The sequence below is a fragment of the Pongo abelii genome, chromosome 8 (assembly GCF_028885655.2).
Source record: "Pongo abelii isolate AG06213 chromosome 8, NHGRI_mPonAbe1-v2.0_pri, whole genome shotgun sequence".
NCBI lineage: Eukaryota > Metazoa > Chordata > Mammalia > Primates > Hominidae > Pongo > Pongo abelii.
In genome coordinates this window covers 104,761,691-105,050,048 of record NC_071993.2, presented here as the reverse complement: position 1 = coordinate 105,050,048, position 288,358 = coordinate 104,761,691, and the positions used below count along the sequence as shown (strand labels likewise).

Genomic DNA, 288,358 nt, shown 5'->3' with positions numbered 1-288,358 from the left:
CTCATCTCTGGGTTATCAAGGGAGGAAATTAGGGGCTTTGGAGAGAGAGAAGGTGGCAGACACAGACTCACAGCAGGAGCCAGCAGCTGCCTCTGGGACACCAACCTGCTTGGATCAGGATGGGAGCTTCGACTCCTGCTAGAGAGGAGAGTGCAGGAGGTTGATGAACTAGCTTGGCAATGCTTGGTTACCTTGTCCTGCCAATAAAGTCACCAGTATTGAAAAATGGAACCGACTCCCTCCCTTGCCCTTGTCCTCAGGTGTTCTATGTGTCTGAGCTCTGTCCTTTTTGCTGCCAAATTACCTTTGCCTCCCCTCTCTCTGAAAAGCTGGTGGTGAATGATCCCCCTATGTTGGTAACAAAGTTATGCCTCGATGTATTAAGGATGTGGATGGGGCTGGAACTGAAGGTGGCTGGACGCACAGAGGAGGAGAGATGGGTCTGAGCGGAAGGGGCCCATCTGGTGGAGAGTCATCCCTGGGGAGAGACAACCTATGACTCTTTGTTTAAAAACTAAAGGGAGTCAGTCTAATGTGTTCATTAGCCCAGGTTCAGAATCAGGTCAGCCTGGAGTCAGATATGAGTTCTGCTACAGAGTAGCTGTGTGACCTTGGGCAAGTTAATCTAATCTCTCTGAGCCTTAGTGTACCATTCTGAAACTTGGGGAAACAATATCCGCCTTACAGAGTTATTGTAAGGATTAAATTAAGTGGCTTGTTTACCACAGTGCTGGCATTTTAGTAACTGCTCAGTAAGTAGTAGCCATGACTATTCTTACTCCTATTATTATTGTCCTCCCTGATGAACCCTCCTGCTTTCTCTTAGAGCCGTGAGAGAAGGCCACTAATCAAAGTTAAGCAAACCAGGACAAAGAAGGTAAGACTGGCATTAGCAAGATAATTATGACTAAGAGGAAAATGGGCTTGTGTGAGGAGCAGACTTTGCCCAACAACTTGAGAGCCCCCTCAAATCCCCTTTGGGAGGCCATCCATGAGGGGACTGGGCATAGGACGAGAGCAGTGGCAAGATTCATCCTGCCCAGCCTCTGTGGGGTGAGCAGGGGCTTTCAAAGACTCTGACAGGTTAAGTGTGACTGGAACTGGGTCTGAGATTTTCCTCCTTAATAGATCTCTAAGATTCTGTGCAAAAGAAAGCCTAGTACCAATATAATCAGTGCCTAAGAAAATTTTGTTGAATGGAAGGAAGGGTGATAGGGAGAATGAGAGGGAAGAGGAAGGGAGTAGGGCAGGAAAAGGGAGGCAGCCGCTCAGGGAGGCAGCCAGTGGGAGCAGCGTGAGGTCTGGGCTCTGTACCTGGTCAGTACCTGCCACGTAGGCAAGCTGCAACTGGCCAGCCTCACTGCTGCAGCTTGGCTGTATGTGTTACAGTCTGCTCAGCTCCTGTGCTGCTCAGGGGCCTACAGCTGTCCCACAACCCAGCTGTGCAGATTCTGGCAAGCCCCACGGCCCCCTCACCTCCAGCCCCAGGCCCCAGGCAGGGCAGCATAGGTACGAGCTAAGAACTCTCAGGCCGCTTACTGCCTCCCTCCTCCTCTGATCCCACGTGTCTTTTGAGCTGCCATCCCAGCTCCTTTCCTTGCTTCACTGCCCAAGCAGCTCATCAGCGCACTGTCCCTCAGGCTCCGGAGCCTTCCACGCCTTTGCAGTGTTGGCCTGCTTCACCTTCTCAAACAGCTGCGCTGTCCGAAGCCTCCCACACTCACCTGCTGCTTGTAACTGCCTCTTCCCTTGCCTCTCCCTAGGGCTGACACCCACTACCCACCATCACCAAGAGTAGCTTCTCCTGTCCTCTGGACATGGCACCACTTAGTTTTGAGTTAAATCAGAGCTTCTGTCCTATGTGAGCACTTGGACACCAAGGGTCATGCTAGAAGATCCCTCACCACAAGCCTCCTCACCCAAGCCACCTCCAAATTTAATTATGTCCTTGGCCTAGAACATTCTCCATGCCTTATGCCACCTTCTGTCATTCTCCTCCTGCCAAAGCCTGTAGATGATGCGTCTGTAGGCCCCTAAATTTTGCTTACCTCTTCCAGTACAGATTGCCCATAGGGCCCAGCTTAAACATCACCTCCTCCATGAGGCCCTCAGAGAGCCTGGCCATCAGAATTACCAGCATGATGTGTTAACACTGTTTTATGTCACAGGCTTCCTGCATGAGTCATTTGTGTGTCTGCCTCCCCACGCCTACTCTAATTTTATGAACAGAGACCCTCTCCTATTCATCTCTACATCTTTGGCACCTAGCCTATTGACTGGAACATGGAAGGTACTAAAATAGTGTTTGTCAAGTTGACTAAATGGTGGGCACTTACGGTTTGGCTAGGTTACCATGCACTCGGCTCCTTTAGAAGATGAAAAACTGTGTTGTGGAGAAGGACAGCATTTCAGGTTCACAATCCCTCAGGGACGGAAAAATGACCTGGCAGTTTTCCTTTCCAGCCCTGCATCCTCCAGGGCACATGGAGAACGGCCCTGTATGTGCAATTCCCACTGCTCATTGTACCTCCATATTGCCAGTGTCTTCTCCCAGCAGTACTCATTTCTGGTGTGGAGTCAATTTATCTTCTACTAGGACCTCTGGATCTTTTTCAACCACGTACATATATAGTCACTGAGCATCTCCCGCCCCCAACTCTATATACACACACGAACACACACCTTTTAATTCATATAGTTTATTTTTCCTTCTTTAGAGAAAAACAGCTTTGACCCACCTTATTGTATAATTACTAAGAAATAATTTGTTCTAGCATTCATCTTTTTTCCTTCCTAATTTCCTTTTCCTTGTCAATGACACTTTCAGGTTAAAAACCTCAGGCATTTTTGCTGCTTCTAATTCACTCCTTCCCCATAGCCGGTCAATCAGTTCCTTCTTGAGGATGTTTCTGGATTCATCCCTTCCTTTCCATTTTTAAAGTTGCACTGTTATGATCTAGGTTCTTCTTACTTCATACCCAAGGGACAGCCCCTATAGAATGCTAGAGGAAGAAAGGACATTAGAAGAAATCATAGCCCAAACTTTGTGCTTAAAGATGGGGAAACTGAGGCTTGAGTGAACTGTGTCACCCAGAGAGAGTGGACACCCCACGAGGGCAGAGTCCATGTCTGCCATATGCAATTCTATCCCCAGCATTTGGCAAAGTGGCACACAGCATCATACTCAATATGCACAGGGCTCAATTGACAGAGCAGGTTCATGGCTGGGGCTTCTGACTCCTGGTCCAGGGCTCTTTCCACCTGCCAGCACAGTGCCTGCCTGGTGCATCTCCCAGCCACCAGCCCATCCCTTTGCAATCTAAACTATGCTTCAACATCCGACAGATGCTTCCTTTGACAGGCTAATCTCCTGCCTCAGAACTTAAAATGGGTTCTTATTCATTTCCTGGTAATGAAACATACTTTCCCTTCTTTCTCAAATTATATGGACATTAATTTTTTCCAAAAAATGACTGAATAGTATATATTATTGAGGGTGATGGGAGGAAGAGAATGGGCTTTGACATCCTAAATTCATGAAAACCCAGATCTGATCTCCTGGCAATAGAATTCCCTGCCAGGAAATAAGGAACTACTTGAACTGGCCTGATGGGGATGAGAAGGGAGCTATAGAAGAGGGTGCAAGGCCAGGCAGTAGAGAGTAGAGGATAGAGGACTCAGAACTGACAGAACCTTAGCCTTGTCTGGGGAAGCAGGGGTCAAGGGTCAGGATCTACCCCACACTTAGTAAGCTCTGTCCAGGGATGCATCAAGAAGGGAGGTTAGGGTGTGCTCAGCCTTCAGAGTAGAAACCAAGTTTCTATTCACACAGATTGGTGTCTCCCTGCATTCTTTCCTGTCTCAGGGTCTGGAGCTTGGGGGCTGAAGGGAAGACTATCTCCAAGCATCCCAGTGTCTTTAGTGGAATATCCAAGACTGGGCCTACCCCTCAGTATTCGTTTTCTAGGGGTATCATAACAAAGCATCAACAGAAATCTATTTTCTCGCAGTCCTGGAGGTCAGAAGCCTGTGGCCAAGGTGTTGGAAGAGCTGGTCTCTCCTGAGGCCTCTTTCTTTAGCTTGCAGATGGCCATCTCCTCCCCGTGTCTTCACATGGTCTTCCCTCTATACTTGTCTGTTTCCAAACTTCCTCTTCTCATAAGGACACCAGTTTAACTGGATTAAGATTCACCCTAATTACCTCATTTTAACTTTATTATCTCTTTTAAAATGCTGCTCCAAAGACAGTCATATTATGAGGTACTGATGCTTAGGATTTCAACATATGAATTTGTAGGGTGGGGCACGGGGACACAATTCAGCCCATAACACCCTTTCAGAGGACAGAGTCCAGGGTGGTATGGACACAGGATAGAGAATGCAGAGGATATCCTACCTGGTTTCTCCTTGACATACATCCACGGACAGAGAAGACTTGGAAGTGAATGGCAACTGATGAACGCCCATGCGGTTAGGAGTTTCCAGCTCAAGCGTTTTAGAGGGTACTGCTTCTGGGAGTATCTTCATCACTGTCCTTGGAAAGGCAAACCCAGCCTAGATGGACCCTGAGCAGCAGAGAGCACTCAAAGCATGATGGTTGAGGGCCAGAGAAGCAGTTCACTCAGGAGGACCAGGATGGTGGGAAGTAGAGCAAGACACCAAAACTGAAGACCCTGGCAACAGAGGTGCAGTGGTAGATTGATTGAGCTCATGGCTCCAGTTAGTTTCACTGAATTATGTCCTTTATCCTATAATTTTGTTGTTCTGCCCACTCTGATTCTAGACTTGGCCATGTAATTTGCTTTGGCTATGACATGTTAGCAAACATGTTTGGAAGCAGAAACTTGAAAAGCTGGTATGTTTCCATTCCTTGCACAATTGAGCTTGTTTGTCGTGCCCCGCTGCCGTGCCATGAGAATATGCCTGGCCTAGCCTGCTGGACCCTTGGTAAAGGACTGAGTCATCTCATTTATTCCAGTCATCCAAGCCATCCAGTAAGGGTTTCCTAGATCAGCCAACAGCAAGCCAACCTCCCCATGAATGTGAAATAGTCCAGCCATTATAGGAAACCCTCCCGGCTGAGTTCAGTCTCAATAACTGACCCACAGCAAGCTAAATAAATGAGTATTGGTTTAAGCCTCTGAGCATTGGGGCAGTTTGTTAGACAGCATTATTGTGGCAATAGAAAACTAATGTAAGATGCAATGCAAGACACGAAGAATTCAAGTACCAGACCATACTCAATGTGATCCAAAGACTCTGGGATCTGAGGGAGTCTGAGACCCTAAGACCCTAAGACCCTGGAAAATCAGACTGGTAGAGTAATGGAGGCCAAAGCCACAGCAAGACTCAAACCCTGATGTCAAGGCAGATTTCTCCTTACCTTGAATCTCTAACCCTCCCTAAGTCCTGCCTTTTACCCTGGCTTCAGCCAAGGTTATTTGTGTACTCACACTAGATTTTACATCTCAGTTTATCCATCACTGTTTCTCCCCTTCTCCCCATCTTCCATGGGTGCCAGAAAGACACACTGCACTGAGAGCCAGAGGCCTAGGGTCTAGTCCCAGCTCTGCCAATACTAATAGTGACTTTGATCGGCTCACCCCCCATCACGGATATTCACTCTCATTGTCTGTAAAGTGAGCATGGGGCCAGATGATATCTAGGGTCCCTCCAGACCCTAAATGTGACCCCAGACCTTTTGTTCCTTATAGATACCGTGCCTTCACCCGTCGCACTCTAGTTGTTTTCCTTGCCTGCTAGTCTGTATGCAGTTTGTTCCAGCTACCCGGGGAATAGAGCATTAAAAACCTATGCATTTCTGTTGTCATCCATTATCAGCTTTCCCTCATCATCTATTAGGAAGAAACATTCCCCCTTATCTTTCTCTTGTTCCCAGTGTATTTTAAAGAATGTTTTTCCATTTCATTTTATGTGTTTTGCAGGTTACATCTATTTCTTTCTTTGATTTTTCTCTTCTCATGCCTATAAATTCTGGCTATTTCTTTGTTCTCTTCTTGGGCAACTTGGCCAAGCTTCCTGTTTTTGCCTTTCCAACTGGCAGATCTGTTCCCTCTGCAGCTTTTTGTCTGGCCAATGAGACTTCTCCTTCCTCACTTTTCCAATCTTGTTCACATTGGAGTTTTTTTTAATAGGACTTTAATTAATTCAGTGTGCTGGAGAGTGGACTGATAGTCACAGCTCTGCAACTTGACCAACTCCATGACCTTGGGCAGGTCACTTAGCATCTCAGAGCCTCAGTTTCTTTACCTGTAAAATAGAGAAGTAACACTTGCCTGTTACCTGCCAGAGTTGTTATGAAGCTCTGAGGAGAAGATGGTCAGGCAGCATGTGCTGAACTGCAGAGAATAGAGAGGTTATTGCTTTAGTGGATATGCTTATAAAGGTGAGCTCTGCAGGTAAAACCAGGGACCAGAACTGCTTCTGTCCCCAAAACTTCACTGAGCAGGGCTGCTCAACTTTCCCATGAGCTGCTTCTCACAGCCTCCCCACTTCCCTCTCTGAAGATAAAAGCCATCCAGGGAGCCCCTGACCTAACTGGTTGGGGCTCTGCATTTCTACACAGGGGGCCAGGGTATTTACCACTTTTGTTTGTCCAGCTGGATTCCCCACTGTCTTTCTTCTGGTTCTTTAGGGAGCTCCTCTCTCACTTTGGGGGTGTGGTCAGAGCTCTCATTCTTGTTCCCTGTATGCTCCTTTGTCTCCACAGGTGAGGCCATACCACTCAGGCTGATCAATCAGAGTACATGCACAGGACCTAGGCAGAGCCACTCAGAATCTCCACTGTGACTGATGCATGGAAATTGGAAGGGAGATGGTACCTTTCTGCTTGTGTTGCAAATCAGGGATGGTGGGATTCTGGGTCTCATGGCAGCCACCTTGTCTCACATGATGGGAACAGATCTTCAGAAAAGCAAATTGGAGAACAAGGACTGGAGAAAGGGACAGAGTCATGAGGACAGCATATAACACCCCCTCCCCACACACGCATACACAAATTCAGCATCTCTGAAGCTAGATCTATACCCAGACTTTTAAATCTTATGAACTAATAGCCTTTCATTTATTAGGCTTATTTGAATTGAGGAAACTATTGCCCTACTGAAAGATCTCTGACTAATGCACCTCACACATTTCACATAGTTCTGGAGTCTCTTCACTCCCTCTTACCCCAAGCTAGTGCTGTCCCAAGGCCAAGATGGCAAGAAGACACTCAGAGGAGGAAAAGGAGCAAAGGAACTGACCTTTCTCTCTACAAGCTCCACAAGCAAACTGTACAGACTAGTATGTTTCTTTCTCCCATAGTCCCCTAATGGGGAATCATAATGTTATAGGAAGAATCTAGGCTTTGAAGGAACACAGGCATGGTCTCTATCTTGTTCCACTACTTACAAGCCATGTGATTCTGAACTCATACTCTCTGTGTGTCCCTGTCTTATGGAGCTATTTAGAAATAATGTATGTACATAGCCTGGTTTATAGTAGGAACTCAATAAATTGTATCTATTATGATGTTTCCTAATCTTTCTAAATACAAGTTTTTAAACTTAAATAGTCTTTCTTTTGTGTTTCCTTTCCTGTTTTTCTTGGAAACCTGTGTTGTAGTAGTTTCTGGTCATTCCCTCTAAGATTATCTTCAACTTTAAAATACTCAAAGACTGCTTCTTCCCTATTATATCTAGATGCTGCCTGCATGTAATGGGCCCTCAGAGAATGTTTGTGGGATGAGTGAATTGATGGACACTGAATTGGAAACTACATTGCATTCACCTTATTATAGCTCTACCTTCAGCACCACGGAGCTGTCCACAATACTCTCTGGAACTGGAGAGTACGGCCAGAATTTCAACTTAAATATGGATTGTCTAGCAGACTTAAAAAAAAATTTCAAGAGTATTTTCTGATTGCTCTAACCTAGAAGTAGACTCTTTTCATATGTTTTATTTATTCCTCACTCATTTATTGTTTCATCAACAAAACTTTATGCAACTTTATGCTAAGAATATATCGATTGTCCTCAAAGAGTCTATAGATTTCCAAAAGTAAAACTAAAATTAAAGATCCTAGCACATTTCTAGGTACATAGTGAGCGCCTCATGGAAACAGAAACACATGATATTAAAGGTGGAAAAACCATTATAAATAATTAAACACCACACTCAGCACCTCATTCCACCTTCCTCACAATATATTTGTTTATAGATGCAGAAACTGATACTTTGTGCCTTTCTCAAAGCCATACCTCTAGTTTGTTAATTTTCACTTTATCTTATTTTTATTTTTTGTTTTTATATCAACAAATAATAATCGTATTTATTCATGGAGTATGTAGTGAGATTTCATTATATATAATGTGTCGCGATCAGATCAGGGTAATTAGCATATCCATCATCTCAAACACTTATCATTTCTTTGTATTGGGAACGTTCGAAATCCTCCTTCTAACTATTCAAAACTTTATATTATTGCTAACTATAGTCATTCTATAGTGGTATGGGACATTAGAACGTATTTCCCCTATCTAGCTGTAATTGTGTATCCTTTAACAAATTTCTCCCTATCCCCCACACTCCTATTATTTGTTTTTTAACAAATTCCATGTGCCTATATTCAGTATTAAAAAATTTCTGTCCTTGGAGTTCGGAGAGTGGATAAAAGTCCTTTCTGATTTTCTCTTTCATCAAGAGCCCCCTATACCTCTTCCATGGATCTACATGCTCCTTCTCCTCCATCTTCTCCTGAGATGGCCTGTGGCTGGGTTCAAGGCCATGCCACCACCCCTTTCTCCTTTTCATATATTCCTTGCTCTCCTGGTCTCTCAGATTTGACTGGCTGTAGAACTGACTCAGAATTTCAATCATATACATCACATGGTAGTCACCAGCTCCAGGAACCCCTCTGGGGAGGACATTTTACAGATCGCCTCTGAGAAGTCAGGATTCTCCTGCCAGAATATTCTGTCCTCTTCCCCATCACCTTTGGATATAGAATATATTCACCATTCTCCTCCTCCTTGCTTAGAACAGAATAACACCTCCATCCTCCTATAGTTCATGCCATCCAGTGAGGGATGTTATTCAGACATGAGACTTTTATCTGACCCTCAGAAAGGGAGACAGGAATTACTTGGCGGGGTCAAACAAATGGGAATCCAAGTCATATTTTCAAAACTGCCTCTTACACATAGAAACCGCCCATTATTCTTCACTCAAGCACCTCCAGGCTTGTATGCCTAGAACCCTCTCCTTTTAATAAATACATCAGCCCACGTTCCTCTGTCCATTTTTGGCAAAGCCTTCCTGAAGGAGAGCTGTGCTTGGAGAAGAAGGGAAGTATGTGTATGTTTGTTAGTTAGCTTATTGCTGGCTGTCTCCTCCTCCAGACCGTAAACCCCATGACGACAGAAGCTAAGCCTGTTTTGCTCACATTGTTTACTTGGCACCTGACACATAGCAAGTGTTCATCTAATATATGTTGAATGAAGACATACACAAAAAATAAAGAAGAGAGAAACCAGAAAGGCAGGCAGAGGAGAGGCATTTTCCAGCTCTTATGCCTCTGTCTTGTAGCTAATGCAATGGGATGGATGAGAGGGCAGCCTCTCCCTGGAGACTTGTTCAAGGGGCTCACATGCTCCCCCAAAAACCCAAAGGCCAGGGTTGCTCCCTGTGATTTCTGATCCAAGGCTGACATTAGTCCTCAAGGAAGACACAATGGACAGCTGATTCTCTCTCCTTATCTTTGTCCAATCATCTGTAACTGTGACAGATGGTGGCCAGGGAAAGCAGAGGCAGTCAAAAGACCAAGGCAGAGAGAAAGGTACTGCCTTAGGACTTCAGAATCAGGTTACTTTTTGTTGTTGTTGTTGAGATGGAGTCTCACTCTGTTGCCCAGGCTGGAGTGCAGTGACACCATCTCAGCTCACTGCAACCTCCGCCCCCAGGGGTTCAAGCAAGTCTCCTGTCTCAGCCTCCTGAGTAGCTGGGACTACGGGTGCGTGCCATCACGCCTGGCCAATTTTTGTATTTTTAGTAGAGATGGGGTTTCACTGTGTTGGCCAGACTGGTCTCAAACTCCTGACCTCAGGTGATCTACCCGCCTCGGCCTCCCAAAGTGCTAGGATTACAGGCGTGAGCCACTGCACCTGACCAGAATCAGGTCACTTCTGAGTTCTGAATAGGCAAGATGGACAAGAGTTTCTTTGCTCCTCTGACAAGCTGAGATCTCTCTTCAGCCCGCCATGCAGAGCTCTGGGAACATGGGTGTTCTGGCCACTCTGTAGCAGTCTACGTGCAAGGCATTACAGACAAGTTTCTTAAGGGAGGAGCCTGGATGCCAAAAGTTATCTCAGCTCCTTTAAAAATGCCCAGAAGTGCTGTGGGCTCTGCAAGTCTTGGCTAGACAATCGAAGTCTCCATCATTTGACCTTCAAACTACTTTGCCAGCCTCATGGTCCATTACACTCCTCTATGCCTCATGGCATTCCTTTCATGCCCCCTGTGATTTTTCAGGGAATTTGATTAGCAACCTCTAAAATTCATACGGAGGAGTCAATGTGCAAGAATAGCCATAACTATTTTGAAAAAGAACAAAGAGAGGGTCTTGTCCTACCAGATGTCAAGACATATTACAAAGCTCTATGAATTTAAATAATGTGGTACTGGCTCAGATACAAAGAGGTCAATGAAACAGAAACAGAATTCGGAAACAGACCCAAGTCTTTAAGGGAATTTGATATATGAAAAAGGTCTTATTTTTAATTAGTTGGGAAACAATTGACAATTCATTAAATGGTGCTGAGGGGAGAAAGTATAAAGTCATATCCCTACCTCACACCACATAAGATATATTACAGATGGGTTGCAACTTTTAAATACCCTCCATTCTAGTGCTTACACATCTTTAAATACGGATTTTCTGAAAACATGTAGTTCCACATCGCTCTGCCTTTGCTTATATTGTTCCCTCCGTCTGGAATATTATAAGTTCTAACAATACTCCTCTTCTCTTCCAAACAACTTTACTTTGAAAGCTCAGGCTAAACTTCCACATTGAAGCCTTCCCTGGTTTCCCAATTGGATTGAAAACTCTTTAAAGATAGGAACTATATTATATTGCTTTATATCTATTCCAGAATCTAGAAATGTATCTTGCAAGCATAAAGATCTCCGTAGCTATATACTTGTGGTGATGCTGATGATGATGGTTGTAGTAGTAATGAGGAAGCTTAGCTGAATGTCCTGGGAAATGAAATGAATGATTCATAGTCTATAAACAAAATCATCTTCAAGCTCCCTAATTAGATCAAGACTCAGGAGCTCCGGTTCAGCTCCTTCTCTGACATCTATCTATTAATTCCTCATTTGGAATCCAGAACTTAAAATGATACTTGTCAACAAAGGCCATCCCAGGTCTTTAATGACTTATACTCAAGAAGGCTAAAATGCTACTAGTTGGAAATAAATAATAAAATCATAGGAATCAAATTAAGAAAAAACCCTCACCACTAATCAACTAATTAAGAGGCATTTATTGAGCTTTTTGTACATGCCAAGATCTGCAGAAAATACAAAGAGCTAAATTCAAAGTAGCAAGTTACACAGGATGTATAGCAATACATGCCAAATGCCAGTTCTGGGATAAAGAACATGAGTTTTGAAATCAGAAATATGTGGGTCTAAATCCTGACTCTGCTACTGACTGTCTATGTGAACTCAAATGAATTCTTTTACTTCTCTAAGCCTATGTTTCCTCATCTATAAAATGGAGATAATATAGATATCTATTTTCAGATTGTCATGAGAAAAACAAAACTGATCTAAGGTGAGAAAAGAATGTCATCGTTCACTTAATCACTTGATATTGTACCAACTTCTAAGCTACAAAAAAATTAATCCAAAGGCAGCATGAAGGTTTTGCTTATTTTTCCCTTGGGAAACTCAGACACTTGTGCATGAGTAGTGAGCAAAGGACTCTAAAAGACCATTCTCAGCATAAGAGTTTTATGACAAAATCCCAAAGTTAAGGATTTGAGCTGAAGCTTGTGCCTTTCTATCACTAACGTTCCTTTCCTTGTAATGACTTGCAGTTGGGAACCAAATGAAAAGAATCCTTCTTGATATCAGTGCTCATCACAGGGTGGCTGTCCCACTGCCAATCCTCCAGTTTTCTCATAACTTTATTAGAAAAAAGAAGAGAAAGCCCCAAAGCAAAAACAGGTCTATCTGGGGAGGGTCCTGGTGAACAGAGACCCAAGGAAATGTTAAGGGACACTTCTTAACAGCACATAGTGATTTGGAATCATGAAAGGCAACATTAAGATTGATTTCCCTGCAAAGTGCCTTTTTCGTAAATGCTATCTTTGGGTGTTTAAGTAAATAATCTTTATTTTCAGTAACTTTTCTGAGGGAATTGGACTTGAATCTTTTCAATGCTAAAGTTTCATTTATTGAAACCCCTGTTGGTCTCTGGTGGCACAACATTTTGGTCTCCTCTAAAGTTTGCCAACTTTAGATTTCCCAACTAAAAAATCCAGGCATCTTTTGGGAGATGTGGCTGTGAGGACATGTATAGAAAGCAGGGGTCAGCCCAAAGGGATTGTAGACACCTCACAAGGCAAGACCCAGACACTGAGGCCAAGTGCTCAGCCTTCCAAGCCCTGGACACACACACACACACACACACGCACACACACACACACACACACACACGGGAGGGAATTGCTTTATCATCAATTCCCAGAGTTACAGAATCAACAAGCCACTGAAGTTCAGAGAGGAGCGATTCTTTCCCAAGGCCAAAGAATGAAGGTCTTAAAGAGCTAGGATTACAATCCAAATCTCCTGGCTTATCAATTAAACTCTCTGACTCTGCCATGTAGGGAGCAAAAGCTATGCTGACTCACCTTTTCCTATGCATCTCCTGATTGGTGCCAGAGTGAGGATTTGGGGAAGTCATAAGACGGAGAAGGAAGGAGACTAAACAAGATTTCCTGTGGGATGCAGTTAGTCACTCTAAAAAGAGCAACTATTGATTGCTGATTCCTGTTCCATCACCCCCAGCAATACTTAAGGCTCAGGCTTATTAAATGTTCAACTTATTTGAGCCATGGAGACATCCTTCTCCTTCCTTTATACAGGAGCATGGCATCCAGATATCCAGATGTAGAAACTTGAGAACAGATTCAATAAGTTTAATGATGGAAGAAGAAGTGGCTCCTGGCTCATAAGTTTTTGAATACTAGGTGTCCTGAGCTTGTTTGAAATGTAACTTGGTCTCTTCTAGTCAGTATATGGGAATGACACAATGACTCAAACACTTGGATTTACTTTGGAAGACAGGGTACCCGGGCAGGGGCTGCTCCATGAGGTCATGCGTAATTATGGAATAATCCAGGATATACTGAGATGCTTCTAAAGCCCACTACCCATCTCTCCTACTCAAGTTAATTCACTCCCATAAAAGGCAGAGTTGGAAGAAGGGTACCAACAACTTCTGTCACCAAATTTAAAGGTTTTAGAAAAATGATGAAAATGGGGAATGTTGTCTCTGTTACACATTCTGAGTCCAGCCTCCTGGGAAGGCACCCCAAATTTTCATCTCTCCTCATCTTGTCTTTCCCCCTGTTATGGTTTGATGTGTGCCCTAAAGTTCATGTATCAGAAACGTAATCCCCTCTATTGGGAGATGGAACCTAATAAAAAATGATTAGGTCATAAGGACTCTGCCTCTCATCATTTCATGGGTGGATGAGTTATTGTGAGTGTGGGTTTATTACAAAAGCACTTCTCTCTACTCTCTCATGCCCTCTTGCCTTCTGCCATGGGTTGACACAGCAAGAAGGCTCTCACCAGATGCCAGCGCCATGCTCTTGGACTTCCCAGCATCCAAAACTATGAACTAAGTAAATTTCTGTTCTTTTTAAATTGTCTAGTCTGTGATATTCTGTCATAGCAACATAAAATGAACTAAGACATCTCCCTTTGAATGGGCCTGACCTCTATCAAATGCTAAGGTGAAGATATTGACTTCTGTCTCCAAAATCCATCCAGTCACCTCCCATTTGCTCGTTTTGACCTCTGGGCATGCATTCTTGCTTTTTCTGGTTTTCCAACTCTCATTTAGTTCTGCATCTGATCTCTGGGTACTAATATCAGCACTCACCCACTCTTTGTTGATAATCATTGTGGATCTCTTTCCCTGGATCAAGCACCACTCTCTTCCATATAGTCCATCCTGATCTTTCCCCCCCAAGCCCTTTGCACAACGGCTCAGAAAAGATGCATAGCTCTTCAGTTTGCCTCTGTACTAGGGAAGCAGAATAGGCCATCTTGTTGTTCAAGACCACCTTGCTTAAAGTGAACACTCTTGGCATCTTTTCTCTTTGGCTGCTACAGTTCAGTACTGAAGTTCTACTATGCTAGATACTAAGGATATAAAGATGAATAAGACAAAAATTCCTGCTTTTAGGAAGCTTACAGTCTGGTGGGAGAGAAAAAGGAGTAAACAAGTAAAATATATCGAATCAAGATTCAGTTTCAGGTGACAAGCTTAGGTAAAAAAGAAAAGAGAGGGTGTTAGGAGAGATGAAGTTATTAGTTCATTATATCATATAACTTAAAAGTTGAAAGTAAATTGTTTTTAGGCATGACAATATCCAGGGCTTCTAATGTCCTGAGGACTGTGTCCCTCTTCTCTTTCCAGTCTCCTTTCCTCTGCCTTGGCTTTACTCTCAGGCAGACTCTTGCTCCATTACGTCCTTCACTCCCACCCAGGTGTTCCAGCCTTGCATTCCACCAGCTTAGCAACCTGCAGGAATACAGCTCTGTCCCAATAGCACCAGCACAATTCTAGATAAGGCCTCCTATTGGCTTGAATCAAGTCACATGCCTATTCTTGATCCAATTACAGTGCCCAAGAGAATGCAGAGCTCTGACTGGCTAAGCCTAGGTCACATGCCCACTGAAATTCCATGGACTAAGCTTAGAGGAGGGATTCCCCAAATTAAAATCAGGATCCTATGTCTAGAAAAAAATATGCTGCCGGGCACAGTGGTTCACGCCTGTAATCCCAGCACTTTGGGAAGCTGAGGCGGGTGGATCACCTAAGGTCATGAGTTCAAGACCACCCTGGCCAATATGATGAAACCTCTTCTCTACTAAAAATACAAAAAATTAGCCTGGCGTGGTGGTGGGTGCCGTAATTCCAGCTACTCGGGAGGCTGAGGCAGGAGAATTGCTTGAACCCGGGAGGCAGAGGTTGCAATGAGGTGAGATTGTGCTTTGCACTCCAGCCTGGGCAACAAGAGCGAAACTCTGTCTCAAAAAAAAGGAAAAAATATGCTGGGTGAACAAAAGCAACAAGACTTCACTCCACAGCCAAACCATAGCTTATCACCTGTATTCTCCAAGCTTTCCCAGGGCATCAGCTGGCTAACTTCACACCTAAAATGACTGAGTGTCACTGTGCACGAGTGCATTAATATGCTACCACTTACTCATCACCTATATATACCCTAGATCTTTGATAAAAGGCCCAATGTTATACCTTCTACTAGTGGCCAATGGTGAAAAGTCACAGCCCCCAAAGCAGAATGAGGGTGGGTGTTTTTTGAGAAAGAACAGTCTTTGAGATGCCTCTCAAAAACCATGCCCCATCAGCAGCTCTTCCTCTGATTCTCAAATAGGACCCTAGCTAAGGCCACACTCTACTTATCCTTAACATTATTTTAATTGCATCATTTAAAGGCAAACACAGCTGTTTGTACAATAAAGACTGAGGTTTTTCATCACAGGGTGTTTGTGTATTTGTGTGCATGCCTGAGTCTTATTTCAAGCACAAATAGCCCAGCTTGGATTGTTAAAAGACATCCTTTGCAGTTTACAAATATACCCCCTCTGTCTTCCACCTACCTCCACCCACCCTTGAGATTTTGAAAGCATTCTGCAAGGATTAAAGAACTGCCACCGCTCTTTCAAACACTCCCTAGAACAGAGTTAAACTCTGTGCTGTGTTTGAAGAAAACCTATAGGTTAGATAACTAAGCCATTTGGCTTACACCAATTGTCCCAATTACCACAACATTGGCAGTGTCCTGCCAAGGAATGACTCAACATTGTCAAGAATTCAGGGGCAGCTAAAAAAAATTAAGAGAAGTCGTCTACCTGCCAACCAAGGATGATTCACCCAATCTGGAAAAGAACATGCTGGCAATAAAAGTCAATGGGTTAAAGGCACAATGTTTGTGAAGCCATACTCTCCCCGCCACCACTGAATCTGAATACCCTGATACTTTCTATAACCAGGGTACCAGATGAGTCCTGAGACCACCATGAGTCTGTGCCTGCACCTGGGATCTCCTTTTGCATGAGGATAATGTGAAAGAACCACCTTCCTCAGGCAGCTTCATAGAATAGAAAACTCTCAGGTTTGGGGATCAGACAGATCTGGGTTTAAGTCTTGGCTCTACCACTTATTTAATCTGTGACTGTGGGCAAGTCTCAGTCTCCACATCTGTAAAACAGGAATGATATCAACCTTCCAGTTGGCTGTGATGACTTCATAATGTTGACTGAGTACTCACTTAGCATCAGACCCTGGGGCATAGCAGGGGACCAGATACACAGTCCCCATCATCATACAGCTCTAATTATTTAAGTTGTGTAACAGTGTATGCAAAGCAATTATCCCACATGGAAATGATAGTTATCAGTTATGATGGAGACCTAGAGTTAAGGAATTCCAAAACCTTACTGCTCTTTGGGCAGGGGGAATGACTGGTAGTGAAGAATCACAGGAGAAGGCCCAGAGGACCTGGGGAAGTAGGCAGAGCTGAAGTTCTCCCTCAATTGAAAAAATTGTTTGTTGATAAACAATTAGTAAGTGCTGACTCTTAAATAAGGAAAAGTCTTCATCAAGGCTTACTTGGGGTCATCGGAAGCCTCTCAACCTTAAAACCATTCTGAGTGGTAGATTTTTGTCCTCATTTCACCGATGAGGCAGCCCCGGTACAGAGAGGTTAAGTGCTTTGCTTAAGGTCACACAACTTGTAAGTGATGGAGCTGGAACCAGTACTTGAGTCTGTCTAATGCCAAATCCTATGCTATTAATCCTTGCACCATAGCACCTACTTCTATAGCTCCTGGAAAGGGATGTGAATTTCTCAAGCTCTAAAAAAGGGAGCCCTTTTCCTGAGGTCCACACAGCTGCTGGAGACACTGAGCCCAAAGATTACCCTGAACAAGAGCCACTCTTTATTCATTCAACAAATAGCTATCAGGTGCCAGGCACTGTTTGGCTTTGGGAATACAACACTGACCAGGATAGACAAAAATCCCTGCCCTCATGGAATGCTACCTTAGTAGGAAAGAGAGACAATAAATACAATAAATAAAAACATATGATAGGTTAGATAGTGATAAGAGCCGGGGCAAATATACACAGGGAAGGAGGCATGTATATTTCGTTGGACAGAAAGCTATAGTTTTTTTTCTTTTTCTTTTTTTGAGATGGAGTCTTGTTCTATCGCCCACGCTGGAGTGCAGTGATGCAATCTCGGCTCACTACAACCTCCGCCTCCCGGGTTCAAGTGATTCTCATGCCTCAGCCTCCTGAGTAGCTGGGATTACAGGCATGCATGACCACACCCAGCTAATTTTTTTGTATTTTTAGTAAAGACAGAATTTCACTATGTTGGCCAGGCTGGTCTCGAACTCCCGGCCCCAAGTGATCTGCTTACCCTGACCTCCCAAAGTGCTGGGATTATAGGAGTGAGCCACCACTGACAGCCAGAAAGTTGTAATTTTACATGGAGTAGCCAGGGGAGACCTCATGGAAAAGGGGCTAGTGGAAGTAAGTCATATGGCTATCTAGAAGACCACAGAAAGAGTCAGAGTCCATTGAAAAACAGTAGAATCTGTCTATGGCTTGGTTTCAGACATCCCAATGCAGACAGGGTTATGGTGGCCATAAGAATGTGCCTGGCAGACCTCCAACTGCAGGCAGCAGAACTGATCAAGACTCTCAGTGCTGGACTCTGAAATCCATCACCTAGTTTGCACTGAAGCCATACTTCCTCAGCTCTGCTCCTCGCCAAAGACTAAGCACAACAGGAATACAAAAGCAGGTCCCTTCCTTGGAGACATCGGACTCCTCTGACAGCCAACTTTGGCTTGAGGATTCTACAATGGCCTTGCTGAGCCTTCCTCAAACTGCAGGGCGGCCAAGCATACCCCTACTGGACCTGTCTTCTTCCTCTTCTTCACTTGAGGTTGGACTTGCACTGCTTCTTCCAGCCTTTTATAGTTCCCTCCCCATTTTCTCTCTCATAGGTATCTCCCCCTAGTAAAATCCATGCTTCTTTAATCCCATCTTGGCATCTACTTCTTGGGAGACCCAGGCTAACACAGAGTGGAGGCGAAAGAAAGAGAGAGAGAGAATGAAGGAAGGAAGGAAGGAAGGAGAGAGAGAGAGAAAGAAGGAAGGAAGGAAGGAACGAACGAACGAATGAAATAAAGAGGGAGGGAGGAAAGAAGGAAGGAAGGAAAGAAAGAAAGAGGGAGGGAGGAAAGAAGGAAGGAAGGAAAGAAAGAAAGAAAAAAGAAAGGGAGGCAAGAAAGGAGGAAGGAAGAAAAGAAAGAAAGAAATAAAGAAAAGAAAAGAAAGAAAGAAAAAAAGAAAGAGAAAAGAAAGAAAAAAATGAAAGAAAAAAGAAAAAGAGAGAGAAAAAAAATTTAGAGCCTGGGCTACTTTTTAAAAAAATTTTCCTCCTTTTTATTGCTGAATAATCATTTCAGAAGTCTTATGTATAAGATCCTGGGTTTCTAGTAGGCCCTGCTCACTGAGCTAATCTTGAGTTATCTCAGATGGAAGAATCCCTGCTTTGCAAATGCATCCATTTCTAAGCTTTTGTACTTTGTTTTCCTGATTTGTTTTTGTTATTTACTAGTGGAGTTCCTTTTAAGTAAGTGACAACAACAAAAGCTCCAGTGTGTCTCCACTAACCCAAGGGGGTGAAGGCGTTCATCCACATCCTGACACACAGTGGAGGCCTTGATGACGGCTGCAAGGGGGAATTGAGATCAGATGGTGGTAGTGGCAGCAGCCAGCCTGGTGGGAGGCTGAGGAAGCCATTAAAGCTGGAGGCCATCCAAGGTAAGGAGTGGGGAGGGAGGAGCGGGGTGGCTGGGAGTATCTATCCCATCCTCCAGACCAGGGTTTCAGTGGTGTTGAGATGGCTGGGCTAATGTGTAATTGGTATTTCTGGGAGGGAGGGGAGAAGGGCAGGGGACACGGAAACCCTTTGCAGGGCTTAGCAAGGTCTGTCCTAGGCTCATTGACTTCAGTTTCCCTATTGGTTTTGAAGTCAAGTAAGTCATTTCCGGTAGTTCTGCAAGCATCAGCTCCAATCGATAGCATCGGAATCGTTTCTTTGCCCCATTTGTTTTCAACAGCCTGCCACTGGCGGTCCCCATGCTGACTTCCTCCAGCAGCAGCTGTGCTCTTGGGGCTCCCTGTTGGTGTATGGCAGAGATCCCCAGCCAAGCAGCAATCACAAGTTCAGATCTTTAATCTCTTGCTCAGAGGGATAAGGCCCCGGGTTCACCTCCCTGAGCAGATTATAGGCGCTCACTGTGCAAGCAACAGCCAGCTTTCCTTTCTCTGGTCTGTCCTTGCTCTTAAGAAAGCATTTCTAATTTACATTTCCACCAATGTATAAGGGCTCCCTTTTCTCCACACACTTGCCAACACTTATCTTTTGTGTTTTTTGTTCAGCAGGACCTTCTCTCACTCACAGACACTCCCAAGAACTGTGTAAATCCCAGCAGCTGCAGAGGAGGCTAACAACTAGGTTTCTGGGAGGAAGAGACCCAGCAAGAAGCAAGGGGCCATGCTTCGTCCCCTCATGTGAGAGCTCAGGATTAGATCTGCTCTAGGATAAGCCCTGCCACGGCCAGACCTCCCAAATCAAAGCACACCACTAGACTGCCTGGTCCTGCCCTCACCCAAACAGTACCAACAGGCTCTGATGATCAGTTTATCCATTTACGCATATTTATTCGGCAAATCTCTTTGAGCCCCTATTGCATACCCAGCACTATTCCCCACGGAGCACACACGTCCCTGCCCCCAGTGACTCCACAGAACAACAGAGGAGAGGGCCATGTAGACAGCTGATTGCCACCGCTCTTTATCCAAACTGAAATGATCAAGTCCTGGAAAACAGCATGGTGGGTCTGGGACCTGGGGAGGAGAGTCATCAGCTTTGCCACTTATTCTGCTTTCTTTTGAGTGTTAATCAAGTCTCACTACACAAGACAATAGATTTGAGCCATGGTAGGGATTATTCTATATGGAGGACCACTGACACACATGCGCGCACGCACACGCTGGCGCACACACACACACACACACCAGCCAAGGAAGAAAGCAATAAAAATAGAAACTAAATATATTCAGTGAGGGATGTGGGTGGAGGCGGGTAATTATCCCACTAGAGGATAAGTTCCACATGGGCAGGGAATTTAGACTGCTCTGTTCACTGCTATATCCCCAACTCCTGGCACAATGACTGGCACATAGCAGATGCTCAATAAATACTTGTTGAATGAATGAGTATTGAATAAATTGACGAAGGGGGTGGGTAATTTTAAAATTCAGATCAGAGGCTATAGTGTATTATTCATTAAAAACAGAAAGTAATGGTGAATGTACTTTTATTTATGGCTAAGTAAGAGTGGGGAGGAGATGCAGGAAGGAAAGTCATCAAGACAGTGAGAAGGAGACACTAAAATGGGAGAGCAAAGTGCACCAGCAATGGGGAAAGGTCCATATTCCTTTCCTGCTTCTCTGACCCATCTGTGTTCTCTGTTCACTGCATATGCTCTGCTACCCAAATGCTTGACAAACTCTGCCCTCAAAACAACCCAGATTATGAATATTTTGAGTTTCTGGATCCCTTGCATGGTAAGACTGCCCAGCCTGGAAGACTGATGAGCGCAGTGGAAAGGACACAGATGGAGCATCACCCAGTGCTCATTCAGTCCTCAAAACAGCACTACAGGGTAAATATTATCATCTCCACTATACTTACGAGGAAAATTGAGGCTTTGAGGGTTAAGGAAGCTGTCCAAGGCCGCAAAATCAATAAGCATCCAAATTCCTAGTTATTCCAGGCCTGACTTGAAACCAAGTTCTAGTTTTAGCTCTGCCACTACCCACGTGACCCTGGCCAAGCCATTTTACTTGGCTTGGCCAAGCCTCAGTTTTCCCATCTGTAAAATGGGAAACACAGAATACCCACTTCCAGATCTGTCTTTCAATCCAAGCAGGCTCCCATCAGTCCTCTTTCTGCTGCCTGGATACCCCACATCTCTCTGCAGCTTGGACCCCCAGCCAGCAAACAGTGAGCCCAGCAATCCTAACATGGCCTTTCCCAATCCCTGCTCACCCAACTCCTAGAACTACTGCCCCACCATGAGTTTCCTCTTCTCCACACCCCCTCTTCACTGAAACTACTTCCCCTCTCCATCTTTTAAAACCCAACCAACTAGGAGCCCCTTCTCCCTCTAGAAGCCTCACACCTCAGTGAGTGAAATGCCTGGTGGAAGCTGGGCCTCCTCAAGTGCCGGAGCTTTCTTTTGTGCTGCCATTAGAGCTGTTGGCCAAATAAGCAGTTGCTCAGTTGAACCCGCCACTCCAAAGAGTGGGAGGTGGGCAGAAAGGGACAATCTTAGAAACACGACATCGGAGGGCTAAACCATTTTCTTTCTTCTTCACTCCTTTTTCTTGTGCCCTGTGTCCCAGGACCTGGAGTTTGGACTTCTCAGAAGTGCAGTGCAGCATCCATTTATGACAGACACTTCGACTGTGTGGAAGGATGGGGTAGAGGGAAAGTGAAAACAGAGGTGGGGAAACAGCAGCAAGTGGCTGGTAGAGGCCGGTGATGATTGATTGCCAGCTTTGGGAGCTGTCCAGGGCACCAGCGCAAATGTGTTGGCATAACAGCTCAGTGTCTTGGCACATCTTTTCCTCCTGGGATTTGGGTCATGTTCTGGGCTGGAAGACAAAATGCCTTCTCTTGACTGTTCTTTTTATTTTTTCCAGACTGAGTCTTGCTCTGTCACCCAGGCTGGAGTGCAGTGGTACGATCTTGGCTCACTGCAAACTCCGCCTCCCAGGTTCAAGTGATTCTCCTGCCTCAGCCTCCCAATTAGCTGGTATTACAGGCATACACCACCATGCTAGCTAATTTTTGTATTTTTAGTAGAGACGGGTTTCACCACGTTGGCCAGGCTGGTCTCGAACTCCTGACCTCATGATCCGCCCACTTCGGCCTCCCAAAGTGCTGGGATTACAGGTGTGAGTTACCATGCCCAGCCCCTTCTCTTGACTCCTCTGAGGGAAAACTAGGAATGAAGGGGATCTGGGCCTTGGAAAAGCAGGTGAAGAGGTCTCTAATCACCAGCTCTAGCAGAGTCATAGGCTGTACATCACCCCAAGCAGCTGAGACTCTTAGAGATGCTCGACCAGTAATAATAATGGTGATGCCTCGTATTGGGCAATACTCAGTGTTTACAAGGCCTTCACACCCAAAGGCTCATTTGATCTACACAATAATTCTGTAAGAAAGTAGTGTATGAATAGTTTCCGCTTTACAAATGAGGAAACAGGCCACATTTACCATTCAAACTAGCAATACATAAATTCTGCCTTGGCCCAGGAACCTCCCTTCCTAGAAAGACCCTGGCATAGATATGTGCAGAAATGTGGCAGGGCCAAGGAAACAGTGATTTCCTCTTAGAGAGGCAATGTGGTGCAGTGGTTAAGCATGTGGATTTACTGAACCAACTGGGTTTGAATCCTGACACCACCAGTACTCACTGTGTGACCTTGGGCAAGTCGTTTGCTTCCTCTTCTCATGCCTCAATTCTCTTCTCTCTTAGGAAGGGGTTTTAATAGTATTTATTTGATAGGTTGTTTGGGAGAATTAGATGCATTTAATGCTGGCAAAACACTTGGCACCATGCTACATTACTACATAAATGTTAGCTATCACTGCCATGACTAGCTGGGGTTTGAACTTATATCCCAGTATGCTAGACTGTGCAAGAATACTCCTTCTTTGTACAAAAGGAAACCATCTATTCTTCTTAACATCCAAACTCAGGTGTAAGAACATGAAGTTCCTATGGGATGCAAGGCCACCCCACATCAAATGAAGGATGAGAGAGCAAGAGAGGGAGCTTGTCCCAATGCCTAGAGTGAAGCTGGTCTAAGCCTCCTCCCCAAGGCTCCTTAAGCATAGGGAGTAATCCTCTTGTGACTGCTTCATGGAGAAATGAAGATGGGGAAGAGATAATGGCATCGTCTGCTGCCGGACCATTCTTCACTTCATTATCCTCAGGGGTGAGTGAAGAAGTGAGGTGACCAGGATCAGATACTATCATCTGACAAGGGACCCCTAACTGCCCTCAGCCTCTTCACCAATACTCTGCAGTGGCAAGCAAGAGTCCTCAAATTAGCCTGTTCTATTAATCATATGGCTGGGGGTTGGGTAGGGGGAAAAGAACTTGGTCTCTAACTCAGATCCTCCAGTTCTTGTCCTGACTGCCCATGTGCTTATTCTGCTCTGCACATAAACTCTGCGGCCACTGTCCCAAGCATTGCTGAACCCTTTTCACTGTTGACAAAGTAAGGGTCATAATTCTAAATGAACTCACAGGCTTGTTTGGAATTACTCAGGAATGGCATGAAAGGCCTTTGCAAATGGGCGGAACTATTAGGAGTGAATGAATAGCTAGTCCAGGCTCATGTGCAGCGCTTCAGAAACAAGCAGACTGACAAGGTAGGACCTTGAATTCCTCCGTGCTAGAGAAAGACCCAAGGGAAATGAACCCAGATATGGAATTGTCCCAGATGGTCACAGTATTGACTATTCATTCTGAGGGACTTCCCATACCCAGATTTAACAACAATATTGGGAAACTATAGCTTTCCTATATTTTCATTATCCCAGGGCCATGTTTCCTGACCTTTTAGGGAAGATGGACCCCTTTGAAAATATAATTAAACCTATCAGTTCTCTCACCCGGAGAACATGTTGTGTGTGAATATTCACAACACTTTGCAAACAGTTTTGAAAGCATCACAGAGCTCCGTGAAGGCTGTCCCTGGATCTCTGACTTGGGGCACATCTTTGGGCTTGGTGGGTATATAAAATAGTGAGACTTTCCTACACTGTCTAAGCAACCTGTAAGTAATAATAATTTTTTATGTTTATTGAGTACTTCATACTTCGCAAAATGTTTTCCATCCCATATCCTCACAATTCTTATAGCCATTCTGTTCATGATGAAATGAGGCTCAGAGGAGTTAAGTGACTTTTGTCCAAAGTCACACAGTTAATAATGATGGCTACAGTTTATGACAACTACCTGCCAAGCATTTTAGATATGTTAAATCTAATTTCCCGGCAGTACCATGAGGTAGACATGATTACTTCCAGTCTGCAGGTGGGGAAACTAAGGCTTGGAAAAGCTAAGTAATTTCCCCAAGATCACACAGTCACAAGTGTCAGTCCTGGGATTTGAACCCAGGACTGCCTTAGTGCAAAGCCCATCCTGGCTTGGAATATAAAAAAAAAAGTATTTTTGTAATAACAGGCTGATTGGTTAACAAAGGAAAGGATTCTGTTTAAAAGGAGAATTTGGATAATGTCAGCATTTCTCCAACACGGAGCAGGCGGAAATGTATATTTAGATGCATCTAACTGTCATAACAGCCTATCCAGATCCAGGTCTTCCAACCTGGCCAAACCACCCCAGGCCGCATGCAGCTGGCCCCAATAACAGCAAGATCTTGGCATATCAGCCACATTTGCAATAAAAATCCTGGTCCATCTCAGAGCATGCCCACTTTCGCTCCTTGATTTTTCTAGCACTTACTTGGCACCTGCTCTCTTGGATTGTCTCCCACTTCAATCCCATGCCCACCTCTTGGACCTAAGGCCAACAGAACTTTATTTCATTTGGAGCCCTGGCCTCTCTATCAAATGCTCTTTGGGCTCATTTCTGATCCTGCTCTTGCCCTCTCTGGGATCCCCTGTCCCTCTCCCAACACCTATTCAATTGGTCTACATCCTCTAGCCAGACGTGCACTATCTCTCCTTGAGTTGGGGTCAGACAATAGTTCTCAGAGCAAATTAATATGTTGTATTCTGGTTTGACAATTGACCTCTTGTGAAGTTAGTTTTGTTGACATGAATCAGACATGAACTGATTGGACTCAGTTCAACTATAAATCCGTGTACCAGGTCTCCTCATGTAATCATTCCCATGCGTTTATTATTTCAGTCTGAATGCCAAGGAGATATGAGACATCCACATCCACTGTGGTCCTTCAAGCACGTGTGCATCCATTCACCTATTTACTGAGCACGTGCTGAGTATAAGGCCTTGAGCCATGCTGTGAGCACACAAAGGAGACTAATACTTTTTAGACTCCTACATTTATCCAAGCTCTGGACTGGGTACTTTTTATATATTCTTATTCAATTATTAAGATGCAGTCCTTGACTTAAGGATGGTATTTTTAAAAACATTTGAAAATAAGAGAGATATAGAGCTGGCTTAAGAAAAAAGAGAAAAGATTTAAAGGTTCATGGGGGACATAAAAATGTATACAATAATCACAACACATGATAGGCTATTATAAGAAAACAATATGCATATTTGGGGAAGTAAAATGATACTTTCTAGAAGAGGTTTATGTACCAATCCTTCAACTTTAAATAAGTTTCTCTCTATTTTCATAGTGAATCCCTATCTTCTCAGTCATTTACACATTTATTTTTTCTCCATCCCCCCCAGCCATGTAAGCATCTTGCCCAGTGCATGTCAGCAGCAATTCATTCAGGCAGAAGATCAAAGCAGTGATATGGACCCAATGTATCTTGATTTCAGCATGGCATTTGACAAATGCTTTACCTGGTGCCCTTGAGGACATGATGGGGAAATGAGAATTGGGTCAGAGGACAGGAAGTGGAGTCATAGCTGGATGAGCACCACAATCAAAGCATGTTGATTAGTTTTTTCTGTGTCAACCCAAAGGAGGTCTGTAGGGGCAAGCCATCGGGCTCTGTCCTTGGTGCTGACCTCATTGGCACTGTTACCTGTGACTCAGAAGACGACATACAAGGGGTTCTAATCAAGTCTGCAGCTGACACAAAGCTGAGAAGTATAGTTACCACTACAGATGACAGAATGGAAATAAGAAATGACCTCAACAGGAAGGAACATAGGGCTGAAACCAACATGATGGAATGAAACAAAGAGAAATGCAAAGTCTTACATTTAGGTTAAAAATTAATTGCACAAGTACCGGATGGGGTAGGCCTGGTTTGGCAGCAGTCCATGTGAAAATGACCTATTTGTTTGTTATTCTGTAAGTTGGCCACTAGCTCAGCTTGGTCCAACTGTTTTATGTGGTTGATACATGATACATAAAATGAACACAATCTTGGCCCGCAATTAAGGGAAGCAAATGTCTCTGGTCTAGACTACAACATGGCCTTGGTGTGCTCAGAACTGGTTAGTCCTGTCTGGAACACCATGTTCAAACCTGGGCATTATATGATAAGAAGGATATTGAGAAATTGGAGCATGTCCTGAGAATGACAGCCAGATGGTGCAGGAGCTGAAAGCCATGCCTGTAGTAAGTGTGAGGGGGCTAGGAAACTTGGGTCCAGGAGGACGCAATTCAGGGGAATATGAGTGCTTCTGCAAACATGTGAAGGGTTGTTGTGTGGGAACTAGAGTAGATTTCCTCTGAGGATTCCTCTAGACCAGCCATTCCCAACCATGTTTATTCACTGGAATCCATGTGACAGATAATGTTCACATACTCAACACATTCCCAAGACAGACCCCTGATTGTAGACACCCCCTGCCACTGTATACTTGCAGGAAAGTAAAGAACTTACAGTAATGTGTCATTGTCACAACAAAGTCACATTCATTGTGGAGACTTGGTGGTCTCCAGCAGGGGTCTGGTGGCTGAGAAAATGTCACAGCTTCTCTGCCTGCCACCCCATCTGGCATTCTAGGAAGGGCAGAGCCTAACTGGGGTGGGGATAAGTAAATCCACACTGCACACATACAGCATTCTGTTGGTCTTTGGTGCTTTCATCCACTTCTTGCTGGCAAGTATGGCCTTTCCTCACGTTGAAATGTTAAAAGCCAATAATTGGCTAGACACTTTGGCATGGACGTCAGCAGAGCAGCCCTTTTAGCTGGCCTTGATTCTAGGCTGTCCTGATTGATGTAAGAGTTCCCCAAGGGGTCCAGGACAGCTCCCCAGCACCCTGCACTGGGGGTTGGGGCCAGTGTCCCCAGAATTATAATGTGTTCCTTTGCCTCACCTTGGTCCTGTTTTATGTCCCTGGGGTCCTCTTAGGGGGAGATGGCAGCATTCCCTTATCAAGGTCCCTGGACAAGGATTATACAAATCTCCCAGCCATCTCTAATTGTCATGGAACAATTAAGGTCTAACAAGATAGACAGATCTACCTACCTATCAAGGTCTTATTCTGTTTCGTTTGTTTGTTTCCCAGCTGGGTTAAGCAAGTTACCTAACCTCTCTTCTCAATTTCCTTCCTTGGAAAATGAAGCCAATATTGGTTCCCCCTCCAAGGATTAGTGGGAGAGTTACATGAAATAATATGCATAAAGTTCTTAGCACATTGCTGGTTACAGAGTCAGCCTCAATATTAGTAAATTGCTGACCCATTCGTCCCTCCTTGATTGCTGACATCCCTGGGCAGAGATAAGGTGTGGGTATGCACAATGCTCATCATGGCAGTAACACCACACCCTTCTCTTCTAATCAAGAAGGTGTCCCAGAAGGCAAGTGAGTAAAAGCAGTACTACTAGAGGAATAATCCTGAGTCTGTGCAAGTTAATTTAAGAGGTAAATAATTTTAAAATTTAGCCATTTTATTTTTAGGAAAAAATACTGGCAGCACATGTCACAACTGATCACAATATTGGGCACTGTGACACCAAGACTGAGAGCCCCTGCTTTTGTGTGTGTGTGTGTGTGTGTGTGTGTGTGCGCGAGAGAGAGAGAGAGAGAGAGAGAAAGAGAGAGAGAGAGAAACAGACTGAGAGAGGGAAAGATGCAAATTCCTAGGCTTTCACTCCAGGAAATTTTAATTCAGCAGGTCTTAGGGGGTACTAAGCTCCTTGCCATTTTTTCTAGAATTTTGAAAAGCACAGTTCCAGAAAATAGAACTTAGAGTTATTTTTAGAATCTAAGCTTTCTGTAAAGGGCGACTCAAAAAAAAAGAAGTTTTCTAAAAAGTAGAACTGTCTAGCAGTGGGGCAGACAGGGGCATTGAGCTGCCTGTCATTGGAGGTATTCACACAGGAATCTACCAGAGAACCCTCGGGCAGAGCAGATTGTGGCTATCCTGAGGAAAGCCAGTCCCAGGCTGAGAGCTTGCCTCTCTCTCCCACTGTGGGGGTCTCTGAGCAGCTGGTCGGGATGTCGGTTCTACTAGATGTGAGCCCTCATCCTGCCCAGGGTCAGAACTGAGAAGCAAAACTGTGTCTTGGACAAGATCTCTCTCCTTTCACTGCCTCTTCCAAGTTTGGGCAGCAGGAAGGTAAGTAAAGACTCAAGGTCAAAGACTAAGTCTTTGTGAAGCTGTTCCCAGACTGCCCTAGAGAAGGCTTGGAATATCATTCTCTCAGAGGTGTCTACACTTTAGGAAGAGAACCCCTGATATTGACAAAACCCCAAGAACCCCCATTTAGGAGCTGGCAGTGACTTTACTCTCATATAACCTAGCACTTCAGTATCTGCACATCCTCACTGCTGGCCGCAGGATAGTAGGTGGTATGAGCGTGGGCTCTGGGCCATGTGGCCCAAAGAAAAGATAATGCAAGCCACCTGTCATTTTAAATTTTCTAGTAGCCATGCTAAAAATCAGACAAAGAAACAGGTGAAGTTAGTTTTAATAATATATTTTATCTAACTCACTACATATCCAAAATATTACCTATTTAACATGTAGTCAATATAAAAGTTATTACTGAGCTGTTTTACATTCTCTCTTTCTTTTTGAAATAAGTCTTTGAAACTGGGTTTATAATGTACACTTAAAGCATATCCCAATTCAGCCACATTTCAAGGTCTCAATAACCATATCTGGGAAGGAGCTACATTATTGGACAACACAGTTCTGGACCCTAAACGACCCTAAAAATGTCCTACCTTTCCTACTTACTAGCCCATGGCCTCAGTCATGTTATTTAACTTTTCTTTATCTGATTCTCCTCCTTCATAAATAGTAATGATAATAATAGTGTCTCCATCGTAAAGTTGTTATGGGAGTTAAATGAGTTAATATGTATAAAGTATTTAAAATAGTGGCTGGCACATAGCAATTGTTCAGAAATTCAACCCCTCAGCTCTGTTATATACAAAGGGCAGGAGTTTTCATCTCTTTTTTATGGATGAGATATGAACATTTATTAAGTACCTACAATGTATCAAGCTTAGAGCTAGAGATATGATCTCATTAAACTCCCCAATATCCCAAAGAAGGAAAGATTACTGCCATGTTTTAAGTGATGAGGCTCAGAGACGTTATCTAACTTGTCCAAGTCTGCACAGTAGGTGTGGCAGAGCAGGGATTCAAACCCAGGTCTCCCGACCCCCAAGCCATGTTCTTTCACTGAACTATGTAGTCTGAGATGAAAAGAAGTGACCTAAGGTCTCACAGCAAATAGTGACAACTCTGGGCGTTGAGTCACTACCTGACTCTTCCAGTGCTCTCCCCTCCACAAGCCACCTCCCTAAGGTAGAAGTATGACACCATAACAGGACGAAGAGAACATTTTTGGTAGGGGGACCCTTCCAGGATGCCTTCAAATGACATCTCTTTGGGTGGCTCTCCTGGTCTGCCAATAAAAATGGGTCTTAGCACCTGAGCTGAAGATAGAGAGAGTGGAAAGAATGAGGGTTATTTGGGTTTCCACCAAAAATAATTCAGAACGTTAGAACCCAGTTCTCACCCAGATTCCGTACAGTTTCTATGCCCTTGAGTCCTCAGTGCTTTGAAAGAAGTGGGTGCTCTGGCCAGAACGACTCTGCAAAAGGATGTGTCCAAATGCCTATCCCTGGCTGCTCCTTGCCCCAGGACAGCCCAGCTCCCAAGCCTGCAGGTGATAGGCAAGCAGAGAAAAGGACCCAAAGAAAAACAGAAGACCCAGGAACCAGGATCCAGTTACAGAAAGAAAAAGGGAGAAAGAGAGATAGTGAGAGCAATTGAGAACAGCAATGCAGCAAAAAGGGCTTTTAGTGATAATTAATAATTAACATTTCTAATGATGTCCCGGCGACAGGAAGAGGCCAGCACAGGGCTCTGGGGCATGACTGGGGGTGACAGTGACCTCCATGAGGACCAGCAGCCTGAGCCTCGTTAACCTTCAGGAGCCCCCCGCCCCCGTGCAGCCAGTGAGCTGCCCACTGCTGAGATGGACATTGTTGTGGCAAATCCAGGAGAAGGGGTAGATGGGGGAGTAATTTCAGGGGGACAGGCTGTGAGTAAGAGAGGGTTCTAGGGGATTCCTTTTCTGGACAGGCAGATCCAGCTCCTTTGAAAGCCTGGCTTTTCCTTGGTCATGCCGGGTACCTGGATTTCCTTTGGCCAGGCAAGCAGCCTGGAGAAGACATGTTGCAAGACATAGAACATTCCTAGGGAGCAGCAACATGCTAAGAGCTCAAGGAAGAGAGTAAGAGAGCAAAGGCAGGGAATGCCCGTGAAGGTGGGAGCTATCCCAAGAGGGGGCAGGTGCAGCCAAGCAGAGAGCCCTAGAGACTGGCTACACAGTTATGGTTGTAATGGTGGTGGGCAGAGTGGGTGGTGGTTGTTGTGGACTGAATGTTTGTGTCTCCCCCAAAATTCACATGTTGAAGCCCTAACCCCCAATGTGACTGGAGAGAAGCCCTTTACAGAAGGAGCTATAGTTAAATGAAGTCATAAGTCTGAGGCCCTGATCCACCTTATTAGAGGAGGGGACACCAGGGGTCCTTTTATCCTTTGTGAGCAAGAGGAAAGGCCATGTGAGGGCACAGCCAGAGGTCACCATCTACAACCAGGAAGAAAGCCCCCACCAGGAACTGAATCAGCCAGAACCTTGATCTGGAGCTTCCCAGCCTCCAGAACTGTGGGAAAATAAATTTCTAATGTTTAGGCCCTCCAGTCGATGGTATTTTTAATGGCAGCCTGAGCTAACTAATACAGTGGTAGTCAAAGTGATCATGGTAATTGAAAGGGTATTAACAGGCTCTGGGGTGACCAGCCATCCCAGTTTATCTGGAATGGAGGGTTTTCCTGAGATGCAAGGCTTTCAGTGCTAAAATCAGGACAGTTCCAGGCAAACCGGGATGGCCAGCTAGTAGTAGTAGTAATTGCAGCAGTGGAGGTGATCTAATAATTAGCCAACGCTTTATATTCTACATCTATTCTGTGTATGCGTTTATTCACTTTTAAGCTACCTCATTCCCAAAGTGGGATGCTTTTGCCCTTAGACATATACAGTGCTTTACAGATACAAAGTATTTTCACAAACACATCTGCCCCACGACTTGAGCCAGTTCTTCTCTAGCCAAAGTCAAGCCTGGCGGATTTTACTCTGAAGGCCAGTGCAGACTCAGCCAGCTGAAGGGAGTCCTCTCCTGCCAAGGCCCATGGCCCCGAGGAACCCTGGCTCCCTTACTGTGAGCCAAGTGGATGCCCAAAGCTCCACCCCTGGAGCTTCTGATTCTTGTGAGCTGGGGCGAGGCCTGGACTTCGGCAGGGTTCAGAAACTTTGCAGGGGATTCTGAGAAAGGACAGTGTGCAAAGTGCCCAACAGTAGCTCTACCGGCTGCTGCTTAAGTCAATTTGCTGTAAGTTTTCATTTTGGTACAATGTTAACCTTACAGAAAACTTTCAAGAACTGTACAAAAGAACTCTCGTATTCCCTTTACACCAATCCACCAATGGTTCTCATCTTAACCATTTGCTTAATAATTTTCTTGTGTTTATTTTTATCTTAAAAAAAACCATGAAGTAAGCTTTCCTAGTGGGTATGATACAGACTGATAGCAGGGCATATATAATATATATTATATAACAAATGCGTACATATATTGGGAGACATCCATATATTTGGCACCCAGCAAATGCACATTGATAGAGATGTGCCACTGTAACCTTTGGTGGCAAATGTCATGATCACTTGGAGCTGGAGATAAAGGAGGATTGACTGGGACGAGGGACAGAAAAGAAGTTTTGGGAGTGATAAAAACATTCTATATTCTGATTGCGGTGGTGGTTACACAAATGCATACATTTACCAAAACTAATTTGTCTGAATGTACAATTACATTTATATTATTACATATTGTTACATATGATTGCATATAATTTATAATTTGATAAAGTTGATTTTTTTTAAATGTAACTTTTTTTGAAGTGTAGTGGCCTGTTCTGAAGAATCCAGCAGAGGAAAACTGATGCCTGAAGAAGTATGGATTTTATGCCCTGAATTATCATACATTTGTATGGCATTTATTATATGTCAGGCTCTGTTCTAAGCATTTTGCAAGAACGAACTCATGTAATTCTCACAAGCCTATGGGATAAAGGTAGCACAGGCCCCACTTTAGAGATCAGGAAGAGAGGTTAGCTATCTTCCCAAGGTGGCACAGCCAGGAAGTAGAACAACACGACTCTAAACCCTAGCAGGGAGGCACCAGTGCCCCTGCTCTCAGGCACTATGCTAAGTTAGTTCTTTCCATGATAGCCAGAGACCAGGCTCTGTCTTACCGTGCACCACTGCCCCATGGCAGAAGAGCCCCCTGAACTGCAGGGACCAGCCAGTGGACAGAGCGAAGCTGACTGTCGTTGAGGCCTCGCTGTTGAGTACCCAGACCACCAGACTCTCCTCTGCTTCCTGCTTCCCTCCACCCTTGACTCACCAGCTCTGCCAGTCCATCTCTGGAGCTTTCCAACTGCCCAATTTTAGGAAGCATCCAGAGGTGCCATATAGCCTCGCACTGGAGACAGAGTTGGTTGTCTGAACCACTCTATCTGTCCCTGAGAGATATTAACAGAAAATAAATATTAGCATGTGACATCCTGAAGTTCTGTGTCCCCGGGAGCCAGCACTGGTTTCCTCATATTCCATGTGCTTCCTGTAAGTCAGGGGTCTGTGGCGGGAGAGCACAGAACCAGATCTCAGGCATGGACTTTGCTACTGACTTGCTGTGAGATGTAGGGCTTCTCTTCCCTTCTCTGAGTCTCAGATTTCTCATCCCAAATAATGGGAGGTTAGCCCAGATGTGAGGTTCTTGGCCTGTGGATTGCTAGGAAGCCCACAAATAGGCTTCAAATGTTCTAGGAATCCCCAGCATTTGTATGCATAGTGTTTTGTGTATTTAGATAAAGGAGTCCGTATCTCATTTGATTTTCAAAGGGATCACTTTCCCTCTAAAATTTCACATCACTTGCCTGCCAAAGTCTTTTCTAGTTCTAAAATTTGAAGACTCTATGTCTTAATCTAAGTCTTTGCATTACATATCAGCCTGGAAGCTTCATTTACAGAGAATGGCAAAGGAGACCCAAGGCATCAGTGTTAAGAGTCAGAGCTAGCACGTGGTGTCTCCTGACTTATTCATTTATTCAGCATATATCCATTGTAATAAACATATTTCATCTGAATGATAACTTTTGACCATAGTCCCACATGTGCCAAGAGCCTCTACAATGACCCAGGGCCTAACACAGGACCTAGTGCATAGTAGGAACTCTATAAATATTTGATGAATAAAATAATAATTAGGGTGAGGGCCTTATGCCTATAATCCTACCACTTTGAGAGGCCGAGGTGGGCAGAACACTTGAGCCTGGGAGTTTGAGACCAGACTGGGAAACATGGGGAAGCTCCCTCTCTACAAAAAGTACAAAAAAAAAAAAAAATAGCTGGGCATGGTGGTGCATGCCTGTAGTCCCAGCTACTCAGGAGGCTGAGATGGGAGGATCACCTGAGCCCAGGCAGGTCAAGGCTGCAGTGAGTTGTGATCATGCCACTGCACTCCAGCCTGGGTGACAGAGTGAGACCATGTCTCAAATAATAAAAATGATGAATTGGGAAGCCAACTAAGTGTGGGAGTGGAAATAGAGGAGGAAAGGCAGAACCCCAAATCAGGAGATCCGACTTTTATTTTCATCTTGGCTACACACAAAGCCTCTTCTCCTCTGGCCTCTCTTTTTCCACCATAAACTGAGGGAACTGGACTAGCTAAACTCCAGGACCTCTTCTAGATTTAAGATTCCAGGATGTCAAGACACCTCTGGCCGCTTAGATAGAGTGCTGAGAAAGAGCAGTCCCCAAGAGTTCCCCATGCCAGGGAGATCTCTAGCTAGTGTATTAGTTATCTATTGTTGCATAACAAATTAGCCTAAATTCAACAGCTTAAAACAACACATATTTATTATCTCATTCAATTTCTGAGGGTTGTGAATCTGAGAGTGGCTTAGCTGGGTAGTTCTGGCTCAGTCTCTCTCATGAAGTTGAAGTCAAGATGTCAGCCAGGGCTGCAGTTATCAGGCTAAACTGGGACTGGAGCCTAGGCCTCCAGGCTCACTCACATGACTGTTGGCTGTTGGCCTCAGCTCCTTGCCACGTGGGCCTCTCCATAGTGATGCTCATGACATGGCAGCTACCTCCCCCGAGAGCAAGTGATCTGAGAGAGAAAGCTGCCAGGATGAAAGCTGCAACGACTTTTTATAACTTAACACAGGAAGTGACATGCTATCACCTATTTTATTAGCTATACAAACCAACCCTGGTGTAATGTAGGAGGGGCCTGTATAATGTGTGAATATCAGAAAGTGGGAATCTGGGGCAGCCGGCTACCACATCCAGGCTGAAGTCAAAGAGAGGCTCTCATTTAGATAAGGCCACTATTCATACTTTTCCGTAGGCAGGGGTCCCAGTGGGAAGAACTTGTGCATGAGCCAGCCAGTATCATCAGTGAAATGTTCTGCCTGCTTCTTTTCAAAACAAGCCCGGGAATTCTACAGGGCTCCTTGCTGAAGCGCCAATGCCTGGTGCAGCCCTGCAAAGAGTGAGGGCAAAGATATGTGGGGGCTTAGCAGGGGCCACCCTAATAACCCGGCAAAACCTCAATTACCCAAAGCAACGTGAGCCAGGGCCCTCATTTAATCAGTTTCTTGATTTAACTATCCCACACTGATAAATAAATCTATATACTGTGGTTGATGATAGACAAATAGCAGGCAAATATGTTGCCGTTAAAGATTTTTAAAACCCCTTCAAGGGTCTCTATCTGTAAATTTGCATGTTCTCTGCAGCTAAAATAATTGCAAGATACTGCAAGATCCAGACTTATCAATGGGCTAACCATGGCCTTCATTTTGCTTGCTAAGGCAGGAAAGCAAAAGAAAATATTTTAGGAAGTTTTTTAAAATTTAAAAACATTTCTAACAAAGCAGCCTTTCTGCAGAACTTCCATCTAATTAGGAAATTAAATTAACCAGACCATTTCACTTCCTCAGTAAAAGCGATTGAATTTCTTGTGGCGACTCTGACCCCTTTCACCATTTCCCCGACATATCCGGCACTTCCCCACCTACTGCCTTTCATCCACCCTCAGCCTGGAATTCCTGGTGAGCCCAGAGTTGGAATGAAAAGAGATGGATTCCACTCTCTATTCCATCGCTTGCACGTAGGGTGTTTGGCCTCTCTAAGCTCCCTTTCCTCACTCATAAAAGGAGGCATTTAAAGTACGTGATTCTTCAGTTCTCTTTACCCCTAACGCTCTAAGTTGTCTGATCCCCACCATCATCGCTTTCTGAAATCTGACTGCTTTTTCAGGATGCAGGTAAAGTGCTATATTCACTATGGAGCCTCCCTTATCTCTGTGGACAGAAGTAGTTTCTCTTCTCTCTGCAATCCCACAATTAAGTAAATAGAGGTAAACACATGATTTTATGGATTATGTAAAATATTTACTGATATTTTTGTCTCTCCTAGCAGACTCTATGCTCTTTGAGGACAGCTGCCTGACCCTTCTCATCTTGATATCCATTAGCACTGCACCCAGCACATGGTAGGTGTTCACACCTGTGGTTTGGAGGGAGCCCAAAAACCAGGTTTGTGATTTTGCAGCACACCGATGTATTGGCTGCCCTCAGCCAGCAGGGGGAGCACATTTGCTCCTTAAATGAAGCTGCCGGCTCTGAACTGTGACACCCTCTGAAGAGCTGATGAATGGATTTACCTCGGAGGGTGAGACAGGCCCAGAGGACTAGGGTGAGGGCAGGGGTGAGGACAGATCTGCTATTTCTGACTAAGAAGCCACCACTTATTTGGTAAACAATAACATCCCAGGAATAGAGAGCACCCTCATGATAAATTCAGAGCACTTCCTATCTCTAAGGCCAGGAAACTGCATGAAGTTATAATAGGGATACATTCTTGATTAAACGCTGTGTAACTTGGGGAATTAAGTCTATGATAAATTGGGAGATAGGGACCTGCAGCCTCATTTCTTTTAAGGATATTTAATTACAAAATTCTGTAACGAAATTACAGCCTTATTAAAATGGTTTCTCACTGAAGAGAGGGTCTCGAAAGGTGAGACAATGCCAATAAGAGAGGGGCTGTAGGGTTTTCCAAGCACTCTCCCTGTGCCACTGCATTCTGATCAGAGACTAGAAAGTGGGGATAACGCACCTCCCTTTGAAAATCAGCCCGCTGGAGAGGTTGGTCTCTCTCTCTCTCTCTCTCTCTCTCTCTCTCTCTCTCTCCACCTTTCCCCATGAGACTGCCCCCATGAAGCCTGGACTGCCAGTCAGCTAGGATCCTATTAGAGACAGCTGTCTGGTGGAGAAACTAGCTTCTCTTTGAAATGACAGACACTTGTTAGTGATAGACATCTTGTCAGTCACTCACACCTTAGTATGAATTACACCAATCAGCTGTTAGGGTTTCCTCCACCAGAATAGGTTGGGGATTGTTTAATCTGAGAATGGTAAATTTGGTTGTAGATTAGAGGTCACAGTTTTGGAGCACGAGATACTCTGGGAGGGAGGCCAGAGTGATGAGCCTTTGTGGGAGGGCTTTGGGTGACCAGAAAGTGATGTGATGGATATGGAGCAGAAGAGGAGGCACAAAGAGGCAGGTAGCTATGCTGAGACCCATACTGATTGCAACTGCCCCTGGGGTTTTTAGAGATCCTGCTGATTACCAGCCAGTGTATCAGACCATGTGCCCCGATTTTTAATTAAGAAAATACAGCCCCTTATTTTACCTAGCGAGTTAACACCTTCTCTGCCGTATAGAAGCAGAAGCATGTTGATCCTGGCAGTTCAGCCATTGGGATACTTGTTTCATCTGTCCGAGATTGAGACCCAATATCCTCAAGCAGAAAATAGGGAGAGTCATCTTACACTCCTCACAGGTGATATGCTTGTAATTATCTTACTGTGCCCAGTGCATAATGAGCCCTCAGAAAGATCGATTGTTGCTGTTGCTGCTGCTGCTGCTGTTGCTGTTTTGCTGCTGTTATTGCCACTACTGTTGTTGCTATTGTTGTTGCTGCTGTTGCTGCTGTTGTTGCTGCTATTGCTGTTGTCACTGCTGTTGTTGCTGCTGTTGCTGCTGTTGTTGCTGCTGTTGCTGCTGTTGTTGCTGCTGTTGCTGCTGCTGTTGTTGTTGTTGCTGCTGCTGCTGCTGTTGTTGTTGTTGCTGCTGCTGTTGTTGTTGTTGCTGCTGCTGTTGCTATTTTGCTGCTGTTGTTGACACTACTGTTGTTGCTGTTGTCGCTACTGTTGTTGCTGTTGCTGCTGTTTTGCTGCTGTTGTTGCCGCTACTGTTGCTGTTGTCGCTACTGTTGTTGCTACTGTTTTTGCTGTTGCTGCTGCTGCTGCTATTGCTATTGTTGTTGTTAGTGTACAGCACATGCATGGCCCTCAATGAATACTGGATGGTATAATTACAGAATCATTCAGTGTCCTGTGGGGTCAGCCTATAACGCAAGTTCTACTGCTCATTACTTACATCAAGGGCAGCTTTCAACCCTGAGCTGCCTAATTGGGAGCCAGAAGATAGTGTTGAAATAAACCAGGAAATCTGACAACCCAGCTGACATCTCTCTTTCCCAGTCACTGTGTGGATCAAAGTCATGCTCCATAGAAGGTGAGTGCTACTTCTAGGAATCAGATACTCCGGAGCAGCAGGTAGAGATGGTTTTTAAGTGGCCAGATGCCTTGTGGCAAAGTAGAAAGTGTGCTGGCTTGAGTGTCATGGTCCAGCTATGTGACTTTAGAAATGTCACTTAGCCTCCTATTTTTTTTTTCCTCATAGGCAAAATAGAGACTATGCTAGCAGGGCTGCTATGAAGATGTGATGCCACTGTGCTCAGTTCAGTGCCTGACTGAGAGAAGGAACTCGATAAACTTTAGCCTCCTTTCCTCCAGACCTTCCTCCTGCTTCTACTCCCACATAAAGGGCTAGAGCATCAGAACTGCAGGGAATGTGAAAGATCACCCAGCTCAGTTTTATCTTTCCAGATTAAGTAGGGACATACAGTGGGACAGTGGTGGCCCAGATGAGAGGCCAGGTTGCCCAGTTCCTCACCCGGTGGTCACCCTGGCACCACTCTGCCACCACATCACAGTCATGGCACTGTCAGCTCAGAGCTAAATTCTCCTGGTGTTATTTAACTGGGATTGTGGCTGTCCTCATTCTCTGAAATTACATCAACTAAGCTTTAATGACCATTAGCTACCGTGGTTTTTCCTTTCTGAGGCCGCTCGTGTCTTTGGCTAAGAACTCATCTCTGTAAGCATTTGTACTCTGCTCCTGTTTTCAGCAGATCTTAAATATTGTGCCTGGGTCTGAGCTTCTCCTTACAAGTGCAGGATTCTAAATTCAAATTCATGAGCCAGTGTCTGTTTTCTGGAGCATATCCAAGTGTGGGTGAGTGAGAACAGGCAGTTTATAATCCTGAGATGCTAATCTACCTTGCCAGGTTCTGAATGTGGTGGAGGAAGTAATAAACTTGGAAAATAGAATAGGTTCCAGGCCTGAATGACCAATTAAATCTCTTTTTAAATAGCCAAGAGAAATATCTATAAGATACAAGCTAATTACAAGAATTAACAACAACCACTACCAAAAAAACCCAGACTCTTCAACTATATCAAATACCAAAGACCAGAAATGCAAGCCATCTTATATTTGTAACATCTATATTCCTAGCTCTGGCCTCACTTCACCTCTGGTCCTGGATACAAAGAGGTGGGGTTGAAAGAAGAAGGAGGCAAGGATGATACCAACAATGGGAGGAATGAGAAGACCCCTGAGTTGTTAGTAGATGGATAAAATACCAGTCATAGGACCTTTTCTCTCCTGTTGCCTTCCTTCTGATCATTCATCCAGTACACATTTATGGAGCAACTACTAGGCAAGCACTAGGGTAGGCACTGAGACTCAGCATGGAGCTGACATTCCCGGTGGGGAATACAGGCAACAGACAAGCAAACAAACAAGATACTTTCAGAGAATGCTAAGCCCTCAGAAGGACATGCAGATAGGTAATGGGATAGTGAGGAACTGGGCTTGGGCAGGGACAACTTAGATGGATGGTTGGAATGGCATCTTTGAGGATGTGACCCATATGAGCTGAGATCTGTAGGACGACTAACCAGCCACAGACAAATCTGGGAGAACATTCCAGACAGAGGGCACAGAAAGTGCAAAGAAGAGCACTTGCTATGCCTTCTGCCTGGAACATTCTCCTTGTGTGAGAGCCCAAAGAAGAGAGGGATGGTCGGAGTGGCTGCTGCTCAGTGAGCAGGACTGGGGGATGGGCCATGGCCTGATGGGGTAAGGCTGGGGAGGTAAGATAAGGAGTAGTTAAGTAGAAGCAGGACCTAGAGTCAGAGAAATCTGGATTTGAAGCCCAGCTTGAAGAGTTATAGGCCGGGCACAGTGGCTCACACCTGTAATCCCAGCACTTTGGGAGGCCAAGACAGGCAGATCACTTGAGGTCAAGAGTTTAAGGCCAGCCTGGCCAGTGTGGTGAAACCTTGTCTCTACTAAAAACCAAAAATTAGCCAGATGTGGTGGTGCGTGCCTGTAATCCCAGCTACTTGGGAGGCTGAGGCACGAAAATCACTTAAACCTGGAAGGCAGAGGTTGCAGTGAGCCAAGATCTCGCCACTGCATTCCAGCCTGGGCGACAGAGAGAGATTCCATCTCAAAAAAAATAAAATAAAAAAAATAGTTATTAACAGTGTGACCTTGAACTGGTTACTTTGCCTCTGAGCCTCAGCTTCCTCATCTTTGAAATGGAGCCAAAGAGAATAGGACCAATCTCACTTGGTTAATGCAAAGAATAAATGAGAGGGAGCCCTTTAAAGTACTTAGCAGAGCACCTGGCATATAGTCAGTGGCCATAAGCTCCAACGTCTACTCTTGCAGACTCACCACTGACCTCCAAGGCCACTGATCGCAGGCCGGGGTCAATTTCAGTCGCCACCACCAAGAAAGCCACCAGGTGGCGGTCTTTCAAGCTTTTCTGGCTTAAGCGTGGTCAAGACTGTTTTGAGCTTGTTTTCACCCAGTAGGAAAGTGCAAAAACAAATCCTCCAAAGACTAGGTGGGTATAGGGCCACTAGAAACATACAGGGAATATTTTCTGGTTTCAGCAACAAAATGCAGTGATGTAATGAAAAGAACACCAGCTAAGAGGCAGACCTGGGTTCCTGTGTCCACTTTGCCTGTAGATGAATTGAGCTTGGTAATAATGCATTTGAGCCTTGTGGTCTAGATTTCCCCATCAACCTACACCACGGTATTGCTGTGAGGCCCTGAGGAGCCACTGCATGCAGAATGGCTGAAGAAATACCTTTCTAGAGTGTGCTTGAGTGACAGTCCCAGCTTTGCCACTTACTTGCTGTTTACTTACCCCCAGCTTTTTCACCTATAAAATGGGCATAAGAACAGAATCACAGGCTTGTTAGGATGATGAAAACAGTTAAGCACTTGAACAGCTCTGAGCACCTGAACGTACAGTCTCAGCGTGTGCTGCCATCATCCGTAAAGTGCCATTAGACGGATTGGCTGTGACCACAGGCTGCGCTGGCTTTGGTTGAGGTGGCTGCTGGGAAGCTGCAGAGAAAGAAGGTGAATGTTTGACTAAGGATGAAGATGAGACAACTACGAATAAGCAGAGAGGGGGGAGTTCCACTTGCAGATGGGGAGTGAAGGTGCACAGTAACCAAGGAAGTGTCTCCTGCCCCCACAGTGCCTTGGCAAGGAAGCTCACAGGGTGTGGGAAGAAGGGGCATCACCTGGTAGCCACGTCTCTCCAGCCCATTTCTATTCCTTCTGTCTCTCTCACTCTCTCCCTCTCTCTCTCCCTTTCCACCCCCTCTGTTTTTGAGACAGGGTCTCACTCTGTTGCCCAGGCTGGAGTGCAGCGGCATGATCATGGCTCACTACAGCCTGGACCTCCTGGGCTCAAGCAATCCTCCCACCTCAACCTCCCAAGTAGCTGGGACCACAGGCATGCACCACCACCCTGGATAATTGTGTGTGTGTGTGTGTGTGTGTGTGTGTAGAGATGGGAGTCTTCCTATGTTGCCCAGGCTAGTCTCAAACTCCTGGGCTCAAGCAATCCTCCTACGTCTTCCTCTCAAAGCAAGTAAGTGGCAAAGCTGGGACTGTCACTCAAGCATACTCTAGACAGGTATTCTCCAGCCATTCCACATGCAGTGCCTCATCTGGGCCTCACAGCAATACCGTGCTGGGATTACAGTCATGAGCCACCTTGCCCGGCCCTATTCCTTATCTCTTTTAGCACAACGTGGGCACCAATTTCCTGCTGTATGGTAAGCTCCTTGAAGGCAGAGATTGTATTTATCTTTGTTTTCCCACCAGCCTAACACAGAGCCCACACCTAACAAGCCCTGGACAAATGCCTGTTAGTGAGCAATCCATCCTGGGCTATCCAGTGCACTGATCACATCCCAGATAACCTAGGGCTCTGCACTGAGCTGTGACTCCACCAGTTCAGCCACAGGATTGGATGCTCTGCCTGTGACTTGAGGATGTTAGTTACTCTATGCTAATGCCCTTACCTATAAATGTGTGCAGACCATGTCCTAATCACAGGCAGGAGAAAAGGCACAGGCACCAGCTGGCTTTCCTGGGTCTGCCATTTTCCTGTGACCTGCCCCTCCTGCCTGGAAATCTCTCAGGAGGATGGCATGTGGCGGTGAGTGCTGGGTAATTGCTTAATGGCAGGAATGGGTGTAGGAGGAATTGCAGAGACATGGGAAGGGCAGCAGGCATGACAGAAAGGCACAGCATGCCAAGAAAGACACCGCATACCTAGCTCTGCTTTGCCCCATGAGAACTTTGGGAGGTGATGGGAGTCACCCTATCTTTCTATTTCCTCTTCTCCACAATAGGGGAAATACAAATACCCACTTCTTTGTCAAAAAGGGCACAGTGCCTGGCACACAGAAAGTGCTTAAATGCTTGTTGAATATCTCAATAAGATGTTGTGTGAAACAATGCTTTGTAAATACTAAAGCAACACTGTTAAAACTTTTTACTAAAGTACTCTAAACGCAAAAGAAAAGGTTACACGTATCCCCACAAGGTTGGGGGAGGCTGAGAATCTCACCCAACAGGAAGACTGGAAGGTCTTTTCAAGGCTCACGCTTTGTTTAAAATATGCTCACACAGTTTTGCATTCAGCTCCATGATATATGCAGATTTATTCAAATGATAATTAGATATTTTTATTTCTTTCCTTTTTTTTTTTTTTTTTTTTTTTGAGTCGGAATCTTACTCTGTTACCCAGGCTGGAGTACAGTGGCATGATCTTGGCTCATTGTAACCTCCGCTTCCTGGGTTCAAGCAATTCTCCTGCCTCAGCCTCCCAAATAGCTGGGACTACAGGCATGCGCTGCCGTGCCTGGCTACTTTTTTGTATTTTTAGTAGAGACGGGGTTTCACCATGTTGGCCAGGCTAGTCTTGAACTCCTGACCTCAGGTGATCCACCCACCTTGACCTCCCACAGTGCTGGGATTACAGGTGTGATCCACCACGCCTGGCCAGATATTTTTATTTCTTACCAGTTAAATTACCTACCACTCTTCCTCTTTCTCCCCACCCCGGCAAAGTGGGTCTTCTAGTAAAAGTGGATCTTCCAGGAAGCAGGAAGATTGGCACTTCTCTCTGGGGTATTTTGTGTTCCCAGAATACTTCCAGCATTCTTGTTTAACAAGCATTGTGTAAGACTTCTCTTCAGATTTAGTTATTTGTGTTTAATATTTTACACTTGATCTTAGCCAAAAGACCAAGAAGCGATGTCTGTTTAATATTTTGATGGCCAGCCTCCGTACCTTGCTTTACTCAGAGAAAAATAATTGGCTTTTGTCCATTTGGTCCAATCAATACGAGGGTGCAGAACGCACCCCTTCCCACCCCTTCCTTCCACGCTGCCACGCCCACAGCCCCGCCAGCAGGCAGCAGTTGCACGTGTCCGAGAACAAACAGCCTGCGGGGCTCTCCACCAGGAACTGGGAACTGGACAGCCTGTTGCGACTTTTTGTGCTGTCTGCCCCTCTGACCTCTTGCCTCCCTGGGGCCTGCTCTCTCCTCCCAGCCCCGCCCCGCCTTGCCTTTGAGTTCCCACCTGCCTCCCGCGGTGGAGGTGTCAGGTCAGGCCTGCTGTATCTTCCAGCTGCCTGTGCCCTCGCCTGCACACACAGCCTTCAGCCCCACATCCCGCTGGAAAGCGAATAGCGCTCCAGCTCTTAAAGACCTCCAGGGGAGCAGTTTCTACAACCTCTGCAGGAATCTCGTTCTAATATCTCACAACTCTCACACAGAAAAAGGCCTTCTTTTCATGAAATCTCAATTCCTTTCTGTTGCAATGAGCATGGAGTTGCTTTTATTCTCTGCTAGTTTGAGCTATAGTTAAACAAGCCTAATTCCTCATGATATTCTCCCTGCCTCACCAAAGGATGGAATATTGGCTTCACTTCTGCTCAGCCCTCGTCTATGGTGTGTACGGGCCTGGGTCTAGGCTGGGATCCTGCCTCTCGGGTGTGAACAGAGCAACACTGAAGCAGCGAGGACCCTTTACCATGGAGGCAGGGCTGAGCCAAGGGTAGCCCTGAGCTCTTTTGGGTGCCTGGAAGTAAATGACTGACACTGACTAAGGGCCTCTTGTGGGCCAGACCCTGCAGAGGTTTATGGGGAATGTAAAACCAGGTCTCTACCTTCAATAATAGCATCATAAAAGAATCACTTACTGACTCAACTCTGTGGACAGTGGAGAATGCACTGATTTTGGCCCAAGAGACTTACATTTGCATCCCAGCTCTGTCTTTTTTTGTTTGTTTGTTTGTTTGTTTTTAGATGGAGTCTCTCTCTGTTGATCCAGCTGGAGTGCAACAATGTGATCTCAGCTCACTGCAATCTCCACCTCCTGGGTTCAAGCAATTCCCCTGCCTCAGCCTCCCAAGTAGCTGGGATTACAGCACCTGCCACCATGCCCAGCTAATTTTTGTATTTGTAGTAGAGACGGGGTTTTGCCATGTGTTAATGAGGATTTTTTTTATTCTATAAAGTGCTACACAATTAAAGGATTATCATAGATTGGGGTGGGAAGAATATGAAGGCAGGGCTCTACATGTCTGCAACAGGAGAAATGCACATGTGATGTGCTAAAGGGCTTGGAGGAAGAGAAAAGGATGAAAATCAGTGGCATTTCAGAGGAATGACAGGCAGAAGGAGGTGACAGTTGGGCACAGAGACTGGGAAAAAGAAGGGAAGAAGGATGATAGCTATCATTTATGGAATGCTCACTATGTGCCAGGCGTTTGGCTAAGGGCTTTGTGTACATTATCTCACATATTCCTTATGAAATCCCCATCATGAGGTTTTATTATCCTCATTTTACCCTTGCATATGGTAGGTCAAAACATACCTCCATACCCTCAAGCTGAACCCGTGAGATATCCATCCTATCTATAATGGAATTTGGTGCCAAGATGAGGATACAGCTTTATAACAAATCAGAGGAGAACCAAGCAAGAGATGCAGAGATAAGTGGTTGGGGCAGAGGGTTTTCCACAAACCCTGGTTAATGACATCAGAAGAGTGATCAGAAATGATTGCCCTTACAAATTTCAAACATGGATTCCTTTTTCCAGATGCCATCAGTTTTTGTCCACCTTGTTAGCCCTCCACTTCTATCTACTTCCTGGATGGCCCGTTTCCTTACTCTTCTCTTTCTCTTATATCCCCTCTCTCTCTTCTTTACCCTTCTCTTTCTCTTATGTCCCCTTTCTCTCTTCTTTACTCTTCTCTTTCTCTTATGTCCCCTTTCTCTCTCTCTCTCTCTCCCCACCCCCCTCCTCCACCCCTCCTCACACATGCACACACACACAGGCTCAATTACCTTTTCCATCTTCTTTTGTGTCAATGTCTGACTCTACGAATGACAAGCTCTCCATGCTCAGTTTAGACACTGAAAACAGGCTATAGCTACAGACACTCTTCCCACCCTACTTTGCTCCCTCTCCCAACATCCTCCCTTCCCTTTCTCTCTTCTCTTGATTCTTCCCCTCCTTTTATTTATTCCTTCCTGTTCCCCTTCCTCTTCTGTTCACTTTTCACCCATTTCTCTCTCTTCCCTTAGGATGGAAACTGACAAGGGTATCCCTAGCTCAGGAGCTCCCTGGCATTTGCTGCTAGTAAGTGTATGCTACCACCATCCAACTGCTGACAGGGTTTTTCTTTTCTTTTCTTTTTTAAACCATGACCATGAGCTCATGTCTGTCAGAAACCTGGCTGGGTTGGCAGCTGGATATGCCAGACCAGGAAGGGCTGGAACCCGAAACAGGACCTGTCCACCAAGGCAGGGCCAGGGTCTGGGGAGGTCCTGGGCGCTGGTGGCAGAAGTGAGGCCAGGTTGGGGGCATGTTAAAGGAAGCTGGCATGAGGCAGTTGGCAGAGGTTCAAGAGGGCAGTTGATGCCTGGAATGTGGGGCAGCAGGTGTTAAAGACTCAGCCACAGGGAAGAAGCGAAAGCATCCGGACCCCAGAATCCTAGGCCCTGAGGTCCTGGGTCATGGGGTAGGGCAGCAGGAGGTGAGAATGGATGGAGACCCAGTGACTGGAGCTGGGGGTACCAGCAGGAGCTCTGTCAGAAGAAAAAGATAACGGTGGAGTCCTAGGACCTGAGAAGAAAGGTAGAGCAGGACCAAGGTCAGCAACAACGATGACCATCCAAGATGAAGCTTCCCTGCTGTTGACTTGGACTCCAGGGAGCCCGTTTATCATGAAGACTGCTGGCTGAGCATCTCAAGCAGGGGTAGAGAGCTGCATGGTCAGGGGCCCACCATGGCTTCCCTTTTCCCATCTCCCTCCCTATATCACATTCTTAACCAGCCCCTCAGATTGCAGAGCCACCCCCACGACAGTGTGGGAAAACCCCGTAGCTCAATGGACACATAGGCAGGTGAGTTCCTGGAACCCAAGCCATTTTGGCACAGGTTAACATGATAAGCAGACACCTGCTTGCATCATTACCCCCAGGCTTCCCCCTGCCCCACAGCCTCTAAACTTTCTAACCAGACTTCCCCAGGATTCCATCATGTCCTCCTTCCTCCAGCATCCCTTTCCTGGGGCTGCTCTCTGCCTGCAGAGTTTCCCTGCAGCATGCGTTCACAGCTCAAGGTCTTCTGAACAAACTCTGGCCATCTGGAAGACTCCTTTCTGCATCTGTGATGGTTCTGGCTCTGGCCCTGACTGAAACATCCCCCAGGGTTTGTGTCTTCTCTAAAAGAGTTCCTGTCCAACTTTACCCCTAACCTACCTCCCCTTGAAAGTCCATCCTGTACATCTGCCTCTTACAAGCCACAACTGCATCTGAAACTCATTGGCCATGTGATAAATATGTACTCCTTGCAAAAAAGGGATGACCCCTCCATACAACTTGGTTTGAGAAGGGGCTATTTCTTCACACTCCCTTTAGCTCCTCATTTCTTTTACAGTTTGTGGTTTCCCATTTTCAACTATTGCTGTTTTTCCACCCCCTTACAAAAAGATTCATTTCTTTTGGGACAACCAAGCCTAAAGTACACAATCCCTTATCTACAATTCCAAATCCCCAAATCTCTGAAAGTCAAAAGGATTTTTGTTTTGCAAGTTTGATGCCAAGACTCATCTGGTAGCAAAATCTGACCTAAACTGATGTGAAGTTACTTTATCCTCACACCTGCTTAGTGTAAACTACATATATTTCGCTGCAGAAATATTAATGTGTCTGATTTCAATATGCTGCTCAAGGCTTCACTGAGAATGTTTGTGTATGGTGCCTTTCTGAATTCTAAAATGCCTCTGGCCTCAAGGGCTTCAGATAAGGGTGTGAGGAACTGTACTAGCCTCTCTGTTCTCCTGTGACAGAACTCTTGGGACAGAAGCACCTCTAAGATCTGGTGTCTTGACTTCTCACCCAGAGAGCAAGAAGATAGCCAAGTAATCTTCTAATGTAGAGAGAGAATTAACAAAGTCATTTGTCAATGAAAGGACATGGGGTCTGGAGGTTGTCTCCAGTGTTTCCTACAGTTTTTGTCCTGTCCTTAACTTGTTGCGTGACTGTTAGCAACTTGCGTAAAGTCCAACCTCTCTGATCCTAGACTTTAGAAGACAACTAGCTCCTGAGAACTCCTGCTCCAGTGATGTTGATGATGACTAACACATACAATACGTCTTGAGTTTTTAGGAAATGAAGTACTGTATAGCTTTAATAGCATTTTTAAGTAAATAGGTTTAATTGGAATAACTCAGCAAATATCTACTGTGTGTTCACTCTGTGCCCAGTTTCATGCTGGGTTCTATGAGGTAGTCAACTGTAAGGTACAAACTCTGGACTTCAAGGGGCTCATATTCTGATGGGGAGGCCAAGTATCACTGAGTGAAACAATTAGAGAAAAAAAGCTAATGTGCATCACAGGTGATAAGATGGTGTAGACCTTCAGGAGAGCTGAAAACTGCTGGCCAGGGCAGTTTTGGAAGGTGGCGCAGGAGGGAAGACTTGGTTTGGGTATGAACAGATGAGAAAACACTTTAAGCGTGTTTCCCAGGTAAGAATGAAGAAGTTTGTGAGGGAACACTCTGAAGAAAAAACAACTTCACTGGGGTCAAAGGACTGGAGCCTGAACAAGATGCATGGTGTAAGGGTGTGCTGAAAATGTGTGTATTAGTCGACTCAGACTGCCATAGCCAATACCACAGACGTGGAGCTTAACCACAGAAGTTAATGTTCTCACAGTTCTGGAGCCTGGAAGTCCCAGATCAAGGTGCTGGCAGGTCTGGTTTCTTCAGAGGCCCTGCTGCTGGCTTGCAGATGGCCTCCTCCTGTTACTCACGCAGGCTTTCTCCTGAGGATGCACAGAGAGAAATGGGAGATCTCTGGTGTCTCTCTCTCTTCTTACAAGGACACTAGTCCTATTGAATTAGGGTCCACCCTTATGATCTCATTTTGCCTTAATTGCCCCTTTAAAGGCCTTATCTCCAAATGCAGTCACATTAGGGGTTAGGGCTTCACTATGTGAATTTGGTCTGGAGAGGCACAATTCAGTCTATAACCGTGTGCATGTGCCTCAAGAAAGCTGGGTGTGTCTGGGCAATGTGGGAGGACAAGAGGTCTATCATGGGATTGGGGGTGGGGCAGGGCTGGAGCTCTGAGCAGACACTGACATGAACTGAGCAAATGGACATCGAGGACATCAGAGAAATGAGAAATTTTCCAACCAGGACTGCCTGGCCCACTGGGCTCACCCCTCACAAGTTCAAGTGCTGAAGCCAGATTGCATTCCCTGGAGCACTTCCTGGCTGGAACATCTCCATCATTTCCTGCATTTTTCTGTCCTTCCCTAGCACCTTTGGTCTATTGTAACCTTACCTGGCTAGCTGCAGGAAAGTGTGAGATTATTACAGAGTTATTTTGCACAGAGCACCTATTCACATCTGGTTGGCTAATGCTGATAATTACTGTGCTGGTTACTAAATCTGTCGGGTCTGGGTGAGGTGAGGCGCTACAGCTGGGGCTGCTGTGCACAGCTTCGCCGGAGGAGAGAGAGGTGAGAACAAAAACCAAGAAAGGTGTGCTCCGATGTTTGGGATTGAGTGAAACTGGTTAATTACCAGTCACTTGCTGTCTCCCTGAGTTGGAGTTTCTGGCCAAGGAATGCTCATAGATCAGACAGAATATGACAACCTGCAACTGATTTCCACATTAAGAGGGTGGCGGGGACCAAGATGCAGAGAAAGTGTGGAGACAGTCTCTCAGGTGTCAGAGCCTTGGCCAGATGACTCGGATGCCCTCAGAACAAGGTGGTGGCATGTTCCAGCAGGGTGCAGAGCCAACTGGACTCCTTATGCAGAGAGTTGGGGATCAGATATGGCCTTGGGGCAGAGTCTACTTGCTGATAGAGGAAGATTCTTAATCAGGACCCTAGATTAAGTTTTAATGATCCATGAACCCTCCTAAAGTTGCATGTCAACATGTGTGTATGTGAGTGAGCATTTTTATAAACAACAGATCCATAACATTTATGAGATTCTTGAAAGGTTCTAAAGGGTCTGTGATTCCCAAAAGGAGGGTGATTATAAACTACTGTCCTAGACCCCTGAGGAAACAGGTTGACATTGGACAGAGCCCCAAGAGACTCAGGGTTCCTAATGATCTGAAAGTATACTCAAGGTGTGTGTGTGTGTGTGTGTAAATGTGTGTGTTTGTATATTTTTCTAGAAAAATGATTCAGTAATTTTTGCCAGATTTTCAAAGGGGCCCACAACCCTTAAAGGCTTGATGGGGGCTCAAAAAGCCAGAAAGTTTGTCTGTGCCTAGCTATTTCTTTTCAGAGGAAGATCACAGAGACCTGAAAACAGAGCCCAGAGTAGGTCCTGGTAGTTCTGCTCAAAATCTCTGGGTAATAGGGGCCAGGGGCTGGATGTGTGGCCCTCTATAAAAGAACACATTCAAATCATTCTAAGAGTCAAGGGCCCAGAAGCCAGACTAGTGGGTGATGGTCACAAAAGCGTCAACGGATGGGAAAACAGTCCTAGCTCCTTCCCTCTCCGATGGTGGATTCCCAAGTCTTTCTCTTCTGTAGCCCCTTTACCCTGCTTTCAGAAACCCAAAGACCTCACTCACAGAAGCTCAGAATTCATTCAATAAACACTGAGCGCCTACTATGTGCCAGGCTCTATTTTAGGCGTAAAATAAAGGATTTGCCTTCAGAGTGTGACCCACCAAGGCCAGCTTCCTGCCTGGACAGGGGTATTTTGAGCATTGCTGATCAAGTGTGTTTTTCTGGCGCTTAGCACCCCCATTCCCCTGGTCCAGAGAGGCAGAAGCCATCCCCCCCCCCCCACCACCACCACCACCAAGGCAGCGGGTTGGGGGCGAGGAGAGGCGGGCAGTACCTGTGATCAAAGCGGTGAGGCTAGTAGGACGCAGGCGGCAGGGGCGGGAGGGCCAGGCCCGACTCGGCCACTGCTGGAGTAGGGACTAGGTGGGACGGGGTGGGGGCACTGCTGGTGGGGACAGGGGGTGGGGTAGAAGCGGCGCTGCCCGCAGCCGCCTGGGCCTCTGCGCGCCTGATCTCGGAGCTGCGCTTGCCCGCTCCCCGCCTACGGGGGCCGTCGCGGAGCCCTGCTCTCCATACTGAGCAGTCCCCAGGAGGTGCTCGGACACGTCCCCAGTCTGGATAAAGATCGGCTCGGCGCTAGCTCCGTAGTCGAAATCTCGCCATCAGCGCGGCTCGCGCGGCCGCTTTGGCCCGGCCCGGCGACGCCAGATCGCTATCCTGGAGTGAAATGGGAAGGCAGTGCCGCCGCTCCCGCCACCACCCTCGGTCCTGCGCGCAGGGGTGGCCGCGGGGTCCTGGGGCTCGCCGCCCTCCGCTCCCCCTTCGCGTTCCTTCCCTGCGCTGCCTCCCGAGGGACCCCCGCTTCCCTCCGGCCTGGGGCCCCTAGCGCCCAGCCAGGCTAGGGAGCCTCTCCCCTCCTCGCCAGGCCTCGCTGCCGCCTGAAGGTTACGCGACGCAGTGGCGGGGCGCGGGAGGCGCCCGCCCTCGCCGCCGCCCACCCCAGTGCCCGCCGCGCCGCGCCGGGCCAGCCTGGCTGCCGGCTGCTGCCACCGCAATCCCGGCTCCTAAATCAGCGCCGGGAGGCGCTCCCTCCCCCCGCCCGGCTCTCCGGGCTCCCCGGGCCGCGATTGGCCGCGCCGGCGCCCCCCACCCCGGGCCCCCGGCTCCAGCTGCCCCGCCATTGGCTGCAGGCCTCCGCCAGCCTTTACATAAGACCGGGCGCGCTCGAGTGGAGTTGTATAAAGCGAGCGCGCGGCGTCGGGGCGGGAGGCTCGAGGCCAGCCCGGGACCGGGGCTGGGAGCTAGCAGGCGGCGGCGCCGGCGGCAGAGGCGGCAGCTAGCGCCCGCTTCCCACGCCCCTAGGCGGCGGGGCCGAGAGCGGGAGGATGGCTCCGAGCGCTGACCCCGGCGTGAGTATCTGCACCGGTGCCCCCCCACCCTAAGGAGGAGAAAGTTTCTCCAGCTCTGCGCGCCCCCCGGATCCGCCCGCGAGGGTGGCGGGGACGCCGCCCGGGAAGACGGGGATCGAGAAGGCGGCGGCTTCGCTCCTAACTTGCTGGGAGGCGCTGGACTCTATTGGCGCGCGGAGCCTCCCCCGCGGGCTGGGGGCGAGGCAGGGGCCGGGTTGGAGGTGGCGGAGAGGTGGGAGCCGAGGTGTGGGGGCGACAGCCCGCAGCTGGCAGAGAAGGTGTTGGGGGCGCGCTGGAGGTCAGCTGTCAGGGGAGGGGGCCTCTGGGGCCTGGAGGGGGCGGAGCGGGTGAGGAGGGATGTGCCGGGCTATCGGGAGAGTCTCCCAGTCAGCCAGGCTGAGACCCGGGCCGGGGAAGCCACTGGCCTCGGCCGAGTGCCTACGCTTCCAAGCTGGGGAAGAGTCCCGGGGACTGGCTCTTCCTCCCCTGGGAAGCCGAGTTCCCGGGCACAGCGCTGGGTGGCAGAGAGCTCCGGGAGCCAGCCCCGCGCGCGGCGTAGCTGCTAGACGCCTTATGCTGGACGAGGTGTGGTCTTCCCTTCTGGCTGCCTCAGGCAAGCCGGCTTCAGGCATTCCAGGGGAACCCTGAGTCCTCCTCGACCCCGTGGGGGCAGTTGGAGGCTTTGATGGGGCAGCCAGGCCGGGCTTGGGGGTATGCCCAGCAATGCAGCGCGCTTCTTTGCAGTACAGTAGTTGGGAGCTCTGGTTAGTCCCGCTTCTGCAGAAAGCAACTCAAGAATCCAAAGTCATCCCAGCCTGGATGGAAGCCTCCCAGAGTGGCGGGGAAATTCTCCTAGGGTTGAGAGCTGTGGGGGCTTCCTCCGGGAATGACTAATGAATATTGCTGCTGCTGCTGCTGCTGCCGCTGCTGCTGCTGCTGCTGCTGGTGGTGGGTGCACCCAGTGTGGCTTCTGCACACCCCAGGAGATGCTTCCGTTCTCCTGACAGGACACATTCTTGAGTCGCACTTGAGGTGTCTTCTGGGATGGGTGCAGGACTTCCCACGTGAAGCCAGGTGGAAAAGAAGGGAAGAGGGTCCCAGGACAGGGGACAGTTCTATAGTGTTTTCTTGAGTCAGGGGAGAACTCATGTGGGAAGAGATAAGCGATTGACGGAGATTTGGAACCCAGACGACTTGGGGCTGGAGATGTCCAAGACTGAATTAGAGCTCACTGAGAGTCACAGAGTACCTCACCCTCAGCCATGGGGGAGAGGTGGAGGCTGGAAAAGTGGGAACATGGTGGCTGTTCCAGCATGGTTCTTGAGAAAATGTTCTCTCTCTCTCTCTGACTTGGTTAAGAACATCCTTCTGGCAGTAGGTCCTAAAGTCAATTTAAGAGGTAATGAAGGGAGTTGAGGGTCTTGATGATGGCACAGAGGACCACAATTAGAACATTCCCATTTCCGGTGGGTACTAATGGACTCTGGAGAAGGTCGAAACGGTGTGTAGGGAGTCTGGGGAACCTGCTCTGTGGCTGCTCATTTGAGGCTGAATCCTTCTCCACCTTATCTCATCCTTGAATGTAGGTGGATGTTCAAACTCCTAGGGTACCTGCTTCAGCCTGGAGATATTTTATGGGGGCTATCAATCCATATCCCAACCCTCAGCTCCATCGTTGTCTGCTGCAGTCAACATTATTCTGCTGCATTTCCCAAGACCTTCTCTCCACTGGGGATTTGTGCAGCGAAATACCTGCTTGTTGCTCTTTCTTCCCTTCTCCATCTGGGCTGCACCTGGTGTTCTGAACCCTGGTGTTTATTCCTTGGCACCTTGATGTTTGGTTAAGACGTCCTATGGCTGCGCAGGGGTGCCCCTGTGAATGTGTGGACCAATGGCCTGTGTAATTCTAGGGAGTGCAATAGACTCATAAAAAGAATACCACCAACCAGGAAGGCAGTCCTATTAAACAGCTTGTGACAGCCTCTCATGCTCAAGCGCTCCCTTGCTTCTGTGCTGAGGCGGTGGAAGCCTAAAGGTGGAGCAGACTCCTTGGTGTCCAGTAGGGGGCGCCAAAGGTACCTAGCTCAGGACCACTGACTTTCTCACTTCTTGCCCTTCACTGGCTGTAGCAACTTAACGCTTTAAGGCAGCTCAGGCTACAGCCTTCAACCACCACCATCGTAATTGGAATCATTCTACCACATGCTTCCTGGACTTCAGGTGGTCCTGTGACCTCGGGTGCTATGGCAGGTGCAAGCACAACATTCCAAGGAGACAGAGCTGGTACACAGCCCCACCCTCTCTCGGGGATCACTCCTTCGTGTTTGGTGCCGCCGTGTTCGTTGAACTCTTTAAGGGTTCATGGAGTTCCAGAACATTAGAGCCAGAAGCAAGGAGCCTTGGAGAGCATCTCATCCAACCCCATCCCATCCCAACACTCACATGCACATTTAATTCACAGATGAGAAAACTGAAGCTGGATAAAGCCAAGGTCACATGGCTATCTGGTGGAAGACATGGAACTAGGCCCTAGGACTCCCAGTGCTCGATTCGGAGCTGTTTTCACTCCAGCGGCCTGCTTCCTCTTCACTATAAAGATGGACATACTTTCTCTATACAGGAGGCACTCGTAGTTATTGACTGACCAGGCTTTGGTAAATTAATACATCCCATACAGTTGGGGAGATTCTCTTTGAATCTGTTTTTCAGAGTGAGGAGGTGAGGAGAAAATACAGTTCTCGTCATGGACATACACAGGTCATAGAAATTCCTAATTATTCTTTCCCTCCCTCTACAATCTCATCTCATTATTCTAAGCGGTGTTTTAAGCAAAAGCCATGCAAGTCCAGGTTTCTGTCTGTGCATTTAGGAGTCAGAAGTGCCGAGTCCCTCACTGTGGTCTTGAAACCCAGGTCTGGAGCGCCAAGGAATGCTGGCGTGGGGTCTCTCTGTTTGCAGTCACATCACTGCTGGTGAGACCTCCCGGATTCAGATTCTAGATGGATTGGAGAGTTTCCAAAGAGTATTTACCTATTTCCCCCACCCTTGCTGCTCCTAGCTCAAGGTCAAAGTGCTAGGACATTCTATTTTTGCAAAATCCTTATGTTTGGACTTCTTAGGTGACCTGCAAGATACTACCATTTCCATTGCCCTTTCTTCTGTTCCGAGAACCTGGCTGTTGACATCTGAGCTGGGCTCTGGGAAACAGGTTTGCTGAGTGGCCTGTGGGCTGCCCCCTTTGTCCTTTTTTTTTTTTTTTTTTGAGACGGAGTCTTGCTCTGTCGCCCAGGCTGGAGTGCAGTGGCGCAATCTCGGCTCACTGCAAGCTCTGCCTCCCGGGTTCACACCATTCTCATGCCTCAGCCTCTCGAGTAGCTGGGACTACAGGCGCCTGCCACTACGCCCGGCTAACTTTTTGTATTTTTAGTAGAGACGGGGTTTCACCGTGGTCTCGATTTCCTGACCTCGTGATCCGCCCGCCTCGGCCTCCCAAAGTGCTGGGATTACCGGCGTGAGCCACCGCGCCCGCCCCCCTTTTGTTCTTGTCTCCCCACCTGGCTTCTTTGCTCACTGGATGGACTTCCTCTTGGTTCTCCTTGGAGCCTCAGCAGACTCGGCAGCCTACCCTCATAAGAAACCCACTGCTGCCAAGCCAGAATTCTGAGAGGCGGAATCCTCTTCTCTCCCTAAGGCTCACGAAAGGGATGCTTGTTGCCAGGGAAGATGCTTGAGTCCCCTCCTCTCCCTCATGCTCACGGAAGATGAAGTTGGAGCTTCATCTTCAGCGGGAGGAGGGAGGTGGCAGGATCACGTGGACCACCAGAGAGCAAAAGCCCCTCTCTTTAAACTGGAGTCTTAAGAGGCTGTGCTTGAGATCTCACCAGCTCCTAGCTTTACCTGGTGAAATAAGCCTTCATTCTCAAGACTTGGTCTGGTTCTGGATAAGACCAGAAGAATATACTTACATAAATTGTGGTTATAGTACAAGCTCTCTGGACTTTTGTTTGAATGCGGGAGTGGGTAGAGAGCTTGAGAAGTGGCATTAGACTATGAGAAACAGGAAATTGTCCAGTGGGGCTTTTATGAGCCCCACCAGATGGCTGACCCTTCCCCCTCTCGTTGTAATGGTAAGGACACAGGCTTAGAATCTGGTCTCCGCTTGCTGGCTTAGAGACCTTAAACAAACCACTTAACCTCTGCAAGCCTCAGTTTCCTTCTCTGCTAAATGATGAGGCTGACAACCATGTGATGACGGTAGGGGAGCGAAGCTGGAGGGAGACAGTCTTTAGTATTCCTCTGCCCTTGGTTAGAGGTAAAGAGGTATTCAGTTGGAAGGGGATATTATTGCTGAATCACTGGGAACCCCGGAGTCTTCTTTTTCCCAGTGAGTGAGCCTGAGTGCCCAGGTTTGCACATCAGCCTCTGCTCACAGCAACATCTGGGCTGATGGGCAAGGCCTTCTTGGCAGGGCTCCCTCCTTGCCTCTTTCCCCGCCCCACCTCAGGGTTTTAACTTTGGGGTTCTGCCATGCTTGGGGAAAAGAAATTTTACGGGTCCCAGGATAATTCTGAATGTGATGGAGGGCCCTGAGCTATTGATTCCTAAGGAAGGATCTTTCTGCTGGGAGAAGCCTTCCTCGGAGCCTAGTGATTTAAGAGTGCTGACAAATTCGTGCTCACCGAGCCTCCTGCAGGCTGCAGATACAGGCTTCCAGGCCAGCCTGGGCTCTGCTAGGGATTTCTAGAGAGCCTGGCTGGTTGCTTAGGGGACATAAACCTGTGAACTTTCCTTAGGAGAAAGTATGAAATCAATTGGTTCATTATCACACCAAACACACCCCGGACCACTTAGGGCATTTAAGAAATAAGAAGCAGCAAAGGACTATGAGGTTGTCTTTGAAAAGTGTGCAGAAAGGTGTGAAAGGGTTGGGGGAAAGGAAGGGAGAGGAAGACCTTTTTTCCCCTGAACCACTCATGATTTTGACTTTATCGAAATCCTTGAATGGTGACTAGAGGGGTTATTTTGTTCCCCCTCCCAGATATTTGGCAATGTCTGTAGACATTTTTTCTTGTTACAACTGGGGAATGGGATGCTACTAGTATCCACTAGGTAGAGGCCAGGGATGCTGCTGAACATCCTACAGTGCACAGAACACGCCTCACAACAAGGAATTATCTGGCCCAAAATATCATTAACACCAAGATTGAGAAACCCGGGATTGGAGCATTGCCGCACATGAATCACAACACGTTAGAGGTGGGAGGGATTTTAGAAGTACTCTCATCCAATTCTCCCATTTCACAGCTGAGAGCACTGAGATCCAGAGAGGAGAGGGAAGCAGCCAGGATCACACTGCAAGCAAGTGGCAGAGCTGGTCTGCAATTCAGATCTGCTCTCTCCTGAGACCGTTTTACCCAGATTCCCCCAGAGTTGTTGTGAAAATTAAATGTGAGCTGTGAAAACAAAAATAAATAGAAAATTATAGAGACTATATTAATATTTCTATTATTAAGAATTGGGAGTTTGGAAAGTTGTATTTCTGGCTATGCCACTGACTCATTGTGTAATATTGGACAAATCATTCTCCCACTCCCTGTGCCTCTCTGTGAGTGTGAGTGTGTGTGTGTGTGTGAGTGTGAGTGTGTGTGTCTGTGTGTGAGTGTGTGTGTGTGTGTGTGTGAGTGTGTGTGTGAGTGAGTGTGTGTGTCTGTGTGTGAGTGTGTGTGAGTGAGTGTGAGTGTGTGTGAGTGAGTGTGAGTGTGTGTCTGTGTGTGAGTGTGAGTGTGTGTGTCTGTGTGTGAGTGTGAGTGTGTGTGTGAGTGTGAGTGTGTGTGTCTGTGGTGGTGGTGGTGGAGAGGTGGTCTTAGCGCAAAAAAAAAAAGAAGTATATTATAATCATTCTCTTTAGAGAAAGGTCCAAAGATTTGCCCTTCAAAAACCCTAGACACTAAAAAAATAAAAATTTTCCTTGAAAGAAATCATGTTGACTTCATAAGAAGCAAAGCGTTTACTTCTTGGAAAAATTCCAGTACCCTGGCCCTGTAAGTTGGTTCCAGCCCAGGAAATCTGATCAACATCCGGAGGAGAAACTGATAGCTCCACAGATGACAAGAGGCTGGATATGTGCCCCCTTCCTCCAAAAAATGGTGATGGCGACTTCTCCTCCATCCTTTCCTGCTCAACCTCCCTGGCCCAGAAGTTCTACAAGGAACTTCAACGAGGGATGGGAAGGCGTGTCATTAATTAGTGAAACCTTGTTTATTTAACAGACATATTCTTAAAGAGCTCTTCCAAGGGACATTTTGACATATTACTTTAATTAGCTACGGAAGAATTGAGAGTGCAGAGAGTATAAAATGACCCTCTCTGTTGTTTCCAGTTACTCTTATCTTTGTTTGAACCCGACAAGTACAGTGACAAGGTCATGGGAATCACTGCTGAGCCCTGGGAGTGTCCTGGTGACCTGAGGAGGGACTGCAGGGACTGCTTTCTTTCCTTACATCAGCCTTCACCTACCTAGAGAGCAGCCACCTCGGTGGAGATTCCTGCTTTGGCATTCCAGCCCTCTATTGATGTAGACCTGTCTTAAAGGAAGCATCATGTTGTGCAAATTTTAACACAGCTCTTAGGAAGGGGAACAGGCCTGGGAGCTGGAAGTTCCCCCCAGAAGGGCAGAGGAGCTCTTGTAGGATTGGTGGGAACAGCCTTGGTTGGTGTTTTTCACATGAGGTCTGACCCTGATCTTGTCCTCCTTGTGCTCAGGATCGGAAGTAGGAAGTCACTTGAGGCTCCCCTGAGAGGACTGAGGTGACATCCCTCCCTTCCTACATGGGAGTGTCACTAGGTAGATTCTTGCCATGAATCTTCTACGTGTCCTGAGGCAGGTCCCTTAGCCTCTGGAGGTCAGTCCCTGTAATCAGAGGAGCTGGGTGGCAGGCTCTTTCCGTCACTGGCAGTCTCTTCCTTTAAGGGGTTGCACATTCCCTTTCACTCTGGTCTCTAAGAACAGGCTCTTTCTTAGAAATCATCATCATGCACCTCTCATCTGAGAAGCTGTGTATATCCAAAGAGGCTGTTTTCAGGTGGGGAAATAAGAGTCCTCAAGGACAAATGCTGCCTTGTAAACAGTATGAGGGAGACACCGTCATTTGTTCTCAGCCACAAATTCAGTGCCTAGCATGGCACTTGGCACGTGGAGGGGCTCAGTAGGTGCTCAGTGGGTGCACAAATGAGTAAGTGAATGTTGGTGGCCTTTCTGGGACAGAGGTGACCCTTGGTATTCGATTGGATCTCCAAACCCGCCTTCCATCTAGCTCCTTCCCAGAGCCGGCACAAGGACTATGTAAACCTCCGAAGGTCCCCTGATCAAGCAGCGCTTGAGGACTCCAGGCAAGGCCCACTCCATGAGATGGTGGCTGGCTCTGAGCCTGGAGCAAGGCTGAGTTTCTCTTCCTCTTTACCTCCCTTTGCTGTTTTCCCTCTCCTTCCCGCCCCCTTCCCACCTGGCTGCTGCAGGGAAGCGCAGTGCAGGTTTACTTTGCTTGAAGCTGATAAACTACATGGAAATTTGGACTTCCACTGGAGACAAACTAGGAAGTGAATCATAAAAATATATCTGGGAGGATCCTTTTAAATAGCAGGGTCCACGAATGCATTTTAAATTATTTAGAGAAAAAACTTGACACATAAACTATTAGGCCTGGAAAAGAACTTTGGAGGTCATCCAGTGCCCAACCCCACCCCTGGCCCCAGGATGTTCAAATCCTCTCTGTGATACTCTCACTCATTCTTCAGAAACACGGTCTATCCATCCTGCACACTGCTGCCTGAAGTCTAAAAACGCCCTTTCAAAAATGCAAGTCTGATGCTGTCTCTGCCCGACTTCAAAACTTCCCACATGGTGTGACTCCAGGCTCCTTACCATGGCATAGCAAGCTCTCCAGGCCCCAGCTGCTGCCCCACATAAGATTGCATCTCCACCCTTGTCCCCACCCTCCCCTCCTCTCTCTCCCTCCACCCCATATCCCAGACATTGCATTCCAGCAGCAGCAAATGCATTCACAGCATGTACCAAGCTGTCTCACATCCATATTGTTGATCCATAGGTCTCCACCATCTAGAATCCAATTCACTGTCTTCAGAGAGCCTTTTCTGCCTGCCCTTCCCACCACCTCCCTAGTTAATCCCTCCCTCCTATGGCCTGTGTCTAGGGTTTGTACCTGTTTCTTTTTTTCCTTTTATTTTTTCTTTCTTTGTTTCTTTTTTTTTTTTTTTTTTTTTTTATTTTTGAGAAGGAGTTTTGCTCTTGTTGCCCAGGCTGGAGTACAATGGCGTGATCTCAGCTCACCCCAACTTCTGCCTCCTAGGTTCAAGCAATACCCCTGCCTCAGCTTCCCAAGTAGCTGGGATTACAGGTGTGCACCACCACGCCCGGCTAATTTTGTATTTTTAGTAGAGTTGAGGTTTCTCCATGTTGGTCAGGCTGGTCTCAAACTCCCGACATCAGGTGATCTGCCCACCTCGGCCTCCCAAAGTGCTGGGATTACAGGTGTGAGCCACCATACCCGGCCTACTTTGTACCTGTTTCTACTCTGAGCTTATCCCACTGAATTGTGTCTCACCTCTGGTAGATTGTAAGCTCCTTGAGGTCAGGGACTATGACTTTTTCATCATTTCTAACCTGGCCCATAGGCATCTTCTCAATGTTTGAAGAATTAATGTGTATAGCATAGCATGCTAAGGAGTTCTGTGCTTAGGAAGCAGTATTTAAGGAGTCAAAGAACTCCCTCAGGGTCCCCTAGACAAATTAGTTACAGAAGCAAACCTATTCCTCAAAGTCTCATAGCCCAGAGCATTCCATTCAACACTGGGCAACTACTCCTGGAAGGGGAGCACCGAGCAGGCCTGGACTCCGTCACCTGAGATGCATTCATGCATCCCACAAACATTTATTATTGGTAGTAATAGTGTGATTATTGTTACTGTTACTACTACGTGTGGACTTTCTCTATGCCAAGCATTACGCTCAGCACTTAACATACATTCATCTCATTTCATTCTCACGGCAACCCGATAAACATTATTTCCCATTTTACAGAACGGGAAGTCTGAGCAGTTAATAGTACCTATTAAGAACCTGCTGTGACTTCTGCATAAGGCTAGGAGATTCCATTTGTCCTCTCACTTTCAGAAACACCATTTCATTAGCCCACTGGCCTCTGTGGCACTTCCTCACCTGGATCCCCTGAGGTTTTGTCTGCCTTTTTCTGGAGCAAGCCCAAGTCTCCTGTCTATGAGTGCTGCTGCAGGCAGTGTCTAGAGCTGTCTCCAGGTAGAGGGGAGGAAGAGGAATTCTTACATTTTCTTGGTGCTGGGGAAAATGCATGAAACATGGCACCTTCTGGTGGGTAGGGAGTTGTAGAGGTCTGGAGTTTGTCTCTTAGGCTGGCAATACAGAGGACAAGGGTGGGGGACAGAGTGGAGAAACAGAAGCATTAGAATGTATGCTAATGCCATACATTACCAAAACTTCATCTTGTTCTCAGCTGTTTTCCTAGTGCCCAGAGCAGTACCTGACATAGAGTAGGTGCACAAGAAATACTGAATGAATGAATGAATGAATGAGTGAATGAGTGAATGAGTGAATGAGTGAATGGTGGCCTCCAGTGTTCTCGCTCACTTGGGCCACAGTATTTGCCTCCTAACTGGCTTCTTTGCTTCCAGCCCAGCTTTCTCATGACCTTCTCCACACTGTACTGACACAGTATTCCTTCTAACACACCACTCCAGCCGTGGCATTCCCTGGCCCACTGGGCCTGTGTCACTCACAAGGCTTCCAAGGTCTTTTCCAGCCTCCTTTGCTGCACTCCTTCCCACCAGGTGTCCTGCCCCTGCCCCGAGTCTGCACTGCAGAGCCTCACTGCGCTACGCAAACCTGCACATCTCCCATGCACCTGCTCCCCTCAGCCTGGAACACTCTCTCCACCTTGTTCCTCTGGCCTGTTTGGCGTTGCCTCTTAGGCCTTCCCTAGCTTCCCCAGGCAGAGGTGGTTGCTCCTTTCACTGTGCTCCCATCTCACTTGGTTAAGACAAATTTGATGTCATGAGAGAAACTATTTAGTATGGTGTTGAAGAATTCTGGAGCTCATTTGCTTAGACACACATCCTGGATCCACCAGGTACTAGCTGTGTGACCTTGAGCTAGTTACTTACCCGCTCTGTGCCTTAGTTTTCTTATCTGTAAAATGGGGACAGTCGTAGTTCTTCTCTCACAGGCTTACTATGTGTATTAAGTGGGTTACTTATGTGAAGGGTTAGAGTAATGCCTGGCACATGGTCAGTGGTAGATATGTATTATTATTGTTACTATCCATTCCTCGTTTAGTACTTGCTATGCAAAATAGCAATTATGTTCCTCTCTGTGTGTCTGGTGTCCAGAGTCCATAGGAAGATCCACACGACCCACTCTGAGATTTAGGAAGGGAGCTCTGACAGCGTGTGGAAGTGGGAGGAGGGGAGAGGAGAGACAGAAGCAGTTAGCAGGTATTGCTGTTGTTCAGGTGAGTGAGAAAGGGGCAGATCCCCCACAGGAAGGGTGGAAAGACTGAGCAGCATTGAGAGAGATTTGTGAAGCAGAATTGACTCGGGGATCCAGTGGGTGTGAAGAATGAAGAGGCAGCAGAGATGCTGCCAGATTTCCAGCCTGAGTGACAGTGTTGGGGTTTGAATGGGCCCAGCGAATAGCATCCCACTCCCCGACTCAGATTCAGGGCCAACTAAGAGAAAGGACAAGAGAGGTGGGGCTCAGGCAGGTGGAGAGGGAAATGCCACCCTTATTCCAGAGGCAGCTGCCTGGCAGGCCAGGCTCCCGTGTGGGGTCCCTGGGGCTTGCTGACACCTTATCCCTGCCCACTGCAGGCTTCCCTGTGGGTGGGGGCAGGGCAGAGCTTGCCTGGCCAAGCTCCACATATGGCAGAGTGGCCCCTGCAGGGAGGCAGGTCCAGAAAGGGCTCTTTGATCCCAGTTCTTTCAAACTGACCAGTTCTTTCAAACTCCCTCCCTTGGGAGAAGGGAGCAGAGTAAAGAGGGAGGCCCAAAATGTCACTCTAGCTAAGGTTTCTCCATCTCATCACTGTTGACATTTTGGGCTGAATAATTGTGGGGGCTGTCCTGTGCATTGTAGATGTTCAGCAGCATCCTGTGCCTCTACCCACTAGATTCTAGAAGCACCTCTTCCCTGGTTGTGACAACCAAAAGTGTCCCCAGATGTTGCCAAATGTCCCCAGGGCCAGAGGGCAGCAAAATCGCCATGGTGGAGAACCACTGCTCTGGTCTGATGGACGGGCCTTTGGCTGGAAACATGCAGTGTGGGGAAATGGGTGCTGCCTCCCAGCTTATAAGCCAGGCGGCAGGGTCTGTAGATAGGGAAGGACAGGTTGGGTGAAGGCTGGGTCCTCCTGACCTTTGCAGAGTCAGCTCTCTGTCTGTTTTGCTTTCCTTCCAGCTCCTCCTCCTGCCTCTCCTTGCCCAGCTAACTTCATGGCATCCTCAGAGTCCAGCTACTACCCCTCCCTCTAGGAAGCACTCCCCAGCTCCCCCAACTAGCTAACTTACATCTCTGTGCTCCCTCCTCCGCAGCACCCCTCACCCTGTACCGCAAATGGTGAGCAGCTTTCTTGCTGTGACCCCGGCACCTAGCACAATGCCAGGGTTATCGAGGGTCTGCAAGAAGTCTTATTGCAAGTGAAGACCCAGGGCAGCTCCTGTTAGCTCTTCTCCAGTGTTGCTTGAGTTCCAGGAGCTCTTTTGTGGGTGTCTTTGTGGAGCTGGTGGCCCAGCCTGTGCCGGGCAGAGTGTTCCCGTGGCTGCCTCTCTCCTTCATGTCTCAGCCCTCCTGCAAGTGTCTGAAAGGCTGTGTATTCTCTGCTTGTTGCCAACGTCGGAAATATTTAGGCTTCTTGTTTTCATGAGAGCTTCGGGTGTGACCTTGGCTCTTTCCATAATTGCAAAAGAACTGTTTGCCCCGAAAACTGCCCTGGAAGCCTCTCCCCACAGCTGCCTGACCCCACGTCAGAGAATCCAGGTTGCTTGGTTACCAGTTTCCAGGCCCAATTCAGGAAAGTCCTGAGGCCACAGAAAACTGAGTTTGGCTACATGGAACCCACAACTAATGTCTAAAGACTATCTCACCGTTCAGCTCTCTACGTCAAAGAAGGGGAATGTGCAAGTTGGCTGCCGCCTGCCTGGCCCTGGAGAGGCTTTCCCTGTCACTCACTTAACCTTTGAAACCTTGGCAGGTCATATGATCTCCATGGTACAGATGAGGACCCCAAAGACCAACAAGATCAAGGAATAGGCCCGAGGTCGTGAGCTAGGCTGTGGTAGGGTTGAGATCCAAAGCCAGGTTGCTAACTCCAAATGTTGGTCTCTCTTTTCTTTTCTTTTTTTTTTTTTTTTTTGCGGGTATCTTGCTCTGTCACCCAGACTGGAATGCAGTCTCACGATCTTGGCTCACTGCTGCAACCTCCACCTCCTGGGTTCAAGCAATTCCTGCCTCAGCCTCCTGAGTAGCTGGGATTACAGGCGGTGCCCCTTACCACACCCAGCTAATTTTGTTGTATTTTTAGTAGAGACGGGGTTTCACCATGTTGGCCAGGCTGCTCTTGAACTCCTGACCTCAAGCAATCCGCCTGCCTTGGCCTCCCAAAGTGCTGGGACTCCAGGCATGAGCCACGATGCCCGGCCTCTCTTTATCTCTCTATCTCTTCACTTTGCTGGGAATTGTTCAAAAAGTTTGCTTATAGAGCATTTTAAAGAAATTATTGCCAGATACGATGGCTCACACCTGTAATCTCAGCACTTTGGAAGGCCACTGTGGGAGAATTGCTTGAGCCCAGGAAGTTCAAGATCAGCCTGCGCAACATAGCAAGACCCCATCTCCACCAAAAAAAAAAAAAAAAAAAAAAAAAATTGCCAGGAGTGTTAGCACCCAACTGGAGTCCTAGGCTACTTGAGAGGCTGAGGTGAGACAATTGCTTGCGCCCAGGAGTTTGAGACTGCAGTGAGCTATGATCATGCTACTGCACTCCAGCCTAGTTGACAGAGTGAGACCCTGTCTCAAAAAACAGAAAAGAAATTATTATTAAAAAACAATTCTTCTCACAGGTTGAAACACAAGTTTTCCCATCTCTGGCCCTTATGAAGTCCCTTCTTTTTCCCCTCCGTACATCTCCCCTGCAGGAAAAGCCCACATCCCTTACCGAGGCACCCTGCGCTCTGGCCCTGTGCCTCTCTGCCTTTGATATTTAGCCTCGCCTCGTCTGGGCTGCTTTACCTGGATAGCCTCCCATTGCCTTTACACGGGGTGTTACACCTGAGATCACATGGCTGCTCCGCTGATTGTTGGGAGAGCTCGTTGAAGGCAAAGGCTGGGTTTTATTCATCTATGCACTCCTAGGAACTTCTGCATCTCTGCATGGAGTACTGTGTACTATGTACTTCTCTAGTGCTACTCCTGCCGGGAGTGCTACTCCCAGTGCTCTAACACATAGTAGGTGCTTGATACACAAGCATGCAAGAAAACAAAACAGTTCAGTTCAATCTACTTTTTCATTCTATTTTTAACCTTTCTACCGTTCTCCCCAAGGATTCAGATGTTCACAGTGGTGTGACAAGAGGCTCCCTGAGTCAGCCACACAAAATGCGAGGTCACTCCGGGTGCCAGCTGCTCTTCTGTTTCAGGCAGTGTCATCCTGCTCTGCTTTTCCCCCAGAACTTTATATCCCCCCTCCTCCTCTGACACTCCCTAGATAAATAGATTTTCTTTATAGACTTCAACCAGCCGATGATGAATTTTGGTAGCAGAAACATTTCTCACTTCAAATCAGATTGCAGCTTTCCATCTGGGGACCACAAGGCTGGGGCAGTGGTTCTCAGCCCGGACTGTCCATTAACATGATCTGGGCAGCTTCTAAAAATACACAGCACTCAAACTCCCACCTCAGACCAGTTCAATCAGAAACTGGGTAAGGGACCTGGGTGGTGGCATATTTCTAAGCACCACCACCCGAGGTGGTTCTGTTGGGCAGCTAGGGTTCAGAGCCACCAGCCTAGAGTCTCATATCACCTGACAACTTCCTGGGAATGCAGGCTCTCAGGGACCACCCCACACCTACCGAATCTGAATCTGTATTTTCAACATGACCCTCAGGTGATTGGTAAGCACATTGCCTTTTGAGGAGCATTTCTTTAGAGGAAGAACAGTTTTTAAACAGCTATGACAAACTGCAAGCAGTTTCTGTTGATTCATGTTATCAATTGGACATACTCATTCCTGCGCTTACTTAACACATATTAACAGAGCACCTGCTAGGTACCAGGCACTATGATGGTTTCTGGGAACACAGTAGCATATGTTTCTATCTTGGCCTGCAAATTCCTGCCCAGAACCCCTTCTTCCTAGACTCTGCCCTTTGATGGGAGCTGTCCTTCGTCTCCTTGACCTGACCCTCTCTGCAGCATCAACCTTTCCCCTTCTCACCTCTTCATAAAAATTAGAGTCAGAATCCCTCTTAGTCACTCCTTGTCAATTGTGGTACTTTGATCTTGAGCTGAAGACAGCCAGCACTTTGAGTGCATAAAGATAAACTGAGCCTGGGCAGCTCTGGAGATTGCATAACCTAGGATTGATTTCAGCTCCTTAGATCCAGAGGCAGAGGAGAATGTTCTTAATACCTTCACTGTAGTATATAGCCTGGTTTCAGGACTCTGGGAGCTACAGTATGGAACCTGGTATTCGATGTGTAGTTTATGGACCAATATCACCACCACCACCTGGGAGCTTGTTAGAAATATAGAATCTTGGGCTCCACTGCAGAGTTATTGAATCAGAATCTGCATTTTAACAAGACCACCAGGTGATTCATATACACATTAAAGTTTGAGAAGCACTGATATAGAACACTGCTCATCAAATTTTGCAACATATTAGAATCACGTGGGAGCTTTTAAAAATCTGATATCCCATGATTATATATTAACAGCAACAAAAATTTGGTGCCCTTGCTACACATACTGTGCCGGTTAAGTCAGAATATCTTGAGGTGAGACCCAAGCATTAGTATTTTTTTATTGTAATGAAATACACAGAACATAAAATTTACAATTTTAACCATATTTAAGTATATACTTTAGTGATGTTATGTACATTAACATTGTTGTACAACCATCATCACCATCTACCTTCAGAACTTCTTCATCTTCCCAAATGGAAACTCCATAATCCACTAAACACTAACTCCCATTTCCCCCTATACCCACCCCCTGGCAACCACCATTCTGCTTTCTACCTCTATGAATCTGACTACTCTGGACACCTCGTAGAAGTGGAACATACAGTATTTGTCCCTTTGCGACTGGCGTATTTCACTTAGCATAATGTCTTCAAGATTTACCCACCTTGTACTATGTGTCCGAATTTCTTTCCTTTTATTTATTTTTTATTTTTTCTTTCTTCCTATATAAAAGCAATTCTTTCATTTTTAAAGCTGAATAATATTGCATTGTATGCATATATCACATTTTGTTTATCCATTCAACAGTTGATGGACACTTGGGATGCTTCTGCCTTTTGGCTATTGTGAATAATACTTCTATGAACATGTGTATACAAATATCTGTTCATGTCTCTTTTCTCAATTCTTTTGTGTATATGCCCAAGTGGAATTGCTAGATCATATGACAATTCTAATTGGAATTTTTTGAGGAATTTCCGTACTGTTTTCCACAGCAGCTGCATTATTTTACATTTCCACCAGCAGTGCACAAGGATTCCAATTTCTCTACATCCTCACCAACATTTTTTTTCTGTTTTTGTTTTTTATTATAGCCATCCTAATGGGTGTGAAATGGTATCTCATTGTGGTTTTGATTTGCATATCCCTAATGATTAGTGATGTTTCATGTACTTATTGAGCATTTGTATATCTTTGGAGAAATGTCTATTCAAGTCCTTTGTTTTGAGTCAGGTTGTTTAGTTTTTTTGTTGTTGAGTTGTAGGAGTTCTTTATATATTCTGGATATTAATACCTTGTTAGATATATGATTTGCAAATATTTTCTCCCATTCTGTGAGTCCCCTTTTCACTATTTTGATAGTGTCCTTGGATGTACAAAAGTTTTTAATTTTCATGCAGTCTGTTTTAGCTATTTTTTCTTTTGTTGCCTGTGCTTTTGCTGTCTTATCCAAGAAACTATTGTCAGGCATGAGAATTTTTTTAAAGCTCCCCAGATGATTCCAATGCACAGCCAAGATTGAGCAGTGTTTCTCAAATTTTAACATGCATTGGAATAATCTGAAATCTTGTTAAAATGCAGATTCTGATTTATTAAGTCTGGAGTGGGATCCAAGATTCTGCATTTCCAACAAGCTCCTAAATGATGCCGATGGACTGGTCTGCCGACCGCTCTGAATAGCCAGCGTGGAGAAGAGCATTTAAATGATTTCCTTTATCTGAACCCCCCAAAAAGAGGGTAAATATTATATTTACAGACCTTCTTCTAAGCTTCCTCACCATAACCATTGCCCAAAAAATACACCATCAAGACAGCCCACTGCTTATCCCCGACTTTTCAACTGGTACTGAGCAGCCTGGTGGGTGCATTGGGTGCCTTTGGCATGGCAGAGGAATGAAATGTAAAGGACTTATTCTCCCTGCCCCACTCTCTCCCTGGTCTCAGGGGGAGGCCAACCACTGGTCTGCTCATGCTGGGTGAGTTCAGGATCCACACTAATGATGGCTTGCTCCTCTCTGGCCTTGGCCCTTGTGAGGCAACTACTGTAGAACCCTGCTGAAAAGCTTGTCTTGTTCAAAATATGTTTAATATCCTTAGAAAGAAAAAACACATGGGTTGGCCTGAAGTTTATAGAAGCGGCTTAGGAGGGAAAAAACTGCTGAAGGTCTGCATCTAAAAAAAAAATCCTTTAATTCATCATAGAATTTTAGAGCCAGAAAGGACCTTTAGAGAACTCCAAACCTTTATTTTGGAGAAGAAAGCTGAGACCCAAAGAGGTTGTGACTTGTTTTAAGGTCACCCAAGCAAAATAGAGGTCAGCCAATGGGTGCATTATTTCTTTCTCATCTTGCTTTAAGTTATTTATCTGGAAACGGATAACACAGAGCAGCTACTTCTTTCGTATGTCTCCTTTAATTAAAAGAAAAGGTAAAACTAAAGAGGCTAGATCATGATTCTTGACTCTTAGGGCCTTCACTAGAAAGGTTCTAATGATTAGAACTTTTAGGCTCATATTACCCAAATGGGACCAGCCTCCCTGGTGGCCGTGACCCAAATTGCAGGTGTGGTGCCTGGGAGGAAATAACTAGCTTCGAAAAGACATGTCAGATACCACTTTCCTCTTCCACGCCCATTGCTGATGTTGTAAGCTGATCACAGCACTCTTTCCAGCCACTGCCAGTCGACTGGATTTGGCCCTCAAATTGAAACTCCTTTGCCATTCACTACAATAGAGGTCATCCCTTGAAAAGTCCAATGACCTTCAGATCCATGCTACATTTCGGCATGTCGACACTGGTTATTAAATACTCTTTAGTTTCTCATTTCCTCCCCCATCCCCACCCAGCTGCTCATTAATCCAATTATGAGTTTCCTTTATCCAATCAAAGTTCCTGCCAAGTTGCAGAGCTCTTGTAGTGATTCATGATGCATTTGTCTTTAGTGATTAGAAAACCCAGTAGAAGATGCTGTCTCGTTCAGACATCTCTGTAATTTGGAATGACCTCAGTTTGGTAGTGCCACACCCCACATGTGCCCTGTGAATACACTACAAGAACCTCCTTCCCAGTTTCTACCCTGCAATTGGAGCCTTGCCCCTGTGTCACTCCCCAGCCTCTCCAGCAAGGCATTCAGGAGGCTCCTGAATCACGTCTGGCTCTGAAGGCAGTGCCCAGGCCCTTCATTTTGGTCTCTGGGTCCTTGAACAGCAAGCTCATTTGCTGGCAGGAGCATCTGTCTCCATATGGGGAGACAGTCTTCAGATCTTCCTTGCTCTTCCCTTCATTAAGACATCAGCCTCACTCAGCCTTGCTCTTGGCTGCCAGATGCACTGACAAGCCAGCAGGAAAAGTTCCATCTACAAGAGGTCTGCTACCTTCTGAAGGCAGGAAAGTACCGCTTTGCCTGCTGGGACTGGACCCATGCAGGCTTTGTGGGCCTCCTTCCAGCAGAGCCTTTAAAACATTTCATGAGTGCTGATTCTAGGCCTGCAGGTAGAGTCCCAGGGTGGTGCCATCTGCAGCATTCCAAGCGTCGCCCTTGCTTTCACTCAAGGGGGTGGAGTCCCTCCACCTCCTTGGCCATTTTCATCTGTCTCCTGGGTGTGTGCCACAGGCTCCCAAGGCCCCAGGCTACTTGGCAACACCCTGAGTTATGTTAGAGATATAATAATGAATTATACAATGCATCATACATAATTAATTTATAATAAAACACGCACACAATGGTTTAATTTCTCCAAGTGAATGGTGTGCTATCCGCCAGATCCTGCTGGAACGCCTCCCCTAACTGACTGCTTCTTGGTCTGGAGGTGATGGCCAGCTGCCCTAGGGAGGGATGTTGGCATGAGGAACCTGCCAAGTCACATATTCCCCCTGGCTACCTCTGGAGTATGTACCACAGGAGAACAGTCTTTCATTGCATCTATTATTGTTCTAGATCTGGATACTCATAAGAGTCTCACCCAAACTCTGCATTGTTTGAGAGCTGTTATGTTCTTCATTTTCCCAGTCTTTCTCCCAGAGTATGGGAAATGCCTTTGTATTTATACCTTTCCCTCCACATCTCCTTCCTTTCCTCCCTCCTTTCCTTCCTTCCACAAATATGAAATAAATGAAGGAAAGAAGTGCCTATTATGTGAACTACCTTTGGCTTGCTGCATATCAGTGAATAAAACAGAGATCCTTGCCCAAGTGGAGCTTACACTCTAGCAGAGGGAGGCACACAATAAATAATAAGTGTAATAATAAGTAAATTATACCGTACATCATACAATGATAGATGCCGTAGAAAAAGAAAAAGCAGAGCAGGCTAAGGGCGATCAGCCATGATGGAGGCAGGTTGCAGTTTCAAGGATGGTGGGCAGGGCAGGGGAGGGCAAGCCAGGGCTTGTGGAAAACCAGCAGCCTAGGCACTGCCAAGCTCTCCATGAATATGGGAGAAAGGCACTCTGGGCCTACCCAGGACTTTAATGTTCCGGGATTGCTTTGGTTACAGGTTCTTTCAGTAACATTTGTCACTTTTGGTTTCAGATGTCCAAGATGTTACTGTTCCTACTGCTGCTGTGGTTTCTGCCCATCACTGAGGGGTCCCAGCGGGCTGAACCCATGTTCACTGCAGTCACCAACTCAGTTCTGCCCCCTGACTATGACAGTAATCCCACCCAGCTCAACTATGGTGTGGCAGTTACTGATGTGGACCATGATGGGGACTTTGAGATCGTCGTGGCGGGGTAAGTGCCTCCCACCCTCAGTGTGACAGATATTAATCAGCTTTTGCTGTAATAAGGCTGTGTAACAACTCCAAACCCCAGTGACTTGCAACAGCATACGTTCTCACTCATAGGTCTGTGGTTGTCTGCGGCTCAGCTGCAGCTTGGCTGGGCTCAGCTGGGGTTCTGGGGTGCTGTGGCCTTGCCTTTTGCTACTGCAGTGAGTCAAGATGGAAGGAAGTTTGGAAGAAGGGTATTTGATCCACAGGCTTTTCAGGGAGAAAACTGGAATGCTCTGCTTTAAGGCACTCTCTTCTCTTCATATTTAAGCCAACTTGATTATGCAGATATTACTTCTTTACCAGTGGGGCTCTAGGATCTCTATACAGGAAGGGCTTAAGGGTGACAATTATGGTAGAAGGGGATGCTCAAAGCTGCCTTTGCACAGCAGTTACATAAGACTAAGAAAACATTAATTAACCGTTTCAAAGAGGGGAGAAGGTGGAAATTAAGAGGGTTAGCTAAACCTCCGCTGAACATGCTTTGTTACCCACAGCTCCCTTCTCTCCTGAAAACCAACACTGGGTTGCAAAAAAAGGATAAGACTACGCATCCAAATAGCCTGAGTTCATGCCCTAAGGTGTAAATGTTCTAATTGTATGGCCTTGAGTCTCTTACTCACTGAGATTCAGAGATATCATCTGTAAAAAAGGGAAATAACTGTAATGGCTTATTGTCTTGAAGCCTTCATAGGCTATTGCATGTGACAGTGCATTGTAAATTTCTGCCAGTCACCATTGATAATTATTGTGCATTGAGGGCCAGGTGCAGTGGCTCACGCCTGTAATCCCAGCACTTTAGGAGGCCGAGATGGGTGAATCACTTGAGGTCAGGAGTTCAAGACCAGCCTGGCCAACATGGTGAAACCCCGTCTCTACTAAAAATTCAAAAATTAGCTGGGCATGGTGGCGCGTGCCTGTAATCCCAGCTACTCAGGTGGCTGAGGCACAAGAATTGCTTGAACCCAGGAGGCGGAGGTTGCAGTAAGCCGAGACGGCACCACTGCACTCCAGCCTGGGCGACAGAGCGAGACTCCATCTAAAAAAACAAGATTGTGCACTGAGCACTAATATATGCCAGGCACTATGCATCATCTTATTTCACATCCCTCATTTTATTTCATCCCCAACAGCACTATGAAGTAAATGTATTGTCATCCACATTGAGAGAAAAGGAAGGTGGGGTTCAGAGACAGTAAGCAACTTGCTCTCTGCTAAGTAAATAGTAAGTAGATGAGTCAGGATCTGAACCCCTAGGCTTCCTAACTCTACAGCGGCCAAACTACACTGTACAAAGTTTCGTTATCACTTCAAAAATCAGTCAATCAATAAAAACACTACAGGGGCCTGTCGACCTCATTCTGGGAGGCCTGAGCTTTTTTGGTAGTGCTAAAGTAACTGGCGGGTAACATTATTTGCAGCAGTTGCATGTAACAGTAGAAAGCTTTGACCTTGGAATTGGAAGACCTGGTTTTAATTCTAACTGTAGCCAACCTAGTATCTATAAACCCTATGCAATTTACTTTAGACAGACCCAGTTTCCTCATCTAAATAAAATGGGCATATTGAAATCTACCGGCCTGCCTCACAGGGTAGTCATGACGGTTAGTGGTGATGATGTATAGAAAAGATTCTTTGTAAAGTACAGTTTTTATTTTGTCTATTCATTTCTTCTACCCTGCAAAGAGTAGAGTTACTCAATTCTAGGCCTTCTAGATGTAGATTCGCGTGCTGTCCGGAAGCACTTTCTGTGATGATGTAAATGTTCTGTGTTGGTGCTGTCCAGTATGGAATCCACCAGCCACATGTAGCTACTGAGTATGTGAAATGGCTAGTGTGACCAAGGAACTGAATTTTTAAATTTTCTTTTATTTTAATTAAAAATAGCCACATTTGAATTGGACAGTACAGCTCTGGGCTTTTAGAAGGAAAAAACTAAAGAGCTGAATATGACAGAAAAGGAGAAACGGAATCATTATAATGACGCTTTTTACCTGGGATGACCTGAGCAGGGTTGCAGTTAATCAGCCTTGCCTGTGTCGAGTTCTGTGACTGTCCAGTTGCTCTCTGAACCAGGGAGACACCCTCCTCACTAAATCCATGCCCAACCTGACTCCCAGAGCCATGTGCCACCCTGCCAGAATCTCTGGTTAAAGGACTTTGATGCATCTCTGAGATGTTCTGTTTGGATGGTTCCCTGCCTCCTACTTGGTGACCCTGGCCTCCCCTGATAGACCCTGGGGACTGACAGAGGACAGAGAATGGCAAGGCAACTGTCCTTCTCTCCTCCTCCTCGCCCCCCAAGTTGCTACTATTACGCCCTTCTTTCATCTTGGAAGATGGTATACTCTTGTATTCCCTCAAGTTAATATGAAAAAAAGTAAGACCTGAGATATGAACAGAAAGTGTCTTCACCCTATTTTCTTCTCCTTCTGGGACCTGGACATCTGGAAGGAGCTAGCCAGATCGCAGAGCATGGAAAGCCTCTCAGAGCATGGAAAGCCTCTGCCTGTCTCCACTGCAAAGCTGTCTCTGATTTCAGTACCTTGCACTCCTCCCCCAGCCCCTGCCCCTACAATGAGCAGCCAACTCTGCTTCTCATGGTCTGGCTCTCCCTCTTTCTGCCCTGGCTGTTGCAGGAGACCTGTTAGGTGCCCCCCCACCCCCCCCACCCCCCCGCTCTGTTGTACTCTTTTCCTATGGTTCCAGATGGAAGGAAAGAAAGGGTGCGAAGGGCCAAGCACACCCCCTAAAGGAGGATGCAAAGAGCCTCTTACAGCATACTCCATTATTTTTGCTATCGTTTTGCTCCTTTCCACAGCATCTCTCTCAAAGGCATGCTGAAATAGTAGGCACAGGTTGCATTGCTCTCCTCACGATTCATCTTTCAGCTGCGAAGAACAGAACTAGCAGAGAAGTTCTTGGCCCCAGGGCTGGTGCTGGCCTGGGTCTATTTGGGAAGAAGCAGAGCTGTTTGGTAGCAGAATTTTCAGTTTCCCTATCCTTTCCAGGTCAAAGGGAATGATATGTGCCCCCACGGGCCCAGTCGCTGAGGTCAGTTCCCTGAGCCCTGTGCGTAAATGTGGGCTCTGTGTGCAGGTCTTTATCCCGCCAGTCCTTTGATGTGCAGGGGATTGCTCCTGCACCTCCTGAGCCTTCAGCTTCTTTCTTTCCAAGTGCTGGGCATTCATTTCATCTTCCTCTTCAGTGAAGTCTTTTTCTCTTTCTCTTTCAAGAAATGTGCCTTTGTGTCCTCTGTGGTAGTGAAGCTAGACCATCATTTGCACTGACTACAAGGTTTAGAAGTCTCAACCTTGTGTAGCTTCCTGTTTATATGGGTTCTATAGGACTTTGGAGTCATCCTCTGGAAACAAGAACTAGACCATCCTGGGTCTTGATGTGAAATCAGCCATTTAGAGAGACCCCTGTCTCTTCTTTTAGGGCAGGGTTGAGCCAAGCAGCCTCTGTCTGAGAAAGCTTAGGCTGCTGGATGTTATTCTGAAAGATGATATTTATTGCTCACCCCCAGCAAAGAATAAGAGTTACACAGAAGACAGGATGGCAAAATTGGGCAGTCTCCCAGCTCCAGGTCAGGCTTTCTTTGTGGCTGTTGTGAAGCATTCTGAATTCTCAGAGCATCAGAAAGACATTCTAATCTGAGTACCAAAATACATTCCAAAGGCAAATATAACTTTTTATTATCTTCAGCTTTGGATGATTTGTCACTGTCTCCTTTTTTGGGCTGGATAACCAAAAGTGGACTATACAGACATATTTAAATCAGGACCTTGGGAGGTCATTTGGTCCACCCCTTGCCTTACAATAAGGCCACACCTATAGTATTCAGAGGCTCCATTTACTTTGAGCCATCCGAGCGAACGTGGCAATCCTACTGTAATCCAGCTCGATAGTTACTTATGTCAAGAACCGATTTGACTAATCTGAATCCCCCATATTAGAGCTTAATAAGCCATTTCTTTTAGCTTTTGTTTTGCTATTGCCTTTGAAGGTATAAACCAGATGATCACTATCTTTTCAAACAGTGAAAGCTAGGATCACTGCCCTGCCTTTCACCCTATGTGGACTTTTTGACATTTCTGATTTTGACTCTTAGATTTCATCCACCCTAAACCTATATTTAATTCTGTTTTATTATCTGTCTGATTGTCAACTCTCTGTTTAAGAATCATGTAGCAGGAGTTGAAATTTTGAAAAATTGCATTTGAAGTCTTTATCAGGGGCACCTATGGTCCAGTTCATGACAGGTCCACCCTCTATTACCTTATAGACCTTTCCATTACCTGTCCCCTGAAGGCATTTACTTTTGCCACCCCTGGGAGAACAGCCAGCTCTTCAGTTTATAAAGCGCTCCGTACTTGAACTTGTCTTGAATGTGTTGACCTTGTAGTATGTCTGACTGGAGCCCTGTTGCTTTGAGTATTTACTCTTTGAATAGGTTTGTTTTGTGTTGCTTTTTCGGTGTCCTCGTTCTGGATATTGACAGCATTGATTTTGAGCATGTTGCGGGTCGGTTTGTGTTGTGTTTCAGATTCTTGAGTTAATTGTGATGGAAGGCGTGTGCATGTCTCTGACTCTGGGAGGAGCAGGAAATGACCGCCCTTTGTTCTGCGGGGATGGGGGAGGGACTGGGCCGGCTCAGATCCTCTGCACATCTGGGCGAGTGCCTCCGCATATGGAGGACTTATCTGTTAACCGGCAGGTGCATGATTGCTGTCTGCTCCCTGCGGGGTGAGGGGAAGATTTGATCACCTCTGGCAACTTCCGTGCACGCACAGACCATTGAGGATCTTCAGGACTGGTTTTTCAGTAAATAGAAAGCCCAGTGGCTTCTCCTTTTCTCAGTGGAACTAAACACCCAATCTACAGTCTCACAGAGTCTGGAACGGAATTCCTGTTGGTGTCAATCTTGTACAATTCCTTTAGAGCAGCTTTGGTTTCCTGGGATATCCCCAGGGGTCTGAGGTAACACCCTTACCATCTCAGTTTCCAAAAGGAGTTTGCTCAAATGGAAAGATTGTAGTGGTTGTAAAGTTTAAATCATGATTTGGATCCATTTTTCTACCCAAAGATTATTCATTTGATAAAACCGTAACACATTCTTCACACTTGGAAGGGTTTCATTTAAAGGGATGCTACATAATGTAAAGCAGTGTTTTAGGTTTTTCTTAATTTTGCAACTATGTCAGTAAACTTTTTTAATTTACTAAAGTTAATTGAATTATTTAAAAGGCAAATTGTATTCAATTACCAAATTAATCATGATCATATAGGAGATAAATTTGCCATTATAAATAATAAGAACAATGATTTTTAAAAAGACACACTTATCCATGATTTAGCCAAAGCAGCATTTATGCATTTTATTTTAAGTATATATAGATACATGTAGTATATAGATAGATATATAGTATTTATAGATGATAGATATGGCAAATAATAGGTAGATGTAGTATGTATATAAATATAATTAGATACATATTGAAATATATACATATATGCACACATTCACATATGCTTTTAACAAAATCCAAATAAATATTTTTGAACTTTCAGTCTTAATTGTTGTGTTGTGTAACATTTTAATAGATTTGATAATCAGTTTTGATATTATCTTAAAATGTTAAATTATTTCATTCTGTTCCTTTTTTTTAACTTAAAATATATTTTACTTTTGGCCAGGCATGGTGGCTTATGCCTGTAATCCCAGCACTTTGGGAAGCTGAGGCAGGTGGATCACCTGAGGTCAGGAGTTCGAGACCAGCCTGGCCAACATGGTGAAACCCCTTCTCTACTAAAAATACAAAAAAATTAGCCAGGCGTGGTGGCATGTGCCTATAATCCCATCTACTTGGGAGCCTGAGGCAGGAGAATTTCTTGAACTTGGGAGGCAGAGATTGCAGTGAGCCGAGATCATGCCATTGCACCTCAGCCTGGATGACAAGAGCAAAACTCCATCTCAAAAAAAAAAAAAAAAAAAATATATATATATATATATAAAACTTTTCATTACACTTAAGCACATTTTGTTGCAAAAAAAAAAAATCACACAACCTAGGTCAAGGTAAAAATCCATTTTTACCAACCCACACTCCTTCAAGACCATCCCAGCCCCTTCCCAGAATAACAACTCTTTTCGGTTTGCTGTTTATGCTTCCAGAAATCTCTATGTCATGTATATGGAGAAAGAGTGTGTGAGAGAGACAGAAACATAGGGAGAAAGAGTCTATGTTATGTACATTTCTATTGTGTATATAGATTATAAAATATATAATTTCTGGAGAAATCACACTGATACATATTGTTCCAAAACTTGCTTTTTTTCACTGCATAATATGTTCAAACATATAGATGTAGCTTTTTTTTAAGTTGCTTAGTATGGATGTACTGTATTCATTTTGCCATTCCTCAAGTGACGTTTAAGCTGTTTCTAATCTGTGACCATTGCAAACTCCACCACACTGCATGTACATCGTTACACACATATGCAAATATTTCTTTAGGATGGATACCAAGAAGTGGAACTGCAGGGTCAGGGATATGTTCATTTTAAATCTTATTAGATAGCACCAAATTGCTTCCAATCTAATCATTTTGTATTTACTCATAGCCTAGAAATAAAAGGTTTTGGATTATTCAGCTCAACAGCTATTCAAGCACCTACTGTGTGTACAGCCATGTATGTTCCAGGGTCTGAGCTTTGTCAATGTAGATTTAACAATCCCAAGAAGGAAAAGAGGGCCTCTTCTACATCTGCTAAGGAAGCTGCTGCTATTAAAACTGGATTGAGGAACTTCAGCACTTTCTGATTCAAACTGCTGAAAGGGCCTCCTCTAAAGCCTCTTCTGCAAAAACATATTTATTTAATGGGTCACCCTTAACCCTGAGATTTCATTGTTGTTGGTATCATGGAAGAATGGTTGCAGTGTGCCAGCTCTTCAGCTGTGGTTTTGGATGGACTGCTCCTGATTTTGAATACTAATAAATATCAATTAAATTAAATACTAATTAAATGCTAATACGTATTAATTGGATCAGGAGCCAGGGCTTTTTTAGCCCATTTTTAAAACTTTTCTAAAAAAGGTTACTCAGCAGTGCCTGGCAGGTTTGCCAGAGCTGTCCCATTGCCGCATCCATACCTCCTTCTCCCCAGTCCTGGGCAGCCAGGAGCAATGGGCAGAATTCCACTTCCACCCCCTCACCCCAAATTACATACTCTCCTGATCAGTTCAAAGGTCTGAGGCCCCTATGTAATTACCCCAGACAGACAGACAGACAGACAGACACACACACACAGAACAAGTGTGCCAGTTGGTGTGGTAGACAGAATAATGGCCTCCCCAAAATGCCACATCCTAATCCCCAGAACCCACCAATATGTTATCTTACCTGGCAAAGTGGGCTTTGCAGAAGTGATTAAGTTAAAGACCTTGGAATGGGGAGAATATTCTGGATTATCTGAGTAGGCCCAATGTAATCAAAAGGTCTTTAAAAGTGGGAAAAAAGGAGGCAGAAGGGGAAGTCAGAGTGATTCTGTGTGAAAAGGATTCAACCCACTATTCTGGCTTTGAAGATGGAGGGAGAGGCCAAGAGCCGAGGAATGTGGGCGGCCTCCAGAAGTTGGAAAAGGCAAGGGAACAGATTTATCCCTCGAGCCTCCAGAAGAAAACGCAGCCCTGCCAACCTTGATTTTAGCCCAGCAGGACCAATGCTGGGCTTCTAATATACAGAACTGTAAGATAATCAGTGTGTGTTGTTGTAAGCCATTAAGTTCAATGCAATTTTTCAAAGCAGCCGTAGAAAACTAAAACACGAGATAAAATGTTGAATGCTTGGTGTCATTTTTCAGAGAGGTGATGGCCATTACTTCAGAGAATTTTAACTGTATTATTGTATAATTTCGCAACAATAAACAAAATATGCTACCAACAAATGTATTCTTTTTTAATCAATGTCAATCCCTGTCATAGAAACATGTGAGTTTTGGGCCGAGCGCGGTGGCTCACGCCTGTAATCCCAGCACTTTGGGAGGCTGAGGCAGGCGGATCACGAGGTCAGGAGATCGAGACCATCCTGGCTAACATGGTGAAACCCCATCTCTACTAAAAATACAAAAAAAAAATTAGCCAGGCGTGGTGGCGGGCGCCTGTAGTCCCAGCTACTCTGGAGGCTGAGGCAGGAGAATGGCATGAACCCGGGAGGCAGAGCTTGCAGTGAGCGGAGATTGCACCTCTGCACTCCAGCCTGGGTGACAGAGAGAGACTCTGTCTCAAAAAAAAAAAAACCATGTGAGTTTTGTAAAGAATTCCTAAAAGCATACTTTGTTCCTCGGTGACCACCCAGATTAATTCACTCTGCAACTCACTGTTTGACACCTAGTGCTATGAGTGGCTGGAGGTGGAGAGAGGGAATTCAGAGCTTTTAAAGATCTTACTGTCTTTGGTGGGACAAACACACCCAAATTGGGTGAGGTGATAAGTGACCAGTGCCACTAGAGAGATGCAAGCATTCCTGGAGGTCGGAGGGGTCGCGAGCACTTCCAGCTGGGAATCAGAGGTCTGGAGGTGGCATTTCGATGGCCTTGGAAAGACAGGCAGCCTATAGATCTGTTTACCAAGGGGACAGAGGCCTCTCCAGGTCAAAGATAGTTTTAGGCTTATTTGTTTTTGTTCCTTTGTTTTTAAATTTATTTTTAAAAAAGGATTTTAACAAAAAAACCTGATTTTCACAAAGTAGTGAAGAGTATTTATATTTAAAGCCATTCAAAAATAGTGATATAATTAAAACACTAAAAATGCCTCTGCTGAAAACGGCAGAGCTACATTTAGTAGTCTGAATTTTTCATCCATTTAGAAAGTAGACGTATGCCCTGTCTCCAATCACTTTCCTTGAAGTCTCTCTTCTCCCCATTTTTTTTAAGCGGTGGGCTGGCTGAAGAACCTTCTTATTCCCGCAGGCCTCACTGCAGGCTGCAGAGGCCCAGGCCTAGGGCAGGAGAGAGCTGAGGCTGACCCTCCCCGGCCTTGCACCATGGGCCTTCCTCATTCTTGCCCTGCTCTTTGGAATATATGCAACTCCCACTCTCAGCATCACTGCTGCTACAGGGGGCGGATCTGACGCCAGCCTCCCCATCCTGTGTTTTTCTTCACACATCCCTTCTCTTCTCCAGTCCTACTGACCTGGTGAGCAGGTGGTCTTATCACTTTGTTGTGATTCTGACTTAATTTTCCCTCTAAGGAAACTTTTGAGGTTATTTTTGAGGTGCGGGTGTCTAGAACACAAAAGGATGTGTGGAAGCTAAAAACGAACATTCTCACTTCAGATTTGTACCATGCTCTCCCCTAGTTTACCTTCACCTGCTTGCAGCCTGCAGTTATGGAGGCATAGAGAGCAGGAAAAGCATGGGTCTGGTATTTTACTGACATCTCATTTTAACCATCATGCAGTTCATATGAGATGCAGCATTTAATTGATCCTAAGTCACATTTTTTTTTACATTTTAATATCTCTAAAATTGAGATGGGACTTAGAATTGGCAGCCTGCATTTAACTGGCAGAGTTCTTCCTTGCCTAGAGATACGTAATATCATGGTAAGTCTTATTGCCAATGACACTTTAGATTTGACAAAAACACTGTAAATAGTGTCGTCCCTGCTTTGCAGATGAGGAAACAGGTCCAGTGACCTGCTTGTGTTCACAGAGATGGTAAAAGGTAGAATAATATTCTCTTTATGCCCATTAAATTAAGCTTGTTAACTGTGTTATTCAAATGATAATCTTTATTATATATTTTTCTGCTTGGCCTATTAATAACTGAGGGGCTTGCTTTGTAATATCCTACTATGGTGGTTCATTTCTCTCAGTAATTCTGTCAATTTTTGTTTTATACACGTAGAGGTTAATTTATTAGGTGCAGCTTTACCAATTGTATTTTCCTGGTGAACGGACCCATTGTCATGAAGTGACCTCATCCATCCCTAAATACACATTTGGTCTGATAACATGATATCTATTCCAGCTTTCTTTTGGTTAGTATTTGCCAGGTTTATCTTTACCATACTTTAACTTTGAACTTTTCAAAGTGCTTATGTTTTATGTGTGTTTCTTGTATGCAGCCTACATATAGCTTAAGTTTCTCCAAGTATTTGACCATGTCTGTGTCCTTTTGCCAATTAGTTTAGTCCACTTCCATATAATGGGAACATCAATATATTTAAACTTGTTTCTGTTATTTTGTTTTCTCAATTTCCATGTTTTCAATGATTTTCTCTTCCTTTCTTGCTTTTTAAAAATTTGACTGGTTGAAAGTCTTTTTTATTGAAGGTGGCAGCATTTCAGGATCTCTGGGGTGTCGCTCTTCTAGCCAGACACCTGTGGCTGGTGGCGCCTTTGCCCAAGTTTTGCTTGGGCCTGATGGGCTCACTTCGCCCACTTGCCCTGGCAGGCTGCACTCAGCTCATACCACCAGGCTGGATCCCACGCCTCCAAGGGAGATTGCGAGTCAGATGTGGAGTGGCAAGGGGTGTGTGAGCCAGTGCAGGGCCCCGCCACTGTGCAGTCAGACATGCTGGCTGCTACTGCAGAGCGGGCAGCTCCAGGTGCTGGCATGGGTGCCTGCTCTCTGCAAGGCTGTGGCTGGATTGGGTGCAGGTAGCTTCCCTGTCTGGCACTGGGGAACGTGGTGGCACCTAGAAGCTTAGAGATGCTGGGAACTGCAGGGTCTCAAAGAGGGAGTCACAGCCCTGGCTCGAGGAGATCCTAGGTCTGGGCTCCCTGAGGGGTCACAGCTCTTCTCTCCTTCTGTCTTCCCACAACATAGAGAGCAAGGAGCATGTTTCAGCCTTCTTTGTATTACAGCTCTTTCAGCCTTGCCATTCTGCAGGTCCCAAGTTCTTGTCCTGCAACCAGGAAGAATGAGGTAGTCAGACAAGTGAATGGTGAGCCAGACTAAGAGGAGCTTTACTGAGTGATAGAACAGCTCAGTCTCCCATAGGGCAGCTCCTTTCTGCAGCCAGCATGTCCTGTCGAGTGTTCAGCTCCTAGCAGAGAGGGTAGCTCCTCTCTGCAGCTGGTCATTCCATCATCTGTGCAGCTCTCAGCAGGGAGGAGGCCCTAGAGTGGGTGGTTTCTCTTTGCAGGCAGGGCGTCAGTCATCTCTGCAGCTCTCAGCAGTGAGGGGGCCCTGGAGTGGATAGCTCCTCTTTGCAGCTGGTCGTCCTGATATATGCTCAACTCTGGCTGAGCCCAGGGCTTTTATGGGCCTCAGAGAGGAGGAAGTGCATGCCAATTGGTCCATGGACAGCCATGGGCAGGCCCAGAAAAGGCATCATAAGTTCCCACTCCTGTCCACGGTACCGGCAGCCCAAACCCAGCCATTAGGCCCTCCCTGGCCTAAAGGTAGGGCCTAACTGTGGACCTGCTCCCTTCTTCTCAGAAACCTGTCTGCCTCCTGCTGCCATTCATGGCACCCAGGTTGTAGGTGCCAAGGGGCATTTGCAGGCCAGCACTGAGCTGCCCTCAACACCCCTTTGGCTTCCCTTCTGTGCTCATTGGCACCCAAAGTCCAGAGGAGGAAGAGGCAGCAGGGGGCTGGCATGTCAGCACTGCCCTGAGCCTGTACACACCTGGCTGGGCCACAACAGTGCCCGGGCTTGCCCTAACTTTGCTCTGAGATTGAAGCAGGCGCCAACAGCAGGGAGAAGCCAGGTCTCAGGGGCAGGCACTTCTGAGCCTGTGAGGGCAAGGGGGCTTTCCCAGGCCCCCAAGAGCGCAAGGATGCCTAGGTCTGCAGCTGGGGTTTTGATAGCTGCAGCTGTGCCCAGGATGGTGGGGCTCCTGCCTTCTTCCCTGAGTGGGAGGCATGGGTCAGCAGCCTCAGGTCTGGGCAGCTGCAGCTGTGCCTGGGAGGGCGGGGCTCCTGCCTTCTTCGTGGAGTGGGAGGCCTGGGTCTGCAGCTGCACCTCCCTGCTGCAGCCAGCGTGATGGCAGTGGCCACTTCAGATGGCCTGTCTCTGCCATCATCAGGAGGTTCTTATTCTCTAAATCCCATTTTTTTTACCCCTATTGATTTGGGATTTATACCTCTACTTTTGTTTTTTTAGAGGTTTACTTTGAAACTTTATATACATTTTAACTTAACAAACTCTGAGATTATCTTAACCCCCTTCTATAACAATACAAGGACTTCAGGACATGTTAACTCTGAACCCCGACTCTCGGCATTTGCATAGTATTTTAGTTTTTGCCCTTTGTTAGCCCTGCCAGTTATGATAATAAAAATTAATAATAATAGTTTTGTTGTTATTGTATAAAGACAATGTTTTTACATTTTTTTTTACCATTTTATTTGCTCATTTTTCCTTCTTGCATCTCAGAAAGACCTTCTGGGATCACTTTAATTCCAAAGATGTTACTTTGCTGAATTCCCTGTCCTGATAGACTCAGTTTTTGTTTAATCTAAAAATATCTCTACTGTATCTTCATTCTTGAAAGAACCTTTTTCTGTATTCACAATTTCAAGTTGATGGCTATTATTCCATGGTGTAATGGTTGCCATTGTTTCTTTTCAGATGCCCATTATTACTAATGCCATTCCTTTGTAGGTGATCTATCTCTTGTCTCTCTCTTTCATCGTTCAGTTTGGCAGTTTTACTATCGTGTATATGGATCTCTTTTTTTAAAAAAAAAAACCTGGTCTGTGCTTCCCAAATTGGAGGATTCATGTCTGTCATCATTCTGAATATTTCTCAGCCATCATCTTTTTAAGTCTTTCCTTGGCCAGGAACAGTGGCTCCTGCCTGTAATCCCAGCATTTTGGGAGATTGAGACAAGCAGATCAGTTCAGCCCAGGAGTTTGAAACCAGCCTGAGCAACATGGAGAAACCTCATCTCTACTAAAAATACAAGATAAATTAGCTGGTGTAGTGGTGTGCACCTGTAGTCCCAGCTTCTCAGGAGGCTGATGTGGGAAGATCTCTTGAACCTGGGAAATCAAGGTGCCATTGAGCCAAGATCACACCACTGCACTCCAGCCTACTGTGGCAGAGCAAGACCCTGTCTCAAAAAAAAAGCAAGTCTTTCCTCCATTCTCTCTGCTCTCTCCTTTTGGGACTCCACTCAGACATGTGAGGTTTTCTCATTCTAGTCTCCAAGTTTCTTAACTGTTCTCACATTATTTCATCTTCTGTCTCACTGTGCTGCTGCATTCTGGATAATTTTCCAGTTATATCTTCCAGTTCACGAACTATTTCTTCAATTGCATCTAAACTGCTGAGTTTTCATTTCAAAAACCCTTTTTTATTTTTAAGAGTTTTATATGGTTCTTTTCAAATCTCCCTGATAATTTCTGATAATGTCTTACTGCTTATTCACTTTTGTGAGTTCATCATTTCCTTCTTTAAACATTTCATACATAGTTATAATCTGTATTTGACAGCTCTAATATCTGCAGTCCTTGGGTGTTAAATGTGTTCTTAGTTGTTTTCATTACCACTAATTTCTGGTGGCTTGCTTCCTTATTATATTTGCTTGATCTTAAAATGTAGGAGTTCTGTGGGCCTAAATTGAAAACACTTTTTTTTTTTTGAGACAGAGTCTCCCTCTGTTGCCCAGGCTGGAGTGCAGTGGCGCTATCTCGGCTCACTACAACCTCCACCTCCCAGGTTCAAGCGATTCTCCTGCCTCAGCATCCTAAGTAGCTGGGACTACAGCGGCATGCCAACACACCTGGCTAATTTTTTGTATTTTTAGTAGAGACGGGGTTTCACCATGTTAGCCAGGATGGTCTTGATCTCCTGACCTTGTGATCCGCCCACCTCAGCCCCCCAAAATCCTGGGATTACAGATGTGAGCCACTGTGCCTGGCCTGAAAACACTTTTTACCAGAGAGGATTTGTATCCACCTCTAGGGCCAAGGGGTCCTACTGACCTGAGAATACCCTAGCTCTCTCCAAGGGTCCCGGCTTAATGTAGGGTTCTGTAACCCTATCTTGCCACCAGTTAAAGGATTAGTAATACTCTTTATGATACTCAGAGTCCCTCATTTCCATGTATTTACCGTTCATTGCTGCCAGGTCTAATTTCAGCTCCCTTTTCTGTGGGGTGGGATGGTTCTTGGAGATTTTCCTTAAGTTTGTGAACCCAGTAATACACTAAAAATATAGTTCATTGGGGATCTACTTGTTCTGTAGTGGTAGGGTCCTTCAGAGGTCTGCATACCATTGGAAACAGAAAAATAGACTTAGGAAATCCAAAGCTTGTGTTCCTTCTATCACCAAGAAGACATTGGAGGGTATGTGTAACTAAAGGAAGTAGGATTTAAGAGGTCCTTCCTCTTAGCTTTTCAGAGATGCTTGAACTCACTTCTTGCAAAATAGAAAGAGTTCTATAGCATGGAAGTCTTGGGTATAAGACAGATGAGGAGGGGTGTGTGTGTGTGTGTGTGTGTGTGTGTGTGTGTGCTGGGGGAGAGAAGCATGTATGTGCAGGAAGCCCCATGCAGCAAGAAAAGCCAGGCCAGACTGTGGTCCTTGGACTGTGCCTCTCTAGAAGAGCATGGAGTTCAAAATCAGAATCTGTTCACAGCACAGATGATACCATCTACTGGTGTTTGGCTATGCCAAGCAAAGAAACATGAACTGTGCACATCAGAAAAGATTCCTTCTCCCTCAGCAGCCATCTTCCCATGTTGTTTATAAAAGGCCTATAGCCATATGAGGTCATGGACAACTGCACAGTGTCCTTTGATGTGCCCAGCTGTTGCAGTCATTCTGTATGCTGTCCATGAGTGGGCAGTGGAAGGGGATTCTCCCCGCCTGGGAGCTATCCTGGAAAGCAGCAACGCATTCCAGAGCTCCTCACACAGGATAAGGTGGCTGGATCTGCTCCTTGGGCCTCCACAGGATCTTCATTCCCTCTGGGAAGAATACTCCTCCTCTGGAGAACTGTTCCAATCACAGGATCCTGTGGGGCTGCCAATCAAAGTAGCCCTTTGGCCACTAGGGATTAGTCCAGTATCTAATCAGTATCTTGATCTGAAATTTTCTATATTGAAGGAAAGTTCTCCCTTTGCTATTGAATCATGACTTGAAAAGGTATATCACAACTACCACCTGTTCTGTCCCCCATCTCATGGAGGAACCTGAGAGAATGCCGATGACATCCAGAGAGAAGATGAGGAGAGAATCCCGGAGGCCTGTCCCTGAGGTCCACAGATCTATGCGTCCCCTGAAGCTCTCCTTCAGTTCTGGGAACACCCTGGCATATGCCTTTAATATGTCCTCTCCCTCCTTTTCTCTACAGCTGCTTTCCTTATCTAATGCCAAAACTTATGGCTTATAAGTCAGACAAGAGAAGCCCATTTGTAGACCAGAGCTAGTACCCTATCTGGTGCTGTGTTTCAAACCAGAGCATACATCATGCCTAGCCCCAAAGGAGAGGCTTTGGGAAGATTCTTAAGAATATATAAAAACAGTTGGCAATCTGTGATCCATGTTAACCTAGGTTTGTGAAGGAGTTTTTGCTATCTGAATCAGATTTAAAATAAAACTCAAACCAAAAATATATCCCAATGTTATTTAATTAAATAATAAACATTCTAGGCCAGGCGTGGTGGCTCACGCCTGTAATCCTAGCAATTTGGGAGGCCTAGGTGTGCAGATCACTTGAGGTTAGGAGTTCAAGACCAGCCTGGCCAGCACGGTGAAACCCCATGTCTACTAAAAATACAAAAATTTGCCAGGCATGGTGGTGTATGCCTGTAATCTCAGCTACTTGGGAGGCTGAGGCAGGAAAATCGCTTGAACCCAGGAGGTGGAGGTTGCGGTGAGCCAAGATGGCACCATTGCACTCCAGGCTGGGGGACAAGAGCAAAACTCTGTCTCAAAAAAAAAAGAGTAAACATTCTACATACACATTTTGATCAATAATTCTTTTTAAAATTTCTCCTCTCACATTAGATTGCAGACTTCTAAAGGCAGGAACTTTATCTTTTTCATCCGTGCACCTATAGTGCCTATCACATAGTGTTCAAATGAAATAGGCAAGGGTCTTATGGGTGGATAGAGGATTTTAGATAAGAGGATTAATGAGAATAATAAATATTAGCTATACTCAGAAGTGATTGATTTAAGGACCTTCGCCTTGAGAGCAACATCAATCAATTCAATAAGCAAATTCTACAAGCCTACCCTACCGTGTGCGTAGTTGTGTGCTCAGCACTTTGGAAGATACAAGAATATGATCCCCTCCTTCAAGCTATCTTAATCATAAGAGAGATAAGGCATATATGGAAATAACAGAGCAGAATGTCATATGTGCTACAGCAAAGACACTCATTCCATGTTCAGCACACTCATCAGATTCATGTCCCCAATGAATATTCCAGCCTCTTATAAACACTGCATTTCATATAAGGTTGTAGTCATAAGGCTTTCACCCTCTGTGGAACTTTTCTATGATGAAAAACTGCTCTATGGGTTTGATCTTTTACTATTAAAGCCAAGGTCCTTATGTTAATTTCCCTTTCATTAAACCGCAATAATTTTTTGTTGGCTGAGTAGTCCCAAGGGACTGACGGTATCATTGAGCTTCCAGTCCTGGTTCTTCTCAGTTCCTGTCTAACACCAAGACAGGAGAGGCAGTGAAATTCTCAAAATGCACCACTAACCAGTTGTACTAATGTCAGCCTGGTTTTTGTTTTAATTGGCAAATAAAAGTTGTATGTATTTATCTTACAAATCATGTTATAAAATATGTATACACTGTGAAATGGCTAAATCGAGCTAATTAGGATATGTATTACCTCACTTTTTTGTGATAAGAACATTTAAAATCTACTCTCTTAGTGATTTTGGAGAATATAATACATTGTTATTAACTATAATCACCATGTTATACAATAGATCTGTTGAACTCATTCTTCCCATCTAACTGAAATTTTTGTATCCTTTGACCAATATCTCCCTTCCTCACTCCTAGCCCCTGATAACCATCACTCCACTCTCTACTTCTATGAATTCAACTTTTTTAGATTCTATATGTAGGTGAGATTATGTGGTATTTGTCTTTCTGTGCCTGGTTTATTTCACTTAGCATAATGTCTTCCACGTTCACTCATGTTGTCACATATGACAGGATTTTCTTCTTCTTTAAGGCCAAATAATACTTTATTATGTGTTATCACATTTTCTTTATCCGTTCACCCATTGATTGACACTTAGGTTGATTCCATATCTGAGCTGTTGTGAATAATGTTGCAATGAACATGGAAGTGCAGATACCTCTTCAACATACTGATTTCATTTCCTTTGGATATATACCCAGTAGTGGGATTGCTTGATCATATGGTAGTTCTATTTTTAAGTTTTTGAGGAACTTCCATACGGTTTTCCATAATTAGGCTTATTTTTTGAACATATATTTTTCCATCAGTAACCTGTTGTCCATATCCTTCCTTCCAAGCTAAAGCAAAGTATGGAAGGAGTAGGAGGGAGATAGCTAGCTATTTCCCTCAACCACCTCCAAATAAGATGGGCTGTAATTCTAGTTCCACCAGGATCTTTTAAAGTTGCTTCCCTATTCTGGGAAGCAGCTGCACCAGGCTATAGCCAAGGCAGCACTCCCCCAACTTCCATCAGCTATTGCTCCATCCGGCTGGCCTGAGAAGGCCTTGGTTAAGCCATTTCAGCACCTGATTCCTGGACAGCACCAGAGCCACGGAACAGGCTCAGAGATGCTGCCTGGCCTTCTTCCCTGTCTGCATCCCCACATGCAAAACATTTTGCTTAGGAAGACTTTGAAAAGTATGGTAAGTTTCATTATAAAAGTTTCCTTTCTAGACAATGTATTAATGTCAAAAAGCAAGAGATAGTGAAATAACAGATATCTCAAAGTTTCCAAGGGTATATCTAAAATCTAAATCAATCTTTCAAACACACCTAACATTTCATAGGAAAATAAATCTTTAATTTAAAAACCAGGAAGTAAAAAGAAGACAAGTTCATTCTTGGTTCAAAAAGCTAGAGAGCTAAAGAAATTTTCAGAGAACGTTGGTAACTTGCTGATGCCTGTCAAATAATAGTACTTTCTACCATTGTGGTGAAGACAAATGAGATAAGGCATGTAAATTGCTTAGCACAGCACCTGACACATACTAGGTGCTCAACAGTTAGTGTGTTGAGTATGCATATGTTTCTTTAATGCTAATATAACAGGAGGAGTTTGCCTGGACCAACCCTTGTCTTAGAAATGTGTCTCTCCCTCTTTTTATCAGGGGGATAAAATGACACTGTGTAACTTTTTTTGTTTTTATCTTATTCATTTATTATTTTTAAAAGACAGGGTTCCCCTCTGTCACCCAGGCTGAAGTGCAGTGGTGCATTCATAGCTTGCTTCAGCCTCCAACTCCTGGGCTTAAGTGATTCTTTCTCCTCAGCCTCCCAAGTAGCTGACACTACAGGTATGTGCCACCACACCTGGCTAATTTTTGTTTTTTAATTATTTCTAGAGACAGGGTATCACTATGTTATCCAGGCTGCTGGTCTCAAACTCCTGGGCTCAAGCAATCCTCCACCTCAGCCTCCTGAGCTGGGAGTGCATGCCACAACACCGAGATAATTTTTTTTTTTTTCGATAGAGATGGGTTCTCGTATGTTGCCAAGGCTGGTCTCAAACTCCTGGCCTCAAGCGATCTTCCCACCTCAGTATCCCAAAGTGCTGGGATTACAGGCATAAGCCATCATGCCCAGCCATATTTTTTGTTTTTTAATTAGAACTATATATCTTTTGTTGTTAATTTTTAAAGCAGTCTTTAAACATTGTCAAATACGGTGTTGTCTACAGACATGCAACGTAAAATAAGTTATCTTGTATTTTACTTAGCTTCCTATGAATCAATGTCTCACCTAGGAGAAAGTTTATTTTCCCTATTGTATTCATCAGCTCTTATTCATTCATTCTACTCATTCTTTTATTAAGCTACTATGTGCAAGGCACCTTGCTGAGCCCTGGAGGTTAGTAGTGAATGAGAGCAACTCCTGCCTTCACAGAGCTCAGAAAGAGAGTCAATGTGCCTGATGGATTAAAGAAATTCTTACTTTGGGAAATAACTTCAACTTCCTCCAACCAAATCTTTTATCAGAATTCATAATTTGTAACCAGAATCATTTCTCACCCCCACTGTCCATGCTTGCTAAAAGACACTAATAGGGAATGGAATGATAAAACAAAATGGGGTTGGAAAGGAGAAGGACTCGACTTGAGCAATCCATGAATTAATCAGCCCCTGGATAATCAAGAGGTGATATATAAAATGTAAGTATCACAGTTCATGCCTTCTTAAATAATTAAACATATTAAAGGAAGGACAAAAAGACCACATTTCAGAAGAAATTGGTAGCCTTAAGGCACAGGGTGAGCAAAAATGAGCTCTATAGTAGCATTTATAAGCCTTTTCTATATTGTAACAAGCCAAGCAGGTAGGAGTAAAAGGGATGGTTATCTGGATTCTCCCATATATTTTAAATTAGGGAATGCCAACCTAGAGGTCACAGAGTTATTACACGGCATCTGAGAATCCATCTGTGCATGGGCATTTTATCAATAGATGCTAGTACAGCTACCATTATATGGAGATTCTTTAACATTAAAAGGTATCGTCACACCTGAAAGAGTTCAAACCATAGTCTTAAAATATATGCTTATGTACTGTCATAAAAATGTGATTAAAAGGAGCTGGAGAAGGGTCACTGAAAGAAGAGAGAATGAGAGATTTCAGACAAGACATGGAGAAAGAATGAGAAAACAGAGGAGTGAGAAAAGAAGAACAGAGAGAAGAACTGTACACAAGATGTAGGAGAAAAATGATGGAGTCACGCAATCTGTGGTTACGCAAATCTGTGGTTAAACTCTAACTCCTTCTCTTCCTAGCTATGGGACCTTAGAACGAGTTACCCAGCCTTTCTGAGTTTTGGTTTTCTCATCTATAAAGTAGAGACAATAATAGCTAATAGCCTACTTCATAGCACTATGGTAGTGGCGGTATTAAAGTTCTCCAATAAGAGCAAAGAACTAATAGGAGTTATGGCATGCAACGTGTAACAACACTTTGGCCAAAGGTGAACCACATGCACAATGGTGGTCCCATAAGATAATAAAATTGTATCTTTATTGTACCTTTTCTATATTTAGATACACAAATACTTACCATTTTGTGACAATTGCCTACAGTATTCAGTACAGTAACATGCTGTGCAGATTTGTAGCCTAGGATCAATAGGCTATACCATCTAGCCTAGGTGTGTAGTAGGCAGTTTGTGTAAGTAAGACTAGGTTTGTGTAAGTACACACTATGATGTTTGCACAAAGACAAAATCACCTAAGAACACATCTCTCAGAACGTATCTCAGTTGTTATTACATATGACTCTGTGTGTGCGTTGGGTGGGGAGAGAGAGAGAGAGAGATTTATTTATTTATTATGAGGAATCGGCATGTGATTATGGAGGCTGAGAAGTCCCATGATCTGCTGTCTGCAAGCAAAAGGCTCAGAAAAACCTGCAGTGTGATTCAGTCTGAGTCTGAAGGCCTGAGAACCAGGGGAGCCAATGATGTAAATCCCAGTTCCAGGGCAGGAGAAGATGAGATGAGATGCCCCAGCTCTGCAGTGAGGCAGGGGATGAGGGGCAAATTCCTCCTTCCACTGCATGTTTTTCTACTCATGCCCTCAACAGATTGCGTGATGCTCCTTCACATGGCAGAGAGCAATCTACTTTACTGAGTCCACAGATTCAAATGCTGATCTCCTCTGGAAATACCTTCACAGAAGCACCAGAAACAATGTTTAATCTGGGCACCTGTGGCCTACTCAAATTGACACATGAAACTGACCATCACAGTAGTTAAAATAATACACACAAAATGCTTGGTCCTATGTCTGACATGTGGAAAGTACTCAGATATTAGCCAGCACCGCCATCATAATTTCTTTTTTTGCTTTTTTTAGAGATAGAGTCTCGCTCTGTTGCCCAGGCTGGAGTGCAATGGTGTGATCTCGGCTCACCACAACCTCCGCCTCCTGGATTCAAGCGATTCTCCTGCCTCAGCCTCCTGAGTAGTTGGGATTACAGGCACATGCTGCCACACCTGACTAATTTTTATATTTTTAGTAGAGACGGAGTCACCATGTTGGCCAGGATGGTCTCAACATCCTGACCTCAAGTGATCCGCCTGCCTTGGCCTCCCAAAGTGCTGGGATTACAGGCATGAGCCACCACACCTGGCCACCATCATAATTTCTTACTGTCCCACCTTGTGTCTACCCATGAGATCGTTCAGAGTCTTACCCATCTGCAAATATCTGAGTGCTACTTTTTGGTTAATCTTCATCTTTAATGAACTGGATTAGTCAGAACTCTTTTGATTGCAGTAGAAGAAACTGTTTGCTACCCACCCCTGCCCACCTCAAAAAAGAGAGGATCTAGAGGAGGCATACTGGGGCACGCACAGAGCTCAAAGATAAGACCAGATTAACTGAGCCTTGAGAAAGCAGCAAAGGGACAGCAGGGGCTGTCAGGACAGACAGGAGCCAGAGACCAAACATGGCCAGGATCGCTCTCTGTGTCCCTGCTTCTCAACCCCATGTCTGTGCCTTGGCCTGTCCACTTAATTATTTCAGAGCAACTTTCTCCATAAGTCTGGCACCAAAACTGCTGGCAATCCTGGCATATATCTTCCCAGCCTAACCACCAGAGAGAAAGTTCCAATTACAAGAAAAGAATTCTGGGTGACCACATGCCCATCCCTGTGTTTCAGGGAAATTGTGTGGTTGGGAAAGTGGGTAGGATTGATCTTCAAATGCAAAGGGGGTCTGTTCCTAGATCCAAGATGGAAGAGTGCTGAGCAGACACATAATCATGACATAGTCACTCGTTCAGGAAACATTTATTGAGCACCTATGTGTATTCAGCACTAGAGACACAGGGATGGCCAAGAGGTACATGGTCCCTGCTGTCATGGAGCTGACATTCTAATGGGAGAGACAGCAATAAACAAAGAAACAGGACATTTGAATTTCTGTAGGAAAGTAAGTGCATGTAGATAATGCACGCTCGTGCACATGAATGCCGCTCACAGGGAAAATCTTGCAGCCTGCTGTTGGCATGCCTTCTCCAGCACAGACCCCTTTCCCTTCCTTGGTTGCCCTGGAATCCCCTGGTTAAATCATCCACTTCAGCACCCATTTATCTTTCCTTCTAACCCTCAATTTTAGTCCTTTTGAAACCTATTGAGATCCAGTGATGCAAAGAAGACACCAGCTAGATTTCCAAGAAAATTTGCATGCTCAGAATTATGAATTAAAGGAAGGGAGGCCTAGAGAAATATTCCACATGAACCCCAGTCGGGAAAAGAACAAAGGAAAACAGATGAGTAAAGTCAGTGTCTCAGAGTGTGTCATCCATGAGAGCCATGGCTTATAAAGGAGCCAACCAGGGCATGTCTCTGGGGACCAAGGGGCTACTGGCTCCAACCTTACTCTCTCAAATGCAAGATTCATAAGGCTGTATATACAACCATTGTATTTGTGTATGCATGTGTTTCAAATATTTTTCCTTGTGATATTTTTAAATGATGTGAATGATTTTGGCAACGCTGTTTTGGCATTTCTTCGTTTCTTGATATGCTGAGAGTCTCAGAATCTGGAAGTGACCCAGCCCTCTCTCAAACCTCAGGACACTCTGGCGTTAGTATTTAATGAGCACCTGCAATGTACCAAACTCTGTGCTTTGCCCTTTACATATAATCTTATTTACGAAGGAGATGCTACTGTTTCTGATTTATAAAAGAGAAAAGTGAGAACAGGAGGGCAGATCTCTCACTGAAGGTCACCCAGTTAGTAAGGGGCAGAGACGGGAGGTGATTGTGGCCTGTTTAGCACCAAGGCCAAGACTTTTCCTTCCTGCCCCTGGTTCCCAAAGCAGGGCAGGGCCAGAGTCTGAATGAAACTGTTGTCACCTTGTAGCAAAATTAACTAAATAAGAATGATGTACTAATAATATTTTCATAACGCTAAAATTATTTAAAGGACTGATTCTTCAATTGTAAGATTTTGTAATTCTTGTTTTTCTGGTGTTGAAAAGTATTTTTATGGCTGTATCATAGATGATGGGGGTTTTGCTTTGTTTTTTGTATTGTCCTCAGTTGGCAAAATAAAACACTGGCAATCCTGCACGAGTGCTCTCAAGGTTGTTTTTGAAAGTTCACTGTGCCGTGACACCTTAACGTTGGAAAGTACTGCTCTAGATAACATTGGCATCTCACGAAGGAAGGGCTGCCCTTCATTGAGTGCCCATGGGCCCCAGCCTGGATGGTTCGCATGTGTTGTCTCTGATAGATCAAACCACTAAAGGAAGGTCTCCCCTGGTTTCACAGGCTAGGGAATTGAGGCTTAGAGGACCCCCTGAGGGTGCTTGCAAGGGTCTTGGCTTCAAATGTTAGAGCTCTCCTCTCCCCCGTGTGGTGGCAGTCTGCTTGGGAGCCCAGTCCCTTCCCTTGGTGCATTTCATCCCCAAGCAGCCTCCCTCCCAGTCCTGGGCCATCTGAGACACAGCCTCATCTTCCCTTTACCCTTCCTCCTTCCCAGAGCCCAGCCCTTTTCCCACACATTGCAGCTTTAATCGCTCTCAGAACCTCCGTAAACAGCATTTTAGAGGCTGTTGCAGCTATTGTGGCCCCCATTGGTGCTCTGGCTTGGAATAACTTCTCAAAGATCCTCAATAGGGAGGTTATGGCCTTCTGTCCCTTGCTGGCCAGGGACACTGAGGTCAAATGGGATCCGCAGAGCTCTTGGCAGTTCACAAAGTGAGCTCTTATTTCAGTGCAGGACAGGCTGCGATGGGTGGGCCAGCTACTGCCTCAGGACCTGGCTTACATGTTAATAATGGTCCAGATGCATGCACATGGTTTTCCCTCTGTGTGCAGGGGTTGAAGGGTGATTCTTCTCTGCATAGGCTGTGGCTGGTTTTCTTGGGAGCAAGCACAATTGGACTACACAGGGGGCCTTGGCATTTTGCAGAGGCAAGTGCACCTCTGGGATGACCAAAGGCTGTTCTCATGCATGCCCCAGCTCATCCACAGTGACAAATGCACAGTTGGCCTCCACGTGACTGCCAGAGGTGGCTGTAGCAGGCATACTGCAAGCAGGAAGAGCACCTGCTCTCTTCATTAGGACAAGAAGAAGAACAAAGCTGGCTTCTGGCTTCAAGAGTGCTCTGAGGGAAAGAAGCAGGGTCTAGTTCCGTCTGGAGAAGATGGAGCAGCCCATAGACTGGTGTATTTTTTAGGAGCTATGAGATAAAGAAGAAAGATTCCATCAGCTCATGGAACTGGTGATGGCTAATGAGGCCAATGTAATTTACAACGTGAGAAAAATGTTGACAAATAGAGCAAAACTTCTCATACATAATATTATACAGTAGTAGGAAGAAGAATAACAGGGCTTAGCTATGGTTCAAATTTGTCATCATCTTTTGGTGCCTAGCATCTATTCTGTCTTCTTTTCTTTCCTAGTAGGTAATTGCTTCTCCCCTTTTGTGGGCAGTTTCAGAGAAATGGTAATCAAGGAATACTGCCCTTTACTCTACACAAGCCGAAACGATCCCTGGAAGTTCTGGCCAAGGGGTAGAGCCACGAGTTGGGAACAAGTCTGACATGCATCCAATTACAGTCTCCTCTGAGTCTTTCATTTTTGGGCAGAGCAATGCAAGGATTGAAGAACTGTTTGAAATTTAGTTATTTTCACTGCAGCACCCGAGCTAGGCTGTCAGAAGGTTCTGGCTCCTTCTTGAGCTGTCTGTTCCTAACCTGGTCCTTCGGCCTTCCCCTTGAACTAGTGAGCTCCCCCATAGCCTGCCAGTCAATTTCCTTTTCACATAAGTCAGGCAGACTCAGCTTCTGTTGCTTACAATCAAAGAATCCCACTGAGCATCACGTGCCCAAACAAGTTGTCTTTACAGAGGGGTGTGGAAGGTCATGTACCTGGTTCGGTGGTGCTGCCAACCCTCAAAGAGTGCAGGAGTTTTGCATTTGAGATGACCTTGGGAGCCTTGTTTCCATGCCGTGCAAGAACACCAGACCCTGTAACCATGCTCCAGTTTGGACCCAAAACAACATTACCAGCTCAATCAGCTGGTTATTCACCGAGCTTGGCTACAAATGCCAAAAAGCCTCTTGACTGTTTCCAAAAATAAAATTCAGCTCCGCAGGATGGGGCTCTGCTACCATTGTGCTTATTCCAAATAATGTGGCATGGATTTGAAGAAAATTCTCAAGAGAGGCACCAAAGTGTCTGGAACAATGGCAGCAACCTTGGGATAAATATCTGGCATCTCTGATGACTGCTCAGAAGGGGAAGGGACACTCATTTGGATGGACGGATCCCAATATATTTATTAAATAGCCCATCTCATTATCTAGAAGTCACACTCCATGCTGGAGACACGTTTCCAAGCCTGAGAGCTAGAGTGTTTTAAGAGCCTTTGGAAAATTCTCTACATGCAGTCTGAGACCCTGCCTCACCCCTCAGACATAGCCAGGTAGGGATTTTCGCCTTCACATGGGAAGCAGATGAGGTTTAACAAGCAGTGGCTGTTGTCTCTTGCTCTTAAGCAAGATGTGTGTCCTCTGCCCAAGGATGGGCTGCAAATCTAAAATAAGAGAGAATGTAACATCCATCGGCAAACCCTTGGTTAAAGCCCCTTGTATAGGCATCCTGTTTCCTTGCTTCTTAACTTTCTTTTAGATTAGAAAAATATTTGCCATTAGGTTTTCCAAAATAAAAAAAAAAATGTGTGTATGCTGTGTGTTATATTCATACATATTTTTGGATGACACTACAGGCCCCAGATGGAAACATGAGAGTGGGTGGAACACACCCTACTTCACCCGCATCTTGATATGGTCACCCGGCCACACCCACACACATAGGCCAGAGGAATAGATGAATCTTCTGTCTTCTACCACTATGCCATTGCCAGGCCTAGGGTCCTGGATCATTTCAACAGTAGAAGAATTCCACTTTCAGGCACGAGGAAGAAGAAATGTGGTAGTTCTTGATGTGTCTTTTGATAGAGAAACAAAGGAAGAATGAAGCTCTCAGAATTGATTTCTGTCTCTTGGTGTCTTGAAATTTCTATCTCTTTGTGATCAAAAGAGCACAGCCCAATGAGGGGAGGGAGAGGAGAATCTCTACTTTTGGCAGGCTCTAAGACAGTCTTGGATTATTTATTTGTTCTGTAACTCATTTCTGTCAAACATTCTTTTTCTATCTCTTGTCATAAAAAATTGAAATGCTACTTTTTCAGTAGATGTCTTGGCTTTAACTATCTGTCTGACCTTGGACAGATTATTTAACCTCTCTAAACCTGTCTTCTTGAATGTAAGCACAGTGCTTGGCACAGTGTAGGTGTCACTAAGTATTTATGGGTGAGTGGGATGACTTCTAAGGGCATTCCAGGGCATTCCATAACTCTCTCTGTGGCTTCCCTGGTAACTGAGGAGAGTCTACTGGTGGGCTTTCTCCAAAGGTGGACTTCCTCCCTGTAGTGGGCATCACCATTGCCCTTTGGCATGTTTCATATTTGTTTGGTGCTTATTCTCTAAAATATTGTTTTTCCATTCTCCTGAGCACACTCAGTCGCCACGTTAGCTTATCAGAGTCATCTTGAGAGTCTAGAATTGAAGGTTCACATGGTTTACCCAGCAGAATTGCTAGCAACTGACCATCGCTAAATGCTGTTGGCTTTTGCTCGTCAAAAGTTGTTTGTTTAAAAAAATTAAAAATCTGTTTGTTAATTTACTCTGTGTTTTTGAAAATCTTTCCATAGGCAACAACTTTCCCACTTTCTTCAATTCTTAGTGGTCTGTGTCAGGTCCTCCATAACAGGCTAGACCACAAACTTTGTTCAAGTGTTGTGATGCTCCTTCAATTCCTATTTTTCAGTTGGCCAGTACCTGAATTCACACAATTGTGGTGCTTCTGGGGTTAATATTACTCTTTTGTGAAGCTGATTTGCGAAGTGTGTCCCCTAGAGGCTCACCCCCTAATCTGAATTGTCAACTGGGGACCGCTAGAGATTGATGATGGGGATTATGATTGTCTACGTGTTGCGCTTTCATCCAATTTTCTGATGTGTTTTGGTAATGATGTTGACAGTTGTGTGAAGATCTGTTACTGAAATTAAAGCAGCAGCAGCAGCATTTTTGAGCTTGATGATTAGATTTGATTAGATCAGAGTGGGTTTTACTTCTCCCTCAGAGTCAGCAGAGATTTACTGTCCACCGACTGATTTAACTTCATGCTGGAAGATGGTTAGGAACATAACTTTCCACAGAAAAAGAAATGTCAAGGAGTGTTAAACTGAAACCCAACCTTGCCTGACTTTGTGTTGACCTTGAAGGGTCAGAAAGTGTTCATATTATCAAAGATTCCTGCCTAGACTGCATCATAGAGAAAATAACTCTATCTTGACAGATTTTGGTGGACATTTGTATTGATGAGCATCTTCTAATAGTAGCTATCATTTGAGTGAGTCAGAAGCTTTTATGAAATCAGATAAGGTATGAAAGAATAGGATTATGGTTTCTGAATTTTTCTTGCCATTGGCAAGAGGTGAAAGTAGCCATTTATGAGGCTAAGTGTACATGACTTAAAGCCACAGTGAGATGCTTGAAGGGACAGCTCACGTGCAGGGATTTCCTGTAATGTGGTAGGTGCAGTTTCACTTTGTATATGAATTCTTAAAATAATCATAACCAGTAATTCACAAAAGAAGAGATGCAGATGGCCAATAGACATGAAAACAATACATGACTTCAACGAAGAATTTTCAAGATGTGGCATAAAATCACACTCTGGTTTTTATTAACAAAACTGGCAAAAGTTAGGTAGATTATACTACTCAATATTGGCAAAGATGTGATGAGATGGACATTTTCATAAACTATTAGTGGGAGTTCAAAAATTTGGGAAGAAATTTGCAAAAGGTACAAAGAGCCTAAAAAATGCACAGCCCTTTTGACTCTATAATTCTACTTCTATAACTTTGTCCTAGCAAAATAATCAGAAATATAAGGTCAGAAAATTATGTGCAAGGCTATTTGTTGTGCATGTTTATAACAGCAAAAACACCAGAAGCAACTTTAATATCTGTTAATAACAAAATGGTTAAGTAAATTATGGAACACCAACTTGATGAGATATTATGTGGTCACTAAGAATTCTTTTCAAATAATATTTAAGGACATGGAGAAATATTTATGATATCATAACTAAGGGAAAGAAGCATAATATAAAACTTGATACAGCAGAATCCCAACTTTGCAAAACATTTAAATATTCACAGGAAAGGGATGAGAAGGAAATACACTGAAGTATTAAAACGCTATCCTAGGTGGTTGGTTTAGAGTTTAATTTTATTTTCTTCCTTACGTCTTTCTGTTTGTTTCTAATTTTTGTAAAATGTGCACACTTTTTTTTATAATCAGGAAAGACTTTTAATGATCATAATTATAGGATCCATAGGGTCACACAAGAATTTTTTTCAGCATTTCAGATCTTCAGGATGAGAACAAGGGGAACAATTATGTGTTTCTCTTCACCTAATTGGGAAATTGTAGCAGAAATTCCACTGGCTCCAGGTGCCTTATTTTTTCAGCTGTTTGATGATTTCCTGCACCTTGTCAAGAATCACAGGGATTCTGCAGATTCTTCTGTCTGATATTGCAGGGTGGAGTTGGAAACATGTTCCTCAATAATTGTCTTAACTGAGAAGGTTTCTGAAATGCACTTTCCAGAGCTCAGCAACAGATTCATTCTTATTCAGCCGCTCTCCATCCAGGAATAACAAGGGAGCCAGTGACAACTCTGTGCATGTGTGTGGCACTTAAATCTATGTTTTTAAATATTGGGGGAATACTAGACACCTCTGTGGGGTCATTTTTCCATCTCTTATTTGTGCCAGACTTCTCTGGGCCTCTGCTCTGGTGCATAGGTGCCTCCATGTCTGAGTTCATGTCAGTGTGCTGGAAATTAAAAGCCTTCTTCATCTACCTCTGAGCTGTGGCATGAGGAGGTTGGACTACATGATCGAATGTCTTCAACTTCAGCCTGGTTTGCTCCTGTGACACTATCCCCTCATTAGTCCCAAGCACCCAAGTGTAATGTTTTGTGGAAGTGGATCCCAGGACTTCCTCACAGCCACTACTGATGGTGGATTAAAAACCACCCTACAGTTGGCAGATATGGGACTCTTGGAGTGTAGAATATAGTATTAGAGGTTTTGGAGGCTTAGAAGCAAATTGTAGGCATCTCCCTGATTTAAATGGACCATGTCCAAACTTTGCCCATGTACAAGGGCAAGTCCAAAATTTGCCCAAAACTAAAATAAAAGCAAGTGCATTGTTAAAAACAGCTTCTCAGAACCCACCTTATATGAGGGTAGGTGTGCCAAGTAACAGTCATTGAGCACCTACTGTGTGCCTGGCATTGCCCTGAGCACTTTACATGAATCTTCTAATTTATCCTTAGCAATCCTTTGGAATTGATACTATTGTTTTCTCCATTTTATGAATGAGCAAACAAAGATTTAAGAAACTTTCCTGGGGTTGCTTTAAACTGCAGAGCTAGAATTCAGTCCCAGAGCTTACACAGGCCATTGGACCAGTATGTCCCAAGCTTGGTTAAAAGAGTGGCCCCGGGCGTTTGTTGAAGAGACAGCCCCCAGGCCCTTGGAGCTTCTCTGACTGGGCGATCTGGAGAAGAACCCGGGAATTGGTAGTTTTACCAAGTGCCCCTCGTGATTTTTATCATCAGGCAAGCTTGGGAGAGATGGTGTTTGACAATACTGCAGTGCTTCTCAGCCCCTGCTGAGGGTTAGAACCATCTGGGGACCCTTCAAAAACAAATACTGGTGACAAGCTCCACCCCACAGACATTTGGATTTAATCGGACTGAGGTGGGACCCAAGGTTCAGTAGTATCTTAAAGCGCTCCAGGTGATTCTAAAGTGCAGCCAGGGCTGAGAACCGCTGCTCTGCTGCCTCAGCTGATTAAAATTAAATCAGCCTGACTTACTCTAAAAAAACACTGGTAAAAGAAGAATCACTCAGTGCCCACCAACTTCTCCCACTTCCAGCCCAGCAATCAGGGGGACTCATGTAAGGGCCGAAAGAAGAAAAGCAAAATGACCAGCAGCATGTGACATCAGTCCTTGCTTCCATTCACTCTCCAGCTCCTGATGGGACACCAAAGCCTGACGCCCTTAAGGTGCTGCATAGACCACAGCTTGGGCAAAGACGAGGATTCTCTTGTTCCTTCCCCACGGTGGTTAGGGTGGGGTATATCGGAATCACACGGAGGGTTTGTTGGAACAGGTTGCAGGACCCTATCCACACAGGGCCTAACTGAGCATGTCCAGAGTGGGGCTAACACTGCTGGTCAGGAGACTACCCTTCAAGGACCATGCTTTAGCAGTTTGACTATCGTGGAACTCACAAGCCACATAAGCGTAAGTATGAGCCCCGCCCTGCTTCCTGGCCAGTGCAAAATGGTGCTCTGGAGCAAGAACTTCTCTGAGGGAGCTTTCAGTTGGGTCTTAGACCCTCTGATCATAACATTTGCAGGGGACACCACTGAGACACATCCACACAGATTCGAGGACCAGCCCTGCCCCCATCTCCTCGCTCAGTCACGGGTCATCACACACACACTTCCAGACAGCAGTGTGAATTCATCAAATCACTGGGCAAGATGCATATGATGCCTGCTAAATGCCAGGCTGTGTTCTAGTGGCTGGAAGAAGAACGGTAGATGAGTCAGCCCAGATTCTTGCCTCCACAGAACTCTTGTAAGGAACCACCAAACAGACAACAAATAAGCAAGATCATTTCAGAGGGGGTAAGCAATAGGAAGACAGCAAGTCAGAGTGAGTGACAGAGAGTGTAGCTTTGGACTCGGAGGAGCAGAAAGGCCCTTCTGAAGGGAGGACATTAGAGCTGAGACTTGAATGACAAAAGGAGGTAGCCCTCAAGGACCTGGGAGAAGAGTCCCTATGTCAAGAATGTTGCAAACCTTGAGGAAGCCATCAACTCCAGTGTCATGGGGAGCCAGCAGGTTGTGCAGAAATTCCTAGGGCAGGAGCGAGCTTGGTGCATGGGAAGAACAGAAAGCAAGCAAGGGTTGATATGTGCACAGCAGCCACTTGCGTTTCCTAGCACTAGAAGTTTCTTTACATCTGTTGTCTCATTGGAGTAACGATGTACTATGTAAGATGTAAGAGGAAACAGGGATTTATTCCCATTTTTTGTATGAAAAAACTGAGGTGGAGAGGGGGTAAAGAAATGCTACCAAGGTGACAGAGCTGGTAAAAAAATGGAGCTCAAAGCAGTGCTTCTGAAGCACTCCTGTGTACACAAGTCACCGGAGACCTTGTTAAAAATGCAGATTCTCATTGGCTAGGTCTAGGAGTGGAGCCTGAGATACTGAATTGGTACAACCTCCTAGGTGATGTCACTCCTGCTGGCCCATGGGCCACACTTTGCGTAGCAAAGTCTTAGGTCGTCATGGGTGCTAACTAGGGCATTTGGTCAGAATTAGGGGGTGAGGGGCTGGTGATTATTTCTGTGATTTGATCAGGTGGACTGTGTTGGAGTTGACCTTCTGGCACTCCACCCAGCAGTCCAGGATCAGAGGCTGAAGTTCTTTCAGATACTGATATAAAACCTCAGGAAGAGGTGGTAGAGGCCTCCCCTCCCCGTCAGGAACAGCAGCAGGCTGGAGTCCAGGCTGGTGTGAATCCCTGCTTTGTCTTAGGCACAGCTCAGTCCGTACATACTGATGATCACAGCATATTGGTTCCCTGCCACTCTGATTTACACTCGTGAGGTACTCATCAATTCCAACAGGGAACTTGTTGAGTTATTTCAGGTTTCAGTTTTGATAGCAAAAACCAACTCCATAAAGCCAACGTTTCTCAGTTATGTTTCCAAGAATGGCGTATAATTCCTTGCTAACCAGATCTTGTTCCTCTCTGGGTCTCAGAGCCGACGTCCCTCCCCAGGGTTCTCCCAGTCTCAAATTTGAGTTGGTACCCTGGTGAGTTGCTATTATGATCATCCCAGGAAAAAAAAAAAAAAATCAGCATAGACTGTAAACAGCTGGCTTTCTTTTTAATAGCAGGAACATCATTGCAGTAGCCACTGTTACCAGAGAGGGGAAAAACTAACAAGACTTGATTTGGGGGACCTTTTACAGTGCCCTGCCCCATTGGGTGAGCAGAGGTGGTCCTAAAAAGAACCCGCTGAGATGCAAGTGTAGCTCCTGAGCCTTGCTCCTTTCTTGCTCATGTGCCAGACAGTGTTCCTGGAGCTGCCGCTCTCCTCCCCGGCCACAGTATTCCAGACATCACAATTCAGCTCCTGTCATGATGAGCAGCTTGCCAAAGGACTTATAGAACCTGTCACAAAAGATGCCTGAGTGGAGGCCCCTTTATCAATTACCCTGGGCCCTCTTATCTGTCAGGGGCCCACCTGGTCCAGCTGTTCAGAACTTACCCATAAATTTCAGGCAAGCCCAATACTAATTTGGCAGTAAATTGCACATGAATACCAACTGCATAGAAATGCTTAGCAAATATTTCCACTTTTCCTGTGACATCTTGAAAGTCCAGCAAAGACTCAGAGGCTCTGAGGGAACACATACTTCACACCTTTGGATGAGATGATCCCTGGGCCAAAATGAACAAAAATGACTGAGCTAGCCTATATTTGTCTACATTTTATTCAATTCAACAAACACTTATTGAGCTGTATAAAGGAACTTTGCCAATCACTCAAGGAGAAACAAAGATATATAATGTGCAGTCCTGTAATCAAGAAGATTGTAACCTATTACAGTTGAACCTGTAGACACATCCACAGATAACTAGTACAAAAAATAGAACGTGATAAATTCTGGATTAGAGGCTGGATCAGAGTGGGGGGGAGAGGATAAATTCTAACTGAAGAAGTCTGGAACAATTTTGTGGAAGCAATGGCAATGGATCTGGTTTGCCCATGAATAGATAGAATTTCAACTGAGGGATGAGCATTTTTAGTAAAACTAAAAACTGCTGCGATGTAGTAAGGTCTTTCCATGTATCCGACACTATTCCAAGTGCTTTGTATGTGTTAGCTCATCTGATCATCTCTTTAACCCCATGAGATTCGATGCCTGTAATTCCCACTTTAACCCCATGAGGTTCGATGCATGTGATTCCCACTTTAACCCCATGAGGTTTGATGCATATGATTTCCACTTTATATGTGAGACAGGTGAAGCCTAGCAAGATCAGGAAACCTGCCTCAGGCCAAATACTACCCTATGGGGAGCTGGGATTTGAACCCAGGCAGCCTGGAGCCAGTGCTCATGCTGTTAACTATGAAACACTTTTGCTTCTACATGCAAGGTATTTGGTTTTCTTTCTTATTATCCTCACTTTAAAATCACTGATCAACTCTGTTAAGCTTTGTTAGAAGTGGAATGAGCATGGAGGACCTACTGAAGATGTTTGTTTATTCCTCGCTATGGGCTTTGGAGCCATCTATAATCAGTGAAGGTCTGGATGAGAGTACGCTGCGGCAGCCTGCCTTTCTGAGCTCTAGATGGCCAGGAACAGGCTCTCCAGGCACGCAGCTCCCTGTCCCTGGAGTGTCTTTCTGGTCCTCAGAGGCAGCTAAGCTGTCTCTCTTCCTCTGGGTTTTGGGGATCCACGTCAGTGGTCTCTATAGGGGCCCTAAGATGTAAGATGTGGTTCGGGGAAGGGGCCACACACTGGGTAGATGGTTCCTCTTTCCTCCAAGGCTTCATGACCTCAAGGGGCAGCCGGGAGCTAGCTCCTCATTGGGGGCCCAGGAGCACGCTCACCGAGTGTGCCTAGCTTCCCTGGCAGGTGGAGAGGCTCTTGGCACAGAGGGCGGAGGAGCATTTAGACAGGGCCTCTGTGTAGGAGTGGGGGACTGGAAGCCCAGTCTTCTCTCGTCTCCCCCAGCCCTACACCCGTGTGAGGCTGTGCAGGCCTGGAGGAAGGGGCGCCTTTTTGTCATTCACAGGGAGAGTCCATCTAGAAATATGCAGAAGACTGGCTGCCAGTTGTAACAAAAATGGTGCCCCACGTCCTTTAGGAAAAGGTGACTCCATTCCGACTGGGCCAAAGTGCCGACAGAGTAATCCTCTTTCTGCTCTTGGATGCCAAGAGATGTTGAGTCTTCCAGCTACTTCTCCCCTGAAGAGGAGGAAGAAAGCGAGGTCTGCGGGCTCCCCATCCCTTCCCTCCACGCCCCATGCAGCCAGCATCTCTGTGCACAGGGCCCCGGAGGTCTGAAGTCTTTTGAACCTTCCAGCCGGGAGGCGGGTCAGGAACCGGCGCTGGCGCCTCCCGCACCCGTGCTCCGTGAGGGGGCTGAGGACAGCCGCATCAGTCAGCCGGGCCCCGGGTCCCTCTGTGCCCTGGGATTGGGCCAAGACCATTTTGTGTTAAATGCCGACATATAAATTTGTAGACGATCCTCGTGCGCAAATTGGATTCCTTCGCAGGGCCCTTAAATGTGGCCGCTTAGCCAGATTTAACGGTAGGCTCCGGCCCCTCCGCCGCTCCTCCCGGGCCGGCCCTCCACCGCCACCCGGGAATCGATCCCGCGCCAGTCCCTGCCCGCGCCCCGGCCTCCTCCCGCGGGCTCCACGTTCTCCGGTCTCCTTCTCCCCCACCGCCCGCTCCCTTCTCCCCCACCGCCCTCTCCTTCTCCCCAGCGTCTCCCTCCGCCCGCCTCCCCTTCCCCTCCGTCTCTCCCTCCTCCTGTCTGCGCCGCGGCAGCTGCTTCCAATGCAGCGAGATGCACCAATTCATTCAGCCTCGCAGACTCTTTAAGGTCGTTACTAAATATATCAAGAAGAAGAAAGGGGTCTTTTTTCCTATCTCTGAACAGGGAGCATAAATGCTGGCCTTAGGATCCGAGCCTGTCCTGGCTCCCCGAGTCCAGCTTCTCCGGGCTCCCGGCAGAGGCAGGGGTGACCCCGAGCGGAGGGGCAGAGGGGAAGCGGGACTGGGGCGCGGAGGGGACCCGGGGAGCAGAGATGAAATCCGTTTGATATCTTCAAGGAGTTAAACAGCCCTGGAGAGTCGGAGGAGAAAACAATTTCCGCCAAAGCGACTTCTCCTTCTCTAGATTAATATTTTTTCTTTATTTTTGAGGATATTGGGAAGTGTCGAAAGAGGCTGACTTGCCAGTCCTGGATACGCAATTCTATTCAGACGCTCTACGCCGTGTTGTCTCTGATTTTTTCCTAAGTTGTAAGCAGGTGACCTTGCTGCTTGAGCGGTAACCGGAGGTGCCTGAGTGCACGTGAACCTCAGACTTCGGTGTTGAGATGAGACAAAATGTACAACAAAGTGAGTCCGCCTGTTACGCAGCAGGGGGGAGCCTGCTGGTTTCATGGCAGCTTCGCTGTACCCAGTCCTCCCTACTACACACCGACAGGCGCTTCCTGGGCGTCTCCCAGCCGTCTTCTCTTCCTCCTAATGTGTGTAGGCAGAACAGGCTGAGTTGTGACTTAAGAGAAAACGCCTCCTCCCCATGCAAAAATATCTCCCGCACACAACACAGCATGCAGCGCCCATCCTTTAGAAGTTCTTTGAGGGGAGATAAAAATATAAGTGGTATTTTATCTTAAAATCAAAAGTAGATGAGGTCACCGGAGAATGTGTAGGGCAGTCATTTTCATTTTTAACCTTTCTTTTTTTTTTTTTTTTGGTATGGGATCTTTTATGAGACAAAGAATGCGATGGCTGTCTCCCCAGGCTGTGTGCACACTATTATAATCACAGAATTCTGCAGTTTTGGGAGGTTCGTGAACCCCTAGGGCCTATCCACACACCCCTGACTTCGAAGTAAGAACCATGGGACCAAAGAAAAAAAGCATTTCAGTGACTGTCTAAAAAAAAGGTCAGTGACAATGGTAAGGAAGGAGTTAGGTGGAGGAGAATATTCTAGAAAAGTTGTCACTGCAGCAGCAGGCCAAAAGGGGTTCAGGAAGGAGGAAGTGGTGCCCATCAGACGCCTCAGAAAGCTCAGAGAACATAAGGGCTGGGAAGCGTTCCCTAGAATTAGAAATCAGCAGGTTGTTGGTGGTGGGGCTCTAGGAGAAAAGTTTCAGTGGGGAAGGGGAGGAAGTTCTATTTTCGAGGTCAGGCAACAAGTGTTTTGGAAATGCAGAGGCTGCTCTGCTCCTTTTGGGATAGGAAGTAAACAGGAAGTCCCCACAGAGGAGTCCAGTTTTGAGATGGGCTGTTGAAACATAAGTAGGAAATCACTAGGCAGAAAAGGGGGCCGGGGTGGGGGGCATTTCAGGCAGGAGAAAGAACATTTCCACAGAGATGATGGCATGGAGGCCCAGGAGTAATGTGTTGGTGTGTGAATTAGGGTGGGAGGGAGACAAGGCTGAACAGTGAAGCCGGCCTCAGAGGGCACAGGGGCTGGGGAGTTTGTGCTTTGTCTTGTCAGGCAATGAACAGCCAGGATGAGATATTTTTAACTTACTTTTTTTTTCTGATTCTAAAAGTAATACAAGCTGATTATAGAAATGTCTTAAAAATATGGAAAATTAGAAAGAAATACACACACACAATTAGTTGGCATTATGGCATATTCCTTCCTTTAGTCTTCTTTCTAGACACTGTTTCATTACATCTAAGACACCATCGTTTGGGAGCACATCACTACTTTCTGTGCCTCTACAAATGCACAATTACACTTGACACAGTGCTTCTTATCAGAGGGAGTGAGACATTCCATTTCAGAGAGGTTAAAATGTGAAAAAAAATCCTTGGAATTCCATCAATGTCTTGGAATTGATGAAATAAGGCTACGTTGTTTTTTGAACTTGAGTTCTCATCGTATTTCAAATTTTGTATCTTGCTTCTTGACTCAGGATTATGCCACAATAATTCTCCAGGTTACAAAAGCATTTACAAAAACAATTTTTACGGCTGCATAATATTTCATTATGTGGATATTCTATAATTTATGCAACCATTTCCCTATCAATAGGTACTACACTGTTTTCTTTTTTACTACTATGTATAGTATCTCAGTGAAAAACACTTTGCATAAACTTTTTTATTTTTTTGTTTTTAACATTTTATTCAGAGATAATGTAGTAGATTCTGATGACTTTATGTTGCCTTGGCATCCATTTCAAGTACAGGTTTAACTTTCTCATATCAGAAGCAAAGCCCAGTTTCCAGTCCTACACCACACCCAGAGGGCATGAGAACTTAGAGGTGTCTCTCCCATCTGGCAGACCGGGCTCCCTGCTTTCCTGTAGCTGCTTGTAATGGACCATTCAGGTATTTGCCTGTGAACTTGAAGTGACCCACACACCCTGTTCCCTTATAACATACACTGCTAGAGTGCACTCTCTCTCTCTGTCTGACTCTTTCTTTATTCCTGCCTCCTGTGACCTGGAAACAGAGGACTGCCCTCCTGACTCATGGTACTCCCTTTGCTCAGGGTCTGGAAATAAAAGGTCTTTGAACTTGTTTCCTGTTCTGGTGGTGTATTGTACCTTCCATCTGAAGAACCAGGGGCTGCCCCAGGCCGGGTTTTCTCTGGGCATATGATTAGGCTCCCAGTGTAAGTGTGATGGTCAGGTCGGACGAGAGCCACAAGGATGTCTGCCAGTAGAAACAAGTTTCCCGGGCGAGGGACCCTGGTCTCAGGTTAGACAACTAGGCATTTCGCTGTCTTCCAGGTAAAAGAAGTATCCCGTGAAAGGCACGCTGGACACACCATGTCCAGCTGCCCTGCATTTCCTCTTAGGGCAGGGTTACTAGCCACTCTGGTTACTGAAACTTTAGTGTAGCTGGGGGCTCTCAAAACAGATAAATGTACATCTCAAGCCAAACATTGATATGGTGTTATAAGACTTATCTTTGAAAAACATGCATCACACTTCCCACCTCTCCAAGGTATATAAATAAACCATTGGTGAACTTAGCTGCAGCTCTGTGTTCAATCTTGTAGCTTTAAAAAAACAAAATTGTGGTAAACTATGCATAACATAAAATTCCCTTTCTTAACCATCTTTAAGAGTATAGTTCAGTGGCATTATGTGCATCCACGTTGTTGTGCAACCATCATCACCATCTGTCCACAGATCTCTTTTCATCTTTCCAAACTGAAACTTTGAACCTATTAAACACTCACTCCCCATTCTCTCCTCCCGTCGGACCCTGGCAGCCACCATTCAACTTCCTGTCTCTATGAATTTGACTACTCTACCTACTTCTTATAAGTGGAATCATACAATGTTTGCCTTTCTGTGGCTGACTTATTTCATTTAGCATAATGTCCTCAAGGCTCATTCCTTGTAGCATATGTCAGAATTTCCTTCCTATTTAAGGCTGAATAATATTCCATTGTGTGGATATACCACATTTTGTTTATGCATTCATCCATTGGGGTGCATAAGCTTTTATCTGAATCTTGAGCTCTCTAGAACAGATTCCTAGTCATCAATCAAAAGGTATGAAAAATATGTTAGACTCTTAATATATATCGTGAAATTGCTTTCCAAAACCATTTTACAAATTTTTACTACCTCTATCAGAGTATAAGTGTGCTCGTCAGCATTGGATATTATTATTTGGTTTGTCTTTGTTACTTTGATACTAGCGATGTAGCATGTCATTGTTTTAACACACACTTCTTTGATCATTCCTAATGAAGGTAAACTTTAAAAGAAACCCTTCAGTAGCTGGGGTGTGTTTCCTCTTTGTAAATTGTCTTTTTATGTACTCTGATCATTTTCTTATTAAAGATGTGTTTTACTTATTACTCTATAGGCAGTTGTTATAGATGAATGATTCGTTTAAACAATCACTGACATTCTTGTAGCACCGCCCGTCTGTGTCAGGCACTGTCTAGGCATCTGAGAGACTGCTGCGAACCATCAGACAAAAATCGCTGCCCTCATGGAGTTTACCTCCTAGAGAGGGAGAAAGATGTTACTAAAGATATAAATATGTTAGATGGCAAAGTGCTAAGGGGAAAAGTTAAAGTGGGAAAGGGAGGTAGAAGTGTCAGGAGTGAGTGTCAGGGAAAGCTTCTCTGAGGAGTTTGAGGCAACCCGAGGGAGGGAGCCCTGTGGTTAGCTGGGGAGAGCTGGCCTGAGGCAGGAACACGGTAGCCTTCTCTGCTGGAGCAGAGTGAGGAAGCAGAGAGGAGTGACAAATAAGAACCGAGTGTAGCCAGAGCAGCAGACCATGCTGGCCCTGAGGACGGGTTGCTCAGTCTGGCTTCTTTCTTTGAGTGAGAAGAAAGCCGTTAGGAGAAGGATTTTGAGCCAAGGGGTGACATGATGCGACTTGCACTTTAAAAGGATGCTCTGATTTTCATGTTGAGAATAGACTGAAGGAAGGAAAGGGGGAAGCTGAGAGCTGTCAGGAAGTTCTTGCAGTAATCCAAATGAAAAATGATGGGCTTAAACCAGAGATTAGCAGAAGTGTGAGAAATAACCATGTTCTGTGTATTAATATATTGTAAGGTAGAGCTGATAAGATTTGCCAATAGGAATTGGGTATGGGATGGGAGAGGAATCCAGTTAGACTTGGAGCTTTTGGCCTGAGCACCTGGAAGCTAGAAGTTGGGAAAGGAAAGACAGCAGGAGTAGGTCTAGAAGAGCTACTGGGAGCTCAGTTTTTGCCAAGTTAAATTTGAAATGTCTATTAAACATTCAAGAGCAATGTGGAGTAGGCAGTTGGATGTATGAGTCTGGAGTTCAGGGAAGAGGTCTGGGGTGGAGATATAAATTTGAGAGTTGTCAGCGGGTAGATGGTATTTAAAGCCCTGATACTGTGTGAGGTCACCAAGGAGTGAAAATGGATGGGAGACGAGATACCCAATGACTAAGCCTGCTGCCTCCAGCGTCAGCAACGATTTTCACCCTTTGCTATGGTTTTGGCATTTTGAGGGTTACCAAGCTGGGAGTGGGTCTGGGTGGGGAGATAAGGCATGATGAGATCTGTGTTTCTGATCAATGGCTCTGTGGGGTCGTCCATGGTCTATCTCATCACTCCTGAGCATGGAGGGATTATGAGAGCTTCCTATCTGAGGTCCCCAGCAGGCAATGGTTAATGTCTCAGATTTCCATGGTTACATTTGACCAAAGATCAGCTAACTCTTTAATCTCAAGAGTCATCATCAACAGGCGAAGCACATTGGCAGCCCTTTGATATTGACAGGGGAAAATGCAGACTTGGGAGAAAGAGAGGAGGAGAAAGAGAAAGGAAGGGCAAGGGGCCCAAAGGAAGGCTCGGGCTGGAGTGGCTGCCCGGTCCCTACAGGCTGGCTCCTTCTTTACGGTAATGATTGTCAAGGGGCTGGGAGGGGATGGAGCATCAAAACACCTGAGAGCTTTGCCAATCTACTCTTCCCTGGCTCCCAAGTCCCCTGACTCCGGGAGTTCTAGAACCTCCTCCTTCCCCAATTGAGAAGCCTCACTTTCAAGGGTGAATACACTCTCAGATTGAAGCTGGGATGGTACAGGCATCGCTGGTCAAAAAAGGTGCCTATCAACATGTGACTTCTGCTGCAGCTTGGAGACATATCAGTGTTAAGAAGGGAGAGACCATATAGTTTGTCACCCAAATGAGGGCACTTTTGACATGGAGGGGAAAGGAAAGCAAACCAACTGAGACTGTCCTGGGCAAACTCTGGTATTAAGACCACCAGCAGAGCTCCAAATGTGACTGAGAAATTCCAGTATCAGCATCACCTAGAGATATGGTTTTAAAAATAAATCTCTGAGCTCATCTCCAGATGTACTGGCTCAAAATCTTTGGGGATAGGACCCACGGTCTGCATTTTTAGTGAGCACCCGCTGGTGTAGGAATTCTCTCTTTGTCCCATCATCTCTATTCCTTCCGCAAGAGGTGATTCATGGTCTTTTCAGACAAGGCTTCAGGAAGAAGGAAGAGCTGCTGGTTGAGAAAGATCATTTCTCCTGCAGTAGGGTGGCCATCCTATTTCTAACATGTCCTAAAGCTGGGGCGGCACTGCCTTCCTGGGGAATTCAGCCTTGCTGTGTGTTCAGGACAGTCAATTCCTTATTTCCTTCTCAGACTCTGGCCTGCCCCATTTACCCCCGACTAGATCCTGGGCTGCTGCGGTAAAATATAAAGAATTGCAAGCTGGGCGTGGTGGCTCACACCTGTAATCCCAGCACTTTGGGAGGCGGGCAGATCACAAGGTCAAGAGATTGAGACCATCCTGGCTAACACGGTGAAACCCCATCTCTACTAAAAATACAAAAAAATTAGCCAGGCATGGTGGCACGTGCCTGAAATAGCCCAGCTACTTGGGTGGCTGAGGCAGAAGAATCGCTTGAACCTGGGAGGCGGAGGTTGCAGTGAGCCAAGATAGCACCACTGCACTCCAGCCTAAGCGACAGAGCGAGACTCTGCCTCAAAAAAAAAAAAAAAAAAAAAAAAAAGAATTGCTTCTCTGTGCACACCCAGGACCTTAAGGGAGCAGCAGAATTACTTCCTCAGATGTCAACACCCTGGCAAGTGTCCTTCCCACAAGCCAGCATCGTTCCCCTTTCACAATCCATTCTGGCTCTGTCATCTGTGAATTTAAAATCTTTTTGAGCTTCATTTATATTTTAAGCCTGTTTTCTCTTCTTTGGATTGCAAATCCCATGAATTTCCTACCTGTTGAATGGTGTATCCTTTATTTGTCTAAATGCCAGCTCTTTCTCCTTGTCCAGATTGCAGACTTCTGAAAGAGAGAAGACAAAGAATGCCCCCGGGAAGCCATGAGTACCTTGGACATGCCTTTCCTTATATGGCACTTCTGTTTCAACAATCACTGGGCTGAAAGGGACCTTGAGTATAGTTAAGTGGAGTTTTTCCAATTCTACCCATCAGACCCCTCCTTTCCTTATTTCTTCCCAATCTGCTTAAATACACTTAGTGAGGGAGCACTCACTACTTCCAGAAGCAACCAGCTCCAACTTTGCAGAATGTTTTTTTTTTGATGTTGTTTAAAAATCAGTCTCCCCTAAGATGGGATGATTCATGTGGTATTGGATTAGAGTTGGAGACAGTGTGAACATAATATAGATACAGATGGTTACATATAGAAATATTTATAGATAAATGTCTATACATGGGTTAGTATACACACATATATTTCCTTGATCTGTCATCTGAGAGGCCCTAGAAGCAACTCACACTCCAGTATCAACAAGCACACCTAGCCCCCAGATCTTGGTTTCTAATACCATTCTCCAGCAAAAGGAAACAGGGTTCCTTGGAGAAATAGCTGATTCTAGGAATGGGACAAGAAATATACAAGGTGAGCCTGGAGCATCTGGTAGTGCAGACAGTAATGAGGTGCTTGAAAAGCCGCCATGATGGGATGTGTCAAAGAGACAGAGGAGCTAACTGAAAGAGCTCCCAATGGCTAAAGCTGCAGCAATTTTAGCAACAACATAAATAAAGTTGTATTGGATTATAACCTAAAGTATAAATAAATATCAATGAAGCTATACTGATATAAATAAATGATTGTATAAATAAGTAAATGAGGGAGAATGGACAAATCTCCCGGATAGAAGAATTCCAAATAATTGATGTCAATACACCACCCTGGAGGAGCTGAAGCATAACTCCCTACTCCTGCGTAGGTGCCGCATGGTGACTTCCTTCTGAAGCGTGTAGGATGTGGGGGGGTGTAACTTTACAATGGAGAAACACAGCAAACACAGCCTCAGCCAGGTGATCAAGGTCAACATCAGCAGGGACAAGTCATGTTGAGAGTGTGTGCCCTGGTTATGATGTGATGAAAATGGCACAGTGCCTCTGTGGTCTTCCTCCCAAAAATCCCAGTCTAACCCTGAGAAAAACATCAGACAAATCCCACTGAGGGACATTCTGCAAAAATACCTGACCAGTACCCCTCAAAGCTGTCCAGGTCATCAAGACCAAGGAAAGTGAGAAACTGTCATGGCAAAGAGGAGCTAAAGAGATATGACAATTAAATGTAATGTGGTATCCTAGGTGGGATCCTGGAACCTAAAAGGGACATTAGGGGAAAACTAAAGAAATCTGAATGAAGTGTGGACATTAGTAAATAATCATATATTGATACTGGTTCAGTAATTGTGACCCATGTAACATACTAACGTAGGATGTTAATGATAGGGGAAACTGGGCAGGGCATGTGTGGGAACTCGCTATACTACCCTTGCAATTTTTCTGTAAACTTAAGACTATCCTAAACTAAAATGTGCACTTAAAAAAGAAAATCAGACTGGACACAGTGGCTCATGCCTCTAATCCCAGCACTGTGGGAGGCTGAGCGGGGCGGACCACTTGAGGCCAGGAGTTTAAGACCAGCCTGGCCAACATGGCGAAACCCAGTCTGTACCAAAAATACAAAAATTAGCTGGTGTAGTGGAGTGGCACATGCCTGTAATTAGCCACGTATAGTGGCACATGCCTGTAGCGGCTGCTCAGGAGGCTGAGGCATGAGAATTGCTTGAACCCAGGAGGTGGAGGTTGTAGTGAGCTGAGATCATGCCACTGCACTCAAGCCTGGGTGATGGAGTGAGACTGTCTCAAAAAAGAAAGAAAATCAGCTTTCTCTACCTATGTAGTGGCCTTGGCTCTATCCTTGGCCTGAGTCAACTCAGAAATGAGTTGACACTAGAACAGGTCAGTCTTGTGTCCCTTCAGGCTGATCCCAAGTGGCAGCCATCACAATCACCTCTCCCCTGCCCCATCTGTCATCTCATTTCCAAGTCAGGTATCTCCACCTCCATCAGAACCTCTGAATCCTGCTTTCAGCTTCTCTCACTGACTAGACCACCGTTCTTCAGGCACAGCTCAGTTCGACAACTGCCTGCCCCAGTTCACTGAGGAGTCCAGAATTGAACATGACACTCTGAGCATGGCTGCACAGCCCAGGGAAAAGCAGGCCTGTCACCTCCTTCAGTTCATTACACATGTCTCTATTAATATAGCCCATAGAGGCTAAAATGACTTTACTTTAGGGGGCAGCCACGTCACATGAGTATCTCCAACTCAGCTATCCAGTTCAAAAAAAAAAAAAAGAAACAAAGAAAAAGCAACTCCATTACAATCAGTATAGAGAATAACTTTCCACAAAATAGGAGCTTACCAAAAGAGAAGAAAGAAAGAAAGAAAAAGCAAAGGGTTGCCTCTGGCGGAGGTAAGTGTTCCAACATTGGGAGTATTCAAGTACACCGGGCAGCTACAAAAGAAAGGGGAGATTTCGTGGGTGGAACTGAAAAAGAAGGTTCAATCCAATGATGTTTACAGTCCCCTGGACAAGTTAGTTAACTGCTTTTGCCTCAGTTTCCTCATCTTTAAAATAAGGATACTAATAGAACCTACTTCATAGGATGCTGGAGATTAAGTGAATTAATGTGTTTAAAGGTACACGGGCTGAGTTGGCACACAGTGAGTTCTATACAAATGTTTGCTATTATCTGCTATTATTTTAGTATTTGTTCTGAGGGTAGAGACAGTCCAAGAAGAGGACCTTCCACCAGCCAGTGGTCAATCACTCGTGACTACAGGTCTCTTTTGGATCTCAGCTCTGACACCCAGCACTTTGGCTTCGTCTCCCAGTTTTATGTCACGTGCTCATTTGATCAGCCAGCCCATCAGCATCACCTTCCAATTCATCTGTGTGCATGTTGAATAGAAGGAGACAGAGAGCACAGCCCAGTGGCAAGTGTGATGGAGTGATAAGCCTGGGTCTCCTACCAGCTGGGCTGGTGTCATGCCAAGTAGAATGAAATGAGTAGAATGAAATGCCCTCCTTCTCGGGACACCAGATTAGTCTTACCACAAATCATGACAAGCACCTTACATATGCTAATGACCAACTTCCTTTGGTTTTAAAGACTGATCATTTTAGGAACATCAAGGTAAATGATAGGCTCAGTAGCTATCGAGAAAGAAGTTAGAGGTCTGACATCTGAACTTAATTAGACACCTGTGCCCTTTATATGGCCTGATAAGGTCAGGCGAATACATTCAGCGTTAATAACATTATCAGCACTGTGTGGTCGGCAAGCCTTGCCAAAGTCAATAAGTCAAGTTTTTGCCGCTCAGAACATGTGTCTTCTGTTCACACTCAAGCTTGTTTCTTACGTGCCAACAGCTGGTGCCACATCTGGAAAGGCTGTTTCTGCTGTGGTTTTTCTCCTATGAGTGTTTTATGGGATGCCCCACCCCACCTCAATCTTTTTAAGAGAAAAGGGCTCATTCATTCATTCTCTGATGGCCTGTCAAGCGGCAACCCCTCTGCATTGCTGCAGGGAACCCGCATGAATAAGACAAACTCACACTGCAGGGCGGTGGTCCTCAAACATTACTGTGCAGAATAACCATGGAGGAGGGGGTGCTTAGGCTGTCATTTCTCACATGCTTCCCCCCACCATGTAATTCTGATGTAGGTGATCTGAGGACCACGCTTCAGGAAATACTCATCTTAGGTTTTTAGGCCCCGACAAGCCACCCAGCATAATGCACTGGCTCATTGGTATAATTAGCAAGTAGCTCATTCTGTCTTGGATGAGGATCAGAGCGGTTTCAGGTGGTTGTCTGATCTCCAGGTAGGAGAAGGAGGAAAGGATGTGCTGGAAAGAGGGGACAGCACAAGCCAAACTGTGGAGCCCTGAGACAGCGTGGTGGGTGGGGCGAGTGTAGAAAACACATCAAGGTCTGATTTTGAAAGGACATACATTTAAGGCATGAGTCCTGGAGACAGACAAACCTGGGTTTGAACTCCAGCTCATTGCTTGCTACCTATGTGTCCTTACACAAGTTACACAACCTCTCCGAGCCTCAATTTCTTCTTCTGTAAAAGGCAACTACCTACATCTACCTCTCAGGGCTGAAATGTTTAAAAAGTAAATAAATATCAATACATGGTATTTACCAAAGCACCTGCAGCAATGTAGATGCTGCTAATAAAATGATGGCTACAAATAAAAATAGTGCTAACAAGCAATAACAATCAAATAAACATTATTCTACCTTCCTGAGGAATTTCTATTTTTTTATAGGCTGTGAGTAACCATCAGAGTTTTAAAAGCAGAGGTCATATTTCATTTAGTCAGTCAATAAACATTTATTGTACACCTACAATGTGCTGGGCTGTGCCAGGCCCTGAAGCTGGTGAGGTTTCTGTTTGAGAAGGTTGGCTCTGGAGGCAAGAGACCATCACAGACTGTTGCAATAGTCCAAGCCAGTGGTTCTCAAAATTGAGAGTGCATCAGAATCACCTGGAGAACTTGTTAAAAACATGGATGGCTGGGCCTCATCCTCAGAGTTTCTGACTCTAGAAGTCTGGGGTGGGGCCCAAGAAATGTGAATTTTTAACAAGCCCCCAGGGGATGCCAGTGCTCCTGGTCAGAGACCACACTTTGTGAACTACCAGTCCAGGAAAAAGAAGAGGGCATCAAAACAAAGATGACACAAGCACCAAGTAGGGAGGGTTGGGACGCCGGTTCTAAGCAAGGTTTTAGGGGTGCACTGGACAGGAAATGATGACAAAGGACCCAAGGACACTGGGGCCAGGCTGCTTCTAAGTCTGGCCTCAGGCTTTGCTTGTGCCTAGATTTCAGACACACCTTTGGGGTCCTGCTAGCCAACCGTCTATGGGGGAGAGGAGGAGCTGCTGTTGTGTCGCCTGGCTGTACTTTTGGAAACTTTAGTCTCATCATCCCAGCTAGGACTGGGTTTCGCAGTGCAGTCTCTTTTATCTCTATGGATATTCAGAGAAGAAGGTTTTTTTGGGTTTTTTGGGTTTTTTTGTTTGTTTGTTTTTTGGGGGTTTTTTTTTGCTATTCTTTTCCTCCTGGGATGTCGATGCCACCGAGATGCGCGGGTACCGTTCTGCAAGAGTGCCCGGGGTGTGTATTGAATTTCAGTCCTGGATCATTTAATGCGTGGTGACAGAGAGAGCGGATGTTGTTTGGATTCATGTGGAACTCTCCGCCTTTTCTATTTTCTGTACCGAAAGACCGCAGAGCCTTGCTCAGCAGCGGCCCCTGAATTCCCCACCTATAAGAACCTCATGGCACCAGTAGCCCTGATCCCCCACGGCATTGCCAAAGCTCCTTGTGAAACCCAGTGGAAAATTGGAATGTTTCTGCCGGTCTTCAGAGCATCTGTTTCATTTAAAGCCCTCCACAACTCGAGTTGTTACTGAATTAAACATCGAAACAAACAACAGTCAATAGCCTAATAATATTATGTTCTGAAATGTGTTCTTTAATAATGACTGTGAAGCTCTTCAAGGGAGGAATAAGGCTGTGTGTGCACTAAACAGTGATCTGCATTAATTCCTTTACAGCTGCTGGTTTTGAAAAATGGTTCTGGGTGTTTCTTACTGACGCAGAGTGTCCTGTTTTCTGTGGATCAGAAACTTCGAGGTAGTTGGCTGTGATCTCATCCCTTAAAGTCTTATTCAGGAAGGCTGCTTCAGATCTGCTCACCTTCTCCCTCCCTTTTTTCTGCCTGGAGTGTTGACTTAGAAACTGGCAGACAGCCCCAACCCTCGTGACCTGAGACCTATGCACAGACAGGCACTGGATGAAGAAGGAAAACCGCAAGCTTAGAGGCTGCACATCTGAGAACAGGGATTTGCTGGGCTCCTGAGCACAGGGATGTTCCACGGCTTTCTGAAGAAAGTTAAAGACACGGAAACTGTCTTCTGGGATCTGTGTTCTAAAAAAGACACCTCTAAAAAAGAGAGCAGACATAAAGGAGATACAAGCATCAAGTACGCATGGAAACTCACCAGTTACTGTTAAAATTAGACGCTAGCCTGAAGTAGGTGCTTATCCTAGAGGAAGGAGTGAGATCAATGCATGGAGCGTTGGTCTTGAACTCCTAGCTGCAAGCAATCCTCCTACTGTGGCCTCCCAGACTACTGGGGTTTTATAGGCATGAGCCACTGCATCCAGTCAATGCATAGAACCTTGGAAGTCTGTGTTTAAATTGAGTCCAGAATTCTCTTCCTTAGCCATCACCACCCTAAGAGGAGGAAGAACTAGAAAAGAGTGTATTTGAGCCTTGGGGCTTAGGGTCATAAGGCCCTACAGAGGTTAATTTCTCCAAGATCCTGTGTCTTGCTCGGTCTCCTCCCTGTTCACATGCTGAGTCTCTCCACTGCTTTCACTCTGACCCAAGATCCAGACTCGTAATTTGTGTTTTCTAATATAGCTCATATATTTTGGTTGATTTTTGAAAAAAATTATATTAAAAAGTTTTAAACATATACAAAAGTAGACAGAATAGGATAATGAAACCTCTGTAATTTCAGTGAGTTTTTCATGACTGTTTCCCCCCTAAGTAATGATGTCCTGGGGTGCAGTGTTGTTATACTTCTTGGAAGTAACAAAAGATGAGAAAAAGGATAGGTTGTTTGGGGATAGAATATCATGTTGTTAAGAGAGAAAGAAGATAGAAGTTACAACTTCTGTTGACTTTCATCTTCTCCATAGGGTTGGGGGTGGGGTCTTCAAGCAGGTAGAACCAATAACCTGTTAAGGGAACTCCAGCCTAAGGCAGGTGAGGCTCACACATGGCCATTACAAGACCATTCTCAGGCTAGTGTTGCTAAAATAAAATAAAATAAAATTACAAGACCAGTTGCACATAATGACATGATGGTCCTGGAAAATGGGGCAGCCAGAGAAGAGAAGAGGCAAATCGTATTTCAAACATGAAGAAAAAAAGAGTGGATCTGAAAATTAAAGAACAGTGAGTTCAAACAAATGGCTTATACATTTTTAGGACATAGTGTGGGGATCAGGAGCTAACACTGGCTGCCTAAGAATAATCTGTACACACTACCCTTGTTTCCTTGCAAGGAGGCATTTGGCTGGTAGATTGGCAGGATGCTGTAGACATAGTTTATTTTTGTTTTAGCGAAGCAGTTAACACTCTTTCTACACATTTTACATCAAATATGTTGACCCATAAGCCAGATGATCATTCTCTTAGCCAGAATCAAGCCCCAAAGGTAGATTCTAGAGCTGGAAGAAAGGCTCTGTCCAGGATCCTGCCTTGTTGAACCCGTTTTTATTAATCACTCAGCTAAGGACTTGGAGGGCATGCTAATCAGAATTGTAAAAGGCAAACCAAGACCAGAGATGGGAGAATAATGATTCAACATTTGGAGAGGAAAAGATTTATTATGTAAGCAGTTAATTTATCATAGATACACATGTGTGTGTACTGACAGGCCATCATGGAAACATGTGCTATATATACACACATGCATATGTATGTATGGACGCATGTGTCCTTCATTTTTCCAAGGGGGTTTCCAGTTTGACTTGGAGGAGGCTGGTGTTTATATGATGGTCTCTCCTTGCTGTAGAGAAAAGATACAAATATGTGATGCTGCTGACAAGAAGTGCTACAATTTATTGACTATTAATACTATGTGCCAAACAATGAAGGAGGCTGTACAGAAAAGAGTTACAGCAGGGCTGGGACTGCTGTCCCCAGGGCTGAGACTGCTATCCCCAGAAAGACCTGCTTGCAAGGTTGCCCTTTGGCTGATGTCTGGCAACTTCGGGAGCATTCCTACCATCCCCAGAACTGATGCCAGGGGCTCACTGTACCTAAACTGTTTATCCATACAATGTGGTTCATTCTGAACACCTGTTTTCCTTCTGGGAGACAGTAATTTTAGTACATGCTAGGCAGAGTGTGCCTATGGGGCCAGCCCCTAGTAAAAACTCTGGGCACTGAGTCTCTAATGAGCCTTCCTGGTAGACAACATTTCACACATGTTGTCACAACTTGTTACTGGGGGAATTAAATGCTGTCTGTGTGACTATTGGGGAAGGATGTTGTGCCAAACCCCTATTAACCTCAATAGGGAAGGCACCCAGTTCAAGAAGCTGAAGAAGAGATCTAGAGCCAGCAAATGAGACATGGGGCTTTATTAGGGGCTTACATACAGAGGAGAGAGTCCAGTGACAGGGGGTTGGACAACATATCCGCCTTACCTATGGTCCAGTGGTGGTGAGCTGGACAGTATAACCACATGGCCGAGTGGCTGGGGGCCAGGCAGTAAAACCACATATCTTGCAAACAGCATGCAGTTTATATAGCATTTTTACTTAACACCCTCCCCTTAACAGCCTCCACCTGGCCACCTTCATCCAACCCAAAACTCAGGGCCTCAAGCCCCTGTACAGCCCATGTTCCATGGAATGAGCCAGGGGTTCAGATATTCCTTATAGACAAGGAATGAATTTTCCAGTTGGGCACTCCCAGATTCCCTAGCTCAGGACACACATTCAGGTGCATGTGCCACACGGTCATTCTAAGTTGTGCTTAAGTTGTTGCTATCAGGTGTGTTTACCCTGCAGCAGACTCTTGGAAGCTTGTGCCTGGTGACCCTCAGACTTCACCCCATATGCCGTTTCCCTTTGCTTATTTTTCTTGCTATTTTTTAATTTAATAATCTCGGCCAGGAGTATGATTCTATGCAGATTTGTGTGTCCTCCCAATGAATCATTGAGTCTAGGGGTAGTCATGGGGACCCCGATCCACATGAGTATGTAATACTCATCATACCATTTACTTATTACTGGTAACTCACAGACCTGTTACTTGAACCCAGTTCTAACTCCAAAGGCTGGCTTGTCCCACAGAGTCTCACAATGGCCGGCAGCTCTTTCACAGTCGCTGCTCCTGCAGGCCTGACACCTGAACGGGTAGCGCTCAGATTTCCAGAGTGCCCATGTCTTGTCTGTCTCATTGTCTTCTGGGATGAGAATAAACCACCGAGAAGATGGCTTTAAAGCGGCAGGGAAGGGGTAGAGAGTGGACCTTATTTTTTAGGACCCATGAAATTTATCCCCACTAGTTTCATCCTGGTGGATTCTCTCTGGCCCCTGGGAGAGCAGGTGCTTGTATTTTCTGGCAAAGAAGGCTTGTGTGAGCTGATCAGGGATTAAGGACTAATGTTGGCTGTGGCCATTATAACCTTGCTGGTTGGCCACCAGCCAGTTACCCCTTCCTTTTCCTATCAAGTAAGAAAGGGTGTGCTCCAAAACCCGTAAAAAGTAGAAAACCAATAGTGAACCCTAATATTCTCTATGGACTCGATAATGTGTCAGTGTGGGGTCATCATTGTAACAAATTAACCACTCTGGTAGGGGATGTCAATGATGGGGGGTAATGTGGGAAATATCTGTCCTTCCTGCTTAAAAAATAAAGTCTGTTGGTTAAAAAACAAAAAACCAAGGAGATTCACTAGCTCTACAAGTATGGCTTAGGGTATGGGTCAGGGCAGTGAGAGATGGCCACTTCTTCAAAGGATGACTAATTTCTAACATTCCCCACTGCTTCTTCATGAAATGCACTGAGGTATCTTTGAGAGAGATGACATTGTCCCTTTCTTTTGCCAATTGGCATGTGATGCACCCACCCTCTCCCCCAGCCTGAGAATGTACACAATGCCCAGTGCTGTTTTTAAACTGCTTCCTTCACCTAAGGAGCCCTGGGGCTGAGAGAGCCAGGAGGTTACTGTGGAACTACCCTTTTACCCTGTGTGACTCTGTTGGGAAACGATGTTGTACCAAACTCCTATTAACCTCAGTAGAGAAGGCATCAGGTTTGAGATGCCAAAGAAGAGACCTAGAGCCAGCAAACGAGATGTGGGGTATCCTGCTTACAAGACCCTGGCAGAGGCTAGAGGAGGCTTTAAAAGAAAGAAGGAAGAGACTTTCCCCTGTGCAGCCCTGGGGGTATTGGGTGGAGGAGGTTCTCCGCCAAATTCAAAGCCACGTCACATAGGTTATGATATGTGTTAAAGATTGTTACTGCCATTTCCTGTTTCCAAGCCCCTCACCCACCATCTCCTCCCTCAACTCCCCATTCGGTGTGTCTTTTGTATTTCATGCACTTCATTCCCAGCCTCCTGGGGATGGAGGGTCCATTGCATTCCAGTATGATACACAGACAATGCCAGAGGACAGTCCCTGCATTTTTGATACACTGCATCAAAAATGTATCCACTTTCAGAAGACTGAATGCAGGGAACAGTCAGCTGAAAGGCAAGAAGAAAACTGTGTTAAGAATGTGAGCTCTAGGATCCCATGGTCCTGGGTTGGAATTGGGCTCTGCTACTTTCCAGCTGTGCAGCCTCAGGCAAATTCCTTAACCTTGCTGAGCCTTGGTTTTCTCATCAGTAAAATGGAGATCATAATGGTCCCTGCCTTGCCTTACAGAGCATGAGGATTGAATGAGACCATTCAGCTACAGTGCACGTGGCTTATAGTAAGCCCTCAATAAACATCAGCTGGGGCTGCTCCTGTCACTAATGTTGCTGATGTTGGTGCTGTCCCCAGCCCACCTCCTCTGGGCCACAATAAAAGCACACTGCTTTTATCATCACTCATTCCCTTTTCCATCGCCCACTTTCGCACCTCAATTCTGTTACCTGTCCCTCTTCATTCTAGGAAGTCTACCATTACCCCCTCCAGAGAGACTGCCAATGCCAGACACATCCTTGTCCCAGTGTCTTTTTAAAGCATCACCCTCTCCTCCCCAAAGAGAGGTCCCCTTCTCTTAACATAAGTGCCCTGGCTGGGCACAGTGGTTCACACCTATAATCCCAGCACTTTAAGAGGCCAAGGTGGAAGGATCACTGAGCCCAGGAGCTCAAGGCCAGCCTGGGGAATACAGTGAGACCCTATCTCTACCAAAAAAAAAAAAAAATACAAGTATTAGCCAGGTGTGGTGGCATGTGACTGAAGTCCCAAACACCTGGGAGGCTGAGGTGGGAGGATCACTTGAGCCCAGGAGGCTGAGGTTGCAGTGTGCCGAGATCACATCACTGTACTCCAGCCTGGCTAGAGTACAGTCTTTCAGAGAAAGACTCTGTCTCAAAAAAAAAAAAAAAAAAAAGTGCCCTGCTTCTCAGTGTGCACTTTCCAGAGAGTTCTCCCTGCCCCTGACACCTCTGAGATCATTTTTGTGACCCCAGCAAAGTGCTGTGCCTTGAGGGAAACTGTCTGGGTCTATGTTAGTGTTTGTTCCTTTTGAGAACCTACAGTTGTAGATTTCAGTGATTTAGAAGAGGATCAGCCCAAAGATACTTTTTTTTCATTTGTTTATATTTTGTGGGTGCTAGTGGTGGGTTTTCTGTTTTGTTTTGCTTTGCTTAATCATCACTGTTACTGCATATGCTGTTTATTTTTAATGAGAAGGATAAGATCCTTTCCAAAATAAAGATGCCCAACAGCAGGCAGTGCAAATTCTTCCTCAGGAACACTGACCCTAGAGTATAATTGTGTGCCGGATTGAGAGCACAGCCACCAGGGGCTCATGCAAATCCCAGTCTGAACCCATGCACTGTCACTTTATAACTCAGTGACCTTTGGGAAGTCACTTGAGCTCTTACGCCTCATCTGTAAAAAGGGATAACAGGTTCATTTGGGAGAACATGAGAACATGCATATAAAGTGCTTAGCCCTGTGCCTGGCAGGCAGTAAGCAGTCAATACGTGCTAAGCTGACATTAGGACGCGTTCTAAAATTCTATCAGAACCTGTGCTTTAAGCAGCTGTTTTGGAATATGTGGAAGAACTTGGTGTCAGTCAGCTTGCCTCCTGGATGTCACATGTTTCATCCAATCTGGAAGCAACTGTAATCGTAGGCCTTTAACAGAAGCAGGTGTGATTCCCTTTGCCTCTTACGTGGCCTTTATGGTGAGTTGTGCTTGGCCACTGAAGCATCAATTGCTTACTACAAGGTCATTCAGAGGCCCACAAATGTCAATAAATAAATCTGTGTGATTATCAAAGATATCAAGAAAGCCCCACAGCTCCCTGTGGGGCTCAACCTTTGCAAGTTTAGTCATCATGGCCTCTTTGGGACTCCTGTCTGAGGCAATGATTGCACCTTGAATTCCTCACCGTGCACCCATGCATATGATGTGGACCCCCTGGGCACAGTGTAGATAACAGTGTCCTCCTATATGAGCCAAGAAGAACATGTCATCACCCTGGGGCTACCAGCTATCTCCTCTGGAAGGTCTAGCGAGAGAAACACAGCCGGAGCTGCCTGTTCTGGATAAACATTTTTATTTTCATGACATCCCAGATTGAATATAAGGGAACTGGTCAGTAGAGGCATGCACAAGACAATGAAGATGGGAACGAGACACTCAGAGAGGTTAGGTAAACTTGCCCAAGGACACAGAACAAGGAAAGAATAGAGAAGAGGTTTGGGTCCAGGTGTGTCTGACTCTAGAGACAAGGCTTCTTAACCTGGGCTCCTGCTCAAGCATTGCTAAGCAGTGCAGTGTAGAGGGGTGGTTTTAAGACTTTATTTTCTCAGTGTAACCCTTTGAAACAAAAAGAAAATCTTATGCAGTATCCTAACACAGAAATCAGATCCAAGTGGAACGACTTGACTGAAGGGGTTTAGGGGCCCAGAGCCCATCTCTTTCTCCCCCTCTTTCACTCAGGGTTCTTGAGGACTCTCTGAGAAACCCTTGGACTCCACAGGACACAGACCCAAAACCTCTGGTGAATCTGAAGGAGGGTGGACTTCAGAGCTTTTGTGTTCTCTTTGTAAAAGAAAATACAAACATTGTCCTTGCAGAGTTGTTGGGAAGATTCAGTGAGTTGCATAATGAAGCATCTAGTACACTCCCTAGTTGCTATTATTATTATTATCCTAACTGTTAGGTTTTATGGGAAAATAAGTGTCAATTCAGAGAGGATGTAGTGGTTGAATGGTGGTCCCCCAAAGAGCTATGCCCATGTCCTAATCCTTGGAACCTGTGAACAGTACCTTGTATGGCAAAAGACATGATAAAGGTCAAGATCTTGAGAAGAGTTTATCTTGAAGTGATGCAGCCATAAGCCAAGCAATGCCTGCAGCCCCCAGAAAGTAAAAAAGGCAGGGAACATCTTCTCTCTGAGACTCTGAAGGGAGTGTGACGTTGATACCTTGATTTCAGACTTCTAGCCTCCAGAACTGTGACAGGATAGGTTTCTGTGTTGAGCCAGCATTTGCAGCACTTTGTTACGGCAGCCCTAGAAGACTAATACTGGGGTCATTGCCCCAACATGGCCCCAGCTCATGCGCTATATATGGGAATTATTTCACACAAAGATGAAGGCCTAGGGCATGTGCCAGAGTCCTTGGAAGAATGCATTCATGGTGTCCTCCTCATTCCTGCACGTAGGTAAGCAGGATCTGGCAGGAATCCTCTCAGCTATTTCAAGACCCTTCAAAGGGCAGAATCTGGGTCACTGCTCAGGCTTCCGCTTTCCTCCTGAATCCCAGCTCTAGCAATCACAACGTTGAGTCAGTGATTTGTAATGCTCAGATCGGCATTTCTGACAACAGGTCTGCATTTATCTGTGGAGTCTAATGAGGGTGCGGACAGGAGTCTTATTTGTGCTGTCGCCGTCCCACTTTATCACCATCTACATCCAGGCCTGGGGGGTCCTCTCAAGATAAGCAATCATGCCTCCTAGATGCTGTTCTTGCTGCATATCCTCTTCTCTCATTTTACTTCAATATTAGCCTTCTCCAGGAAAGTGGAGCTGAACCTAGTTAGTAGGAATGTGCTGCCACAGAGAGACCAGGAGGCTTGTGGGGTCTGGGGTTCCGCAGGGACTTGCCACGCTCCTCAGCTGCAAAGATGTTTCTCCCAGGGTGATGCCATGGCAGCCTGGCTGTAGAGACTTCTCGACAGCCACCTGGCATTGATTTTTCAGCTACACCTCCCGAGAATTTGCCAGAGCCGTAAAGTAAAGAAGCAGTATCTCTTCTTTTTGGCCATCACACCTGCTGAGGAGTATCACATGCTAGTTCTGCACTCACTGGTATAATTTAGAGCAAGCTTTGCCAAAAGGAATCCCTGGTCTAGTTGAAATAATATGTTTGCTCATGAATAGGAGAGAAAATAACACATTATGGTTGGGTAAAAAGAAACTAGAATTTGGAATAAGGAAACAAGTTCAAAGCCCAGCCCTACATTTTCCAGTCGTGTGACTTGGCACATGACTGACCTCGGGCTTTAGTTTCTCATTGAAAGGTGGGGGAGATAAATAATGACCCCACTGGATTGCTGAGAGGATTAAGCCATCAATGCGCTGTGCAACTACAGACGCAGATGACGAGGCTATGAGAATGGAAGGAAAGCTTTGTCCCTCTTTAGTTCTGTGTTTTGAGTCCCAAGGTCAGGGCTGGGTTAAACCAACACAGACAGTGTTCCTCTAAGGGACCTCCACTGAGGGTCTGCTGGCCTCCTGGCCATTTATCGAGGCTACGAATCAACAGAGACCTCCAGCGGGGCTGCTATCACACCTTGTTGCGTCTCTGCTTGTCGTACATTGAATTTCAAAAGATGCTGGCTGGTTTCTCTTATCTCTAAAAGAGAGTGTTATGGTGCATGTCACTCTCTTTCTGAAGAAACCAAATGCACATATCAAAAGGAAAAGAAGAAAGGTAGTGCCATCCCAAAGGACTGAGCGCTTGCAGATGCCTAGGCTTGATCTGACCCCTTTCTGACCTGTGTCTTGGGAACTGAACTTGGGCAGAGCTGCAGAGGAATGGGCCAACTGGTCCTTGGAAGGCGTGGTGGGTGCAAGGAGGAAGGGGGAGGGCTTATAGGAAAAAGCTAATGAAATAAAATCACTGGCTTCCTGTCTGCCCTGAGCAAGATGCTAGCTAGAGTGGCAGAGGCATAAGCTCAAGAGAATGAATGGTTCCTGGGAGTGGGAGTCTACTCAGCTCCAGAACTGGGAAGGATGGAGGCAGCATGCTGGTTATTCTCCATCCTCAGGGAGGATGTATATTCACAGATGTGGAAGGGAGAATCAAATGCATTGTGAATTGTGAATTAATCAATAATATAGTCCTTCTAGGTATTCACACCATAGCTTGTTCTCTACGTGTTCAACTGTAGTGATATTATAAACTCCTAAATGGCACAGACAAGATTTGTGCAAGTCTTTTTTGTACTAGACTCAAAGCACCATGTGTCAACTGGTCCTTAATGGATCCTGATGAAATTGGAAGGACCAGGGATGGGTCTCACATTTTGGTGAACATAAAAACCACCTGGGGGTTTGTTTGGAATGCTGATTCCTGGACTCCAGGTCTAGCAATTCTAATCAGTAGGTCTGGGTAGTGCTCTAGAATTTGCATTCTTTTTTTTTTTGAGATGGAATTTCACTCTTTTCTCCCAGGTTGGAGTGCAATGGCATGATCTTGGCTCACTACAACCTCCACCTCCCAGGTTTAAGCGATTCTTCTGCCTCAGCCTCCCAAGTAGCTGGGATTACAGGTGCCCACCAACATGCCTCACTAATTTTTTTTATTTATTTATTTTATTTTATTTTTTTTTTGAACAGAGTCTCACTCTGTCGCCCAGGCTGGAGTGCAGTGGTGCAATTTTGGCTCACTGCAAGCTCCGCCTCCCAGGTTCACACCATTCTCCTGCCTCCCAAGTAGCTGGGACTACAGGTGCCCGCCACCACACCCGGCTAATTTTTTGTATTTTTAGTACAGATGGGGTTTCACCATGTTAGCCAGGCTGGTCTCGATCTCCTGACCTTGTGATCCGCCCGCCTCAGCCTCCCAAAGTTCTGGAATTACAGGTGTGGGCCACCAAGCCAAGCGTAGAATTTGCATTTTTAATGAGGTCTCTGGATGTTTTCGTTGTAGGTGGTCTACAGGCTACTCTGAGTCAGGCTGATCCAGACCAGCCCTTCTGAAACATTAATGTGCATGTGAATCCCCTGGGCACCTTTTTAAAATGCAGATTCTGATTCAGAGATCTGGGATGGGGCCCAAATTTCACACTTTTTGACGTGCTCCCCCAAAATGCTGGCACCACCAGTCCCCACTCCACAGTTTGAGTAGCAAGAATCTACTTGCTATTCTTTTCCTGCAGGTGGGAGGTACCAGCTCTAGCAGGGGCTTTGTTCTAGGTGAATGATTCAAACCATAAAATGTCTGCTTACCTAATATCTTAGATTATAGTCATGTACCTTTCATTTGTAATTAAAATAACTGTTTATCTTAACTGGCAGTCAGGTAGGTAATTTTTATACAGCAAGCACTTCAAAGAAATAAATGCCTAGGTACAATTTGGTACTTTCTCATTAATACTTAACACACAACATTTTCTATCCCTAAACTTTAAGGCACATTTGCTCCAACATCCAGATTCTGATCAGTGTCAATGCTTGGCTGAGGAAATTCAAGGCAGCCTGCAACAAAGACCCCTCTGAATGACCACTTTTAGTAGATGGCAGCTTTATATATATATTTTTTAAGCAAGAATCTCTTCTAGAATTATTTTCTTCAAATCAAAATGAAGAGTTTAACTCATCAGTTAACACTCCATAGCAACTAGAAGGCTTTTGCTGCTTCCTCCAACCATTATTTCTCAAGACATAGCCAGTCCTACCCCCACTAGCTGCAGCAGGAAAGAGACAACTAGAAGGATTTTGTTGTCTTGATTTTGTCACTGGGATGGGATATCCACAGTAGGAAGTAGATCCAGCAGGCAGAACAGTACATGCACAAGGTATGGACAGAGGAGGTGGAGATGCAGGTGAGCAAAGGGTCAAACACCATGTGGCCCATTTGTCTTGACAGATACAGGGCGCTCAGTGACTTATATTAAAAATTCCAAGCAGATAGTCATTGTGGGGGAATTTCACCATCATGAAGAAGGGACAGTCAACCAGGCAGAATCAGCTGGCCCCCCAGCTAGCTTCTCAGTTGCTGTTCCACCTTCTCCTTCCTCAAGCCATGACTTCACACCCTCCTCTCTGCTGATAACCTCACCACTTATGTACCTATGAGAAGGCCAAGGTCTCTGGGTGTCACTCTCTAGTCACTGTCTTCCACCTTGTCCTATCTTCTTGCCCATTTTGACTTCCTTTCCTCTTAATTCCAGGCCTACCCCTTTGTCTGGTTGGACAGAGCCCTGGGCTAGCAGAATAGGCCTTTTCTGATCTGAAAATGGCCTTTCTGTTTTCCCATCCATTCCCCCATGAGCGGAGACCAGCAAGAGCTCACCTGGTCTGTCTTTATATGACAGCCCTACCGTTCACCAGGCAAGTCCTGTCTGTTCTCTGCCCCGACAGAGCCTGTGACCTGTGTCTAGTAACCTGTGTCTCCTTGCCTGTCCAACCCAGACCTCAGACCACGCTGGCTTACAGCAGCCTCCTGCACATCTCTACTCCTGTGTCCAGCCCCGGACTTCCTCCTTGCTGGAGAAAACCACACAGCTGCCAGCTGACCGGGTCCTCAACAAATTCCTATCTTCGCCTTTAACGGGGCATTTCTGCAGCTCGATGGGTCTATCATTCAGCTCCTGTCAAACTGGGTAGAAGACCTAGGGCTCCCTGGGGCCCAGGCAGCTGCCTCTGCTACAGATAATAGCCATACTCTGTGTGTGTGTGTGTGTGTGTGTGTGTGCGCGCGCGCGCGTACATGCAAAACCAACAGCTGTGTCATGGTTTACATATATTATCTCGTTTGACCTTGGGGTAGGACAAATATTGTTAGCCCCACTTTATAGATGAGGAAACTGAATCTTAGTGAATATATGCAGGTTCCTTTATCAAACATTGTGTTAAGGGCTAGAAGAATAAAATATAGTCCAGAACTCCATGGAGCTCACAGTCTTCTGTGCTCAAGGCTACACAGATAATAATAATAATTCATTCTTTCAAAAATATTTTTCGAGCCCCCATTATGTGTCAGACACTGAGTATATAAGGAGAAAAAGACAGACATATTAACCAGTGTTTACTGAGCATTTGCTCTGTGCCAAGCCCTGTATTCACTACTTTACAGATATTATCCTAATCCTCTGCACAGCCCTATGGCCTGGAAGCTGATCTCAGCATCCTCACTTTACACATGAGGAAACTGAGGCTTGGACAGGTTAGGTGGCTTGACCGGGAGCACCCACACAGCTGGAGAGTTGCAGAGCAGGAATCTGCCCTCAGGCAGTCTGACTGCCCGGCTGAGTGCCTCGCCATGGAGCTATGCTGCCTCTCAGCCTTTATGTCTGACTTCAAGTCCAGGGCTCTCTCCGCCACTCTGTGCTACCCCCACAGAACTCACCTCACTCTGGAGAGCAGATGCTTCTGCCACCTTTACCAAGCCACTCCGTAGGGTTGGGGGAAGGCAGCCCTTGTCCCGGATCTTAAGACCCTAAATGCCTGCCCCACATTCTGCATGGCTGCCCTCCCCTGTCCCACCCCAGCTTGGTTCCCTGAGACAGCCCTGCCTGTGTTCCACCTCTGCTTGTGCCCTTTTGTCCAATTTGGCTCCCTGGCCCTGCCCAGGACTCTCTGCACAGATTGCTCCCCTCCTGCTGCAGGGTCTCTCTTCTCTGTGGGACGAGGGTCCCAGCACCTGCTCACAGCAGCTCACATTCCTTGAGTTGGCCTGACTTGCCCCTCTGAGGTGGCTGATCCTGCAGGCCCTGTTTACCATGGCAAGTGTAAGTCTCTCACTTGCTAATCTAGCTTCTCCTTCAACATCTCTTGCTAATCCAGGAGGCTCCTGCACTGTGACTTCCACACTGTCCTCTCAGTGAACCTCACCCCAGCTTTCTGGGTGTGATATGGTTTGGCTGTGTCCCCACCCAAATCTTATCTTGAATTGCAGTTCCCATAATCTCCATGTGCTGTGGGAGGGAATTGAATCATGGGGCGGTAGTTACCCCCATGCTGTCTTTATGATAGCGAGTGAGTTCTCACGAGATCTGATAGTTTTAAAAGAGGCTTTCCCCCTCTCCTTGCTCTGCACTTGTGTCTCCTGACGCCATGTGAAGAAGGAAGTGTTTGCTTCCCCTTCCTCCATGATTGTAAGTTTTCTGAGGCCTCCTCAGCCAGTGGAACTGTGAGTCAATTCAACCTCTTTCCTTCGTAAATTACCCAGTCTCGGGCAGTTCTTTATAGCAGCATGAGAATGGACTAATACAGGGTATTACTGTCTAGTTGCTCTCTTCCACCTCATTCTATCTTCTTGCCCATCCTGGCTTCCTTTCCTCTTAATTCTAGGCCCAACCCATCAGCTGGTACATGACACTCTGTTCTGCTGACCTACTGCACACCCTGCCTAGATGCCCGCAGCATCCACTGTCTCTCCTAGGTCTTTTCCTCTTGCTCACAAACATGCACAGGCCCCCGAGTTTGGTGAAACCCTTGCTTAACCACGTGTCCCCCAGCACATATCTTAGGACTTTCTGAGCACTTTTTGTCCTCAATGACCCATCCACACTGTGGCCCCATCCACTCCCATGCACCCTCCTCAGTCTAGCTCTCCTCTCCTCTCCTCTCCTCTCTAAGGAAACAGCTTTCTTGAAGGTTATCAGTGGCTTCCAAATTGCTAAATACACTTGCTTTTTCCAGTCCTTGGCCTTTTTGGCCCTTGAAAGCATCTGACACTGTTGGCTACCCCTCTTATTTTAACCTTGCCTTCCTGATTTCTGTGCTTTTTTGACTCTACTTTATCTTAAGAGTCATTTACTTTTATAAGGAACAGAAACCTAATCACATTAGCTCAGAAGAGTTTTTTTTTTTTTGCAATAATTCAGGGAATGCCATGGAATCTAATTGCCATTATTCTGCACTATCATTTCAATTCTCTTGCTTGGCCAATCCTTCATGCATATCAGACAATGCTCTCCAAAACATTGTTTTCACATAACAGTACACCCTGCACAGAATCCTTCAGTAGCCCCCTATTTCCTAGCAAATACAATCTTCATCTGTTTCTTAATTATTATTTTATTTATTTATTTTTAGAGATGAGGTCTCACTATGTTGCCCAGACTGATTTCAAACTCCTAGTCTCAAGTGATCCTCCCGACTTGGCTTCCCAAAGTGTTAGATTACAGGCATGAGCCACCATACCTGGCCCAGAAAATATAAATCCTTAGTTTCATGCCACATCTTCCACAATCTTAGTTGCCCAGTACACCAAGACCATGCTTCTGTCTTTAAGTTCCCCCAATTAAACACCCTTTACCGACAAACTGCATCTGCCTACCTCATTCTTTTATTTCTCAGCTCCTTTAACATTTGGGGAATGCTTTGCATATACAGCCCTTTCACGGAACGTGTACTTTTCCAATTTGCTTTTCACTATTTTTCACTTCTGTCCAACACACACTTCTGTGTTGTCCAGCTAGTCTACCCCCTATTCCCTAAACATATTTTTCTGTTCCTTGCTGACACCATTTCTTTCATAAATGCCTGACGCATATGTCTCTTACTAAAATCATATACATCCTTCAAGTTCCAGATCAAACAAACCTTTATTAAAACTTTTACCCCAACAATTTTGGGCCCTCTGCCCTCTGAAAGCTTGGGATTGGGACCACTCCTTATTTGCTATACTAGGCTGGAGACTCTGAGCAGAGAATTACATCATATGCCATGTGCGTCCATCACAGTACCTCGCGGTGTGCCTGCCTAGAAATAGGATCCCAGAAGGGTGGAATGAAGTCAATGACTGACTTCTCTTTTTACTCTTAAAGAAGAGGGAAGCATTCATTGGCTCCTTGCCCCCACTATTCTGTCCCTAAATTGGCCTACCTCCTCAACTGAAAGAGAGATAAAGATCAACAGCTTTTTAGCTAGAAGTTTCTGGGTAGTTATAGCATGAAGGAAAGAAAGTTTGAATAGATATTTAAAGTGTTTTGTGACCAAGCAGTTAGTGATTTGCCTGAATTCACAGCAAGTGGGTGAGCTCTGGACAGACTCTGGGATCCACTTGCTGATCTCATGGCTGCCAACTCTTAGTGTCCTCGAACCAGACCATTTAGAGAACCTAGTGACTCAAACATTGTTCCACTTTCTGTGTTTACTTCTTTCTGGGGCTTCTGGAGGAGAATAGGGGGCCTTGAGATGTGTCTAGAGGACACGGTGACTTGGTGGTCCCAGGGAAGCATTTGTTGTCTTCCATCAGGAGGCCCTGGTAGGTTTGTCTCCAGAATATGCAGACCCAGATGAGTCACTGTCATCTAGAACCACATCCTTATCCTTCCTGGCACTTCTCTTCCTGCATATAGGTGGATCCCAAGATGCCACTTTCACTGGCCTTGCTACTAGTTGAAAGCTGCCAACCACAGGCCCCCAGCTCTTGCCTCTGGAGATGGACAGGTGACCCACCCTGAGCCAATCAGAGCTCTTTTCTGGGGTTTTTTACATGCAAACTGAGGACGGAATGCACTTTCCCCTCTGGTCCTGAAGCTGAGATGTGAGTCTGGGAGTGCTGCCATAGTTGAAGTCTTGGGAAGGAGGATCGTGTGAGAAAATGAGGCCCATAGGCAGAGAAAAGAATGAGAAAGAAGGAAAAGGAAGTGCTGACCACATCCTGGTTCCAGTCATCTGGAAGCGTAACTGCACTTTTGCTGTTCCTGCAGTTTGGACATTTAAGCCAATACATTTCTCAACTAGTTCACTTGCAACCAAAGAATCCTGATTAACACAGCCTCCATCTGTCACCTGAATCCCTTCTTTGACAGTTTATGGGAATTCCTGACTCCCTGTCTTCCTCTTTTCCTAGAAACATGCATTGAGGAATGGAGTTATGGCCTTCTTCATCATAGCAAACATGACTGAGCACTTGCTCTTTCCTGGCACTGGGCTAGGCGTGATGGGGAATAGATCTGCATAGGATAGTCCCTGCCTTCTGGGTGCCTCTATGCTCATGAAAATATAAGAAATTCCAAGGGCATCAAGCACATGCTGAGCACAGATCTTTTTAAGAACAAGGCCGAAATCAATCAGTCTGTGTGGAGTTTTTACAGAACACAGACACTCATCACTGCAGATTATTCTGACCTTTTGGTGCCAACCATCCCTTTCTTGAAAAACCATCTGCCCCTTAGGACAAAAGGTTTTTCTCTTCTTTCTTAAAGTTACCTTCTTCAGTAGAGCACTCTATTTGTGGAGTCTTCTCTACTCTGGCCAGCTCCTAAATAAGGATCAAATCTGATTTTGTTATCGTTATTTTCCAGCCTTACCCAATTTATTCCCTAGCGGAACCCTGCCCCAGATTTTCATCATGCCCAGAACCTTCCCATTACCAAAGTCTCCATTCCTGTAAACTAATATATGGCCCCTGGATATATCCTATTCCAGGATACATTCTGTGAATCTCCTGTTTGAATGTCTTCCCATATGTTTTCTGGTCCTATTTAACTTAAATGGCTTTCAAAGAATAAAATGTGTAAAAAGGAACAAAAAAAGAGCATTACACACATTTCCAAAGAAATGATGTATTCTCAAGAGTGTGCATTCAAAATGGGAAACATTTAGATATGGTTAGAAAGGAAAGAAGAAAGAGAAGGAGGAGTAGAAAAACAGGAGTTTCTGGGATCCCTGTATTCTTATTACCCTTCCACCCTCGGGCTCTGCACAGACCTTCCCATATCCTGAGATCCAAGTACCAACACAACTAGTCCAGGCCTCCCTTGGGGAGACCTGTCTACTGTGAATTCAAATAGCCATCCTAGAGAATTCCACTGATTTATGAATAATCCTTTTTCCTACTTGCCAGAGATAAATTTTTCCTCTCCTTAGGTCTGAGATGATAGGTCATCATTATCTACTTTCTTTTCCAAAAACTTAGGGGCTTAAAAACAATTTATTATTTTTTACTATTCTGCCAATCAGGAATTTGGAAAGGGCTCATCTGGATGGTTCTTCTGCTCCATGTGACATCAGCTGGTGTCACTCACTTAGCTGCATTCAGCTGTCAGTGAGCTAGGCTGGAAGGTTTGAGAAGTTCTTGCTCACATATCAGATGCCTTGGTGCTCTTTCACATGGCCTTTCCATAGGGCTAGCTTTGATTTCAGAGCATGGTGGTCTTAAGGTAGCCAAATTTTGTATATGGTAACTGGCTTCCTCCAGAGACTAAGTGGAAGCTGCTAGGCCCCTTACAGGTTAGGCTCAGAACTGCTCCAACATCACTTCCACCATCTTCTGCAATCAAGGCAAATCACAAAGCCAGCCCAAATTCAAGGGGAGGAGAAATAGACTCCACATCTTCATGAGTGGAGTAACACAGGCATACAGAGAAGAAAGGAAATGATGGTGGCCATTTTTAGAGACCATCCACCATGTCCTTTTTACCCCCTCACTTACAGCACAAATACTTTTGCTCATTTCTTAGCCTTGGATTAAATCCCTGTTTAGAGAACACTATTGTCATCTTAAGCAACTCTTTTATCATTTTTTTTTTTTTTGAGATGGAGTTTCACTCTTGTTGCCCAGGCTGGAGAGCAATGGGGCGATCTTGGCTTACTGCAACGTCTGCCTCCCCAGTTCATGCAATTCTTCTGCCTCAGCCTCCCAAGTAGCTGGGATTACAGGGTGTGCACCACCTCGCCCAGCTAATTTTTGTAATTTTTTTAGTAGAAATGGGGTTTCACCATGTTGGCCAGGCTGGTCTTGAATTCCTGACCTCAGGTGATCCACCCACCTCGGCTTCCCAAAGTGCTGGAAGTACAGGTGTGAGGCACTGCGCCTGGCCCTTAAGCAGCTCTTCTCAGTTTCTTTTGCCCCCAAAGGTTATCTTGCCTTACAGTCGCCATCCTAAGACCTAAAATCTTTCATACATTTAACCTTCACTCTCCCTGAAATACTTCCTTCAGGAAACTATGTATTCCCGAGTACTGAACCCAAATTCATTTTTACTAAACCTTACTCTAATTTTTTGTTGTTATGATAATTATCATTTAAAACTTGTAATATACTCATAATATAAGGCTGACAATCCTGGAGACCAGGGATTGGCAATCTTTTTCAGTAAAGCGCCAAATGGAAAATATTTTCAGCTTTTGGCCATACAGTCTCTATTGCAATTAATCAACTTCAATATTTAGCAAAAGCAGCCATAGATAATACATAAGTGAATAAGTATGTCTGCGTTCCAATAAAACCATATTTACAAAAATGGGAGCAGGCCAGATTTGGCCCACAGGCCATAGTTTGCTGATCCCTGCTTTAGACTAAGGGATAAGTTTGTCTTTCCATTTATTTTATCTAATGACCAGGTGTTTGACTTTAGAAGTCACTTTTCTCAGAAACTTTGTGTATCTATAAAATGAGAGTATCAAAGTGACCAACAATAAAATACTCCTTTGTGCCCATAGTTGTGAAAATGCAACACATTTTTAAAAATGTTTAGAGGAAATGCCCCAAGTGGCCACAAGATGGAATTATTTCTCTGTGATCATATCTCAGAGTCCTGTTGATGTGTCCATGACTTTGAGACTTTCTAGGGGTCTCTCCATTTGTCTTTGTAGATCTGCAGATGCCCTTTTTCATGTGGCTCCCTTTGTATGGGTAGGTGTCTTTACCTCTGTATCTATGTTTACTTAAAAGGTTTTAGGTATGCTCTGATATCATTTTCTCTCTGCTTATTGGCTTCATCTTCCCTTTTTGTATATTTCCTCATTTCCATTTTTGTATATTCCATGTATCTCTGGTCTCAGTCTTGCGCTCTTTGTGTATTCATACATCTGTCTCTTCTTTCTGCCCTGACTCTCTATCTTGACTATACTACTGAATAGATATATTCTTTTCACTTTTTTTTTTTTTTTTTTTTTTTTTTTTGAAGACAGGGTCTTGCTCTGTTGCCCAGGCTGGAGTGCAGTGGCATGATCACAGCTCACCACAGTCTCGACCTCCTGTGCTCAAGCAGTCTTCCCACCTCAGCCTCCTGAGTAACTGGAACTACAGGAATGCACCACCACACCCGGCTAAATTTTTTATTTTATTTTTTTGTAGAGACAGGTGTCACTATGTTGCCCAGGCTGGTCTCAACCACCTGGGCTCAAGGGATCCTCCCACCTCGGCCTCCTGAAGTGCTGGGATTACAGGCATGAGCTACCATACCCAGCCATTTTTTTTTTCACTTCTTAATGGAAAAAAAAATTTTAATGAAAACAATTTCTCTGTTCTTAATTTTCAAATAGCATATTTTCTGTATCTTTCAAATCTAAAAAATGTTTCTATTTATATAAAATGAAATGTCATATGTAAATTACTTAGCACAGTTTCTGGTATATAATAGGTGCTCACATCCTTCTATCTGGCTTCCCCTTATGTGACTCCCTAAGCGATTTTTTTCACGTAGGTCAGAGATTCTAAGCAGAAAAGAAGTCGATCCTCCATAACTATAGCATTTGTTGTTTTCTCTCCTCCTCACCCAGGACACCAATTCTTGGTGCTGAAAGTTCTTTTTCATGACTATGTTTGTACATATATTAATATTTTGGGAATTGATGAAAGTGTAGAGTGCAAGAACAAACAAGGGATTGGTGGCCCAGTCAACCTTTTGTTCAGCTCTTTGTACCTTCCACGGGCTTCGTCTCTTCCATTCACTCTGCAGCGGTTTATTGAGAGCTCACTATGGGCTGGATGATGGGGAGACAGGAGTGAACAAACCAGACACAGTCTCTGACCTCAGGAAGCTTACAGTTTACTGGAAGAGACAGGCAAAAAATAAGTGAAGAAACAGGAATAGGTGCTAAAGACAGTGATGAGAATACCAATGAGGGAGATCTCTCTGAGGAGCCTCTGAAGAGGATGTCAAGGGATGAGAAGGAGCTCACTGTAGGACCAAACAGGTGGGGAATGGTTGGAGAGTGTTCTGGGTGGTGGGAGCAATTCTGCAAGAGAGTGCTGGGTTGGGAAGCACCTGCCAGAATTCAAGGAGCTGAAAGGAGACCCTGTGGCAGAAGGAGGCCAGTGAGGTAGGGGAGCAGACCATGCGGGCTCCAAGGCCAGGAGTGATCACAGGTCTGGGTTTCATTCCCAAGCAATGGGAAGCCACCAAAGGGTTTTAGCTATGATCTGATTTCTGCAGTAAAAAAGATGACTCTGGCTACAGTGTGGGGGAATTAAATTACGGGACGGTCAAGTGAGGCAACAGAGAAGGGTGTCTGCCCAGAGATGGTGGCAGTGGAGGAGGAAAGAAGAGAAAAGATTTGTGAAACATTTTTGGAGGTAGAAACAACAGGATGGGCCGATTAATGAGAGGCGAAGACAAAGGGGAGGGAGAGCCAAGGCTGACGCAGGTTCCTGACCTTAGTACTTGGGTGCTCCTTTGTGGGAGGGAGGGGTGGAGTGGTCAGTAGCTCCACTTTGAACATGTTCTATTGGAGGTGGCAGTGGACGTCCAAGGGGTGATGTCAGTTAGCCAGCCAGAGAAAGGCATCTGACCTGGGACTGGGGATTTGGGTTGGAGGTATAAATTTGGAATCGTCAATCAGGGTAATGAACATTATCCCCTAGTGAAAGGGGAGAGAAAGAAGAGAATGCCCAGGACTGGGGACTCCAACATTAAAAGGGAAGGCAGAGGAAGAAGGAATTACGGTGGGGAAAGGAGAGGAAGCCAGAGAGAGCACAGGAAACCAGAGGAAGGTGGCCTCCTTGGCCTAGAGCGGAGAGTGCTTTCAGAGGACAGCTGTGGAGAAAAGGAAGAGAGAGAGCAGCAACTGTGCCAAATACAGCTGAGAGGCCGAGGGGGATGAGGACAGAAAAGGGTACCCTGAGATATGGCCTCATAAAAGCCACCAATGACGGTAGCAGGAAAAGCTGTGGCAGAATTGGGGTAGGAAGGTGGATGGGGGTGGGGCAAATAGGCAGCGGGAAAGTGGAGAGAGAAGTTTGGTTTTACATGGGAATAAGGAAATATACCTGCAGAGGATGAGCTACCGAGGGCAGGATGTTTGGGGACAAGAAATGCTGGAGTGTGTTTGGAAATATCAACACGATCACCAGAGAGTGAGAGATTGTGCCCTGGGTTTGTTGTTTTTCTAAATAATGATAAGAACTTCTGATTGTGTAACTCTTCACAGTTTACCAAGTGTTGTCACACACACTCTGGCACCTCGTCCTCACAGCCATCCTGTGAGGTATGCAGCAGCCCCCTGTTCCAGATGCAGAAGCCAAAGCTTAGAGGAACCGAGGGACAAGCTTGGGGTCAGACCATGAGGTGGCAGGGCCAGGACTCCACCCCCAGGCTGCTCTCAGCAAACCCCAGGCCCCTGCCCTCCCCACAGTGGTGCTGTCCCAATGAACTGGCACCAAAATGGGATGGCTCTCACAGCACAGGTTGGTCATGCCCTTGATGGCGTCTCTCAAGCAGATTTTACAGTTGCCACTGAGCCCGTCACCTCTGCCTGCTGGCCCATCCTTTAGGAAGCCACAGCTGCTTCAAAACATGGGACCTTGCCCCACTTCTTGGCTCCATTTAACTGGGCTTTGAAGCCTCCAGAATTTCTAGAAGTGCTCAGAAGTCTGACAGGTGTCAGAGAGAGAAAGCGTGTAAGCCCATGTAGCTCACACCCAGCTTCCCAGGCTTGTCAGCGTGGAGACTGCCAGCAGAGTGACAGTGGGCAAGTCATCTAACCTCTGAACCTCAGTCTCCACACCTGTGAAATGGGGTGTTAATAAGACCCATGTCCTAGGATCATTGTGAGGACAGAATGAGACAATGGGTACAAAGCACTTAGCATAATTCTAGGCACGCAGTGGCTGCTCTGGTAATGCTACCCATGATTATTTGTATTTATTCGTTCATTTATCCACTGATTCACTCATTCTTGCATCAAACAGACATTTGTTGAACACCTGCTCTGTGCCAAGCATTGCTCCAGGCACAGCAAATGCAGAGATGCATCCACTCCACATGCTTCCTAAGCTCAAGAAGCACATGTTTTAATGAGGAAAGTGATGTTGGAACACAAACAATTCTGGCCTCACAGGAATAAGCGAGGTGCAAAATGCTGTGGGTTTCCAGAGAAGAGAAGGTCACATCCAGCAGGGGCAGTCGGGGCAGGCGTTGTGGGAGGCTGAGAAGGTGGAGAGAGCATTCCCCGTGGGAGGGGACCGCTGCAGCTGAGCAAAACCACAGGAGCTGGAAAGGGCAGAGCACACTCAGGGGATGGTGAGGAAGCAAACAGAAACGTCAGCCTCAAGAAGAAGCGGGGAGGGAAGAAGACTGGTTCTCCTGGTTTTCTTGGGGGATTGTGAGAGGCTCTGAGTGTTGGTCCAGCAAACTCAGCAGAGAGCAGCCTGGGTGAAAGGAGGAAGTGGCAACTCCAGGCACTGCCCTGGCCTTGCACCATGGGGTGCCAAGAACCCAACCTAGGAGCTGTTGGTCTGGCTTTGTATCTGTAGTCCTGGGAGGCAGTGGGGACTGGGGGAGATGAGGGCCAGAGTGTCAGGATGCATCCCAAGCTACCATGTCGGTTCAGGGAAGCCTTTGTGGTGTGCGCTCACTCAGTAACAGATCGAAGAATTTGACCCAGCCTAGCAACCTTACCCCTGGAACTGGCACCTTAAAACTCTTTAAAGAAGAGAGCCAGGGCCAACTGCCTTTCCGAGGTTACTGCCATGGTGCAGGGACCTTGTGTGTACCCCAGCTACTCCAGATTCAGGGCAGAAGGACTGGACTCCAATATGTGAGGAGGCCATGATCCCTCACTCTCACTGGGAGCTGGCTTCAGGGGGTGGTGAAGACATTCTAGGAGACCCAACGGGCAGGAGTGCAGAGGAAGCGTGTCAGAGCTGGGCTTACATGGTGGCTTCTCAGCCACAGCCTGGGGCAGGGAGCACCTGCTCTGATCATCTCATAAGGTTAGTGAGACTCACAGACCCACAGAGTCCAAGGGCTTTTAAACTCTGGCTCTGGAATTCCTTGTTCCAACAACATACTGCGGAACGTGATGCATAAAACATAGAGATGCTCTAGTTGAATGGAGCAGAGGGCCCCCAGGGCTGCCTTTTGCCACACATTTCATGACCCTCAGATTTTGTCCAACTCTTGCATTTCACAGAAGAGAAATGCAGAGCCTAGAGAGAACTGACCAGCCCAAGGCCACCAACCACATCTCTGGCAAATGAGCCCAAGGATAAGAAAGTGCTTTGTAAAGTGTAAAGTGCTATTGAAATGTAAGACTATCATAATCTTCGCCATCTGCATCTCCGTGAAGTTCTCAGGCATTTCTCAGGGGCACTACTTTGTGGGAGGCAGCCAGGGGGAGAAATGAACAGGCCTAAGAGTGCTGGCATCATAGGCAGCACGGAAAGAACATGGGGTTTGGACCCTAAAGACACAGAGGCCCAGCGCTGCCACTAACAAGTTGTGTAACCTTGGACCTCGCTTCAGTTTCCTTTTCTGGAAAAATGCTTTGCCTACCTTCCTTCTGAGATGGCGTGGGGCTCAAGTGAGACTGTGCATGTGGGGGTGCTTTTAACAAGGCCAAGCACTCCACAAATACAGCCATCTTACAAGGTGCAGTAGTGATGGAAAAACAGAAGACCCCAAGGCTTGCAAGACTCATGTTCAGCCCTCATTGGCACTTCCTGTCCCCGAGCACTGGTGCCAGCTGCTGACAGTGCTGGAACCCAAGTGCCTGTCTCCCCTGCCTAGACATGTCTCCACAGGTCATGCCACTCCCTGGACATGCAGCCCTCAGACACTCTTCATCAAGGTATCTAAGGTGTGACCTTCCATCACCGGGCACTGACTCAGCCCCCAGGGAGCTCCGTCTCTCCTTTCACATCCTATGGGTGCCAGAAGGTGCCCAGCCAGCTGCCTAGCATCCCCCAAACCTCACTGGCTTCTGCATCTTGAGATGATGCAGCGGGCCAGACTGGATTTGTTTTAGGAAAGAAAGACGTGATTTCTCTCAAAGACCTTGGAGAGCTCTTCCTGCCCTCCCTGGATGTTCCCAGCTGGGGACACTCCGGAGGCAGTATTTGCATTTCCCTCAGGATGTGCACATTCAGGCTAAAACATAGGAAGAGATGGGGGACCCCTTGGATGGGGTCTGTTCCATTCTTTGGGAGAACCCGGCAACCTGGTGCTCCCAGTGGGCAGGAAGAGGCCTCAGACATTCATTTCTGTGCTGCCTGGGGTGTGACCTTGGGCACACCGACTTCCTGCAGGACCCTTGTTTTCTCCATATGGGAGGGTGATGCGAAGAAATAGACCATGGGACACCTGAGCTTTTATGATTCAGACAGGAGCTCTGAACTTTCATTCATTCAATCAGCCAACAAATATTTATTGAGCACCTATTGTATGCTAGGCATGGTTCTAGGCACTGGGGAACAAAACAGACAAGAAGTTCTGCCTTCATGAGGCTGACATTCTAGTGGGACCAGACAGAGAAGGAAGAGGTAAATGAGAATATGGAATTGTCAGCTGTTGGTCAGAGCTGTGGGAAGAGAGCATTAGTGAGAGACAGAGAACAGGGTGGTGGTGCAGTGGCGGGGGTGCTAATTTGGGGAGCATGGGCAGGCAAGGCCTCACGAGAAGGAACAGGGGAGCAAAGGTTTAAAGGAGATGAAGGAGGGAGCCAGCGGTGTGGCTGTCTGGAGGAACAGCATTCTGGGCAGAGAACAGCAAGTGCAAAGTCCCTGAGGCAAGAAAGTGCCTGGGGCTTCAGTGCAGCGAGGAGGGAGTTGCAAGTGCAGGAGAGTGAGACAGAGGAGAGATAAGTAGTGATGCCTTTTAACCTTTTGTCTTGATTTCTTAGAAAAAGATCCAGCAGGTCTGTCTAATAACTTTAGACGTGTTCATGTTCTCCCATCTGAGATGCGAATTTCATCCTTTTGTTTAAATGCAGGGACTTTGTCGGGAGAATTGTTCAAACCTCAACAACAAAGCCTCCTGCTCCTCCAGGGCTCATTCACACAGGGACTCAGGACTCGGGATAGTAGAAAGGGCCTTGGTTCAACTCCCAGCACCTGACACTTCCTGGGCTGTGTTACCTTTGAAAGGGCATTCAGCCTCTCTGAGCTTCAGTTTCCCTGATAAACCTCATCAGTTGCCTCATCCATAAAATGGGTTACTAATACATGCCTACCTCTCTTGATTGTTAAATTTAAATTAAAGAGATCATAAATGTGAAAGTGCCTTTTGCATTGAAATGGGCAAGATGAGCGTCAGGAAGTTCTTTGTTTTCTTCAGTGAAGCCTGTGGGAAGGGGTTGTCCATGGCTCCCACTCCCCTCTGCCACCCTGCTGTTTATATGGTGTCCCACCTGGCCCCTGCTGACTCTCACTGTGCCCGGGCCCAAATCTGATTCAGGGACACTCATCCAACACTCAGGGGTCCGTGAGGCAAGGCTGGCCGGGTTCCCCGGGAACACTCTGGGTCTGACTTGCCCCATGGCGTGTCCAGGAGGACTCCCAGCCCATTGCTCTGATTGGATGGGACTGGGTGGGCCCAGCAGCTCCTCCCCAGCATCCCCTCCCCATTCCTCTTCCAGGTACAATGGCCCCAACCTGGTTCTGAAGTATGACCGGGCCCAGAAGCGGCTGGTGAACATCGCGGTCGATGAGCGCAGCTCACCCTACTACGCACTGCGGGACCGGCAGGGGAACGCCATCGGGGTCACAGCCTGCGACATCGATGGAGATGGCCGGGAGGAGATCTACTTCCTCAACACCAATAACGCCTTCTCGGGTAAGGGCTGGGGCTCAGGCCTCTTCCTGCTTCCTATCTTCTCCCTCCCAGCACCAACTTGGGGAGGGCCGTGGGAACCCTGGCCCTTCCTCAGGCAACTGTCATCGTCCCCCTAGGCACTGCCCCCTGCTGCCGCAGGACCTCCCTGGGTCCCAGAATGACTTCTTCTTCTCTTGCGTGTGAGCCTGTAGGTCTCATCTCCTGAACCCCGAGCCTGGAGATGGACAGGGTGAGCAGAGACCGAAGCTCTCCCTCAGACTGTGTGTCCCTACCACTGCCTCCTAATGTGAGCCCTCCTGACCCCTCCCCTCCTCTCCAGCCCCACTGCCCTGCCCTGGCTCAAGCATGCATCACTCTCACCTGGGTTATGCCATGATCAGAAGATGCCCCTAGAATCAGCCTCCATGCTAGCTGTAGAGGACCTTTCTAAAATGTTCTGAAATCCTTCAAGAGCCCCACACTACTCTCAGCTGAGCTCACTTGTTCACTCCCCAAATTCTTGCTAAGCACCTACACTATGCCAACCTAGAGGTGCTGAGGACACAACCGTGAGGAAGACAGACCTTGAGTTCGTGGAGCCTTTTCTTGCAGGAGCTTCCCGAACTGAAGTGTGCATCCGAATCCCCTAGAGGTCTTGTGCAAATGCAGACTGACTTGGCAGGTCTGGGTGGGGCCAAGACCCTGCACTTCTGACCCACTCCCGGGCTATGATGATGATGCCTCTGGGTCAGGGACCACACTTTGAGTAACAAGGTCCTGCACGCTAAGGAATGGATGATGGAAATTGATGCCCAGAAGGCTAAATGACAGTGACAATAATAACAGTTAATACTTAAGTAGCACCTATTGTGTGTCAGACCCTGATCTAAGCATTTACATTAATTATCTCATTTAGGCCTCACACACCTCGATTAGTAGGTACTGGTAAATGCCACTGTACAATTGAGGAAACTGAGGCACAAAGAGGTTACCTGACTTGCCCAAGGCCATGCAGCTTGTAAGTCCCAGGATTCAAACCCAGGTGTCTGACTCCAGATCCATCCTCTTAATCAAGATGCTCTACAGCTTTTCTCAACCCTGTGTCCTCACTGCCTCTTGGAGAGCCTAGCTTGCAGTGGTTGCTCAGTGTCTCATGATTTGGGGGCTGTGCTCTTATGGCAGCAGATCAAGGTGGTTTCCCCACCCTGCCAGCCCCGCCAGCCGCGCCCGCCGCGCCCCCCCCAATCCCCTCACCGCGATGCTTGCATTTTCTCAGGCTCAGCTCTCAGGATCTCAGCCCAGGACTGTGGGGCTGTAACATCTCTGCAGAAGTCCCAGGTCACAGTGTCCCTCACCTAGGGTCACAGTGTCCCTAGGTGAGGGACACTGTGAGGGATGTAGGGGCCTGTGTCCCTGTGGGGCTAGGTTGAATGTGCAGTGGGCTCCTCCAGAAGGCAGCCCTCTTTCGGGTCAGCTTTGGATGAAGCCCTATGGTTCAGACTTGAGCAGTCATCATCCTGGACCTCCCAACCTCCTGGAGGCCGGTGACTGCCTGGCTATGAGGACCACCTTCCTTGTGCTCCACTCCCCACCCTGACACATATACACTAGCTTTCCCCTGAGCCACGACATTACCATTACTGGTTGTTGAGCCCAAGCCAGGATCCAGCCCCTAGACTGCCCCTGATGTTGAGTCCTGCAGTTGCATAAACAGGAGGGGAAGAGGTTGGGGCTTATGCCAGGGGCAGGGGCAAGCAGTGCTGTCTGGCTGGCAGCCAGACTTGTGTAGCCAAGAAACAATGAGCCACAGCCCTGAGTGGTGTTTTATGGGTTTTCATCTCATCTTGCCACCAAGTGAGGCCTGAGAGATGGTAATTATCCCTACACAAATATCAGGGCATGATTATGCAGCTGGATTTACTGCCCTCTCTCCAGCCAAGCCAAGATTGGATTAGGACACAATTAATTGATGGGCTGATCAACTCTTTAATGTGGGACAAGTCAGAAAGGGAGCAGCATCAAGGGATGCCTTTAGAAGGGTTGAGTCCCCAGGAAGTCTCCTGGAAGCTGGAGCGAGGAGAACTGTGGAAGTGTGGGCTCAGCAGGCAGATGCCAGAGGAAGGGGACAGACCATCCCCTATTCACCAAGCACAGAGCACCTGCAGTGGCAGCCACCAGGTGTCTCTGAAGCAGCAGCCCCTCCCACGCTCTTAGAGTGTTGCGTTGTGAATCCCAGAGCCCTGGTTCCCTGGCCAGGCTGCACATTAGGGTCACCTGGGGAGCTTTCAACACTCCCAGCTAAGCTGCACTCCAGTCAATCCCATCAGAACCTCTAGGAGGGGGACCCAGTCACCAGATGTTAAAGACCTCCAGGCGATTCCCGCATACACCAAGGTGGAAAGTCACTACCTCAGAATCATGCTAGTTTCATGCTCAGCCCCACAACAACCCTACTCATTTATTAATGCATTCATCCATTGGACAAATACTTACTGAGCACCTACTATTCTAGGGACTGAGGATGCTTCAGTGAATAAAACACAAAAATCCTGCCCTCGTGAAATTCACACTCTATCCTCAACACGGCCTTGCGTTTCTCTGGGTATCTGAGTCCCCTCTCCCAATCCCCTGCCTGGACTCTAAGCTCCTTGAAGGCAAAGCCTTGTATCGTTCATGTTGTGGCCCCCTTTGGCCCCAGCCAGACATTGCACATCCTAAGAGCTAAGTTAAAATTTGATAAATAAATCCCAGGAAGAACAGGCGGGCATGAGCTGTTGGGCCTGAGAGGAGATTTGCCAATTGAGGGAAGTCAAGAAAGGCAGACACAGTGAAGGCGCCAGAAAGGCCCTGGGCTCCTGAGATCGAGGGCATAAGTGTGCATTGGGAGAGGCCGGAGCCAGCCCCCAGGGTGGGGGTGAGGCAACAGTGCCCAGCAGCCTTAGTGCTGGCGACCTTCTGTGGGTTTGAGGGATGTCTGTGGGTTTTAGTTAATTTTTCAGTTGAGTGATCCCACTGATTAATCAACAGTGGGCGGGGTGTGGAGCAGGGACATTGTGCCATGTCAGCACTTCCTTGGGCCCAGCTGGCATGGCCTGGCCATTGCCACCCTGCCCACTCTCCAGGGGCCCCCAACCAGCCCAGGCATGCCCATGGCATTTGGCTGTGCCCATGGCATGCACCAGTGTGTTAGAGTGACATGTGGAAGCATGGTCACACTCTCCTCCCTTGGCCAGCCTTTGGGATGCTAGCATTGTAGTTCCTGGAAGAGGGCAAGCACCCTGCATCCCAACAACATCCTGTGGGAGTCATTTTGTACAAACCTGTTGTCTGCCCCTTATTTGCTGTGTGACCTTGGACAAGTTACTTGACCTCTCTCAGCCTCAACTCCTTCATCTAAAATCATGCCAACTTCTTAAGCTCAACTCCCACTAGTGGCGCCATAGACTATATCCAAAGCTCTTCCCATCACTTACAGCACCCCTCCTATGTGACCCGGGTTGCCTTTCTGACCTTCTTTCCTCCATTCTTCCTCTTACTTACTGCCTTCCCACCTGAGGCCTTCGTACTTGCTGTTCCCTCTGCCTGAAATGCTTTTCCCACTGATGTTCTCCAGGCTCACTCCTTCATTCAGGCCCCTTCTCCAGTGAGATCTTTCCTGAGCCCCATATCTAAAATTGTATCCCCATTACCCCCTGTGCCCTTAACTGGCTTTATTTTCCTTCACAGTACTGACCACTATCTGAAAATAGGCGATTTTTGTTTGTTGTCCATCTCTCCTACTAGGGTCTTAGTTCCGTGGGGGTGCCTTTGTCACTGCTGTACTCCAGATCCAAAGGAGTGCCTGTCACTTAGTAAGCATTAAATACGTATTTTTGAATGAACACCTGAGATAATGAATGAAAGCACTCATTACAGTGCCCAGGACTTAATAAGCACTCCACACAATAGCCGTTCTAGTCCTGTGGCTCTGAAGAAAGCCAGAGGCTCTCAAAGGGTCGTGGGCAGAGGTCCACAGGACTTCCTCCTGGCCTGTGGGAAACACAGACCATGGGAGCAAAGAGAAAAGGACCGCACTGTAACACTGTGCAGATGGGGGGCCCAGTGGGTCTGGGTCAAGGGCTGAGAATTGGTAAGTGGTTAAGGGAAAGGAGGAGGAAGACTGACCACCATCCCAGGAGGGCCTGGGCCAGGAAACTGGCTTATGGCTTCACCAACCTAGAAAAATACAAGCCACTGAGTAGCATCTCAGGCAACACTACTCAGTGAAACCAGGTAGGAGAGTGTGCAGGACGCAGGGGGACAAGAGACAAGTGCCAACACCTCCCTCCACATCCAGGAACCTAGGATGTTCTGCAGCTCCTGGTCAGAGCCCATCCCCTGGGAGGGGTCACACACTAGCTCACCCCAGCTGCTTCACTGAATAGCCCTGAGCACTCCCGCCCACATGAGCTGGTCTGGGGTAACGAAAGGCAGCATGGGTAGTGGATAGGTCAGTGTGAACTGTGAGCCCCACCACGACCGTTATTTTCATGCACTCAGTTCCACAAAATGATTGAAGATCTGCTATGTGCAGGGCACTGCTCTAATAATTTATGTGTCTCTCTCCTTTCTACACAAACAGCATGCCCAACTCATGGTTCCACTCTTTGCTCTTTTCATTTAACAATGCATTTTGGATTTGATTTCATGGCAGTACACAGAGAGCTTTCTCATTCTTTTTATGGTTGTATAGTACTCCACTATGCCCTTAATTTAATTGGTCCTCTATTGATGAAAGATTACTTGCAGTCTTTTGCCTTTTGCCCTTACAAAGCGTGCTACCAAATGAATAAGCTTGTACGACACGCCATTTCCCACAACTGCAGGCATATTTGTGAGTTCATAGAAATAGAATTACTGCCTCAAATGAATATACATGTGTAGTTTTCATAGCTATTGCCAAATTGTTCTTCCTAGGGCCACTGCTCAGGACATTCCTGTCGACCAAATATGCAAGCAAGCACTTTCCGACACTCCCAACACAATATTTCATCTATTTTTACAGTATTTGCTAATCTGATGGGGAAAAAATGATATCTAAGTATAGTTTTAATTTTCATTTTTGTTAAAATGAAGGAGACTGAGAATATTTTTGTATATTTGAATCTCTTGTCTGCTCATAGCCTCTGCCTATTTTTGTATTGATTATTGGTCTTTTCCTTATTGAGTTGTAACAGCTCTTTATAAATTAGGGAATTAGCCCTTTGTCTATAGGACAAGTTGAAAATATGTTTCCCTTGTTTGTCTTTTTTTTTTTTTTTTTTTTTTGTCTTTGCTCTTGGTGGATGTTGTAATGTGGAAAATTTTCCTTTTTATGGACTTGGATTTATCACTCTTTTCTTTTTTGGGCTCTGTGTCATACTTAAAGAGGTCTTCAGCAGAGGCTCTTGTAACTTCTTAGAGAGGAGAGGGAGCATCAGTCACCATGCTAGAGAGAAGGGTATTTGGATGGGTGGTACTTCCAGCCTCTTCTGCCTTCACAGCAGAGGAGCTGACTGCTCTTGAGAGAAGCACCCCTGGTCGGGCAGCTCCTCCACCTAGTCCAGTTCCAACTGTACCCAGATATCTGCACCTCACTACTCCAAGTGTGATGCATGGGCCAGAAGCATGGGAATCAGCTGGGTGCTCTTAAAAATGCAGACTGTTAGGCCTCACCCCAGACCTCCGAAACCAGAATCTGTATTTAATCCCCAGGAGCTTCCTGAACCCAGCAAAGTCTGAGATGTATGGCCCTATGGCTCCACCCTCTTTTCCTAGAATTCTCTAGGTCCTAAAATGGATTCTGGGTTCTCCTGATCCCCCAGCCAGATTTCACTTGGATGCAAAGTCCTGATTTGCAGCTCTCCCAGCATGGGCCAAAGCAGCATAATACGGAATATGGGGCCCCAGAGGCCATTCCCATGGTCCTAACAAGGAACAAGCTTCCTTGGGAACTGGGACTGCCTCCTACGAGCAACCCCAGCTCTTTAATAACATGAGAGGGGGCTCTGCAACAGACAGACCACCTCACAACAGCTGTGCAACCTTAGGCAAATGACCTAAGCCTCTGAGCCCCTGTTTCTTTCTGTGAAATGAAGACTCTATCTTCCTGGCACTGCTACGGAGAGCACTGAAGGAGCTGATGTGGGCAAAGTGCCTGGCAGGAGCTGATCGAGTTTCCCTCTTCACCTTGGGATGGGAGAAGGAAGGCTGGGGTCAGCATTTACATCAGGGACCCAGCACAGCCTGGGCTCCTCTTTTAAAATGTCCTTTGCCTGAATGAGTTCTTTCTTCCCCTGGAGCCATCACTGTCTTGCTGGTTTTCCATTGACTAAGTCTTATAAAGCCTTTTATACTTAACATCACAGTTGCCTCCTGAGTTGAGGATCTGCTGTGGTCATGTGCTGTGATTTCCTGGATAATGGTGGTGACGGTGATGGTGTTGTTATTATTCATTTAACTTATCATGCGCCAGGTATTGTTCTCAGCACTTTACATACGTTATCTAATTTAACCCTCACAACAACCTGATGAATAGGTGGCCGTTCTCATTCCATTTTACAGATCAGAAAAACACAAGTTCATGAGTTGCCCAAGATCCACCTAGAGGGAGGGTTGCTGGCTACTTCCCCAGCCCTGCTGTTTGCCTGATGAATGAGGTTGGAGGCTGAGGCCTCTGCCTTGCCACACAAACCTGCCCACCTTTCTCTCTACCACCAATACCAGACCATGAGTCAGGCCATCTCCCAGGTGGGGAAAGCCTCCTGGGGAGGAGGCATTCCAATCCAGTGATCCTTAGGAAGAGTCCTTTATGACACAACCTCATGCTCCCAGTGGCTCTAGGTGCCCTCTCGTTTCCCTTTTCTAGTCTTCTGATGCCTCCATCTCTGTCCCAAATGTGGCTTCTCCCTGGGACTCAAGGGACCCTGTTTATGGCCTGGTCTTTCCCTTCTCCCTAGCTCCAGACTCACTATTCTGTAAGCAGTCAAGCTTCATGGCCAGTGACCTCTTGGCCACCCCGTGGTCACTTTAAATGCAAACTGTCTGAAGCCAGGCTCCTGCTCACCCCCAGCGAGCTCAGTGTCCCTGCTTGGGTCACTGTTTCCACATTTTGGACAGCTCCCTCACTCTGCCGGCCACACTCAGCCAACCCCTCCTGCACTGGGGCTTCCTCCCCATCCCAATCAAGCCTGAGCTCCTACAAAAATGGCCACTCACTGCATTTTCTCCTTTGCTAGCACATTCACCCTTCACTCCACTGCCAACTTAATCTTCCGGAAACACTGTCTTCCCCTGACTTTCCCCAGATCAGAAGCCACAAATGGCCCCTTTGCCCTCAGTCCTGGAATTACTGGGTCTCCCCCGCCCTGCCATGCTTCGCCTCCTCCACCTGCACAAACCCCCCTCCCTGGGCAAACTTAATGTCCCCTCTGTGCCTTTTTCTCACCATCCTGCCTAAACTGTAGAGTGCAGTGCTGTTGTTACTCTGACCCTTCCAGTCCCAGTTCAGGTGCCTCCTCCCTCATAAAGCCCTCCCTGATCACAGCGACTCTTCCATCCTGATTTCAAGGCATCTCCCAGACATACTGTCTGGTTCTGCCCTGCTGGGCTCTGCCAGCTGTGGGATCTTAGGCAAGTCCCCTTCTCTCTCATGCCCCAGGCACTTCATGTGTAAAGGGGTCACGAAAATAGTACCCACCTCAAGGGGTTGTGATGAGGGTTAATGAGTGAATACACATGTATTGCCTGGTACCTGGCAAGTGCTATAGACGTGGCAGTATCATTCATTTCATGGCTGTCTCCTGGTATCTCCTTTACCGGTCCCTGGTATTGTGGATGGACTCTAAAAGCCCCTAGTCAGGAACCAAGGCGTACTTCCCCCGGCCTCCCACCGTATCTGGTGTAGCACCCGGCCCCCTGCAGGGCATGGTGGGCACCTGAGCCTCACCCGCAGACCCTTCCCTCTGGCCTCCTGGCAGCAAATGGCGGTTCTACTGGACTCTGAGACCTTCAAGCCTCCTTTAATGCCAAGATGCCAGAATCAGGATGGAAATGGGGATCACCAGACTTGCCTCTCACGGGGGCTGTGACTCCAGGGCCCCCTGCCCTGCCCCAAATGCCCTCCTGTTTCTCGCAGGCCTCTACCTTCTCAGTGTCTTTCCCCAGGGGACTCAAGAGAATACCTCTCTCCTGCTCCTAACAGCCTCACCTCTTCCCGAGCAGCTGCCCCCACCCTCTCATGAGGGACCCCAGGGCAGAGTGCAGCTCTTGTGCAGCTACAAGGAGCCAGAAGGCAGGACTGCATGCTGACATGCGCCAGGGGCCAGTGCTAGGTGTTTATTGCCTGTGCCATCGACCCGCACAGCTCGCTGTTTATCTGTCTTCCTGACACACCTAATTACCCAGGTTGCAGCTGCCAGAGCGTTTGCTCTTCCTAAATCACGGGCTCCCGTCTCTCCCGTCGCCCAGGCCTCCAGGCCTCTGCCTGCAGAAGGGCTGCCATTGATTTTGCCGTTCCCATTTCTGATCTACAAGGCTCTGCATGGCTGTTGCACATTTTACCTTAATTAGTTGATTCTTCTGGGCATCCCTGGTGAGCTCGGGAGCCAGGAGGCTGAAGAGGGGGAGAGGCCAACAGCACAGGCGCCCTAACACCTCCGGCTGAAAAGCTCTGAGCCTGACCAGACATCAGCACCTTAGGACGGCACCTTGCTAAGGACAGCACCAGTTACACAGAGCGCTTACAGGTGCTCTACAAAAAAGGGTTCCATGGCCAAGGAACATTTGGGAAAGGCTGGGTTAAATAAAATTAAACAGGTAATTCATTGCAGGACTTTTTGAAGTTCTAATAGATCAATGTCCAGGGGGAGTCTCCAAGAGGTGGGTGAGTGTGCCGTCTTTCCCAAGCTCACATGATCACAGAGTCCTTTCTCCAGGCACCTCATAGAGATCTGAGTCCCACAAAGCACACTTTGGGAAATGTTGCTCGGGGTGGACAGGAGGAACTGGAGGTGAGAAGGCAAACAGAGAGGGACAGAGTCACCTTAGACCGAGTTTCTCCTCTAGATAGCTAAGGCGGGAACTCGGCAGCTTGAGAAATTTCTCTCACTGAATCCAGAGGTGTCCATCAGAGCTCTGCAGAACCCCAGCTGCCACACCCATTTTCTCCCCGACTCCATGCCGGCCCAGGCTTCAGTGAACTGTGACCCAGGCATCTTAGGGATGAAGCTAGCTGGAGGTACAGCATCTAAAGGGGCCCTGGTTGGGCAGAGATGGGCAAGGGCTGCTTGCTGATGGTGAAGGCTGGAGACCCAGAAGCCTGCAGGGGCCATCCTCAGAGGCTCCCAGGCATCAGGAAGCAATAGCAAGCCTGCCACTGCCTCCAGGACAGCCATGATGATGGCGGCCTAAGTCCAAGTCCCTTCTCGAGAGCCCCGAAATCCAGAACCCTCTGAACACTTCAAGCGCATTTTTTAAGTTTTATGGGAAATTCAATTGATAGCAAAACCTGTCCTGGGCTAATCTGAGCTATTTATAGGCTTTATTTATCCCACTTAGGGTGAATATTCATATAATTCACTGCAGAAATATTAATGTGTTTAATTACAGAGTGCTGCCTCCATCCCTGCTGGGGGTGTTATGTAATAAACGGTGTGTGCACTGTGTTACCTTTCCAAAATCTGAAGGAAAAATATGCAAATTCCTGAACACATTTGACTCCCAGGAATTCTGAGGAGAGGCTGTGGACCTGGGGTCTCAGAGCTGCCGCCAAACTCTCTCCATGTGCGTTTCTCATGTAATTCCCACAATGACGCTGAGAGGGAGGCAGAGCTGTTATCCACGACTTTTAGATGAGGAAACCAAGACCTGGGGCCTCGCAGCTAACAAGCCTCAGATGTGGGATGCGACTCCGGCCGACTGGGTCGGGGCCCTGTGCTTTTGTCAGGGTGACCCACAACTCAGTTTCCCCCATGTGCATTCAGGCCACAGCAGCTCTGTGCAGGTCCCTTCTGGGCTCCACAGAAACAGGCCTGTGCTGAAGCCTCCACCTACAACCCCTGCAGGCCTCCTGGGTCTGCCTCCACTCAGCAGAAGGGACTTTTCCTCCTCCCTGGGTCAGGCTTCTCTGGAGGGCAGGCGGGGAGAGATGGTGCCGGTTCCCTGCTGTCGGGTGAGGACCCTTGAGGCCAACTCCAGACCTCACAGATGATGCTCCTGCTCCTGTGGGTCCTGCGGTCTCAGGGGGTCCCAGCGTGGGCCCCCTCAGAGATCAACCCTTTTGTCCCCTTCTGGGTGGAGCCACCTGAGGGGTCAAGGGGTCGCTTACACACTCTCCTTACCTATGCACACTCCCACAAGTACTCACGCTCATCCGCTCACTTCCACACACACACTTGACTGTTCTCGCACACTCTACACTCACACTCACTCTCACTCATGCCCACACTCACTCTCACTCATCCCGGCTCTCACACTCTCATCCCCGCTCTCACACTCTCATCCCCGCTCTCACACTCTCATCCCCACTCTCACGCTCACTGTCACTCATGCCCACACTCACTCTCACTCATCCCCACTCTCACACTCACTCTCACTCATCCCCGCTCTCGCACTCTCATCCCCACTCTCACACTCTCATCCCCACTCTCACACTCTCATCCCCACTTTCACGCTCACTGTCACTCATGCCCACACTCACTCTCACTCATCCCCGCTCTCACACTCACTCTCACTCTCACTCATCCCCACTCTCACGCTCACTCTGACTCATCCCCACACTCACTCACTCTCACTCATGCCCACTGTCTCACACTCACTTGTTCTTGTCCACTCTTATTCTCTGACACACTCTTACTCGCGTGTACTCACCACACACCCTCACTCACACACCCACTCTCATGCTGACACATACTCATTCTCAGCCATTGTCTCACTCTCACACCTACACACTCATTCTCATGCTCACACTTTTTCTCACGCACTTGCTTTCACATACTCATACCCTTTTTTTTTTCTTTTTTTTTTTTTTTGAGACAGGATATTGTTCTGTCACCCAGGCTGGAGTGCAGTGGCGCAATCACAGCTCACTGCAGCCTCGACCTCCTGGGCTCAGGTGATCCTCCTGCTTCAGCCTCCTGAGTAGTTGGGACTACAGGCACGTGCCACCACACCTGGCTAATTTTTGACGGGGAGGGTTTGTAGAGATGGGGTCTTGCTATGTTGCCTGGCTGGTCTAGAACTCCTGGGCTCAAGTGATCCACCCACCTCGGCCTCCTACCGTACGGGGATTACTGGCATGAGCCACTGTGCCCAGCCCACTCACACACTCTTACTCTCACTCATGCTGGCTCTAACTCCTGCATACTCTCACTCATTCACACATCCACACACACACATTCACTCTCACAATGCTCACTCTCGCTCATGCTCACACTCACACACTTCCCACCCTCACACACACCCACTCACAGAATCACTGGTTTTCACCAAACCCCTGCAGTGCAGGGCTGATGTCTAAAGAATCTTGGAAAGTAGTTCATCTATAACATTAGAAAAATCGTTTCTGTCGAAAAATAGCTACCACTTTGCTGAGGGGGACCATCCCAAACCTTTAATGTGCATCATCTCATTTATTCCTCATGGTAAACTTGACTGTAACTACTGTCATCCCCACTCACAAGTAGGAAAACCGAGGCTCAGAGATGCTGGGCAGCATGCCTCGAGTCTGGAGCCTAGAAGTAGAATCCAAGCAGAACCAACACTGGGGCTCCAGATCATTTCCATCACCCCGAGCTCTTGGCCCATGTGCCCCTGTGCCATGTTGTCTCTCCTCAGTCTAAGCCTGCTGCCTCTTCCCTGGCCCAGACAGTCAAGTTCAGGGTTCTGTCCCCAAGTCCACTCTTCCTCAAGCTCACCTTCCCCGATTCCTTCAGCTGCTCCTCTCCCTGTGTTTCCTGTCCAGCCCAGGGGGGTAGAACGAGGACCCCCCTAAACTACGAACACTCAGGGTCTTGCATTAACAAGAAATTAACTAAGGGTGATGGCAGAGGAGACAGCTCTGCCTTTCAAGTGGTCACTTGAATGGGCTTGAGGCCTCAGCAACCAGTAGTTATTCCCACTTCTCCAGAACAAGGCTTCTTAGTCACGAACAAGCTCCAGAAGGCCACAGACCTGAAATGACGTATGGCATGCTGTGTGGTGCAGACCTGCAACTCCCTGAGCTGAAGGTCCTTCACCTCCCTCCAGTTCTCAAAGGGGCCAGTAATCCAAAAGAGGTGAAAACCACTGCCTTCTGGGGCTCCCCAGTCCTGGGACCAGGGGCCTCCCAGGACTGCCCAAACTCATCACACCCCAGGCAGAACAACCCCTCATTTCTCTCTCACCCCGTCAAAGCTCGACTTCCAGCCCCTTCCTCAGGGCGAACTGGGACCTACCCATGAACCAGAACCATTTCTTCTGAGACCCAAATCAGGTAGGTCCTGCGATCCAGTAGAGAATGTAGGGACAGCACCTGGAGAGCCATCCTGGGTTGAGTTTGGATGTTGCCGTATTGCAGTCCCAGGAGCTCCTTGATGCTGTTGCAGGAGCACAGGGCAGGGCATAAAATCCAGCTGCTGAGGGTCATCTTGGACACACTGCAGCAGTGGCACTTCCTCCCTAGTTCCTGAGGCCTGGGCCAGCCGTCTTCATGAGGCTCAGAGTCTCTTCCCTCAACTGGAAACATGTGAGTTCTCCCCAAACACAGAGGAGTCTCACCTGCTTGAGGTCTTCCTTGCCGCAGATGACCCATCCTCCTCTGGTCTCAACCACCTTGTGAAAGGTGCCGTGAGACATACCCAGAGATCAGAACCGAGACCCTGATCCACTGTCCACCAGCCCTCCCTTTCCTCCTCTCTCCAGGGGTGGCCACGTACACCGACAAGTTGTTCAAGTTCCGCAATAACCGGTGGGAAGACATCCTGAGCGATGAGGTCAACGTGGCCCGTGGTGTGGCCAGCCTCTTTGCCGGACGCTCTGTGGCCTGTGTGGACAGAAAGGTGAGTGCAGGGGCGCGTGGGTCCTGGGGAGAAGCCATGTGAGAGCCAGGAGAGGAGCCACTGTGTAGACGTCCCCTGACAGAATGTCGGCTCCCGCGGTGTCTTGGATAGATTGGGTGTTAAATACCAACAACTAAGACTTGCAGAATGCATTCCTATGTGCCTTTCACGTCCTGTCTCCCATGCAGCCCTCCCAGAAACCAGTGAGGAAGCCAGCCAAGGGATCATTGTGTCCTCGGGACACTTGTGGGGATGAAAGCCTAGCTTGGAGCAGTGACTTGCATGAGAGCCCAAAGCAGATGAGTGTTGTGGCTAGGACGTGAACCCACCTCTTCTAGCTCTAAATCCTGCCTGTATTCATTCACTCAACTAACATTTATTAAGTGCCTCCTGTGTGCCAGGCACTGAGCCGTGGGGCCCTTCATAAATATTTACGGAATAAATGAATGCACAGTGGAGGGGTTCCTAGATGGGTGAGGGGAGGGTTGCCTCAATATACAAGTACTTTAGTTCATCAATAGCTCCTCCAACTTTTTCGTGCCCTGCAAGTGCACCCTACACAGAGGTGCCCCACCCAAACTGGATGGGGAGGAAAGACGGAGTGGGGAGGGGCATGAGCCACTGCAGCCATCTGCCCGGTGAGGGGACAGCCGCCCACCCGGGCTTAGGTCCCAGCAGGCCTCGCCAGAGCCAGCAGCTTGCTGCAAAGGTGATTTATTCCTCCTGTCACCTGCTCCCCTGCCGCCCACCTCCTTGGCTTTGTAAACAGTCATCGCTAAATCAGGGACCCAGCTGCTGCCCGGCTGCCACAGGAGTGTCTATGGCCCCCATTCTGGGGGCAGGGGCAAGAGGCTTTGGGATTGAGATGGCACTGAGGGGATTGGGGATTCAGTGTGAATCTTTACAGCAGGGGCCTCCAGGCCTTGGGAGAAGGCAGGTGCCAGGTATAAATATTTATTTCTTAACAAGCCAGTGCTGGGAAGAGAAGCCAAGCTGGGCTGTGAAGCCACATTTAGCCTGACCTGAATCTGTGCCACCTGGACTCCTGCCTGGTGGGAGTAGATGGGGAGGCAGCTCTGTGAACAGCCCCAGAGTGTGGGGTGGAGCTGGGGGGTGCCAGACCTGGTCACGGTTAGGGGCCTCTTCCCAGCCTCCTCCCGGTTTCCCATCTCACCCGTTCAGGACCAAGGCTTTTGACACTCAGCTAACGTGGGCAACTTCTCAGAGAACTGGGGGGAGAGGCATGCAGGTTAATCACAAAGAGATGCACTCTGTCCTAACAAGGTCATCTGCACACCCACGCATTTAACCACAGGACAAAGGCACTATGTGAAACGAAAAAAAAAAAAAGATGGACTGGCACTGCAGCACAGGAGGCAAGCATCCAGAAGCTTGCTCACACCCTGCTCAGCCCCTGACTTCAGTCTCCCAGGCCTCAGAGAACTAGAAAGAAGCCCTACGGTCAGTCTGCCAGCAGAGGAGCGTTGCTTTCTGAGTCCAGCCACCACCTTGGCCATCCCTGGGGCCTGAGGACTGCTAGGGGAGGAATGGAGAGAGGCCAAGGGCAGCCTGGAAGTTGAGAGAGAGGAATGCAGCCATGGTTCAGGAAAACACAAGAGCAAGGACAACAGTAACAGCCAACACCTCTTACACTAGGGACATGCCACGCCTTATGCTGCATGTTTTACCTGCCTCGTCCTACTGAGTCCTCATAAGACACCAGTGAGGTAGATGCCGTCGCTATCCGATTTGACAGATATAGAAACTCAGGTTTTGAGAAATTAGGCAACTTGACCTTGATCACACATGAAGCAACAGGCAAAGCCAGGAATTGAACCTTGCCTGCCTGAAAATGAAGATGCCTTTTTACCCTCCGCCTCCCCGCCCCGGGTGAAATGATAGCAGACACAAGTTTCTAACTTTATTACAGCACTCACCCTAGTCATCCTTCCTTAGCCCCATAGCCCCTACCTGGGGCGGGGCCTTTTAATCTAGCTACCTGGTCAGTGGTTCTCAGTGTAGCCTCTGGGCCAGCAGCAGCAGCCTTGCTAGAAATACACATTCTCAGGCCCTGCCCCACTCCACCCTCTAGACAGACTGAATCAGAAACTCCAGGAATGGGACCAGCAATCTGGGGTTCAGTTAGCCCTGCAGGTGACTCTGATGCATGCTGAAGTATGAGACCTTTTGCTCCATAAATGCCTCAGCCCCGCCCCCACTCTGCCATGTGCTGTTCTCTCACTCTCCCCTTCCACCCCTCACTCATTCTCTGCTCCAAACCCGGAACATCCGCTTGTCCTTTCTCTCCAGTTGCCTCATCATTCACCCACCTTTCTGGATCCAGCTCAAAGCTGATCTCTTACAAGAACGTCCTCTGATCAATAATGATTATGCCTCATGTTTATATAGCATTTTTATCTTTTCAAAGACTTTTCACATACATTGTCTCATTTCATCTTCTCAACAACCCTGCCAGGAAGCAGGGGGAATAGGATCTCCATTTAATATCTGAGGACATGCAGCCTGGAGGCAGCCAGGGATTTGCCCGAGGACAAGGAGCAGTTAGGGGCAGGCCCTAGACTAGGACCCGGGCTAATGGCCCTGGACCAGTGGTTCTCAAAGTGTGGTTCTCAGACCAGCAGTGTCAGCATCATCTGGGAACTCGTTAGAAATGCAGATTCTCATGGCTCACCCCAGATCTGTTGGTCAGAAACTCAGGGGATGGGGCCAGATGTTTAAAAAAAAAAAATTGTGTTTTAACGAGCCCCCCAGGTGATTCTGATGTAGGTTAAAGTGTGGGAACCACTGCATTGGCCCCAAAGCTGCAGAAACATCTTCCTTCCCTTGGAATCATCTCACCCTCCCAGAATGACTGTGGTCAAGTTCACATGTGAATTTCTGCAGTCTTCTACAACCATAACACATCTGTGTTTGTCAGTTTGTACCCCCGATAAATCAAAGTAAGGAACTAGGTATAACTGAATTTTGTAAATATCCTAATTTCTAGCAGAGTGAATTTCAGTCCATTGAACTTATTGCTCATTTGTTGATGAGATTGCTGCCAGCTGGTAGGGTTGGGAACGGTTTGTGATGGCTCACTTTCCTCTTTGGCCCCTTCATTCACTTTTCATCCAGTCATTCTGCACAGCCTAGGATGGCTGAGAACGTCTCAAAGTTCTCCCCTAATCAAGAAGCCATGTTAGGCCAGGTGTGGTGGCTCAAACCCTTAACCAGCACTTTGGGCATCCAAATCGGGAGGATAGATTGAGACACCAGGAGTTCAAGACCAGCCTCAGCAACATAGGGAGACTCTGTCTCTACAAACATACAAACAAACAAAAAAAATTAGCTGGGTGTGGTGGTGCACACCTGTAGTCCCAGCTACTTGGGAGGCTGGAGTGGGAGGATCACTTGAGCCCAGTCGAAGCTGCAGTGAGCCTGAGTGACACAGGGAGACCCTGTCTAAATAAATAAATAAATAAATAAATAAATAAATAAATAAATAAAAGGCTGTAAAGCAGTGCATCTCAAACTCCAATTTTGCACAGGAATCACATGGCAGTCGTGCTACAATGCAGATTCTGATTCAGCAGGTCTTGGGGGGTGGTTGCTAAGGGTCTATATTTCAAACATGGTCCCAGAGGTCACCAATGCCACTGGTGTAGGGACCACTTTGAGTAGCAAGATTCGTAAAGCACAGATTTCCAGGTAGCAGCATAAAGACTCAGATAACCAAAAGAGAAGGAACAGAGCAATCTGTAGGGAACAAATTTACCACCTTCTCCAGCTTCATCCCTTGACACTCTCTGCCTTGCATTTTATATTCCAGCAACATTGAACTAACTGCTGTAGTTTCTCTACATACATCCTCCTCTTTCTCATCTCTACTTGGAAGGTTCTTTTCCCTCCAATTCACCTGACTGAGACTCCTTTAAGAAAAGCTTTTCGGAACTTCCCATAGTTAGGTGCCCTTCCTCTGGGTTAGGAGCTCCTCTTCTATGTGCCCAGGAAATCCTGTATGTGTTCTCTGCCATATGCTTGTATCATTGTTGATACATCTGTGTCACCCAGGAGACTCTAACAGGAAACTCTAAGCTCCCTCCTTGGCCTCACCCACCAGTCAGACAGACTCATGTGGCTCTTAATCAGCTTCCTCAAAGAAAATGATCCTCAAAGAAAATGAGCCAAGCACAGTGGCTCACACCTGTAATTCCAGCACTTTGGGAGGCTGAGGGGGGTGGATCACTTGAGGTCAGGAGTTCGAGACCAGCCTGACCAATATGGTGAAACCCCGTCTCTACTAAAAAATACAAAAATTAGCCGGGAGTGGTGGTGCATGCCTGTAATCCCAGCTACTTGGGAGGCTGAAGCAGGACAATCGCTTGAACCTGGGAGGTGGAGACTGCAGTGAGCCGAGATCACACCACTGTACAGCAGACAGGGCAACAGAGTGAGACCCAAAAAAACAAACAAAAAACACCAAAAAACCCACAAAGATACAAAGTCGCTGACCAGTTCAGTGGAACAAGAATTGTGCTCATGGTGCCAACGGATGAGAAATTGAAGCAAGGAAAGACGACCACTAGTCTTGTTGCTGTGAGCTCAACAGTTTCTCTTAGGTCCTTTTAGGTTTATGACTTGTCTTTCAAACTAGACTATAGGCAACCTATGGTCAGGGACTTTGTCTTCAGTACATTTATAACACAACACTTGGCACATAGAGCTTAAGAAATATTTACTGTCTAATTAATTGGAAAGAAGTGATGAAAAGGATGAGAGAAAAGCCAGAAAACTGATTTAGAAAGTGTGTGGATCTCTTGGGAAGAAGTCATCCATTGAAGAAATAGCACCATTATAATAACAGGCAGAAGAGAAGAGTCTTTCATCAGCAGTGTTTTGGACTAGAGAAGAGAATGACTCTTGCATGGAGCTGGTGTCCAGGGCTGCTCCTGGATGCAAAGGGAAAAGCAAATCTTTGAGACAGTGTTATAAAGACAGAAGTGATATTATCTTTCTTCCTGGTAATACAAGGGAAATAAGGGAATGGGAGAGGGAAGTAGGACCCCTGCAAATTTGTGCCTCTTGTGCTACCAAAACAAAGGAATGAAGAAGTGCGGGGTGGGAACAGGGGGAGGGAGATGGTTCAGGAATTTGCTTGTCATCTTGGCTGGAGTGAGCTTGAATGGGAGAGAGAGACTGAGAATAATGGGAACTGGTAGATCAATCAATCAGCAAATATTTATTGAGCAGCTACCCTGGCTGGCAGCTGGAGAGAGCTCAGCTGGAGGGAGGCACATTAGAAAATTGTCTATAAAAAGGTGGTTGTGGGGGAGAGGGAGGGATGTGTTCTTCTGGAACAGGATGGAAGGAAAAGCAGGCTGCTTTGTTGTACAACTCCTGGGAGCGTCATTCACATGGTAGCCTTTGTGAAAAGCCCCTCTGGAAGTGCGCCATGCACAGCCTGCAAGGCCATTTGCAACAGACCTGGGGAGAAGAACCCAACCCTGTGAAAGAGCTATGGTCCTACCTGGGGGTGGGGAGGGGGCGGTTTCTGGGATGAGCCAAGGTGGGCCTGCTCACCGCTTCCTTCCCTTCCTCCTCAGGGCTCTGGACGCTACTCTATCTACATTGCCAATTACGCCTACGGTAATGTGGGCCCTGATGCCCTCATTGAAATGGACCCTGAGGCCAGTGACCTCTCCCAGGGCATTCTGGCGCTCAGAGATGTGGCTGCTGAGGCTGGGGTCAGCAAATATACAGGTATGCAGAGTGACGTGGGAGGCGGTGTGCTGGAGGGGCTGGGGCTGGGGGCCAGGGCCCTGCAAGGCTGAGTCTAATTCATCAGAGACCACAAGGAAAGGGTGGCCTTATGTCCCTGGGGAGGGGAGATAAAGGCTCTATTCCATCCTGCCACCCACAGAAGGCTTCTCCCACAATGCCTCTCCAAGCATTGGTGAGATATCTGTCAGGTATGAGTTTTGGGGTACCCAAGAGGGGACATCTGACTTGCTGGAAAGTGGCATGTGAGAACACCACAACATCATTCTCTCCCTGGAACCTCTTGCCCCACTGCCTCTGGTAACCTCAATGATGGGTGAGCAGGTTCTGTAGGAGAAAACTGACAAATCACAAAAGCCGAGATTTAAAGCATTCTTTATTGCCAAATCGCAGATGAAATTATTTACTTACACATAAGCAACCAGGAATTGAGTGCTAAATCCCTAGGCTTCAACTGGGTCCCGTCTCAGATAACTGAGCTCAAAGAATTGTGTTCTTGTTCCAAAACCTCTCCAGCACTTTTTTTTGAAGTCATGCTCCCCCTTCATCTTTCTGGATGGGGGACCTATTGTCAGACTCTCTGACAGGGAGATCTTTCTAGGGAAGGCGGTTTTTCTAATTCCAGCACGGCTGCTGACTAAACTCTGATAATCTGCCAATAGACTGCTGATGGCAGAGCAATCCAATTCCTGTTTTGGGTGCCAAAAATCAGGAAGCCAGAGCTGTACACAACAACTTGTCATGTGAACTTAAGCCACATTCATACCCGACCTGCACTTGGGACAGACAGATCCTCTTGTTGGTCAGCCTTCCCGACATATCCATCCCAACGTGTGCAGCAGAGGCTTCCAAAGTGGCAGCCTCCCTCAGTCTGAATCCTGGGGCTGGAAGGATGGTTGAGGGGTCCTTTGGGGCACCCCCCTACCTCCAGACACCTGGGTGGTGGCATCATCTCAAAGTCCTGCCCAGAAAGGGTTGTCACTGCCTCTCCTGAGTTTATGATGCCTTTCTCTAGCCACCTTTCACCCTGGTGAAAGGGGGAGATTAATGTTGACCTGTCTTGCAAAGTTTGTGGGAACAAATGACTAGACAATAAAATGGTTAGCACAGCTCAAGCCCCGTCTAAGTGCCTGAGAGCTCTGCGCGTGAAGGTACCATGGAAAGGCTATGTCAGTAATAAACCATGTTTCCCCCGGAAAAGAAATAAACATGCAGGCGCTTCAGCCTAGATTTGTACAGTCAATTTTTCTGAATAGTTCCCAGTTCTGTGCACTGGGCTGGCTTGGCAATTAAGTGCCTTGATCTTGCAAGGGAAGGGGGGTGCACTGGGGGGATGAAGCACTTGAAAATGACGAGGTGGAAGGGAGGCAAGGACTGGGAGAGCAGGCTAGACACAGAATAAAAGAACTTGGAGGTTGCGGCTGGGTTTGAGCATGAAGGGGGCATTGTTCACGCTGGCTGGGCTGGCACAGAACCGAGGAGGGGGAAGGAGGAGACCCAGAGGAGGCAAATGAGGAGCACGGTGGGGATGGAAGCACCAGCCAACCGTGCCGGCTGGGCTGGAAGGACGGGCGGTTCAAGGAAGAAGCAGCAGCTTTGGTGGAGGAACGGAGGGAGGCTGGGGCAGCTGGCGTGCCCAGAGGACATGTTCGAACAGCTCTGCAGACTTCCAAAAGCCATTTGGCTGACAAGAACCTATTTGGCCCACCATGTTACTATTCTGTCTGCCCGCCTTCTACAGCCCACCCTTTCCCTGACCGCCAAGCCCCCCAACACTACCCTGCAGCCCCCCTTGTCACTCAGCTAATGACACATGGACATCTGGCTGGAAAACTAGCTCAGAAGAGTACCCCCCACCCCCGAGCCCCAGGAATAGACCCCAAACGTAAGGGCCGCCATACTGAGCCCGGCCTGATAGCTGAGGCTCTGGGCGCATGGCCAGCGCTCAACACCACTCTGGTGCCAGGGGGCCGGAGAAGCTGGGAGGAAAGCAAGCGGAAGGGGCAGGCCATGTCCAGATGTGCACTCAGGGAGCTGGGAGGTCCCTGGAGCCAAGCCACACAGCACCTGCCTGCTGGAGGGCTGTACGACCTGGGAGAACCTCCCATTTTACAAAGAACAGACGGAGATCCAGGGATGAGAAGGGACTCGCCCAAGGTCACACAGGAGGTTCGTAGAGAGCTAGCACTTAGAGCCCCATCTCCTCCTGCTGCTTAAACTGCCACAGCCCGCTGACCTTTCCGATGACCTCCAGCTTGAGAATCCTGCCAGCCTACAAGACAGGAGGGGCTGTGAGGGGAGGCCCACACCCACTGGGATGACAGCCCCGGGCTGGCACCTGGACTTGAGGCAGCCCCAGCCAGGTGGTTGTGGCTGAAGCAGCTGCCTGGCTGAGTGTTCAGGACAGCGGGGGAGGTCCAGCCACCCCAGGGTAGGCCGGGCAAAGGTGCTACCCAGGCACTGGCCCTCAGCACTGCGGAAGGGGGAGGGGAGGCCTCCTCTCTAGACATTATCCATTCACGCGGCTGCTGCTGCTCCGCTGGGTCACAGTGCCATCTAGCGGCCACCATGCCGGCTCTCGGGGGACTCAAGGGCCCCGGGAGCGTGGCCGAGCCAGAGATTGGGAGAGAGACTGGGGCAGTAGGAAGACCACTCTCCCATCCCCTGGTCCCCAACTTCCCCAGCTTCTTGAGGCCGCTTGAAGCTGGGACAGTGCCGGGAGCTGCCCTGCCTGGGAATCCTGGGAACTGGGTTCTGGACATGGCCAAGGCCCTGGCATGGAACCAGATGGAACCAGAGGAGGGGAAGGTGGGAGGCAAGAGTCCTGCACTGCCTTTGCGGTCCAGACCCCAGTGACCTTGGGCATGCCCCTCAGCTTCTCTGAGGGCACTGAGCTAACAGGTAAGGGGACAGGGTCTGGAGCCAGGCCACAGGTGCAGGTCCAGCCTACCCTGTGCATTACAGCCTAGGCAGTAGTGGGCAAACTATTCTCCCAGCCTCAGTTTTCTCACCTTCAAAATGGGAGTGTTGTGAGAATGAAAGGAGGTGCACATGGGACATGGCTGGCACATGGCCTGGTACACGGGCAGTGCCCACCTAGTATAGCAAATACCAACACCTCCCACTCTGAGGCTCTGCCAGAGCGATGCCAGGGCCCTCTGCTGGGCACCTCCTGGGTACAGGGAGCACTGTGCAAGGTACGGGGGATGCATAAGAGAAGCAGGCCCAGCCCCTGCCTGGGAAGCATTCTCTGTGTGTCCCCCCAAACCTCCAGTCCTGGGCATAGCCAGCGGCATCTTCATCCCCATTCCCCGTGGAGTCCATCTCTGTTCTCCTTCCTGCCTGCCCTGCCTCCCCCAGGCCTCGCCTCCTCCCCGGGAACTCTGCATTTTGACCTCACCCTTTGAGGCAGCATCTGTCCAAGCTGCAAGGTGGTGATTAAAGAAGCCTTAAAAGAAATTTGGAAAGAAAATGAAGGTGGATTTATGATGTCGGGTGGGGAGTTTTGCTGTTGGCTGGGAGCAGTGTGGAACAAAGCAGAGGGCAGACCTGATTTATAGGAAGTCATTATTGAAGGAGACGGAGATGCCTAAAGCCCAGCTGAGGCCTTCTGGCAGATCCTCACCAGTGAGCTCAACCAGGGGCCGCAGAGTGGGGGCCAAGGGGCCTCCTAGCTTCCCAGGTGGGTGCTGTCCTTTCATCGGGAGTGAAGCCAGATCTGACAGCCGGGCAGGGCTGGAGTGACAGGCTCCCCAGCCAGGGCCCGGGACCCCCAGGAAGTGCAGCACGGGCCTGCCAGGGGTACCCAAAGCCCAGGACACGCAGAGACCTTTTCCCTGGGGTGTCAGATGCATTTGATGAGTATCGGGGGGAACATTATGTTTCTTTTAAAACAAACACAGATATGTTATAGAATTGAAATGTAATTTTTGTGTGCATTTTTCTCAACTAACACAAGAGATTTTAAAGAAATGTCAAGCTTGTGGGTAGCCACTCCGGCTTATACCCCCAGGCTACACCCCCAGGCTTTGCCAGTGCAAATCCCTCCTCTGTCGAGAGGAAACAAATGATGGGGTCTGTCCTGCTGCCCCACCCCTTGCCTTAACATTCTGCAGAGACAGGGCAGGAAGGATGAGAGTGGGTGTATCCTTGTCTAATACCTGCCACACAGAACAGTCAAGTCCTGCCCAGCCTCTGAAGGCTCCCAGAAGGCTTGGGAGTGGCAACACCAGCACCTACAGTTATCTTGCCTTATAATTTTTCAGGAAATTTAGGATGACAGACCCTGTTACCATTCTGCACTTGATCCTCACACCCCATTCTCCAGCATGTGTACACACACTCTCTCTCTGTCGCTCTCTCTCTCTCTCTCTGTGCCCATTCCTGCATCATGTTTCCAGCATTTCTGCCCTACTCATTTACAATATCTTGGATGTCTTGACAGCCTGCGAATCATGGCATTCACCAGAATCCTGTTTCTATTAAGGTCTGAGCAGATGGCCAAGTTCCCTGGCTGAGGGGGCTCACCTCAGAGTCTCCGCTGATGCAGAGGGTGCAGGGCTAGATGGGCACAGGGATCGGCCCCCAACATGCTTATCTTGTGTCCACCCTGGAGGATGCATTCATTGCAAAGTAAGCTAGTAGCAGTCTTGGAGATCTTCTCAATTCCCACCCAGTTTACAGGAAGGAAACTGAGGCCTGGAGAGCATGCTTCCCGTGATCCTGCAGGAGGGGAGGCACAGAGGCCAGGCAGGAACCAAGAGGCTTTACCTTAGCACCGCGAATCCTTGTGCTGCCTCATCCCTGGGTCCTCAGACCCACAGCTTGGAGAAGTTCAGCTGCATGCACACCCTCCCTCCCCACCACCTTTCCCTGTCTCACACCCCAGTCCCTGAGGGCTGGCCCAGATGCAGTCTGAGAGATGGATTGCCTGCACCTGACTTGTACTTGGGTCTGCATTGCCAGCGTGCCAGGGCTCAGAGGTAGAGGGATGGTTCTTGAGGACAACCAAGGCTTCCCTATGGGGGTTGGGCCCAATGAACAGATGATCAGAGTGCCAGAATGTGGCTAGGAGAGATGGGGACCTCGAAGGGGCATTTCCCCCTTTAACCCCACCCCCTACCCAGCCTGGTGGGCAGGGTGAGCAGAAGCCTTCAGCAGGGATGGGCAGGGAGGAGCAGTCACACCCCAACAGCAGAACAAGGAGGTCTTTGAAGCCTGAAAGTGCTGGGAAAAATAAAGGGATATTATTCACCCAGCAGGTGGTAAATAGTCCCAGCTAATGACTATGTGGCACCTGACATTTTCCAAGGCACCTTCCAAAAACCAGCTCACTTAATATTTATGACAGCCCCGAGAAGGAGCCATTATTATTATCACTCTTATGTTCTAGCTGAGAAAACAGAAGCCCAGGAAGGTTCAGTGATGAGCCCAAGGTCACACAGCTCAAACTTAGACTTTCTGACCCCCGGTGCTGTGGTGTCTCCCACCACCAGCACTGCCTCTCCAGCCCCGAGAGAATGCGCTGGCTTCAAATTATAAAAGAAATAATTATGCAAGGTGGAGTTAATTCCCTGTTAGAACATCATTCTCCAAAGCTAAATAAAGATGTTCCTAACTGCCCCCTGGGTGGCCGAATTTGGTGTGTACTAAACCAAAGATGGTTTAGTACACACCATCTTGGTTAAGAGATGGAGGAGAGGGAGGGTGTGACAAAGGAGAGAGGAGAGGAGGGGAAAGCCCTGGTAGAAGACATTTGCTGAATAATTGGCCTTTGACATTGGCCTGGCAGGGCGTAGGCATGGCAGCCTACATAATGATGGGTGGATTCTATTGGTTTGAAGAAGATTTGCTTGTCGACCTGGGAGTCATTTCCCTGTGGCATCAGTGAGGGGTGCAGGTACCTGGCTGCCCCACTTCAGCCCCCAGTTGGGCCTCCATCATAAAGCTGCTGGGGCTGGCACCCAGGAGGCCAGCTTCCTGACTGTCGACTCACCTGCTCCCCAACTATGCAGCCAACTTGCCGAGAAGGAGGTGTGGGTAACATCTCTGTTATGGTCCGGTTGCCATGGCAATAAATTGTGGCTAATTAGTAGTGTGGTTACCATGGCAATTTTCTAGTAATTACAGGTTACAAATGGTACAAGGCTTCAACCCAACCCAATTAGTTAATTAGAAAGATTTAGAAATTTGTCCAAAAGGGAAATAACCTGCTTTGTAGAAAATGAAGGGAATGTGTCACAGCTTGGGAGCCAGAGGCAGAGAGGAAATTGGAGGATGTGGAAGCGGAGGAAGAAGGATGGAGCTGCGTGGAGGCAAGTCCCTGAGTCCCACCTGGAATTTCCAGGGGCCCGGGCAGGGCTGAGGGATTCTCACAGAAGCTGGTAAGACCAGGGCAGGGACAGCTGCCAGCAACCACTTAGTGGCATCTCTTTTAATGGGCAGAGGTGGTGCCCAGGTTGTGACCCCACATCCTTTCCTGCTGGCTTTAGGACAGGCCTCTGGAAGCCACCCATGCCACTCCATAGCTCCCATCATGAAGAGTGGATGCTGTGTCTTGGAGGACATTCCAGAGGAGCAATGTGAAGTCAGCGGCTTCATTTTCATGTGGCTTGGGCTCTCTTTGGCAGCTAATGAGATTATCTGGGAGGAATCTGGGAGGCATCCAGCCCAGAATGTGTTAACTATGAGCGCAATAAGAGTGGCAGTGCCATTGCCCCACCCCATCTCCCTGGCCCCAAATGCCAGCTCTGGTGGGCAGGCTCCATTTGCATAGGCGGAAAAGGCCCCATGATTTCCCCTGGGGGCATCTCTCAGAGGATGGGAGGCACCTAGAGACCAAGAGAACCCCTGTCTCAAATAAGCTTGGTCACTTTGGGGAAACCTCTGCCCCATCCAGAGGCAGGCCTGGCCTTTCTTTACACAGGTCTACTTGAGCTTTCGTTTATTTTTTTAAAAATCAAGTTCTTCTGGAGTGCTCTAATAACTCTTCTTATTATAGTAAACAACCTTTAAAGCAGTACTTTTCAAACTTTTATGCGCACATAAACCACCCAGGGGTCTTGTTAGAATGCAGGTTCTGATTTCATTAGGGGCCTGAGATTCTGCAATTCTAGCAAGCTCCCAGGTGACACTCCTGCAACTGCTTCTCAGACCTGGCTCTGAGCAGCAAGTCTGCAGCATCCACAGAGCCCTTTCATACAGCTCATCGTAAAACATGATGTTTTGAAATAATGTAGACATTGTGGAATGGCTAAGTCGAGCTAATCAACATATGCATTATCTCACATACTTTTTTGGGGGTGACAACACTTAAAATATACTCTCTTAGCAAGTTCAAGTATGTAGTGCATTCTTATTAACTAAAGTCACCATGTTGTACAATGGATCTCTTGAACTTATTCCTCCCATTACACTGAAGTGTTGTATCCTTTGACCAACATTTCCCCAACACCCCTACTCCTAGCCCCTAGTAAACACTATTCTACTCTCTGCTTCTATGTGTTCAACTTTTTTAGATTCCACGTATAAGTGAGATCATGTGGTATTTGCTTCTCTGTGTCTGGCTTATTTCACTTAGCATAATGTCCTCCAGGTTCATCCACGTTGTCACAAATGACAGGATTTTCTTCTTTAAGGCTGAGTAATACTCTATTATGTATATATATCACGTTTTCTTTATGCATTCATCCATTGATGGACACTTCGTATCTTCATTCCATATCTCAGCTATTGTGAATAATGCTGCAGTGAACCTCAGAGTGCAGATATCTCTTCAACACACTGATTTCATTTCCTTTGGATATATATACCCAGTAGTGGGATTGCTGGATCATATGGCAGTTCTATTTTTAATTTTTAAGGAGCCTTATACTGTTTTTTATAATGTCTGTACTCATTTACATTCCCACCAACAGTATACAAGGTTACCCTTTTCTCTACACCCTTGCCAACCCGTGTAATCTTTCATATTTTTGATAATGGTCATTCTGACAGGTGCATCTTTCCTCCTTTGGTCCTCTCAAAACCCCAAAGCAGAAAAGGCAGGTCGGACTCTCCCCCATTTTACAAATGAGGAAACTGAGGCTCAAGGGTAGCGTAAATTGCCCAGGGTCACAGAGCTTGTTAGAAGCCAGGCTGGGGCTAGAATCCATGTCTTGATCCTGGTCGGGCCATTTTCTCACAGTATTTCCAGCATTTGGGGGCGTGGCTGAGGGAAGGCTTTCTCGGGGCAGATTTGTGTTCCTGGGAGCTGGAGGTGGGGCCTGGTAAGCAGAGAGCCTTCATTTGAAACCCACTGGGTGGGGGTGGTTTGTTCAGGATGTATTAAGGTTAGACTTCTTGACGTGGATAGCTCAGATTTGATCTTAGAAACTTCAAAGCCCAATGTGGAGCTGGCTTGATTTCTGTCCGTTTTAAAAAACATATATACTTTATTGGATTTCTTCCTTTCAAACTACAGAAGCAGTTCTTGTTGCAACAAGTCAAACACTACAAAGACATTCAAAGAAAAAAGGCCAACTATCATTTCTCTTTCCCTCCCCAAATCCTACCCCATCAAGGAAGGTAGCCAGTGTTCACAGCTTGGGGTGTGGCCTTTCCCACTTCTCTCCAAACTGAATAACTCTGCACAAACATGTGTATTCAGAACTAGCATGTATTTTCCTATTTTAAAAAATAAAAGCAAGATCACACAATACCATTACTTGGTGAATTGCTGATTCTTTCAACCATATATCACAGGCACTCCTCCAAGTCAATCCATATGGATCCATGCAGTCTTTTTACTGCAGAATAGTTTGTCATATGGATGCTCCGTAATCCATTCAACCCGTTCACTATTGATGGACGTAATTGTTTAACGTCAAACAAAGCAAAGTAAGCATCCGCATACCTATAGCTGGGACCTATTCCTATTGATTCTCAAAGCTGGGACATACCCAGTGGTCTTGACCAGCATATGTATGACTCAAAGTGAGAGTCAGGAGGCTGTTGGGGGATCTGTGACTTGACCAAAATGGCATGCTTAGAGTTGGGTTTAGGATTATTGTGGGTTTAGATTTAAGATGATTGTTCAGCCACTTCTCTTAGAAGGGGAAGGCAGATGCTGGCCTCTGTGTGGGGTCCAATGCCCAGCTGAGCTCCTTCCTTCCCTCTTCATCAGTGTTGTTACCTTCCACGAAGGTTCGTGGAGACTATGAGTCCAGATTTAGGCTCAGGAAAGCACGGGAAGCAGAAATCCCCCCAGGCTTCTCTGAGGATACTCTGCTACAGTTCCCCCCAGGCCTCAGAGGCAGCCCTGTCCTCCAGGTGGGCCTGGGGCTTTGCTTCCGCCACTCACTGTGGGTCGATGTCTTTTCTAGGGGGCCGAGGCGTCAGCGTGGGCCCCATCCTCAGCAGCAGTGCCTCGGATATCTTCTGCGACAACGAGAATGGGCCTAACTTCCTTTTCCACAACCGGGGCGATGGCACCTTTGTGGACGCTGCGGCCAGTGCTGGTGAGTGGAGGCAGCCATGCCCTGTGCACCCTGACCCCTCACCCCAGGCCCACAGAGGACTCCAGACTGCCCTGCCCCCTCCAGGATGGTCTCTTCTGGCTGCGGGGAGAGCAGGGCAAGTCATCGTCTGCACCACACAGAGAAACGCTGCTTGTCACTTCCTATTCCTTAGCTCCCATGGCTCCAGCCACAGGGAGTGTTTGCTGCTGGGGAAAGGGGTTTGAAACTCCTGCCAATTGTTATCTTCCAGTACCTGAGATTGCCCGCGACCCTCCAAGTCCTGCTTGTGTCTCTCAGCATCAACCTATCCTCCAAGCTGCCTCTCCCCACCTTGGCCCCCTCCCACATTTATCTTCAACATTCAGTTCAATACAGTGAGCATTCATGGAGCCCTTGCTAAGTGTCAGGTTGGCACTGGGAACCAGGGATGCCCACTTGAATCAGGCTAAGACCACCCCCCACACAGAAAAGGCAATGACATTCTAGAAACAGATGTAAACAAAAATATCCGGCTGTAATAAGAAGCAGGATAAAAGCCACACAAAATAGTGCCCCAGGCCCCCAGCTGTGCTCCTCCTCCTTCCTCTGCACTCATCCCCAACCCACCTCAGGGCCTTTGCACCTGTCATGGCCTCTGCCTGGACTGGCCTCCCGCTTCTCCACCTGCAGAACGTCTGTTTAGCCTTCATCATTCACCTCAAATATCACCTCTGCAGAGATTTTCCTGACTCCCTGTGCCACCTAGCAGAGACTGGTCCTTCCTCCTCCTGCTGCCCCTGGCATGCACTTCTTACTCAGGCTCCACATTGCCATCATGGTTTGTCTATGAGCTTTACAAGGACCAGGTCCCAGTTCTATTCATTCTTGACACAAGGCTTGGCATCCAGTGCCCACCGGTAAATTCTGCTGAATGACAGAGTGGACACTTCCTGCAAGTTTTTGGATGTATGATTACATCCCACGTGCCCCTGACCATTTTCCCCGACCTTGCCAATGAATGGGAGGTTTGATTTCACCTCCTTCTTGGAGGCATGGGGAAGAGCTCTGGCCTGCAGCAGTGGTGAGTGGGATCTAGACACATAGATCAAGGGTCCTGCAAGCTCTGGCTGTTGCCAGCAGTTCACATCGAATCCCTGCACATGTGCCAATCTGTTCTCTTGGATTCTTGGACTTACGAGTACCTACCACCCCAGCTTTCTGCCCTGGAGCTCCACTGTGGGGACTTACTGGCCCAGAATGCACACCCACCCCAAGCTTTTTGCCATTCAGCCCCCAACCTTGCCTAACCTCTTATCCTTCTCTGGCAAGGCAGAAGTTGGACTGCCCTGGCCTGTCCTCCCCCTGGCTCACCCCTCCTAGTGCTATCCTTTGGCAGCAAATTTTCTCATTGCTGAAAAATCATAAAGCAAAGGGGAGGGAATAGTGGAGAAAACCTAGAGGATTTGATAAGGTGTTAAAGAGATGGAAGCAGAGGTGAGCGAACAAGTTGGAGTAGGAGAAGGTATCAGGCGGAAGGAGAGAGGCAAGGCGCTAGGCCCGTAATTGAAAGTCAGAATGATTGCAGGGGTTTAACAAGACATGTCAAGAGGGCATTCATCACCCAAACAGATGCTGCTGTGAAATGCAGCCTGGCACCGATTATTCCTGTGAAAGGGAACCAGCTCCTTGTCAAGGTGCCTCATAGATAGGAGAGAAATGGGCCAACGCAGAAGGCCACCGACATTTGGGCTGAGGAGTTTGTCAGAGAATTAATGGAGTATTAATCCTAGGGATTGGAGGCTGCCCCTAGTCCTCTGCAAACCCTCTTTCTCAAGTCTCACTGCCTCTTCTTCCCACACCTCCCACAGCTCCTTCTCTTCCCCAGGAGGACACTCAGCCTCCAGGGTTCTCAGGGGGCACCACGTTGCCTTCTGGCAAGAGCTCCCTGTGTCCTGGGGTCTCTGATCCCCACTGCCTATTACATTGTCCTGTGGCCTGCCATCCCAGAGAGCCTGATGACCCACAGCTATTTGTCCTCTGAAAGAGTCGACATGGATGGGTGCTTAGAGTCTCATTCACCTCTGTCTCTCAAGCTATGCACTGGCCAGTGGGCAGCTAGGAGGTCAGGCCATCGCTGTGGGCAAAGCCACCCTGTCTCCTCCCCCAGCACCCACTCATTAGATAGTATAAGCAGGTGGCTTGGGCACAGAGGCTTCACTTTCCAGATCTCACCAGGCATACTGTGGGCTTCTCTGTCGTGGCTGTAGTATTTCCTCTGCCGTCACCCACGTCCCCGGTTTGCCTTCTGTCATGTTATTTATGTCTGTGCACTCATTCAGCAAGTATTTACTGAAAACTACCAGGCAACCACAGGCCCTGAGATAGATGCTGCGTGTACCCAGGTGAACCAAGAAGAGAGTCTTGACCTCATGGAACATCAGGGATAGTGGGAAAACCGGACCCTAACAAGTCAACCACAAAGGAATGTAACTGCACATTGTGATCAACATGGAGAAGACTAAGAGGCTGTCAGGGAGATTGACAGGGTGGGCAAGATGAGCTGTCTCAGATGAGTGGTCAGGGAGGGCTTCCCAGAGGAAGTGACACTGTGGCTGAGAGCAGAATAACCAGGAGCTGGGTAACCTAGAGCTAGAGGAAGAGCATCCCAGGTAGAGACCAGCTTGAGCAAAGGCCCAGGAGCTGGAAAGATGGGGAGAGTGGAACCAGATCAAGACCAGATAAGGTGGACAGGACCATGGTCAGGCAGAGCCCTGTGCTCCCCAGGCAGGAATTAGAACTTTCCCCAAGAGGACTGGAGGGCATGATCAGCTTAAGCAAAAGAGTGGCATGATCAACTTAATGTCTTCCAGTGGCAGTGTTAGGGGTGGCCAGGAAGAGCCTTTGGTCCTCCAGAATTTCCCCCAGTCTCCCTCCACCAACCCATGCCACCCCCCAAACAGGGTAAAAATAATATGCATGCTGGGCAAACACAGCTTGAACACAAGTCTCGGGTCTTCTTTTCAACCACATGACTGTCCCACTTCCTGCCCCTATAGAGAGCTTCTGAGGCTGCAGCTATGTCTCCCGTATCTCCACCCGGGAACAAGATGAGAGTCACCCTCCCTAGTTGCTTGTCACAGAGCTAGAGCAGGGTGAGTGTTTGTGGAGTGTGCAGGGGATGCCGCCCTGAGAGTTCCTGCCTCTCCTCCCCAGGTGTGGACGACCCCCACCAGCATGGGCGAGGTGTCGCCCTGGCTGACTTCAACCGTGATGGCAAAGTGGACATCGTCTATGGCAACTGGAATGGCCCCCACCGCCTCTATCTGCAGATGAGCGCCCATGGGAAGGTCCGCTTCCGGGTAAGAAGGGGCCTCACCCCAGGAGTTCAAGACCAGCCTGGCCAACATGGCAAAACCCTGTCTCTACTAAAAATACCCAAAATTAGCCGGGTGTGGTGGTGCGTGCCTATAATCCCAGCTACTCCGGTAGCTGAGGCACAGGAATCTTGAGCCCAAGAGGCGGAGGTTACAGTGAGCTGAGATCGTGCTACTGCACTCCAGCCTGGGTGACAGAGCGAGACTCCGTCTCAAATAAAAAAATAAATAAATAAAATAAAATAAAAAGAAGGGGGCTCTCCCTCACTCCTCCCTACAGCACCACTGCAGGGGTGCCCTGGCATGCCATGGAGCTGCCTCGCTCCTCCCACCAGGCTGAGCAGGGCTCAAGGCTCTCAGGGCCCAGAGTGGGGGTGGGGTGACAAGGAAGGTTACATCAGGGGACAAGGGACTACAGCTGGGCTGCTGTAGGAGCTCTGGAGCCAAGAGTAGGAAGAACCAGGTCAGCAGAGGTGGGAGAGCAGCCTCCGAGGTGGGCCGGAGTCCTGGGAGGTGGGCTGCACTCTCTGGATCCAGGCCACTTTTTCTGGTGGCTCCTGGAAAGGATCCAGCAGCTAGAGCACAGTGAGTGTTTGTGGAGTGTGCAGGGGATACAGGATGGCATCCCCTGCACACTCCACAAAAGCCAGGCCTCAGCTTTTCAGACCTTTTCAGACTGACGTTCAGACCAAGGGCAAAGTGGTGGAGAGAATGGAAGATTGAAGCCACGGAGTTCCCAACAGCTGCCCCTAAAGACAAACAGCAGATGGCAGGCAAGGTGGCCTCAGAGCCCTCCCTGTGCCCCCTCCCTGAGCTGTTGATAGACCGATGCCAAGAATTCTTCAAAAGGGCTGTTAGTGACAGTGATGGAGGTGCCACCAGCATGAGGGGCATGGGTTTGGGACTTTCTCAGGGAGGGCAACAGAGAGCATGGGCTGATTGAAGCTGATCTCAGGGAGCCAGGACTGTTCTGCAGATACCTAGGTCTGCCAAAAACTCCTGAGGAAATGGGAAAGTTCCAGGGTTTTCCTGAGGCTTGATGATCCCAGGGAAGTCCCCAGGGACCTCATATCTGTGTAACCAAGAAGAGGCCACCCCTACCAAGTCCCTTCCCTGTAAGCAGCCACCTTGGGACACCCAGGCCCAGCCACTCCCTCCCTGCTAAGGCTTGAGACTCAGGCTCTCTGGGCTGGGAGGAGGCATGCCCTGAACCCAGGGCAGCTCGTCCTGGGATCTTGGACGATTTCCATCTTTATTCCACTCTTGTTCTCACCCAGCTTCTCAACAGGGATGATCTTGCTGCCCTCCCTCTGGGACATTCAACAATGTCTGGGGACATTTGGGTTTGTCACAGCTTGGGAAGGGAGTGCTCCTGGCATCCAGTATGCAGAGCCCAGGGATAGGGCTGAACACCCTGCAGTGCACAGAGCAGCCCCACAACAAAGAATTATCCGATCCCAAACACCAACGCACTGAGGGTGAGGAACCCTGTTAACTCCTCCAATGGCCCCTCCCCAGAGCACTCAGGAGCAATAATAATAATAATAATACATAAATGCCCTATTTATCAAGTGCCTTCCATGTGTCACGAACTGTGCTAAGCTTAACATACATTATCTCGGAAGCTCAGGCATCGAATAGGGCAACCCCAAGGGGGCTATGGGAGGCTTCCATTTTTATAGGATCAATAGAATCATAACGGCTGGAGATCCTGAGGTCTTTTTGCTCCCTGGCTCTTAAGGCCCAGCTCAACCCACCCTGACCAGCTGGCCAGGCTTATTCAACCTCATTACTGCTCCGATGGAGACAGCCTCCTTCCCTGGCCTCCCCAGAGCAGGCAGCTCGACCACTGACCCAGCCTGCTCATCCCTGTGGCTGCCAAAGAGGGTCTGCAGCAGGAGGCTGAGAGCAGGCCCAAGTCGGGTAGAGGATACTCCCAGAGACACCACCTGTACCTTTCTCAGCCCTCTCCATGTGGGCCCTGGGACTCAGACAGGCCCCCAAGGTCTTTAGGGGAAAAACCCACCTACGATGAGGATATTACACTCAGAAATAGAAGATTGCCCTTCCCAGCTCTCCTTCTATTTCAGAGGCAAAAACACACCTGGGACCCTTTGCCTGGTCCCCCAAGGTCCTCCCAGCACTTTGGAGTCCCAGCTGGGCTATCCTGGGCCTGGGGTCTCCCCATTAGTCCTGGACAGGTGTAGCTGATACCGCAACCCCCTCAAAGCAAATGTCTCAAAAAATAAAAATAAAAAGTATCCCAAGAAACAACGTAAGGTAGTAGAGGCAGCCAAATCCACAGCTACAGGTAGCCTCTTTCACCTTCCCTGAGGCAGGTGGCGGGTAAGGCAGGACAGGCTGCCAGCGATCTGTCTCATGCCCATTCTGTGCCAGGCATTTTACATGCAATCCTCACAACCCAGGCAGCTATTACTATTGCCACATAACTGATGGGGAAGGTGAGATCCGAGGGGGTTAGTAACCTGCCTAAGATCACACAGCTAGTCAGTGGTGGAGCCTGGATTTAGATGCACAGAGATTTCCAGTGCCCACCCAGCTTCTGACTCAGCACAGAGGAGGAAGGGCGACTAGGAGAAAGGGCACAGAGTCCGGAATCAGAAGCCCTGGCCTCCCCACTCAGTAGCTGTGACATCGCAGTTCCCCTCCTTCTCCAGGACTCAGTTACCTCACCCGTCAAATGGGAATGCTAATGTCTCTACTGCCTCAAGGGATGGACAGAAGGGATGGACGGGGGTGATCCAGACTAGGGATTGGCTAAGCACTTCACTGGTGTCTATCACGACTGTTATTCTTCCCTCTTTCTTCTCGTACAAGCAGCCTGAGGTCTGTGTGGTCCTAAAGGCAGCCCCCAGGTCCTTTGGGGGAGGCAGGAGAGGAGCTGTTGGGTTGGGCTGTCTCTTATTTTTAATTGCCCCCACACTCCATAGAGGAGAGCTGGCCTCCCGCCTGAGCCCACTCTCCTGTCAGTGACCCCCAGCCTTGTTTCCTCCAGGACATCGCCTCGCCCAAGTTCTCCATGCCCTCCCCTGTCCGCACGGTCATCACCGCTGACTTTGACAATGACCAGGAGCTGGAGATCTTCTTCAACAACATCGCCTACCGCAGCTCCTCAGCCAACCGCCTCTTCCGGTAGATGCTCCATCCTGGCTCGCGGCTCTTCACCCTTGACAGCTGGTGGGAGGAACGGTCAGGGAGAAGGTTTAAGAATCAGAAGGGGAGGGTTCCCAGGGCCAGGGGGTCAGGCCAAGGTCAACGCAGGTCCCCTGATGAAGAAACAGAAAGGAAGGAAGGACGAGGACTGGGCAAGAGGCTGTGGGAATGCAGGGCAAAGCCTGGCCAAAGAGCCGACCTCTGGTATTGCAGGGAAAGGGAAGGGAAATGTGGCCCAAAGTGTGCCCAGAACCCAAGCGCCACAAGATACAAAGACGCACTACCACGAAAAGGGGCTACGGGGTCCAATCACTACCAGGAAAGGGGGCTACGGGGTCCAATCACTACCAGGAAAAGGGGCTACAGGGTCCAATCACTACCACGAAAAGGGGCTACAGGGTCCAATCACTACCACGAAAAGGGGCAACGGGGTCCAATCACTACCAGGAAAAGGGCTACGGGGTCCAATCACTACCACGAAAAGGAGCTACAAGGTCCAATCACTACCACGAAAAGGGGCTACGGGGTCCAATGGTCCAATCACTACCACGAAAAGGGGCTACGGGGTCCAATCACTACCAGGAAAAGAGGCTACGGGGTCCAATCACTACCACGAAAAGGGGCTACGGGGTCCAATCACTACCACGAAAAGGGGCTACAGGGTCCAAGTAAATACAGGTTTATTTACTGCAGGACTTCTCAGCGCCTTTAACTTGACCATAAATATTTTAATTTTCCAAAAGATGGATGGAGTATTCCAAATAGGCCAGATCACAGGGCACTTCTTCCACAGATTTTTCTGTTGAGATTGGTGTTCTGCAAACCATCCTTTGGGAAATTCTGGATGACAAGTGTTCCTGGTAGACAAGGAAAAGGGTTTCAGAAATGGAGGGAATGTGCAGGCCTCTGAGAAGTGTGTCTAGGGAGGAAGGGCTGGATTTGCTGTGGCAATATTTCTCCAAGGGTATGTCCAGAGACCATTGGCATCAGAATCACCCAGAGTGCTTAAAGTACAGAATCCCGGGACCTACCCCACAGCTCCTGACTTAGAATCTCAGGGGGTGAGGCCCAGGAATCTGTATTTTAACAAGTACAGTAGGCACCAGGTGATTGTCATCACACTGAAGTCTGAGAACCACTGCTGGGGAACCGAGCTCAGGGTCCCCCCATGAGTCCTGGATAGGTAGAGTCCTGGATAGGCATGTGGCCTGAGATGTCCCTGTTCCTGGCTTAAAACATTCCAATGGGGCTCAGGACCAGGTGGGGAAAGAAGGGTGGGCCAGGGCCTTGGATCCAGGACATGGGCCAGATCACCTGCTCGGCCCCCAAAGACCCCTACCCCATCTCCCGGGAGGGCCCAACTATTTACACTAAAAGGCATGAGTGTGACTAAGCGTGTTTTAAAATACAATTATTAACAAAGCATCAATCCTGACTAGATGTAATCACCCCCCAAAGGCGCTAGATTTACTAATTAGGTGCCTTGCAAAAAGCTTATTCACAACTTCCAGATTAATTGCGGAAGATCAATTGCTAGTTAACAGAGACACTGCTTTCCTTCTCTGGCTAATAAAGTGTCACTCGCCAGGAGGACAAGGCCTGAGCACTGAGGAATCTAGTGCTCGTGTCTCTGTGGCCCGAGAACCTAGTCTCTGTCTGCCTGCCCATCCTGCCCATCCAGCCCATCCTGCCCATCCAGCCTGCTTCACATCTCCCAGCGTCCCCTGCAGCGGAGAGAGAGGGCTGGGTGGAAGGACAAGGCAGGCTGGCCCAGAGCTGTCAGTGGACAGAGCAAGTCACCACGTGGCTGCCCAATGGGTTCGTGTGTTTGCCTCCACACAGCAGCAGCAGAAGCCACTTCCCAGGTACGTGGCTGTGCCCCAAGTCCCTGTGGCAGATGGCTGGGTCCTGAGCACACAGCAGAGAGGACAGCGAGAGGGGCTGCAGCTGGGACTGGCACTCAGCTGGCAGCTCTGGAAGTTTAACCCCCAACAGTCCCACACCACCGGGGCTTTTCACCCGTCACTGAACAGGCACTGTGGGCTCCTTGGCCCTGGTGCCCTCCGGGAACGTGCCAGGCACTCTGTGGGAACACAAAGCCTCAGTGTGCTTGAGTCTGCACATCCTTTAATGATACCTGCAGCATCCAGGGAACTCATCACCCAGTCACTTAATGAGAGTGAAAGGGAGCCCTCTTAATAATCACAGCAAAAAAAAGAAGAAGGAGAAAAGAAAAAGAATCACAGAGGCAAAAAGGCATAAACAGGGACACTCCTAGGCCAACTGCGGTGTGCAGGGTCACCCACTTTCGCATCTAGCCGTGTCTCCGATCTGCTCTTCACTCTCCATCATGACACCACTCCTGGTCTCCCACGGAGATTCCTGCACCTCCCCCAGCTGCTCTGCTTGTCTCTAGTCCTGCAGAGAGAGCCGTTAAAAATGCAAGTCTGGCCACACCCCTTTCCCACCGAAGACCTTCTAGAAGCTCCCCATTGCCTTTGGATGAAGTCCAAACTCTTTGACACAATCCACATAGCCCGGCTCGGCTGCGTCTCCAGCCTCGTCACTTTCTACTTCCCTGTTTACATCTAAGCAGCAGGCACAACAAGCTTCCTTCGGTTCTGGGCTATGCCAGGCCTCACCCTCAGGCTGCCCACTCCCTCTAGCCCCCAATTATCCCTCTTCATCTGAGCGACATGTGCTCACTCACCATGGTGGTCTCAGCTTAGCTGACCCTTCCTCTAGGGAGCCTTCCCTGATTGCCCGAATCTGGGTGAGCTTCCCCAACTCTGGACTCCCCATGTCCCACTCTCCCTGTACCTTCAGCCCTCTGAACGGTGGTTCCTGTTAGCACGGACTCTGAGCTCCATCCTTTCTGCTGTGCACCATACCTCACGCAGGACCCAGCACACAATAGTTGCTGCCTAAGAACGTGTTCAATGAACACAGAAATGCAGCGGAATTGATTGCTGGGTGTTATCCTTAGGACTCCTTAACTGCATTGTCACCTGAACCAAGAAGTGTCTCTGCACAGCTATGGCAGAGTCTGCAGGACACATATGGTCAAAGGGACTGTGGGTATCATGCCCATGCACACCAACACACAAGCCCACCACATGGGGCATCTGCCAGCTCTCTCTGCCACCCAGCCACCAAAGGCTCCAGCTCAGGGGACTCCGACCCCCTCCTGAAGCTATGGCTGAATCACAGCCCTCTGGTGTTTCTCACACGCAACCTGCAATGTGGTAGGAAGTGCGATGCCAATTCTTCCTTACGCCCTACCTTCCCATCATTGCCCCACACATCTAGGGCAGAGCACCCAAGGCTGTGAGAATACACCAAGTGAGAAAAATTCTAGAGGAAAGCTCACTGCCATCATCAGCTGAGTGTAGAGAAAGAGCAGGACTTTTCTAGCAGACGTTTCTGAAATAAATAAGATCAAAATTCAGAGTTCCAAACAGAACCACTGCAACCCAAAGGGACCCCTTTCCTCTCTTTGCCTCTGGAATTCACCTTTGTATCCTGCAGACATGTGCTTGGAGCTTTCTGAGAGCCAAGCACTGTGTTAGATCCTGCAAGAGAAGCAAAGATGAATAATGCAAGGTCCCAGCCTGCAGAGAGCTCACATTCTACCAAGGGAGATCAGATGCATTTATACAGAGCTGTAACACAGGCAGAAAGTGATAAAGCCCATGAAGAAAGAAGGGATTGCTTCCAGCAGGATGGTCCAGGAGGGCATGGAGGAGGTAGCATTGAGTGGGGTTAAACCCTGGGTAGCATCCAGAACTAGGAAACCCAGGGGCCACTTGAAGGACAAGGAAGGTCGGTTGAAGGTAGTTGTGTCCCTGCCCCTTCTTCATCCATCAACTGCCCTTCCCCAGGCTGCCTATAATTCATCCGTTAGAGAAGGAAAAATCAATATTTACCAACATAAATTAAAACCCAGGCAGGGAACAGGAGGAGTGTAGGCAGGGCCTGGGAGCAGAGAGTGTCTCCGTGGGCAGCCAGGTGGCAGCCCATGCACATTGGGACCCGGGGATGCTCAGGGGACAGAATGGAGCAGGTGGGCCTTCAGGTCCGGCGGCCTCTGAGACCCCACCAGAGCAAGCCTGTCTCCTCTCTTGCAGCGTCATCCGTAGGGAGCACGGAGATCCCCTCATCGAGGAGCTCAATCCCGGTGACGCCTTGGAACCTGAGGGCCGGGGCACAGGTGAGGGGCACCTGGGGGATCTGGCCTGCAATGCTCCCTTAGCACTGTTCATACACTGGGGTGAGGGCAGGAGGCGGGGGGCAGCCAGTCCCACGGCAGAGCCGCTCCTGTCCCTGCCACACTGAGGGCTGAGACTCAAGGGCAGGGGTGAGAGTGGAGATGGGAGAACCCTGGGGACAGCCAGGCAGGAAACAGAGGAGAGGATGGTCCACTCCCCCAGTCCCAGGCTGATAGGGAGTGGGGGAATGGGAATCTATGGGTCTGTGGGCAGGAGCTTCTCTGGCCATGCGTTGCCAGTGGGGATGGAAAGGAGAGGAGAGAGCCCCTTCTGCTCTCAGGCAGAGGATCTTGCCATCTGACCCCTCCCCTCTTGGCACTCAGCTTGTTGTCAGGCAGAGCACTGGGCCAGGAGTCCAAGAACCCAGCTCTGCCATTGCCTCACTTTGTGGTCTTGGAAAAGCGACTTTATCCTCTGGGTCTTGTTCTCCACATTCATAAAATGGGGATAATTATATCTGCCCTCTTCACCTCTTTGGGTTGTAATGACAACCAAAAGGAGCCTAGGTATATGCAAACACTTGATAAATTGACCAAAAAAAAAAACCTGTGCAAATATAACAGGTGTGTATTATTCAAACCATAATAGAAAGACCATAAAGAAGACCATGTGGTCTGAGTAATTTGCACACACCCTCTCCATGCAAAGACCAGGGGAAGGAAGGAAATGTCTGTCCCGTGAGTCCTATCATGAGGCTGCTGTTAGGAAGGATAGGAGATGGGTGCCAAGCCCCGGCCTTCCTGCCCCGGTGCTGTGCTTTCTCTGGCTCCCGCACCCAGGGCTGTGGATACTGCACTTGGTTGGGAGCGTCTCTCCTTTGTGGGTCTCCTGGATTACGGCCAGAGGTGAAATCTGCATTGTTTGTAGGGGGTGTGGTGACCGACTTCGATGGAGACGGGATGCTGGACCTCATCTTGTCCCATGGAGAGTCCATGGCTCAGCCGCTGTCCGTCTTCCGGGGCAATCAGGTGCGCTAAGACCTCAGGAGCCACAGATCCCAGCCCTGTGTGCTCTCAGGTACCTTGAGTTGGTGAGGGCAAGGCGCCGGGGTGCTGGCTTGGCCAGCATGGCGGGTAATGGAAGTCCCGGGCCCTGGAGGAGGGAAGTAAATTCCAGCAGCACCGGGAAGCTCAGGAAGGGCTGCCTTGGGAGAAGCCCTTGCCTCTCTGCCTTCCACTATCATTTCTCTGCCAAACACTGTGCCCTGAGTCCCTCGGCTTTTGTCTCCTCTGTCTGCAGTGCCTCTCCTTCATTCAGCCAATCTGTCTTTGCCTCATTCATTTTTCTTGCTTGGCTTCCTCTTTCTATCTTTTTCCTCTGCCCGCTTTCTTCTCTTCCTCCTTCTTCTCCCTCTCCCCCTCCCATCCTCCCTGGCTCCCTGCTCTTCCCACTCACCACGCTGATGCCCACCGGGTGTCTGCCTCTCACCCTCTCTGCAGGGCTTCAACAACAACTGGCTGCGAGTGGTGCCACGCACCCGGTTTGGGGCCTTTGCCAGGGGGGCTAAGGTCGTGCTCTACACCAAGAAGAGCGGGGCCCACTTGAGGATCATCGACGGGGGCTCAGGCTACCTGTGTGAGATGGAGCCCGTGGCACACTTTGGCCTGGGTGAGTTGGGGACCGGTGGGGGACAGTGAGCTGTTATCAGGACAGCAGGATGCTGACTGATTCAGGGACTCACAGCCCGAGCATCCTTGGGCACCGCTCTACTGTGACAGCCATGGTGGACACCAGCTACTGGGGACAAACCCTGCTCTGAGATGAGCCTGAGTTCAAGAGGAGGCGAGTGGGGAGTGCTGGTTAGATTTTCATGCATCTCACTTGCAGGAGTCCCCATCCCAGTGTCTCTGTGGAATTAGTTCACCTTGGGGTCAGAGTGTTTAATCCTCCATTTGTTCAAGGCTATAGCCTTGTTCAAATGCTGGGCTGCACCAAACGTGTCCAAACCAGCTGTTTCCCTGGCCTCTTGGGAGCTGGTTCAGTCTTGGACAGAAGGCTTGGGAAACCATGCATTCTCAACGGGAGTGAAGTCACCCCAAAGGGGAGAGAGTGGGTTCTTGGCAGGGGCAGGGGGATGACAAAATCCTATCTTTTATTTATGTATATATATGTAAAAGCGTCAGGGGCTGGGCACAGTGGCTCATGCCTATAATCCTAATACTTTGGGAGGCTGAGGCAGGTGGATCCCTTGAGCTCAAGAGTTCAAGACTAGCCTGGGCAACGTGGTGAAACCTCATCTCTACCAAAAGCACAAAAAAAATAGCCAAGGTGGCGCATGCCTGTAGTCCCAGCTACCTGGGAGACTGAGGTGGGAGGATCACCCGAGCCCAGGGAGGTAGAGGCTGCAGTGAGCCGTGATTGCACCACTGCACTCCAGCCTAGCCTGGAGTGAGTGAGACTCTGTCTCAAAAAATTAAAAAAGCATCAACATGCATATAGCACATAAACAGATATATGGTATATCTGTGGCATTAATGGAACTACCACTACACACTTATTAGAACAAAAATTAAAAATAGCGACAATACCAAGTGCTGACAAGGATCCAGGTAGCTTCTAGAGATCAGAGAAACTGGATCTCTCATACATCACTGGTGGAAATGTAAAATGATAGGGCTACACTGGAAAATGGTTTGGCAGTTTGTTTTAAGAAAACAAAACAAACCTAAGCAAACAGCTGCTACTCTATGACCCAGCTATCATATCCCAAGCCACTTATCTCACACTAATGAAAACTTATATCCACACAAACATCTTTACATTTGTTCATAGTATCTTTATACTTAATAGCCCAGAACTAGAAACAACCTAGGTGTTAATAGTTCAAGCGACTGTGATACAGCCCTTCCATGGAATATTACTCAGCTATGAGAAGAATAAACTATTGATACGTGCAAAAACTGGGTAGATCACTAGGGCACTATGGTGAGTGAGAAAAGGGGAGAAAAAGCTCATCTCCAAAAGTCACGTATGGTAGATTTTTGTTTACATAACATTCTCGAAATGACGAAATTATAAAGACGGAAAACAGATTGTTGGTTGGCAGGGCTTAGAGATGGTGGAAGGGAGAGGAGTGGGTGTGACTATCATCAAGGGCAGCCCGAGGGGGTCTTTGTGGCGCCTCATGCCATGGTGGATCCCTGGATAGGCAACCTGCAACCACTGGATGAAACTGGGTGAAGGGCGCAGAGGAGCTCTCTGTATTATCTTTGCAATTTCCTGTGAATCTATAATTATTTTAAAATACAAAATTTTAAAATAAATATATGGGGGGAATTGGGGAAAAAGTCTAAAGAGTCTTCTGGCAGGGTAAGGGGATTACAACTATGGAAAAAACATTGAGAAACACCAGCAGGAGTAGAGGAGCCCAGAGTGTCTTCACTGAAACACAATAGTTCAGAAAGCGCTGGAGTCAAACATTCCTAGGTTCAAAATCAGACACCTTTCCCGGGTGTTCACACCTCATGAGATGATACCATTTTAATATAAAAGGAATAGGCACTATGGTCTCAAATTAGTAAATACAAATATTAATATTATACACACATCATATGTGCAGAAAAAAACTGAAAGGAAATGCAAAAAGTGAGAACAGTGATTCTGTCAGACTGGCTGGATTAATATAGTAACTCTCACTTATTCCAGACACAGTGCCAAGCACTTCACTCTTATTACTTCATTTAATCCTCATGACTACCTTGTGAGATGAGCAATATTATCCCCATGTTACACATGGGAAAACTGAAGATCAGAACAATTAAGAAACCTGCCAAGGTCACATGATACTTAAATGGCAGCAATGGGATTCAAACCCAGGCTTCCTTGAGCGTGTGGTTTTTATTTTCTTCCATATGTTTTGTTGTGTGTGTGTGCTCCAGTTTTTATAGGGAACACATAATATTTATGTGTAGTCTGAAAAAGAAGCAATAAATATTTAGGGAACCCAGGGCCTGGTTATATGATCGTTTTCTTGGGCTATTTCACCCGGGATAAGTCAGCCTGAGGTTGGAGTGTTTATCACTCCTAAGGCAGCTATGTGCTAAGCTGGCCCTAAAGGCACAAGACACCTTTTAAATACATAGTCCTGTCTTGCGAAGTAGCAGTAACCGACACTTATCAAGCAATTAGTATGTGCCAGGCACTGGGCTGAGTGGTTTGCCTAAGTCACTTCATTTGATTTTCACAACTTGAAGAATCAGGTATCATAACCCACATTTTACAGGTCAGAAAACTGAGGCTGAGGTCAAGTAGCTTGCCCCAAACCATACATCCACAGAGTAAGGAGAGCTGGATTTGGATCCCACCTCCCTGACACCATGGTCTGAGTTCCTGACTGTGACTTAACACCTCTGGTAGCTGCCTTGTGCAGCCAGCCAAGCAACAAGGTGACCACCATGGTATCGCAGGTGGTTGCTTATCCAGGGTTCTGGTTGGATATCAACTCCCCCACTCCATTGTGCCAATAAGGACATTGAGGCTCACCCAAATCAATGGCAAGGGCAGAATGGGGGCTGAGATTCTCCTTCCCCACATCTCAGGGGCTGCCTCTGCTATTTTAAGAGGTGTATTAGGGGCCTCACTTGGTCCCTTCTCTGGCCAGAATCTGCCCTGCCAGGAGAATAGATTGCTTTTTTAACTGGAAAGCCTTAGCCAGGTCATGTGGTGGGGAGAAGGGGGCTCAAGAGCCCCTTCTGTGCACCTACTCCCCACACTCAGGGTTATGTACACTGCACTTCATTGGGAGCTCCACCTGGTGCCAGTCCTTGCTATTTTGCAAGGCCCTGGAATTTGTTCTTGGTCTGAACTCTGGCTCAAACTGCTCTAAGGGGCCTCCCGGCAGACTCCTCTCTCTGTTGACAGGGTCCATTCCCAGCGGCACTAAAAGGCAGGCTGCTTTAGGGGCAGGCCCCTTGGGTCATGAGGCGCCTCAGCAGGTGGCCAACCCAGCCACCGGGGACACAGCGAGAGGCGGGGCAGTTCCATCCCTGCAGCTCCAAGGCCCCTCTGGATCTCTTATGAGTGGAGCTCAGCTCAGCCCTTCCTGACTGATGGGGGAGCCAGCAATGGAGCAGGAGCGAGGGCGCCAGTGGAGAAGACCAGATGGAGGGAAGGACTTGGGGGAGAGAGAACAGGGGAAGACAGAAAGACAGAGATGGGCCTGTGGAAGACCAAGAGAGGCAGAGACATGGGGAAAGAGGCAGATAAGAAATGCCCCCTGCCCTCCAGGCTGGCAGTGGGCAGAAGGCAGATGGACACGGGACTCTCATGTGAGGCAGGTCTGGACACACCACCATACTGGCCCCGTGGCCATGAGAGGACGCAGGCGAGAGAAATCAGTTTTGTTCTGGGCAGCTTCCCAGAGGAAGTGGGACTGGAATTAGGTCTAGAAGGACAGTAGGAGCTTAGAAGGGGTGGACGAGGGCCTAAGGAGACCATTCCAGAGATTGGGCTGGCTTGGCCAAAGGCCCAGAAGTGGGAAGGTCCAGAACAAAGAATGGGAATGTTTTGGAAAATTTTTTTTTTCTGATTGTAAAAACAATGCATATTGATTATAGGAAAATAAGAAAATTATTTTTAAAAGAAGAAAAGTTACTCATCATTTCACCACTGTTTGGAATATTAAGGAAAAAGTAAATGTTTCTTCCTTCACCTTCCCTCAATTATCATTTGATTCATTTAGTGACTATGTATTTACTGAGCACGTACTGTGTGCCAAACACAAAACTGAAGATCCTTGCCACAAGCCATCCTACGTTCCAGTAGAAGGAACTTATATACATAATACACATAGTAAATAGGTAAATATATAAAATGTTAGAAGATATAATGGGCTACGAAAAAAGAAAATGCAGCCGGGTGCAGTGGGTCACACCTGTCATCCCAGCACTTTGGGAGGCCAAGGCGGGCAGATCACCTGAGGTCAGGAGTTCGAGACCAGCCTGACCAACATGGAGAAACCCTGTCTCTACTAAAAATACAAAATTAGCTGGATGTCGTGGTGCATGCCCGTAATCCCAGCTACTCGGGAGGCTGAGGCAGGAGAATCACTTGAACCCAGGAGGCAGAGGTTACGGTGAGCCAAGATTGTGCCATTGCACTCCAGCCTAGGCAACAAGAGCGAAACTCCGTCTCAAAAAAAAAAGAAAAAAGAAAATGCAGAACAGAGGAATGGATTGGGAGTGCAGAGGGGAAGGGGCAAGGAGCAGTTTTCCAACACAGTGGTCCAGGTTGGACAGGTCATGCTTGTGATATGCTTTTCTTACGTGTCATATACACAGGAACACACTTACAGACACATATTTCTTGGCAATTTTTAAAATCAAAAGAATGATATTTTCCAATTGTTTCTGTAACTTGCTTTTTTCCCCCTCTTAACCTATGTCCAAGGCTGGGTGCAGTGGCTCATACCTGTAATCCCAATGCTTTGGGAGGCCAAGGAGAGAGGATTGCTTGAGGCCAGGAGTTCAAGACCAGCCTAGGCAACATGGCGAGATCCCCTCTCTATAAAAATTAGTCCGATGTGGTGGTGCAAGCCTATAGTCGCAGCTACTCAGGAGGATGAGGCAGGAAGATCACTCAAGGCCAGGAGTTTGAGGCTGTAGTGAGCTATGATCACAACACTGTACTCCAGCTTGGGTAACAGAGTGAGAGCCTGTCTTACATACACGTGTGAGAGTGTGTCTGTGTGTGTGTGTGTGTACACATCCTGGACAGCATGCCAAGTCTGTGCATATCTCTTGTTTCCTTTCAGTGCTGTGGAGTATTTCACTGTGAGGCAGCACTCACACTCATCATCTATTTACCCAGCCCCCTCTGGAAGGACAGTTAGATTGTTTCCAATTCTGAGCAGTTGGGGTGAGAAGCGGGGATGTCTACAACATGAATCTGAGAAAGGCCTGCCTTGAGTTCCCACATGACTGAGGAGTAGAGGGGAGGGGCCGGCGGGAAGCTCCCCTGCCAGCACTCACAAGGCTTCAGCTTGCCTGCCCCCAGGGCCCTTGCCCCCTTCCTGCCTCCATGAGTCACGCGCTGCCTCCCCATGACTTTGCAGCAAGGTGTGGTGCGCATGTGTGAGTACACGGACATGTATGTGAGTGTGCACACATGGGCCTCTCTCAGACAGCCTCAGCCTTGCCCCATGTACATCGTGTCTGCTCCCACGGGAGCACACCCAGAGGACACAGGCCCTCATCTGTACTCCCCACCTCCGTCCACGGGTAATGAGGGTCAGCATGGGGGGTTCCCAGAGGGCCTACTGTGTTGTGCAGAGCTCTCATAGCAACATCTTGCTGTGGGGTCCCTTCTCAGTGGACCCTGCCTTGCTCAGTGGACCCCCCCACCAAGTTCCACAGCCCCTCTCCACCCTGGCCTGTCCCTGCTGCTCCTTGGTGCAGACGGACCTCCAGCTGAAAATAAGCATTTCTGCTTATAGCCCTTGTCGAGGGCTCCCCCACCGCCAACCTGGTTGCTCAGAACCCACCCCCAAGCCCCACATGCCCACCCTTCACTTCCCAGCTGGCAGCGGGCCGAGGCAGCTCACTCCCAAACCCAGAAAATAAAAACAACACCAATCATCTATTTGCCTCCGCCAGCTCCACTGGAAGTCACTGGCTCAGGCAGCCACCCCAACCATTCTCCCTTCCCCCTTCTCCTTCCCCCCCTTCCCCTCCCCCTGCCGCCTCTGGCATTGCCAGTGCCCCAGCCCCACCCACACATGCCACCGTCCTTTCAGCTAATTGCTTGCAGGTGACTCAGAGCTGCCTCTCCACGCCGGCTGATGCTCATTTAGGGAAGGGAAATTCAGTGGCCCACATAAAAATTGCTTTATTAAAGTGCAAAAATATTCTACCAACTGTATTCCCACCATCTGTTTTGTTTGTAATTCTTCTGAAAAGTGCAGTTCTCTCTGCCTCCTTGGCCTCTGTCCTTTAAAAGCTGCCAGAGGTGACTCACTGCTGCTCCTGACCTCATGTCTCTGCTGGTTAATGGGGGGCGCTCTTCTGCTCAGCCCTCGCCTATACACAGGCCTGGCAGGACTGGCTGGCTTCGAGGCTGCTGGTGTGCGGTGTCTGGGAGCCAGTCCCCCTCGGCCCATGCAGCCCCGGGAAGACTTAAGATGTTATGCAGATTTCCTGGGCAGAGGGATGAGCTGCGCCTAAGGACAGGAGACTGGTTTCCAGTCCTAGCTCAGACACCTGCAAGTCACTTCACCTTGTCAAGCGTCAATGTCGGTATCTGGAGAATGGGGATAAATACCCACCTCGTAAGTGTGAAGCCTCTGAAGCCCCTCCCCAGTCTCCTCTGATACACATTCCCACCTGATACACATTCTAACACTCTTTCCCACTCTGAACTTCTTCCCGATCTTCAGCTACAACTTACCCTTTCACGCCTCTGTACCTTTACCCACACTATATCCTCTCCCTGGAATGCTCCTTCCTTCCCTTCTCCGCCTCACAAACTCTTACTCCTCCTGCAATACCCAAATGAAATGACCCATCTCTCTCACCACATGGTAGCAGTGCTGTTGTGGCACTTTCCCAGCTTATAATATAATCACTTGTATTCATTGCTCCCATGGGAATCATGAGAATGGGGCCTGGGTCTGTCTCATTCTCTGTTGAATCCCAAATCCCTGCACAAAGCTTGGTATATGGGGGCTGCTGGGTGTGGGATAGGGTGGGCAGTGTAACAGGGGCACAGTAGATTCTGGCTCTGGGATCTGTCGGACCTCTGCTGGGCAACTGGACGATTCACTGCATCTGTCATGGCTCCACCTTCTCATCTCTAAGGCAGAAGTGATATCACTGGCACCTTCCTCATGGAGATGTGAACTTTCAATGCGTTAGCATCATAAAGTACTTGGTACAGCTTGGGGCACACTGTCAGTGTTCACTGTTATTGCCAACACCTGAAAGCCCTTTGGAAACTGTAGGGAGACCCCATGTCCAAGAGCCAATGGTGCCAGGGATGCTGAGGTGAATGGTTAACAGTGGGCCAGGACTCCTGCTCCAGGGTAGAAAGGCTATGCTTCCTGGGAGTGGTAAGGCTGTGGGCCAGCACCCCCATCTTACAGATGAAGAAGCTGAGGCCCAGAGAGGATGCCCAAGTTAGCAAAAAACAGTGGCAGAGGAGGGAGTCCTGCTGGTTGTGCTTTCTGAGGCCTGCTTATCTCATAGCCCCAGGCCCCCTGTGCCACGTCTGGGTCTGGAGGAAGCTGCGGAAGCAGGACTCAAAACTAAGTCCCGCTGGGCGTGGTGGCTCACGCCTGTAATCCCAGCACTTTGGGAGGCCGAGGCAGGGTGGATCACCTGAGGTCGGGAGTTCGAGACCAGCCTGACCAACATGGAGAAACCCCATCTCTACTAAAAATACAAAATTAGCAGGGTGTGGTGGCAGGGGTCTATAATCCCAGCTACTCAGGAAGGCTTGAGGCAGAAGAATTGCTTGAACCTGGGAGGTGGAGGTTGCGGTGGACTGAGATCCCACCACTGCACTCCAGCCTGGGCAACAAGAGCAAAACTCCATCTCAAAATAAAAACAGGAAAAAAAAAAAAAAAACTAAGTGCCGCAAGTACCACACGCAAATCTGTGATTGTCTATGAATATTCCGCGACTCTTTTGGGTCCTTTGTGGCCCTTCAGTCAGTCTGGAAAACACATTCATGTAGCTGTTCTGCAGGCTTAGGTAAGAAACATTTGCTGTTCTTTGTCTCCTTTTCATGGCAAATATTTACCTTTTATATGTGCCACTTAATTTGGGAACTGTACACCCTGAAAATGCCAAATCTCTTGCGCCTCAAGATTCTACTTCAAATTAGAAAAAAAAAAAAAAAAAAATCTGGCTGGGTGTGGTGGGTCACGCCTGTAATCCCAACACTTTAAGAAGCTGAGGTGGGTGGATCACTTGAGGTCAGGAGTTTGAGATCAGCCTGGCCAGCATGGCGAAACCCCGTCTCTACTAAAAATACAAAAATTAGCCAGGCGCGGTGGTACATGCCTGTAATCCCAACTACTCAGGAGGCTGAGGCAGGAGAATCACTTCAACCTGGGAGGGGGAGGTTGCAGTGAGCTGAGATCCCACCACCACACTCCAGCCTGGGTGACAGATTGAGATACTATCTCAAAAAAAAAAAAAAAGAAAAAAAATCTGTAGTTGGCACTGCCCAGTCCTATTTTCACCCCCCTTCTGCAGAAGGAATTCTTGTAGATTGAGGGAGTGATGAGAAATAATTTCTTGCTTGATAAAGCAAAACCCAGAACAGTAAGGTTGGGCCTGGAAAGAGGATTTCCCTGTGGGAAGAGAAACTGAGCTGTGTGGGAGAGGAACTCAGTGTGTGAGGATGAGCCTCTGTCTCCGAGCCTCTCCGTTGCTGCTGCCTGCTGTGCCCATGAGGGCAGGGGCTGCCTCTCCATGGACTCTTCAGAGTGTAGCTCTGGTCCTGGCCCTCATAGGCTCACAGCATGGCAGCAGCAAGGCTGGGATGTTCCCGTGATACTCCCCTGGAGGCCAGGGTGAGAGAGCAAAAGGAGACCAAACATGGGAAGGATCTAGAAGCTGGGGGGTGTGGCTCGCAAGGTGTAACTCCCTCTGGAACCTCCCTCATCATGGGTCCTCCCCCCAGCACCCGGCTCCCTTCCTCCATGCCCCACAGTGCTCACTACAGGAAGTCTACACAGAGATTCTCCTCCAAGTCTGCATGTGGCCTCCAAACCTCCTTTTCTAAAATATGAGAACCCCTTTTATACATCAAGACATTTTGCCAACTACCGTCCACCCCATAGTAGCTATCATTGTAAAATTCACTGGTGGACAGTAATGACCAAACGCGAATATACATTCAACAGCAATTTTAAGTTTGATTTGTTTTCTAACCGTATCTACATATATTAGGAAAAATAATAGTGCATATATGTGGGTGATATATTATTTAGCTTGGGAATGGTGTTTGGGGGAGTGTATTGATTTCAAAGCCCCCTGCAGGACCCCGTGTCCCCACATCTGCTCAGCCCTGATGGGTGAGAGTGGGCTGTGCTCTCCCCCTGTCTGTGCTGGGCACAGCTCTCCTTCCCAGGGGCTGACCTGAGAGCAGCCTTTCCCAGAAGGTGAGGCCCAGCCCCTGCCTCCTCCCCACCCCGATCCATCACCATTAGCCTGACCTTGCCACAGTGACGGGCCTGTTTCCTTACGCGGAGAGCTGGGGCCTGCTTTGACAGTGCCTAAACATCTGACAAATCTTTTCAGCCTGCTTTCCACCAATGATGTGGCACGTTGCTTTAGGGTTGTGTGCAAATGGATTCACTGTGAGTATCTCTGAGCTTCCCATCATCTTCTGTAAGCATCTTAGATTTGTAGAATGGTCTTTCTCCCCTGTCCTCCACCTGCCAGCTCTTTATCACTCCATCTTTTCTAAGTTGTTTTTTGTTTGTTTTTGTTTTTTTCAGAAACAGGGTCTCACTATGTTGTCCAGGCTGGCCTTGAAGTCCTGGGCTCAAGCAGTCCTTCTGCCTCATCCTCCTGAGTAGCTGGGATTGGATTCCAGGCATGAGCCACCATGCCCAGCTCTTTTTCCAAGTTATTATGCAGAGCTCAGTGCAAATGCCCCTCCCTAAGAGGCTGTCCCTGACCACATGACTAGACAAGGCCCTGGCAACCCCCAGTTCCTCCTTACCTACTTGCCCTACTTTTGTCAATATCTGGCATGATGTATTTGTTCATCTGTTTGCTTGTCTCCCCAATTGGAGTGGGAACTCCATGAGAACAGGGGCATCCCCAGTGACAAGAGAGAGCCTGGCCCTTAGCAGAGCTCAATAAATAGAAATACAAGAAGCATTCCTGGGATAACAAAGCCAGTTAGCTGCAAAGCTGGGATTTGTCCCCAGGTCTCCCATCCACTTCCCACCATGCTCTTTCCAACATACCAGGTAAGGGGCAGAGCCATGATTTGAACCCCAGACTCCAAAGACAATCTGTTTATCACAGGCCTTACTGTGTCCTCCAGTACAGCCTCCTGATGCTTGGCCTGTCTGCTAGAACGTGAGTTCGAGAGCTGCACTATCCAACATGGCAGCCACTAGCCATGTATGGCCATTAAATTTAAATTAATTAGAGTTAAGTAAAATTGAAAATTCATCTCTTCAGTCACATGAGTCCCACTTCAAGTGCTCAACAGCCACATGTGACCAGTGGCTACTGTACTGGACAGCACAGATGCAGAACATTTCTGTCCTTGCTGACAGACAGGTCTATTGGACAGCATTGCCCCAGAGAGGAGGGACCTCAAATCTGTCTTGTTCACCATTTCCCTAGCACTTAGAACAGTGCTCAATTCATGCTTTTATTCAATGGATGAATTAGTTGATGCTGATGCTTCTGCTGAGAGCCTGCTGCTCTCCTCTGCTGCTGATGCTCTCTCCTTCCATCCCTCAGGGAAGGATGAAGCCAGCAGTGTGGAGGTGACGTGGCCAGACGGCAAGATGGTGAGCCGGAACGTGGCCAGCGGGGAGATGAACTCAGTGCTGGAGATCCTCTATCCCCGGGATGAGGACACACTTCAGGACCCAGCCCCACTGGAGGTGGGCAAAGGCATCTGGGCCTCATAGCCAGAAAAGCGGGCACACCCACAACCCCATGGGCTGAAGCTGGGTTCCCAGGAATCTGCAAACTCAGCCTCTAGAGTAATGGAAATCTTCTTGGCAAAGCGAAGGCTTCATACTGATCCCTCCATTTGTAGTTTGCACAACACTATCACACCCACATCTCTTCTGCTTCTCAAAGAATCCCTGGTGTATTAGCAGGGCAAGCATTTTTGCACCCATTTTACAGAGGAAAAAAACCGAGGTTAAGAGAGGAAATCCACCAAGGCCCACCAAGGCCCACCAAGGCTGTACAGCCAGTTGTGAGCAAAGTTAAAAAATGACCCCAGGTCTCCTGCTGCCCTCCTGGTTCTTTCCGAGTCTCTGACAAGACCTCCTGTTGCCCTAGGGTGGGGCTCAGAGCCTGCAGCAGGGTTTCTGGAGGCTCTTTGAGGAGAAGCTCTGGATCCATCTCGGCAGTGTCATTCCAACTCTGATGGGGTTCACTTGGTGGCGATTAACAGGAACCCACTGAAACTCACACAAATGAAGGGGGCTTATAAGGAGGATCACTCATAAAACTCAGGGAAGCTCAGGATGAGTAGAAACTGGCAGCTTGATGGCCTCAGCCCCAGGAGCTCAAGGACCTTTGTCAGTGCACTGGCTTTGGGAGGAGAGGGGCCCCTCTTCCCCAACAGTCTCCATCCACCCACCTCATTCATCAGTATAGTCGATTGACATTTTGTGTCATGTGTGTTAGTTTTTAGTCCCCTGCCCCACCCCAGGCTGCTGTCTCTGAGACCCCCATATGGGCATGGTAGAGCCTCCACAGCCTGGCAGGGCCAGCTCCCAACTCTTAAGTCTCTGAGTCAATTTGTTCAAATTCTTGCTGCAAAGCCTTGAGTCTTCCCTCCTGCTAGGATGTCCACCCATCAGCCCTGGCCAGAGAGGTGGGACACAAGCATGGCTGCAGGCACCCACCCATGTGAGGGGGAGGTTCTTGGAGAAGTGAATGTGGGCAGTGAGCAGACACCTCAAAAAGCATCTCCCAGCCCTCATTACACTTTGCCCTGACAGACCCAGCCTCAGTCTCAGGGCGATGCTACAGGAGGGACAGGTTCTGTTAGGCATCCCAGCTCACGTGGATCCCCTGCACAGGGAAATAAGCCAGAGTCTGAACCGTAGCCATTCATGGCCTTCCCGCCAGGCTTCTGTTCTCAGCGCAAAGGAAGGGTCTTACAAGGGAGGGGGATCCCCCCAGGCCCAGAGCTCAGAGCATGCCTCACACTGTGGTTAGGGTGACAGCTGCTCTGTGGCTGTGACTAGGAGGGAACCTGGGATAGGACCTTCTCAACTCACTCATGTCTCTGCTTCTGCCCACCTTGCAGTGTGGCCAAGGATTCTCCCAGCAGGAAAATGGCCATTGCATGGGTGAGTTGCCTTCAGTCACCAGGGCATGGGGCAGAGGCCGGAATCTCCCTGGGGCATGCCCGCCTGACTCATGGCAAGGTCCAGCGTGCAAGCAAGGGGCGGAAAGGAGGACAGGGGAGGGTGTTATTTGTCCTGGGACTCCAGATGCCAAGACAACCACCACATGACTCACCAGGGTGGGAATGATATTAGTGACCCTCAGGCTGAATCACTGCGGTTCTGGAAACTGGCAGTGTTTCCCTGCCATGAGTACCGAGAAAGTACAGATGGGAAAGAGACACACCACCACCCTGGCACAGGGGGAATAGCCACATGCCATGGCCAGCAAGTCCATGTGGAGCAGCAAGCAAGGGGGCTGGCAGGCAAGGGTGTGCGTTGCCAAGGGCATTGGGGCAAAATAGTGTATGGAGTGTGGCCACAGTGTGGAAGGGAGATTGCAGCCTGGTGCAGTACTGGGGCAGGCAGGTAGCTGCAGCACTACCAGGATGGCAGCTCCTTGAGGGTCCAAGAACCTTCTGAAAGTCCCCAAGGGCCTGGAATGGGAAGGGGCAGCCTAGAAGTTCAGTGTCCAGGAGACCTTCACCCCCAACACTTTCCATCCCAGGGACCAGCAATGAGGGGTCAGGCCAAGGATTCCCTCCTTCCTTGAACCCTCATCCAGCATTCTTCCCAAGTCTATTCTGCAGCTGCTCATTAGCCCTTTGCTACTGAGATACAGGAGTAAACAAGACAGATACCACTCTCAGGAGCTGAAAACCAGTGGAGAGCCACACAAGTAAACAGCTGACGTCCACACAGTGTGATCAGGGCCCAGATGGGGGAGGGCAGGGGCTTGGAGACTACAAAGCAGGGGCCCTAAACCAGCCTAGGGAGGGTCCTAGAAGGTGCCCTAGACAAAGTGAGGTCCAAGCTGGGCCCTGAGGGATGAGGAGCAGTTCAGCAGTCACAGAGAGGGGAGACAGGGTTCTGGTGGGGGGCACTGTCTGGACAAAGGAACACAGGTCGGGAGGTGGAGGAGCAGTGGTGCCAAGGGTGGCTGGAGGAGGAAATGACTCCCCTACACTCTCCACGTCCCCACCCGGCCCCACTCCAGACCCCTAGTGCAGGTGCATAGAAATTCCAGAGTCTTCTCTGCCTGCTGGAAGGACCCTTTGAGATTAGCCTCCTCTTCCTTTTCATCACCCAACAGGCAGTTATATGCCTTGTACACAGCAAGTGTCATGCTGGGAGCTGGGGATGTAGGCCAAGTGCCACCCCCCCGCCTCCACAAGAGGGGCATCCATTCTAGTGGAGGGAGACAGACCCTGATCGCATGACCACACAGTTGGACAAGATGATTTCAGAACCCTCTGAGCAAGGTGCTCCCTGGAGACTGTTCCAGACAGAGCGGTCAGGGAGGGCCTCGGGGGGAAGACTTTGAGCTGAGACCTGAAGGATGAGAAGGATCTAGGCCCAGAAAGAGCTGAGGGAAGGCCAGGAGTGAAAAGTGGGAGACAGGACAAAGGCTTTGTGTGTCGAAGGAGCAGGAGGGATGCCAGTATGGCCTGGAGATGATGGAGAGTCCGTGAGGCCCCTGTAGGGAGTCTGAATTTTGCTCTTAGGAGCCTTAGAAGCTAAACTGGGGAGTGATATGATGTGATTCACATTTTTAAAGGCTCCCTCCAGCTGCTGAATTGCAGAGTGGATTGGAGGGAAGAGGGGAAGCCAGGTATTCTGTGAGGAGGCAGCTGCAGAAATCCAGGCAAGAGGTCACGATGGCAGAAAATTGGGTGGTGGCAGAGGAATGAGAAAGAGGTGACAGAGAGAGGTGGACTGGTGGACTGTGGGGCAGACTGGACAGGCTCTGCTGTGAAATTGCACAGGGGCAAGAAAGACGGAGGAATCAGAGGTCGCTCTGATTTCCCCTTGAACAGCTGATAGATGATGGGGGTATTGATTGAGCTAGAGAAGACAGAACAGAGGGCCAGAGAGGTTTAAGGGCAGGGCAGAATCTGGAGTTCTATTTTGGACATATTAAGCACGAGGTGCATCTTAGACATCCAAGTGGAGCTGTCAAGTAGGTCATGGGTTATTGTATTCGTGAGTCTGGAGCCACGGGGAGAGATTGTGACTGGAGATAGAACTTTTGGAATCATCCATGCATGAAGAGATCACCTAGAACGATTGTGGTAGACAGAGGAGAGGACCCAGGACCAAGCCTGAGTGCCCCCACCAGCATGTAGAGACCAAGTACAGGAGGAGCCAGCCAAGGGAACTGAAGCAGGGAAACTGAGGCTCCGCAAGGAAGGCACATTCCCAAAGCCAGACAGTGTATGGGCAGGCAGAGCCTGGGCTGGGACTTGCTGCCCCACACCTTCATGGTGAGTGGTTCCCCTCGCCTTGCAGACACCAATGAATGCATCCAGTTCCCATTCGTGTGCCCTCGAGACAAGCCTGTATGTGTCAACACCTATGGAAGCTACAGGTGCCGGACCAACAAGAAGTGCAGTCGGGGCTATGAGCCCAACGAGGATGGCACAGCCTGTGTGGGTGAGTGGGGCCCCAGCCATAGTCCAGTAGCAAAGGGATGTTGCTTTCCATTGGGGAGCTCTGGGTAGGCCCCAGATCAAGGTCCCCAGCCCCTTCCTTCTCCTGGCTGGATAGAGTCTCCTTTGACCCACATTGGGTCTCCAGGGAAGACAATGACAGAGGCTTGGAGAAGCCCCATCACTTCTACCATCACCTGAAGGGCCAGGGGATGCTGTTTCCTGGCCTGAGGCTATCATTCTTCTTACCTTTCCTAAAACAACTGTTCCTACCTTGAGGTCAGCCCGTATTTTCATAGCTGGGATATAAACTAACTCCTACTACTCATCTTTGGCCGAATTTCTAAACTGGTAATTTCTTCTTCCCAAACTCCTTCCTCCACCCCCACCCCGTCCCCACCCCGTCCCCAACCCCTTTCTCTTTTTCCCATTTTCTATCTCCCTGCCCCATCGTTTTTGCAGCTCAAGTGGCCTTTTTAGGTGGGTATTCTTCCGCCGCCTTTAGAATCTCTGAGCCTCTCTCTCGGGCCTCATATCTTTCTCTAGGCCTTGGACTTTGCCTTCAGTTATATGCACTTTAAATCCCATCAATAAAGAAAAAACAAAACAAAACTAACAGCCTTTGTGGAAAACTAAATCTCTCTCCTGCTGCCTGTCTCTCTCTCCACGCCCAGTAGATTCTGCTGTGTGCTCCCTCTGAATGGACAACAGGGGTGGCCATCTTTGGAAAGGGAAGATTGGGCGATACTGACACAACCTTAGTTGTTTGTAAAGCCTTTCTTTGCATGTTTTCTGAGAAAACAGAAAAGAAAGTCTCCCCAGTACCCCATCCAGTCTCCCTCACTCCTTCAGAAGAATCAAGATAGTCTTGTATCCTCCAGTGTCTCGTGAGCTCATTATTTTGCCCTTAACAAAGATGGCTCCCAGGTGGTTGCTTGCTGGTTGATCCGATAATGTACCATGTGCCTGCTGGTTTGGCCTGTGCTGTTTCTGCTTTTTGCCCCTGACTTCCTGTGCTAGAGAAAGCCTTATTGGTGTTGGTGGTGGTGATGGGAGGGAAAAGGGTGGTCCTTTGGGACACTTGATAAAAATGTTACCATTTGAACTTGCTAAGCCTTCCAGCCTCTTTTCTGAAGAAATTATGCCAATAAACTCTCTACTAGATATTAGTGCCAATCTGATGATAAAAAGGGTCTGGGGAAAGTAGAACTGATTGGAATGCTGAATTAGGAGCAGCCCTTCCACCAAGAGATGCTTTGAAAGCAGATCATAACACAAAGCAGGTATCACCCTCAGGCACCAGCAGTGGTTTGGTTGTGTACAACAATGTTCACATTTGGGGGACCAGGGTTTGGGCCAAGTGAAGGATGTGTGATGAGTGAGGGGCAGAAATGGAGTGTGTACTCTAGGCCTTTTACCTGCAAGAAGTCATTTCTCCATGCTGGGCCTCAGTTTCCCTAATGTAGATGACAAGAGAGTTGGGCTGGTATATCTCTAAGGGCCTTTCCTTTATAAGACTCCTCAATGTCTGGCTGGACATGGGCCTGGCTCATCTCAGGTTACTCTGATTTCTAGAAAGAACCTTGCTCCTTGGTCTCTGCAATCTGCTTGGAAAATAGAATGCTCTTGTAGCCAGAACACCATTTGGGAATGATGTAACGCCATAGAATATGCTCACGACCAGCCTCAGTAGTGAAGGCTTGTTATAAAACGTAGATCTATTCTTCATGGGGAAAAAAAGTCATCCCAGGATATAATAAAATTACACTTCAGAATGCAGCAACCCTTTTAAAAACACATTTAACAAAACAAACAAAAAAAAAACCCTGCCATTTTCTGATATCATAGTAATACTCCTAATAAATCACAAAATATGAATTCCTTGTAGCTAGTGCTGTTTTTACACTCAGAACAGCAGCGTAAATGAAAAGTTTTTAAATGAAAACAGCTACAATTTCCCTGAAAAACAGACACCAACTTAAAAATCATTCCACTTCTAGAAAGCCCATTCCTGTGTATTGACATAGAATTAAAGATCTGAAAGGGCTCCAGAGATGAGGCTCAGAGAGCTGAAGTGTTCAAGGTCACTGTGCCCAAGGTCATGGAGCCCACTTCTCCCCAGGCCAGGGCTGGAGCCCTTTCCCACCACACCATCTTGTCAAAGGGGTAACAGGCAGCTCTGTCACTGTTCAGACTATTCCCTAGTCCTTCTGGAAGCTGCTGCCTTTTAAAAAATGAACAAAGTGGATCTAAGATAGTGAGATAAGTAAAACCCAAAACCCACGGAGGAATGGTTCCAAATGCGGTGGTAAATGACAAGATAACCGTGCCCATTGACTGTCCATACACAACAGCACAAGAAATAAGGGACAAGACAACTACAGAGACAGCCTGCCAAGGACATCAGGAGGTTCAGGGTGACAGCAGACTTCAGATGATGCCTTGTAAGTGATAATCATGAATGCCTTCACAATGAGTTTTATATAACAGGGTATATCTGTGTCATGTGACCCTGTTGGGTGAGTGGGGTCCAGTGATTTGCAAAGAGGAGTTGTAAGTTCCCACAGCTGATAAGAGAACCACTGCAGCACTCAGACTCCAGGATAAGGCTTCCATTTGATTCATTCATGAGTTCAACAAATACTGACTGAGCACCTACAATGTGCCAAATATTTGGTTAGGCTCTAGGCATACAATGGTAAGTGAAGGTAACAATGGTAAGTAAAAGTAATATTTGTTGATCCCCTACTACCACGTGCAGGTACTGAGCTAGGCTCTAGGCATACAATGGTAAGTGAAAGTAATATTTATTGATCCCCTACTATGTGCCCGGTACTGAGCTAGGTTCTAGGCATACAATGGTAAGTGAAAGCAATATTTGTTGAGCCCCTACTATGTGCCTGGTACTGAGCTAGGCTCTAGGCATACAATGGTAAGTGAAAGTAATATTTGTTGAGCACCTATTATGTGCCAGGTACTGAGCTAGGCTCTAGGCATACAATGGTAAGTGAAAGTAATATTTGTTGAGCACCTATTATGTGCCAGGTACTGAGCTAGGCTCTAGGTATATAATGGTAAGTGAAGGTAACGTGGTTGCCACCCCTACGCTGCCTTCCCTCCAGCCAGATAGAGGAGCCAAGTGCATGGGATGGGAGTGGGACACCAAGGGGCTTTCTAAAAAGTTCAGCTGAATTCTCAGGTTGCTATACCAGAAAGCAAGCTCTCTGCATTCATTCATTTACATATTCATTCAGCAAGCATTTATTGAGAATATCCTGTATGACAAGCACTAGGTTCCTCCCATGAGGAATGTGATAGGGACCCTCTAACGAGGTGGACAAGTCCCCTGCCCCCAAGATGCTTGTGTTACAAGAGATACAAGGCTGAAAGATACAGAGGACGGGTGGATAGTGAACTCACTCAACATTACCTACCACCCCACCAAAAAAAAAAAACAGAGCCTCCTCATTGAGCTAGCAGTACAGGCTTTTTGAGCAGGTGCCTCAAATTCAATGCATCTACTGGTCTGTGCTATACCAGCCACAGATTTGTGGGTGCAAAGCCACCCCCAAGCTACCCAGGCTCAGCATTCCCATTCCCCTCTTTCTTCTAATCCCTTTCTCTGAGACCTATGGGAGCCCAAACCGTTCCGTCCCCTCCTGCGCACAGATAAGTCTGTCTTTTCTCTGTCCCTTAGCCCCACCCAGGCTCCTGACATCTTTGTTGGCTTATGCTACACTTTAATTTGTAATAAAAATAGCAAATGCCTTTAGGGGCAGTCAAGTAATGAAATGGACCCAGAAGGGATTATGCAAATGGAGGAGCTGGTGCCCCACCTGCCTGCACCAGGCAGCCACAACTCACTCCAGCAGGAAGGTGGGCCAGTGCTGCCACAACTCCCCATTTTTCAAGAAAAAAGAAATAATAAGAATAATACCATTTTTATTCTGCTCAAGAATACTCCCTCTTCACAGGCATGTACCCCTTAAAATGACAATAATAGCTTACATTTAGTGGGCTTGGCGTGTCTGGGTTGAATCTAAACTCTTCACAACAATCAACTCGTTTAATCCTCATAATAATCTCAAGAGGAAGGTACTGTAATTATCCCAGGTTTACAGATAAGCTAAATGGTTTGTGCAGGGTCATACAGCCTGGACAGATGAAGGCAGGACTGGATCCCAGGAGTCTGGCTGTCCGCTGGCACTCTCAACTACCACTCCCTTCTTCATCTGGGATGGTGAATTGGTTTAAGCAAAAGCCACAGTCGCTCATGCTGCCCAGGATCAAGAGCAGGATTTGGAGGGGAAAAACGGAGCCCCAGTGATCTGAAATAGTCCTCCCCACGGTCACGTTCAAGTCTGCAAGAAGAGGTGGCAGTGCTTGCTCATGTTGAGAGTCCCCTCCCCAGGCGGACTCAGCCAACATTCACTGAGGCAGAATGGTAAAACATCCACCAGGCCTCTTCAAGCATCTACACGGTTGCCAACCCTACTCTGGGAAGGTGCCATTCTGAGGGCCAGGAGTTTGATTATGTGTCACTCTGGCTGCTATGGCCCCCTCCCAGGGTCTGGGCATCACACCCAGACCAGTGCCACTGGACCTCGGCCCAAGCAGGAACTCCGCTCCAGACTCCAAGGGCCCCGTGGAGACAGGAGGATGAGCGCTTCATTTCTGCAGGGAGCCAGCCAAGTTCTTCCAACAGATTCCAGGCTGAACCTCCACCCAGACTTCCAGCCCAGAAGGCAAATCAAGCCCCTCCCTGCCTCCCTGTGCCCAGAGCCAGCCTTCTCTGAGGCCAGAACCCCAGCCACAGGGGCCAGGAACCTGCCAGGAGTTGCTGTTGTGTCTCTGTAGCAACAGGCACATCCTGGAAGGAAGGCAAGAGAACATGGGCTGGTTAACACCACAGATGACGCCAGCCTCTCCCACGGTGGCTTGTCCTCTAAGGAACTACTGTTGACAGTGAAGTGGTCAAAAAACAGGCCACCAGAGGGAAAATGAGACGCAAAAGAGAAGAAAAACAGCCTCCAGGAAAGCAGCTAACATTTATGCAATGCCTGCCATATGCCAAGAACTTTACATCCATGTCTCCATGAATCCTCACACCCGTCCCAGAATATAAATGTTATTAGTCTATTTTATTACCAGAGAAACTGAGGCTCAGAAACAGTAAATTACGCAAAGTCACATAGCTAGCTAAAGTGGCAAGAGCTGTAATTCAACCTCATGACTAGCTCCAAAGCCTGGGTTCTTAAGCCTTATGCTGTGCAATCTCTACGTAACTGACACTGGGGAAGTTATTTAACCAGTCGTTCATGTGATGTACAGTGACTGAACGCCTACTGTGTGCTGGGTGTTGTTCTAGTGGCTTGGGATATACATCTGTGAACAACATTCGCAAAGATCCCCGCCCTAGCAAGACGTGGCAGGCACTAAACAATACCCAGAATAAGGAAAGTCTGTAGCATGTTGGAGCATGATACGTGCTATGGAGGGCTGGAGACGAGTAACATCAAGGCCATCTGGGAGGGCCAGGATAGAGGCGGAATGCCATTTTAAATAGCGGCGGGGGCAGGGAGGCTCCTTGAGAAAGAGGCATTGAACAAAGACTTAAAGTAGGTAAGGTGTCTTTGAACCTCAGTTTTCCCATCTGCAAGATGGGGATAATACCTCACAGAGTTATTATGTTAGACTTGACATGGTGTCTGGCACATAGAAAGCCCCCAACAAATTAGAGATACTATTATTAAGTAGCCATGTTCAGGATGGAGCCCCAGGCCCATTCAGTGCCAAAGCTCCTGTGCTTCCCAGTGCACCCTGCTGCCACCCAGGACACCTGTGGTGGGAGAGATGGGGAGGATGGGGCCATCTCTGGGGAACTGACAGATTCACCAGTAAAAGATGGCAAATGGCCATAAGGGGCAGAGCCAACCTTTCTGGAGCCTGGGCTGTGCTGTGTTCAGCTGAATTCTCACGCGGTGCCATTCCCAGAGAGAATAGTCATAAAACAAGGTGAATTGAGCTAGGCGGGCATGGCATGGACTGGGCCATACAGAGCAGAGGTCACCAGGAGCTAGTGAGCTGGCCTGGGAATTTGGCCCTCAACAATCACAGAATCCTAGAGCTTTAAATCCAGTAACACCTGAGAAGTCATCTAGTCCTGTTCCCTCCTTTTCAGACATGGAAACCAAGGCCCAAAAAGGAGCTGCAACTTTCCCAAGGCATCTGCGCCCCCGTCTGGTCCTTTTCGCTGCCTGGTCTGCCGGCTGCTCCTCAAAAGAGCTCAGCTCCAGGCTGCTCCCAGCACCCTTCTCCAGAAAGCTCCAGGTATTCCAGAAGCCCAAGTGTATGAATAAGATCAGGAATAAGACAGGCAGGGCTTATCCTTCCCGCTTTGCTGACATGGAAACTGAGTCAGGATACGTGCCCATCAAGTAACAGAAGAACCACACTTGGACCTTAGAACTCAGCTGGGATTAAATACAGATCGGAATGGAGGTCCTGAGTGCAGAGAGGAGCCTGCTCAGCTGAGAGGAGGGAGGCAGGGTCAGGAGAAGGGTGCGGCAGATGGAGAATCTGTATCACCCATTCCCAGAACGTCCCGCCCAGAACCTCATGCCCTCTGCCTGCCTGCCAGCAGCAAAGCAGTCTGGGGCCAGAATAATTCCCCTAAAGGTAGCTGGTTCTCCTTCTTCATGGCCAGCCCCAGAGCAGCCGGGAAGGATCTCATCCCCTAGAGTCATTTAATGCACCCTCCCCACAAACCTAAGGACTAACTTCCCTCCCTCCACCCCAGACCTGGCTGTAGAGCTCCTGGAATAGGAGAAAAGCACATCCTTGTTCCCCAACTGCTTATGGAGACCATGGCAGAAGGACAAGTTTAGGCTAAAGGAAGGAAAGTGAGCCAAACATACACCCTCTCTGCAGTTCAGATCCCTAGACTCAAGGTTTAGAGCCCTTGAAGGCTGACACAGAGGAGAGAGAGGGAGAAGGAAGCCTGGGGCTGCCCTCGGGGCACCCAGTCATTGGAAAGTCTCAGTGCCTCCTCCCACTGCAGAAGGTGTCTCACATGTGCCAAAATGCCATGTTCGTTCTTAGAGCTGTGCACAAATCCCATGGCCCTCCCCTCTCCCTTCCTTTCACCTGTCCTTAAAATTTTCCCTTCACACTGAAACTCTGGGATCAAATAGACTTGAAATCCAGACCCTCCACCCAGGCATTCGGAAGTGGCCTTAAGAAGTTATTTCATCTCTGAGCCTCAGTTTCTTCATCCACAAAATGGAAGCAGTGATAAAATCCTCGTAGAGTTGTTGTGAGGCCTCATCGAGCCTATAAGGTACTTGGCTGCAGTGCCTGACTGATGAAATGCAGATGTTGTCATAAAATCTGTACCAGGACCTTTAACCTCCTGGTTTCACTTCCAGCAATGCCTGACTTTACAACAATCCATAAGCCATTAACTGGGGCAATATTAGACCTATAAGGATTCTTCCCAACAAGACACATCCATCACTCAGAGTTACAAATGCGGAGTTCATCTGGGGACTGGGATAACACAGCATCTTCCCTTTGAAGAGCTCCAGCCCTATATTTAGATCTGCACTGGGGAGCCCAGGGGCGATCGGTACCCATCCATTCACCTGCCTCTCCAGGGTCTGCGAGCATCCATCTCAAGCAAGGCAGGCCTCTCGCTCATCTCTGATCTATCAGTCATCTCTCTACACCCATCTTCTCTGTATCCATCCACTTATCCAGCCAGCCAGCCATCCAGCCAGTGATTCACTCACAGTAATTCACTCTCTAGGGCATGAGGCCCAGATCTCTCAGGCAAAGAATTCAGCACCAGAAGGATTTTCCCCACCTCAAAATGGTGTTTGGGGAGTGTCAGACAGGGCCAACTGGGGTGGGACGCACGCTTCCTCCCGTCCTCTCCCAGAATAGGTAGAGGTCATGAGCACAGCCACAATGTCACAGCCAGGGCAACATCACTGAGAGCTGCTGCCCAGCTCAGGGGGTAGCCTGGGGTCACTGCATCCACCCTTTAACTGAGTTATAAGGTGACCACTTGCAGGTGAATTGTATCCTTCAGTGACCACTGCCTGTCTGCATGGTTCTGAGCTGCTTTTCAGTGGCGCATTGCCCTAGGGGTCTGCAGATGACACATCTGTATAGGCTTGCCTTTTCCTGCCAGCCTGAGATGGGCAGCATCTTCCATTCATCTGGCCAGGGCCAGGCCCTGGGACAAGCACTCAGGACAGGGTGAGGTGGAGTGGGGGTGGGGAGTGAGTAAGACAGGCTCCCTGCCCTTGAGAAGTGTACTGATTAATTGTGGGCAGCAGGGAAAAGGACCCTCGCCATCTCTGAGGTCTTGTAAGCTGTGTGTAAGCTTGTGTGTAACATTGCCCCCTTTTTGGGGCCTCACTCAGCACTGTTCTCGGGTGATAGCTGGTTCCCAATCACTTTTCCATTACAGAAATCGATAACTTGAATTACTCCAAAATAACTAGTACCTTCATGCCCCTGCAAAGCTAATTTTTCTGGGGATGCATTTGCCCACGAGTTTCTCTCTGGTCTGGAATCTGTCTTCTATCTTTATGAGTCAATCCAGGTAGAACAGTCTCTCTTCTGCCACGTCTCACTCTTGTGACAGAGTGAGAGTGGGATTTGCAGTCAGAGACATGTTCAAGTCTTTGCTCTGACACTTACTAGCCCTTGTCAAGCTACCTAACCACCTAGAATGTCAGTTCCCTCATCTGTGAAATAAGATTTCAACACCCCAGTGTTCAAGAATTAAATGGAACAATAATGTACATGAATGTTCCTGGCATTTATTAGGGAATCAGTGAACCCTTGGATAAATACCTGTTTATTCTATGCCAGAATCTGAAGCCTGCTATAAATCTGTATCATGAGGCCATCGTATAATAAGGTCCTAGTATCACTTCTGCAATAACAATAATATCTTACATTGGAGAAACAGATGATTATTTATAAATATACACATTCTCATAATGACAAAGCTGAGACTCAGGAAAGTTAAGTGAATTGCTGGGGGTGGGAAGGGGGGCAGCTGGCACAGCCCTCTGACTCTCTTCACACTTTCACACTTCCTCCATTGTCCCTGATTCAAAACCCAACACAGCTCCAGGATCCTGCACGCAAAGTTCTGCTGTCCAGCAGATGCTCAAATGACAGGCCCTTTGAACATCCTCTGGGAGGAAGAGTTGTGAGCTTGGTGCAGGCTGTCCTCGGCACTGCCAGGAGAATAAATCCTCCTAGAAGTCTCCCGAGAAGGGTCACGCGGAAACCTCCGAAGGCTGGGCTCTGAAAAGAAGGAAAGAAACCGACATTACCAAGCATCTCTTTCATGCCAAGCACATTCATGGCCAGTTTCTCACTGACTTCTCAAAACCAATTCTTCTTAACCTTTTTAGGGGGTTGCATACCCCTTTGAGAATCTGCTGAAAGCTGTAGATGCTCTCCTCAGATAACAGCACATAACATGCACATGAATGCAGTCGGGTCGAGGTTAAGAACTCCTGGTGTGAACCTGGGCTGTTTTCAGATTTTCTTAGGCATCAGGGACCTTCCCTTTTAGAGGCCCCACCCACAGCAGAGCAGACATTACATTTTCTCTCTCTCTCTCTCTCTCTCTCACACACACACACACACACACACACACACGTAACATAGAGTTGCAGTTGTCTGTTTGGCATATGTGTTACATTTCCAGATATTTAACAAAACATTAATTTCAAGTCTGTCCTTTCTTTTCCTATTTTGTAGCCAACAGGCTTTTTTGGTGAATTTTATTGAAATATATCACCAGTACAGACAAATACATAGCTCCTAAGTATATAGCTCAGTGAATTCTCATGAAGTGAGCACCTCTGTGTAACTGGCACTCTGGTCAAGAAACAGAACATCCTGAGCTCCCAGAAGCCCCCCAGGTCCCCATCCATTCGCTACCCTCGACCCAGGGTAATCTTGATCCTGACTCCCAATCAAAGGCTAGTTTGGCCTGTCTTTCAGTTTCGTATAAGGGGAATCACATGGTGCATACTCATTTTTGTGTCTGGCTGCTTCTGTGGAACCATAAACTTCTTATTCAGGTCTCAGGCATTTTCAGAGGTGAATTAAAGGCTTATAGGCTATAGGTACTGTCAAAATCAGGGATTCTCAGCCTTACCTTCACATTAGAATCACCAGGGAAACTCTTTAAAATCCTGATGCCCAAGCTGTCCCCCAAAACAATTAAATCAGAATCTCTGAGGATAGGTTCAGGCACTGGTGATTTTTCATGCTCCCAGGTGACATCCATTGCCACCAAGGTTGAACACCTCGGGTCTAAACAACTCTGTGAGATATTAGTCTCGCTATTTTACAACTGGGGAAGCTGAGGCTCCAAGAGTCTTCATATGTTAATGTCATGAAGCCAGAGCTCAAATTCAGATCTGATGTGGAGTGGTGTTTGCCTTGCCTTATCCCTGGGTGAATAGTAAAGCCCAAACCAGGTGGTAATGATGCCTCCTGCCTGGGCCCCTCTCACTGTGAGTCCTTCTAGAGGTGTGGAGAGGGATGTGGAGTTTCCCAGGCTCGACAGCCCAGGGGCTGGCCCTAGGGAGAAAGTCACTGGACTCCACCTTTGCCCCACACCTCTGGAAGCCATAGAAAAGTCCCTGCGGGTGGCAGTGGCTGCCAGCTGGGGAGCCATGGGGGACGTGTCACAACATCCATAGTTCTTTCTGCCTCCACCTTTGATTCCCCGAGTGCAGTGCATAATCCTGCCACTCAGTGGCACCTCGAGCTTCTGTAAACCCTGTGGTTTCACACACACTCCGCCTGTGGCCAAAGGAAGGAAGCCAGACAGCAGGGTGCTGGCGCAGGGAGAGAAGCATGTGCAGCAGGAGCTTCCTGAGGCATGCCTGACTGGCTGGGGCCTCACTTGGGACCTGGGGGACAGTCTGGCTGAGGCTGGAGCTGCTCCTGGGTCTTGACGGGGCCTGTCCCTGGCTGGCAAGGTGGTTGCAGGGACATGGCTACAGCCAGACCCCGGAGAGACAGGCCACTGCCTGTAAGTAAGCCGGCAGAGAGAAACCACACCTCCCCAGGCCCACAGTGAGTCAGGTCCCCCACTACCCTTCACCGGGCTGCCTCTGGGTCCCGCATGCCTGTGAGCACAGCCCATGCACACTCCCGTGATGCCCTGGAAGTGGAGGTGCCAGCCAGGCCTCAAAACCCAGGCATAGCTCCAAGTCCTTCCCTGGGAATCTGCCTGATCCTAATCCCAGGACGGCTGAGGCCCTCAAGGGGCTAAGCGGCCTCTGAGGCTGGATCTGTCTTCTTCCTTGCAGTTTGGAGTCAGATTGCTTAGATTCAAAGCCAAGATCTGCAACTTCCCAGTTACTTAACTTCCATGAGCCTCAGTTTCCCCATATGTAAAATGGGAAATAAGAATCCATGCCATGGAGGGTTGCTGTGAGAATCGAATGACTATGTATAGAGTCTTAGCCTAGTGCCTGGCACATAGGAAGTGCTAAGTAAACGTCAGCTACTATTACTATTATGATTACCGTTTGAAAATGGAAGGGTTGAATGCCTCTCAGTCAGATAAGCACCCGGATTTGGTTTTACCCATTTAGTAAATCCTCACCCCCTCCCCAGGACCTCTTCTCTAGAAGAGCTGAGTTTGGGTTCAAATCTGGCCTCGGGGTAGAACAAACTTCCTATCCCAAAACAGAATGAACCTGCCCTCATATTAGAAAACACCCTCACTTGTGGCAACCCACACACGGCCCAGGTTCCAGCAGAGGGAGTGAGTCTAGGCTGCACACAGCTCAGGCAAGCACCAAGCTGCCCTTAGCGGCAGTGAGAACAAACATGAGAACCACCCAGAGGGGACTGCCCAGCCCCCACCCAAGAGGCTGGAGCCGTTGTCCCCACAGTCTGATGAGCCCCTCTCTGGGAACAGGACTGAGTGTGTGACCCCAGTCTCCCTGCAGCCTCAGGCAGCTTCCCATCTGGGTGCCATCCCTGTGGTAACAGAGTGGGCACTGAGTCAGGAGACCTGGGTTCCAAGCTTGGGCCCTGTTATCATCAACCAACTGTGTGGCCTGGGGCAAGTCACCCACCCTCTCTGGACCTCTGTGACAGGATTCAAGTGATCTTTAAATCCCCTCCCAGCTGTAACATATGGTTTTAGCAAAGTATCTGGCACACAGTAGGTGCTCAGTAAATTATAAAATTCAAGACACAACTCTGCTAGGTTCCAACATCCAGCTACTTTCTCCATACTTGATCTTGGCCAAAAGGCCGAGAAGTGATCATCCAGCTACTTTCTCATCTTCAGTACTGAGTGACCTGTGTGATCCAACTCCCAACAGGACCCAACCCAGGGGAAGAGCTCAAGAAATGAGGATTTATTGATATCATTAATTGATTACTTTTGGCCTGGCTTTCAGTCCAACCTGTTCCCCCATCCAAGGCTACAAGTGCCCCAAAGATTCCAGATTAGAGATGCTGAGGTGTCTGCCTCCCCAGTAGACTACAAGCTCCAAGAAGACAGAGTTCATCCTGCTCCCCATATCAGGTCCAGTTCAGGCAGCCGAGTATCCCCTCATGTGGTCCTGGGGCATAGAACTGACCCTCCATCGTCATGGGGCAGTGAAAGCATCACAGAGCTTCATGCTGGGCAAGTTCTTTTATTGGAAAAAGAAAAAATAAAAGGCCATAGCACTGCCTATGCCCAGCCCTCCCATGGGAGATGCACAGGTCAGACACAATGCCCAGCCCCACAGGGGCCCAGGGAGGGCATAGGCCGTGGCCAGGGGCTGCGGTGGAGCCCACTGAACTGCAGCTCTCCAGGGGGATCCTTGGACCAGGACTCACTTGGGCCGAGGACTTCCTGAGGCTGCAAGGACTAAGCTGACTCTCTCTGCTCTCTGGGTAGGCCCTTGTTTCCCACATGCTGCTCCCATGTCTGGTAGAAAAGCAGGCCTCTCTTTGATTCCAGAGGGCTACCTCCAGTGGCTGGTCTTGCACATCCACTTCTAACACCTCCCGCCAACTGAGATAGGCAGCCCCCTTCATTTCATCTTTGGGACACCAGCCCCAGGGGCTGCTCCCATCCCGCCTGTCCCTCCAGGCCTCAGAAGCCGGGCATCATTGGCTGGACATCTCCTTTCCTTGCAAGGAGGGAGTTTGCCTTTCCCCTGCAGGCTGCTGGCACCTTTGAAGGTCCATGGAAACCTCACCTACAAAGCCTTAAAGAGCCCCAGCTCCTGGGCAGGCTGAACACACAGTGTCTGTAGCCCCGTTGTCTTGTCATGGGGAGCTGAGAGGGGGCACCAAAGGCCACCAAAGTTTGGCTCTTCTTTCCTAGAACCCCGGTTTCTCTTCCACTAGAACATATGCAGTAGAGTAGGTTCCCTGGTAGCCCTAGGGGAGGGGCAAGGGGCTTTTGGACATTTACTTACAGGGATCCAGGCTGGACCCACACAGGGAAGAAGTCACAGACCCTCAGGTAGCGAAGACAGCAGGATGCAGAGAAGCAGTCGTTGGCCTAGCAGCCAAGGGGAACACACAAACACACTCACACACACATGCACTCACCTGCATACACACACACTCATACAATGAACACTCATACACACATGCTTGCACTCACACTCACATAAATGCACATTTGTGCACACGTGTGCACACATGTACTCATACACACACAGGTGTGCTTACAAATGCATCCACATTCATACACTTGTGCACTGGTGCACACACATGTGCTCACACACAGGCATGCTAACACACGCAGACTCACACATTTATGCACACTGCACTTACACACATGTGCACTCACACATACATTCACATGTGCATACACGCAGGTTCTAATCTCAGGAAACTGGCTCTAGTTCAGGAGATTCAGGCCCCGCATGGCTACGTCTCTTCACAGAGTTTCTCCAGATCCCCATATTACCTCCCAGAGCCCCAGGCTGTGTGCCCCCCAACCAGCACCTGGCAGCCTGCAAAGTCTCAAAGTTGGATGCTTCTGGCAAGGCCGAGCTGGCCTCTAGCTCTGGCTACAGGACACGAAAGCCATAGGTCTAGAAGAGGTCAGGAGTGGGCTGAACAGCTCCCAACCACGGCACCCGTCTCCCCACACCTTGAATTTGGTGGAGGCAGGATCATAGACAGGCCGGGGCCCTGCAGGGGCATGAGAAGGAACAGATACTGGGAGACAGCCACGGGACGCAGGGCCCAAGGGAGAGAGTCCTGGTGGATATGGGTTTGGGATGAGGGGTCATGCAGTGTAGGAGTCCTCTATGTGGCAGGCCTGGGCCCCCCTCACAGGGTTGGGAGAGGGGCTGTGGAAGAGAGGGGCCGCCTAGGTCTAGGTTGTATTCTCCCCACCCCGGCCTTCCTAGGAAGATCTGTCTCTGTGTGGCCCAGACCAGGCCCATTGGGAAGGAAAAACCCCCAGGTCAGGAAACGGACTGATCCAGCCGGGGGTGAGGGACAGGGGGCATAGGTTGATGGCCCACAGGAAATATGAGGCCCGTCACCCTCCCTCCCACCCCGGGCAGCAGGGTGAGCCCAAAGAATGACTCAGAAGCGGGTGCTCTGGTAGCGCAGCCGCCGCAGGTCTGCGAGGCCCTCACTCCGGCCATACACCTCCCTACAGGGACTCTCGGCCAGTCACCGGGCCCCCGCCCCACCACCCCCACCGCTGCTGCTGCCACTGCCGCTGCTGCTGCCACTGCTGGAGCTGCCACTGCTGCACCGGTCCTCGTAGATGGAGATCTCAATCTGGAGTCGGCGGTTAAGGAGAGCTGCGAGCCCAGCTGCTGAGCAGGGGTCGGACATGAACCAGTGGATGGATTCCAGCAGGGGAGTGGGAAAGTGGGCTTGTGCTGCTGCCTAGACAGTAGGGATGTAGAGGCCTGGGAGCTAGACCCTCCCCAAGCCCAACCATGAACATTACTTAGCTAACAATTAGGTAGACTCGTAAGGCCGGGCCCTGTGCTGGGCACATAGCTGTGATCACAGCAGACAGGGTCGCTGCCCTGATGGCGCTTACATTCCAGTGGGTCTAATGACCATATCTTAGGACACAGATGTGCCCAGGGAGGTGGTGTTACTGCACAGGAAGTATGAGGACTTTAGTGTCCTGAGTTCAAATCCTGACTCAGGCACTCACAAAGCTATGTGACCTTACAGCAGTCACTTAACTTGTTAGCCATCCATTATCGCATCTGCAAAATGGGGATTAAGAATAGAATCTTGGGGTTAGTGTGGAGATTAGATTAAATGTATGTAAGACGCTTAGCACAAAACCTGGCACATAGTAAAGGCTCAATGAAAACAAGTGCCTCTCACTGGGCTTTGTCAACACGTGATTCCGGGTGTTTGTGGTTTTTTGACTCTGTTTCCCCTCAGTTTTCCAGTCAACCTTATTTTTTAGCAATTCTACTCGTGTTGCTGCTGCCTGGGGGGAAGGATTTGTGCACACCCAGATCACACTATTCCAAGTGGAGGTGGAGTCAGCAGAACCACGCCCCACCCCCTGTCCAGCCTCTCACCAGGACTGAGACCTTGGGGGAGTCACATCATCCTAGACCTCATGTCTCTCATCTGCGAAAGAAGGACAATGGGACCTGCCACGGGAGATTCCATGAGGACTACATGAGACTGTGGACCTGTCAATGAATGTGGTGATTTGCATATTCCTGGAGGGGTCTTTGTAGTTAAGGGTGAGCCTGGGCGCAATTCCTGGCTCCCACATTCACCAGCTGCACGACTCTGAGCAGGTTGCTGGGAATAATCAGAGCAACCCACCTGGTAAGATTGTTATGAGAAGTACATGAATTCATATTTTCAAAGCACTTCACATGATAGCTGGCATATTCTAAGCACTGATTACATGCAGCCCAACAAGTGCAAATCCTGAAATTCACAAAGCCTCCAATAACTTAGCGTGGTGGAGGAGGGCTGAGGACCACTGATGTGGGGAATCCTGGGAAAACCTGAGTGGAGGCCCCTAAAGTGGCCTCGTTTCCTGGCAGCCTCACCAGGATCTCTACTGGTTAGCAGTCCTGTGCCCTCACACATGCCCAGAAGGATACAACCCTCATCCCACGCTCCACGGGGTCTGTGAGTAGGAGGCCTCGAGGTGCAAAGATCTTCTCATTCTGCTCCTGGATGTAGCGGGAAATCTTCTTAAGAACCTGCAAAAAGAGGAGCCAGACAAGGATGAGCGTGCCGCAGGGCAGCCCTGAGGGAAGGGATGCACGGTGGGGCGGGAGGGGCCACCTTCTCGTAGTGGGTCTCCATGCAGAGGAAGATGAAGTAGGCCGTGGCGCAGGCCAGGCAGCCCTCAAGATAGGAGCTGCCCCCAATCTTCTCAGCCTCTGCATAAAAGCCGTTGAGGGTCTTCACAGTCTCTTCAAAGAGCTGCCGCTCGATCTGGAGAAGGGACAGAGCCAGGCTGTGGTTAGCCTCCCTGGAGTGTGCACAGTCATAGGTAGGGCTGGGAGTGACAATGGTGGGGCCATGTAGATGGGGAAGATGACATTGGCACACAGGCAAGACCAAAGAGGCTGCAGGCAGAGCAGAAAGAGCACTGGCCTGGGAGTCAGGAGACTGGGGGGCCAATCCAGACTTGGCCATCAACTAACTGGCTGCGTGACCTTGAACTAGCAGCTTAACCATCTAGACTTCAGTTTCCTCATCTATAAAATGGGAATAAGAATGGCTGCTTGTCCTCCCTTGGAAACAGGAAACTCCCATGATATCCTAGATGTTTTCTGCAGAAGATCAGAACAAGTATTCTGGTGACTTTGACACGTCCCATCTTGTTGGTTGTGAGAGAGCTCAGAACTAGATTCATAGGGGCTCTCCATGTTTGGATGGGACTGCATGAGACTGCTTCAGTGAGACCTCAGGGGCATCTCTCCAGGAAGGGCCATTTCCTTCTAGCTCAGAGGTCACCCACAACACCACCGCCCTGTGTGTCTGGACACCTGAGAAGCTGTCCTGCCCGTATCCATAATAGGAATAGCTGATATGTATTAAGCACCTTCTATGTGCCAGGAAATGCACTCTTTCATTTAACCCTCATAATAATTCTATCAGAAAAGTACTACTGCCATCCCCATTTTACAGATGAGGACTGCTCTGTGGTCCTAAGACCACGCGGACCACGAACTGCTCTGTGGTTCCAGCTGCCACCGTCTCTGGCCCCTTCACTGGCCTCCCTGCCCCTGCTCCTGCCCTAACTTCCTGTTAAAGTCAGATTATGTCACAGCCGTGATCAAGAGCTCCCACAGTCTTCCCATCTCTCTGCAAGTTAAATCCAAGAAGTCCTTACAATGCCTGCTAGGCCCTCCACGGCCCAACCCTGCCACCCCTGGCCCGTCTCCTCCTCTCCTCCTCACTCAGTACCCCTGCTTCTTGAAATTTCCTCAGGCCCTTTGTGTCTGTCTCCTTAGCTGCCACACTGCCCTGCAGGCTGCCATGACACCCTTAACACCCTTGGATCTCACCTTATTCAACAGCCTCCCCCTGTGCCCAGGATCATTCACCTCTCCCCAGCACACCGAACCCCCCTGACATCCTCCCCTTATTCTTCTAGTATTTGTTACCTCCTGAGCGAGGTATATTTACAGTTGACCCTGGAACAACATGGGTCTGAACTGTGTGAGTCCATGTATATGTGAATTTTCTTCTGCCTCTGCCACCCCTGAGACAGCAAGATCAACGTGTCCTGTTCATCCTCTTCCTCCGCCTACCCAAAATGAAGATGATGAGGATGAAGACCTTTATGATGATCCACTTCCACTCAATGAGTAGTAAATATATTTTCTTCTCCTTACGATTTTCTTAACATTTTCTTTTCTCTAGCTTACTTTATTATAAGAATACAGTATATAATATACATAACATGCAAACTGTGTGTTAATAAACTGTTTGTATTATCAGAAGGCTCCCAGTCAACAGTAGGCTACTAGTAGTTAAGTTTTTAGAAAGTCAAAGGTTATATCCAGATTTTTGACTGTGCAGGGGATGGGCACCCCAACCCTGTGTTGTGCAAGGGTCAACTGTATTTGCTTGCTTTTTTATTTTCTACACCATCTAATAGAAAATAAATGCCATGATTTTACTCCTATATCTCTAGAGACTAATACATACTCAATAAATACTTAGTGACTGCTAAGTGAACTTGTCCAAGGTTACAGCTCTGACCCCAGTCTGTGCTCTTCACTGTGTAACACCAGACAGCCGGGAAGGTTACATTCCAAACTCAGCAGGTGTCAAAGTGTCAAAATAGTAGCCCTATTTTTCACATTCTTCACAGTACCTTCTTCCCCATTCATGCAGCAGGACCAGAACTGCTCATCACACAGTTTAGGGACCTCCCTGCCTCTCTAGGACAAAACCTCTGTCCAAGAATAGTTAGAAGCTTAGGAGTTCCCACTACACAGACCTGGGGAGAACTCAGAGAAAATCCTATGAAAATCCTGCCCATCTAGTCCATGCCACAAGCCCTGCTGCTCCACCCTGGGGGTCACCCCACCCTAAAGGACAAGCATGCTAAGATGAGAAAGAGACCCACATTCTCTCCGAAAGCTGGCTCAGGGTCATATCAGTACAGACCATCCCTGCCCCCACTTCCCAAACCCATTCAGATCTGCCTGGGCTGCTGAATGAAAGCTCAGGATCTGCCTTCTGGCTTCCCCAGTCCCAGGCCCACTCTAGGGCAGCCTAGGATGAAAACTGAGGACACCCCTGGACCAGAAGCAAAACTCAGCAGCTGATGCCTCACAGCAGCCTGAGGTCCATGAGTCACCCAACTAGCTGAGTCTAGAGGCAGAGGCTGTAGGCAGAGCCCTTGGCTGACTGCCTTTTATGCCACCCAGCAGACTGTGGGATGGTGCATCCGGCTCTCCCCTTTGCCTGAGGCAAGGAGAAGGGAAAAGCAGCCTGCAGCTCTTCCTTTAAGTCTCTAAGCTTTCCCTGCAAGACTGTGATCATGAAGGCATCTAGTTTGATCTGTACCCACAAAAGATGCAATTGTGTCAGCAAGAAAATAAGAGTCCTGTGAAAAAGTAGAGAGGCAGGGCATTTAAGCCTGTCTGGTACTTACTAACTCCCGTAAGTCACTTCTTTCTGGCCCTCAGTTTCCTCTGCTAAATGAGAGGGATGGACTAGTGTGGAGCTTCTCAAAATTTCATGCATATCTGAATAACCCAAGGAATAGATTAAACCCTAGATTCAGATTCAGCAGATCCAGGGAGGGACCCGAGATTCTGCATTTCTATCAAGCTCCCAAGTAATGTTGATGTTGTTGATCCACAGGTCACAGTTTTAGTAACAAGGACTTAATGGTTCTCAGCTCCAGCTGCACACTGAAATTATCTGAGCAGCCTTTAAACTCTATGATGCCCAAGTCTCCCCCACCAGGAGATTCTGAGTCAGTGGTCTGGGAAGGGGGAGGATAGGTCAGAGCAGCAAAGATCACCACTGCCCTGCCCTACCCAAGCTGATGGCCTGCAAGGTTCCTTTTTCAAAGTTCCCAGGTGCCTCTAAGGTGTAGCCAAGGATGAGAAGCAGCACTGTTTCTGAAGAAGACCAGCTGAACAAGACTAGCAACTCCAAGTGTAATCTATGAACTACTTGATTCTGATTCACCTGGGAATTCCTCATTAAAAATTAAGGCTTAAGACTTACTTAGTATTTGGGCTGGGCATGGTGGCTCACATCTGTAATCCCAGCACTTTGGGAGGCCGAGGAGGGCGGATCACTTGAGCCCAGGAGTTTGAGACCAGCCTGGGCAACATGGCAAAACCCCATCTCTACTAAAATTATAATAAATTAGCCAGGAATAGTGGCATGAACCTGTAACCCCAGCTACCTGGGAGGCCGAGGCAGGAAGATCACCTTAGCTGGGAGACAGAGGCTTCAGGGAGCTGTGATCACACTACTGCACTCCATCCTGGATTTCCATCAAGGGGAAAAAAAAAAAGACCTAGTATTTGATAGCACAACAGGGTGACTATAGTCAATAATAATTTAATTGTACATTTTAAAATAACTAAAAGAGTATAACTGGCTTGTTTGTAACACGTAAGATAAATGTCTGAAGTAATGGATGCCCCATTTACCCTGATGTGATTATTACACATGGCATGCCTGTATCAAAATATGTCATGTACCCCTGCTAGGTACCCACAAAATTATAAATAAATAAATAAATAAATACTAAAGTTTAAACAATCATGATTAAAATTCATTTTAAAATTAAGATTTAAAACTATGCTGATTCCAGAGCCCCACCCCTAGAGAGTCTAATGTAGTTGGTTTGGGCTGCAGTCTGAGCATCAGGATTTTTTAAGCTCCCCAGGAACCTCTACTGTACAGCCAAGGTTGAGAACAGCTGCTAATAAATGGAGACTCCTGAGCCACAGTCCAACAACTGAATCAGCACTGCTGGACAACACCTGTATCATCCAGTAGGACTCAGGAATTTCCATTTGTTTAATAAGCTCTCTATATCATTTTTAGGCAACTGAAACTTGAGAGCTGCCAGACCAGAAAATCCCTGAGATCCCTTCAGCTCTAACTTTCTATGAGGAGACAGTAAGACAATATTAAGAATCATCCTTTTAATTTTTTAAAATTCATCCTTTTGAAGTGGCCGAACAGGTTTTGTGTCCTATGATATTATGTGTCATAGGATCCTGGATAAAATACATTCCAATAAGAACCTCAGTTCCATCACAGCCCTGGGTTCCAAGTGCAGAAAAAGACATCCTTACCCGGCTGTCCAGCTCTGGGGGGAATTTGGTCTGGAACTGACAGATGGTCCCATCGCTGTAGTCTCTCTGGATAAAGACCTTGGTGGCCAGTGAGGCACTTCGCCGGAGCTCCTGCAGATTGTGGACCTGAGGAGACGTGTGGGCGGCATGTGCTGAGAGTGACCATCCATCTCGGCGTATTCCAAATGCAGGAGTTTCCCAGAATGCGGGTCTTCCAGCACTAACACCAGGAAAGTTCCCAGCATGCAGAGACAAGCTGGGCACACTACAGGTGCTCCAGGAGGCCAAGGGAGGCAGGGCTGTGGGGTCTACCCAAGAAGCTGACCTGAGCTATCCCAGAAAGATCTTTTAAAAGCCTAAAGCAAGCCTGGGCGCAGTGGCTCATGCCTGTAATCCCAGCACTTTGGGAGGCTGAGGTGGGAGGATTGCTGGAGTCCAGGAGTTAAAGGCTGCAGTAAGCTGTGATTGCACCACTGCACTCCAGCCTGGGTGACAGAGCAAGACCCTGACTCTAAAAAATTTTTTAAGAAGCCTAAAGCAGGGCCAAAGTTGAGTCTCTCTCTCTCTCTCTCTCTCTCTCTCTCTCTCTCTCTGTCTCTCATGCACACACACACACACACACAGAAGAACCTTTCATACTTTCATTCATTCACCAAGTACCAAGCATTCACTTGTGCGACCCTGTGCCTGGGGAACCCAGCACTGAACAAGACCAGTGCTCCAGTCCTGCCAAGTGGAGCTCACAACAGAGTTGCAGGCAGGGAGCATGTGGGACAGAGGAATACCTGATGTACTCCTGAACTCAGAGACTGGGGTCCAGGCCAAGTTTTATGGCCCCGGCCAGAGAGCACCCCAGATGCTTTTCACATCCAGCACTTCTCACCACAGGAAACAAAGGGCCCATGAATGTCCAAACTTCCCCAGAGAACAGTGTAGATGAAATGGACAGAGGCCAGAAATGGAAGAAATAGCCTTCCCTGGCAGGAAGGAGAGGGGAGATATCTGTCCCTTGTGCACATCTGTGGACTTCACATTGACACAGACTCTAGTGTTTGAGGGGAATGGGCTCAATTCCACAGAACAAGCCCACTTTTTCCATCTCTCCAGCCTCAGTCACCCACATTCAAGACAAGCATCCCACTGGTTGAAATATGCCCAACACTGAGACCACGTGGAGACCAAGCCCCAAAGGCAGAGTGAACAACAGCCAGTTCATCCCATGTAATTAAGCTGGATCCATTCAGTCACTCAGCTCTCATTTATTGAGTCTCTCCTAGCGCCAAGCTCTGGGGGTGCTGAGCAAAAGAGTCTGTGAGCTCCAGGGAGGAAGACAAGTAAATATATAATGAATTAGACAGTGACAAATGCCACAGAGAAGTAACATCTTACCCAGAAATGCTCACTCAGAAAAGGCCTCCTGAAGCCTGTGTTGAGTCATAAAGGAAGGCCAGGGGTTACCAGTAGTAGGGGACAGGCAGGGAGTGTGGAGAGGGAGGAAAAGGCAACCCAGGCAAAAAGAGAAGCTTGCGCAAAGTGACAAAGATAGAGCACATGGTCTACTAGAGGCAGATTTCAGCAAGACTGGAGGTGTTTTGCAGATTAGATAAGAAACAGTGGGAGATGAGACTGTAGAGGAGGCAAGGGTCAGATCACAAGGAGCAGGAAAGATTCCTGCTGAAGGGGAGGATTTAAGAGGAAATATACTTAAACTTGCTTAAACACTGGGGAGAGACTGTGTTAAAGATCAGTTGGTTATAGGTATATTGCTTTATTTCTGGGTTCTGTGTTCTGTTCCATTGGTCTATGTGTCTATTTTTGTACCAGTAACCCATACAAAACCTGCTGTTTTGGTTATTGTAGCCTCGTAGTATAATTTAACATCAGGCAATGTAATGCCTCTGGATTTGTTCTTTGCATAGGATTGCTTTGGCTATTCAGGTTCTCTTTTGGTTCCATATAAACTTTAGCATTGTTTTTTCTTTTTTTTAGCATTGTTTTTTCTAATTCTGTGAAAAGTGATGTTGCTAATTTGATAGGGATTGTGTTAAATCTGTAGATTGCTTCGGGCCTCATGGTCATTTTAATGATGTTGATTCTTCCAATCCTTTAGCATGGGATGTCTTTCCATTTGTTTGTGTTATCTACAATTTCTTTCATCAGTGTTTTGTAGTTCTCCTCACAGAGATCTTTCATTTCCTTGGCTAAATGTGTGTGTGTGTACGTGTGTGTGTGTGTGTGTGTGTGTGTGTGTGTGTGTGTCTGGCTATTGTAAATGGGATGGGGAAAGGACTCCCTATTCAATGAATGGTGCTGGGAAAACTGGCTGACCATGTGCAGAAGAATAAACTGGACCCCTGTTTCTCACCATATACAAAAATTAATTCAACATGGATTAAAGACTGAAATTTAAGACCTGAAACTGTAAAAATTCTAGACAAAAACCTAGGAAAAACTCTTCTGGATATTGGCCTAGGCAAATAATTTATGATGAAGTCCCCAAAAGCAAATGGAACAAAAACAAAAATAGACAAATGGGACTTAATTAAACTAAAAAGTTTCTTCACAGCAAAAGAAATAATCAACAAAGTACACAGACAACCTACAGAAAGGGAGAAAATATTTGCAAATTATGCCTTTGACAGAAGACTAATATCCAAAATCTATGAGGAACTCAAACAACTCAACAAGAAAAAAAAACAAACAACCCCATTAAAAACTGGGCAAAGGACATGAACAGACATTTCTGAAAAGAAGAAATACATGCTGCCAATAAACACATGAAAAATGATCAACATCAATAAGCATCAGAGAAATGCAAATTAAAACCACAGTGAGATATCATGCTACACCAATCAGAATGGCTATTATTAAAAAAACAACAGATGCTGGCATAGATGCAGAGAACAGGGAACACTTATACTCTGTGGGTGGAAATGTAAATTAGTTCAACCTCTATGGAAAACAGTATGAAGATTTCTTAAATAACTAAAAAGAGAACTACCATTCAACCCAGCAATCCCACTACAGGGCATCCTCTCAAAGGAAAATAAATCATTATGTTAAAAAGACACCTGTACTCATATGTTCATCACAGCACTCTTCACAATAGCAAAGTCATAGAACCAACTTCAGAGTGTCGACCATCAACACTTGACTGGATAAAGAAAATGTGGTATATATACACCATGGAATACTACACAGCCATACAAAATAATAAAGTCATATCTTTTGCAGCAACATGAGTGGAGCTGGAGGCCATTATCCTTAGTGAACTAACTTAGAAACAGAAAATCAAATACCACAAAACACACTTTCTCACTTATAAGTCTAAGCTAAACAATGGGTACACATGGATATGAAGATGAAAATAATAGACACTGGGGATTCCAAAAGAGGAGAGGGGGTGAGGGTTAAAAAATTACCCATCAGGTACAATGTTCACTACTTGGGTGATGGGTACACTAGAAGCCCAATCACCACCAATATGCAATATACCCATGTAACAAACATGCGCATGTACTCCCTGAATCTAAAATAAAATAAAATTTAAAAACAAACAAAAATCTTGGGAAATAATAAATAACTAGGAAAGGTTATCAACAAAGTAGAAGGAGCAGATAATTGGTAGATCAAGGTCCTGAAAAGGTGGGAATCCAAAAACACTATATGTGACTTTCCTAAATCCAGGTGGACCTTGCTGTATGTACAATATGTGATCTCAAAGTATTGTGACTGGATTAAATAATGTATAAGCCCTCCTCTAGGCTTATATGAATTGATTCCTCTAATCAAGGTTTTCATTGAGGAAATCCCCTTGATATCTACTAGGAACCTACGATAACTCAGAGAAATAAGGAATGCTTTGGTAATATAAATAAGTTAATTGTTAACGTGTCTGCTCTGGTTAAGGTTTTATAATGTTGTATTTTGAAGAGTAAAGAACAAGTCTATGGCCTTCCTCTGCCCCTCTAAAACCAACTTACAAAAGTCAGTCAATCCTGAGGACGGACTCCCCTACCCCTAGAAGGCTCATTCTAGCAGTTTTGTGGGAAGTGGACAAGACTGGGGTGAGGGGCCAGTTGGAGGGATGATTCTCTTTCTAATAGTCCATGGAAAAAACTAAAGAGGTGGTGAGAAAAGCAGTGGTGAGAATGGAAATAAAGGGAAGAAACCATTCTGATATGGACTCAGCTTCCTCTCCTCTGACCCATACAAAACCTGCTGTTTTGGTTACTATAGCCTTTTAGTATAATTTGATGTCAGGCAATGTGATGCCTCTGGATTTGTTCTTTTCATAGGATTGCTTTGGCTATTCAGGTTCCCTTTTTGTTCCATGTGAACTTTAGCATTGTTTTTTCTTTTTTTAGCATTGTTTTTTCCAATACTGTGAAAAATGATGTTGCTAATTTTATAGGGATTGTGTTAAATCTGTGCCTGAATGCACACATGTGTACACACATATTTGTGTGCTGTCCTGAAGGCGTGTGTCTCTAGCAACTGGCTAGCTACTGACCCAAGCCATTTCTTCTTCCTCCTAGGCATACAGCTGTATTAATTCCCAGCCTCCCTTGCAGTTAGGTGTGTCCCTATGACTGAGTAGAATGTGAGAGGAAGTGACGAATGCCATGTGTAGGCTTGACTCATAAAGATGTACCATTCCTCCCTGCTCTTTCCCCTTTCATGGAGGCTGGTGGAGCCCTGTGTTGAAGATAGCAACACCACAAGTTGGGAAGAGCCTCGGTCCCTGAATCACTGAATCACTGCCTGGAATCACTGCCTGGAATCCCTGTTGATCGGGAACACTTACCTGGAACTTCACTGAGCAGGATACAAACTTCTATTGTATTAAGCTATTAATACATTAAGATTTGGGGGTGCTACCTTACATAATAAATTCCCATTTCCTCTTGGCTTTGATCCACAGGTTCTCAAGTAGCCAGAGTGGGATAGGTCAACACCCTTTTCGGCACCAACAATATCCTGAGCCTTAGACTACTATCCAGGCTCTGGGTGACCAGAGATCTGCTTCTCTCCCTGGAGAGTGTTTGTGGAGGAGCAACTCTTGAGGAGTTGCTAAAGGATGATATCAGACACATTTTATATGGCAGAGCCTTAGTCTCCCAGACCTACATAGAGTACATATATTACAGACTCATCGGAAGTTGGTAAAGAGCAGGATTTAGGGCAAGGGAGGGCCTCCTGGTTTTCTCCATTCATGGTGGCTTGAGTGTGAAGTGCCAGGAAGCCCTGGTGGAAAGATGGCCCACTGACCTGGGAGCAGCAGACCTGACCCTGGGCCACGTGGCCCTGGGAAAGTCTTCCCTTCTCTGGACCTCCATTTCTTCAACTGGAAATGAAGAAACTGGAACTACATCATTGCTCAAGCCCCTTTCAGCTCTGACATTCTAGAGGTTTTATCAGGGATTATGAATGCAAATGTTTACAGGGGCTGAGCAATAAGTGGGCCAGGTGGGGCCTGGGGCTAATTAGAAAACTGGTGCCCCATCTCAAGGAGGCAGATGACTATTGCCATGTGGGAATATATACCCAGGTTGCCAGCACTTCTGGTGTCTCAAAAGAAGCCAGAAATCTAGATCTTTTTAACATCAAATATCCTGATTTTTGAATATTTCCAATACATTTTTAAAATGTATAAGCACTCAACAGACTAAGTAAGGCACACCCATGGACCAGACTCATTTCTACAGCTGCTAGTTTAAGACCTCTAAATGAAGAATCCCATGGCTGGGGCCCCTTGGGCAAGAGCTAAGCCAGGCTCCAGGCCACTGGCCAGCTACTAAGCTTTCAGCAAGCTGGTGGGGTTTTCAGCAGAGATCCACGATGCTCTGAAATCCTACCAGAGGATACCAAAATATGTGCACACCTCTCTCTGAAGCTGCAGTTTCTGTGTTTCCCCTGGGCATCTCCCAGGGGGTTCTTAACTGACCCAGAGACCTGAGCCTCTCTCCACTTCTCACCTTCCTCAACCCTGCCCCTCTCTCCCATTGCCACCCCTGGCTCACTGGCAGCAGAGTGAAGACAGGGCCAAGAAGCATTTCATAAGGAAGAAAATCAGTGGTGAGACCCATGGGACCAATTTTCAAACCGCAGTGTGAGAAGGAGGGGGAGGCTGCCTGGAGAGTGGGTACCACAGGTCACATATTTGGCTCCTGTTCACCTGACAGTCAACTAGCTGGGGTGCAGAGGAACGAGCTCTAGAGTGCAAATGAGCCCCTGGTCCAGTCTGCCCAAGTCCAACAGGAGTGCCCCCCTGGCCCCATCTTCATCCTCATTAAAAACCATCTCATTCCATAGGATGCATGTGAGGTATCGAGAATCAGGAGGTTTCGCTGATGCCAGCACTCTGCTTCCTGGCTGGGGTGTGAAGGAGGAGTGAGGAACATGAATCACAGACAGCCAGGTCAGGCCTAAGGATAAAACACCAGCCACAAGGCCGCCTTTCTTCTCAGATTGTACCAGTGCTCAAGCCTGACCCAATGTCTACTGGTCATTAATTCCATGCCTCAAAGATCAAACCTCCAAACACCCTGCTTGAATAACGCTACTTGGATGCATTTAAAAATCTCTTAGAGGCCAAACCCCACCACTTGGAGAAGCCCCTCCCAGCCAGGCACTTCTCAGTTGTCCTTGGCCATCTGGACTATTTCCCAGGGCAGACCCTGCTCCCAGTGACACACATTCGTAGAGGTTTGCTGCTCAGAAAATGGGCTCATTGCAGCTTTCCAAATGAGGTCACTGTATCGCTCAGGAGGCTCCATCCCTCATCTGAGTTCCTTACAGACACCTCTCCCCTAATGCTAACTCCTAAACAGAAATTAGGGAACAGAAAAGACCCAGTTTCCACCCGTGAATTTCTTCCCTGTCCCTCACCCCTCCCTCTCTGTCCCTCTCCCCACCCCCTTCCTCTCCCTCTCTCCTTCTCTCAATACAGCTTCTCCTAGAGCTGAGGAGTTCCTATTGAGAATCCTAAGAGAATAATCATGGGAACTTAAAGCGATGTTTTCCCTCTCCCAACAAGTTTATCCTGGTAATCTCAACTCAATTCTAATAGTAAAAACAGCCTCAGGAGAATGACTCACCCCACAGCCCAGAATATGTGCATGTCCTGTGCCCTGGCAGAGCTAAGGCTTCCTGCCTCATTTCTGCCATCAGAGTCCACTCAAGGCCAAATTGTGAAGTGAGGAATGTTTGTCCTCAGCTCCCCATCACTCCGGGACTTTCCTCTGTCCCTCTGCCCTCAAACCAACCCAGCCAGGCCAAGCAGGGGGCCTGAGTCTCCACACTCCAGCCCCTCATGACTTCCTTTGCATCCCTCTCTCCACCAAAGCTTCACATCAAGACCTGGAGGGCCCTCCTCTCTATCAGGTGACACAATAGGCTAATTGGATGCAGGGAAAAAAAGCGCTGGCCAAAGAGGCAGAAGACTCAAGTTCTTATCCCATCCCTGCCACGTTTTAGCCATATTTTCCTGAATAAGTCTCAGCACTTCAGTTCCATCATCTGTAAAATGGGATAATGATGCCTTCTTTGGCTCCTTCACAGGGACCAGGCAAGTTTCTGAACCTTAGTTGTCTCATCTGTTAATTGGGCATAATAACACCATCCTTACCCACTTCATAGGGCTGCTCTGAGGCTTGAAAGAGATCACTCATGCCATAGTGCTTTGTACACAGGAAAGCGCAATATTCTCAGAGGCGTTATGAGCAGAGCCCCTCCCAGGGAAGAGTCATGCATGTCTCACAGCAGCCTCCTGGAAACGCTGTCTTGACCTAGAGATAGGAGCCTGCTGGTTGGAATCTGTGGGCCACGGCAGACATGCTGGGACAGATGGGCCTGTCAGATCACATCGCAGAGGCAGCTGCCTTCTCTGCCCACGCTGCTGGCCCAGCCATGCCCATGTAGCTGAAGTTCCCCTTTTCTGTCCAACACAGCAGCCTCTGCTGCAGTCTGGCAGCCCTATCTGGAAGGTAACCAACTCCTTGGTTTCTCCCTTTGTTCTTCCTTCTGTCCTCCATGTCTTTGGTGCTTTGTGAGTACTCTGTGTTCCTCTACTCTAGAAACCAAGCTCCCAGGGTCTGCCCAGGGCTTGCCCTCACACCGAGTCCTGAGGGGCAAGCTCTCCGCCTAGCTAACCTTGTGCCTTGTCAGAACGCCAAGCAATGCCAAGCAACAGCACCTTGTTCTGTGGTGGAAACTTGAGTGGAATAACAGCAGCCACACTTGGTATTAATGTCACACTGCTCACCAGGATGCCCAGAAGCACTGCATTGAATAATTCACAGGCCTCTGCGCTCCCCCAGGGTATGCCAGCTGGATTGGAAATGGGGAGACACCACAAAGGAAGTCAACATCAGAACTGGGGAGACCCTGATGTCCTGAGTTTTGCTCCAAAAATTCAAAGGCAAAAACTTTCAGCTCTGCTGCTGACATGCTGTGTGGAGTAGCAAATTAGTCCTTTCGTTTTCCACACCTCACCTTTATCATGTATAAAGTGGGAACATAAAGAGCCCAATCTCCCTCCTGAAATGAGGGGGGAGAAGGGCAATCCCTAGGGGTAGAGGGGGGGATCCCTGACCTCGAGCATTATACCAAGATTCTGCCCTTAGCTAACAGGCCCCTTGGTTCAGCCTTCAAGTGCTTGAAGGTGACACACCTATCAGTGCACCTTGAAGAAGGCAGAACCTCCCACCAGATGGAGGGGAAATTTGGACACCCTGGGACGAAAAAAAAAAAAAAAAAAAAAAAAAAGCTCGAATGGGGTAAAAAAAAAAAGCAAGAAGGGTGATATGCAAAAGTGGAGACCAACCGTTTGGGTTCTCTGCCTGAGGATCTTTGTCCCCTCCCTCCCGCAAAGGAAATGCGGATGTAGAGGTAAGTCTGTCATCCCTTAGCCAAGCTTTTGGGTTCAGAAGCTGACTGCATAGCAACAGCGGACAGCCGCCTTCCCTCCCCTCACACACGCGCACACACGCGTCTCCAACCCTCTAGGAAAGCGGTTTCAGGACTTGTGAAGTCCAGGGAAGGGGAAATCCCAGCCTGGGGCCCTGAAGCAACCCTGGCACTAATGACAACAAGTGTCGCGGACAGCTTGGGGGCTCAGGTGGGGCGAGAGGAAGATTGACACGCAAGGGGGAGATGAGCCCTCACTAAGACCCTATCTCCTCCCTCCAGACCTGACCCGGGGAATCACCCCATCCCACCCCCAACTCCCGCCTCCCCCTCCTGCCCAGTCCGCCCCTAGGGCATTTGGTCCCTCGGCAATCGGGCACTGCCTGCGGGTGGGGCGCTCACCCCTACCTCGGTGGCCATGATCCGGGGGCGCTCGGAGGCTGTCGCGGGGCCGGGCGAGGGGGGCTGTCCGCGGTGCTGACCCCGGGAGCAGGTGGGCGGTGGCGGCGAGCTGGGGCCCGGGGCGCTGTCCGCAGTGCTGATGCGGGCTCCGCGGGCCCGGGCGCAGGTGGGCCGGGGGCGGGCGGGCGGCTGGGTCCAGGCAAGGGGCGCGGCGCTGTCCGCGGTGCTGAGGCAGGCGCCGGGCCCGGGAGGCGAGGCCGCGCCCGAGGCTCCTCACGGCCCGATCGCCCGCTCCCGCGGCTCCTGCAGGCAACGGCCGGGTTTAGCTTTGGCGGCGGCGGCGGCGGCGGCGGCGGGGATGGGGGCGGCCGGGGGAGGAGGGGCCAGGAGCCGCCGCTGGCCGGGAGGGGGAAGCCGCGGCCCCCAGACTCCGGCGCCGCCGGAGAGGAGCCCCGCCCGGGCCACAGGCTCGGCTACCGCCCCGCGCGAGGCCCCGCCTCCCCTTCCTGCCCTCCCCCTCGTGAGAGCCCCGGAGCTCTGCGCTCGCTGCCGTGGCCCCCGGGACATCCAGCCTGAAGGAGAGTGGGGCAGGAATTTTTCCGGGGCAAGACGCTTCAGCCTGGGAAGGCTGACCGCTCCCGAGCCGCTCGCAGGCCCCCAGGTGAGGCCTCTCTACCTTTCCAGCCACCCCCAGTGCCCCGGCTCTACCCCTCCCCCACCCCGCCCCCAGCTTCCTCTTTAGAATAATTTCTTTTCTTTCTCTCCCTTTTCCTCTCTGTGTGCTCCCCCCATATACACACAGCCAGGCTTGCACGGACGGCCCCTCTTTTCCCCTCTCCTTTGCACTTCCTGGAACCCCACTAGCTAGACAAAGATCCTGCCGACCGCAGAGAATCATTTCCTTTCTTTAAATACGTGCCCACATTTCGTTCACAGCCATAGCCTGGGGTCCCTTCTTTCAGGGAGCTCCAGAATTGAAGCAAATCTCTCCTTGCTGCTCTTCCTGGACCTGGTCCCCACCCTTTACTCTTCTCTCTCTCCTCTGCAACCCGAGTTTACATACACGCACCACCATTACCACCACCACTCAAAAACCACAAGCAGATGGTGCCAAACCGGTATGCTCACTCTCCAAGGATGGCAGGTCTGGCTCTGGTGCCACCTTCGCACTTTTGACATCATAAATTCCAACTATATGATCTATTTGTTTAATAAAAAGGAGACCAGGCGCAGTGGCTCACACCTGTAATCCCAACACTTTGGGAGGCTGAGGTGGGAAGATTGTTTGAGCCCAGGAGTTCAAGACCAGCCTGGGCAAGACCCTGTCTGCACAAAAAATGAAAACATTAGCCGGGCGTTGTCATGTGTGCCTGTAGTCCCAGCTACTCAGAAGGTTAAGGCAGGAGAATCACTTGAATCCAAGAGTTCAAAGCTGCAGCTAGCCATGATTGTGCCACTGTACTCCAGCCTGGGCAATAGAGCAAGAGCCTGTCTCTTAAAAAATTAAAAATAAGGCCGGGTGCAGTGGCTCATGCCCGTAATCCCAGCACTTTGGGAGGCCGAGGCAGGTGGATCACCTGAGGTCAGGAGTTCAAGACCAGCCTGGCCAACATGGTGAAACCCCATCTCTACCAAAAATACAAAAAAAAATTAGCCAGGCATGGTGGCACCCGCCTGTAGTCCCAGGTACTCAGGAGGCTGAAGAAGGAGAATTGCTTGAACCCGGGAGGCAAAGGTTACAGTGAGCTGAGATCACACCATTGCACTCCAGCCTAGGCGACAAGAGCGAAACTCTGTCTCAAAAAAAAAATAAATAAATAAAATAAACATAAAAAAAGGAAACACCAACACAAGTGCCTTTTTACACACCCATAATACCCCTTGGTCTCTTTGAGGGGTGGTGGAGTGTGCTCCTCTGCAGCTCACTGCTGCCTGAGAGTCTGAAGCTCACTGCTGCCTGAGAGTCTGAAGCCCATACACAGGGAGAACCTGGCAGCCAGGAGACCTGGGTTCTGGCCCAGGCTTTTCCAGCTGTATAACCTCGAGAAACTGTCTTGTTTTCTGAGCTTATGGTTCTCTTTCTGTAAAATATTAGTGTTGGATTTCACTAAACTGTTTCTAGGACCTTTTGTTTTTTCTCCAACCTTTTATTTTGAAATTTTTAAACATACCGAAATGTTGAAAGAATAGTACAATAAACTATGCCATCTACCTAGCTCCAACAATTGCTTTTTGCCACATTTGCTTTACTGATAGATATGAAAACAGAGATATATTCGCCTAGATTATTAGAAGGTGACAGACATCGTGGCCAGGCGCAGTGGCTCACGCCTGTAATCCCAGCACTATGGGAGGCCAAGGTGGGCGGATCATGAGGTCAGGAGATCGAGACCATCCTGGCTAATACGGTGAAACCCTGTCTCCACTAAAAAATACAGAAAAATTAACCAGGCATGGTGGTGGGCACCTGTAGTCCCAGCTACTTCGGAGACTGAGGCAGGAGAATGGTGTGAACCCAGGAGGCGGAGCTTGCAGTGAGCCAAGATTGCACCACTGCACTCCAGCCTGGGTGACAGAGCGAGACTCCATCTCAAAAATAATAATAATAATAATAATAATAAGGTGACAGACATCGTGAGGTTTTATCTGTAAGTACTTCAATGAGATTTTATCTGTAAGTACTTCAATTCACCATGCATCTCCCAAGAAGAAAAGCATTATCCCAACTAGGCACAACACCATTCTCATGCTTTATTTTATTGTATTGTATTTTATTTTATTTTATTTTATTTTATTGAGATAGGGTCTTGCTCTATCACCTAGGCTGGAATGCAATGGCGCCATCTCAGCTGACTACAACCTCTGCCTCCTGGGTTCAAGTGATTTTCAGCCTCCCAAGTAGCTGGGACTACAGGCGTGCACCACCATACCCAGCTAATTTTTGTATTTTTAGTAGAGACAGGGCTTCGCCATGTTGGCCAGGCTGGTCTCAAACTCCTGAGCTCAGGTGATCCACCCACCTTGGCCTCCCAAAATGCCAGGATTACAGGCATGAGCCACCGCACCCAGCCAATTATCATGCTTTTAAAATTCCCATATCATCTAATATTCTAGAACAGTTTGTCATCCCTAAAACGCATTAATAGCGATGACCCCTCAAAAATTCCCCCAGAACTTTTCATTTTTAATAGCTAACACTTAGTGAGCACTTACCATGTGCCAGCCCATATGCTACACATTTTACATGTATGATCTTACGTAATCCTCACAATTACTCTTTGAGTTGTGTTCTTGTGATTTTTTTATTATTCCCACTTTATAAATGAGGGAACTGAGTAAGTTGCCCAAGGTCATAAGGTTTGTGGGGAATGGAGACAGGATTCAGACATGGGCAGTCAAGCTCCAGAGCCTGTGTGGTTGATCCTCCTAACTGTATTGCCTCCCTCTAGCATCTGGTAGACCATAGAATAGCAGAGCAATGACCACATCTCCAGCTGCCTATTTTGCAGATGAAAACACTGAGTCCCAGAGTGTAAGTGACATGCTAAAGAAGTTAAAGGCAGGTGTCTCATTCTACCTTATAGTTTGGCATAGGATTTGGCATAAAGGACCAAACAGAATATCTATGAATCCTGCAGTGGTCACTGGTAATAAAAGAACACATAATCTGATGATCTCCATGTACATTTCACAGTTCCTCCCACTTGATTTTTATCACATCAATTAGACAACCTTCTAGAAACCATTCTCTTCACCTGATGATTAGATATCTGGATAAGGCCATTCCACAAATCCATTCATTCAACATCCATTTGTTGAACACCTACTCTGTATCAGGCACTCTTCTAGGAACGTGGGATACAGTCATGACTAAAAATGCAAAGCCTCTGTCCTTATTGAACTTATATAGTAATGGGGGTAACAATCCATGACATAAGCAAATATGTGTAAAATATGTCAAGTTTTGATCACTGCTAGGAAAAAAAGTGTGACCACTGCTAGGAAGAAGATATGGTAAGGAGATAGTGATAGAGAGGGCTTATTTTAGAAAGAATAGTCAGGGAATACTTTTTTTGATAAGGTGAAATTTGGGTAGAGCCCTGAAGGAAGAGAGAGAACTAGACATATAGATACCTTGAGGAAGAGTGACAAGGCAGAGAGGACAGAATCCAAGGGCCCTGACACAGGACTGGGCTTGGTATGTTCAAAGAATAGCAGGAGGCTGGGCGCAGTGGCTTACACCTGTATCCCAGCACTTTGGGAATCCAAGGCAGGTGGATCACTTGAGGACAGGAGTTCAAGAACAGACTGGCCAACATGGCAAAAGCCCATCTCTACTAAAAATACAAAAATTAACCAGGTGTGGTGGTGGCTGCCTGTAATCCCAGCTACTCGGGAGGGTGAGGCTGGAAAATCACTTGAACCTGGTAGGCGGAGGTTGCAGTGAGCCGAGATTACACCACTGCGCTCCATCCTGGGCGACAGTGTGAGAATCTGTCCCCAAAAATAATAATAATAAAAACAAAGAATATCTGGAAGACCAGTGTAGCTAGACCTGAGGTGAGCAAGGGGAAGAGAGTTGGGAGTTGAGCTCAGAGAGGTAGCAGGAATCAGGTCTTCCAGGGTCTTGTAGGCCCTGATAAAGACTTCAGATTCTACTCATAAAGTAAGATGGCAAGCTTAAGAAGGTTTAGCATAGGGGTGTGACATCATCTAATTACAGTTTTTGAAAGATTCCACTGGATGTCAGAGGGGAGGCAAGGCTAGAAGCTGCGAAACCAATTAGGAGATTGTTAGAGCAGCCCAGGCTTAGAAGATGTGGTGGTGGCTTAGAATTTGGTAGTAGCAGTAGAGATGGGAAGAAGTGGCCAGATTCTAGATATAATTTGAAAGTAATGCTGAGAGGATTTTCTGATGGATTGGATGTGTGGTATAAAGAAGGCAGGCCGGGCATGGTGGCTCATGCCTGTAATCTCAGCACTTTAGGAGGCCAAGGCGGGTGGATCACTTGAGATCAGGTGTTCAAGACCAGCCTGACCCAACATGGCAAAACCCTGACTCTACTAAAAATACAAAAATTAGCCAGGCATGGTGGCACACACCTGTAGACCCAGCTACTCAGGAGACTGAGGGAGGAGAATCACTTGAACCCAGGAGGTGGAGGTTGCAGTGAGCCGAGATTGTGCCACTGCACTCCAGCCTAGACAGAGAAAGACTCTGTCTCAAAATAAATAAATAAATAAGAGATAGTCAAAGATGAGTCTAAGTCTTGAGATCCGAGCCATCAGAAGAAAGGAGTGGCCATCTACTGAGAGGGGAAGACTAGGGACTGAGCAGGCCTGAAGGGATGGGGAACACAGCATTTTGGTTGTGTTTTGTTCACTTAGGTTTGAAGTTTGATGTGCATGTTATAAGTAAATTATAAGGGAGGAGGAGGAGCTGGAGATATAACTTCAGGACCCTTCAGTATGTGGATAGCATTTAAAACCATGGGACTAGAGACATCATCGAGGGAGTAGGCATAGCTAGAAAAACTGTCCAAGAACTGATTCAGGACACTTGGTCACTGACAGGCTGGAAGACAAAAGACTGAGAAGAGGGGCCAGTGAAGTAGGAGGAGACTCAAGAGAGGATGGTGTCCTGGAGCCAAGCAAAGAAGGCTGGAAAGAGAGCCTTGCCTGCCATGTTGAATGCTGCTCACAGGTGGAATAAGATGAGGACTGAGGAATGACCACTGGACTTGGCAGCAAGAAGGTTCGCCAGCGACCTCGACAAGAGCCATTTTAGTGGTGCAGGGATAAGATCCTGATTAAAGTGGGTTTGAGAGTTAGCATGGAGGAGAGAAAGGAGAGGTACTGAGAGTGTAGACAATTCTTTCTGCTGCAAAGGGAAGCAAAGACTAGCATGGGGTTCTGAGGGAGACATGGAAGCAAGGGAGGTTCCTTTCAAGAGGGAAGACATTAAGGCATGTTTGTCTGCTGACAGGAATCATCTAGTAGAGAGGGAAACACTGATGGTTCAGAAAAGAGAGGGTTAATTGCAGGAACAAGCCCTTAACAGGCCAGCAGAGAATGGGACGCAGGGCGAACAGAGAGGGGATGGCTTGGGAGAGGAGCACAGCCAATTTCCCACAGAGGCAAAAGAAACACAGTAAACGGCCACAGATGGGAGCTGGTTAGGAGGTTTTGTCACATAAAGAAAAATCTGAGCTCCACTCCTGCTCCCCTTCAACTAGCCAACGGCTTTTCACACATCATTCAACCATTACCTCTAGAAAGCTTGGTCCATCTTTCAACCAGTACCTATAGAAAGTTTGCTCCGTGCCAAGCATGGAGCTGGCACTTCCCCGTGTAGCCCAGAGAGAGTTCTCCCCATTGATGTCACAGGACTAGAGTCTATAGAGAGCTTTGAGATCACTCATGCAAGGACAAATGATCCCTTTTAATATCTAGCTCCTCTGATGGGAAAGAGGCTTTCACAGCCTCACCCCATTTCCCCTACATTGCCTCCAGGGTTGTAACAATCTCGACAGACCTCAAGTCTTAGAGGCCTCAAAGTGGAAGCCACAGAGAGAGACCCACATTCAGAGTGGGCAGCATTCCATGTTGTGCTGACTCAAGGCTGTGATGAGATGCTAAAGGATGGGATGTTCCCAAATGCAGTCATCTGGACTTTAACTCCTATATTTGAGACAGAGAGCTCTTTGAGATTTAATCTGACTAATCATTATTATCCAGCTGCCTTGGGACAATCCAGTCCTATGCAAGAGCCTAGCTCTTTGATGTTTTTTATCATAAATTAATGAGTTCACCCACAAAATAACATCAAAGAAGATCCACTAACATTCAGCGTTATCATCCTCCAATCTGCGGCTGCATTGGAAAGCCTCCCAATAAAGGACCACAGCCGGAAAAAGAAACCAACTGAAAGATTTGGAAATCATAATATCTGGAAAGAGATGAGAGAAAAACGAACTCTTGCAGACGGCAGAGAAGCCAGGGAAAGAGCTAGCAAACCTCAGGGAGATGAAGAAAAAGCAGGGGAGACAAGGAAATTCTCAGCACTTGGGTCTGGATGGAAAACAGTTGCATGAATGCTTGAGGGGGAAATTGTGGTCTGGAAAGTCTTAAACAATGTCATCTCATAGCACATTGCGGAGACTACTAGGAAGTGTGTGGTAGGAAACGGCGTCCCTGGAGTCAGATGACATAGGTTTCAACCTCTGGCTCTGCTATTTACTACGTAATCATTAGCAAGTCTCAATCTCTCTGAGCCTCTGATTGCTGATCTGTAAAATGGTGGCAATAATTCTCCCTCCCCAGATAGAATTCATCCAAATATTAGAGGCTTTCTCTAGATGTTACCTGACTCTTCCAAATCTTGTCTTTCAAGAGGAAAACAGGAAAAGATTTACGGTGATACCTTGAGAGAGATCTTCCCACACTGACATTTCTTCCAGGCCCAGTGGGATTTCCTAAAGCATAGAAGAGATATTGGCAAACATGCTTCATTTCACTCGGCAAGTAGTTATTAGGCACCCACTGTATGCCTCAGAGAAATGACCATGGGATGTTTCCAACCCCCCAAGGACACCAAAATGTAATCAAGTGATGGCCAGGGTCTGTGATAAGTGCTAAGGTGGAGACAGATTCTCCAGAGTTGGGGGCCCAGAAAGGTTTTATTAACTACATGGCATTTGAGATTGGCCTTCAGGGATTAGTGTCAGATCCCCAGACACCAGATGAAAAACAGTGTGCAAAGGCAAGGGTGCATGAAAGGTGCCTGGAAACACAGAACCTCTGGAACCTCAAATTCAAGAAAGCAGCTGCCAGGTAGACACAGCAACAACTGCAGAGGCCCCAGAAACATGAATGGAGTGGACCTGCCCTAAAAATAGAACAAGGGCAGGCCGACTATGACACATGTTTGGAAGTGGAGTCACTAGGAGGTGACTAAGCTAAAGGGGAGTTGCCTCCCTCCCTCCCTTTCCTAACTTCATTCACAGTCTCTCTCTCTCTCTGTCTCTCTCTCTCTCTCTCTCTGTCTCTGTCTCTCTCTCTCTCTCCCCCATCTCCAGGAAGTGGAGTGGGAGGCAAGGTTCTATAAGTAGATTCTATAAGCAGATTCACAGCTGCACAGGAGAGACTGCAGATACTGAGATGACATTGGGGAATTATTGGCCAAAATGTTTACCTGTTGTTACAATAGCCACTGTGCTGGAGGCCAGACAGAATGCCCACTGGACCTTTGTTCTAACAGTGGCTCCAGAGGCCCTCTGAAGTAGCAATCAGGAATGACTGACTGCAAGGTCTCACTTTTACACCAAGCAAACTGGCAGCAAACTCACCAATCATTTCAAACCATAGCCAACTGGGGGCAGATTGCAAGGCTTCTGGCTAAATTAAGGAAATTATTTCAGGAAGTAAATAGACATGAGCACAAAGGGTAACAGGTGCTTATAAAGCATCATTAATTACGAGAGCCAAAAGGGATCACAGAGTTCAAACCAATTTTAGTTGCAGAACCCTTTGTTCAAAGTCTCGCATGAAAGTCAGATACATAAAACAAATAAAAGAAAGTGGATTTGGATGAAATGAGGCAGAACTTGCTTGCTCTACCACCCTCCACTCCCTGCAGAAGTCCCAAAGGCACCTCCCATCACCATGGAGCCCCTCAAGGGCTCAGCAGATTTTCTTCTAATCATTAAAGTAACACATGCCTATGATTTTAAAAACCCAAACATACAACAAGACTTATTTTAAAAAGGCAAGAGTCCCCCACTAGCTCTGTCCTGAGCCTTCCCACTCTGTCTTCTTTCCTCTAGAAGAAATGACTTTTCACTCTTTTCGTGGTTTCTGTTTGTTTGTTTGTTTGTTTGTTTGTTTTTGAGACAGAGTCTCACTCTGTCGCCTAGGCTGGAGTGTGGTGGTGTGATCTTGGCTCACTGCAACCTCCGCCTCCTGGGTTCAAGTGATTCCCCTGCCTCAGCCTCCCTAGTGGCTGGGATTACAGGTGTGTGCCACCAAGCCTGGCTAATTTGTGTATTTTTATTAGAGACAGAGTTTCACCATGTTGGCCAGGCTGGTCTCGAACTCCTGACCTAAAGTGATCTGCCTGCCTCGGCCTCCCAAAGTGCTGTGATTACAGGTGTGAGCCACCACGCCTGACCTATATACCTGTACTTCTATGATTTATTCACTTTAGAAACTGTCCTGTTTTCTTCAGTGACAGAAGAGAACTTGGGTCACACCGCTGCCCTACCCTCCCAATATAGTTATGTCACTATTTAAACTTAATTTTTATCAAAGTAATACACGCAATTAGTTTAAAATTCCAACCAGGGACAAAGGCTTATGCGGGCAGTAAAACACAGAAGTTGTGTCCTATCTCTTCCTTCCCTCCCGTCCTTCCCATCCTCCTTCCCACTCAGGTAGGTTGGCTTGTGGAAAAGAGAACTCTCTGTTTAGTCCCCCTTCTAATCCTTTTCTGTAGCACTCATCACCTTTTCTAGCAAACTGTATAATTTACTTATTATGTCTTCTGTTTGTCTTGCCTGCTAAATTGCAAGCTTGGGTAAGGATCTTTGCTATGTTCACTGATGTATCCCAAATGCCTAGAATAATGTCTGGTTCAATAAATATTGGTTGAATTGATTAAAGCAGAGTTCTCTGGAAAGGGAGCTTCTTTGAGATACTGTTAGAATCAATCATTTTATATCTGATTTGTTCTATGGGAGGGTGTATAAATGAAAATTTTATTTTGTAGATGATACAAATTTCTAGACAATAGGGGTGGTGCCATAATAGATAAAGACTTCAGTTCAGACCCACTTATTGGCTTTCCATGTTTGCACAAATTGGTCCAATTACCTTGGAAAGAAAGTAGCTATTTACTTAGCTTGGTAGAGACTGGGAAGGACATGAATGATGAGGAAATGGCCTTTGCCAACCTCACTCTTCCAAGGTCAGTTGCTGCTGTGGAAAAGAGAACCAGAGGTCCCAGGGGTAACTGGGCCACCAGAAGCCCCAGAGCCAGAAGCCCTTAGCCACAGGCTAAGATTGAGCACCTCCTATGTTCCAGGTACTGTTCTGGGCACTGGCGGGAAGGAGAGAACACCATTCTCACCACACCGATGCCCAGCACTATCAGTCCCACGTTGCAGACGCATCTTGAAGTCCATCAGGGCCAGGAAGCCTTTCTTGAACCATCCCACTCCCAAACACAGGACTTTCTAGACACCTCGCTCATGGTTTCTATCTTACCATGTTTTGCCTGGTAAACTCCTTAGAGGTTTTGGAATTCCTGACCATTACCCAGGTCACAGGGCAAGTTCCGGCAATTGGAACATTTCCATAGTCTTCTGAGTTCTAGCAGCCATTTCACCATTCCCTGCCTCCACGTCATCTATTCCTCCTGCTGGGCTCCTGATACTCCCCTGGACCTAAAGCTATCCTGGCCAAAAAGTGCTAGGGTCAGGCACGGTGGCTCACGCCTATAATCCCAGCACTTTGGGAGGCCGAGGCAGATGGATCACTTGAGGCTAGGGGTCCAGACTAGCCTGGCCAACATGGTGAAACCCCATGTCTATCAAAAATACAAAAAGTAGCCGGGTGTGGTGGTGTGCACGTGTAGTCCCAGCTACTCAGGAGGCTGAGGCAGGAGAATCGCTTGAACCCAGGAGGGGGAGGTTGCAGTGAGCCGAGATCGTGCCACCGCACTCCAGCCTGGGCGAAAAAGCCAGACTCCACCTCAAAAAAAAAAAAAAAAAGTGCCATCCCTCCTCACCAAGACCACAACACCCAGGACTCCTCTCTCTCCTGGGTCCAGCCCATCTGGCCCCCACACACCACCACCCCCAGCCCTTCTCACCACTTCTCTTCCACACACACTCCATGCCAGCCACAGCCAGAGTAGACTGATTTTCCACTCTCTCAAATGTGCTGTGCTCTCTCACTTCCAAGCTTTCACATGTGCTCTACCTGGAACGTTCCTTGCTCTTCACCTGCCTCTTCACCTGACTAAATCTCTTCTAGTCTCGATTTACAATTTCCTTCCTTGGGATGAAGGCTTTCCTGTCACTTTGGCCTTGGTGATGTGCACCCCTATTACGAGCACCCTATACTTTCCCCATAATAAGTCATACTTTCTACAATTTATTTGTTTGTCTTCCCTATTACACCATAAACTCCTGAAGGCAGGAAGTTTGTCTCCTCAACTGCATTCCCAGGGCCTAGAATAGAACCTGGAACATAGTAGATGCTCAGTTAATATTTATACAGGCAGGTGAGTTGACTTACAGGAAATGGAACATCTCCATTCAGTTCCCCAAGGTTGAGATAGGGAGAGGCATGGTTCCAATCATAAAGAACTTTATGGTCTTGTCTGGGAAATCTGGCTTAGACACCATGACACAGTGAGCATCTAACAGGTGCCTCAGGGACCTATAGAGACAGCAAGAGTTATAGGAAAGCTGAGCAGGGAGAGATCCCAGCAGTCTAGTAACAGAAGTCTTCCCCTCACCCATAGGACTAGAGGTGGGTATTGAAAGATGAGGTGTTTTATGCTTAGGGAAGGAAGATGCCAGACAGTGTGGGGGTGGAGAGTGGGCAGCTGGAAGTTAAGAAAGGGGAAGGTATGTCTGGAAACAGCAGCCCATGCTGGTGGTTTTAAACTACTCTGTCAAGAACCAATGCCGGAGCCAAATCATGAAGGGCCATGAAAGCCAGGACTGGACCATATATGCAATGGGAGCATGTGAGGGCATCAGGAAGCAATGTATTGGAACCATCCATCTGGAAGCAGTCTCGGGGGTGGATAAGAAGGGGAAGGACCAGGTGGTGGGGCATGGGGCATGGCCTAGGAGTGAGGACAAAGGTACGGATGCGAGAAACATTTTCAGCGGGGTCACCCAGGGCTGCTGCTTCTGACTGAGTATATGAGATGGAGAAGGGAGGGGTGGACAAAGAATGAAGGACAACCCATCCATCTCCATGGCTGGAAGATGCTGTGGTCAGAAACCACAAAGGCAGACCAGGTGAGAATTACACATGGCAGATGTAAGGGGAGAGGAGAAACATTCGTGGTTTTTCAGGACTGAAGGGATCATGTAAGACTGTGGGGGCCAGGCGCGGTGGCTCATGCCTGTAATCCCAGCACTTTGGGAGGCCAAGGTGAGTGGATCACGAGGTCAGGAGATCGAGACCATCCTGGATAACAGGGTGAAACCCCATCTCTACTAAAAAATAGAAAAAATTAGCCAGGTGTGGTGGCAGGGGCCTGTAGTCCCAGCTACTCGGGAGGCTGAGGCAGGAGAATGGCGTGAACCCAGGAGGCAGAGCTTGCAGTGAGCCAAGATCGTGCCACTCCACTCCAGCCTGGGCCACGGAGCGAGACTCCATCTCAAAAAAAAAAAAAAAGACTGTGGGAAGAACTTGGGAGGGCTCTATAGAATTGATGCAATGAGTGATATTGTTTGTATATTTGTCCCCATCCAAATCTCATGTTGAATTGTAATCTCCAGTATTGGAGGTGCAGCCTGGTGGGAGGTGACTCGACCATGGGGGTGGATTTCCATGAATGGTTTGGCATCATCCTCTTGGTGCTGTCCTCACAATAGTGAGTGAGTTCTTGCAAGATCTGTCTGTCTAAAAGTGTATGGCACCTATGTGACATTCCTGTTCCCCTTTTGCCTTCCACCATGATTGAAAGCTCCCTGAGGCTTCACCAGAAGCCGAGCAGATGCAAGCACCATGCTTCCTATAGAGCCTGAGGAACTGTGAGCCAATTAAACCTCTTTTCTTTATAAATTACCCAGTCTCGGGTATTTTTTTAAGACAGGTTCTCATTCTGTCACCCAGGCTAGAGTGCAGTGGTGCTATCATGGTTCATTGCAGCCTCAACCTCCCAGGAACAAATGATTCTCCCACCTCAGTCTCCTGAATAGCTGGGACCACAGACACAAGCCACCACACCTGCCTAATTTTTGTATTTTTTGTAGAGACAGGGTTTCACCATGTTGCCCAGGCTGGTCTTGAACTACTGGACTCAGGCAATCTGCCCTCCTCGGCCTTCCAAAGTACTGAGATTACAGGCACAAGCCACTGTGCCAGGCCGTGTCTCAGGTATTTTATTATAGCAATGCAAGAATGGCCTAATACAATAAGAATGTGTCATTTGACCTCAGGAGAGGGTTAAAAAGGAAGAGACTGGCTGTCTAGCCTTGGGCAAGATGGTGTAATTGAAGTTGAAGATACCTCAGTTCAAATCCCAGCTGTGTCACTTACTAACTCCATCACTGTAGATGAGTTAATTACCATCTCTGAGCTTAGGCTCCACATCTGTGAAGTGGAAATTATAATACCGAAGTCACAGGAGTTTTGTAGGGAGTAAAATGACCTCTGGAAAGAACCATGTTCAGCTCCTGGTCTGTAGCAGGTGTTCAGCAAAAGTAGCTCATGGAGAGAAGAAGTCAGTGTAAGGAGAAAAAGACGATGGCAGCTGGAGATCCTGGACCCTGGAGCATCACAGAAGCCCAGGAGGGAAAAGCCCTCCAGAAGGTGGATGAACAGTGTCAGGTATTATAGAAAGTTCAGGAGGAACTGGATTGGCAGGAATTACATTACTGAGTCTTTAGAGAGTGCGATTTGGAGTACAAAAAGAGTCAGTGAACAGGATGACAGAAAAAGCAAGACAGAGAAATCGCTACAAAGGCCAAAGTCAGGATTTTGGAGCTGCAAATAGATTATCCTATGAACATCATTTGAGCAATAAAGACATCTGACTAACATAACAAGCAGTCTATAGGGTGGAAGTTCCAGAATGAACTCACTGGCCCCCAGTGTCCCTAAGAATCCAGGCCTTTCTCATCCTTTCTCCACATCCTGAGCACATTGGCTTCTTGTCCTCAGACTTACTGCCCAGAGTTGCAAGGTGGCTGCTGCAGCTCCAAACATCATGTTCTCATATATAAACATCCATGGCAGGCAGAAGGAGGGAGAACCTACTTCCTTTTTTCAGGGAGATAAATCTTTCTCAGAAGCCTCCCAGTAAACATGCTTCTGTATCGTATTGACCAGAACTGGGTCCCATGGCCACGTCTAGTTGCAAGGGCAGCCAGGAAGCTATCCAGCATTTTCAGACTCTGTAGGAAGAGGAAGGCAAGGAAGAAGAGGTTGAACATAGCCAGAGATTGGATATGTGACCAACACTACCTACCACACTACTCATTTATGAAATCTGGAAATCATAAATATGGGGACACTGGAGATGATGGGGATGAAGGGGAGAAGTAGGCTTCTACATTAGAGAGAAAAGAGCCCAGGCTTGAGAGAGAAGGAAGGCTGCATCCTTTTCTGCCATAATCAAGAAGGGTAGAGGGTGGGCCTGGAAACAGACTCTGAAGAGGAGAGAGTAACCTTAACCTTGGCAAGGACAAAAAGTGGCTGCTTTGAAGAATGCACTGGAACACTGAGGGGGACCACAATGAGATACCACCCTCTAAATCAACAAAACTTAAAAAGACACCAAGCATGGGCTGGGAAGGCTGTGGATCAACAGGAATACTTCTATACTGCCGACGGGAGTATCAGCAGGTACAGCCGCTTTGGAGAACAATTTAGCCTTACTCCATAACCCAGCAATTCCACTCCTAGATCGACACCATTGCATCTGTGGGTCCAGCTAAGAACCGAAATGTTCTCAGCAGCATTGTGAAAGAAAAAAACCTGAAAACAACCCCAAACAGCCTTAGGTCAGAAAATGAATAATTAAATCATTATCTACTCCCATAATAGAATAACTATGTAACAGTAACCGGCCGGGCGCAGTGGCTCATGCCTGTAATCCCAGCACTTTGGGAGGCCGAGGTGGGCAGATCACTTGAGGTCAGGACTTTGAGACAAGCCTGACCAACTTGGTGAAACCCCATCTCTACTAAAAATACAAAAATTAGCCGGGCATGGTGGCAGGCGCGTGTAATCCCAGCTACTCAGGAGGCTGAAGCAGGAGAACTGCTTGAACTAGGGAGATTCAAGTGAGCCAAGATCGAGCCATTGCACTCCAACCTGGGGGACAAGAGCGAAACTCCATCTCAACAACAACAACAACAAAAAAGTTACAACAACAAAAAAGTTACCAAAAAAAAAAGAAAAAGCAGGTTGAACAAAAAAGGCAAAGGAAAGATACATACAGTGTGGTTGCGTTTATATTTACATAAAGTTCCAAAGCATGCAGAAACTAAAACAATATGTTACTTGGGTATATAAACATAAGTGCAAAACTATAAAGAAAAGAAATAAAAAGATAAACACAAAATTCAAGAAAGCGATTAGCTCTAGGCAAACTTGGGGAGACGCAGACACAGAAATCCAAATGGGAAAGAAACACTCTCCTTAAATTGAGCGGTGGGTACACAGGTGTTCGCTGTGTTCTCATTCTTTATACTTTACGAAGATGCCAGAAATATTCTTTCATACCCACTGAATAACTAATTAAAACAATTTGAAGATTAAAAAGGAGAGAGAATGCAAGTGAGATGAAGGTGCACCTGTGAGCCCACCATGGGGGCAGAAGCCCTGCCTTTTGTGTCACCATCTGGGACCGGCAGAGCTCAGACAACATGGAGTTGAGACAACTGGACGTGTTATGGCTAAAGTCTGGCCAGTTCTGCCTGGGTGTCAGTTAGAATGGGGAGAACCTCACATTTGGGAGGGAAAGGACGGTGGACAGGAGTGGGATGGAGAGAGACAGCCAAGACATTAGGATGTTTTTCCTTAAGGAACTAGGGGTGAAAAAAAGAAAAGAATTGCTCCCTGCATGCAGGCTTGCCCTGGGCCTGGAACAGCCTGGCTTCCCATTGAAGCCTCCTGACATGTTTAGGAGGGGGAATTACCATCTCCATTTATTTTTAAGAGATAGGGTCTCACACTGTCACCCAGGCTGGAGTGCGCATCATAGCTCACTACACCCTGGAACTCCCAGGCTCAAGCCCTGATCCTCCCACTTCAGCCTCCTGAGTACCTTGGACTACAGGCTCACATCACTGCGCCCAGCTAATTTTTTTTTTTATTTTCCATAGAGACAGGTTCTTGCTATGTTGCTCAGGCTAGTCTTAAACTCCTGGCCTCAAGTGATCCTCCTGCCCCAGCCTCCCAAATTGCTGAGATTATAGGCATGAGCCACCGTGCCTGACCTTCCTTCTCCATTTTACCAAAGAGAAGACCTAAGTTTAGTGACTTGCTTATGCCACACAGCAAGTGAGTGGGAGAGGCGGGTACTTGCAATCACATGTAACCTCTTCCCAGTCTGGGCTGCCAGCCCTCCAGCCTCAGCTCATGCCCACTGCCCTCCCATCCATCCTTCCACTCAGCCAAACCTCTCCTGCCCAAGGCTTTGCGTATCCTGTCACCTCTTCCAGAAACCGACCTCCCACATCTTTCCCTAGCAGGGTCTCTCCCATCTTCAGGTCTCAGCTTCAATGCCACCTGCTCAGAGGACCCTCTTGACCACCCCACTTCAGCGAGACCCCTTGTTACTCTCCTTCCCTGGACTCTGCCATTTGCCCTCCTTGTGCCTCAACTGTCCATATGCATCAGCTGCTTTGCTTGCTTACTGTCTTTCCCATGCACTGGAACATATGTCCCCTGAGGGCAGGGAATGCATGCCTCTATTTACCATGGCATCCCCACTGCCCAGCTCTAGGTCTGGCATATGGCAGGTCTTTGACAAATGTTTGTTAAATAAATGAACAGCTGAACTAGAGTAGTGAAAGAAGGCTGAGATGAGAGACATGTAGACAGACTCAGACCCATGTCCCTGCTCAGAGAGGGGTCTACCCACACCCTCCATGCCCAGGAGAGCAATTGGTAAGCTCCTTCTGCCTTCAGACTAGCATCTGGGCAGCCCTGGAAGCCCAGGAAGGGAGGAGGTAAGACCCTCCAGATGGCATTGTTACTGGCAGCTTGGGCAACCCCTGCCCAGTGGGGATGTTCCCTCCCTCCATCTGCTCCTAATGAGATCTTTCCTAACTGCAGCACTGGGCTCCTGGCAACCACTGTTCCAGAGGGTACCCTGCAATTGGAGGGTGTTCAGAGATGAAATATCTGAAAGAATGCAGGAACAAGGGAAATGGAATAATTATAACAGATGAAAAGACCCACACTCTGGGCTTTGCCAAGTTAAGCAAAATAGGATAATTGCATGCAAGGCTCCAAGGGGTGTGAAGGCCTTTGAGGGAGGGGAAGTATTGGGGATAACATGAGAGGGTATAATTATGCAAAATGGCATGAGATGAATCCCTGGGAATTTTAGGCCTAGTGGCAGGAACCATTTTCTCCCAGCGAAAGCTCTGAGGTTGGACAGCAGTTTCTTAATGGAAGGAGTGGAGTTCCACCCTGATGGCATTTAAGCCCATGTTAAGCCAAGCCTGGAGACTCTACAAGTACACTGGCCTTATTCTAGAAAGCTGGGATCAGGTGTTAGGGGGCAGAGGTGATCTGATGGCAGGGTGGGGCAATGGTCATTCGCACAGCCTTTCTGGTCAGCAAGAGCTGGATTCCAGTCCCAGCTGGCAGCCTTCTAGCTATGTGTGACCTTGGACACACAGCTCAACATCCCAGGGCCTCAATTTCTGCATCTATGAAATGGTGACAATACTACCTGTGCTATAAGGCTATCGGGATGATTAAATGTGATAACATATAAGCTCGTGTCACACTGCCGGGTATACAGGAAGAAGGCATTAAGCGTCAGCTACAAAATCTGCATGGAGCCACTCATTGGATTTTGCTAGGATCTCTGGTCCATGCTAGAAGGAGGATACAGGCAGATCCCTGGAATCCCAAGGCTTTGATTGGCTCTGAGGTCCAACTTCCTGCAGGAGCTGCCTGGGAGGTGCAGGTGATAGCAGGCCCCAGCTCAGACATCATAGCTCATAACAATGTGAGATTTCTGAGAACTGGAAACCCTCAGCAGGAGAGGCTGGTTAGGCAGGTGCCACATCTTCCTTTCCTTTATTTTCTAGGCAGGGGAAACCAACCAAACTCCAGCCTTTTACTGGCACTGTGGGCACAAGGCCATATGGCCTCAGGACCCTACTGGAGAGATGAGTGTTTTTTTGTAAGCATCTGTGCCAGAACAGATTTATAGAAGGACCCGATGTCTAGTTTATAAGTGTCTGTTAAGAGTGTTTCAGAGATGAATGGACTCACTTCCCACAAACTGAGGGAAGATGAGAGTCTGGCCAGGTGGGAGGAAGCCAGGCCAGCCAAGCCTCAGCAGCAGAGAAGCTCCTCCCCCTGAGTGCTCTGGTCGGGACACAGGTGATTCCTGGCTCCCTGTCTTGCAGCCTCTGAAACTGACTTGGCTCTCAAATGTCTTAGAATGAAAGCAGGAAAGGGGCATTTCCTTCAGCCGACAATGAAAACATAAGAAACCATGTGATAAAAGCAGCATAAACAAAGTGCTATATGGGGCACAAAGGAACAGTACACAGTCCTTCCTTTTCTGCACAAAGCTTCTCGGGAGGTGTGGGACCTGGGAGGGGTGGGACCCGGAAGGGGTGGGATCCAGGAGGTGTGGGACCTGGGAGGGGTGGGACATGGGAGGTGTGGGATCCAGGAGGAGAGGGACCTGGGAGGTGTGGGATCTGGGAGGTGTGGGACCTGGGAGGTGGGGGATCCGGGAGGTGTGGGACCTGGGAGGGGTGGGACATGGGAGGTGTGGGATCCGGGAGGTGTGGGACCTGGGAGGGGTGGGACCAGGGAGGGGTGGGATCTGGGAGGTATGGGAGCTGGGAGGTATAGGACCTGGGAGGTGTGAGAAGGCTATTTTGACCAGCAGAGTTGGGAGGAGAGCAGTCCAGACTACAGAAAAAGTATGGACAGAGGCGTGGAGAGGAGGCAGTCAGCAAGTTCTTGTAACCGGCCCATTTGGAATTAGAGACCATCCTGATCCTCACCAATCCCCACGCTGTGAGTTGCTCCCTGTGACTTTCTACCTGATCTGGTATGGGGATGTGGGTCAAGACATGGAGGCAGGAAATGAAAGTGGGGCTCCCTGTGGGGTCCCCAGCACACTGTTCAAGCTGGTGGGGTGCAGTGGAGAGAGCACTGGATGGGGAGTCTGGAAATCCAGGTTCGAACCCTAGCTCAGTCCTTTACAAGCTGTGTGACCTGTGACAGGTAACAGGCCCTCTCTGGACCTCGGGCTCTCCATCATTGACAGAGGCAGGTGGGCCTCATGACCCTCAGGGCTCTCCCAGGCCTGACACCCTGAGATTTGCAAATTCTCCTGCATTCCGGCTGTTAATGTGTGTCTGGGTTTCTGTCCGTCATTTGAGTCATTTTACAAACAGAGCAGGAAATCAGGATCCTCGAGAGGTCTGTGAAATTGAAGTCACCGAGTGTCAGAGGATCTACCAAACACAACAGGCAGAGACTTCCCTATGGCTCCAGGGTGGCCAGCTTCATCAGCCCTGACTGCCCAGACAGAAAGAGCACGGTGGGAGAAACAGGTTCTGCATGGAGAGCCACAGCCAGAGAGATGCTGGATCCCAGAAGGAGGAGCCTTTGCCCATGCCTAGGGCAGGTTCCAGGGGACCAGCTGGCTCCTGCATTGCTTCAGATAGCCCTGGGATAGCTGGGTACCATTGATGGCTCAGCACTCGGCAAGGAGAAGACCTGACCCACATCCTGGTGCAGCAGGAAACCACTCCCATTTGTTGACCCTTACTCTGTGGCAGGCCCCAAGCCAAGGGCCTTATATCCATCATTTCACTTAGTCCCCCCAGCCATCCTGGGAGGAGTGGTACCTCTGCTACACCCATTCTACAGATGGGGAAGGAACTTGCCCAAGAGGACACATCCAAGTAGGAAAGTCAGGATTCCAACTCCGGTCTATCTGACACCTGATCTTGTCCTCTTTCCAGGGAGTCTCCACTCCTCTAGTGGGAATCCAGAGACTGGAGGCCAGCCTATTCCAAAATCCCACCACTGCCAGCCTGCAATTCCATCTGCCACTCCTCTGAATGAAAGCACTGTTGTCTCCTGAAGGTCCCAGAGGGACACAATAAATGGAGAAGGTATCGGACTGTCAGTCACTCCAACAGGCCAGGCAATAAGCAAACGGACATGGGCCAACAAGGTTTGACAGGGGATGAGGCTGGGACTATTGGGAGGGGAGGGGGTCTGAGAGACACCTGCAGGTGCTCCAGGAGGTGTGCCTAAAGAAAGAGGAGCTTGGTGCAGCAGTGACTGAGTGACTGCGGTACCTTACTCCAACACTTGGGTGCAGCCCAGTGATCTAGAAAGAACAGCTCCCTGGGGCAGAAATGCACAAGGCCAGAGAGCCTTTAGAGAGAAGGCCTCTCTGGCAGAAGGAGTTTCAGCTGGCTAGGGAAGACTGAAGGGGGGCCCTGCTCCCAGGATCTAAATCAGGCCACCCAGGCTCCAGGGCCCCCAGGCACTGGACTGCTTTGGGAACTGGGGAAATTCCTCCGGAATAAGATGGCACACAGGCTGCCAGCCATCCTCCCGCGATGCTCACTGAGCTTCTGGCAGGGAGGGAGCCCAGTGCCAGCAGAGGGGCTGCATTTTGAAATCAGCAGGATGCCTGCGGGTGGGAAAGGCTGTCAGCAGGAATCCTGCAGCTCCTGGGCTCCTGTGGAAGAGACAGGAGGGGTGCAGGAAACGCCTTTCCAAAGAAGCACAGCAAGCTTAAAGGACCCTGGTCATGGCCCAGCCACACCAGCAGGGGGTGCTGGCCCAATCTATCCTCCAGAGATCATATAAAAAATAATAACATATTGCTGAGCACCAATTCTGAGCTAGACGCTGGAGCTACCATGGGGCAAAAGACAGGCAAAAGGCCCTGCTCTCATTATGTTCTAATGGGAGTGACAAGCAATACAACACAAATACCTAATAAACTAGAAGGCGATCAACACTCAGAAGAAATACAACACTTTCCTGTAAGTGGAAGAGGAAAGATGGGGAGGAGGGAGGAAAGATGGGGAGGGGGGCGAGGTGCTGGCAAAGGCCAGGGGGCAGTTTGCAATTTTAGGCAGCACAACCAGAGACCTCACTAAAGAGGTGACGTGGCCGGGCATTGGTAGTTCACGCCAGTAATCCCAACATTTTGGGGGGACAAGGCAGGAGGATTGCTTGAGCCCAGGAGTTTGAAACCAGCCTAGGCAACATGGTGAGACTCTATGTCTACAAAAAATTTTAAAAGACTAGCTGGGCATGGTGGCACATACCTGTGGTCCCAGCTATTCAAGAAGCCAACACGGGAGGATCGCTTGAGCCCAGGAGGTTGAGGCTGCAGTGAGCCATTATTGCACCATTGCACTCCAGCCTGGGTGACAGAACAGGACCTTGTCTGAAAAAAAAAAAAAGTGACATGCAATTGAAGACCTGAAGGAGGCTAGACAGGGCAAGCCATGTGGACACCTGGGGAGGAGCATTCCAGGTGCAGGAGCAGCAAGTGCAAAGGCCCTGAGGCAGGAGTACTCTAGCAAGTTCCAGGCACGGCAAAGAGGCCAGCAGCTAGAGCAGAGTGACAGGAAGGGAGCAGCATGGGAACACAGGGAGTATGCTAAGGAGTAAATCAAGTCAGGCAGGGCCTGAAGACTGTCACAAGGATTGTGGCTTTTCCCTTGCATGAAAGGGGAGTCCCTGGAGGCTTGTAAGCAAAGGAAGGATATTATCTGCCATATGTCTTAACAGAACTACTCTTGCTACTGTGTTGAGAACAGATGAAAGAAAACTGGGAAGCCCAGTTATTATTATCACCGTCACCATCACCATCACCATCACCATCACCAACTACAGCAGGAACAGCCATTTACTGCCCCTGCACCAGGCTCACTGCCACCCACTTCACTGTTACTATCTAGTTTACATCTCACAACAACCTGTACAGACAGAGGGCCTTATTTCTCCCATTTTATAGCTGAGGAAACTGAGGCTTGGCCAAAGTCAGAAGGTCACACAGATACACCCTCTCCATAATCCAGCCCACTGCTCTGGCTCCTCTGCCCAGCCTCATCTCCCACACCTCCCTTCTCACCTGCACCCAGCCTCCCACCCCAGGGAGCTACTCCCAGTTTCCCCAACTCGACGCATCATTCCAGGCCTCTGATTTTTTTCATATGCTGTTCCAGCTGCCTAGAACTCTTTTCTCCCATACCTAACTGCCATGTGAATTTCAACCCATCTTTTGAGAGACAACTCAAACTTTGCCCCTTTGGGGGACCCCTCCCTGATTGCCTCCAGCACAGCAGCTCATGGCCACCTCCCCAGAAATATGAGGCATTGCAGCTGGCCTCCCACATACCATGTGAGCGCATGGCCAGGGGCTGGAGCTCATCAACCTCAGTTTCCCCAGCAATCAGTTTTGCAACCTGACAGGTCTCAGGCTCAAATCCTGCTGATACTCTGTTGGCCTAGGTGATTTTAAATTTCTTTGTTGCAATTTAATTCTGAATCATACTTCCTTCATGTATGTCCATTTCTGTGCACATACCCCTGACCTTGGACAGATACACGCAGAGCCTTGGGCTGATGGGTGCCATTGCGCTTTAGAAGAATGATGCTTGTAACAGAGGAGGAGGTGCACGATGCAGAGGGAGCCCTGTGCATTTTAGAATCAGCCAGACCTGAGTTCACGTCCCGTTCTGCCTCTCGCTGGCTGTGTGGCCATGAGCAAATCATTTAACATGGGCCTTCCTATCTTTGTCTATAAATGAGGCAAGTGATATCCACTCCCATGAGTTTTGTGAAATCTGGAAATTGTACAAATGCAATGCCTGGCCCTGAATGTGCCCTCAAGATGTGGCATTAATGTCTCCTTTCCTGTCCCGTCCCTAACCCCAGGAGTATCCTGTACATTACACTTGTCCACCGTGCTCTCGGGAGGCCTCATGCACCTCAAGGGCTGGTGTACTAAGCCAGAATCCCCCACTTCTGGCCCCAGTCCTCTCTCTGAGGCAGGGCCTATAGTTTCCTGGCAGTTTCCCCTGCCCTGGTCCCTGGAACCCTGCCCCTGGCCGGCCCCACTGCCTGGCAGGTCCACGTGCTCACTCCTTCCCGCCCAGCAACTGCCCTGCCTCCATTGCTACCAGGCCTTCCTGCCTGATTAGCCAGGACAGCCACACTTCCAGCAGACAGTGGGAAACAAGTAACTAAGGAGGGGAGATGCCACAGCAAGGAGCAGGTCAGAACAACATTTGATGCCAGCCACTAGGCAAACACCCCAGATCCTGGTCACTCAAGGTATTGTAACATGCCAGGTCAGGGAGGATGTGAAGGTCCAACTCCCTCACTTTACAAATGAGAGGCCCAGAGGGGGTAAGACACTAGCTCAAAGTCACATAGCGAGACAGGAGGAGGCTTTGGACTTGCCCCTGGCCGCACTCTTCCTACTGCACCAGGCTCCCCCTCATCAGGGGCCACGTTTGTTTTTTGTATTTTGTTTCTTTTTTCTCCAGATGGACTCTGGCTCTGTCATGCAGGCTGGAATGCAGTGGCACAATCTAGGCTCACTGCAGTCTCTGCCTCTTGGGTTCAAGCAATTCTCATTTCTCAGCCACCCATGTAGCTGAGATTACAAGTGTGCGCCACCACGCCCTGCTAATTTTTGTATTTTTAGTAGAGAAGGGGTTTTGCCATGTTGGCCAGGCTGGTCTTGAACTCCTGGCCACAAGCAATCCTCCAGCCTTGGCCTCCCAAAGTGTTGGGATTACAGGCATGAGCCACCGCACCCAGCCAGAGACTACTGTTGAACTGGACTGACCGCAGGAGCAGAGCAGCTTGTTGAAGGCCCTGTAGCTCTGTTTCCCTTGAAAGATATCAAAACCCTTTCAGCATCTTAATCCCCAAAGGCATGACACATGACTTCAGTCTCTTGAGTGGCCTGCAGGGAAGCCATTGTCCAGGTTGTGTGCAGCCACCAAATCCACTGACTAAGCTCTGAATCTGCAGTCTCCTGAGGTTGCTGTTTGTTCTCTGTCTATGGACTGCTACTACATCTGCAGCTGCACTGTGCTTGAAACCTCAACAGCGTATCTCAGGGGTGGGTAAGGGAGGCTGGGATAAATGGAGCCCCAGCCTCTGGAGGCCTGACATGAAGGTTGTACAGCTCACCCCTGGGGAGTCCTATCCAGTGGGGGCTCAGGGGGCGACTCAGGGATCTGTACCATAAGCAAACTCCTCCAGGGATTCTGATGTGCTGCCATGTTGGGGACCACCAGCCTAATCCAGCCCTTCCCTCATGGAGTCCCCTCCTCCACACCCTCACAGAAGGCCACTCATCGGGGGACCAGGAGCTCATCACCTCACAGGTGGCAGTGCCCCAGCAGTGAGTACACAGGCTGTGCCACGCTGAAATCTGTGTCCAGAATCCTCGTCTGCCTTCTGTGGCTGACCAGTCAAATGTCTCTTCTTCCTCAGCAACAAAATCAGACCCTATTGCAGTCCTGTCCCCAACCCCTGGCCTCCCAGATACTGTTCCTGCCCTGGAGGCTCCTGGTGTCCCCTTAGGCCTGACAAGGGAGAGACTCTCCTTGTCCAGCACACAGGCTCCATTTGTGGGTAACTGCTCCTCCTCCTGCCCCACCCACACACGCCCATCTGCGCCAGACACCGCCGAGCACCAGGACACAGTGTCCTCCCCAGCCTGAGACCAGAGCAGGCCTGATCAGGAACATGCAGGACCCTGCCTTCTCTGCGCAGTGGCCTCTGGCTCCTGGTGCCATCGTGTCTACTTGAGATATTTCCAAATACAGAATACAGAAACAATGAGCATTCCTCCCAAGAAATCGGGCTTGAAATCAGAACACCTGGGTCCTCCCAGGACCCCCATCACTTCCAGCTATGGGACCTTGAGCGAGTCCCAGGGCCCATCTGGTGAATGGGGCTGCTGAGGGAAATTCAGACAAGCATCAGAGCCCACCGTGCCCTTCCCTCTCGGTGTCAGGTGTTTTCTCCCTTTGCCTGAGCCGTGGCCACACTCCCTTGCTAATCCTTCAGACGACTGACACGTATACAGCTGTTGCCCTGGCCTGAGACCCCAATGTGGCCTGACCGGCATGGGCCCCTACCCAATACGCTAACTAGCAGCAGATGAGCCTTATTAAAAAATATTTGAGGCCAGGCATGGTGGCTCACGTCTGTAATCCCAGCACATTGGGAGGCCGAGGTGGGCACATTACTTGAGGTCAGGAATTCGAGACCAGCATGGCCAACATGGCAAAGCCCTATTTTTACTAAAAAAAAACAAAAAAAAAAATACAAAAATTAGCCAGATGTGGTGGTGTGCGACTGTAATGCCAGCTACTTGGGAGGCTGAGGCAGGAGAATCACTTGAACCCAGGAGGCAGAGGTTGCAGTGAGCCAAGATCGTGCCACTGCACTCCAGCCTGGGCAACAGAGCAAGACTCTGTCTCAAGAAAAAAAAAGAAAAGAAAAAAGGCCAGGTGCAGTGGCTCTCACCTATAATCCCAGCACTTTGGGAGGCTGAGGAGGGAGAATTTCTTGAGGCCAGGAGTTTGAGACTAGCCTAGGCAACACACGGAGACCACATCTCTACAAAAACTTTTAAAATTAGACAGATGTAGTGGTGTGTGCCTGTAGTCCCAGCTACTCAGGGGGCTGAGATGGAAGGATTGCTTGAGCCTGGGAGGTTGAGGCTGCAGTGAGCCAAGATCGCACCACTGCACTCCAGCCTTGGCAACAGAGCAAGACCATCTCTAAAAAAAAAAACTTTGTTAAATAATTGCATAGAGCTGCCTAGCACAGTGCAGGGACATGAGGGCTCAGTAAATATTTGTGGTATCTAATTTAGGAACACTAACCTGTACCCACCAAGGAGAATAAAAAATATACCTTAGTACTCACCTAGTTCAACCTTTTCATTTTACCAATGAGGGTTCCCAGAGAAGGGAAGTGACTCATCCCAGGTTTCCCAGCAACTTTAGTCCACAGTGGCTCAGTTTGCCCAGCCAGAAATCCCCGATGCTCCCATCGAAGGTTGTGGCGCTGACAGCATCACAGCTGAGAGGAGGACTCCGTGGCGCCCAGAACCCCCGCAGCACCATTCACCAGAGGTGGACACACTCCCTCCCGGCATCCCCCTGGGCCTGGCTTCTGACCAGAACCCTGCCCTGGACATCTCAAAAGCCCTGAGGACCTCGGTGCTGCCACCTGCTCACAGAGTGTGGCGGGTACGGGGGTGGAGAGCCCACGTCCCTCTGCCAGGTTATTTATAAAGTGTTTTCAGATGAGTCAGGCATGGAGCTGCCCAGCACCACCAGGGACTATCCCCTAGAAATGCTAGAACGATCCTGAGCTCTGGAACCCCACCCCACCCCTTCATAGCCTGCTTCTCATGGAAAGCTAGAGGCAGGAAGCTGAGGCCAGGGCTATGGGGCTGTTGTGATGCCCCCCATGAGCCCTGGAAGGCCAGGCTTGGGGGACAGATGGGGAGGCCCCAGGAAGGAGAGGAAGGGCCTCGGACAGGCCCCCTCCAGGCCACAGACCACATGCCCCTTCCCCTTCCCCCTCCAAACAGGAATGACGGGACAAGACCAAGAAGACAGCCCCCACCCCGTGCCCCAAGCGCTGGCTGCTCGCACCTCCATTCCTGTGTGTACTGCTCTCCGCCTCCGCCAGGAGCCCAGCTATTTCTATCTCTCTGGAAAGGGAGCCCAAGCCTCCAAGCCTCCCGCCCCCCTTTCCTGCTCCTGGCAGTGCTCTAATTACTTCCTCAGCTGGATACCGCCTGCCATGGGTACCCTGGCCAGGGCTGCCATGAATAACTGCACCTGCGCTTACACCCAGCTTCCCACAGAGGCTGGGCCCAGTGCCCCTGCAGAGAGTGTGACCACTGGGAGCTCGGTCCTGGGGGCCTGGACTCCCCCGGCTATGCACTCTCCTTTGTGAGCCTGAGCTGAGGGCATATGGGGGTCTTTGGGACCCACCCTCTCCTCTGCAGCCTCCACCACAACCCTGCTGGGGCTACTTGCTTGTTCAGCAATCCTGCTGTGTGCCTGGCATGGGGCTCAGCCCTGAGCAGGGAAGGAGTTGGGAGGGCAAGGAGATGAATAAGCCTGTCCGCGCTCAAGGGAGGCAAACACATAAACAACTCATTATGCAACGAGAAGGAATGAAGTTAGTGCTAAATTAAGGTACAAGCTGGGCACCAAGCCTGCAGGCCCTCAATTCTTCCCTACTTTTTTTCTTATTATAAAAGCAATTCATACTCATTTTACAAAGAATTTGTATATGCAGATAACAAAAAGAAAATTATAATACATTCTTTATCCATCCACTCAAGGACAACTTTGTCCATACCTGTGGCCCAGACTTCCAAACTTTTTTTAACAGAGCAAAGACAGGTCACAGATCTGAGGGCCTCTCCTCCAGGGACCACCCGCCTGGCTCTGGGACAGTCTTTCCAACTTGAAATTCACAAGAAATGTATAGAAAGATTTCAAAGCAAATAATATGGATAGTATGACAAGTTCATGTAAAAAGAAAAATCCCCAAATTCTATCAATGCCTGGAAAATGTCTGGAAAGATACTTACTAAAAGGTCAACATTTATCAGCTAGGGGGAAAGTGATGGAGGAGCAGATAGACTTTTTGCTGCTAGAAATGTCTTTGAATTGTTACAATAAGCATGGATTTATATAAACTTTATGATTTTTTAAAATGAAAACATTTTTAAAAAATTGCTCAAGGCATAATTTCCAAATTTTCTATGGCATTGTCCTATCTTTGCACTTAGAATAATATAATATGAAAACTAAAAGGAGGTACAGCCACTGTGGAGAGCGGTTTGGCAGTTTCTGCAAAAGTTAAACAGAATTTCCGTATGACCCAGTGACTCCACGCCTTTGTATATGCTCTAGAGGACTGAAAACAGGGACTCCCCTTGTTCACAAATGTTCATCACGGCACTATCCACAGTAACCGAAAGGTAGAAACAACTCAATGTCCATCAACGGCTGAATGGATAAACAAATCATGTTATACACACGCAATAGAATATTATTCAGCTATTAAAAAGAAATAAAGTACTGACACTTGCTATAACATGGATGAAACTTGAAAACATTACGCTAAGGGAAGGAAGTCAGACATAAAAGGCCACAGAGTCTATGATTCCTTTGAAATGAAATGAACACAATAGGTAAATCCATAAAGGGAGAAAGCAGATGAGTGGTTGCCAGGGGCTGGGGGGAGGGAGAGAATGAGGAGTGATTACTTAATGTACATAGGGTGTTTTTCTGGAGTGACAAAAAATTTTGAAACTAGTGGTTTGGAAACTGGTAGTTGTACAACATTGGGAATGTACTAAATGCCACTGAATTGTATAATTTTATTTATTTATTTATTTATTTATTTATTTATTTATTGAGACAGGGTCTCACTGTGTTGCCCAGACCAGAGTGCAGTGGGGTGATCTCGGCTCACTGCAACCTCTGCCTCCCAGGCTCAAGCCATCCTCCCATCTCAGCCTCCCGAGTGGCTGGGACCACAGGCACACACCACCACACCCAGCTAATTCTTCTACTTTTTGTAGAGACAGGGTTTCCCCACGCTGCCCAGGCTGGTTTCAAACTCCTAGACTCAAGTGATCCTCCCACCTTGGCCTCCCAAAGTGCTGGGATTAGAGGTGTGGACCACCACACCCAGACTGAATTGTACACTTTAACACGGTTCCTTGTAAGTTATGTGAATTTTATCTTAAAAAAACAAAAAAAAACACACAATGAAACATTAAAAATAATAAAAACCAAAACAAAAAGCTTAGTCTCACTCAACTTTCATGCCCCCCGACCCCTGACCACCTGGCCTTCGAGGGTCGTGAAGGAAAAACCTTCAACCTGCCCACTGGCAGGGCCGAGCCACTTGGCTCCCAGAAGGCCTTGGAGAAGCAGGGGGAGTCCAAGGGAGAAAAGCACCCCCAAGTAAGAGAGGGGAGAGGAGAGCAGAAGCAGGAGCTGGGCGAGGCAGACAGAAGAGGGGAAGCAGCCATCCTGCACCAGGAACCACACTCCCGAGGAACCCTCGGATATCCCCGAGAGGTCAGAACTGCTATCCCATTCTTCAGATGAGAAAACCAAGGTTCAGTGTGGCTTGGAAGCAGGGCTGGGACCTCCTGACTCCAAGGAGGAGAGGCAGGGGAACCTGGCATAGCCCCAGGCCTGCAGCCCAGCGACAGCTCCTTCCAGCCAGCTGGTGTCCACTCCTCACCTGCTGGCCCCTGGAGGGCAGGTGAGGCGCATGGGATGGGAAAGGGGGAGCCTGAGGGAGGGGCGGGGATGAACTGCATGGGCTGGAGGGTGAAGGAGCTTACCCTAGCTCTACACCTCTCTCTCCCTGCTTCCAAATCTAGATGTAACCCTCTGGCTGCCCGAGGCCTCCCAATCCCTCACCTCGTGCATGGTTAAGGTAGTGGTTAGGGCTTGGGCTCTGGTCTAGACTGCATGGGTCCAAATCCTGGCCCAATGGCTAAATGGCTCTGTCATGCTCAGCTTCCATATCCCCATCTGTCAAATGGAGATGATGGTATCAGTCCCAACCAAATAAGACCAACGAAGGAGAAAATGCTCAGAAAAGACTCAGCACAATAATTCCTGAACATCTTACTTTTCTTTTTAGCCAAACATCTGCTAGGATTACCAAAGCTTCTGGGGTTATGGGATTCAGGTGTGCTCTGGTCTCATGTCTCCTCCTGCTGCTCAGGGAAGCCCCCTTGCTACGGTGGATGCTGGTAAACTCGCCGGGCCTCAGAAGCACTGGCCGAGGCACCACAGCACTGACATCTCTGGGCCCTAGCTCCTCCAGCCAGCCCTACACTGCCCTCCTCAGAGCTGCTATCTGGGATTTCTTTTTTTTTTTCTCAAGCACCCAACAGTTCAAACCCAGCTCCTTGACTCTTTATAAGTGTTCAGATGGTCCTGCTTCTAATCATTAAGGCCCAATTACACCTGTATCATGTTTTATAGTCTGTGGAACACTTTGCCAAGTATTACCTCACTCGGTTCTCACCAAAACCCAGTGAAGCAAGGATCATTGTTCCGTATATTATAAACATGGATTTGATATAAATATATAGATATAGACCTACCAGGTAGTGTCTGTTCTGAAACCTACTTTGTCTTATATTAACATAGCCATTCCGGCTTTCTTTTGATTAGTGTTAGCATGGTATATGCTAACCATCTTTGTACTTTGAATATATTTGTGTCCTTACATTTACAGTGGGTTTCTTGTAGGCAGCATGGAATTAACTCTTGCTCTTTTATCTGACAATCTCTAAATGGTGTTCAGACCATTGACATTTAATGTGATTATTGATATAGTTGGGTCTCAGTCTATTGTTTTGCTATTTGTTTTCTATTTGTTCCATCTGTTTTTTTCCCCTTTTCTGCCTTCTTTTGGACTATTCTTGATGATTCCATTTTATCTTCTTTATTGGCTTAGCAGCTGTAACTCTGCTATTTTAGCAGTTGCTTTAGTATTTATAGTGCACATCTTGACCTTTTCACAATTTACCTTCAAGTGATGTTGTGCCACTTCACATCGAGTATAAGAACCTCACAGAATTTACTTCCATTTCTCCCCACCTGGCCCGAGTTCCCCCTCTCTGGGTCGTGGCCAAAAACACTCTCCAGGCAGTAAGCAGAGACAACCATGGAGCCCTCTGGGACCCCTGAATCTTGTAGCCTGATGTCTAGTGTCTTGAAAACCATTATTTCATATGTTCTGTCTGCTTTTTAAAAATTGTTGCAGGCAGGAGTGCAAATCCAGTCCCTGCTACCCTGTCTTGGCCAGAAGCAGAAGTCCCCAACATGCATAGGAAGAAACCAGGACTCAGAGGCTAATCCCCTCACCCAAGGTGAGGGAGCCCATAAGTGGACAGGCAGGAATCCAACCAGCCCTGGTGCTGTCTTCCCTGGCCCACTGCTCCTGCATGAACCAACTGAGAATGCAGAAACCACTCTCAGTAGGAGAAAGGGAACTTTTGTCACCACAGCAAAAAGCTGCTCGCAGCATTGTTACTGCTTTGGAAGCCAGTGGGACAATTCTTTTGCATAAAGTTACCCATTAAAGAGCAACTTTCAGCATCTTCCAAGCCTCACCTTAGATGCTCTCTCTTTGCATCTTCAGAAGCCTCTGTGGCACAATTCCCCATGGTGTTTGCTGTCTAGCAGGATGCATAGGTCTGCTGAGAATGTGGGATCGGCCCCTGACAAAAGTACTCTGTAACCTATAATATGCTGTAACAGATGGAATTGTCTCCCCACTTACCCTCCCATGAGTATTTTCTGGCTAAATCTAATCACCTAATTGGTGGAATTGCAGTAAATCTGAGTGTGTGTATGTGTGCATATGTATGTGTGTGTGTGTGTGTGTGTGTGAATTTGGAGGCAAGGAGGAGGCCCCATTTTTATCACACTAGTCAACTCACTTTAGGTTCAGGGATCTATTTGGCTTTAAGCAGAGGGAGAGGTATTTTTCCTTAAAATCACTTGGGGCAGCTGGCTGAGGCCAAATTCCGACAGAATCTGTTGGGGGACGGGGCCTAAAATGGCCTTCAGCTCCTCCCCACCCTCTATCTTGCAGACAGAGAGGAGTCGGGGCCCAGTTCTTTCCCAAGCCCTCTCCTCCACCAGCTGACCCCAGAAATACTTTGTTTAGAAAATCAATCTGAAAGCAACAGGAAGGACTTTCATTCCTACCAGCACCTTGTCACACATCAATTTCATTTAAGGCTCTACTATTCCACAGCTGTGAGGCGCAGGCAAAGTCCTTAGCCCGGCCAAGACTCAAGCTCCTCATCTGTAAACTCCCAGGACTGACCGTTAAGTGGCAAACATGATGCATGTGGCACAGACTGGGAGCTTGAATCTTAGGCTTCTTTCCGTCCTCCTCATACTCCATTCACCTTGTTGAATGTTGACAACAGCATACAGCTATTGGTGTTACCAGCAAAAGTGTTACCCAGGCCGGGGACGGTGGCTCACTCCTGTAATCCCAGCATTTTGGGAGGTCAAGGCGGGCAGATCATCTGAGCTCAGGAGTTCGAGACCAGCCTGGCCAACACGGTGAAACCCCGTCTCTACTAAAAATACAAAAATTAGACAGGCGTGGTGGTGAGCGCCTGTAATCCCAGCTACTCGAGAGGCTGAGGCAGGAGAAACACTTGAACCTGGGAGATGGAGGTTGCAGTGAGCCAAGACTATGCCACTGTACAATCGGAATGAGTGAGACACCATCTCAAAGGAAAAAAAAAAACAGTGTTATCCTTAGAAGTCTGTGTCCTGCTTGTCAGTCTATTGCTCACAACTAAAACAGATGGAAGGAAAACCCATAAACAACACCCTCCCTGCTCCATCCAGATCAGAGGTTTTCAAACTTTGCTGCACATTAGAATCTCCCGGGGAGTTTTAAAAACCCCAACACCGGCTGCACCCCAGATTCATTAAATCCACATCTCTGGGGATGGGGTCCTGGCATCAGGAAATGTTAAAGCTTCCCGGGGGCTTCCTGTGTGCAGCCTGGGTTGAGAAGCCATGGTCTGGTGTGAGAGGTCCTGAACGCTCTGCCTGTCCCACCCTCTCCTTTGCCTGCAATCCCAGCACATCCCTCGGGCTCCCTGAGTGCAGTAACCAGGATGCAGGACCAGACAAGTGTGGGTGAGTGGGATATTTAGGGAGCCCGCATTCTCAAGTTCTGGCAGGAGTGGGTGGGGAGTGGGCCCTTCACCACCCTGAGAATGAGGGTCTCCCATATTTTGCTCCCTAGGAACCTCATTATTAAGCAAATGCTCCCTTGCTGGGCCACTTCAAGAACCTGAGCATAAGCGCCTCCTTACGCACGCCCTGGCCACCCCGAGGGTGCCTCCCTACCCCTGCCCCTCTTTACCTACAAAGGGCCATGAATTCCAGCCCCCTGGCCAGAGCCCAGCAACTGTCAGGCCACCTGGCTAAGAGGCAAGCACACCCATCAAAGGGAAGAGGAGACAAGGTGTGCCTTACCAGACAGCCAGCCACCATCCCATTCCCCAGAGCTGGACCACTGCCTGGGTGGCAGTTCAAAGATTCTGGAAAATGACAAGACTTGGCAAAGCCAAGCATGACCTTTCCTCCAGGTGCAGGGGCCAGAAGGCTGGAGAAGATGATTCTCATGCCCTCAGCTTGGTGGGGGCCCCAGCTGTGCCCAGAAGCAGGGTGTCCGAAACAAGGCTCCATCAGGGGACTAGAAGGAGGAGTTGGGTCCCCAGTCTTGCCCTAGAAAACACGGTTTATGTCAGACCCATGGCTCGCTAAGCCCCAGCCTCCTCTTCTCATACTTGAGTGATCAGGGCATCACCTGGGGACCTTCCCTCCAGGCTCTGCTGCAGTGGGGCTGCATTTTGAACCAGCACCCCCAGGTGATCCTAATCCAGGTAGTCCATACTTTGAGAACCACTACCCTGGGCCTTGGTGGGATAATATCTCAGCATCTTGCTCTCCTGCCCATTCCCCCTCCCCCACACTATCATCCTCTCCAGAGAGCATCTGCTGAGAAGAGCATCATCCTCAGGAGGAAGAGCCTGAGTAGGTTTGGACAGGCACCCTCCAACTGGTGACCAAGCCTCACTGCCTCCCCTGTGAGGCCTTCACCAACTCTTCCCATCCATTCAAATTAGCGAGATATCTACATTTCTATAGTAGCAGAAATGTACATACCTAGGCCAGCAGGTATGAGGCCAGAGGGATGGTAGGTACTGTAGCAAACTGGAGAAAGCATGCCGTGCCCACTCCTACCTGCTGCTGTGTAGCAGGCTGGGGTTGCCAGATCTCCTGATTTGTCAAGAGAAGTCAGGAATCTAGTTTTTATAGGCAATTTCCAGGTTTTTAAACTATGGGAGCCAAAGCCAGCACATCCAAGGTCCCAATCTGGCCTGTGGGCCACCCGTTAGCAGCCTGTCTAGGAAGTGGGCCCACGGGATGAGAGGCCCTGCCTGTGGGCATCCTCACACGGTTGGCATTAGAACATTGCCTGCATCCCCGGGGTCCCAGGAAATACCCCTGACATGAACAAGTGAGTGAACACATGGTGTTGGCAGGCAGGCGAAAGGGATCTTTTTGTAGGGAAGGGCGACTTCCCACCATACCACACCTAAGGTCAGCCTTGTCAGCAGGGATGGGGTCTGTCCTCCGTCACTCTCAGTAGAGGGCCAAACTAATGCCTAATTCACCACCCCATACTTAACCGCCACTTCTAACATTATGGGTGTTCTGTGAGCAGCCCCCATTGTGCAGACCTCTCTTGGGTCTGTAGCTTTTTCCACTCCCTCTCTGAAGCCCCCCAGCTTGGCCTGACTTCAGGCCACTTCTCAGAAACCTTTGCCCAGGGCACCCCGGCCCCGGCCCATTCCCAGCTCCTTCGAGCCCTGCAATGCAAGAGCCAGCAAAGCCACAGAGCCGCCCCTGGGAGCAAAGGCCTGGTCTCGGCGCCCACAGGAATATCCCAGGACACACCCTGCCAAGGGAGGCACGTCTGAGGCTTCTGCCATCTCAGGAGATGACAGTAGACAGTCACCAGTGATGTGCCAGGAGGGAGGAGCCCAGCCCATCAGAAGAAGGCTGAGAGGCTACTTAAAACTGATCAGAAAAAGACATGAAGGTCCTGAGGGTACAATGTAAAGCATATGGTGTATAATACCCGCCCCATGTGAAGTTCAGCGGCAGCTGCTGCGTGGTGTGAGCACAAGCTGGGTTGATGGGGGAAGCAGGTGGGGGGATGGGGAACCCTCTGGAGTGATGGAAACCATCCATATCCTGATTAGAGTGGTGCTTGCATTGATGTACAAATATAGAAAAAATACACCAACTATACAGCACATGTAAAGATTGGTGGACTTGGCCGGGCACAGTGGCTCATGCCTGTAATCCCAGCACTTTGGGAGGCTGAGGTGGGTGGATCATTTGAGGTCAGGAGTTTGAGACCAGCCTGGCCAACATGGTGAAACCCCATCTCTACTAAAAATACAGAAATTAGCCAGGCATGGTGGCGCGTGCCTGTAATCCCTGCTACTCGGGAGGCTGAGGCAGGAGAATTGCTTGAACCTGGGAGGCGGAGGTTGCAGTGAGCTGAGATCGCACCACTGCACTTCAGCCTAGGTGACAGAGAAAGACTCCATCTGAAAAAAAAGAAAAAAGAATTTGTGGACTTTACTGTATGTAAATTTTACCTCAATAATAAAAGAAAAGAAAATAGCAATGGACAAAAGGAAGAGAAAATCTCCCCACATATACCTACAAACCCAAGAAGCTGGAGACCTGCTTGCCTGCTCCTTGGGGAAGTTTAAAGAGAGGCACAAAGGCCAATGAGGTATAAGAACCTTGCTCTCGAATAAGCCACGGTCCTGATTTCTAACAAAGTGAGCCAGCCAGCAGGTGGCCAAGTTCAAGTGCAAATACATAACTGAAAATCTGCTCACAGTAGAAGCCTTGAAGGCAGGAGGTAACACCACATTTAGAGTCCTCCAGCCTTCTCCCATAAAGCCGCAGAGCATCCTCATAGCAACCCTGAAGCAGCAATCATGTCTCCTATTCAGAGGGACATAAATAGAGGCCCAGGGAAGTTCAAGGACTTGCCCCAGGTCACACTGCCAGTGCTAGGACTCAAACCTGGGCTCCCAAGTCTGTGCCCTTCCTTCTACCTGCAGAAGAAAGCATGCCCCTCCTAGGCCACCCTGCATTCGAAAGCAATGCAAATGCATGGAATTGTCTATTACAATGGCCAATTACTAGGGATAGTCATTTTACCCAAACTTGATTTGGAGAATAATTTTGTGGTGGGGGACTAATGGTCAGCTTTTTCTTCAGAACAATCTCTGTTCACAGAGACAGCAGTCTTTGAGATGTGCTGGGGTGAGAGCTGTCTCTATCTCAGTCATTTGTAACCTACAGACTGGCACAGAACTCAATTCTATGAGATTTGACGAAAGAGGACATGTCTTCCCTATGACAGATTTCAAAACAAAGTATGAAGAGGGCCTCAATAGCTACAAAGAGGGTCTGACAAAGAAGGGGGGCATTCTCCTGAGGCTCTTCAGGCAGGCCGGGGTGGGCCTGAGAAGTTGAGGGTGACACGGGAAATTAGAAAGACTAGTGGGCACCGTTAGTGCCTACCCTAAAGTCACTGCCTTCTCTTTACTGCTACAGACTCTGATATTTGTTTCAGCCTCAGAAGATGAATCATGATTGGGCTAAACAAACAAAGTAATCTCATTTGCTTTTCTCCGATTCTTACTTTTCCATTTTCCCTTGCCGTCAAGATACAGTTCCAGCCAATGAAAAATAAAGACAAATCTGAGGGAGGGCTTCTTGCTTCCTGATAAAAGAGATAGACATTTAATGGAAGAAAGTGTCCCTTTCTCCTCCTTCTGGCCTTGAATGTGGTTGAGTGAGGGCACGATGGCTGAGGCTGTGGCAGCCATCTTGTCATCAAAAGGTGACAAGCTTGTCTAGGCACTATGGCTCATGCCTGTAATCCCAGCACTTTGGGAGGCCGAGGCAGGTGGATCACCTGAGCTCAGAAGTTCAAGACCAGCCTGACCAACATGGCAAAACCCCGTCTCTACCAAAAATATAAAAATTAGCTGGGTGTGGTGGTGTACGTCTGTGGTCTCAGCTACTCAGGAGGCTGAGGTAGAAGAATCGCTTGAACCTGGGAGGTGGAGGTTGCAGTGAGCAGACATCACGCCATTGCACTCCAGCCTGGGTAACAAGAGCGAAACTCGATCTCAAAAAAAAAAAAAAGTAACAAACTGAAGAAAAGCAAACACAGTGAGGATGACTAAGCAGAGAGACGGAAAGAACGTGGATCCTTTCAACATTTTTTATCTGCTCATCAACTCTGGATCAGACTTCTAAGATAATTCAGTGTCATTGTGATTTAAGCCACTGTCCATGGGGTCTTCTGTCACCTGCATCCTATCTGACTCAAAGGGCAGAGGCAGACAGATACAGGCTGCAGGATTCAAGTCACATGAATGAAAGCAGGTTTAAGAAGCAGGGGCCGGCCGGTTGAAGACCTGGAGGGTGGCAAGAGACAGAGTTCTGCAGCTTCACCAGGTCAGGGAGAGTATTCTCATCATTTCCCAGGCTATCCAGCCTGCCAGCAGAAGCCTGAACATGCTACATGGGCCCACTGCTCTGATGGTATTCCAGATGTCTCTCATTGGTGATTACCTGAAGCTGCCACACAAAGAACTGTTGCCCTTTATAGCCACAGAGTTACATGGATCTGGGTTTTTAACATACTGTAACCTTGGACAGAGGAGAAAAGCTAATCTGCGAGGCAATGTGATCTCTTTTCTATTCAGCGCAATATAAAAAAATAGCTAGATTCTTTGCAGCTGCATCCCATGCATTAATGAATAGGGCAGCTACTCTTTGTATTCTTTCCTAATGGTAAATCATCTTAAACTTTTTATATTATAATGACTTGTTCAAGTCAGGAAGTGCTGCAAAATCCACATGAATTAAAGATCAGACACAAGGCTTTAGACACCCTTCTCACTTGTAGCTGACTTGAATGGTGTTCACACGCCTCTGTCTCCCGGGGTGCTCTCAGGCAGAAGCTGGAGAAGCACCAATCCACAGCCACCTGTGAGCCAACTTATCAGCAAGGAGGTTCCACCCTCAGAGCATCAAACTGGGGCAGGTCAAAAAGGGTAGCTCAAGATCTTCAAGACCAGGGAGCCCAAATTCATGGCTAGAAAAAAGACACAATTCTGGGGACCAATTTAGGATCAATAGGAAGCCTGAAGTCTCGGTACCAGGTCAGAGCTGAGCCCTGAAGTCCAGAACCACATAGAACAAAAGCATAGCACAAGCAAGAAGAAATAGGAGCACCCTGGAGGAAGATCTTTGCTAAAGAGTTTCTTCATGCCCACCTGAGCCTGCACCTGCAGCGGGAGGAAAGTGCTTCAGCTGTTTCGGGACAGGTGGCAGGATTGAGGCTGCAGCCAGGGTCCTCACAGTGGTTCGTGTCTCCGGAGTAATCACCACAATGGCTTTCATTTGAGAGTTTGCCGTGGACCAAGCACTATGCTCAATGGCTTTTCAAATCCTCACAAAGCCCCATGATTTAGGCCCTAGTATTATCCACACTTGACAGATGAGGAAACTGGGGCCAAGAGAGGTTAAGTCCATTTCCCAAGGCTTCACTGCCAGTAAGCGGTAGAGGCAGGTTTCAAAGCCCAAGTTCTAGGCCAGGTGTGGTGGCTCACACCTGTAATCCCAGCACTTTGGGAGGCCAAGGTGGGCAGATCACTTGAGGTCAGGAGTTCAGACCAGCCTGGCCAACCTGGTGAAACCGCGTCTCTATTAAACATATAAAAATTAGCCAGATGTGGTGGCATGCACTTGTAGTCCCAGCTACTCAGGAGGCTGAGGCAGAAGAATCTCTTGAGCCTGGGAGACAGAGGTTGTAGTGAGCCCAGATCATGCCACTGCACTCCAGCCTGGGCCACAGAGCGAGACTCCATCTCAACAACAACAACAAAAAGCCCAAGGTCTAAGTCATTTTGAATCCCAAGCCCACCCACGCTTCACCTCCCCTCTTCCTTTTCTCAGATCTCACCCTTCTCTCCTAATGTCGTGCCTGTCACTGTGTGGTTGGTGCTGAGTTACCTCCTGCTGCCATATGGTGACCTAATGATACCTGAGTGTGTTCCTTATCTCCCCAGGAGCCCTGTAAGCTCTTTAGGGACCATAAGCATTTAGGTTATGCTTTTGGCTGCAAGTATCAGAATGCCCAGCTGAAAGTAGCTTATGTAATAAGGACACTTATAATCTCATACAAGAAGCCTGGAGGCAGGGGACATCCAGATTATGTTAATTCAGTGGCACAACAAAATCAAGGCTTTGGGTCACCTTTTCTGGCATTCTCTGGGCTTTACCCAACCTGGTCATAGAGGTCTGTGACAGTGACAAACATCTCATTCTCACACAATAATATCCAAAAGAAAGGAAGAGGCCTTTGTACGCCTTGCCTTAAAAGCCACTACAATTTTCCCAGTGCTCTCCTGATGCACACATCTCCTAATGACTCATTGGCCAATTGCTAGGCCGCTGAATACCTATCACATGCCCAGACCTAAGGCAACCACTAGCAAGAGGACTGGAAATATGTGTAATCAGAGATAAGACAAATGGTATGGGCTTATTAATATATGGCCTTTGGAGCTGGAGAAGGGGTCATGAAACACAGTTACCTGATACCAGAACAAAATCTCATTCAGTCTACAAGGAAGGGGGTTTGACTGTGAATGGAAGGATCTGATTCAGGGGCCCTGTACATCTGGGCCTGTGCTAGGTACTCAGTAAACACTTCTGGTAGGCCGGGCGTGGTGGCTCACCCCCATAATCCCAGCACTTTGGGAGGCTGAGGTGAAAGGAATGCTTGAGCTCAAGAGTTCAAGACCAGCTTGGGCAACATAGCAAAACCCTGTCTCTACAAAAATATATATTTTTCAATTTAAAAAGCTAAAAAAAACACTACTGATGGTATTGAATGGTACCAGTCACTTCCAAGGATGGTTTGAAATATCTTCCTGCACCCACCCAAGCAACAGCAATTTTGGTCATCTTACAGTATGTCAAGTTAAAAAAAAATTCCCTTTGATATAAGACAGGTATATTTGTCCATATATATATATATGTCATATTAGGTGGGAACAGTGTCAATCTCTAAGAATAATATCAATAATCCTATTATCCAATATTTCTTTTGGCTGCTAACTATGTGCTTAGCAGCCCTTGTGTTCAGCAGCGAAGCTCCTGATGCAGGCATGATTACTAGGTGGGAAGGTAGTATTTGTCATCATGATTAAGAATGCAGGTTCTGCCAAGCATAGTGGCTCACACCTGTAATCCCAGTTGCTTGGGAGGTTAAGTCAGGAGGAAAACTTGAGGCAAGGAATTGTTATATTGCCTGGGAAATATAACAAGTCCCTGTCTCTACAAAATTTTTTTTAAAAAAACTTAGCCAGGCATAGTGGCATGCACCTGTAGCCCCAGGTACTTGGCAGGCTGAAGCAGGAGGATCCCTTGGGTCCAGGAGTTTGAGATTAGGTTACAGTGAGCTATGAGCACGCCACTGCACTCCAACCTGGGCGACAGTGAGATTCCTGTCTCCAAAAAAGTAATGTAGGCTCTGGAGTCATATCCCAGCTCTGTCACTTGCTGTGGTGTGATTTAGGTAGGTCCTTGACTTCTCTAAGTTTCCCTGTCTGTAAAATGGGGGTCATAATAGCACTCTGGCTTTGGTGTCTAGCCGACCTTAGGTTTAAATCCTAGCTCCAGCACAAACTAGTCATGTAACCTTAGGAAAGTCTCTTCACCTCTTTGGACCTACCTTTGCTCATCTATAAAATAGGGATAATAAAGCCAACCTTATTGGGATGTGGGGAGGGTTAAATAAGAATACATAGAAAGCACATAGCACAGAGTCATCATTCAAGGGAGTGCCCAGGAGAGTAAAGTGTCTAGAGATCATAATAGATAAAAACTGGTCAAAAAATCCAGGGATCTTGATATGACAGCAGCCTGCAGATGTCTGCGGGGGTGCCGTCTGGAAGACACACTGGGTTTACTTGGTCTGACTCCAGTGGGCAGAACCAGAACCAGAACCACAGGGTAGAAATCTCGGGGAAGGAGATTTAGTTTCAAATAAGAAAGATTCAGCCAAGCATGGGGGCTCATGCCCGTAATCCCAACACTTTTAGAGGATAAGGCAGGAAGATCACTTGAGCCCAACATGGCGAACCCCATCTCTACAAAAAATATATATATAAATTAGCCGGGGACAGTGGCGCATGACTGTGGTCCCAGCTATCTGGGAGGCTAAGGTGAGAGGATCACCTGAACCAAGAGGTTGAGCCTGCAGTCAGCTGTGATTGTGCCACTGCACTCCAGCCTGGGCGACAAGAGTGAGACCCTGTCTCAAAAACAAAGAAAGATTCTGGCTGGGCGTGGGTGGCTCATGCCTGTAATCCCAGCACTTTAGGAGGCCGAGGCAGGTGGATTGCTTGAGGTCAGGAGTTCAAGACCAGCCTGGCCAACATGGTGAAACCCCACTTCTACTAAAAAATATAAAAATTAGCCAGGCGTGGTGGTATGTGCCTGTAATCTCAGCTACTCAGGAGGCGGAGGCAGGAGAATCACTTGAACCTAGGAGGCAGAAGTTGCAATGAGCCAAGATCATGCCATAGCACTCCAGCCTGGGTGACAGAGCCCGACTCTGTCAAGAAAGAAAAAAGAAAGAAAGAAAGAAGGAAGGAAGGAAGGAAGGAAGGAAAAGGGGAAGGGAAGGGAAGGGAAGGGAGGAAGGGAGGAAGGAAGGAAGGAAGGAAGGAAGGAAGGAAGGAAGGAAGGAAGGAAGGAAGGAAGAAGGAAGGAAGGAAGAAGGAAGGAAGGAAGGAGAGGAAGGAAGGAAGGAAGGAAGGAAGAAGGAAGGAAGGAAGAAGGAAGGAAGGAAGGAGAGGAAGGAAGGAAGGAAGAGGTTACCTTTTCTCCACTGTGAACAATGGCCTCGTAGGTAGTGACTCTGGTGACCTAGACACCATCAGGCAGAGGCCAGCTGAGCCCAGATCCCATTATCTCTGAAGGCTAAATGCATGCATCCAATCAAGGAGACCTAGCCCCAGCTCCCAAAATGTTAAGGAGCTGCTGTCATATATAGTAGTCTTCAAACTTTGACATACATTAAGAAACGCTTGGGAAACATGTTCCAAAAACCGACTCCAGGCCCCCTTCCTAGAGATTCAAACTCGGCAGATCTGAATTGGAGATCTGCATTTCCAACAGGATGATGCAGGTTCACATGGTCCAAGGACCAACCTTGAGGACCTCTGCCCTCAACTCCCACCTGCTGCTGTTTCAGAAACTCAAATGTGGGGGCGAGCCCACAGTTAGGAACATTGCACACAAAGAACCGCTTTGAACTAAGAAGACAGACCCAGGGGAATCGTCCCCACCTTTGGAGGTGCCCAAAACAGGTGCTAAAGAATTCTGGTCCTAAATCAGGAGGTGCAGCATGCAGCACCTAAGAAGGAGAAAAGTTATTCAATGTGATCTCTAGAACAGGTGGGGATGAGACAGCGAGTCAGGATGCTCCTCTCTAACATGCACCCACAGAGCCAGCCCTTGGAGAGCATACTGGGGGAGATCGGGAACCTGTGGTTGGGAAGGGGGCAGGACCCAACCATAGGGGGTGCCACTCATCTTGAGATCTTTGTGATGCCACCCCCTAGAGTTGTCCACTGCTGGGGCCCTGAGGATGAGGCTACAAATACACAGATCAAACCCTTTTGCAAAGCATTCAAAGCCCCTCAGAGTTGGGCCCCAGTCCACCCTACAGGCACCTTTTCCTCTGAGTGGCCTCTCCTGGAGCTAATTTATTTGCAAGAAACTGGGAATTCTATGGGCAAACCGCACTCCCGGATCATCCCTGGCTCCTGCCACATGGCTCTTGCAAGCCTGAATTTGCCCAGCTCCCGCCCACTTCCAGACCTTCAGGCATGGGTGTCCTTCCCCAGCTCTGCTTCTGTGTGCCTTGGTGAATCCCACTGAGCATTCAAAACCCCATCAAATGCCTCCTCTTATGGGAAGTCTTTCCAGTGTCCTGGACACACACACACACACACACACACACACACACACACACACACACAGAGCAATCTGGGTCCCCCAGCACTGCGCTGTATTCAAGAACAGAGCTTTATACACCACCATGTAGCCTCAGAGGGCAGGGACCTTTGTTTTGCACACTGGTCACTGGCATATCCCAACTGCCCAGGACAGTGCCCAGCACACAAGAGGTGCTGCCTAAACACTTGTTGAATGTGGCCAGGCGCGGTGGCTTGCGCCTGTAATCCCAGCACTTTGGGAGGCCGAGGTGGGCGGATCACTTGAGGCCGGGAGTTTGAGACCAGCCTGGCCATCATGGCAAAACCCCATCTCTACTAAAAATAACAAAAATTAGCTGGGTGTGGTGGTGTGCGCCTGTGGTCCCAGCTACTCGGGAGGCTGAGGCACGAGAATCACTTGAACCCGGGAGGTGGAGGTTGCAGGGAGCTGAGATCACACCACTGAACTCCAGCCTGGGCAATAGAGTGAGACTCTCTCAAAAAAAAAACAACACTGTTGAATGCATAAATTTTGCAGGACAGAGGCTTCTGGCCACTTCAACTAGGTGAACCAGCAACACGCCATGCACCACCAATATTCTCAGCTGGAGGAGGAGACTCTTGGGAACCTCTCTTGGTTATGTAAAGGTGAGGCAAGTAGACATTCATTGCCCAGGACCTCCTATGGCCTGACAAAGATCACCACACCCAATCTCCCTTGGTACACAGAAGTAATTCCAGAGAAGCAGGTGGGTAAATTTGCAAATTTCCAGGAGACCAAAAAGTTTCCTGGAAGAATGCCCTGCCCAAGCCCAGCACCCTCGAAGACGGATGTGGTGACATCCACATTTCAGGACATAGCATCATGGATCCAGGCCTCATCCCTGGCCTGGAAGTTCCAGGGAAGGGGCATGACTTGGGATCGAAGCTCACTACCTCTTAGGACTCAGCCCCTCAGGAGCAAAGTAAGCATGAACTAAAATAACTAGAATTTCAAGAACGTGAAAATGGATAAGCCTCACAGTCTACCAGGCCAAGGCATCCCTGCAGTAGCAGATGAGGAGGCCCAGAAGTGCCCAGGACTGGGTCCGACAGCTAAAAACCCGGAGCGAAGGGGTGGCTCTCTCCAAGGTCTTCTGACACAAAGCACCGTGGATTCTTAGGTTATTCAGGAATGGGAGAGGCCTCACTAGGGAGAAACCAGCCAGTGGATTTTTGCATGATTAATTGGAATAATAAGAGCCATGATTGCATTTTGGCAAGTTGACAATTTAGCACCCATTCAAACCATTGTTTGTAATTATTTACACAACATGTATTTAGCGAGGATGAGGAGAAACTGCTTTTCTCTTATAAAACTTGAATACCTTTCTTTAGGTTCAAAATAATGGATTTATTACATGCATTTATTATGGGCAATTTTCTAAACCAGACAGCTTCCTGGGAAGCACAGGCACCCTTTAAAATTTAGATGCTAAATAAATCACTTGCTCTGGTAAACAGCACTGTGCTGGCATGAATCCATTTCACCGGCTCAGCTGACTGGGGCTGCTAACGGGCGAGGCCTTCAGGGTGGGTGGTCTGGCTTGTGGTCGGTCGCCTATAACCAGCAGGTGCTCATCAGAAGAAAAAAAAAACTCTACAGAAGTAGGTCAGCAGTGGTGAGGAGGGGTTTTGTTTTTTGTTTTTTGTTTTATTTCCAGAAGAAGATAGTGTGTTATCTTCTTCTCCTGTCTGAGCCAAACCGATAAACATAGGTCAGAGGTCGGCAAACTTCTACAAAGAGCCTGACAGTCAACGTTTTAGGTTCTGTGGGGCCAAGAGGCAAAATTGAGCAACTGTTCTAGGTGAAGGGCTACATCGTCTTTTTTTCCCCGCACATTTTATATTTTGATATGTGAAAACCATTCTTAGCTCTAGGACATATAAGACCAGGTGGTGAGCCGGATTTGGTCTGTGGGCCATAGTGTGCCAACTGCTCATTCCAATCAGGCAGTTATGGGAGGGGTATGGAAACCTGCATGCCCAGGCCCCAGGTGCATGACTCTTTAAAGAGAGGTTTTTGCTGGGCACGGTGGCTCACGCCTGTAATCCCAGCACTTTGGGAGGCCAAGGTAGGCGGATCACTTGAGGCCAGGAGCTCGAGACCGAGGCCGGTGGATCACATGACATCAGGAGTTCGAGACCAGCCTGGCCAAAATGGTGAAACCCTGTCTCTACTAAAAATACAAAAATTAGCCAAGCGTGGTAGCATGCACCTGTAGTCCCAGCTACTCAGGAGGCTGAGGTGGGAGAATTACTTGAACCCCAGAGGCAGAGGTTGCAGTGAGTCGAGATCGCGCCAACTGCACTCCAGCCTGGGTAACAGAGTGAAACCCTGTCTCAATAAATAAATAAAGGGAGGTTTTCGTGCCTTTATTAGGATAATTTCGTGGCTGATAACTCCTTAAAACAATTCTGAATAAAATACTATCTGGTGTTTGCAGAGCACTTTACAAGTTCTTCCCCAACTTAATATAAGCCACCACGGCCACTAAGCCAGAAACCCACGAGTCATTCTGCTCCAGCCTGTGTTTCCACCGATCAGGGCGTTCTGATGGCTCTACTCCAAAAGACCTCTCACTACCAACCACGGGACTCACTCAGATCCTTGCACATCCACGTTCACAGCAGCATTATTGTGGATGAACCTTGAGGACGTTATGTGAAGTGAAATAAGCCGGTTCCAAAAGGACAAATATTATGTGATTCTGCTTCTATAAGGCACCTAGAGTAGTCAAATTCATAGATAAGGAAAGTGGAACAGAGGTTGCCAGAGACTGATAGGAGACAGAATGGAAAGTTATTGCTGAATGGTTACAGAGTTTCCGTTTGAAGTGATGAAAAAGCTCTGGAAATGGACAGTGGTGATGGGGTTCAACATTGTGAATGTATTTAAATGCCACAGAAATGTATATACTTAAAAGCAGTGAAAATGATAAAGTTTATGTTATGTATATTTTACAATTTTGAAAATTAAAAATAAAAAAATATTTTTAACCCAACTACCAGCACCATCTGCCCTGCTACCACCCTAACCCAAGTGATCGTGATTTCTGTTCCCTTAACTGGACCCCTGGTGTCACCTCTAGTCCCTGACACTGGACTCCACAGAGCCACACAATTCAAGTCACCACTTTCTTTTATTTTCTTTTTTTTTCTTTTTTTAGAAGGAGTCTGGTTCTATCACCCAGGCTGGAGTGCAGTCGTGCAATTGCAATCTCGGCTCACTGCAACCTCCACCTCCCAGGTTCAAGTGATTCTCCTGCCTCAGCCTCCTGAATAGCTGGAATTACAGGCATCTGCCACCATGCCTGGCTAATTTTTGTACTTTTAGTAGAGATGGGGTTTCATCATGATGGCAGTCTGGTCTCAAACTCCCAACCTCAAGTGATCCGCTGGCTTCGGCCTCCCAAAGTGCTGGGATTACAGGCATGAGCCACCATGCTCGGCTTACCACTTTCTTACTTAAAACTCTCCAGTAGTGTTTACCCATGTTCTTCAAAGTCTGGGCGATAGGCCACCCCCATCAGCATCTCCTGAGAGCATGTCTGAAACACAGAATCTCAGACCCCAGCCCAGACCCGTGCATCCTATGTCCTGAGAGTTCAACAAGCGCTAGTGCAGCTGAGGCCAAGGCTCACCCACACCCAACCTCCAGCCCTAGCTCTCCTGCCTGCCTTCATCTGGGGGCCAGAAAAGTTTGTTCCTATACTTGACTCCCTTTTCCAGCCTCTCTTGAAGCTAAGAGCAGTTCTGATTAAGAAGCCAGCAGACTCTGCCTGGGATGTAGCCGTGATACCTGGAACTGTTGCAGCCACTCACAACCAGAGGGGAAAGCCCAGGAATGACACAACCCCAGTCCCAACCTCCCCAAGCCACTGAGCCAGCACCAACAGCCATCCAGCTCCAGTCTCCTTTTCAAGTGAGAAAAATAAACTTCATTTGTTTGTGACGCTGTCGGTTTAGTTTTCTGCAACACGTGTATTTCTAAATTACACAACCCAGCTCCCATTCCCCTGAGACTAAAATCCAAACTTGGCTGGGCACAGTGGCTCACGCCTGTAATCCCAGCACCTTGGGAGGCTGCGGCAGGAGGATTGCTTGAGCCAGGAGTTCAAGACCAGCCTGGACAACATAGTGAGACTTCGTCTCTACAAAAAAAAAAAAATTAAAAAATCTCACAGGCATGGTGGTGCATGCCTATAGTTCCAGCTACACGGGAGGCTGAAGTGGAAGGATCACTTGAGTCTTCAAAGTTGAGGCTGCAGTGAGATGTGATCACACCACTGCACTGTCAAAAAAAAAAAATATCCAAACTCCCTGCCAGTGCCCACAAGACTCCGGCAGCCTGGCCGCTGCCTGACTCTGTCCTCCCGTGCTGCCCTCCCTCCACTTACTGTGCTCCAGCCACTGGTCAGACCCTCCTCCCATCCCTTCACCAGTAAGGTTCCTTACGTGGCTGGCTCCCTTATGTCAGTTGCCTTCAACTCCAAGCGTCACCTCCTCACATCACCTCTGACTCCCAATCCATCTGACATAGACTGAGTCCCATCACCCTCTCTTTTTTTATTCAAAGCACTGAACATTATGAGAAAGAACATCGTATTTTTTGTACGTACAATTGCATAATTGTTGTACGTACAAATACATAAATTGTTGATTGCATGACCGGCCCCCTACCCCCATGCTAGAGTTTAGGACCTCTGAAAGCAGGAACCTTGCCTGTTCTGTTCACTGCTGTCTCACTGGGCTCCAGAAGAGTGGCCAGCACAAAACAGGGACTCCATAAATCATCGTTGACTAAATAATAAATGAACCTACAAATACTTGTCACATGCCTCATTCAACTGATTCTAACTGCTCCCTGTGATGTAATCAGGATAAAAGTATTTAAAACTATTTTGCTGATGAGCAAAAGGAAGTTTGGAAAGGTAGCGTGGCTCACAGCCAACAAGTGGCATGCTCGTCCATGATGCAGCATGTGACCTGTGGGGGAGACACAGTGGGATGCAGTCCCAGACACCACCCTTTGCCTGCTGCAGTGACCTTGACAAGTCACCGGCCTTCATGGCAGTTTCCTCTCTGAAAACGACACCTTCCTCATAAGATTCTGGGAGAATTACAAGAGACTGTTCATAGATGCCCTTGGCACAATGCCTGGCACATGGTAAGTGGTACATAGTTGTTCCCCATATTAATTAATGTTCATTATTCATTGACATCTATAAAGATGACACCATAATTATGACATTAGCCTAAATACTATACTCAATGATCATAAATGCCAAAACCAGGGCTAGTGCTTGGATCTTCTGACCTTAGACACAGCTCATCTGCCAAACGCCCCACTGTTCCCCAGCCACAGCCCCAGCCTCCCTCTTCTCACCCAGTGGACCCTGCAGGAGGGTGAAAGGGGCCCCAGCAGTGGTTCTGTGCCTCCTTGCTGTGTGCCTCTGGGGCCCATCCCTGCCCCCCTCCATTCCCCAGCACCTCCATGGCACTCTGTGGAACCTCCACTGGCAGGTCAGGACTCTGCACTGCTGGCTAGCTCAGGGGAGCCCGTTCATGGGCCCCTCCTTAAGGCCTGGGCAGCTTTCAAGAATATTTCTCTGGGTTGGGCCAGCTCCTCCCTCGGGCTCCCGGCACACATTCTGAGGAGTAGCTGGAGACAAAAATCGAACAGTACATGCAAGCCTACATCTGCATCTATGTCTGAACTGGGGCAGGTGGCAGAGAGGTGGCTCTCTCTGAGCTCCTAGACCTACAGTGGGCACAGCTGAGGCAGCTGGGGACTCAGGTGTCCACTCCGAGTGGAGCCCAGATGGACTCTGCTTGCTGCATGGCTGCTATTGGTCCACTCGCCACTGTGTCCCACCCCATTTTCCTCCAAGGACACTCACAGCCCTCAGCCTCCGTTTTGGTCCAGCCTTGATAAGCCTTCTGAAGCTTTCTGCACAGGAGCTGTGTGGCCCAGATCCTCCATCACCTCCATCCCCTGCACTCCCCACACATCCCAGCCACTCTGGGCAGAACAACAAACGCCAAGGCTGCCACTTCCCTCCCGGGGAACCCCTCTCTGCATCATGGGTTGGTGGAGAGCTTGCACTTTGAGGTAGGCAGGGCCTTGCCCACATTGGCTGACTGTGGAACCTGGGGCAAACTGCTTAAATCCTGTAAGCCGCATCATATGCACCAGAATCTCCAGGGCCAGGAACAAAGAGAGCAGAGTTCCACCCTGAATAGCAACAACTACCACTTATTTATATGAACTATTATTAGCTCCATTTTGCAGATGAGGGAACAAACAAGAGAGAAAGGTTAAGCAACTTGTCCAAAGTCACACAATTAAATAAGTGTCAGAACCAACTTTGAATCTAGGCAGCAAAGCTCTTCAGAGTCACACATCCTCCCCTCTGGCTCCATGAGAACCCACTGGGGTGAGTACAGTGTGATCCACCTAATTGCCTCCCACACCCCAGCAGGGACCAGAAACTGAGAGCCCGCAGGAGAGGAGGCAGAGCCCCTGGGCACCGGCCCAGTCCCAAGGCCTCCTGGTCCTGGGGTTCTTTGATCAGCCCTGCCAGATGTAGCATCTGCTGCTCCAAAGGTCAGGCAGGCCCCACTTATGAGGTCCTGCCAATGGACGTGGGAGCCACTAATAAGGGCATCATGACAGATGAAGGCCAGCGTGCCAGCTTCTCAGGAGATGAGGCTCACACTAGGGGCACAGTGAAGGCCTGGGGAGGGACAGCGGGCCCCTGCTGGGACAAGGTGTTCTGGGTTCCTGTCTCCACCCCTCCCATTCCTTAGAAACTTCTGTCCTGGCCCCTTCCTTCCCTTCCCTCTGTCCTTTATCCCTCTCTGACCACTGACCTTGGAGACCAATGACCCTGACTCTAGCTGCATGACTCCTTTCTCCCTCCCTCTAAAGCCCAGGAGAACTAAAGAAGCAGATTTGCATTCCCCTCCTCTCTCCTTCCTTTGCCCATTTGACAGATGAAGTTACTGAGACCCAAGCATCATAGAACCACAGGCTCCCACAGAATGCCACTGGTAGGGGGAATTTAGAACCATGTTGTCCAGGGGTTCACAATAGGGAGCAGCACTGTCCCCTAGAAGCAGGTAGCAAAGACCAGGGCTGTTGTGGTGGTAACGGAGCCTAGGTATGCTACTGACATTTAACAGACATGGCCTGGGAGTGCTAAATGTCCTACATGGCAGAGGACAGTTCTGCACAGTGAAGAATTGTGCCACCCAACACAGAAGGCACTGCCAACAGTGCCTTCTCCCCAGTTATAGATGAAGAACTGAAATCCAATGAGGAAAAGTGATCCGGTCAAAGTTACAGTGGCAGAAACTTCCAGTTGCCTTCCAATTTCCCTTTTTCTTGTCTTCCTTAGAAAAAGAACCCCACAACCAGCCCAGTGCTACCCAGCTCAGAGTTTCCATTTCCCAACTTCCCCGGCAGCTCCATGTGAGTGGTATGCAAGGTCCAGTCCATGAGATTAAGGAGGTTTATTCTGCAGGACTGCCAAGAAGCCTCCTTAAATGGGAAGGTGTGCCTTTCTCCAGCCCTTCTCCTCCCACACCTAAAATGCAGATGCAGCTTGAGTAGCATCTTGGGCCATAAGGCCCTGCACTAAGGATGAAGGAGCAGCAAGGTGGCTGGTGTCAGCAGTCCCGACAAAGTGGAGTCGCTGCCCCAGCCCTGGACTACGTACCTTCAGATGTCAGTTACATGAGAGTGAGAAACAAACTCTCTGTTGAAAGAGTTTCTAGTATTTGCAACTAAATTGATATAGCATGTAACTGGTTCAGATTAATATTACTCAAACATTTTCTGAGTGTCAAAATGTGTCAAGCAGCATGTTAGGGATGTTCGCAGGCATTATTTTAGGAGAGCTGGTTCTTAATTCCATGTTGCAGATAAGCTATTAAAAAAAAAAAAAAAGGCCTAAAAGGGGAAGTAACTCCCTTTTCCAGGATAAGGAAGGAGTAAGTGGCAAAGCCAGCACCGAACCAAATCTTCAACTCCTTGACTATTGCTGTTTCTGCTTGCGGCAAGAGAAAAATTGGGGCCAAGAACATAACTATATGAAGATGGCACTACCCATCCTGCGTGACCAAGTCAGACGTGCTCTTGGTCAACATGGGGGCACTTTGTAATGAAAACAATCCCAGGAAGGCAACAAATCCTCCTTCGGAGAACAGATCCAGGGTTGCTATTTCTCTAAGAGTAAGGTCACTATCACTCATTCTTCATTTAAACTCTTGCTTGCTGTAACAAGGTAATTCAGGCCAGTTTTCACTGAGGACAATGAAAGGAAGGTGATCCAAAAAATTAGAAAAATATCTTCTTGAAAATATCAAAGATTACAAACCCCTGAGGAACTGCTGGGCTAGTATCTGGGAGTAAACAAGAATCCAGAGAGATAAGCCCTGTCACAAAGTGGCTCTTGTCCAAAGGACATTTGCTTGCCTGGGAGAAACAGATACTGGTGCAGGGCTGTGCTCTGGGTATCCCTCCCAGGGATGGAGGGAAAGAAGTGAAAACCCGGGGATTGTCAAAGGTGGGAATGCAGAAAACCCATGCCCTGCACAGAACTGAGACTATATACCCAGGATGGGTGCAACAACATGCAGGGAGGGAACCTGAAGTAAACCAGCCTTCACACAGACTTGCACCCTGGTTTCTTACCAGGAAATATGAAGCCTTGAAATTGAATTTTGGTGGTCCCAAAATGATAACAACCCCAAGCATTTGGCTGAAGCAAATAATACTCTCTGGATTTTGAATCCTAGGCTTCAAGATATTATACCAAATTCCATGACAAAAACTCCACCCTGAGAGATAAGCCCAGCTAAAGCTGCTTAAGCTCAGCTACAAAGCTGCTTTGTGGACTTTCTCTACCAGGGCTATGACCAGTGTTCTACTTACTTAAAGGCAAAAACACCTCATTATCATCAAAGAACCCATAGGATGAGTCACTTAAGGAATGCTCTGCCACATGTTTTTTCTTCTCTCCTGAGACTTCTTTTAAAAGTATGATAAGTCTTCTCACTCTATCTTCTATGTCTCTTACATTTGCATCTATATTTTTCATCTTTAATCTCTCTGCTGCATTCCAGATAGTTTCTTAAGACCTAACTTCTAGTTCACTAATTATCTTTTCAGCTGTATCTAAACTGCTGTTAACCCCATTCTTTGAGATTCTAATTTTTTTTTCAGAGCTACAATTGATCACAGCCTGGTCACAGCCTGGGTAGCACTGAGCTGGTGGTAGAGTTATTTTTCTAAGAATAAAAGAAACAATGGACAACAGAAATAGGTCCCAAAGTACATAAAATATGGGTATTATCAGGCAGAAACTAAAACCAACTATGCTTACTGTATTCAAAGAAATAAAAGTCTTCTCACACATGTCTGGGTTTTTTTTAAGCCTAAGTTTTAAAATTTTGGCAAGGAATAAGTAACTATAAAAAGTGACATAGCAAATCTGAAAAAGAACCAAATAGAAATTCTAGCTCTGAAAAAAAAAAAAAATAGGATCTCAAAGAATGGGGTTAACAGCAGTTTACATACAGCTGAAAAGAGAATTAGTGAACTAGAAATTAGGTCTTAAGAAATTATCCAGAATGCAGCACAGAGAGATTAAGGATGAAAAATATAGATGCAATTATAAGAGACCTAGAAGACAGAGTTAGAAGACTTAGCACATTTTTAAGAGAAGTCTCAGGAGAGAAAAAAAAACACACAGCAGAGCATTCCTTACTCTATCCTATGGGTTCCTTGATGATAGTGAGGTGTTTTTTTCCTTAAGTAAGTAGAACACTGGTCACAGCCCTGGTAGAGAAAGCCTAAACTTTTCCTTCTTTGTCAAATCCCTTTCCTAATTTTCAACCTGCAAAAGCCTGGGCAGAGGAAGACCTCATTAGCATCTGGCTGAAGCCTGAGATGGCAGAGTTTTGTAAGACACAGGAAGGGGCATGGGGGTTGGGACTCTGTTACCTTGGGCAGTAGAGAGGAGTACATGCAAGGACCAGGATAGGAAACCAGATGGGAAAGGTGTGAAGAGGTATCTATGGGAGGGGTCTGAGGAAGCCTGGGAGAACAGAATTCAGATCTGAGAGAGATCCTAAGAGCCTCTGAAGGTTTCAAGTGCCCTTAACTGTTTGTCCCCAGAGTTTCTGATTTCCTGTGGCCCAGTCACCCTGACCCTCAGTTGGAATCCTGCCACTCTTCCAAGTGGTCCCACTGGAATGAAACTAAAGCAGCTCTAGACTGCATCTCCCTCACACATGGCCTCATCTGGTCCACAGAGAACATGCACACCTCCTTTGCTTCACCATCCGTAGAAGAGGAGCTGGCTCCCAACACAGGTTTTTTTTCACTTGCTCTCTTTGCTACACCTTTTCAGGCTGAAAGCCTTTAGACTCCTTGGGTTCATGTCATGATCTTTGAGCCTCCCAAACTCCAAGAGATACACCCCAGGCTCCTCCAAGGGGTTTCCTTGTAGCCCATCTTACCAGGCTTGAGAGGACAGGCAACCTCCCTCCCTCAGGGGTTGGCACTAAGGGGTTGGGACTCACAGCATAGCCTTCTACAAAGAAATTCTCTCAAATTTCTCCCAAATCTCCAGATCCTGACCCCATTTTGCCATCTCCCCAGTTCTCAACCACAGTGTGCTGCCCACAGCTCCTTCTGCATGTGGCACCTTTGTCTTCATGCCTCAGTCAATACTGGAAGAGAAAGAGTCCTGACTTAATATCTCATTCTATGTGTCACTGCAAGTAAATAGAGAAAAAAATCAAGAAAGAGACGGATACTGCACAGTGCTAACAATAATAATCACCAGAAGTTGGGATTATTGGTGAGTTTTATTTTACTTTATGTAGTTTTCAGATTTTCTAAAATGCATTTTATAAGCAGAAAAATTAAATTTTATTTTTATAAAAGATGTAGGCTGAGCATAGCACTTTGGGATGCCAAGGCAGGAGGATCGCTTGAGGCCAGGAGTTTAAGACCAGCCTGGACAACACAATGAGACCCCTGTCTCCACAAAAGTAAATAAATAAATTATCTGGGCGTGGTGGTGTGTGCCTGTACTCCCAGCTATTTGGGAAGCTGAGGTAGGGGAATCACTTGAGCCCAGGAGTTCAAGGTTGCAGTGAGCTACGTCACACCACTGCACTCCAGCCTGGGCAACAGAAGAAGATTCTGTCTCAAAAAAAAAAAAAAAAAAAAAAATGTGGTTGCCGAAGCAAACATTATTGGTTACCCACCCAACAGCCATTTCCTGACTCCATCCTCACTAAATAGCCCCTGCAAGAATTTTTTCATGTATTAGGTTGTCAGACCTTCAGAGAAGGCTGGACTCTTCCTTGTCCCGGGACTGATACTTGGTCACTCATGGTAACGTCTTTCCCCTTGCCAGCAACTGGCTTAGGAAGGAGCATGTGACTTGATTCTGTCTGAAGAGACATGACAGGAAGTCAGCTGGGGCGACTTCTAGGAAATGCTTTCTTGCTCTTAAAAAAAAAGACACAGAGGATAAGTAAACTGTGGCCAATCCATGCAATCTTGTTATTCAACAAGAAAAAAAAAAAGCTACGAAGTCATGAAAAGACATAGAGGGCTCCCTCCCCCTCCCCCTCCCCCTCTCCCTTCGGTCTCCCTCTCCTTCTTTCTTTGGTCTCCCTCTGTTGCCGAAGCTGGACTGTACTGCCGTGATCTCAGCTCGCTGCAACCTCCCTGCCTCGGGTTCCTGTGATTCTCCTGCCTCAGCCTGCCGAGTGCCTGGGATTGCAAGCGCGCACCGCCACGCCTGACTGGTTTTTGTATTTTTGGTGGAGATGGGGTTTCGCCCTGTTGACCGGGCTGGTCTCCAGCTCCTGGCCCCAAGTGATCTGCCCGCCTCCGCCTCCCGAGGTGCTGGGATTGCAGACGGAGTCTCCCTCACTCAATGCTCAATGTTGCTCAGGCTGGAGTGCAGTGGCGTGATCTCGGCTCACTACAACCTCCACCTCCCAGCCGCCTGCCTTAGCCTCCCAAAGTGCTAAGATTACAGCCTCTGCCCCGCCGCCATCCCGTATAGGAAGTGAGGAGCGTCTCTGCCCGGCCGCCCATCCTCTGGGATGTGAGGAGCGCCTCTGCCTGGCCGCCACCCCGTCTGGGAAGTGAGGAGCGTCTCTGCCTGGCCGCCCATCGTCTGGGATGTGAGGAGCCCCTCTGCCCGGCCGCCCCGTCTGGGAAGTGAGGAGCGCCTCTGCCCGGCCGCCCTGTCTGGGAAGTGAAGAGCGCCTCTGCCCGGTCGCCCCGTCTGGGAGGTGTGGAGTGCCTCTACCTGGCCGTCCCGTCTGGGAGGTGTGGAGCGCCTCTGCCCGGCCACCACCCCGTCTGGGAGGAAGTGAGGAGCGCCTCTGCCCGGCCGCCCCGTCTGGGAAGTGAGGAGCACCTCTACCTGGCCGCCCCGTCTGGGAAGTGAGGAGCGCCTCTACCTGGCCGCCCCGTCTGGGAAGTGAGGAGCGCCTCTGCCCGGCCGCCCCGTCTGGGAGGTGAGGAGCGCCTCTACCTGGCTGCCACCCCGTCTGGGAGGAAGTGAGGAGCACCTCTGTCCGGCCGGCCCGACTAGGAGGTGTGGAGCGCCTCTGCCCGGCCGCCCCATCTGGGAGGTGTACCCAACAGCTCCGAGGAGACAGCGAACATCGAGAAGGGGCCATGAGGACGATGGCGGTTTTGTTGAAAAGAAAAGGGGGAAATGTGGGGAAAAGAAACAGAGATCAGATTGTTACTGTGTCTGTGTAGAAAGAAGTAGGCATAGGAGACTCCATTTTGTTCTGTACTAGGAGAAATTCTTCTGCCTTGGGATGCCGTTGTTCTATGGCCTTGCCCCCAGCCCCGTGCTCTCTGAAACATGTGCTGTGTCAACTCAGGGTTAAATGGATTAAGGGCGGTGCAAAATGTGCTTTGTTAAACAGATGCTTGAAGGCAACATGCTCTTTAAGAGTCATCACCACTCCCTAATCTCAAGTACCCAGGGACACAAACACTGCAGAAGGCCGCAGGGACCTCTGCCTAGGAAAACCAGAGACCTTTGTTCATGTGTTTATCGGCTGACCTTCTCTCCACTATTATCCTATGACCCTGCCATATCCCCCTCTCCAAGAAACACCCAAGAATGATCAATAAATACTTAATAAAAAAATAAAATAAAATAAAATAAAATTTAAAAAGTTCTAAGTTACTAGCCAATCAAAACAAACACAAAATATGAGGTCCTGTTCCAGCCAATGGAAACCGGACACAGCAGTGGGGTAGACGCATCAGGTCATAAATGACCCTGTCTCCTTTGTTCAGTGTACTCTCCTGGCAAAACTGCTGGCGAGTGTACCCTTTCTGCAAAAAGTAAAAATGGCCTTACTAAATAAATTAAAAAAAAAAAAAAAAGAAAAGAAAAGACATAGAGGAAGCTTAAATGCGTATTACTAAGTAAAAGAAGCCAGTCTGAAAAGGCTATGTACTATATGACATTCTGGAAAAGGAAAAATGGTGAAGACAGTAAAAAGATCAGTGTTGTCAGGGGTTAGTGGAGAGAGAGGGGTGAATAGGTGGAGCACAGAGGATTTTTAAGACAATGAAACTATTCTGTATGATACTACAATGGTGGATACGTATCATTAGACATTTATCCAAACCCATAGAATGTGCAACACCAAGAGCAAACCGTAATGAAAACCATGGACTTTGGGAGATGATGGTGTGCCCATGTAAGCTCATCAGTTGTAACACATGTACCACTCTGGTGGGGGGTATGGATAGTGGGGGAGGCTGTGCATGTTGGGAGGGCAGCGGGTATATGGGGAATCTCTCTACCTTCCTCTCAATGTTGCTGTGAACCGAAAACTGCTCTAAAAAAATTAAGTCTATTAAAAATAAAAAGTTAAAAAGAGACATGCGAAAAGAAACAGTTCTCTTCTGCCCGTTAACAAGGTCCTGTGAGATGGGATGCAGCATCCAGGGACCCACTGAGTGTGGAAAGAACATCTGGATTGCTGGCAGGGGGCGCTGAGAGCAGGGCGCTGGGAGTGGGCCATCCCAGGTGCAGGCAATATGGGAGTGTGCTGGTAGAAAATTGGAAACATCAGTAAAAGAAACCAAGGGGCCAACTACATGCTATTCGCACCGAGCAATTCCTTTAAGGTATATTAGTGATAAAATAGCCTTCCCTAAAAAATCCTTCATTGGTCTAAGTTCTAAACAAGTGACGTGGTTATACTGCTGGGCTTTCATATGTGTTAACTTCCAATTAGCACATTTTCGTGATTTATTCTTTCATAAGCATCATATTCTACATGACAGTTAATTTAGAAAGCTCTCGGTTATTCGGGCAGCCTTAGACACACGCTGACTTAGCTATGCTTGTGATATATTTTTAATTAGTAAACTTCATTTTTAGAGCAGTTTTAGATTTACAGAAAAATTGAGTGCAGGTAGTTTCCCTTAATATTAACATCTTACACTACGGTGTATATTTGTCACAATTGGTGAACCAATACTGATACATTGCTGTTAATGAAAATCCATAGTTTACATTAGAGTTCACTAATGACCAGCAAAAGCTTTGTATATTCTATGGGTTTTGACCATGTGATGATATTACTCGTCATTATAGTATTACACAGAATAGTTTCACGGTCCTAAAAATCCTCTGCCATCCACCTATTCATCCCTCCCTCCCCCAGCTCCTGGCAACCACTGATCTTTTTGCTGTCTCCATAGTTTTGCCTTTTCCAGAATGTCATGCACTGTAGTTGGAACCACACAGCATATGGCCTTTTCAGATGGGCTTTTCCCCTTAGTACCATGCATTTCAGGTTCGTCAGTATCTTTTCATAGCTTGACAGCGTATCTTATCTCTTTTGCTCACTGAATA

At 47.8% G+C, this 288,358-nt stretch overlaps 3 protein-coding genes and 1 long non-coding RNA gene across 9 annotated transcripts; 2 read left to right on the top strand and 2 right to left on the bottom strand.

The window, feature by feature from the left end:
* Positions 1-51,527: 51,527 nt before the first annotated feature.
* Positions 51,528-219,741, top strand: CRTAC1 (cartilage acidic protein 1). 6 transcript variants are annotated; one of them, XM_054522751.2, is made up of 16 exons: positions 51,557-51,700; positions 71,022-71,221; positions 144,728-144,924; positions 157,822-157,958; positions 163,562-163,718; positions 173,099-173,233; positions 176,426-176,571; positions 179,603-179,739; positions 183,888-183,970; positions 184,896-184,996; positions 185,468-185,636; positions 196,458-196,603; positions 197,992-198,034; positions 200,420-200,563; positions 206,741-206,889; positions 215,243-219,741. In XM_054522751.2, the coding sequence occupies exons 1-16, from the start codon at positions 51,677-51,679 to the stop codon at positions 215,351-215,353; spliced, it is 2,079 nt and encodes a 692-aa protein (XP_054378726.1). In that variant the 5' UTR covers positions 51,557-51,676; the 3' UTR covers positions 215,354-219,741. The 6 variants fall into 6 exon arrangements, with proteins under 6 accessions (XP_024109868.1, XP_024109869.1, XP_054378726.1 ...); XM_024254100.3 differs by lacking the exon at positions 206,741-206,889 and having other exon boundaries at positions 51,528-51,700; XM_024254101.3 differs by lacking the exons at positions 206,741-206,889; positions 215,243-219,741 and adding an exon at positions 201,022-201,212 and having other exon boundaries at positions 51,528-51,700.
* Positions 209,308-215,250, bottom strand: LOC129048335 (uncharacterized). The gene has a single exon (XM_054522756.2). It carries the CDS (start codon positions 211,748-211,750, stop codon positions 210,977-210,979), a length of 774 nt encoding a protein of 257 aa, XP_054378731.1. The 5' UTR covers positions 211,751-215,250; the 3' UTR covers positions 209,308-210,976.
* Positions 216,415-217,227, bottom strand: GOLGA7B (golgin A7 family member B). Its single transcript, XM_054522757.2, has 2 exons — positions 216,871-217,227; positions 216,415-216,785 (listed from the first exon to the last, which is right to left on the bottom strand). Exons 1-2 carry the CDS (start codon positions 217,225-217,227, stop codon positions 216,645-216,647), a joined length of 498 nt encoding a protein of 165 aa, XP_054378732.1. The 3' UTR covers positions 216,415-216,644.
* Positions 219,742-231,084: 11,343 nt separating the features above from the next.
* LOC100937665 (uncharacterized) lies at positions 231,085-250,769 on the top strand. The gene is made up of 3 exons (XR_008510581.2): positions 231,085-231,348; positions 249,525-249,655; positions 250,612-250,769. It is a non-coding gene; the product is annotated as an uncharacterized LOC100937665 (long non-coding RNA).
* Positions 250,770-288,358: the final 37,589 nt, after the last annotated feature.

Coding starts and splice junctions, on each gene's coding strand:
- CRTAC1 (XM_054522751.2), top strand. CDS start 51,677: ATGGCTCCGAGCGCTGACCCCGGC. Junction 196,604..197,991: donor AGGACCCAGCCCCACTGGAG/GTGGGCAAAGGC, acceptor CCCACCTTGCAG/TGTGGCCAAGGATTCTCCCA. Junction 200,564..206,740: donor GGATGGCACAGCCTGTGTGG/GTGAGTGGGGCC, acceptor CCTCCTTTTCAG/ACATGGAAACCAAGGCCCAA.
- LOC129048335 (XM_054522756.2), bottom strand. CDS start 211,750: ATGGGCTGTGCTCACAGGCATGCGGGACCCAGAGGCAGCCCGGTGAAG.
- GOLGA7B (XM_054522757.2), bottom strand. CDS start 217,227: ATGGCCAAGTCTGGATTGGCCCCCCAGTCTCCTGACTCCCAGGCCAGT. Junction 216,786..216,870: donor TGGAGACCCACTACGAGAAG/GTGGCCCCTCCC, acceptor CTCTTTTTGCAG/GTTCTTAAGAAGATTTCCCG.